Below are 265,406 nucleotides of genomic sequence, written 5' to 3'. Positions count from 1 at the left end.
ACCTGTGTAGAGGTGAGATGGATTGGTGTAGGAAGGGAACCATGAAGATGGAAGATTGAGGTGCCTGGAAGGAGCAAAGACTGTATAGCGAGTTCATTTTCATCTTGTACTGTCTCTGCAAATTCATCAGCCTTGCCATCTTCACCATCATTCCTGTCTCTGCCAGACTCAGCATGCTCAACATATTCACCGCCCATCATTGAATTGCCTAGCAAGTGCCAGTGAAAATCAAAAGACTCACAACTGATGTCAGGGAAATAAATGTGCTCGGAGTATCAGCACTATTGAAACTTGCACTAATGCATGGAAGGTGAACAGGTGGATGCAGAGTGTTCCACACATAATACCCAATGTCTAGTTTCCAGCTTTCTGATGGGAGGCGCAACCAATGCGCATACAATGGTGCATCTATGGAAAGGTATACCCATCCTTGCCTCGACTGCAAGTTGGCTACTGGACAATTTGCAATTTCAACGCTGGAAAATGCAGATAGCTAGTTCTGGATGTGGTTTGGGCTGTTTGGCTTTAGCTGTTGCCAAATAGACAGCACGCAATATGCAGCAACTTGATAGTAGTCCATGATGAGCATGCCAAACATTGATTCTTGAACAGGACATTGTCCATGGTATCTTGCTCACTCTCAGTTCCTTCATTTGAGTAGTACTCACTCTAATGCTCATTTTGCGCATATGTCCTAGCTAACATGACAGTGTTTGCTCTCTCAATATTTTGAATTGCATCTCTATCCCACTGGAATCGTTGCTCCGACCATCTGACATCTACCCAACTACATATCTTGCGTTTTGTAGTGCAGAGTTTACTAATGATAGTTATCTACCTAAATAGGGGATCATTTGCAAAGTAAGCCTGGTGGCTTACATACACCTACACATATGGCTATCAAGCCTCGGAATCACATATTAACATTCTAACCTTGTCCAGACAAGTATGCACATCTCTCTCAAGTCTAGTTCACCATGCTCTGGCCACTACAGGTGGTTTTGCCCAGTGGTGCAGTAGCAGATATGACTGGATAGCAATGACGTTGGCATGCACACACCATGCCCCTCTTTGCAAAGCGCTCCTCACTTGCAGAGTCTATATGGCTGCACAGCACCCAGCATAGTTGGGTGCAGTTAGCTGATCTTGAACGCCTCCTGCGAGAATATCAGAGGCTACCTCATCAGAAGAATTGGATAGAGGCAGACCCAAGAATGATTTCACTGAACAGGTGAAGAGTAATTTAGAAGAGGACAATGAAGATGCAGAGCAGGGAAACCAGATGGAGCAGATGATCATGCTTCATGACAGTATCCTTCTCCTTGATAGGCGATCACTCTTTAATGTCACATCTGCATTCTGATGGGCCATGCCATGATTATAGGATACAATCAATCAAATGAAGTGTATTGGTTGCGCTGAGCTGGACGAAATGTCGACATCTGTAATGTCCCCCCATCCGATTCATCCTGGTCACTTTCACGCAGAACAAAGAGCACACGGGATGCCAACATACTGTGCAGGACAAGCTGTGGCCTGTTATGATGCATCAAAATTTTTATTAGGCTATTATAAACAAATTGCTACGCACACGTCCATCATCATATCATATGATGCCTTCCCCAAATTAGCAAAATTTGATGAACGGATACAACGTGCAACTTACTGGAACCACGGACATGATCACTATATTGACCACAGAAACAACTGGCACGAGCGCTTCAACACGGGACATACTAAATTGAACAAAAGACCACCGACAAATTATGGCAGTCATATACCGCATTCCGCCCTGGAAGACAGCTCTCACTAGACGACTGTCGGAATCTCTGTAGTCTTGATATCTCTTGAACATCATTAAAGACATCAGCACTGTAGATAGGATTGAGCTGAGATGGGACGGAGACGAGATATCCTTACACAGTTCGTAGGCTACAAGAAAGCCGTATTGAATGGCACTGCTGCGACCTGCTTGAAAAGTGCAGTTACTTGTGTGGGGAGCTTTAAAACCAAGGTTGCCGTCTACAACAATGAAAACAAAATAAAGGGGACCTACCTGAAGGGTCCGCAGGCGCCACTACATTATTGACAACCTCCGCGATACTGACAGCACACGCAATGGAAATCTACGTTGCGATATCAACAGACGATGAGTATGAGCACGCATGACCGGCCCAACGTACTGCTGCCAAGACTAGTAACACTACCAAGAGCTTTTTGCTCTGTTTCCAGAATACATATGTACGAATGATCAAAAGACCTTGAAAAATAGAGATAAATTTCAAGCCCAGAAGACATTATAAACATGGACCGCACCTTCAGCAGCCACAATAGTGATAATGTGAATTGCTGCAGTGAAATCAGTAAAACGCTGGCTGCTCAAGACATTGATCACCATTTGAAGCCCGGTTGAAGTGTGAGCACTGTATTCAATATCCTTTAGTTCATACAATAATCATATAGTAAGCAAAACACACTGACGTCCTCATTCGCTCGTGTAGCAATGGCAGCTAGTCACTAGTCAATGTTCCGTACCAGGAGATATGACTCGGAGTAGCCGCTCACCGTATGAAGTCATACCAGCTGCTACAAAGGCCATGTAGCGTGAAATTATGAAAAGAACACGAGTGATGTTCCAGCGACCATTCCATGTCCATCGAACCTTGCAACACTGTCGGGAGATGTTCGAACTCATTAAAGTAACACTCACCTCAGGTTCGAGCGTTAAGAAATAGTCAAAAATCTACGGAGCTTAAGAGGGAATATTGTCCATGGTTTGTATACCTACCAAAACTCCTAGACCGGCCACTGCGTATATTCAAGATGAAAGTAATGTAAACCCCTGTGTGAAGTCCACGTACCATTGCAATACTGGAGTAGTTGCAGTCAATAAATCTCAGCTGGAAAATATATTTGGAAAGTCTTACCTTCGCAGTCTGAATTCCTGTATTGGCTATGGGCATGACCATTGTATACTCGTACTGGATAAGGCTCCAGAACTCGCTCTTATATGCTTACACGATTTATGTAAATTTGAATCCGATTCGACACTCGCCGTGCGAGATTAACATAAACTGTATAGGTGATTCAGTCAAAGCAGGGTCCTATCTTGTCCTATCCGTATCGTAAAACTGACGGTGGCACTAAATCTCTTCACGCACCAGGCACTGAGCTTGCCTGAGCGAATTTGAAATTCAGCATCTAATCACGGAGGAGCACTGGGCAACGTGTGCGGGTCGAAATGTTGAAATCTCTCAGCGGTGACGATTTGTTCCACCCCTTGGCAATTACTACATATGAGACGCCCACACATGTACTATGCAGAACAAGCTGTGAACTCGTTAGGGGCTGATTTGGGCATCATGCTCTCGGCGCGGTTCAACTCACCTATCCATTATCTCACGCCTTCAGTGGCAATCGGGGTCGTGGCACAGCAGAAAACTGGCAGTTCAGTTACTTGTCATGAATACGGATATAGTGGGCTTAATTGCTGCAGAGGGCTGGATGCTAGATATCTTCACGTACCAATTGAAAGAGAGCAGTTGGTCATTGTGCGCTTAGCAAGCCGATACCACTCACTACCACCAGATCAGGACATTCATATCATACCGGCATTGGTTTACGACACTTGCGACTCAGAGAAGGGTCGAGCTTGTGTAACAAACAGATGATGAACGTCATTGATTTTTTTCATGTTGTTATTTATCGTCCGTTAGGGCGGGGCCCTGTATTAGGCAGTACGTAGGAAACGTGGCAACGGGTGCACGACTTACCCAAAGTAGAGCGGACCAATGGGCATCCCACCGTGAAGGTCAGGCGTACATTCCCAGTATCTGCAGGGTGAACCTCCTGCGTGCGGTAGACCGGGTCAGATCACAGCAATGAGAGCAAAGATCGAGGTAAGATACGTACCATCATAGCGCGACGAGCAACCCAGTCTCATGAATCACTTCAGATATGTAGTGTCCTTCACGGAAGGTGAATTCGCCATGCACATGCGGAAATTTGGTTACTTCTGCTTCGCCATATTAGATGGGCAGCTGTAGCCAGGAACGTTATCGCAAAACAGAAATCGAAATAGCAAGAGCATAATAATATAACTCTGCCTGGATTCCTTGTTGAGGTGTGTACCGTGATATCATCAGGTTGCAGCTCATACCTCGATGATATAAGAACACACATGCAACGGTATGTCATGATTTCAGAGTCGAGTTCCCCGTTGAACGCGTGCTCTCGTTCGTGAGCGCAATAATATTTCGCTGTGTTAAGGAGTTGACTGATGTAGATAGGATGGCTACGAGATCGTGCGAGCTGATGAGGGAGGTGCTGAGATTTAGTGACGCGACACGCGTTAATGTCCTCTGAGACATGTATGAATGTATGAGAGCAGGAATGGCTAAAGCACGACGATTTTGTTGTATCCCGCGGGGCCGAGAGGAGTTCATCGAGAATATTTACTTGAGCTTGATAAAGAAGCGATGGAGGTTTGAATATGTTATCGGTGCCGTGGGCCGAGAGCACTGCTGAATGTTTGAATATCTATTTGCATCATCTGGACGACAGAAATTGAGAATTGAGTGACTGCGTTTCCTGCGCGAGAGCGGCGTAACGGCGACAGCGTTCAGTGCTGCTGGTAAAGAAATCTCTTGACGTCGGGGCGTTGTATGGCTGACCCGGAGTTGTGACAGAATATTTTGTGCGAGCGAGTGTAAGGCTTGTAAATGGGAAACTTGATAATGTTTATGTCAGAACCGAGAAGAATTTATACGCGAAGTACCGAGCCCACAGGATAGAGCAGATCTATAGTCTCAACTAGGGGTCGGCGTCGCCGACGAAATACCTTGCGGAGCCTGTGTTCTGTTGTTTGTTACTGTCAAAGTCCTGTTTGGTTGTTGTTTGTGTCTGATCTTTTCTTTCATTATGTGCGATTCATGCATTTCATCTGCTGTCGGTTCATTCAAGCCCCAGATTTAAATGTTGTCTCTGTGATGGTTTGCTTACAGTGGAGATTCAAACACGCGGCACTGCTGTTTCATTGACTGACTGTATCTGTATTCGCTCCAAAGTTGCCTTGGTCCAATAAATCACGTGCATATTTTGTCTTGTTTAGTAGTAAATAGTACCACAGTCTAGACCTTGGTAATGTTTGGCTTTGTTAGGAATGGAACGGAGCTATATACTACATAGGGTATACCTTTCAATAGACGCGCATGCACTGACTGAAGCTCCCCTCAGAAAGCCAGAATCTACCCATCGGTTATTAGTACGTGTAGAACTTCCTGTTCGCTTTCCGCGCGTACTAGTAGCTCAAGTGACAATAACGCCTCTAAGACGTTTGCCAGTTCACGAGTAGACACGATGATTATGGCGGGTGTTCGTATCCATCATACCCCTCTCTGCAAAGCGTCTCTTTTGCAGAGTCTATATGGTTGCATAATACCCGGCATGGTTGAGTAACATTAGCAAATCTTGAGCGTCTCCTGCGAGAACATCAGAGGCTGCTTCTGTCATACTGGACAGAGGTGGACTCAAGAAAGATTTCGCTGGAAGAAGTGAAGAGCAAATTAGAATAGGATAATAGCAGGGCAACCAAATGGAGAGGCAGATGATCATGCTTCATGACAGTATCCTCCAGCCTCCAGCTTGGTGGCTCTTCATAGGCGATCTCTTTTTTATGACACGTCTGCATTGATGGGCCATACCATGACTATAGAACATAATCAACCAAATGAAGTGTATTGGTGGCGCTGAGCTGGACGAAATGTCGACATCTGTAATGTCCCCCCATTCGATTCATCCTGGTCACTTTCACGCAATCCAAAGAGCACACGGGATGCCAACATACTGTGCAGGACAAGCTGTGGCCTGTCATGATGCCATCAGTTTTTTACCATTATAAACGAATTGCCACGCACACGTCCATCATCATGTTATATGATGCCTTCCCAAAATCAGCAAACATTGATGAACGGACACAACATGCAACTTACTGGAACCACGGACATGATCACTATATTGATCACAGAAACAACTGGCACGAGTGATTCAACACAGGACATGTTAAATTGAACAAAAGACCACCGACAAATTATGGCAGTCATATACCGCACTGCGCCCTGGTAGACGGCTCTCACTAGACGACTGTCAGAATCTTTGTAGTCTTGATATCTCTTGAACACCATTAAAGACATCAGCACTGGGTGGATGGGATTGAAAAATCAGCGAAGATGGGACGGAAATAAGATATCCTTACACGATTCGTATGCTATAAGAAAGCCGTATTGAACGGCACTGCTGCGACCTGCTTGAAAAGTGCAGTTGCTTGTGGGGGGAGCTTTAAAACCAAGGTTGCCGTCTACAACAATGAAAAAAGAATAAAGGGGACCCACCTGAAGGGTCCACAGGTGCTGCTAATAGATTACTGACAACATCTGTGATACTGACAGCACACGCAATGGAAATCTACGTTGCGATGTCAACAGACGATGGATATGAGCACGCATAACAAGACCAACGTACTACTGCTAGGACCAGTAACACTGCCAAGAGCTTTTTGCTCTGTTTCCAGAATACATATGTACGAATGATCAAAAGACCTTGAAAAATAGAGATGGATTTCAGGCCCAGAAGACATTATAAACACGGACCGCACCTTCAGCAGCGACGATACTGATGATGTGAATTGCTGCAGTGAAATCAGTAAAACGCTGGCTGCTCAAGACATTGATCACCATTTGAAGCCTGGCCAAAGTGCGAGCACTATATTCGATATCCTTTAGTTCATACAATAATCATATAGTAAGCAAAACACACTGACGTCCTCATTCGCTCGTGTAGCAATGGCAGCTAGTCACTCGTCAACGTTACGAACCACGAGATACGGGTAGCTGTTCACCATATGAAGTCATACCAGCTGCTACAAAGGCCATGTAGCGTGAAATTACGAAAAGAATACGAGTGACGTTCCAGCGCCTGTTCCACGTCAATCGAACCTTGCAACATTTTCAATAGATGTTCGAACTCGATAAAGAATCCTCACCTCAGGTTCGAGCGTTAAGAAATAGTCAAAAATCTATGGATCATAAGAGGGAATATTTTCCATGGCTTGTAAGGCCTACCAAAACTCCTAGACCAGCCACTGCGTGTATTCAAGATGAAAATAGTGAGGACCCTGGATGAAGTCCACGTACCATTGCAATACTAGAGTGGTTGCAGTCAATCAACCTCATTTGGAAAGTATATTCGGAAATTCTTACCTTCGCTGTCTGAATTCCGGTATTGACTATGGGAGCGACCATTGCAGGCTCGTAATGGATGGGAGTTCAGAACCGCAGAACTCGCCCTTATACACTTCCATAATCTGAATTTGCCTGATTGCATCCAGTTTGTAACTTTGCATTCGCCGTGTGACCGGCAAGATCAAATTAGACTGCACAGGTGATTCAGTCGAAACCAGTAGCACTGCGGTCCTACCCGTATCGTGAAATTGGAGGCATTAGATTTCCAATGTAGCAAACACGGAGCACCGGCACTACCCCATAAGCAGCTGCTCGCTGGCAAAAGAGTGATTTTGAAATTCGAAGAAATGCTATTCGCCGGAGGCTTCAGCGATTTTTGCTCCACTTTGATGCAAATGGAAGAACGCGCCCATACACTATGCGTAACAACTGTGAGCTGATTTGGGCACAGGCGCGTTTCAACTCATATTTTTATCATCTCGTCGTAGGACGCCACCAGTGATAATCAATGTTGATGCAGTGGTAATCAAGGTTAATGGAACAACGGAAAACAGTCCAATTACTTGCCACGAGGGATATGAGAATCTTGTTTGCTGCAGAGACACCATGTTGTTCAATCTCAGCAGAGCAGTGATATGGTCACATACATCCCATCCATCCAAGAAGAGCATCCGGACGAACCGGTTTTTGAAGTCCGGTACTAGTCTCGGTGTTTTTGAAGACAGCGGGAGATTATCAGAACCCACGTGCTTAGCTTCCAGAATCCCAAATATATATAACGAGATTAAGAAAACTAGGTCGCAATCCTGGTGATCCATTTAGTGGACAAAAAATCTCGAGTCAGATTAGGAAGCAGGAACACACCTCGCCCGTTTATATATATGACTGGTGGTCAATGAGCTATAATCCCCTCTGAATGACTTCCTCGGTGTAAGCGATGTATGGTCTACGTGACAAGATGTCGGTCGAGTACTTGCGGGTGCCTACGTCGAATAAGTTCACGATTACCTTACGGTGGATTCATGGTAGCGTGTAGCACAAACTTAGACCGCATCAGTACAACCCATCAAAGTATGCCACGATCAACACGCTTCTTTGCTCGCATATGTGTATTGGTCGGAAGAGATAGAGGTAGTGCTTGTTAGAGGAGATCGATCAATGCGCTCATGTCCTACTGGCGTCTTGGCACAGGTATTCTCCTGGATAGCACCACAGTCCATCACGGACTTGCTCATCATTTGATCTGTGGCACAGCGATCTGTAATGGCTCAGAGAACTTGAACAAATTAAGAAGACCAGTGATTCCGCAGTGGTTACGGTCTCACAGCGATTCGGTGGGAGGGGCAGACGAATGATGCACACAGATTGGACAATGGGCGAAGTTATATATAGGCGCGTATGATCTACTCATACTGAGTAGAAAATAGCAGATACGTCGGTATCACGTCCAACACGTGTTCAAGCTAAGCCAGGATGTTCTGTTAGTACTACAAGTCTACGACGTGTTTCGGGTAGCTTAGTCATCATTCAATGTCTTTTCCGTTTCTCCTTCGGAGGTCATTTTCTACAAGCATCAGACGCTCCTACAGGACTAAGAATATTCCTGAGGATATAGTCGCGAAGGCCCTCACAACACAACCAACAAGATGCGATCGTTCCGAGGATATTCAAAGCATTGAGGACATCAAGCCCGAAGCTGAACTCCAAAGTATCTCGACTTCGAAAGCTGTTCGCAAACCCAAGACACGGAAAGCTAACATACCACTCCCGATCAACAGGTTTGATCTGCCCCCGCGTTCGAAATGGCGAAACTACTTTCCCACTAGCGGCATGGCATTCAAAAGTCGTATTTCCATCGCTAATCCCGAGACGGCGGCACTAGTTGCAGAGTCATTCGTTCCTAGCGGCTCGAGGGATAAAGTTATTATAGAAGCGTATCCCGGTGAGGGTATCGATATTTAAATTTCAGTCTTTGAGTACTTACAGAGCACACAAAGGTCCTGGTGCATTAACTCGCGCTTTAATGCAGTTGCCGAAAGAACGAATCCGAAAAATCATTGTGCTTGAGGACGTAGAACAGTATCTCAACTTCCTGAATGTGCGAAATGACCTTTACAGAGTTTGGTCATGCTGATAGTCTTTGACAGCCGCTGCAGGAAGCGGACCCTAGAGTACAAGTTTTGCCAATGAACGGCTTTTCGTGGGACACGTATCATCAGCTAGACGTCCAAGGCTTCCTGGACGACGTGGAGAATATTCCATGGAATCAGTCAAATCCATATCTACATTTTATCTCGCACCTTCCTATGGATGTCCTGGGCGAGCAGCTCTTAGCACAATTACTACGATGTGCACCAGAACAGTCATGGCTGTTCAAACACGGTCGCATTCCAATGAGTTATCTAATGCACGACTGGGTATGGGATGTAAGTGGTCTCATTCCACAGACTAGCTATCCCTATCTGACACAAGTGATAGCGTATCTCTGCGTCTACTGAGGATCCGGCTCGATGCAAGCTAAGCGTCATCGCACAAGCCGTTTCTGAGTTTAGTCATGCCGTTGAGCCACGGCTGCTGGTGCCGTATAATGACCATTTCTACCCTGATGCTACAAACCCTGCATATTCCTCAAAGACTGAAAACAGGCGCAGAGGTACGCCATTCGTAGCAGGTACATTCAGACCGTTGGAGCATCAGGTACTTGCCATGTTTCCTGCACATTTAAATCACTGACATCATGCGCAGATCATTCGGTCAGGCATGCTGGACAAATGGGATTACTGCCTACGGAAACTCTTTGTGCTGAAGTCGACTCCTCTCAAGAACGCTGTTGGGTATGCTCACGAGTCCACTTTTAGTCGTGAAATTTTATCGATCTTCCTCTAGTCATCTAGCACCTGGATCTGACGTTCTAAAGTCTTACCTCACGGGTGATGATGTTCCACTCCATCAGAGGACTGACATGAAAAAGATCATCAAGAAAATGAGTGTAGAGGATTGGGCTGCTGTCGTCGGCGCCTTCGACCGGTGGCCCTTTGCACCTGAGGTAGATTTCAGTATCTTGACCTCGGCACTGGCTAATGCATACTTTCACTGCAGGAACTCTTGATCACGGATTCTTTCAGCAGAGACGACCGCATATAACGTTTAGTATGATATTACTCTTCTAATGGATGCATCAGTCGACGAGGGGTCACGATGGCGGGACTGTATCTTATCCCTAAGAACCCGTCATGTGCGCATATACCCTTGCTCGGATAGCGCATTCGTGCATGTCAGACCCTCTCCTTACTGTTTCCGTGTCACAGAAGGAGCCAATTTGGCAATTCGATATATTTGCCTTTCACAGATGTTTATACCGCCTGATCTGTCTGGACAATAGCAGTAGATATATCATCAATGTACTGGGTGACGAACGCGAGCTAAGTATCCAGACTAAGGTGCAGTGACAGATCGATCGTCCACATCTCGACAAAAAACCTAACTTTGCAAATCGTGGTGGATTTGTTGGGACGAACAACCAGTGACTAAACTCAGGTCGAGCACTGATATCACAAGTTGAAACTTTCAAAGCCAAACTATGAACATTCAAGATTTGAATCTGACGGCACTGTACTTACAAGCTACTATACATATCACAAAGCAAGAAGATATATGTAAGCCAAGATTAAAATATTCAGATTGAGGTGCGGGCGACAACCTAGTTCTTCTCTGTCAGAGACCACATATAGTAAATACCTATACTTCGATACGGCGCCCAAGACGCGGTTAAATCTTCCATTTCTTTCGAAGTAAGGAACGCTCCTCTTCAGAGAGCCTTGATGAGAAATTGTCCACAAAAGAAAAATCCAAGTGACATACTTGATCTTCTTTCTTTCTAGTCTTGATTTCAAATCCGCAACGCTCAGACCTTCGGGAAGGGGTTCTGTGTTCATCGCGTCTGCCTCGAGAGTCTTGTCAATCGAGGGAGTAAACGGTTCAGGAAGCGATTTAATTAAAGCGGGAGTCTGTGATTGTGACTCAGACAATGTCGGCAACACCTCATTATTCGGTTCTACATCTCCTGTCAGTTGAGAACTAGGGGTTGTTTTCGGTGCAGGAGTTGTAGACGGTGGTCCCATCGCACTGGCACTTGCCCCTTTTGTTTTGTCATCGTTGGATTCGTCACCGCTCAGTTTATGCGGTGAAAGTGTAAATGGGTGCTTAGACGAGTGGCGCGAGAGAAACCAGCGCAACATTCCTCGCTGGATACCGAGGTCACCTACTGGGAGGATGTTTGGACGACGGAGGGAGAAGATTGCGAACATGTCAACTGCACTGGAATTATGAGATATTCTTGGATAAAAAGTAATATAACACTCACCAGTCCACTTGGTGACAAGAAGCGAGATGTTAATGAAGGACAAATATTGTTATTTAAACTACATACCCGTCCAATCCCTCGCACTTCTATAAGCATTTCAGCAAGGGTTTTATCATCTGCAGCAAGTAATTTTTCTGTTGAAAGCCTTCCATCTGCAAATCGCGCAGCAAGGTCTTTTACTGACAGGAAATTATAGCTTAGACTCGGTTGATGGGATTCACAGCGAAATCGACAATGACACTGACCATACTCGGCTTTGCGTGTACTGAGGCCAGCAGACTTGAGTGTTATGATATCCGTATTGGCAACCTGATAAGGGGTAGGGAAGAAAGATGTTGGAGATTTTGATGCACTTCATAATGAAACCATCAACACCACGCAATGACTGATGCAGGCAGGCGTAGCATGCTTTTGGCATATAATTAGACTCACGAATAATCTGCTGCTTTTTCGGGCAATGAGGGGTCATACAACCGAATAAACCTATGGGTGATCGATCGGGCTGCCAGCCATGAAATTTGTTGAGCGCTACGAAATGCACACTCAATTTAGTGTCTTCACTTATGCAGGAGATATTTCTCACAGAATTGATTCTACAAGCGCCCTACAGATACATTAGCATTCCATATCACTCAGTGAAAAATACCGCGCTCACCGGAACGGATGGACCTGTTCAAGGGTCTCAAAAGGTTTACATTTGAGCTTTGTGAATATATCTTCGAAGCGGTGGTCAGCGCGAATAAGATGCGCTTTAGCCTCCTCAAACGAAAATGTCAAGACTGCGGGAACCAAACTTTTCTCCTCGGACTCGTTCTGCAAGGGAGGTGGCGGAGGCGGAATGAACGCATCCGTCGATGTGAGCAGGTGTCTCAGCACTTTTATCGGAAGACTTTGTTTTCTTAGTACGAGGTGTCTTCTTGGCTGCTGGGGATTCCTCAGCGGCTTTTCGCTTGCTGGATTTGCCCACTGCAGAGGGTGATACCATTGTTGTTGTCTTGTTGCTTCCTCCCACTGGTGTTGATGCAACTGACCGAGTAGCTGATCGTGTTACGGGCATGATAAATCTAAACGTAGAGCGTGCAGAAAATCGAAGTCTAGAGAATGCAAATCTCATGCACTAGTGATAATTGCAAGAGGCTGGTTAGTGACAAAGTTCAAACCAGTTTGCTGAACCTTCTACGCAAATATTAATACGTGACTCAGCGTCGCCGATCGCGTCGCGTCACGGCACCAGACCTACTTCGCGTTTCCTTTTCAGGCACGGTCACTTCAGTTGCCGGCACAGCTGGCAGGCCCCGCAGTCTTCCAGTTCCGATAGCTTTATCGTAGCTGGCCCCTCTTATATCCATACCAACCTCCAAATCATAACTTTTCACTGAACAATGCAGAGTGGGTACACCAAATTCAATAAATGTCCATCCTGATGTTCATATCTATCATCAGAATACATCGTCTCTCTTGAGCCTGGCGCAAACTACGATGCTACCAAGGAAGATATCGAGAAACGGGGTGGGCTTCTCAAGTCATCATACCATCTTCAGACCTTTGACAAACCCTCAACAGGTGGAACTGTCGTCGATGAATCGGCGCGAATTCTTGGGGTTTGGTTGATTGGGCTCTAAGATTTCTCCAGTGGCTGACACACTTCTCTCGTGTAGATGATGACCGTCCAGATGTCTGACGAAAGCGCTTCGTCACTGAAATCATTCAATGACCATATTATCTCAGTCGGTGCGCGCTCTCTGCATTAGTCACAGGACGGGATGGTGCTCACTGTTGCTGTTTGTCTCAGAACCTGACCAAACAGTTTCGACCCAGGCAAGCGCCTAATAGCATCAACATAGACAACATACTGGGAGATGCACGGTGATGATTTGGTGTAGGATATGAATGAGTGGAGACAGACCTGTACAAGTCATTCGAGGATGTGGGACGACTACTATGTAGAACGACTGCAGTCGTTTTGATCTGATAAGTTTCCCTGAGCGATCTAAGCGACCTCTCGAAATTCCAATAATAGCGTCCAACCTGAGCTGAGGCATTACTTAATGCATAAATTGCGGGGATGGTAAAATAAGTTCTGCCGTGGGGAGCGATGAGCGAACGAATGGCAGATAGGTACGCAGTTAACGAATGTGTGATGTATGGAAGGGTATAGCAAGTCCAGACGATTGTCGGTCAAAAACAGAGAATTAGGCGAAGGCAAGTATCGAGCAAAAGGACCAACTTCAAAGACAGCAGATTAAGAAAATCGTGACAGGTCGTGACGAGAAAGATAACGAAAATGACTAAAGAGCAATGGAATCAGCATCCCTGGGTACATCTGCAGAAGGCTTGTGGACTGGGAGGTCGATGGAAGTTGTACCTTCGTTCGACGCAGGGGAGCTGACTTTGAGCTCTGGTAGAACAGGAGGGTCACTTGATATCCCGTGTCGTGCCCCTTCTTCGCCAGTTTCGCTAGAGTACGTAGACGAGGCGCGCGGTACATCAACAGAAGGCTTAGGCGTAGCAGCAATTGTAGCAGGCCTCGACGCAGTGGGCGCAAGGTTTGCCCCTGGGGCAACTACAATAGTTGCAGGAGGCGGGTCAGGGAAATCCCATGAACGAGGAACCATCGCTGCTGGCATGATCCTGAAATACACACAATCAGTAGTTGAGTTTGTCCTAGATACCAAAAACCTACCAGGTAGCGCAGCAGACAACTCCTTTACCCTTATCGGCTGCCTTGATCATATGCCACTCGGTTTGCACGAACTGAGCGATATAGCGAACGAACGGCAATACCTCACGGACTCCGGGGCTGACGATCGACAATGCAGTCAGCAAATTGAGCAAGGCAGTACCAGGAGAGGCGACTGCACCGAGGTGCTCAATTGTGGGAGGCGGCATGCAGACTTCAAAACCCCACCAGTCTAACAACAATCGATTAGAACTTGAACGATACTCCATGAAATGAAAACACGCACACGTCAGAACAGAAAGACGATCTGTAGGCACGACAACACCCTTGTGATCCGGCAGAATTGCCTTGCTTGTTGCAAAACCAAGCGCAAGTAACTGCGGGGTTATTTGCTGGAGGCCATCAATGATAGTTTCTGCGCTGGGAACGGCACCTGCCAGTAATCCCGGCGATGATGCTGGCGCACCGAAACCCATGTCCGAGGCAGTGAGAAGGTCGACGAGGTGCACGTTGACCAACGCGTTAGATACTGCAGTTGCTGTTGCAGTAGCAACCGAACCAAGCTGTACAAAGTGTTGCTCGTGGATTTCTTTGTCGATCGAGTCAAGACACACTGCATGGATTGGCCCAGTATTAGTGGACCTTGTATCTGCTGATGATGCAGACATTGCGTGCAGGTGATCAATGATCTTGCTGGCGGATTTTGGCTCGAGAAGCTGCGCTTTGACGCGCGCTAGGTCAGATTTAGAGAGTGGCTTTGACCTCTTTGTTCTGCCATCCACCATTTCATGATCCCCCACGATGACGGAACGAACCATGACTGCGGTGTCTCTGGCACGCCTATCAGAAGTCTTGGACTGCAGCGCACGAATCGTGAATGCCTTGCTAGCACGTGATTTCTTCTCTTTTTCATGCGCCTTGGATAGCGTGTGAGGCTGTGGGTGAATAGGTTCGGAGTGCCGGGAAGGCTTGCGCTCCGGCTGATTAAGTTTTGACTCGGAGCGCAAGAAGGAAAATGAACGGAATGAGAAACGATGAGGGTCCTTCCCGGTCTTAGCACTAGGATAAGGATTTGCACCCAGCACGCCTGGGGTCGCGTTACCCACGGATTCAGCAGCGGGACCTTGCCCTGGGCTAGGAGGTACTAAAAGCGACTGCGCAGATGACTGTGGCAAGTTCGCAGACGTGGGCTGCACAGGCGTGAACGACCGGCTGACTACTTGAGGAGTACCCGGATGAGAGGGTACTCCATAGGCATCTGTGTGGGAGGATTTCGAAGCAGATGAATGCAAGGAAGAGGATGAGTTGGCTGAATGAATGGAAGCAACGTCTGCGGCAGGAGATGCATCTGGCACCAGAGCCGCGGGGGCAACTTCAAGATCCGCCTTCTCGACCTTGGCTGGCTCTGCAGCAGTCGCGACCGAAACACGAACACCAGCGGACTTGAGGAAGGTCAACATTGCAATGAAGTCGCGCTGCAAGCGAAGGAAGAAGAGGGAGAAAAAAAACTCAACGAAAAATCGAGCCGAGAGTAAGAGTAAGACCCTAGGTCACGTAACTTAAGTAGCTGAACGGAGCATGGCCAAGCTTCTGCGTGAGAATGGGGGGCGAGGCTTGAATAACCTTGCTCGCTCATAATAGGACTCAGTGATTGCACAGGACGGCACTTGGGCAGTGACCGGCCTCCATGTGGCAGGAAACAATGGCCATGACAAGCTTGAGAAGTCCATGCGGGGGAAGTTCTCAGGATGAACGTATTCCCACATCAAGAACACGGATCGACAGACGAGTAGCGCGTAAATAGAAACTCGACCTCTCAAAGGGGGGCCAACATCCAAAACAGAGCATTTGCATTAATATTGCCTGATTGTCTGCCTTTTCCAGTACAGGATGCTGCAAGTATAACCGAACAGCCTTCAGAACAGTATTTTCAGTTGCCTCCATTCCTTCTATGCCATCACTAGAATGAGATTCGGAAGACCATAATCTATGCTGTAGTTTGTGGTGCGTGGCTACCCTGTTTGGAGCCTTGAGACTCCAACTCAACACCTCCTGTGACGTTTCTCAATTGTCATGTCGAATGCGCTGTACAGTAGGTCGGGTCTTTGACAAATTTCTTGTTCATTTCGTCAACTCAGGTGGCCTGAAGAGGTGCGCTTGGCTTTATATTCGGAAACCCGCGTTGTATGCTGTTTAGTTCGTGGTACGAAGGTAGTAACAGGGGAAGTTGTTCGGTACCTAGTGACAATGAGCAATGAACATTCCCCCGACTTCCAGGAGGAGGGTCTTTGTCGAATGGATACGTCTAATCTTTCTGCTTTTCTGCGTTTTGTCGATCGATCACATTCTTGGGTTCTTGTCTAAATCGTTGGTGCCATTCTTGCGTTCATCCTCGTCCGAAAAGTGCCAGCTGATGTCTCGCTGAAGCCTCATCCATGGACTTTCCTTCGGTGGTTGGCTCTTTCAGTGCGACTTGACAGCTAAAGACGGGGGGCTTACATCATTTTTCTCACTGTCAGACTTACACTGTCCTCAGCTTGCGTGCATTATTCTGGCCTCCAGCCCCATTAAACGTTTTCGGGCAGTCTGTCGGGAATTTAGGTTGACACGTACACACCTCAGGGATATATCTTGTGTTTCTGAGACGACCCTCGCGAGGGATGAAGGTGAATTCCTTTTCATAGACAGACTGTCACATAAAAAAGAGGTTTCGGCACAACGACTGTGCTTAGTTAATATGGACCTCCAATGATCTATACACCATAAAAATGATGCCAGCAAGTTTCGAACCAACTCCATGAGAAACAGATTTTAAATCTGTTGGGCAACCACTTGGCGAAGACCAGTTAGAAGAACTTCTGATGAAATCGTCCACGAGTGAATTTCGAAGCGTGTTCTCCGAAAGAAAAAACCTTTCGTTTAGCAGGTTTCAAACCTGCACAGCCAAGAGAAACAGATTTTGATTCTGTTGTTGCAACCACTCGGCTAGGACCAGTTAAGATGAGCCGCTGAGGAAACCATCCACGAGTGAATGTCAAGGTGTGTTCTAATAGAAAAAAAACCCTGCTGTTAGCAGGTTTCGAACCTGTGCAGTGCAAGAGAAACAGATTTCAATTCTGTGGTGGTAACCATTTTGGCCAGGACAAAGTTAAAACAAACCTGCGAGGAACTGTGCATGAGCGAATGTCAAGGTGCGTTCCGAGAGAGAAAAAACTGTCATCGACAAGTTTCGAGCTTGCACAGTCCAAGAGACACAGATTTTTATTCTGTTGTTGTGACCACTTGGCTAAGACCAGTTACAACGAGCCTCTGAAAAAACCGTGTATAAGTCAATGTCAAGGTGTGTTCTGATAAACAAAAACCTTGTCATTGGCCGGACGCTTCCAAAGTTATCCACTGTGAGTGGCTACAATGTCAAGGTGTGTCGGCGGGTTTCGAACCCACACTACCCAAGAGAGCAGATTTCTAATCTGTTCTGGTGCCAGTTGGCGATGGCCGCTTGAAATAGACCTTGAAGGATCCATCCACGAGTGAATGCTCAACTGGTAAAAGGAAAATATTGTTGAAGAAGTTTCGAACCGGCAACAGATTTTCAGAACGTCCTGTCATGTTCACCACTTGGTTAAGACTGGTCAATGACATGGATACTACGAGTCGAAGAACATTATGCATTGACGGTAAAATCGCATAGGATTAGCAGTCAGTTACTGACGCAAAATGAAATAAAAGGGCTAGTTTGCGTTTAACTTAATGAACACGAAACATATGCGAGTCAGGAGCTGGCGCCGGCGCCGTTACGATTTATGATTGGCTGAACTAGGGGGTTATATCTACTTGCTGAAGTAAGCATTCCGACCGTGGGAACCAAATTCACTGTTGTCGCTGTTCGTTCCGCATCGTCGGAGTCAGCATCGAACTCAACTTTTCTCCTCTGACCGTCATGTCGCTCGGCATTTTAAGGGCTCCAGGTGAATACATGTGTTATGCTATTACTCAATATAATTCATAAGCCTCTCGTGCAGTTACCAGTGCCTATAAGGTAGCACTCAGACCCGCTCTCAGGATTTATGGTATGTTCCATCAATTAATTCATCTTGAACCCTTTCTAAGTTAGTCTTTCTAATATAGCTGCTCGCTCTGTGCACACATCGAAGTCTGCGCAAGCCCCCGAAACTATACCCACTTCGGTCTCCTCTGCTTCTGAGCCGATCACCACATTAGCAATGCATGGCTCAAATCAACTCAGCCTTGAGCAACCCCAGAACAAGGCTGGTGAGTATGCCTCATGTACTTCCCACTGGGTAGGCCTAATTGGATTGTAGAATACGTCCTATCAACATTAGACAAGGTTGTCAACTGGGCACGTCAGGGTTCGATATGGCCCATGACTTTCGGTCTTGCATGTTGCGCTGTCGAAATGATGCACATGGCTGCTGCTCGCTATGACCAGGATCGTCTCGGTGTCGTTTTCCGTGCCTCTCCGCGTCAATCTGACGTTATGATTGTCGCTGGTACCCTCACAAACAAAATGGCTCCTGCTCTCCGTAAAGTCTATGACCAAATGCCCGAGCCAAGATGGGTTGTATCCATGGGATCTTGCGCAAATGGCGGTGGCTACTACCACTACTCATACGCTGTTGTCCGTGGTTGCGATCGTAGGCATTCTTTCATTCTGGTCCAACGGCAGCCCAGTTAATATTTGTCTCGTAGGCATTGTGCCCGTGGATATCTACGTCCCTGGGTGCCCACCAACTGCTGAAGCATTGCTTTATGGTATGTTGCAACTTCAGCGCAAAATGAGAAGAAACAGGAAGAGTGTGCTTTGGTGAGTTGTACGCTTATTTGTCATGGATCATGCTAATGGCTGCATTCCAGGTACCGCAAATGAGATGATCTGTACGAGCCTGGTTTGGCGACAGCGTACATAAACTAGCACTTTCGTTGACACGTTTCGTATATCACTCATGGCTGGCGTGCATCATTTCCTTTCCTTATCCACAATCTTGTGAAGGAGACCCCGTAGTATGCGGGGGTACCTTCAGCACACTTCATTTCATGCAAGGATGTCAGAGTATCGAGTCGTGATGAACGTAAAATAAAGCACTGCGCTTTGTTTATCCGACGCACACCTTCTGAAATGCTGTCTCTTCGTCACCCACGAAGAATTTGACCATGTCCTTCAGCTTCTGCTGGACGCAGGTTATGTTAATCATATTCTGCAGGGGCGACATCCACCACGGTGATATTTGCATGGGGTGCACAACTGCGATCAAGCCTTTGCGCATACACAAGTGCGCAACTTCGCACGTGGATGCTCTACTCACTCCCACCTCACCTCATTGGCTGTCTGATGCACCCTGGTTGGGAGGCGGCGCCACTGTGACGGTGTCATGGCCAACACGAAGTGCACCTTACCCCTTAATGAATGTGAAATGGCCGACTTCTCTCGCCTGCATAATTAAAAAAGCGCGCCGCACTACTGGCAGCATGCTACGATTGCAAATTGTGGGCTATGAGTATATGAGTGTTTAAACGTTTACTTATCTCACCCGGCCCGTCAGATAACAGATCTTCCATCCCGTTATCAAGCGCTCATCAGCAAGTTCCCTATCGACCAATACATCATCGATCGAAATTGTTAGACTCAGATCAGTGATCAACGAGTGCTAGTGGTGGATGGTATCCGGCCGCAGCGTAAATTATGTGGGTGTAGTCTCAAACCGGTTCTTTAATTTGTCAGCTTACCTCCATCTGCAGCATGCACCTTTTACACACTACAACCAGGAAATTAGAGGAATTTATTAATCCTCCAGACTATGCGATACTCTCGCATCGATGGCGCGAGGAAGAAGTCTTATTTGCAGATATCCATCAGGAGCATGCGAAAGGCATGAAAGGCTATGCCAAAGTAGAGGGATGCTGTGAACAGGCACGACGTGATGGGTATCAGTACGTCTGGATTGATACCTGCTGCATCGACAAAAGCAGCAGCGCAGCGCTTGCGGAAGCAATCAACTCTATGTTTACGTGGTATGAAGACGCCCAGGTATGCTACGTCTACCTGGATGACGTTGCCGACAATGGAGACCCGGACATCGAATCCGCGTTTGCAAAAAGCGAATGGTTCACCAGGGGATGGACTCTACAAGAGCTCATTGCGCCTACGAGCTTGTTCTTCTATGACAGCCGCTGGAGGGAGATTGGAAGCAAGAACAGCTTAGCAGGGCTTCTTTCGTCCATTACGAGAGTGCATGCCGACGTATTGACTCGCATAAATGCCAGGTCAGACAAGTTGATGACCACTAGAGTATCCTTCAGCGTCGCAACGAAGATGGCATGGGCTGCTGGGAGAAAGACAACCAGACCAGAAGATAGAGCCTACTCCCTCATGGGAATATTTAAGGTCCACATGCCTGTTATCTACGGAGAAGGGGAGAAAAAGGCTTTCTTCAGACTGCAACTGGAGATTATGCGTACTTCGCATGACCAGAGCATTTTTGCATGGAGCAATCCTGCCGCAGGTGGTCACAAAAGAGGGACTTGGCCCTTCGCCCTATACCCTGATTACTTTGCCAAGTCAGGCGATATTGAAGACGTGCCCTCCGACCAATGGATACGTTACAGTAAAAAATTCATGGGCACAGATGTCCCCAGGCTTGACTTCGCCGCCACCAACGACGGCTTGGATATAAGTCTTCCCTTACGACCTCTTGCGCATGAATCGAACGAGTTCATCGCTCTCTTGAGCTGTCGACGTCGCGTGAGTGACGGAGAGCACCATATCGTCGGTATTCGTTTACGGCGCTCTGTGGTCAATGCCGAACGTTACGAAAGGATAGATGATCATACCCTCGAGGACATCGTCGACACTCGTGAGGAATTTAAAGTCAAACGAATACACATTTCGTACCCGTTACTATCGGATTCATCCGAGGCTTTTTTCTTCAGTACCTCAACGTCGCTCTTCATTCAAAATGTCGGGGTAGAAGAGCACGGCTTCTCCGTGATCAATATGGAGACGGCCCCCTCATGTGACCTGCAGATGCACGATAGTAATTTTGTCCTGCTGATGAGAAGACCATCACTATCACCGAAACCCCTACAAGATATCAAAGGTTCACATCATCTACTCCGAACTATGGATTCCTCGTGGTTAGCATCGTTCACCTACCACAACTCAATGACGAAAGAACAGTTCGTCGTCACTGTAGGGGTATCTTGGATACAAGACGGGGGCCCGTGGCTCCGAATCACCTCAGAGAAGCCTCCTCCCAATCAACTCAGTCGGCTCAAGATCGACTGGACTTCTTATCTGCTTAAAGCAGGCAGGAAAGTGACAGCGTCCGTGAAAAACGGTGGTCATGCTTCTGCTGGAAAGAAGCGATCGATAATGTTCGACCGGTATTCAGTCAACATCACGGTCTATGGTGACCAATGACTCGAAAGCTGGGGGGAGGTTTAGATGATTGGCAAGGTATGGTTACTCGTGCGAATCTCAGCACTAGTGACGGACGAGCAGCGGGTTGTGAAGCAGTGAATCTAAGATCACCATTGAGGGTGGTTTTTAGTATGTAGGTCCTTAAACCTCATGTACTCGCATAGAAGACTCTTAAGGGTTCCTACGTACTTATAGTTGGTATGATGCTAGTAGCTGTATGTCATTCGACCAGCCCAAACGTCACAATAGCAGTGGTATTGGGCAGTTCGAAATTAGCTGCTCGCAAGGCGAAGTGCAATAAATCATTGCTTTGGTGTCAAATTGCAAGATCTGTCGGTCGACACCACTGTACCAGTCGGTGATTTGGATATTCACCAGTATAAAGTAAAATACTGTGCAAAATTACAGCTTTAGTATGGCGTCCTTCGGACGAGAAAACAGGCTATACGGCGCAGGGGAAAGATATTTCTATCGCGCGTGGTGAAATGTGATAATCGAGAGAATAGCGTTTCAGGAGTTAAACTGCGATGCACATCAGTTAGCTTTCTGAGAGGCGCGCAGTGAGTAAGACACGAACAGCGGTAAGATACGATTCGGCTACCGTGCGCGCGCGCGCATTAAGGCTGAGTTTCATCTCGCTTATTTCCCTGTCTACTTCCTCCATAAATCTAGTTACCGGGGGATGAGGGAACGATGTAGAAGCATTCGGATGCCACGCACTGTATGATGAAATCGACGACCTTGTGTTTCAACATGGTCTCTGAATGGACGTTCGTAATAAGGAACGATATGTCGTATCCCTGTGCGAGAATTAGAGTACGACAGCCGCTCATATTCGAGCAGTTCACTCACGAGGACGGGCTTCCTGCGCAGCACAACAAAGCTCTCCGCTCTCTGCATCAAGAAACGCGTGAACTTGTGACATAAGATACGCTCGATTTCATCGGCCTGCTTAATCTTAATACTCATCCGTATCGAGTTCACGGATGGCTCGATCAGGACGCGTTCATTCTCATTGCGTGATATGGTCAGTGGGTTCAGGAGAACCTCCTTGGAGCCCCTGCAACCGATCGCCATGAGTACACGCAATGATGACACAGAACATACGGTTATACCTAACTTCTACTTCTGGCTTGTTGTGTCGTTCAACGACCTAGGCCATTGTGAGCTTGTGAATGTGTCAGATAGCATTTTATCATGATTACTTGTGACGAGAAGTTCTCAAGCGTCAGAGCCGCTGTTAAGGTTGATTTGACAGCTGAGAGATACGGCCTGAGCGTGTTCGACTACGGTCCAAGGGCCTTGTCAGTAGCATCGACCATATGTTCTGATAATCGACCTACCATCGAGTCTTGAAGCTTGAGGAGGAATCTAGAGACTGCGGAGTCTGAATTAATGTACAAGTACATAATAACCAATTCGGAAAGAGCGCGTCTCTTTCAGGAAACGCGTCCTCGTCAAAAATTTTGAGCTTTGTCTCGTCTTAAGAACAATCACTACCACTAATGACTGCCGTCGCTGTTTGGCAAGTTTGTTTATGTTTTAACCCTTACTATATCTCATTTTTTTTTGTAGGAGCATCGTGTTGACGCCAGGCCAGAAGGAGACAATCGTCCCTCAGGCAGACCTGCAAATCAAGAACGCCGCTCTCGGAGAAGAATTATCTGATGAGTCTGGCAGAACGACCGTCAAGTTAACTTACATAAACCCTGCAAAAATTGATGACGAAGAGGAGGATGAAGTCGACCAAGAGTCTCCAGAAGATGAGATAACCACTGTTCTCTGTTCGCTAACTGCTGGCAAGGTCAGTGGCATGACACGTTTTTCGTTATCTTCGTCCGTAGTTAACGTGCCATTATTGGATAGATTGAGCAGTCAGCATGCGACCTCATCCTGGAGAGCGATGAGGAATATATTTTTGAGCTCATCGGGAAAAAGTAAGCAGTATCCAAGCTATGATTGGCCAATATAACTCATGCATGTTCCCCATCCAGCACCGTCTACCTCTATGGAAACTACATTGGTAAGCCTCAAGTTCTCTTGCACCTATCAGACTTCAATAATACGTGGTATAGACCAGAATGCCAACCAACCACCTTACGATTCTGACATGGACTCTAACATGAGTGACGAGGAGGCCTATAACCTGGATGATGTCAGCTCGGACGTCGAGGTGCATCCTGATGAGCTTCAAGGTCTCGAGGGTGATGTTGAGTGAGTAGACCACCATCAGTTGTTCTACGTCATGTATCTAACCGCGCTAGGCGCTTCGAGGAATTGTCGGACCTTGCTGAGGACGAACCAAAGGCAGAAGAGTCCAAGTCATCGAAACGTCCTCATGATGACACCATGGACACCGATGAGCAACCTGCCGAGAAGGTCTCCAAAAAAAAGAAGGCGAAGAAGCAGAAGGGTGAAGACGGCAAGGCAATCCCTGTTGCCGTTGAGGAAAAGGTAGTCGAGCCCAAGGGCGAGAAGGAAGAAGAGAAGAAAGCCGAGAAGAAAGAGAAGAAAAAGCAAAAGACTACTGAGAAGAAAGGTGGTTCTTACAAAGAGCTCGCTGGTGGGGTCAAGATTCGAGATGTGAAAACTGGTGATGGCAAGACCGCCAAGAATGGCGCCAAAGTTTCCATGCGTTACATTGGAAAATTGCAGAACGGAACGGTCTTTGATCAGAATGTGAAGGGCAAACCCGTAAGCAGGCATTAGGTTTCTTGCTTATCGAGCATGTGTTCACTGTGCTACAGTTCACTTTCAAGCTCGGAGCAGCTGATGTAATCAAAGGTTAGCTGCTTTGGTTCGTGGCCTTGTCTTCATCATTAACGTCATGTTAGGTTGGGACGTCGGAGTCGCCGGTATGCAAATTGGTGGGGAACGTGAGATTATTGTACCACCAGCAATGGGGTATGGCGCGCGGAAGATGTCTGACATCCCTGCCAACTCCACTCTGATCTTTGGTGAGTAGTTCCTCTATGCAATGAAGGTCCGGTGGCTCATTAAATTATAGAGGTGAAATGTCTGGAGATTAAGTAAAACGGTGTCGCACATTCTAGTATACGGTAGTATACTTGTGGTTGGTGTGGTATATCTGTTAACCGCGGTTATGACTTGCACCGCTTTGTGATCCGCGGATCCGGACACGAACTCATGATTTTGCAGTCCAATGGTGTTTGTCTGTCCAAGACCAACGCCAATTGGGAAAAATGACTTGGAACTCCACCCGTCACCCTAAGCCCATGGCACCCACAAATGGGTTTGTAGGATGGAGATAAAGAGCGCAAATGTCTATCCGCATTCTTCTAGCAGTTTGTCATCCGTCTGGTTCCGTCCCACTGTATCGGGCACAACCCAACAAGACCGGGCAACTGGAGTAACCCCGAGTCGTGGGATGCCGGCATGATATAACGATACGAAATATATGATGGACATCGTCTACCGAGATGCACTCGATAACCTCTAAGGTGGCGCAGCTATGTTAATCTGCACAAAAAAAAGTGAACCCCGCAAGATCTCGACTCGTCAGGATGATGATCTACAATGCTGCATAGCGCATGTTCAAAGACACAAATGGCCTGGAAAATTGCCGGATAGGTTGAACCCCAACGCTTAGGTTACAACTGACTCAATTTTGAAGCCCGATATGCTTCCTGGCCACCCTGGCTGAGAGGAGTGGAATGACGCTGCGGCTAGTGATTGAGACCTACGTACACATTAAGGGTGTTGACGTGATTGGGAACGTTCATGCCGCATGCGGTTAATAGGTTGCGTTGGAAAAGGGAAGAAACAAGCATAAAACTAGCCTGCAGTTCCCCAAAGCGCTGTCTCCTGGAGTGGTACATATGATCCGTGTCGCTACGAGGTGTTGAGTGCGCAGAGATCCGGGACGTAAGCATGTCGATCATGATGCTGTTCCTCGGACTCCTCACAGTACTGTGCATAGTTGGTGTACAGCACTGCAAATTCGTGTCTGCTTGGCAGGTGATGGTACTGAACCCTCGAGTCTACACGAGTGAAAATTTCTTGGACGATCAAGCTGCATCGACGCAGGTGGCAGGAAGCTTTTCGAATCATATGTGGTGACAGAATGACAATTCCGGAGGGTGATATAACGCAGAGACTGTTGTTTATAGAACGGTCTCCGTGAGTTGAAGCTGTATAGAAGGCATGTGGGTATTAGACCACTTACCAGAAACCGCTCATGCCGAGGTTTTCAGCGGGCGGAAGTCGCGAGGCTTTGGGCGGCGAGCTGCAACCTTTTTAAACATTGTATAGAAAGAGGGTTGGCGATAGCAGTTATTGTCGTCGCCGATCAGCGCCCGAATTTTTCTCTTCCATTACCGTCGTAGAGTCATACAATTGGACATAAATTCCAGGTAATCCTGCCGTTCAAGTGGTGATCGCCTAGCTGTGGCAGCGGTAACGAAAGGTAGCTATTACTGTACCGTGGCCCTCGGTGACCATGAAAGTCCTGCACACAACGCCGATATAGTGTTTAAAGAACGCCCAGAGTATTAATGCTTCCGTATGGTTAGACTTCGATCCTGCCTGGGGATTACAACATGAGAAGCAAAAATAATATTCTGAGATGAGAAATGGTGTGTTTGTTGTACAAGAATCACCTCTGACAGCGGGTAGCTGATCAATGTCCGCCAGTAGTACAAGAACTAGTTGGCTGTGAACTCCGCCGGAGCAAACCTTGTCACGGATCATCGATGGAGCACATGACTGTTGCCAGGATCCCTTTTTCACTTGTTGGCTCGATGAGTAGTAGCCAGGGTACGGAGTTCTCGCCACATATTTTGAGATAGATCAGAATGTGATCGGGGTCGATGTGGTATGTACAGTGTCAGGATACTACCGGCGGTGGTTCGAATGGCAGCACCTAAGGAGAACCCCAAAATTCATATGCACCTGGCAGCCAAGTTATTGGAGTGACACAATCGATAGCGGAAAGGACCTATGGGAAAGATCTCAGATAAGAAAGACAAAAAAGTTGTCGACTGTCGGACTGGGCCATGTCAATATCTGTTTTGTTGGCTAAATTCGAAAAAGTCCTTAAACTAGCCCAAAGAAACTCACACAAATTCACAGAAGGAGAAAGGAGACTGCCTGATCTTGCAACAGCATGTTGGACACGTTCCTATACAGGCTGAGAATTCCGAGAAGATGGTTATCATGCGTGCCAGATGGGCGACCTCGCACATCACTGGGCAACAGTGACGATTCGGGATGATGATCGCGGATAAAGCTATAACTTGATCAAAAATTGTGAGCACTCAAGTCTCAGATGTCACAAGCCTCGAGGTCCTTTTGACTCTCACCGTTTGCGATTTATTTGTTCATCAAATCGATTCATAATAACCTGATGGAATCCACTTCCCCGTGCTTCGACAAGCAGAAGTGACATTCCCCTGCGCAAGCCAAGCCACAATCCGCGGTCTATAAATCAGACACAAGTTCGAGACAGTGAGCTGTGCCCTCTTGCCCAACCTTACTGTTTCATCTTCCATGTGTCTCTAGAATCCGTACTTTGGATCCTTCCTTGTGGATCCGAAACGAGTCCCTTCTTCACTGTTACGAAGTGGAACGATTAGTGGGACCTCCCTCCCGCTGCGTCCGCGCCCTTAGCCATGGCCAAGGCTAGAACTCGGGATACCCACCCTGCGTGTATTACTTGCACTTCGTGCGATGTATATATGTGCTCGTCCATGGTCAGGGGCGCTTCTTTCCCATCTGTACTGCAGGCATTTGCCCCGCATACAAAGGATACTGCCCCAGTACATACCATGGGAATGGAAGATGCCCAGGACCATGGTACAGTGGATAGCAGCATCGTCACAGTGATCGTACCGGCCACGCGAACCATCCTGATGGGCTATGGACGTTCGCAGTACATCGTGCATGTATCAGTGGGGTTCCTCGTTGTGGTGACGACGAGTTTGCCTACAACCAGTAAGACGAATTACCGATTAGCGAGCGGAACTTCAGCGTAATTAGAAGGTGCGTAACTCTGAGCATGCTTTCGAACGAGCTAATAGCACAGCAGGTTCAGGTTCATCGATTGTTCCGATAGTACGATTGGTTCCAGTTGGTGCCATGGCAGTCAAATGAAGCCATGAAATTAATGACGGACTTGGTTAAGAAAGTTCCCATTTTACTTCAATGTGGCCGCTGCCGTCAGCAGCCGCCGGGAAATTGATGCATCACAACAGAATAGAGTATTCTGTACACACTACCAGCCCAATATCTTTGTTCTGTCCAAGTCATTCGCGCCTAGAACATGATCATACCTATCTGAAATCTCGGATGGCGACTCAATGACACATAAAGGGAAGGAGAGGACAAGATTGCCTGGGAACAGTGACCGGAGCAATGGTGAGAAGGTTCCGTACGTCGGTTCTACTACTAGTAGCAGGTATCCTTTAATCTGAAAGACAATCACTCCAGCTTTGACTGATGCCACATCGTCTACAAGGCGTGCGGACCAAGGGCAGCTCCGGTCGGTTACATTTGACCGTGTAGTAGTCATTGGGCGAAATTCAAGGCTTTTAATGTTTTTCCCCCAGAGTTTACACCAACCATACATTTCATGCGTCGCTCTCCTGGTGCAAATGTTTGGCGGATCTGACTGGTATCTGTCACGATGGACCAACTTTCATGCACATGGCTTCAAGGTATGCATGCCAAGCGCGCATAACATACTGGAAGAAATTTTCGACATATGGGTTTCAGTTCATTCAACTAACGCAAAACTCACCCAGATCGGCATCTGTGCAAGGACACGCAATTGCAGCTGAAAAACAATCAGAAGACCGTTGATGATACATAATTAGGCACGTCCCCCCCTGCCATTATATGCATACTGGAGTAAATGTCCTAAATCTTGGAGGTGTTAGCGGCGTTGAGCCACCATTGACGTCGATAAGTAATGGATCCCGCCGCACATGGATAACAGGTTCGACATGGTAGTCACTGATTGTGCATGACAAAAGCCCTGGCGGCGATGGTAATTGCTGACTGAAGGTCCCGGAGGCGATGAGATAGTCAGTAACCCACTGCATAGTGCTAAAATTGCATATTTCTTGCCATATCATCTGGTCTCCTGCCTCCTGGCAGTCACTGATAAGGAAGAATGACCAGAGAAACCCAGCAACTCCGCGGCAGAAATCCCACACCATTAAATAAGCCCGCTGTCACGGAGACAGTGAGTTCTGACCAGTGATCCCGGCTGCCCCAAGCATCAAATTCAAGTCGGTGGTACTCGGACAGGGTTTGATACCTCCATTTCTACTACTTCAAGAATAGCTGATCCGTCTCCTTGTGTACAAGTTATTGAACCAGAACCAGTCATCGTTGCGATCAGAGCTAATTTCATATCCAGATAGGATGATTTACTACATGCAAAGCTAGGATGGTCCCGGATGGATGCGAATGTGTATGTATAGAACTAAACATAATCGTGCATCAGAACGTTAGTCCACAAGTAACTCTTCCTCCTTTCATCCACTCGACCGAGTGCAAGGAAATCGCGAGGCATATATCTCACGATTTCTCCATGCGTATATGCCTCGTACATCGCTACTTGTACTCCGTGCTTGATATCCCGGACGAAAGAACTCGAGAAGGGTCTAAAGAAAGCAAACACGTCATAAATTAGCTTCCAAGTCTCTTAAACAGACAATTTACCCCACCCTGACTACCCGACTCCTTATTGATATCTGCTTGGGGGTAGGGCGACCTCGCGGGAGTAGCGTCAGACACGTAGATCGCTCAAAGGATGCCACTAGCATCAATTTATCTTGCCTGTATATCGGATGTTGCTTGTGGTCGGATGGACGAATTAATTTGCAGTATTCGGAAGCACAAACTTGTGGAAGTATCGCGGGCTTCTAAGGTCAGAAGTCCAGGCCACCCACGATCGTATGCTGCGAGCCATCAATTGCGGAAGGGTCCGTGTAGAAGCGCACTTATACGCTTTCTTTGGCAAGTTCGAGACAGCCAAAAACAAATTGGCGATATGGGGGATAAAAATTAGAGATCGATGGCCTAAAACACATCGGAGGTCAAGTAAGAGCTTCGGGGTTTCTGAGTAAACGAGATAATACTCCGCGAGCACACAAAAACACAAAACAGAAACAAATACCTTCTAGGTCTCGTTGAGTCGAGAATAGATGCTAGACCAGCGTTGCGAAACTAAACATGGGAGGCGTTCACCACCGGAACAAAGGCTCCATTTCCGTCGACTTCCAGCCGATCTACAAGGCCTGGTGCAAACTTGTTTGAACTCGTGTTACGCAGGGTCAAACACCAACACCCCATCACCAAGTGCACGAAACTTCTAGAGGACACGGAGGAAGGTGGCCTTCGGTGATAATCTACGAATGGGTCAATCACTGTGGAAATCCACACGGATAAGAAGAACGCAACACATTTTTGATGCTGCTTACCCCCACAAGATAAGTGACTCTGCTCTAAATAGCGGCAGTCGAGGCCCAGCATCCCTTCTGATCAGCAAGCACGTTCCGCTGGATCGTTGCTTTGTTTAGTGCTGTACACTTTTCTCCGGTAGGAGAACAAACTCCCCAAAACTAAGGTTGCACGGCATCTTTGGAGTCATTCCATTTGTTGGATGACAGAAGACACGAGCATTCCTACCCTCTTTCGTTCGGTATCAGGGAGCAGAGGGGTGTTTCCAGGTGCACGCGCATGGGTATGGTCGTGAGTGGCTAGCTTAGATTAGATGAAACTTGCTCCTATAAAAGCAGGACGAGCCCTCCGTGTCCTTGGATGTCGCAGCCCACTCTTTGGTAAAGTGATATCCTGTGCTATGGTCAGACTCCCTTCCCTCCCATATGTATTCTTGTGCTTAAGCCTCTTTCTTTATGGCTGCAGCGAGCTTTACATACCATGGGAATGGAAGGGGGTTTGGACCAGTGTTTAGGGTATCCACCAGCCCCAGTCCTCATATCTTCTACAAAGTCAAGTTACGTTGAAGACACTAATTATGATCACGCACAGCATAAATTATAACTTCGGGATGGTTGTCTGTATGAATCGACCATGCGGCACGATGGCTGTAATTGTTTTGGGGAGCCGTGCTCAGAAGGATGGGGCAGTAAAGCCTTGACGAACTGCGCAGATGAAGTGGTGCGTCTGCGCTACATTGTACCGCTTCGAGTGCGCGGGGTCTTTCGCAGTAAGTTCGGTTTGAGTTTCTATCAGCGATACAGCATCACGTATTATTTGATTAAAGGCACCATACCCATACCCAGTTTACTGGAGCGCGCCATAGGTTCTCAAGATCGTATATTAGCAAATTGCTTCCCGCCTATGGGGTGCGTATCCTCCCGAGTTTTGCAGAAGTTGTTGTCGGTTGTAGAGTATGGGATTTACATTCTAAATTTGCCATGTCTCGCACGCTAGCCTGTCCAATTCATCGATCAGAGTCGTCTTCGTATCTGAATCCTTGAACGCTCGCCTCAGCACTGCGGCTACTCCACCTAGGTTGTCGGTCTACGGGTACCAGATCAAGGTCCGAACACAATAGTCCTTCGATCGGTTAACAAGAAAGTCGGGTTCGACTAGTGAATCAGGCGCGCTTGAAGAGCGCCGAGCTGCAATTGGTGACAAGAGACGATGGGAAATCATGGTGCTTTGGCTTGTAAAATCAATAATCTATTGCATCACGTCACGAATTTTGTTGGTCATCCTAAAGTCCTGACAGCCTGAATGGAAAACCTACTCCACCCATCCATCCGCGCTACATGGGCTAGAACTGGCTTGAAGAGAAGTATATGTCATTCAAAACAGAACAGATCAAAGCCCTGATGCGGCCGGCTGACGGTCAATCTTGCGAAATATCTAGGCTTTTTCAACTGACTGGTCCGTGGCAGGAGCACCAAGGCAGTGTGAGATGCGCGTGCGTGCATGAACATGAGGAAATTGAGCATGTCATGATTCACGATCCTCCATCCGCGATAGCCTAGACGAGTCGTATATCCATGAACCGTCATATGGGCTATCGAACTGGCTCAAAATTTTGCCATCAAACGTCATTCAGAAAAATTAACCACGAGGCGCGGAACCGCAATTCGATCGAGGATCTTGAAGAACCAGATACCCTTACCCTCGTGATTCCGCTCAAGAAATCATTCAATTCAAATAAAGTCTTGGTTGCAATGAAGATTAACATTTTGGGGTATTAAGACCTCGAGGACATACAACGAGAAGCCTAGATTTCAGACTTCATATGAACACGGAGTTAAAAAGTACTATCAGACACTGAGCAGCTATGAACTGTCGCTGCTGCACGAGTTAGGCGGTCATGCAGGTTTCGAGTGCCCTCGAGGTTTCTTGAACGCTCGAACGTTCATGTTGCGAAGTAAGTTGGGTGGACGTTATTAGAGTACACGGTCAAGGTTGTACCGACGTATTGCACATACACTGACTATCTTGATTTCACTGCATGCCTCGATCGTCCTATGTTTCGCGCACTCGTTGTATATCACGAGAAAGAGACTCTCCAAAACAGCAGCTGTGATTATGGTTGACAGCAAAATTGGAGCAAACTCCGCGAGGGCGCTCGCGGAGTCGCCACCCCAAAACGCATCGATCTGATTAGTAGCCCCAAAACGTCATAAAACATTGATTCAATCAGTATTAAGTACAAAGGCAACGCTGTGACAAAAATACGAGAGATCCAAAGAAGATGCGGCTTGAGATAGTCCGGCGGCCTATCAGGCCCACCGTCCTGGGACTACAGGGTGCGATGACGAAAGCCCCCCATCAACCGCAATGTTCTGTCCATTGACATAACTCGATTCATCTTTAGCAGGGTACAGATCAGATCTGGATCGCTTTTCACGGAGGGAAGTGTTCTTACCTGAAGCCAAAAACAAGGCCATGTGAGCAATTTCTGTAAGACGTGGTAAACTGAGTGCACATGATCACAGCACGAGGTCCATACCTTGGGCGACGCCGAAGCGGCCCATAGGGTTCAATTGACCAATCTTGCTCTCCCTGCCTCGTTGACGAGCAGAATCAAACATGTCCTTCGTCATATTGGTCTCGATCAGGCCCGGGCAGATTGTGTTTACGCGAACGTCAGTCTTCTGAAGTTGATATACGCTTGTTTTCGCGATCGAGTTCACACTGTGATCCGAAATGAGTTTCTCTCTGCTGAGAACGATGATCGAAACATTACGCCGCTTTGCTTGCACTATCTAATTGTAGGCTCAGCCATAGTAGGTCGAGGATGGGGAGGAGCGGGACTCACAGTCAATGGTCCCTGCCCCGGACCGCAGCCCTGCCACTGTGGTGTTTTATCAGAAACATATGTAGTGAGGCGAAGGGGATGAAGAAATGTACCAGATGCAGTCAAAATAATACTTCCTCCACTAATATCTTTCCCTCTCGACGAATCAGTCTTCATCATCGCGTCGGAACCGTACCTGACGGCAAGGAAGCACCTGTTAATTTATCGTTTCTGGTCAAACTAAGCATTATAGCAAATGATACGGAAAACTGACGACAATGCATTGATTCGCATGCTTTCCATGAAAGCTTCTGCGGTCAAATCGGGAAGCGCCTTGTTACTTGCGAAACCAGCCTGTTGGGCGTGTTTGAGCGTAAGATGAAGTTGTATCTGTTGTATCTGACACATACGTTGGCAAAGAATACATCCAAACGACCTTCATCTTGTAGTGCTCGTTCACAGACAGCTGCTATGGCAGTCTCATTTGCTGCGTCGGCTTGAATTGTGGTTACCTGTGATATGTTTAGTCATTAGACGCATAGGAACGTCAGGACCCTGCCTTCACGTCCGGATATGAGTTCTCAATCGCTGACTTGAGTTCAGGCAGGTTCTCTGGCGAGAAATCGAGCAAGTATAGATGAGTTGCTCCTGCAAATATGGAATTAGAAATTGTGACGGGCGTTGCTTCTAGAAGGCAATAGTCCACGAACCTTCATGTGCGAACAAGAACGCAGAAGCACGGCTGGTGCAAATCACAAGTCAATTTCATTGCACGAGTCAACGACTGAGCATTCACCCTATGCCATGCAATGATCCCACACCGGTAATAACGCAAGTTTTACCTTTGAGTCGCTGCCCGCGCGGAGAGTTCGAAAGGTGCGATTGGATTTGCCCAATGCGGACAAGAGTGCGCTGATAATGTTCTTCTGCGCTGGGTTGCCTCCCTTGAGCAGCGTTCGGATGAGAAGGCATGTCGAGTTGGGTGAGACTTGCTGGAGTTCGCTCTTGAGTCATATAACTTTGGCGCGCGTTTCACCGAGCTCTTATTGTAACCGAAAACCAGTAATAATATTCGTAGGAACTGTAATTAGAAGGCGAAGACAAATACGCAGAAAATTCGGTATGGACAAGTAAAATCGGACGCACGACGCCATCTAAGTAAAAGGGTCAAGATATACGGCTCTGCAAAAAATCCACCAATACCACTACGCTCAGGTCAAACTAGTTTACTCTTGTCCAAAGAACATCAACCAGTGATGCAGTCAAGGGAGACTCTTGACAAACAATATAAGGGTCTAAAGCGGCTAATCGCGATACACATTATTGGAATAGTAAGGCCAGACACCCTCTTGAGGTGGGTAGCCAGGGTCTCGGTAGGCTTCTCTACGTAGTTGCGTGTAATCTGCAGCATTTTGTCCCGTCATCTCCTGATGAAAAGGCTGGTATTCAATCTCTGGTCCATAAGGGTGATGTACTGGAGATGAGCCGAAGGAATTGGCTGGAGAAGAACTTCCTCCAGACAATGGAGAATCTTGATGATCCGTTGTATCCGGAGTCCTGAAGTTGTTGTAGTATGTGGCAGGATAACCAGGGAACTGTGGTGAGTCGTCGCTACCACTCGAGGTGCGAGGGCGTTTGAAAGCGGTGGGGTGAGAATACACGGAGGTATCAGGGGGTGGTTGGTCGTCAACTTCGTCAGACACCCAACCGGGGCATTCGTTGGTAGATGAAATAGGTGTAGTCTGCGACACCGGTGTCTGTGGAGGCTCCTGTCGCCCTGTTGGTATCATTCTCTGAGAAGGATTGAAGGTCAAAGCGGGGGTTTCCGGGACCACTGCCCTCCTGCGCTTGCGCGGAGGTGGAGAAGGCTTCTTCTCCCGATCTGAAAAAGACAGGGGTTTCTGCGTGAACAACGGTTTTAGCTCCGCCTTCTGATTTCAGATGTTAGCCTTCATCGAAGGAAACGATGTACGTCGATGAGACGTACTGATTCTGGACGAATCGCGGTCGGCTGAAGAGCATGACTTCCCGGAGGAGTCGATGAAGGTGATGAATCCGAAGACGACGAAGCCTTTTGAGTGCGCTGCATGTCCTATAGAATAGAGAAAAGTCACTCTGTGAACAAGAAGCTCAGCTGTAAGACCTGCAGCTGGCTGAAGGTTTTGGTTTTCTGAGAAAAATGCATTTTCAGCTGAGGATATATATCAGTTCGTCTGGTGGAGCATCATGATCAGTATTGAGACTTAGCCACGTTTGCTGATAAAAACGCGACTGCCTTATGCCAGGCTTGCGTAGCGCAGAAACAATGAGCGCAAGCTTGAGTGAAATGAGTTGTGCGGTTCATTGAACGAATTTCAACGCAAAGATAGCTTTGGTACTCCGCCATCCGAGCTCGTTTACCAACTGCCAAATCTGCTCGACTTTACCGGACTCGCGTATTTCCTTCCATTGCTCCTTCTATCATGTCCTCCTCAATAGAATTGATCAATCCAAAGGCAGAGAGCGTCAGACGCGCTGCCGCCTTGCAGGTAAGTTGCATGTCCTGGCTTTTTGCTGTTCTAATTTCATGCATCGCTTTACTAGGTCAACACCACCGGCGCGATGGGTCTTGCTAACGTAGTGAAGGGTAATCTCGGTAAGTATCATTATCACTTCTTGAGCGACCGCTTTGTTCCGATCGGACTCCACTTCAGGTCCAAGAGGTACTCTAAAAATGCTTGTGGACGGCTCTGGTCAGATCAAAATGACCAAGGATGGTAAAGTGTTGCTATCCGAGATGCAAATACAAAACCCAACAGCCGCTATGATCGCCCGAACTGCGGTCGCTCAAGATGATCAAGTTGGTGACGGAACTACTTCAGTAGTTTTACTGGTTGGAGAGCTACTTAAGCAAGCCGATCGTTACATATCTGAAGGCGTACACCCAACCGTCATAGGAGAAGGATTCGATCTCGCGAAGAAAGAGGCTTTAGTGGTTGGTTTCCGCATTCGCATGTATTTACGCTTCTGATGGACGCGTCTAGTTCCTTGACACGTTCAAACTGCCATCCAAATTGGATAGGCCAACTCTGATCAACGTCGCACACACTTCGCTTGCCACTAAGCTGCACGCCTCGTTAGCGAAGCAACTCGCTGCAGATGTGGTAGATGCTGTGCTCACCATCAGGCCACCAGCACCCCTCAAAGGCACGCCTTTCATGTAAACAAAAGGGTCCTCTTGCTAAAAGTTCCTACAGAAGCAAAGGATCAGTATCGCGACCCAATAGATCTGCACATGGTGGAAATTATGAAGATGCAACACCGCACAGCGTCCGAAACTCAGCTCGTGCGTGGCCTGGTCATGGATCACGGTGCCAGACACCCGGACATGCCCAAACGCGTCGAGAATGCATTCATTCTGACGTTGAATGTCAGCTTAGAGTACGAAAAGACGTACGTCCTTCAGCACTGCATTCCCAACTCTAAACTCACAAAAGCTTAGAGAGGTTAATTCTGGCTTCTTCTATTCGTCTGCCGAGCAACGTGAAAAGCTCATCGAATCTGAGCGGCGTTTTGTAGACGCCAAAGTGAAGAAGATCGTAGAACTCAAGAATCTCGTATGCGATCAAGCTGTTGGCGGCAGTGAAAAGCCGAAAAACTTTGTCGTTATCAATCAAAAAGGCATCGATCCACTTAGTCTTGATATCCTTGCAAAGAATGGCATTTTCGCCTTACGTCGTGCTAAGCGACGCAATATGGAACGGTAATGTCTTCAGCGCTACGTAAAGATATTACTCTGATTGCGGTCGTATCTTAGCCTGCAGCTCATTTGCGGAGGTGTTGCGCAAAATTCCGTAGACGATCTAACCCCAGATATCCTCGGTTGGGCGGGTCTAGTTTATGAGCACACTCTAGGCGAAGAGAAGTACACCTTCGTGGAAGATGTCAAGCAACCCAAGAGCGTCACGCTCCTTATCAAGGGTCCAAATGCCCACACGATCCAACAAATCCAGGATGCTTTACGGGACGGTCTTCGCGCCGTCAAAAATGCACTTGAGGACGAGGTTCTCATTCCCGGTGCGGGAGCCTTTGAGGTTGCATGCGCAGGTCATTTGAGTGGTCCTGTAAAGAAAGCTGCCAAGGGCCGCGTTAAAATGGGCGTGCAAGCGTATGCAGATGCACTATTGATCATTCCAAAGACTCTTGCGCAGAACGGAGGCTTTGACGTCCAAGATGTAGTGGTGGCACTGCAGGTTCGTGATATCATTCCGCTTGTATTTAATTTGCTTATGTTGATCGAAATAGGACGAACAAGCGGAGGGAAACACGGTTGGTATCGATTTGCAATCAGGGGAGCCGTTTGATCCGACTGTGGAAGGCATCTGGGACAACTACAGGGTAAAGAGGCAGATGTTACACTCATGGTAAGTGGATATCCTTTTCAATTGGAAGAATGATTGCTGAGAACAAAAATCTCAGTTCTGTGATCGCAGTGAACCTCCTTTCTACGGACGAAATCTTGCGGGCTGGTCGGAGTTCATTGAAGCCAGATGGGCAGTCGTGAAGAGGTGCTATGAATTGTGGGTACAACGTGCCTCACTGTATCGTTAGAATACGCACTCGATACGTGGTGACAAAGAATGTGTATGTATGTGTGGGGCGTATGGACGAGAATTACAAAATGCTACCGTAGTTGATACAAAAGTCACGAGCTAACCGATTTCGAAGGTGGACAGAACCACATAGTTTAGTTTAATATTAAGTTTAACTGTGTCCACATAACTCAGACTCCGCCCTGGCAATTAGTGAAGCTGTTGAGTGAGAACAGTCAGACTCCCAACCTGCATCAATAAAACGAGTGGGAGAGGATGGTTCGTCGTCTGCATGAAATGAAGCGGATTTGCGCAAATAATGAGACATGGGTGTTCCACGAGCGTTCTTCCAGGGTACTGGGGCAGGAAGTTTAGCCGTATATGTGACACGGAGATGAGAGAATTGCTCCTCATTTACAACGCCAGTATGAGCCTCCTTGCTTTCAGAAAGAAGCCCTTCGACAACTCGATCGTCGTCAGAATTGGCCGAGTCAAGTGTACCGTCATCCGGAAAAGAAGTGCGGCGGTGCACATCTGAGATCGGAAACTGCTCGCTCAGCTGTAAATTATTCATGTGCAATTCTAAGTATAAGTAGATGTACGTACGTCGTCAAATGATGATGCATAGGACCCGGCACGAGGAATTGCACCACCTTCTATATACATATTCTCCGACATGGACGAAACGCGAACGCTTGATCGTGAACCAACAGTGGGAGTCGCATGCAGCCCATCTGCACTAGGAACTTTCGTGGAACCGTCTTCACCACAGAAGGAAGCCTTTGGGTTCAGCCGCTCGCTGCGGCGAGTTCCTGGACCAGAGTCAAGGGGGGATTTGGACATCGAGGACCAACGACGTCTGGCAAAATTGACTGGAGATGGTCGGAAGGTCAGAACGCTATTGTATACAGGCCCACGCCAGCCAGCTCGCTGGGCTAATTTTTCCGCCACTGTATGCTCAAGCTGCGAAGGACCAGCTATGGGTAATGGCGTCTGATCATCAGGCGTGACGGGACCAATACTATCACTTTCCAGCGTTGGAAGAGAGGGGCCACTATCTTCTTCATCCTGAGATTCATCATCAGGGCACGGTGCCCACTTCCGCCGAGCGTAATTTGTCGGATTGGGATGATACAGAAGACTACTACCCACCCCTTTGAACTTATAAGCCGAGGGCCCGGAGTGTATAGAGGGGCTGTATTCCAATGCTTCATCATTTCTTTCGAATGCACCGGGGCAATGTCGGGGCTTCTTCGTTAGCGGTGCTGAGCCTTCAGGTGGGAATGATGCCGCTCGCTTGCCTAGTAGGAAGGGTCTCTGGATCATTCGCTTGATCCCAGTCCTGTGAGCCTGCTTCTTCGTCGTCCATCTCATCTTCTTCATGCCTGCCAGCGAGCCACTGCGTGACCTTAATATTTCTGCGGAAAAGCCTCTCTGTGCGTGTCAGGTTCTGAAAATGACCAAACTTCTTGCGGACAAATCTTCCGTTCGTCGTGGCTTTCTTGCCAAAACGGCCGTTCGAGTCTCGAGGTTGTGATTGCACCGCCAAAGCCTTTGGCCTGGTGTGACTGCGTGATGAAGAGGGGGAATGATCGCTATTTTTGACGCTTGGAGATGGGGGAGCAGAAAGCTTGATCACGGGTGCAGGCGGAGTCAATGGAGGCTTAGGAGGTGAGGAAGGCTGAGATCGGAGAGGCGCCTCAGAAACAGGATATTTACGGGGTCGACCTCTTTTCCGTTTCGGTAGCTCTTCTTCAGGAAGAGGGTACTTGCGTGGTCGTCCCCTTTTTCTCTTCGGTAGCCCGAAAAGCTCCTTCGCTTTGGGCATCTCTCCGCTGGGTCCGTCATCAGCTTTGCGCTTCTTCAGAGGACGCTCATCGACGGGGGGCACATGCTTGCGTTCCACGGCAGGGGTAGTCTTCTGAGGGGGGCGCCGCGAGGAACTGGCTTCGACGTCATCGCGAGGTGGAGCAACAATAGCTTGACTTGGAAGGCGAGCCGGCCATGGCTGACCATATATGGCGACGTGACGCATACATCTAATGAAAAGAAGTCCATCAGTACAAATAGATCATCGGATATCAGCGGGATCACCTTGGACACTCTTGCCTTTGTTTGGACTTCTTGCCCTTCCGCGGGGAGTCTAGATTCAGACCCCACACCACTTTGGAATCCACGGAAATCACAGGCAAGACATTCGAGCACGTCACGCACGTTGGAAGCGGACGTCCATCTGAACCACGAGGAATCTCGCGCTTCGGGGGCCCAACTAGATCTGATTTTTCCCCGACTACAGAAGGGCGCGCTCTGAGAACTCTTGCTTCAGGCTCCTCCTTGACTTGGGTCTTGTCCGCTTCCTTTCCTTTGCTCCTACTAGGCGTGACAGAAACGCTATCCCGAAAATTTTGACCTCTAAGACGGGATGAAAGGTTGTGCAAAGTATCATGGGGGGCGGGAGTAGAATGCTTGCTGGATGATTCCTGTGTCTGTCGGCGAGTGAAAATGACGGACTTTGCCTGCGCTTTCCCCTTATTGGAAGACGCTGATCCTTCGGCGCTCAACGATGTCATACGTGATGGCTGGACATCCGGATCAGGCGTGGCGACTATGGCATCTATGACCGGAAAATGACGAGAGGACGAGGAAACTGCTACCAAGTGGGAAGCTTCCCCGCCTAACTCCATATCCACTTCATCATCCCCAGAAGCATCAGGGCCGTTCGCAAGTGGTTTGTCACCCTCCTTATCTTCATCATCGCTCTCCTCAGAATCAGAATCTTCCTCCTGAATGATGGCGTAAACACCACGTCGCGTTCTGCGTTCGTTGACATCAGTAACTGTCGCGGCATGCACCTCAGCATCGTCATCTGATGCTTCGGCATCTTGTTCACCGCCCGAATCCACATCGCCATCGGAATGATCTGGAGCGTAGCCTCCTCTCCCGTTCTTCTCGCAAGTTTCACAGAGGCAGTGTCGATTCTTGCCTCCGACTGTGGCGTATGTGAGCCATGGAGACAGACCGGATAACGGATACGCACAGTAGCCATCACCGTAATGCGCAGTAATCTCATCGCCGATAGAGATAGCCCGGAGAGTGCGAAATGTAATGTACTTGCCTTCACGAAAAAGCTCACAATTGTTGTCGCAATCATGCTGCACAAGTCAACGTCAATGTGAATAACCAACGGAAGCAAAAAGGCATAGACCCGTCAGAAACTTACGTTCACAAATCGGGCGGGCCCCAAAAATAGATGGTTCTTCTTCATTTGTCGTGAATGGATAACACTAAAGTCCCTCCTGATGTCGATATTTCTCAGGTCGGTGCGCTTGAGTTCCTTGTCTTCTTCCTTCGAAAGATGTGCCATCGATCCCTTCAGCTCAATGATTACCACACCAGGGGCTAAGGGGCGTGTAGCGAGGATGCATAACTCTGACTTTCCTGTCCTGTGAGAGTATCTAGACGTGTGAGCAATTTCTATGCACCCTGCAGGGTTGTAGAGCTCAAAGTATCGCGAGGCGTGGCTGTGGTAAAATGGAGTTTCAGGAGCAGGACATTGATACGAAACCTGATTGCACACACGTGGCGAAAGCATTAATCTGCTTCTGCGTGTAGGGCTTGAGGTAGTAACGAACAGAAGGCAGACTAAATAATGATCGTCCCTGAATGTCTGGTAAACATATACAATGCAGAGAAATTAGACGAACGCGAGGAGGTCGTCCACGGCTTGTCGGACAGCATTCTGAGCACCGAGCTTACTTGCAACCAACTACGACACGATGATGTATGACACCATACGCGCGTCCAGGGAATAATTAGTTGCGTGCAGACGAAGCGAGCTAAGGGTATACTCACGCGTCTAACGATTTGCATGAGATCCTCGGCATTGGTCTTTGGGAGTCTTCGAGATGGATCCATCTTATGAACGAGCAATGGGACTGCGCCTGTTCCAAGCTTCTCGACTAGTAGATGGCTAAGGAAGTCATCATCCTTGGAAAGGTCACCCATGTTCATGATTTTGGTAGGACGCCATATGAGAACTGTCCCTCTGGCTCGTGTGGAAGAGCCATTGACGGTCGCTGTCGCGGACGCTGGCGCCATTGAACGGTAAATTTACGCGTTCGGGACTCGAAAAGAAAAAAAGCACAGACTAGACGAGGACAGCAATGACGCGAACGGAAGGGAAAAGGAACAAGGCGAAAGCACTGTTGCTGGCGCGATGATTACGGCACTAAACTCATTTTGATTATGTCAGCTGGAACCCACACTTGCTCGCGAACAATATGTTTTAGGTCAGAACGTGGTTATCTTTCCAGAAGCACATGTATGAAGAGGGGCATGGATTGCGATTGGACAGAGCATACGATAAGATGGCATGGTTGTCATACACTATAGCACTAAGGATTTCCCATATTTTCGCCATGTCCTCGTGATCTTATGTATGCTCAGAGACAAATCAACAGGCAAATCGCTAGGGTCATGAAGAAGATAGTATTTATGCGTTGTGCGCGTGCTTCTGTTTACCTGACCGGAGCTTCCTGACGTAGAACTATTTGTGAAGATGAGTAAGCAATGCAGAGTTATTTCGAGCGGCAAGACAAACCTCCAGCTCCTTGCCCTCCAGGACGTAGCCGTCACTACGACCGGATTGTCCAGGTCTGCTTGAAATGCAAGCATAGAGACGGCCAGCAGCGAACTGAGACTCGAGAAGGGGGTCAATTTTAGCATCTGAGACGGGCAATGAGTTATACAACACGAAAGACAAAACGGCATTCTTACCCTGTTTTCTCTCAGCGATGATACGTTGAAGATGGTTAGATTTTTTTCCCTCCTCCGTGGTGGCAGCACTCTTTGCAGCAGCACCCTTCTTGCTAATAGGTTGGGCGTACTATTATTGCATAAATTAGGAGGGTAAAAGGATAGACTTCGGGTAGATACGCACGTGGGACTCATACCACTGCCTGAAAGGGGTAGCGTCGATCTGAATGATGGCGCCCTTCACCAAGGTATTGGTGCGGACAAGCTCGTTGTTTGATGCGTTATAGACCTAAATTAGGTATCAGTCATGCATGTAGTATATTATATTAAACTGCATGCGTATCAAAGGTACTTACAACACTGATAAGCCTAGTCTTTCTTGTGACATGCTCAGATGCCCATGCGAAGTTACCAGTATCGAGACGGAGGGCACGGTACTTGGTGTTACCGCCACGAACGCGCACAGTATGAACACGCTTTGCGCCAAGCTTAGTGCTGGCAGGCTGACGACCGAGCTCAAATTTTCTCTTCTTGCGATAGTAGGCGCGCTGGGCACCAGTTGCCGAACGTTTGTGCCGGGACGAACGAGAAATACCTGCATAAATAATAGTTTGATATCATCAGAATGGAACAAAGACATTTGTGTGTTAGTATATCGGAAGAGCAGCACTGACCCATGTCGGATAGCCTTGAGGATGGGAGTCGTGTAGTTGAGTCGAGGTTTTGATGATAGTACTGAAAATCAAGGTTTAAGTTTTCGCACTCAGATCGGTAAACGCCGAACTTGAATTTGGCTTTGCTTGCACCAAGCTTGCACGCGTTGTACTGCTACCCGCTACCAACTACACCAGTAATAGGCTACTTAGCTAGTCCACCATGCATTTGCGATTATGATATGGCATGTCCGGACACGAGCTTCCCGTGGCGTTGATCCACCCCTCCAGCGCGAATGTGATGTGATCTCTGCCACCTTTTCTACATATCTGAATGGCACTCTATCAAATTGGAGGGCGTACTAGATATTCTACCAGCGGGCCCGGTTAGCAGTTAGTCGCATATTCAGCTGGGTGCGTGCCGTAATATAGTCGACTGATCCGTACATTTCAGTAGGCGTCGCTTATTTCAGCTGGTGGGTGCTACTAGTACTTCCCTCTGCATTCATCTAAATTGTTTGTCATGGAACCGATATTCTCGTGATGCGTGAATACAATTGAGATGCTGGGCATACGCTGCCTTTGCTACTAGGCTAACATGCGTCGCTCGCACGCCCCGTGCCCATGTCCAACTCGTTCACAGGGTAAGTATTTTGCGGATCTCCAATATGAAACAACGTTCATCAACGGGCATGTGCAATGAGCCTCCTTTTGCCCATCGCCCAATCCGTCATTTCTATGTAAACCAAAGCAATCATAGGCTCGTAGGACGGCTGAATGACGCATGCTGTGCGCTTATCTCGAGGCCTCATTGACCAGGCGTGTCCATCTTGGCGTGTATATCTATGTGCTCTTCCGTGTGTATGGTCCTCGTTTTCCCTCTCGTTGTTCTGTGTCCGCTTTTATATGGCTTTATTCGAGACAGCCAGCTTCCGACGATTTCGTCGCCACAAGGCTATTCGACCGAATGAACGATCTGCGTTGGCTAAAAGCACTCAAAGTGACCTTAGCCGACTAGTCCGCACTTCGGATCCTGCAGTAAGGAAGGTGAAACCCTGTCCTATCTTTCTAATCCTGCTTGTATCCCGACGCATGATCATTTCACTAGGCATTTGATGTAGAAATGCAGTCATTCTCCAAACTGCATGCCCGTTATCTCGCGGAAAAGGAGAACCGAGAGCAACTGTAAGCTCTGCAGCGTTATTTTCCTCACCCCTTTTAGTGGAATTAATGCAGTGACAATAAGTGACTGGAATCGCATTAAATCGCCCAACGACAAGCAGGTCATTCCTTACAGTCACCTTCCACAGATTACCGGTCCAGAAGCCCTGTCTAAGTTGGCTGTTCTAAAGGTCAATGGGGGTCTCGGGACTTCTATGGGTATGATTCTTTAATTTCCCCCACAGCCATGCTTACGTATTTTGAAGGCATCAGTGGTGCGAAAAGTGCCCTTGAGGTCAAGGACGGAATGACTTTCTTGGACCTCATCGTGCAACAGGTCGAGTACTTGAATAAAACACACAAGGTCGACGTACCGCTCATCCTCATGACATCCTTCAATACGCATGATGACACATTACGTATCATTAAAAAATATGTGTCCCAACGCATCAGCATAACTACATTCAATCAGTCGCGGTATCCCAGGATATGGAAGGAGACGTTGCAGCCTTGTCCCAAGCATGCATTAGACGACAAGAAACACTGGTATCCTCCAGGTCATGGTGATTTGTACGAGTCACTGGTACATACTGGCGTGCTCGATCGTCTTCTTGCTGAAGGCAAGGAGTATTTGTTTATCTCGAACTCCGACAATCTTGGGGCTGTGTAAGTCTTCACATCGATGACGAGTCAAATGAGTAGCTCAACGTTTTTTGCAGAGTCGACCAACGCATTCTCCAGCATATGATTGATAGCGATGCCGAATTCTTAATGGAGGTCACTGATAAGACCAAGGCAGACGTTAAGGTTTGATCGATATCTAAAGCTCCTTGCACTAGTTGTTGATGCTTCATTCACAGGGCGGCACTTTGATCGAGTACGATTCTTCCATGAGACTTCTGGAAATTGCCCAAGTACCTCCAGACCACGTTGACGACTTCAAATCAGGTAGTATACATCGTCCTTGACTTATCATTCAGCTAATCATGCGCAAGTCCGAAAATTCAAGATTTTCAACACGAATAACCTATGGATCAATCTCAAAGGTATTCATTAGGGATCTGTGTAACGATTGTATTGATGGCCTATTTTCCAGCATTGAAGCGGATCATGAATGGAGGTGGCATGGACTTGGATATCATCGTCAACCCAAAGATGACTGACAACGGTCAAGCAGTGATCCAGGTTTGTTGTCCGCTTAGAACGCGAAACATAATTTCTGACTGCTAGCAGCTCGAGACCGCTGCAGGTGCAGCTATCAAACACTTCAACAATGCCCACGGCATCAACGTTCCCCGTTCACGCTTCCTGCCCGTGAAATCCTGCTCTGATCTGTTGCTCATCAGGAGCGATATATACTCATTGCAAAATGGCCGCCTGGATATGAGCGAGAGCAGGATGTTCGGCAGTGTCCCGGTCATCAAGTTGGGTGACCACTTCAAGAAGGTTGGAGCATCCTTGGAGCTGCGATCGTTGTTTTTCTGATGGGCGCGATGCATGGTCAGATAACTGAATTTCAGCCACGATTCAAGAAGATCCCTAATATCATCGACTTGGATCATCTCACGGTAACGGGCGACGTTCATTTTGGTCGAGGGGTCACGCTCCGTGGTACTGTGATAGGTAGGCACCCCTATTTTCTCTGCATCTGTTGAATGTGGCTAGAATTTATGTCATAGTGGTGGCGAACGAAGGTCAGAGGATTGACATTCCAGATGGTTGTGTGCTAGAGAACCGTAAGCACAGTCAAATTGCTTCGTGATGGCATAGGCTGATGACACTTTGCAGGTTTAGTTTCTGGGAATCTCAATATGACGGTGAGGCCATTCAAGTCTCCGCACTTTAACCTGGCTTACTGATTATTTCTTGTGTAGGAACTTTGATCCATTATTTCATAAGCTACATTGTACGTTGTAAAGTTGCTCATCATTCATGTATGATTATCAGTGCCATTCATAACCACCATTGGGCTTGTTTTGACATTCAATAGTATCAGTACTCCGAAGAAAACACCAGTCAGATTGCTGCAAAAGTAAAAGTAGTCGGGTGAATGCTAATACTATCATGGAACCAAAGCTATCGAGAGCTCATTGTCCACAATAGAAAGACAGTACAAAGACATGATGAACAACAAGATCATGCGAGTGTGAAAAGAGCAAGCAGAAAAACAGTAAGATAAAAAGGAATATGCTATCTATGTATTTGTCCGTGCGTCGTCGTAAGGCTTCTTTCTGAGTAAATTACAACTCCTGCATAATAAAAGAACCATCAGCAGCGACTCAGGAAGTCTAGTTTATCACTCACGATCATGTTCAAGTTTCCAGACAGCAACCCTGCGAGTGAACGGAGATGTGAGATCGGGAGGAATGGAAAGCAGAAAGACATACTGTTCTCAAGAATACAGCCATCAGGGATATCAATGCGCTGACCCTCATTGGCAACAACTACGAGGTTTTGTCAGCGACTCTTATCAGATCAGCCTAATTAGACTTACTGATTACAGTACCGCGAAGTGTCACATTTCGACCGAAATTTACATCGCCTGTGACAGTCAAGTGATCGAGCTCAATAATCTTGGGAATCTTCTTGAAGCGTTTCTGGAACTGCTGGATCTTCTTGAAGTGGTCGCCGAGCTTGATCACAGGCGTGGTCTCGAACATTCGGCTCTCGTTAAGGACAAGCTGTCCGTGTTGCAGCGAATAAATGTCACTTTTGATCAAAAGCAAATCGGAACATGATTTGACCGGCAAGAAGCGCGATCGTGGGACGTTGATACCATGGCCGTTCTTGAAATGCTTAATGGCGGCACCGGCGGCGGTCTCGAGCTGGATGACTGATTGGCCATCTTCGTTCGTCTTCGGATTAATGATGATCTCGAGTTCCATGCCCTCAGTCTCCATGATGCGTTTGAGCGCTGAGAAGGAATTAATAGTGTGCGAAAATGAATGACTAAACGCCGGTACCTGGGAGGTTGATCCACAAGTTGTTAGTGTTGAAGATCTTGAACTTGCGCACTAGATATCATTAGAAGTGAAAGACAGGTGCAAGCTCATGAACCAACCAGACTTGAAGTCCTCAACATGCTCTGATGGAACTTGCGCGATCTCAAGAAGGCGGATTGATCCCTCGTAGTCAATGAGAGTACCACCCTGCTGGAGAATGAGGGACTCATAACTGTAGTAATCTAGGTACGTACCTTGATGTCGGCCTTCGTCTTATCAGTGACTTCCATCAAGAATTCTGCTTGGGAGTCGATCATGTGCTGAAGGATCTTCTCATCGACACTAGAACCAAGTATCAGTTAAAGACGGCGCAACGCGGACACTCCTTTGGTACTGACACTGCGCCCAAGTTGTCCGAGTTAGATACAAAAAGGTACTCTTTGCCCTCAGCAATCAACTGGTCCAATACACCGGAGTACAGCAACGCATTGTACAAGTCACCATGGCCGGGAGGATACCAGTGCGTCTTATCATCGTCGGCACGCTTTGGGCAGGGAAGTAAGCTCTCTTTGAAGATCCGGGGGTACCGCGACTGATTGAATGTCGTGATGCGGAGTTGTTGATTTGCGTACTTCTTAATGATACGCAAGGTGTCCTCGTGGGTGTTGAAAGAAGTCATGAGGATGAGCGGAACATCGACCCGGTTGCTCGTGTTGAGGTGCTCAATCTGACGCACGGTGAGGTCGAGGAATGTCATGTCGTCCTTGACTTCCAGCGCGCTCTTGGCACCAGTCATGCCTATTGACCATCAAAATGACGCGATCGAGCCACAACGTGGAACATACCCATGGAAGTACCAAGACCACCATTGACTTTGAGCACGGCAAGCTTGTTAAGGTTACTGTGGTCATGAGGCTGAGATAGACTGTCATAGGCTACAATCTGGTCATCGGCGGGGGACTTGATGCGATCCCAGTCACTGATAAGACGCGATTGTTTGAAAATGATATCATTTGCAAAAATAGGAAATAACGCACAGATCCACGCTTTTTGCACGTTCTGAAAGATAGCGAGTGAAAAGATAGAAGAATGATTGCATTTCGGTGTCAAATGCCTGCTGACCATCAAACATCGCGAACACGTGTAGGGTATGTGGAGCGCACCTTCTTGGCATGTTCATCGCAGGTGCTCACCAAATGGCTGATCTCGTTACGCATTGACTTGGCTGCAACACCGGTGGTGGCTGTTTTGAAGTCGATATGACTGCTGCCTTTAACGCGAGCGTTGAGATTGTCACGAGGAGTCAAAGTGGCCATGGTTCTAGCGAGATGCCATAAGATATGCATGGGACGCGAAATAAGCGAACATACTTTGAACTTGGGATATGTATTGGCTTGGTGGTGGTTGTAGACAAGTAGCAAGGTTCTGTCTGAGAACGTATGAGGGGGCTCCTTGGTCTGTGGTGTCGTTTATAGAGTTCTGAACTGAGATCAAGATTGTTGTGGAGACCGGGCACGGACAAGTCCGATCCGAGAACGTTCAGTTCTTCTGGTATGAGCTCACACAACGATTTTCTTTGGCTAGTTCGTCGTTCGTTGAACTCCCTAGTAGCAGAATATTTGGCTAACGGCGATGAAGGCGTTGGAGGCGAAGTTGAATTAGGGATAAAAGATCTCGGTTGTAGACCAAGTAATTTCAGCGGACGGTAGAGGTCGTTATATGAAGTTGAGGACGAACGTGCTTGCATAAAATCGATAAAGGGACCCCGCTTCTCGCCGCAAAATGGACTCGCCCAAGTTGTTGCGTTCGAATGGGCAACGTTTGACTCTTTCTGATCCTGGCTTTTATAACGAATCTAACCAACTTTTCAGATTGCTTTTACATATCGGGGCCAAACTCTATGGCACCTGTCGGATCCATCAGATCTCTCCTCTACTTTCTCCGGTGATACGTATGTATGCCTTATCCATCCAGGCAGTGCGCAACACGCATCATACGCCAGCGCTAAACCCGTTCGTTGACACCAACGGGCTCCCAACCCGAGCTCATCCGAACGCTTATCTTTACAGGTCAATACTTTGCTATATTCGTGCGATTATGTGTCAAGATTTTCTTTGCCAGACAAGCGCATACGACGAACGCACATACAACTTGGAAAATGATTTCGACGTGCAGTCGAGGCTAAGCGCTGTGAGGAACAGTTTCACCTGTCAAAAGCTGTGAGGTCTAGACTAGGTCAGACTCCCTGACCTCAATTCTCACAACGCCAGTGTATATGCATGATCATCACTTGAGAGGATCTTGGCTTGCGAAAGCCGACCTGAATCCTGTCGTGTCAATTCGGGCATGAGACTCCTCCTCTACCGCCCACGTCGGAGTAAATGTCGTGGGTACACGCTTTTGAACGCGGACTTCAATACCGAGTTCTCAGATCCCAAGGATCGTCCCTTCATTTACAGTGTATACGCCATCTTAATACTCATCAATAACACTCGGGGTGCCTTGTCGGGACCTCCTCTGCCTGTTTTCGTAGATTTCTCGTGCCGCGACCTTTCAACCCTTGTTGTATTTCCGTGCCTTAGTATGCAAGCCAAGGCAACCATGGCCCATTTTTAGGTTGACCAGCCTGCCATCACAAACCGCCGTTCCTGCGCTAGTTCAGGCGATCTTGGACAAGGCATTGACTGTGAGTGCCTTGAAGACGCATCATTTTGGTCGCAGGACTTTGTCAGGTACATAACTATCTTTGGGGTGCGCATGTTCCGTCAATCAAAACGGGAAGTCTGGGCTGATTGCCGCATCCTGTCCCTTTCATGCATGCTCGTCATATCCACGCTTGTCAGTTCGGAGATTACGGTATCATTTGCATTTTCTAGAATGAAATTTGCCTTTAAATATTAGCACTGCGAAATTAGACCGACAGCATAATAGTAGTCAGATCAGTCGCTGAAGTTCTACACCTAGGTTGTGAACCACGTTTCGCGATCCTCTACCAGGGCATCACGTGTGTCGTACACCATGCCGCAATGCAAAACACCAGAAGAGGAGGCCACGCCACGTCCGCCACATCACTGAGAAAACCACGAAGGAGTCCCACCTCATGCACTCCGCGGTTTGCCATTGAGCACGGCAGGGACAACGATATGCGTCTTCGCCGCCCTAGAAGATAGAAGGCCCATGAATTGGAAGAAGACGAGGATCTGCCGCGGAGTTTGCTGGAGGGCGCCGGCTCTGTAGATTTAGTCACAGGAAGAAGTAGCATTGGATCTTCGTCGGTATCTTCCGTGACACTTTGCTCGAGCGAACGTCGATATAGCTCATCGTTACTTGTACGACAGAAGCTGTGGCTGGGTCGAAGAGAGAACTCGGGCTGGCGTTGTGCCTGTTTGTTGCCCCCGGGGAGAGTTCGGTAAACATTAAGCGCGAGGAGGCTAAGCACTGAGAATAAAATGAAAGGGAGGTAGACATTGAGATAGATACCGAGCTGGTCCGGGAGGAAACAAGGTGTATCTAGAAGCGAAGGCGGTGAATTTGGCAATTGGGTCAGGGTTTCACTTGCAGGGACAGTTGAAATCAACGAGAGAAGTTGAAATCCTGGTCGACGTATCCCCATTGCCATTGAAAACGACTTCACTGTAATTTCTCGGGCTGCGGTCGACCCAGAAGCGGATGGAAAAGGCAAGGGGTGTGAATATTCACAGTAGTCGTGATCATCACCACTGAATATGTAACTATGTTCAGTAATGAGTTTGCGGAAGGAACAGGGGGACAACGAACCTCAATATAAGGGATGGTCCGAGTAAGCGAAGTAGAAATTGCGATGCTTCATTAGAAAGGGTGTTCTGATACCCAAGGCCATGCCCCTGGCGGATAGTGCCCCGTTCCCGCAGCGGACCGCAGCCTGCATCGAGGGGCCGAGCAAGAGGGATGTGCGTGAAGAGTACAACTGGACTGGCGTGCTCATGCGCAGCAAACCGCTTCACGAAGTCCACGGATCCTCCTGCTACTGCAGGCCAGTTGTCATACGAATATCCTCGGTCTGCGCGGACAACATCTTCTTCCACCAAGGCGACTGCATCGATGAACAGAACAGTATGGTTTCCAATCGTAGTCTTGTGATTCCATGGTCCAAAGTGGGAGGTGTACCTCATTCTAGCTTCAAGAGAAAAGGAAACATCTTCTCCGAGCCTGGAGGTCCAAAAAAATTACAAGAGTGCTCTAAGCACGGAGGATTCATGACCCACCCTAGGTCATGATTCCCAGGAAGAAAAAATGTCGGCATGGACAAATCCTTCAACTTGAAGATATTGAAGAATCGCGCAGCATATGCATTGTACCTGTGAGTAAACAAGCAACCTCAGTCGCAAGCTGAAATTCCGCCGCTTGAATGCAGGGATGAATTATGAAAAACGTACTCGCTATTCGACATGGTCGCGCGGCCATTGTCCATGAGATCACCCAAGAAAACAACGGCGTGAGGTTGCACTCTATTTATCGTTGAATGCCAACTCCTCCGGAGGTTGAGATCGATGATGAACTGGCCCAAGGCTTTCATCAGGGAGTTACGCATGGGATACGAGCGGTGGTCAACGATTTGAGGATCTGCTACCACTAATACGCGTGCAATACGAGCGTTGGGTGCGTCGGGCTGGCAACTGACGCATAAGCATTAAGTTGAGACTATATGGCATTACTTCACCTGATAGATATCGGGCCACTGACAATCATGTAAGACATGGTCGAACGTGTAAACTTCATGCCAAAGGACGACGATTATCCAAGCTGCCCGAAGGCCGTTCACAATCATGATATGTGATGGCGGCCATAGCTTCAAGTTACGTAGATAACTTGACATGGCGAGTGATGGATTGAAGCTAGCAGGCGAGCTCGCTGCTCTGGCACCAGTGAGAGCGGTCAGTCGTACCCGTCTTTCTTCGTTATTATATGGCTTCGGATCCACTTGACACGAATCCGCCCGCACCTGTGATACTCTGACGCGTACGGGTGTGGGTAGGCCTTCAGAGTGCCATCTATCTGTGGATTGCCCAGGCCCACTCATGTCACACCCTAACATTGACACCAGGAGAATAATAGCTCGAGTTGTACAACCAATTGAAGGTATAATTTTGCGTGAGCCGCAGTTACGGTCAGTGCCGAACGATTCACCACTGGTCTGCATAAAGAAGACTAAATAACCTACTACGTCTAGTAATACCAGTGGGCTACATAGTTACAATCATCGGGCATTGAGCAGTGTCGTTGCGGACCGTGGGTGAGTACTATGATCATATTATTATCTACAGCTCTACAGCGAGGTATTTGCAGAACGTTCCCGACATCAATATAGCTTGAGCCCTGTGTGGGCTAGCGATAGCGCTGGAGCCGTGAACTTCAAACTTGTCGTGGGTATTCCCTACCACTAGCTCCGTTGTTTGCACTTTCAAACCTATTGAGAGGAACTGAGTGATATTTTCATAGATAACGTATAACGTGATAGCGCGAGACTCGACTCACCGAATTGTCTAACTTCAGTAATGAATAGTAGGGTACCGGTGGGGGAGCAGACAAGTCATAGAATGATACAGTGTGATCTCACAGAATAGTATCAGGTAACCTCTCGTTTCCTCGGAAAACAACATGGCCGAGGTCTCGAGCAAAGTGAGGCGCAAGACGGCGCCCGCGCGGCCTCTTCTGTCTATCCTGTGCTGACCGCGAAGCACTTCCGGTTGCAGCACCTGGAGCTGGTTGGTTCGTCGTGGTGGATTTGGATTCAGGTTCATTTGTATCCAGTACTGGAGGCGCAGGTATTCGCCGTGATGTTCTGCAAGAGTTACAAGTGTGGATAACAAGGTGTCCGTGCGATTTGGAATCTGGATGTCACGGCGACTTGATGAGCACGTATAAAAACGATGTTACTCGACACGTACTCTTCACCCGCACGGTCGAGGAGGCGCCAGGTATTAACACGATACGACATCCCTTACATATAACGCGTTTGACTGTTGGATCACTGCCTTCTATGAGCTCTACGATGTAAAGTGCGACATGAATATGCTCACATCTTGACAGTCGTCTTCTGCCCGACGATTTTCATCGTGTCTATGTAGCTCCTAGACAGGTCCGCAGTAGACACGACCCTCTTTTGCCGTTCTTTCGGCGGGTCTTGCGTGTCATCTGTCTCGCAAGTGCTAAACAGAACCTGCGAGGAGGGGCCAGCTGTCATGCCATTGAGGAGAACACTGGCTTGGTAGAGGAAGTTAAGACGTTGGATGATATCACGATTGGCAACCCTGCTTGGGTTGGGGATATCGTCTTTGTTCTGTTTGCCCATCTGACCTTGATAGTAGTACTGTGCTGGTTGTAATAGTGGAACCTTGATGATCTACTTCGACCGGTTATTAGCCTAGGGCCGAGTGTTTGCTGTCACTTCGATATAAATAAAATAATGCGAAGGTCATCAACCGACCTTAGCTCAGTTGGAAGAGCGCGAGACTGTAATGGATAAACAATTCATCTTGAGGTCGCCTGTTCGAGCCAGGCAGGTCGGACTACTTTGTTATCGGTTTCTTTTGTTACCCATCGCTTGAGCTTCAAGGGCGCCGAAAGTTATTTTGCCAAACGTACTACGGGAACAAATCCACGACGATCAACGTTTACGGCATCGTGTAGACCGAGGGGTCCATTAAATTTTGCGTCTTCATCTCCTTCCAACCCTCCGAATCGCAGTGGCATTCGTGTGGACGTCAACACGTCGCTAAACTCATAGTAAAGCTATATGGCAATAAGAAATGCAGAGCGAGAGTCTCAGTATGACCTGATAGACCTCCTACGGGTCGTGATCATCACGTACCACGCCGGAGACAGGAATAAGTTTTCAAAGGTACATCCCCAAACCACTTCTGTCACGGTATGGGATCGCGTTCAACTCAATTATTACTTATTTGCAGAAAACTCTCTCACCGAAATTATGAACATGTTACGAACAAAACTGCAGCTGCCGCCAAATTCGACGATCACGTTAAAGCAGCGGCGCAGCCGTTATCCTGACACGTTCATTGATTTGGATGATGGTAAAATGCATTATTTCTGCGGTACATAAATGACTTATTATCTGACCGCCGATTCATTCCAGAGGGTGATTTCGATGCATTCAGCGTGCATGCGAGAATCGTGAAGTCGGTTGATGTGAAGGTGGATATCTCAGTGAGCACCGTGGTTTGAATTTAGTTGGCTTGTGTTGACCCATTCCAGCAACCTCCTGCGACAAATGGAGCCGCGTCTTCCACCCGTGCGGCGAACGCTTTACAAGCTTCAAAGATGAGTGTGATTGGGCATAAACGCAAACCCGCGAATGACCAGCCTCCGATAAATGGTAACGAGACTGCGGCACCTGAGCTAACGATTAAGAAACGGAAAACAGATCAACACGCAGTGATAGTTGATGCTCGTAAGCGTACGGACATTGCGCGAACTCTTGATGCCGGACGGCCTGTTCTGCTTAGCCCGGCAACATCCTCATCGAAGTCCTCTGGCAAGCGAGAAGTCTCGGTCGCGAAGCTGACTGATGCTGAGCGCGCGACCGGGTCGGTGGCGTTCCATGCAATGATGGCGGAGGAGGCACGGATGGAGAGGGAGAAGAATAAGCGGGATTTCTAAGAGTGTGGTTAGACCTGAGGTGGAGCTCTGAGACGATGACAAGGGGAGAGGAAGGTTATGGATGAGCGTGCGGTAATTTTTGTGGCAAAACCAGGCACTCGCGATCGTTCGAGAGAAAGTGCCAGCACCAGCACTATGAGCAAATATCAAAAATAAAAAATTGACACAGATAACTTCAACAGATAGGATTGGAACCAAACAATAGAGGGAGTCCACAAATGGATTTTGAGGCTGATCTGGGTGCCGTGCAGCGTGTAGAAGGTTGATTTGTGCATATATTTCGAGTCCTGAAATTCAATTATTGAACTAGGTAGTATGCATTAACTTTTGAAGCAATTTGGATCATAATCATCGGTATAGATGTCTCCAGGTACTAAGTATTGTCAATAAACAGCTGCCGCGCATGGATAACTTGGTCATTTCCGAGTACTTACAACGACACAAAGCAGTATTCTGCGTGATACCCATTTCTGAGATCTGATGACTGGGCCGTGAGTAATTCAGCTGCAATCCTACTTCAACTGAGACTTCGTCAACGTGAGGCCAATCGGGTCAACGGCCCAAAAATTAGCCTACGTAGAACAGCCGACAGGGGTGTCGGAGGCGCCAATGACAAAGAGACCGGCGGGATAGCTTGGTGATATCCCTACCGAGATGTAATACGAACGCTGCAATCATGATGAGAGGCAATTATAAAATCGCGAACAAAGTTCTTGCACACGAGTCAAAATGCATGTACAAATTCTCACACTGTGCACTTGATTGGTTCTGGTAGGGATTTTAGTTAGTACATGTTCTTACAAGCATGAAGCGTCGACAGCTCTGTGGATCGTTCTCCCTGCTCATGAACCACGGGACAAAATGACCGGGGAGAGATCGGTTTTGAGATATATATCTCGGGGCACGAATAATGAATTCGCCTCTAGTGGCCATCGAGCGTTGGCGACGAAGGATGATGAACAAGAAAAGTTCACTTGGGTCTGGTTCAGTCCTATGGTGCGAGCAAAACGTGGATATATCAGCGAATACCCAAACGATTACAACATTTCTATCGAGATGGTCAATGATGCTCTGAGTGCTCATCGTGGTGGCCATGGCCGTGGCCCTCCCATGGATGCCGGAGGCCCTGCAAAATAGTGTGTTAGAGACAAGGAGTAGCATTCAGAGGAGAGAATGGGTAAATACAAGAAGCTTAGGTCCGTCCTCACTGATAAGAAGTTAGTATACGGTTGTAGATACATAGTGTTGGACCTTACCGAGCCCGATATAAAATGAAGAACCACATAGTGGCTCCAAGTGCCTTTGCAAGGAATTGGTATCTGAACCCGGGAAGATGAGGGTTAAAACCTGAAGCTACAAACACATAGTGAGCGCAACAATAAGAACGACCTGAGCGTCACATACGATGACTTCCACCAGCCATAATGAATGTTCCGGGTTGAGGGTGGTATTTGCATTTGTTTGTGGATTGCTCATCCTGAAAAGCTCGACGCCTATCAACACCCACATCTCCAAGCTACGCACTGTCGCGTCGCTCGTTAATCCTGCTGCAATGGAAGTGGACGGCGGAAAACGAAAGCGAGAGGAGGATCAGTTACCGAGCATTACTTATCTCGTCGGAGATAGGTCTTTTGATAGACTTTTCAAGGGTACCCCCTCCTTAACTAACTATATCTGGCTTTATGCTCATCTCAGTATGTACAGAACAATCTCTCGAAGAAATTCAGAACGTTGTACGGCGAAAACTGCAGCTACCGTCAAACTCGACGGTCAAGCTAAAGCAGCTGCGTGGCAGCAAGGTTATTGATTTGGATGATGGTAAACGCGCCAGCTCTGGGGTGTGGCACCTCTTTTCTGACTCTTGATTTACTTCAGATGATGATTTCGATGCGTTCTCCGCGCGCGCAAGATTAATGAAGTTGGTTGATGTAGCAGTGGAGATCTCAGTAAGCCCAGCGGTTCGCGTGTAGTTAGCTCGTGTTTACCTGTTCCAGCAGACCTCTCCTGCACAAGAGGCTATACCTTCCGCCAGCACGAGGGAAGCGTCAAAGACTTCCGAGACTGGCATGGCGAAGAAGAAACGCAAAGCCAATAATGACCAGCCTCCTAAAGATGCTAATTCGACTGTGGCACCCGAACCAAAGACTAAGAAACAGAAGACAGAACAGCCTGCAGTGACCAAGCATACGGAGACTGCGCCAACTTCCAAGGTCGCCTCTAACGACAGTTTTGTTAGAGAATTCATTGAGAGACTTGGGAGAAAGGAGCCCGCCCCAGTCAGTGCTCCAGCAGAATCCCCACCGAAGCCCTCTGCGAAGCTCTCTGTCTTGATCAGCACCAAAGCGCCCGTCCCCACTGATGGAGAACCGTCGAAGAAGAAACCAAAAGTTGCGAAGGCTGGTATAGTCAAGGATGATGCAGAGAAGCCGCCAAAGAAGACCAAGAAGGCGAAGGAGACCGAACAGGCCAAGGGGACCTCGAGCCTACCAGTATCAGATGATCATGTAGCCCCGGCTCCTTCTGGTCCCTCAGAACCGCCAAAGAAATCATTGGGGACGAAGAAGATTACCACACAATCATCGGCTCTTCAGTCTGGTAGGTACATGTTTCCTCTCCATATTTCTGGATATTGAAGATCGTATCCCAAAGCTGAGGGCGAGAAATCCGTGAACGGTGTAGTTGGCGGCGCAGCTGCCTCTAAAAGTACGCAGGAATTGCATATATTGATTAAACACGTCTTGATTGACTGCCTTCAGAAAAGAAGCAGAGCAAAGTGAAGGGTAGAGAAGTTGAAAGTGAAAGTGAAGCGGCTCCAAGCGAACCAGCTCCTGAGACATCTGGTTCGTTCGAGAGCCATCAGGAGTTCCTTGTCACCAATGATTTTACTGCAGCTTCGACGAAAGGCCGCAAGAAAGTTGCAAACGCGGGAGCTTCAGAAGCTCCAGCCCCGAAAGAAAGTGCGTGGTATCATACGTTGATCCCGCGCTTTCTAATGTCCCACAGAGAAGACTAAGCAAAGAAAACAATAAAAGCCAAGGCTTTTGATGCAGATGGTGCGTGACTCGTTCTGACAGCAGTCACCGTCTGACCAATGCTAGATCAATAGCTGACCGACCTGCCAATCCAATAAATATTCAGGATATTGTGAATTCAATAGCACGTGTCTCGAAGGCAAACGGTTAAACAGAATAATACCAATACTGTGGTGAATTCGGTTAACGCTTCCCAGCCGTCCACTTCACTGGGCCTCTCTGTAATTACGACCACGAAAAGTGGTGTGTCATCTAGTCCGCTTTGTCATGCTTGCTCTGGTTCCTTTCATCCCCTGTATCGGTGCCCAACGGTGCTGGCAGGCCAGGAAGCGATACAGAATAGAATTGAGAATTGAGGAAAGCAGGGGCAAAGAAGCATCGACTCACTATCAAGGATTTGGAGTCGCTGTTAAAGTCTCCTATTGCTGCAGTGCCTTCCGCAAAACGCGATGCAGCAGATACCACGAAGCCATCACGGAAGCCTTTGGAGACTGACGACGAGTCTGAAGGGGAAGCTACGAAAGCAGATAAGGAGTCTCAACCTTCTTGGACGCCCCTTGTGCCAAGTCACTCGCTACTTTCAGAGGTGACTGTGGAGAGCCGCAACGAAGGAAGCAGTTCGGAGGAAGAAGACGAGATTGCTCAGGAGCCAGAACGAAAGGAGCCAGAGCAGGAGGAACCAGAACAAGAGGAGCATGAGCCTGAACTTGGTCAGGCTTCGCTCGAAGACGTTGATTTGGACGCCATCATGCGAGGTCCGGGGCCAATCAAACTTCGCAAATTGATCGATACCTTGGAGTCGAAAGAAGAAGAAGAATCAGATACCGAGGACGAAGGCGGTGATATTGGGCCTCTGGAAGTTGAAGACGATGGCGAGAATGAGCGGAAGTACCGTCGATTATCGCGGCGCTGGGTGAATTCATCTGAAGAGGAAGGGGACGAAGACGACGAGAGCGAGCAGCACTCGACGCCCCGGCTAAAACAAAACATTTCCGAGCCGTTGGCTTCAACTGCCGCGCCGAAACCTTCTGTGGGTCCTGATGAGACGTCTAACGCTACAAACCCAGCTGGAAGCAAGAAAGATGGTGTGCAAGGAGATGCTTTTGACACGGATGTCACCCGTGTTTCTGTGTCAAAGGTTCAGGATGGCGACAAAGACTCGACCAAAGATGCTGGTAAAGCACCTGAGGTTGTAGGCCTGGACAAAGCATCAGATACGTCGCCCGCCCGCGGTACTACGCTCTCTCGTAACAAGCCGACAAGGCCAACACTAACGATGACCCCATTGAACCAGCCGACGATCTGATGGATTTCCAGCATGTGATAACATCTGATAATGACCCTATCGAAATTACGACACCGCCGACTCAGAAAACTGCAAAACTACTTTCTCCAGTCGCCCACTCGACTCCAAAGTCTGGCCTAGCAAAAAGGATGAAGAATCGACACGGGCAACTTCCCAGCCCGTTGCAATTTCCTGTACGTGCTGATGAATCCAAGGTGAATGGATCCCAGAGAGCAGGCACTGAGAGGAAGAAGAACGCTGCCACTCGGGCAGGCAATGACAAACCTTTGATTCGCAACGGTAATGGAGCAACACGAGCAGACCTCCTTCGCATCTCTTCGCAACCAGTCAAAAGGAGCACAAACTCGAACGGTCATGGCGCTACACCATCTCATTCGCAACCTTTGCCGAAAGCTCCAGCTTCTCTTGCTAAATGGTCTGTCCTTCGTGAACCTTCGCCGTCCATGTTGATGGACGAACTTGACAGTTCTCTCATTGGGCAGGGTGGCATGCTTGGCAAACTTGCTGGCAAAGCACCTGATCAAAACAGCGCGGGAGAACATTCTGATGATGATTCAGCAGACAAAGCCGGCAGGTCACTTTTCACGTTGCCGGCGAGTCAAGTACCCTTTCCACACTCGCAGTATAATGCATCTATCCAGAAACGCATGGAGATAGTTCCGGACTCGGAGTCTGAATCCGAGGCGGAGGCCGGAGGCAAGAAGAAGACGACGAATGCTAAAACCAGCAGATCGATACCACCCTACCGTAGACTCACGGATATTGCGAGTCAAGCATCGCTTTTCTCCCAGAGTACTCCGGTTGCACCTCATTCGAGTACCCTAACTAATGGTATGGGAGGGCGGGCGGATGATGACGATGACGACGACGACGACGATTCGTCATCCGAATCTGATGACGAGGGCCAGTCACACATCCCACAAGGGAAAAGGGCAGGGAATCTACGCTCGAAAAAGACGAAGGGACTTTTGGCGTCTATGGTTTACTGAATCACGTCTGATCTACGGCTCAGTCCTGGTCGATCCGTTGCATTTGCCTTGCATATCACTCATCTACATACGTAAACTGATAGAACCCGTTTCTCTTCTCTGTACAGTTGATCAAGCAAGAGCATCGTAGGAACTATACAGACTCGTCATCACCGGATCGTTGTCTTGAGTGACGAGCGGTGAGAATGTAGAAACGTTAATATCCTATCACTCGGTCCACATGGTTGTGTGAGGTTGGACCTGATCCATCATTGATGCTGCTCGGATTTAGGAATGATGTCGATGAGAATTCCGAAATCCACGGCTAAGGATCCCTGTGTCAACAAGAGCATGATCCTCTCATGCCATTGATCTTAGACGTGGCTTTGAATACCAAGTCGCCTAGTTTATAAATCGAACCCGGGGTCAGCTGCGGGGCATCATGTTGGCGTAGAAACTTGTCAAACTCTCAGACTTTCAAATATGAGTTAGACCTTTAGGGGGTATGACCGACAAATTAGGCAATCGATGATCACGCGTTTTGAGGCAAACAATGACAACGATTAGCCCAGGTGACTATATAAACACCGTTGTATTTCCACTGTATTGATTTTTTTTTTCTACAGTTCCCTCTGACAGCCAGCAATCTCCAGCTGCAAATTCTCCTTTTGAGCTTTCAAGCTCGTCTATGATCTTCACACAGAACACACGCGACGAGTAAGTCTGTTGCTTTTAAGCCCGATCGATGCTGACGATTTCAATCTTCAGCTATCTCGGCGATCTCGTATTCTCCCTCATTGGATTCTGATCAATAAATCATGTTTGCTCGATCCATCATTCGTCTACCAACGACTCTCTCCCGGGGTTTTGCAACACACACAGGCCCCCTCTCAGCGTTACCAGCAGCCTTGCATCTTAAAACAGGCCAGTCCTTCCATGGTCGTTCGTTTGGCTCTCCCAAGAGTGTCTTCGGCGAGACTGTCTTCTCGACGTCTATCACCTCTTGTATGTCGAAACATTGATAATATAATACGCGACCTTCTCATCACCTCATCACCTAGACACTGAGTCCATGACTGACCCTTCTTACCGTGGTCAAATTCTCGTGTTCACCACACCTCTCATTGGCAACTACGGTATTCCATCTAACAAGGCACCAATTGATTCCCAGGATGTTGGTGTGGTCTTAGAGTCTCAGGGCATCCAATGCAGCGCTATTGTAGTAGCTGATGTCGCAGAAAAATTTTCTCATCATTCCGCGGTGGAATCACTGGCATCATGGTGTCGCCGCTCAGATATTCCTGCCATCACCGGTGTAGACACACGTGCAATTACGCGTCTCCTTCGTGACCAAGGAACTACCCTCGGTCGCCTTGCCATTGGTGCTGATGCTTCCGCTCCGGCACCTGCCTCCGAGCAATATTGGGACCCCTCCATTGAGAACCTTGTCGACCAGGTGTCGACAAAGCATCCCTACCAGCTCAACCCTACTGGAGACATCAAGATCGCAGTTCTTGATTTCGGTGCTAAGGCCAACATCCTGCGTTCCCTCGTTCGCCGGAACGCTGCAGTCACAGTACTGCCATGGAACTACGATTTTAACTCCATTCGCGACAAGTTTGATGGTCTATTCCTGACTAATGGCCCCGGAAACCCAGGCCAATGCATGGAAGCCGTTTCGATACTTTGCAAGACACTTCAGGAGTGGAACAAGCCAGTGTTTGGAATCTGTATGGGGCATCAGATTATTGGTATGGCCGCCGGCCTTGAGGCATACCGCATGACATTCGGCAACCGCGGGCACAACCAGCCTGTTCTCGCTCTTGCATCTTCAGGTTCCATCAAAGCTGGAAGGGTTTATGTCACCAGGTTTGCATTCTTCAGTTATTATGAGTCATGGACCATGCTAAATGGCGTCATCAGTCAAAACCATCAATATGCTCTTAAGCTGTCCGACCCCTTCCCGCAAGGCTGGGAACCATTCTTCATCAACTGTAACGACTCTTCCGTGGAGGGCATCAAATCCACTCCTGAGTCTGGAAAAAGGGTGTGGGGTGTTCAGTTCCATCCTGAGAGCGCTGGCGGCCCCCTCGACACAATTGAGGTCTGCTATTATTAGTCGCCTAGCTCAGCAGTTGCTAATTTGATCGTGCAGATGTTCACCGACTTCCTCGATGAATGCCGTGTGTGCAAAGTAGAGAATGTCAAGACGCCTGCGGGTACTACTATCGATGCTGCCAGTTTCATGATGGAACAGCCTGCCCGTGTCCGAGTTGCTGCTTGATTGATCACGTTGTTCTACTGTTCTCATTGCATACGTGACTATATGTGTACGATTGGTGTACGATACTTGTTTCTTCCGGTGGTCGATGGTTTCTTTCTGTACTTGTCTCCAAAAGCTTTTCCTAGAATCGTTAGCTTTGCATTTGTAATTGTGCTTGGAAACTTGCAATTGCCTAACTGGGTGTTCATGGATCCCCTTCTGGCCACCGCATGCACGCAATCTTCTTGGATAAATCGATAATCATTAATCATCGACCATGAATTTCCTTGACACTTATGGACTGACTGGGATGGGTGCGAACACGCCGCCCGTGGATGCTCACCCAGAACAGAGCCTCAACGAAGAAGTTTCTCAGGTCATCGGCCAGCTCGGAAAGTTCTGGGGAGGGTTCAGGAAGCAGGCACGTTCACATACGCTCTATGATTGCGACAATTGAAACTAATGCTAAATATCTAATAGAGCGAAACTGCGTTCGCGACTGCGCGCAGGGATTTCGGCGAGGTAGTCACACAAGCGCAGAAAGAGCTTGGCAAACTCGCTATATCAACCGAAACCCCTGCCGATGCCCACGCTGATGATGAGGCCGAGGACAGGGAAAGCGAGAGCGAGTGCACTACAGCTCCTGAGACGCCTACCGCAGAATCGCACAGCGCAGGAGGCTCACTTTCGACTTCACAATCACTCTTTGCGCGCCTCCAATCTTCGCTTCCCCCTAATATTGTCTCGACTGTCCAAGCTCAGCTTCCTGAAAGTCTTAAACACCCACAGAACATCGATCTGTCGCAGCTGCGGACGACGCTAACTACCGAATTTCAGCGCGTCCAGGGGGTGACGCGTGCTCAGGCGGAGGAATATGTTCACAAGAGCGAACAGCTGCTGCGGGAAGCTATGAAGGAAGCTAGTGAAGCCCTGCGAGACGCGGTGAAGGTAATTCCACCAGAGGAGAGCGGAGGATATTCAAATCAAGGTTTGGTTTGGGATGGAAGTGACGTATGGATGCTACCTATGGAAGGAGGGGATTTGAAAGGGAAAGGCAAGGAGACGGATTCGGGCGCTTCGTCAGGGCAGCAGAGTGAAGATGCTCGTCAGGCTGTTGCGACGCGCGCGCAAGTGCTGTTGAAGCAGCTGAAGAGTAATCCCGAGATTATCAAGCTTGATCCCGAGGCTGATGCGGCGAGCGAGACGTTCCATGCTTGGGTATCTGAGGCGCAGAGCAAGGATGAACACCCTGGTACTAAATTCTGGTCAGAACGCATTGCAAGGACGCTATCTCATCCAGATGATGGCCAAACGCTGCAGGAGACGTTCGATGCACTAGGTACGTTGACTACTATGATCCTCGTTGTCGATACTTATCGCTGCCTCAGTACCTTCCATTCTTTCTGACGACGAATTCTGGACACGATACTTCTTCCGCGTGTATCAGATCGAACAAGAAGAAATGAGACGCAAGGCTCTTATCCACGGTACATGACTTTTTATCTTTTGCACTGAAGCATTTTGTTGATTTATACCTTCACAGGAGCAAACCAGACCGAAGAAGATTTCAGCTGGGAAGATGACGAGGAGGAATCCGTCGCCCCTGAATCTAAATCCTTCGGAGCGCTCGAGTCGTCAACGATATCACAACGTACGCTGGCACCGAAAGCGGCAGACACGAGCGACGTCCAATCGCTCCCAAATTCTTCGCAATTCAATACTCCTATGACTATGAGTCCTAGGGACAGTGAGGACAGTTATGATGTTATTTCTGGTAACGCCAGTGCTGCAGGAGATGCACAGGAACATGTACAGAAGAATGAAGAGGAGGAAGAGGAGAGTGACTGGGAGTGAGATTTTTATGTTCTTGTTGTAGTTGTATATAGTTTGGACCAGCCTATAAGGATGACCCGCCGGTTGCACAGCAGATCATGATGTTGAGTGCTATTTACGTTCAACATCTCAGCCAAGCGAACCCTTCTAAAAACATCTCTCCTTGATCTCTCCCAAAACCGAATCTTGGTTTTGCCTTCCACTTGCTAATTCCTCAAGTTGCAAGTGATGCGGAATGAGCTTTATCCATGAAAGGCGCACCAGGAATTCACGTCTTCTTTCACGAAACACCATCATCAACCTCCTTCGCTTCTTCTGGGTCGTTCTCGTCATTTGGTGCGAGTTCGGGGTCTTTTTTTACAGTTTATCGGATTGCAAGTGGCCAGACAAGGAGTTGAAGGAAGTGAGCTCGTCTAACTGAATCGTGCTGTCCTCGTAATGACATGCTGTCAAGGCTGGATCAACCGAAAAGCCAACCCGAGTCCTCTTGATCTCTGACCCCCAACTCTCGAACCCGAGGCGTTCAGGGATTTCATGGCTTGGCTATGATGCATCCTCTACTAGATACTTACGCAAAGGCTGGAGCGTCGTAACTCGTCTGCATCCTCACGCAGTCGTATGGCTAGGCGACGTGCTTGCCTCTGGACGCTACATCACGAATGAAGACGAGTACGTGTCACTATTGCATCCACCTGTCTATATGCGCTTAACGTTCCTGATAGATACGAAAATTACGTAGATGAATTTAAGAGGATGTTCTCCACCGACGAATCCGTGCCGAACTATTTCGTTCCAGGGAATAGAGATGTTGGGTACGTGCTTAACTTTTGACGCGGTCACTCGGGAATTTAGTGGTTCTGCCAGTCTCGGAGAATCTTCTGCTTTCTCAAAGAATGCGCGAAAGTACTTTACTGAGTACTTTGGACCTGTGAACCAGGAGATCGATCTGGCTGGCCATAGGCTGATTTTCATCGACGCCCCTGGATTAGTTGATGAGGATTACCGCCGCCATGGGATGGGGAAGCAGTACGAGACTTGGACACCTGCTGTGGGTGGTCCAATCGAGTTCATTGCCTCCGTTACCATCAAGGGTGGGCGCTGTTTTGCAATTTCTGGATGTATTTTACTAATGTCGGAATTATTAGTATCATCTAGCCCTATCATCTTATTCAGCCATATCCCACTGTCTCGATCAGCAAGTACATTGTGCGGGCCACTTCGCGAAAAAGGCTCTATACGAGCTAGCGCAGGCCATGGGTATCAGAACATGCTTGGTAAAGAAACCACTAGATTTGTTCTGCATATGCTTCGACCAGCAGTGGTCTTCAGGTACGTGTATAAAGATACATCAGCCGCCCATTCCCGTGTTTAAATTACACACCCCTATACAGCGGTGACAATCGAGATTACTGCGACATGACCCACCGCCTCCCCGCGACAGATGCTAATGTACTGGCAAAGACCTCCGTCCGGGAAGTGACCGTAAAATCATTTTCTCCATCCAGGCACATCCGACGTCCGGGCTTCCAGCTCCTCTCCCTCATCCCTCCAGACTCTGCGGTATCACACCATGGCTCTACGTTCGCAGATGCTGCTTGCCTTCTGCCCGATACCTTCCGCATCTTCAATTCGATATACCTTCCCGCTCTCGTACTCACCGCCATCGTGCTCCTATACCTCGATATCTCACCCGACCGACATCGTCACCGTTTCTCCTCTCTCTCACCTATCTCTGCAACCAGGAGCAGTTCCCCGCCGCCAGGCCCAGAATCTGCAATCTGGGCAAACTGGTCCCCGCGGAGGTCAAGCGGCCCAACGAGTCCGGCAGTAACACTCCCGCCCTCAGTTACAGCACGTGTCCCTAGCGCAAAGGAGATTTTCACATTTCGTGCCTTATCATCAGCCCCTGGATCACCACATGATTCTCCGCTCCTGAGTCCTATTCCACTTTTCCACGCCGGGCATGACGACGAGATGAACCCCGCACATTATCCTTCGCAGCATCACAGCGACCATGTCTGGCCTTCAGGAGAGGACGTTCACGAAGCGCCATCGTTCCTCCCCTCACCGAGCGCACGTCGATCAGAGAGGAAATGGTCGTCATGGAGCTGGAGCTTCGTGTTCAGAGGGAGGCGGCGGCGGATAACGATTGCGCCGCCGACATGGGAGGAGATGAAAAAGTTTTATGCGTCTGACAACAGCGACAGTATGAGCAGAGGCAAGCGGAGGGGGATGTTGTGGAGGTTAGGGGGTGATAGCGCGAGTGTTGCGCTACCCGCTTTTGTTACGTGGGCTTTGATTGGCTGGCTGTTCTTTTGAGACGGTAGTGTTTGCAATTGACTATCTACTTACATGGATTTCGCACCGTATAATGAATGGCGTAGTGTACGTTGCATCGCAGTACTCGGTGTGCACGCTTTGACATGATTATGACGCGGTTTGGATCACGTCGACATTGCACATTACAGTATACTACAAGCGGACTGGGTGGCGAAGTACATCCATAGTGCTAATAGCATCCCGTTAGTATACTAATACAACAAAGTCACGATGTAACCTGCGACTCCCAACACTGCAAATAAAGTAAGCCAGCTGATAATCTTGAAATGAAACAGGACATACAATATCCGGTGAACTTTTCAAACGGTGAATGGAAGTACACGCTGGTAGTAGAGATTGCGAACAACCAGATCGCTACGAGCACGATATTGAACGCAACTGCACAAGCATGCGCAAGTGACCATGTCCTGGCACGCAGAGAGACTCTGATCTGGTCCACCAAGAAGAGAACGGACATGGTAAGGAGGAAGACATGGCCCGAGACATCATGTCCCTTCCTCAGGCGCGGGAGCACCGGCAACCTATCATCCGGCACCCATAACGACGACTCGGCAAAGGATCCAACAAACAAGGACGGATGCGTCTCTCGTGATATGGCCGTCCGCGTGAAACAGTATTCATACGGGACGGTGAACACGGTGCCGACTGGAGGGTGACCGTGCACTCGCCCCCCGAAGCTGCTGTGAGCCTTTCAAGGAGGGCAGGGCCAAAGAACCAGCTTGTGAACACGAGCCATACGGCTGTTTCTACTCCCCACTTGACTACTCTGTGCACTGTCCGCTTGTGCGGTGGGCTGGTCAGCCAGAGGGTAAGGAAGGCGGCGGAAGTCCAGCCCCATGCACGTTTGATGAAATATAAGTTTAGGATGTTGGATTTGTTTGCAAAGTAGTGCGTTGCATGTAGATGGTGAGGGAGTTGTGTGAGGATGGGATTGGAGGTGTCGAGATAAGTGTCGTATGTGACGGAGTAGAGCGTTCCGAAAAGGAGGATCGCTGTTATTCCTCCGAATGCTAGATAACACACATCAACTGACATTTCGTAGAATGATACAAGATCTGGCTCTAGTAGACTGGAGAGGTTAAAAAGATTGCACACAGTAAACGTGGCATTAACTTATAACTGCAGGCATGCATCGACAGCATCATGCATGCGTAAGTACTTCGGTTCAAGGGACCAAAAAAAAAACAATGCACGTGCTCACTACTCGGACGCGTGCAGCAGTCGGGCGTATTTCAGGAGAATACACCAGAACGGAGCAGAACAATCAGCGCTCAGCATTCACGACGACTATCACCGACACCCCCAGGCATTAACCCCACGTTCCTCCTAGAGCTAACACTGTAGGCAGTTGCGCCACACGGAAGCCAGAGCAGGAGACGAAGGTGGACAATTCGATCATGCAGTCGTAGTAGTGACCAGTTGGATGCTTGGCATCTGAGCATACGACGGACATATATAATACAAATGTCCAGGCCTATAGGGATAAATAATTGTTTCTGAATCAACATACTGTCAAATTTAGCGTGAATGAAACCAATTCAGAGGTCCCCGTTCTTCCACAACAATGCGACTACAATATTTCTAGCATCTTGACGCCCATCATGTCATGAACAGCAGTCGTGCTCTTGACTTTTGCGCTGATACTATGATCCGACGCGATTCTCTTGTACTCCGAACCACGCTGCTGCGCAAGCAAAAGTGCGTTAAAAGGCCGTCCTAGGCAAGCAATCAACTTCAACGCTCGCGAACGGGAGTCCAAATCATCCTGTTCCTGTTCTTTCATGCCCTGTGCACCGTTTGCAAAGTCGGGCAGCCCGAAATCATGACGATTCCACGGACAGACTAGCAAGAATGCTTGCGGAGTGGGCCGTGTGGGCGAGAATTGAACCAGCTTGTCTTCTGTGGTTATCGATAGGTCTTGAAGCCCGTCCGCCTTGACTCTATATATGAATGACGTTCCCTGGTCTTCGTCGCGTTTCTGTTTGACTTCTGTGATAGCAAATGTGATGCAAGGCAGATGCAGTCTGGAGTTCGCGAAACGCGGGACACTGAGGCTGTCAAGAAGGGTATACAGTTTCAAAGCTGACTCCATAGCCACAGTCTCTTGCAGCTTGGAGACAGATTTCTGCATCTCCTTTGCGGATATAGATGGTCGTTTGTGTGGTGGAGTAGTGTACGAGGTAATTTCAGCTGGGAGACAGCTATTGAACTCGGATGGTTTTCCAACCCAGTCCAGGGCAGTGATGTCGCACGACCGAGCGACGATTTCCTGCAAGAGCCGACCGATCGCGCTTTGCTTCATCTCGCCGTAGAGTACAGGTAGTTGGACGCCGAAAATGCCAAACAATGAGTATGCAATGTCTTCTGGCACCGTGGTGATGCGGCGCGATGCCCATTGAAGTTTCTCTCGAGCACCTCTCATCCCGGGATTGAAGTTGACGAGTGCGCGTGCATTTATGCTTGTTGAACGCTCCAACTCTGCCATGATAATGGGTGACTTCTTGTGGTTGGGAGAGCGGTCATTGAGATATAAGTCCCAATCTTTGTGGTAGAAGAGAATGACGTCAGGAGCTAGGAACTCCTGAACAGTCCATCCTCGTGTGGTCCAGACACTGTTTTCCAGTGTGCCCAACTTCACGGAAGGCGAGACATCCGACAAGTAAACAATCGTAAGAGCTGAGTGGCGATACCAAACGAGCATGGAGTTGACTGATCGTTGGACCTCGGCAGTGTTCTTCTGATCGATACAGCACGTATCGCTCCATGCCCAACGATACCCCAGGCCATGAACCTTTTTGCAGAACATCTGCAGTTTCTCCATGCTGGCGACTCCCTTCAACTCGTACACGATCTTGCCTTGGATGTCGTGTAGTGTTGGCTCCTCTTTATCCCACCTATGTGATAACATAACCCAACCGAAGTACCTCACGACCGCCTTCTTGATGAGCTTTATTTGGAGGGGTTTATGCGTCATTGACGAATACAAAAGCTCGCTGTATTCTTTGCTTTCCATGAAGTCATTTCTCTGTGCATCTTGATTGCATAAACGCCCAGTGGACGTGTTGAGTAGACGAAGCGGTGCCTTTTCCAGGTGAGCATCAATGGCCCCTTTAATAGCGTGTTCTGCTTCAGTATACTGCTTACGTAGCGTTGGAGAAAGAGTTAGTTGACTGAATGGTGATGCAGGGGTTACTCAAGACTTGCCTTGTAGTTGGGGGTCGGGAGCATTTGTAAGGTCCAACTTGGAGAGCATGCTTTCAAACGTCTTGTTTGCTTTCTTATCCGAGTGTTGTACACCACGAAGTGCTGCATGCTTCAGTTCGGACCCGCGATGAGAGGATGGACTGAGTTTGATGACCTGTGTTGGTGAAATTAGCACAATTAACAGAAAACATGATAGACATCGTCTGCACTGTGTCGGCGTCAGCAAGGGCCTCCGAATAATGTTTTCGTGCCAAATAGGCTGAACTGTGGCATGTAAACAAGGAGTCGTGCGAGGAATCCAGCGTGATTGCAGCTGAATAAAGTTCAATAGCCATCTCGTAGTTGCTCGCAGCAAGGGCCTCATCTCCCTTTGCGACACATCGTGCGGTGCAGTCTTGCTTGAAGGCTTATCGATATTAAAATGAGTCTCGATGTTCAAGTTGTCCGGTATAATGACACATTCACCAGAAGACCATTCGAGGCAGCCGCTCTTCATATTGTCATCAATCATGCTCATCATATATTGAAAAGATTTGACTGCTTCGGTCACTCGATCGGCATGGAGGAGCGCGTCGCATTGCCGTTGATTGACAGTTTGCCACAAAGTGTCAAAGTCCCAGCCAAAAAGCTATTTGGCGCATGCCATGAGTAGAACTGTCCTCGATGGCTTTGTAAGGACATACCAGTGTGAATATCTTCCATCTAGGTTCTAAAAGTGTGGCGGGCAGGAACAAGTCCATTATAGTGGTAATGCTGGCTGCGAGGTCATCGGCAGCTTTGCTGTACAGCCCATTTTGGAAAGTAATCATTGCAAGCTGCACACGTAGATATGCCTGAGGAATGTATTTCAGAATAAGAAAATTCATCATGTCTGATAAAGCTCACATCGACCATGCTGCACCAAAGTGCATCGGAGTGTTGGTCAGCAGTGGCAAGACGTTGAACTCGCCGTAATGCCTCATTATGGCGACCGGCATTGAAAATCACAACAGCCTAGACAAAATCACATTGAAACCTTGGTGCGACAGGCAGACTATGAACGCAACAATGAGCATACCTTGATCAACAGTAAAAGATCAACGGTAACCGGATCATGATCCGAAAATGTGATAGTGAGGTCAAAAGCTTCCATCGCATCCCAGAGCTGCTCGTTGCCGCAGAGTGCAAGGCCCTTGGAAACATACCCCCATAATGAGGGCTGGATGGCAATTGACTGTGCAATATATCTGTCGTGAACAGACTAGTAACGGTAGTGGCAGAGGGTCTGACCTTGACTGCGTCTTGAAGTGCATTGTCCCATTCAAGATTCTGTGCTCTCACCACTGAGCGAATGGCATAGCATCAGGAAATCGTGAGTTTACTTAATCCTTACTTATTTTAACCTTTTCCCACTTATTTACAATGGATCTACTTTTTTTCTGAAATTTGACAACTGCTTTAAAATTGAGTATTACAATATGTCTGTTGGGCCTGAGAGACATCTTTCATTGCATAAGACTAACAATTAGTGACTAGTATGAAGCTTGAGTGACATATTAATGTTGATGATTTTCTTTCTTAAATGTTCTCTTGAGGTACCATCTTGCAAATTGAGAGTCCAATAATTTTATAGCACACATTTATGATGATTGCTAACAGATCCTGATAGTTCAGTTGGGACCAGGTGGTGATTTAAGCATAATAAGTAGATCCATTTGAAATAAGTGGGAAAAGTTCGAAATAAGTAAGGATTAAGTAAACTCATGATTTCCTGATGTAGGAATTGTCTTTGTTGCTGTCTTTGTCGATCTCTTGGGTCAGCAACTCTTCAGCAGTATGCAGGTCACCAGCAACAGATGCATTCCACACAGTCAGGAAGACTTGGATCTGTATCAAGGAAGCTCACATTGCATGATAGGGAGACATGTTGAAGGCAAAATCTTACCTTGATGTCATATAATGATTGTCTGTTGACTTTGGAGGTTTTGTCATGAATGGCCCCATATCTATCATCAGTGCAATCCACTGCTCTGCCTTTAGGGCAGTCAGGTTGTCCATCTGGCGACCTCACTGTATGTCCTGCAGAGGTGGTGGTGAGGATGTGCTGTCAAACTGTAGCTCAATTCCCTACTTTTCTGTCCATTCAATCTAACAGTGATACCAGAATGAAACTCATTAGTGTGGGTCTCAAGTTTGTTCCCATATTCGGAGTTGAGCAGTAGCCAGTTCAGTGGTTTGAGCCTGGGGCGGAGATCATGGCTGTCGCCAACTTTCTTGGGCTGTGGGGGGTTTGGTGGTTGGCGTGGACAGGGATTATTAATGTTACCATCTTTCTTGGGCCATGGGTCATTTGATAGTTGATGTCCAGAAGGAGGATTGTTGGGTCCTAGACAAGGCCCAGGATGAGGATCATGGTTGTTGCCAACTTTCTGGGGCTGTAGGGGATTTGGTGGTTGGCATGAACAGGGATCATTGTTGTTACCATCTTTCTTGGGCTGTGGGCCATTTGGTATTTTATGCCCAGGAGAAGGATCATTTGGTCCTAGATAAGGCCCAGGATGGTGATCATGGTTATTTCCAACTTTCTGGGGCTGTGGGGGGGTTGGTGGTTGGTGCAGATGGGGGTCATTACTATTGCTGTCTTTCTTGGGCTGTGGGTAGTTTGGTAATTGATGTCCAGGAGAAAGATAGTTGGTTCCTAGGTGAGGCTCGGGATGGGGATCATGGTTCTTACCAACTTTCTTGGGCTGTGGGGGGGTTGGGGATGAATGAAGATTATTATAGTTGCCATCTTTCTTGGGCTGGGGGCAGTTTGGTAGTTGATGTCCAGAAGGAGGATCATTTGGTCCTGAGTGAGGTCCAGAATGGGGATCATGATTCTTACCAACTTTTTTGGGCTGTGGGGGGTTTGGGAGTGAATAGAGATTATTATAGTTGCCAACTTTCTGGGGCCGCAGGTGATTTGATAGTTGATGTCCAGGAGGAGGATTGTTGGGCCCCAGGCGAGGCCTGGGATGATGATCATGGTTGTTGACAACTTTAGGCTGTGGAGGGTTTGGTGGTTGGCCATGATGGGTATCATCATTGTTGCCATCTTTCTTGGGTCTCAGGTGGTTTAGTATTTTACACCCAAGAGGAAGATCATTGTGTCCTAGGTGAGGCACAGGATGGGGATCATGGCTGTTGCGAACTTTCTGGGGCTGTGGGAGGTATGGTGGTTGGTGTGGACAGTAATCATCATTATTGCCATCTTTCTTTGGTGGTGGGCCATTTGGTAGTTGACATCTGGGAGGAGGATCATTAGGTCCTGGGTGGTTCAGTGCCAGTTGGTGTCTGGGGTGGGAATCATCATTATTGACATCTTCATTGAGCCATGAGTGGTTTGGTGCTTCTGAGTGTCTGGGATAGGGGTTGTCATTGTTGACATCTTTGCAATCATTCAAGATTTCAGTAGTATGCACATTTATGATGTTTGTGAATATCTATATGGAGGAAGCTCAAGTGGTGTGATAAGTACACATTGAAGGCAAGAGCTCACATTATATGACAGTTTCCCACTAGACCTAGAGCTGAAGCTAGAGTTATTTCCAGAGTTGTCATCACTGCCAAAGTCATCATCACCACCAGAGTCTTCGTTGACATTCAAGGCTCCATAGGTTTCATCAGCATCTGAAGTTCCATTGGCTTCATCAGCTTCATCAGCATCCTCATCTTCATCTTCATCATCAATATCAATATCAACATCTTCACCATTGTCTTCATCGTTAACATCAACATCATCTTCACCTTTGCCTTTGCCTTCATCGTCATCATCATCATCATCATCATCATCATCATCATCATCATCATCATCATCATCATCATCATCATCATCATCATTATCAACATCAACATCAACATCTTCACCTTCATCTTCACTGACTTCATCATCTTCATCTTGGTCAACTTCACCTTCGTCTTTATCTTGGTCAACATTTTCAATATTGTTTTCATCATCCTCGTCTTTATCAGTGTCTGCACTCCCATAAGGGTCTTCACTGCCATAAAGGCCTTCACCCCTGCTGTAAGTGTCTTCACCATTGTGAGCATCTTCGCTATCATAAGGATCTTCCCCTCCAGTAGCAGTGGCTTCACCCCATTGAGGGTCATCACCGCTGTAAAGGTCTTCACCTCCACTGTCAGGGTCTTCACCCCCGCTGTCAGAGTCTTCATCCTTGCTGTCAGGGTCTTCATCACCACTGTCAAGGCCTTCACCCCTACTGTCAGGGTCTTCACCACCACTGTCAAGGTCTTCATCCCTGCTGTAAGTGCCTTCACCTTTGCAAGCATCTTCACTATCATAAGGATCTTCCCCTCCAGCAGTGTCTTCACCCCATTGAGGGTTATCGCTCCCATAAGGGTCTTCATCCCTGCTGTCAGAGTTTTCACCTCTGCCATAAGTATCTTCACCTTCACAAACATCTTCACTATCATAAGGATCTTCCCCTCCAGCAGTGTCTTCACCCCATTGAGGGCTGTCACTCCCATAAGGGTCTTCATCCCCACTGTCAGGGTCTTCACCTCTGCTGTAAGCGTCTTCACCTTCATGAACATCTTCGCTATCATAAGGATCTTCCTCTCCAGCAGGGTCTTCACCCTATTGAGGGTCGTCACTCCCATAAGGGTCTTCATCACTGGAATATTGTGGCATCGTAGATCTTGTGTGCAGTGAGTAGCGCAGATTTTCTCCTTATAACCCTATTCATGCAGGTGCTTATCCATGGTTTCTTCTTTGGGCCCATAAAACATACCTTGCTGCTATAGCCCCTTAATCTCATGTCACTTCATTCATCAACTCTGCCCCACTCCAACTTGATGGTTTTTCTTGCCTTCATGTCACCATGCACCATGCTGCCACAGCTTGGATCTCTCATCATTTTTTCATCATTGCCTCCTCTCTTCATAAACACCTGTCAGATACCATTGATTCCTTCATCCTGTGCACTGCCGACCCACTCAGAAGGAGTTAGAACACATGTCTGGTACAATCACATACCATAATCAACTGGGTGTCTCTTTTGCTCAGTGTGTTTTTATCATGCTTTGCCATGGTATCCCAAAGACCCAAAACAATCATTAGGCACCATGATGCCACATAAGATATATGCTCCAGAGCATGTTGCTGATTTGCCCACTTGTCCATGCAATAATGAACCATACCTCTTAACAAATCATCACAGGCCTAATCAGCTGTGCCTGTATACATAGAAAGTTGAAGGTTCTGTGCGATATCAGGTGTACTGATTCATGCCAGCAAACATCTGCCTGATGAATGAATGAATATGATCAAAAGTCATTGGCTTGGCATCAAAAAAATAGATACTTATCAAGGGCAACCTCAGTGTCAAAATATCACATCACCAAAATAGCTGGGAAAGAAATTTCATGTGGGATGCAGTAAAGTGTCAGTAACATAATATGTAGATGGTCAGCACGAGAGCAAGTGCGAGTACAATGTTCTTACTTATGATCAAACACCAAAAACATCTCATAGCACTCAGAGCCCATCTCAATGCCAACAGGGCATCTGTCTGATATTCTTGCTTGGATTCTTTTAGTCAATAATGATTTTCACCAGGATCACAATTATGAGATGGCTCTGGGTGAGATCAAGGGTTGTGTGCCAGTTACGAAACTGGAATGGGTCCAATCACACAAAGAGGAGACAGATGTCACATATGCAGGCTGGCACATGCTCATATTACTCTGATTTGACAGAGACATAGCCTGAGCAGCTTCAGGGCAGTGTGAAGTCAGCCACATGAAAAGGGCTGCCTGGTTGCTTATTTGTCTTGATACTATGATAGATATTGAAATAGCAACAGTAGTATGGGCGAGGGCATGTATACTGGTGAGGGTTGGGTGACCTAACTCAGTAGTGTCTGTCATCAGGCTCTCACCACTGAAACCAGAATCTATGGCAGCCATCTGAGAGAGCATGGGATCCATGGAGATTGGTGTGGTCCCAAGGTCAGTGTCATACCACATGAAAAAGTCATAGCATCCAGGTTGTGACTGGCGGAAATACAGCAAGGTGTGCGCACATGTCTAAAAAACTAGTACAGACGAATTAATTAGTCAAGCAACATTCAAAGTGCGTGTATGAATAGATCACAATCTACCTAAGCACAGGTGGGCGCTAACCCATATGCTGACAGTCTGAGATACTGATGGGCTTCCAAGTCGCACTTAGCATCTTCCTCTCCCAACACACTAAACATTTGAGTCAGCACCAAAAGTCTCAACTGTAGAGCTTGACTACTTATACCTCAGACAGCAGACAACTTTCAAAAACATATCAAAATGACCATGGACTTGGATAGAGGATTATGGATGACCAGTCAGTATTGACACCACCACAAATACTACATGTTCCTGCCAAGGAAGATTTTGGCATAGGATGGCATATCAAGGATTAAATTGACATGCGAAGTGAACTAGGGCAAAATCCCACTGGTTGAAGTCGGAGCTGCTTATGATGCTGCAACTGCCGCCGCACGTTGTCGAGTTGACCATCTTTAAAAACACAACCACTCACTCATGATTGCACTCAATGATCTTCCATATTGTCCTCGAGTCACAGTTTGAAGGTACACATTTGCTGCTGTATCAACTTGAAGCACCACAGTACTAGTGCTGAGATGTAGTCTTGGCAGATATCATGATCGTCAGGCTGTACTGAGGTAGCATGGGGAAATTTGTTGACCTACTGCCACCCCTTGCCAAGCTTAAAGGGCGTCTAAGATATTGATCAGCGTCTCAGTTGTCTCATCCCTGGTAGGAAGCACTAACTTATCACATTGGCATGCAGCAACATCTCCATGGTCACTTCCGTCAACCTCTTTCATGCTCTTAGGAATCTACTGCTCCCTCATTCTGATTACTAGTAGTTCTATAATTTGCGCCAGGTGTTGACCTGAGGCTCGAATTTACAAAGTCTGTATATATATCTGAAGGGTGCGATCATTGTCCATCATCAAACCAACGCATACTACTTATGCAAGTACTTTAGATGATGCTATGCAGTGGAATGCGACGTGCGTGTGGGTTATGTTTTCAAATAAGGCCCGTGTTCATACTTGACGCCATAGCAAGAGCTCATTCGATAGACCCCAGAGTTGAGACATCATCATGTTCACTTGATAAATGTACTGACTACCTATCCCAGTTCTCCCCAGGTTGAAGCTCGGCAGCTATATATCCTTCGATCGCAGAATCACCTGTTTCGACAACTTTTAGAGACGGGGACAGATGGTGTCTCCGCCTCAACTTCACTTTGTCTTCATTGACATGTCCACTTGTCTTACATTCGTCCCAGAATCATCATGCCATCGAGTGGGCTGTGTAAAATAATCAGTATATGCGGTATTCACTATGTTAAATAAAGTAGCCTGGGTGCACGGGCTGGGGGAGGAAGAGAAAACTTGAAGGAACACCCGCTTCGAGAAAAAGAACCCCTATAATGGACTGTTGAAGGAACGACAGTACTAGTTATGTTAACCAAACAAGATATATCTATGGTACATTGCACAAGTTTCATGACTTGGTATGCTCCGCCGACTCGAAACATCAACGTCTATTGCGCTTACTTCTCCAAATCCTCATCGCCGACGCGTTTGTAATGCGCGCGATCTGCACGTTGCAAAAGGCCTTTGAAACGACGAAGTCCGTCACCACACCAAACAAACATCCCCACTCCAACTACGACCACCACAAATAAGATGGCCGCATATCTCAGACGTTCCGACGACCCAGAAAGATCCTCCACAACCTCAGGGGTGGCATCCACAGCTGGAGGGGGGGCTGACTTCGCAGGGCTCGTCTTCTCGTTAGATGCTGGCGAGGTGGGTGTAGAGCCGGGCAATTCAACATCGACTGGCGAAGTTACAGAATTTACGGGTATGGTGGTGATATCCTGTTGGCAAGCAACAATATTTTATTCGCATCAAGAGCTCAAGAGACACAAAGGCAGCTGAATCATAGCTCAGCGCGTAGGGGTACCTCTTTTCCTCCCTCATCCACAATCGGCTCAACTGGCAGCTAGAAACATGGGATGAATACGCCAAACACAGCACAAGTAAATAGAATAACAAACCTCTCCAGAGTCGTAGATGGTGACGTCCTCCAATGGACGATCGTTGCCGCCTTTAGGAACGTCCTCTGAATAGGAGGTGAGAACTTATGGTGATGTAGAGGTGATATAAAGCGAACCGATAGAGTATACAATGTCCATTCCTTCGAGGACTTTTCCGAAGACAACCTGATTTGACATAGCTTAGATAGTACGGTCATAAAAGTGACGTAGAACTCACGTGTTTACCGTCCAGCCAGCTGGTGACAACAGTGCAAATGAACTGGAAAACTACTCAGTAAAGCTCATTGAAAGCAATCATAGGCTAACGAATTGAGATCCTAGAGCGCCATGTTAGATGTCATGATCGATGAGAGAAGAACCTGCTTACCGTTGGTGTCCTTGCCTGCATTAGCCATGGAAAGAGTGCCGGGTCCGGTGTGCTTGAGCTTGCTAAAGTAGATGTTAGAGTTGAAGACGTGACCATGACCACAAAACACTGACAAGTTCTCATCCTTGAAGCGGTCGCCGTAAATGGACTGAAGAACCTCCATAAGTAACGTTCATACCAAGACGGGTCCTAGATTACCTTTCCACCGGTACCATCCCCACGAGCTAGTGAGACCATATCGAATTAGCTTCAGAACATATGAGTGATAGCACACATACTGAAATCACCGCCCTGGATCCTGAGAAAAGAAAACATCAAGCGAATGTCCACAAAACAGACAAGTAACCCACATGAAGTTCTTGATAACGCGGTGGAACTTGGAGCCCTTGTAACCGTAGCCAAGCTCATTACCATCCTTCCCGACACCAGTTGCGAGTGCGCGGAAGTTCTCGACTGTCTTGGGAACGGTCTGCGAGGAGTATTAGTCAACCGCATATCTGCCAGAATAAGTAAAGCAACGTACACCACCATAAAGACCAATGACAACTGTTTAACATTCGAGCCCCGTCAGATGTATGTCACAGGGCAGTCTCAACATATGACACAAACCTCGGCCTAGGTCCTTGTCGCCATGCCTAATGTCGAAGTAGACTTTGTGAGTGATTTTGGGACCCTTGGCAGCATCCGCAGACTGCGCACAGAAAATTGCAGCTATAGAAATCAAAATGAGCGCAAGAGAAACACGGCCGAACATTGTGCAGCAAAGTAGTGAATGTGTGAACGAAGACGTGTTCAAACCAATTTGACTTGAAGAAAGGTTATCAAATGTGGGAACGACATTCCCTTTTGGTTTATGCTTGTTTTGGCAAGCGAACCCTGTCTTGTCCATGGTCTAAGTTGTTTCTTCCGCACCACAACTTTTCGTACACCTCTCGTGTCTTCCCATACTGACATTCGCTCGCCCACCACCGCCTCCCTCGTCGTTCACCAAGTCGATCAGTTTACGGTTCACGTGAATCGTGTCATCTCGCTCCTCTTGGATGCCCATCCAATACTCCCTCCTGCAGCAAAACCGTCACTATGAAGCAACTGAAAGCGCTGTGCCATGAGCGTAGCTTGAATGCGTGAGGGAGAAAGGCAGGCCTGATCGAGCGCCTCACTGCTGTGGTACCTCCAAGGTATGTTGGGTGTGTTTTCCTCCTTATGGGCCCCTCTCTGTGGAGAGCTTTGAACCTCATGTTGTGTGCTTATGTTGATTTCCTCCGGGTGCCACCTCAAGAGCTCGCTCATGAAAGCCATGGCAATAATTGGTCGCGTCCGACGCTATCAGTTTCTATGACGACAGCCTATCTCTCGAACATCCATGTCGTGCGTTCACGCCGCGTATCTCTGACTTCAATAAAGCACTGATGATTCAAGCGCAGCGCCTCCATCTCGAGTATGTCCATGGCACGGTTTGATATTTTCTGGGCTGACTCGTGGGTGCAAAGACTTCGACATCACCGAAAACACGGATCCTCAACTCACACCTTTTTCCAAAGTACTCCGAACAAATCAAGAAATCAGTATGCACGCACCTCACAGTGTAAGTTGGTCTTTCGAGTGTCGTTCTTCATCACACGTGCATCAGCTCTGTGATGGCATGCGTCCAAAGCTGTTCATACTCTGGACAAGCAGTACGGGTCAGTGGCGGTTCTGCAGTTCATCTGAACAAGCCACAGTCCCACCAGGGCTCATCCTTTTTGTGCTGCTGCATTCTTCTGGGCTTCTGCTATGATACATTGCCCTTAGAAATACCGGTATTCTTTTTTCCTCGTGCGACCCATCTTTCGAACGAGAAGCATATATTCCATATCCGACATCTTCACATTGGACATAAAAACTCTAGCGTATTCAAAGGTCGCGGCTCGCGTCCTGCTAAATCTACAACGCAGCACGATGTTGGCGACGCAGAGCAACGGATACGAGATATTGCCCGTGCGCAGGGCTGGCTGTCGAAGAAGGGTGGCAAGATGATTAGCAGTGGGACCAGCGAATTTCAAAATTGCATCTGGTGCTGCCTTGGATTCACTTCTCCATAGCTATCGGTTGCAGTCCGACAGCAGGGCTCCCAGCTTCTCTTCCATAGCATAAACTCGAGACTAGCGACGTGGTACTTACTATGAAATGCTATTGTTCTACACCAAGAATGCGAGGATAAACGGGTCATTTAGTCCTTGTCAGGTCACAAAAGATGGGCAAATCACATCTACAGCCTCGTGCCTCGGCTGACTACTAGATCACCATTCGCTGGTGGAAAACTGTAAGAGCACTGGATTGATACAGAATGTAACAAAGCAAATGCGATACTTCTCTACATAGTCATCAAACTAAGTTACATGGTGATCCTGTCGTAGAACAAGGGAACAGGTATATAGAGCGTGTTACTACTGTCGAGATACGCACCTAGGTTCGTCACACCGTCACACGCCTGGCGAATCGAACCTATTTTTCGTGACGGTCACACCAATTTTGAGGCCGTCGAACCTAAATTGTGACAAGTGGTAAAAACGCAAAAAAAAAACATCTAATGCATCCAAAAGTCTTTGTACTGAGTGTTCGCAACACGTCTGCGCTTGCCACGGCCCTCAGCCTCAACCTCCGTAGACCCATCTCGTAGCTCTTCCACTGTTTATCGCTAAGCCGAAGGACATCTGCAAAGTTGAGAGATTTGACTGAAACAGACTGGAGGTCTTCATCATCTGATGCTTGCATACGCTGGACCACTACAGCAATCATGCTGTCCAACACACAACCATGAATTAGACATGATCCTAACAGTGGTCGGAGCTTGGTGCTCCTCAGATCTGTCTGAGCACCAAATCCCTTGAGAGGGGCATCCCATGGAAGGCTCTCTAAGACATCTAGAACCTCATCAATAATTTCCAACTCTTGTCCGTCAGTAGGAACAACATCAAATCTGTTGTAGACCCAGTCATCTGATGTGCACCAATCATGCTGATTCTCGAGTGCATGTGACATAGCGACCCAGTATGACACAACCCACATTGGAAGCAGGTCATTGGGGAACGAAGGATGGATCACTGATTTATCTCCATCTCAAAATGCACCTCTAGCACGATTGTAAAGGGATAAGGCTGTTCGAAATGGTGGAACAGGTCATGAAACAAAGTCATGTGGCAACTGGAGCAAAGGGGACTGTTTGGAAAAAACAATTCTAGCAGCTGAAGTGCTGTTTTCTAACACTAGTAGGCAGGTTGATAAGCAGTAATGCAGCGACGGAAAGGCTGCCCGAAGGAGCAATTGAGAACTGTGCAGGCACAGATAACACATCCTGGAACTTAGCCTCTGAGGCAACATGAAGGTCAGGCATGGTGTGGAAAACTTGGATGGGAAATGTTTCAGACCATGTCCATCTTGTGGACTGAGCTATGGCTCACTTGCCAAACATTGGAGGATCCACACTGACAAGACTTTACCATAACATAGCAAGAAGACATTGCCATATTGCCAGATGGAAGTCAAATTAGAGATGAAGCTCTTGAGGTGAGCATCTCCAGCTGTGGGTCATGAGGATCACTGTGGCCCCTTAGTGCTGCATGTATACAAGGGAATGTGTCTACCCCAACATTGGTTGTTGAACCTAAGTGCAGTGTGTCACACTGTCACACCCCCCTGCGAACCTTCAAACCTAACGTTCATTTGGTCACACCCAGATTGGGTCGAACCTAGGTGCGTATCTTGACAGTACTAGCTCAAGAAGCCAGGTAGAGCTCTGGTTAGATGGACATGGGTGCCAAAGCTTCTGTTGCCGCCCTTCACTGGGTTGCACATTGATGGGTTAAAACTGAGGATGAGAATTACGAGGGGTTTCATAAAATAGAAAAGAAAAACCGAATCTGGAACAAGGTGATATCAGCTTGTTGGCCATTTGTGTGTGAATTGAGAGATGCAGACCTTTGCAAGTTTCTGCCCTTTGCATAAAATATCAAGACAAGACCATAGACCCTTCAAACACCATTGCCATTCGAGCCAGGAAAGGAGGTGACAATTCCAGAAAGCATGTAATATATGAGTGAGAGTGTTATCCCATGGATTGGGGGCATGTGAGAGATGTACAGCCCAGTTGTGACAGGCGTACTTGAGAGCATCGGAAGATAATCGACTTTTTTGGTGCACATGATGTGCAAAAGTTGTGAAGGTGTTCATAGCATGAATTATCTCCCTGTCTAGCAGAAAAAGACTTTCTGGTAATGCAGGGGTGGAATGATAGTGGTGTCTTAATGCCAGGAACACCGGAAACATCAAGAAATCTGGGAAGGTCTTGAGCTGCTGGATTACTTGGAAAGCTGGCAGTAAAGGCACATCGCTGATAATGATATACTTGTTCATTGCTTCTGATGTCCTCATGAATTCTTCCATTGTCACCCGGATGGAGGCTGCAGGAGTGGACTACCACACTTGACCCTGAGGAGTCTGCAGCCAATTGTGCCCACACAGGGTCTTCAGCCAGTCACATCCTGAGTGGGTCTACAACCAGTCTTCCCCTCCACAAGACTTCAGCCAGTCTCATCCTGCCTCAGTCTGCAGCCAGTCTTGTCCTTCCTGGGTGTGCAGCCAGTCCCACCCTCCCTCCATCTGCAGCCATTCTCATCCTCCCTGGGTCCACAGCCAGTTTTCCCCTCCCTCCATCTGCAGCCAGTTTTCCCCTCCCTCTATCTGCAGCCAGTCTTGTCCTCCCTCCATCTGCAGCCAGTGTTCTCCTCCCTCCATCTGTAGTCAGTCTTGTCCTCCCCAGGTCCTTACCCAGTCTCATGCTTCCTGGGTCAGCAGCCAGTCTTCCCCTCCATCTGTTTGCAGCCAGTCTTATCCTCCCTTGGTCTGTGGCCAGTCTTCCCCTCCCTCTGTCTGCAGCCAGTCTTGTCCTGCCTGAGTCCACACCCAGTGGTCTCCTCCCTCCCTTCACAGCTAGTCTCATCCTCCTTGGGTCTGCAGCCAGTCTTGACCTCTCTCCATCCACAGCCAGTCTTCCCCACCATCTGTCCATAGCCAGTTTCATCCTCCCTATGTCTGCAGCCAGTCTTGTTTTCCCTAGGTCCACAGCCAGTCTCGACCTTCCCAGGTCTACAGCCACTCTCATCCTTCATGTATCTGTAGTCACTCTTGTCCTCCATGTGTCTGCAGCCATTCTCATCCTTCCTGGGTCCGTACCCAGTCTTGTCCTCCCTATGTCTGCAGTCAGTCTTGTCCTTCCTTGGTCTGCAGCCAGTCTCATCCTTCCAGGGTCTGCGCCCACTCTCATCCTCCCTCCATCTGTAGCCAGTGTTCCCCACCCTGAGTTTGCAACCACTTTTGTCCTTCCTTGGTCTACAGCCAGTCATTCCCTTCATGAGTCTTCAGCTAGTCTCGCCCACCCTGAGTCTGCAACCACTTTTGTCCTTCCTTGGTCTGCAGCCAGTCATTCCCTTCATAGGTCTACAGCCAGTCTCATCCACCCTGGGTCTGCAGCCAGCCTTGTCCTTTCCAGGTCCACAGCCAGACTTGTCCTTCCTGGGTCTGCACCCACTCTTGTCCTCCCTGGGTCTGCAGCCACTCTCTTCCTTCCCAGGTCCACAGCCAGTCTTGTCCTTCCTGGGTCTGCAGCTAGTCTTCCCCTCCCATGATCAGCAACCAGCCTTTCCCTCCTAATCTGCAGCAGTTCTTGTGCTTCCTGTGACTGCAGCCACTTTCATCCTTCCTGGGTCTTCAACTACTCTCATCCTCCCTGGATCTGCAGTCAGTCTTGTCCTCCCTCTGTCTGCAGCCAGTTTTCCCCTCCCTCCATCTGCAGCCAGTCTTGTACTCCTCTAGTCCACAGCTAGTCTTGTCCATCCTGGGTCTGTAGCCAGTCTTGTCCATCCTGAGTCCATAGCCACTCTCAATCCTTCCTGGGTCTGCAGCCAGGCTCATTCATCCTGGGTCCATAGCCACTCTCATCCTTCCTGGGTCTGCAGCCACTCTTGTTGTCTTGGGTCTGGTTCTTTCAGGGCTACCAGCCAGCCTCATCATCTCTGTATCCGCACCCAGCCTTATCCTTCCTGGGTCTGCAGCCAGTCTTGTCCTGCCTGTATTTGCAGCCAGTCTCATCCTTCCTGTGTCTGTAGCCAGTCTTGTCCTCCCTAGGTTTGCAGCCAGACACACCTGTCCACCATCCCTAGCCAAGATTCCAAATCTGAAGGGTGATCTCCTTGAAGCCACAGCAGACAGATGACAGCTGACAGTGGCTCTGGTGGCTGAATAAGGAATGCTAATGAGTCTTTCAACCTAAGTGAGTCCTTGTGTTGCATAGCTTTGCTTTGCTTCTTCAGTTCTGAGAGCACATTGGAGAGAGCCATGCTTTCTGGAATCTCTTTCATCATCAGGCAAAGAGAGGAATTAGCCAGTAGGGAGTGGGGTGATGGCATATCATGTTTGCATACTTGAGGGAGGTGTCATATCCACATATCTGGATCTCAGATCTGACCCTTATCTCATCTCAGATCCACATCTTATCTCCGATCCTATCTGCATCTTATCTCCCTCCAACATCTCGTCATTTAACCTGTCCACTCGTCTGGTCTGGTCCACAACTCATCCAAATCCACAACCAGTGCTTGTCTCCTTTCAGTAACCCCCTAACTCCAGTATTTTGGTTATCTGTATATCTGTCCTGCTCCCTTATCCGCTACCTATGTTTCATTTCCGTTTCATGATTTGTGATCCATTTCTACTTACCAATAGACTATCCACATGCTTCATACATAGCCTCGGACTCTGCTGATTGATCATTCTGTTAGATACCTATAGTATATAACCTCCTGTAACTTTCTGTAGTACCTCAGTTCGAATATCATCTTAGTTCTACTCATTCCTGTCCTCTGGACTTGAGTACCTCTACTCTCGTCACCCTCCAAGACTTAGGATTGATTCCTATAGTCTATCTGTATCCGCCTCTGTCTCCAACAGTCCATTACCATTAGTTTCTAGTCTGGACTCATCTGGATTAGCCTTACAATACTTATCCCTCATCCAGAAGTCACCCAGATCCATTACGCTACTCATCCGACCTTCCGGATGCGCTAGTCTTGCCTTCCTGAAATAAGGGGCAATACTTGGGTAAGGGGCACAGTGCACGAGCTGAGGCCGAAGCCCTTCAGATCCAGTTATCCTTTGAGTATGACCTTAACAGGAGGCTGCAGTTCAACTGTTCAGAAACATAGTCATGAATGGACAAGTGATAGATATTCACAGGGAGAGTGCTGTCTGTAGGGATATCCATGACAGGCCACAGCTGTATCAATGTTGTCTGCACATCCCTTCCCAAACCAGGGCCAAGAAGTGTTGAGATTTGCAAAATGGGAAGAGGGTCTGCGAGGGCAGCAACAATGGACAAGTGCATGTAAGCCCACTTGGGGTCGGCACACATGGACAGGATACAATTGTATAACTTGTACACCTCCATTCCTGGTAGTAGCAAGGTCGTTAGCTTGAGCATCAGCTGTAACCGATCATGGGGATCACTGTCTTCATTGTTGATAATGAACTTCATCATCATAGATGCCATGATGAAACATCTGCCTGCTTGGCTCGCCAGTTTCACAAGGTCATCCTTAGATGGCTGCAGGAAATCTGGATGGCGACTTTCTAGCTCTCCAAAGGAATGCTGCAAGAAAGTACAAATATCATTGTCAACATCTGCGCCATCTAATGAGATGATGCCACCCTCCCCAGAAGTTTTCACGGGTATCTCCCGCACCAATGGGCAGACCTCTTTGTTCTGAAAGACTTTAGAGATATGGGATTCCAAGTGACTTGTGAGCAGAATGTGGGTCACAGGAAGGTCAGGATCATGAAGAGCCTGTGCAAGGGAAAGGATGAGATCAGTAAGCTTGGGTTCAGATGTGCATTCATCAAGTGCATTGATAACAAATGACAAAGGTGGACATCCATGTAATCTCAGTCAAAGTTTCCAGAGGGGTTGGAGAAAGGGAGCCTCCATCTGGTCACAGAGAGGTGTGTCTGGGTCTAGTAGAGCAGGATTGTTGCAGATTGTTCTATTCACATCCTGCCTGATGCTTGGAAAATTGGTGGCAAGCTGGTAGACAAGCATTGCAAAGAAAAATCCAGCTGTGCAATGTTTGGCATGCTTGCGCAAGGAAAAGAATGTTCCCACTAGCCATTTTTCAACATTCATCTCCTCTGTTACTTTTAGACCTTTCATCCTCTCAGCTATGGTGAATGCGACAGCAGACTTTCTGACACCTGCCATGCCATGCAGCCAGATAAATTGATTATTCTTTGGGTCATCCAGGAATCCGTGGATGTATTTGAGAAGATCCACCTGGGTCCCTTGCAAACACTTCAGGTGGGGCTGATGTTCAGGGGAGTTATATTGAGCACCCTTGACAGCGACCTTGGACACCTTTGCCCAAGTTCCTTGAAGAACTGTCAAAGAGGTCAGAGAGCATGTGACAAATAAGAGATGGAAGTACTGATATTGATCATCACTCATTGATGAAAGTTGTGATATGTGGCAAGATGCAATGAACTCACTGAAAGTACTAGCTGGGTTCAAGGGTGTGGTTAGAAATAATCTGGGTGACAGTGATCTGGAGGGACAATGTATGAAGATTTGAATCAAAGCTTGTAAGTTGTGATAAGGTCACAGAATGATCCAGCTGTCAATTGATGGAGAGTGTGAAGTGTGATGCTGAAGATGAGATGGACAGATGTGTATTTCAATCTATTCTATGGTAAGTTCACTGGATGGTTGTGGAATGCAATTGAAGGACAAGAAGGTGTTCACCATCCAGTGCTTGCAGGAGGCTGCTGCTGTGCACACTGCTGTGACCAAACTACCATACAGGTAACTGTCAGTATTATGTTGGCTTACTTCTAATTTTTGTGGCTTGGATAATCACGACTGTATGCATAGGAGGTCCTCACATTCAAGTTGTGTCTTGCAGTCTGGATTGCTATAGCCTGTAGGGGTCTCTTTCATGGTGTTGATAAAATCTCATGTGGTTTACTTTGTGAGGTGAGCTCATAATGTGAATGGATTCTGCTTTTCTGACTGAAGTTCTTGCAACCTTGACGACAATGACATTACTAGTACTGTCTTGTTATGAGACGAGTGAGAGGGGCAAGGAGTCTATACAACAAGTACAATCTCAGTATCTTGAAAGAACTCTGTTAATGTCTTGTCTACCTATACAACAAGTACACTATGTTATCATTAGACTTTGTAGCATGTGGGTGACAATATTTAAGGCTTACATCTCAGTATCTTGAATGAACTGAGATGTTAGGGCGTCTCTACTGACGCTTTTAAGGTGAGTACTGTTATGACTCAGATATAAGAATGAAACATAGAAAATAATGTAGGGTGTGAGCTGACATCAATATGTCGCTCACCTTTGTCCATTTTGGCTTGTGCTCGTACCTCTCACTCACATCCCTTCTCTATCTTGGATCCTTCAATCTGGGTCCTCTCAGATCTCTCAGAGTCCAACATACTGTTGCTTGCTTGAATTCAAGGTGCTTTGACATCATTAAGCTTAAGCTAGTGTCATGCAATGTTGTTTGACCCCTCAGGCTGTTTCATTTCACAGCATTGTTGGACCACAAACTTTGATGACACCATTTAAATAATAATGACTTCCTGAGCCATGTATAGAATCTTATAGTAGTTCAGACTGCCTGACAGAAGCTGGGCAGACTCATGGCATTGCACCCAGAACACCTTGCGATGTTAACCTATTCTGGATTATCATGCTGCATTGTCACTTCCTCAAAGTCCAACTTATCAACACATCTGAAAGCCACTGCATCCCCCACATTCCATACAAACCATTCATTTTGCAAAACTATAAGAGCACTGTAGATTGATACACAATGTAACAAATGCAAATGTGAAGACTTCTCTATCATGGAACAAGTGAACAGTCATTTAGAATGTGACACTCAAGAAGCTGTGAAGAATTCTTGATATATGGACACAGGCATTGGAGTATCCTTCACTGGGTTGCACATTGATGGATTAAAACTGAGGATGAGATTTATGAGGGGTTTCATAAAATAGGAATGAAAAACCAAGCCTGGAACAAGGCAATATCAGCTTGATTAGGTCATTTGTGTGTGAATTGAGAAATGCAGACCTTTGCAAGCTTCTGCCCTTTGCATAAAATATCAAGACAAGACTATAGACCTTTCAAACACCATTGTTGTTCAAGCCAGGAAAGGAGGTGACGATTCCAGAAAGCATGGAATTTGTAGTTGAGCATGTCATCTTGTGAATTTGGAGCATATGAGAGATGGATAGTCCTAGTTTTGACAGGCATACTTGAGTGCATCAGAAGATGATCGACTTTTTTGCTGTGCTTTGTGTGCGAAAGTCATGAAGGTGTTCATAGCATGGATAATCTCCCTGTTTGGGGGACGATATGTTGACAATGCAGAGTTGGAATGATGCTGATGGCTTAACGCCAGGAATGCTGGTAACATTAGGAAATCTGGCAAGGTTTTGAACTGCTGGATAACTTGGAAAGGTAGTGAGAAAGGCAATTCTGGGATGATATTATACCTGCTAATGGCTTCCAATGTACTTAAGAATTCTTCCATAGCAACCCAGAAAGACACCGTGGGAGTGAATTGCCATGCTTGGCCATGGGATGTCAGCAGCCAGTCTTGTCCTCCCTGGGTCTGCAACCCTTCTTGGATCTGCAGCCAGTCTTGTCCTTGCTAGGTCTGCAACCAGTCATGTGCTGCCTGGGTTTGCAGCCAGTCTCATCCTACCTGAGTTGCCATCTTGCTGCTGTCTGCAGCCAGTCTTGTCCTTCCTGGGTCTGCACCTAGTCTTGTCCTCCCTGGGTCTGCAGTCAGTCTTGTCCTACCTGGATCTGAAGCCAGTCTCATCCTGCCCAAGTCCCTAGCTACTCTCATCCTCCTTGGGTCTGCAACCAGCCCAACCCTCCCTGGGTCTGTAGCCGGTCTCATACTGCCCAGGTCTTCAGCCAGTCTCACGCTCCCTGGGTCTGCAGCCAGTCTTGCACTGTATGAGTCTGCAGCCATTCCTGTGGTCCCTTGGTCTGCAGCCAGTGTCGTGGTACCTTGGCCTGCAACCAATTTAGCCCTCCTGAGGTCTGCAGCCAGTCTTGGCCTCCCTGGGTCTGCAGCCAATCTTGGCCTCCCAGTGTCTGCAGCCAGTCTCATGCAGTCTGGGTATATAACCAGTCTCATGCTTCCTGGATCAGCCACAAGTTTTTTGCTCCTTGGATAATTAGCCAGTCTCGTCCTGCCTGGATCTGCAGCTAGATTCATCCTCCCTCAGTCTGCAGCCAGCTTTGCCCACTCTCGCTCTTAAGCCAGTTTTGTCCTTCTTCAGTCTGCAACCAGTCTTGTCCTGCCTGAGTCTGCAGCCAGATTTGTCCTCCCTCAGTCTGCAGCCTACCTTTTCCCACTCTTACACTTAAGCCACCTTTGCCCTCCCTCAGTCTGCAGCCAGCTTGGCTCACTCTTGCTCTTAAGCCACTTTTGCCCTCCATCAGTCTGCAATCAGTCTTGTCCTGCCTGGGTCTGCAGCCAATCTCATCCTCCCAGCAGCAGCTAGTCTTGTCCTCCTTGGGTCCCCAGCTATTCTTTTCCTCCCTAGTTATGCAGCCAGCCTTGTGGCCCTGAGGTCTGTAGCTAGTCTAGCCCTCCCAATGTCTGCAGCCAACCTCATCCTTCCTGGGCCTGTAGCCATTTTCATCCTTTCTAGTCCTTTAGCCATTTTCGTCCTCCCTTGGTCTCCAGCTAGCCTTGTCCTTCCTAGGTCTCTAGCTATTCTCATCCCCACTTCCCCACTTCTCCACCCAGTCTTGCTCTCTCTAGCTCTCCATCCAGTCTTGTCCTCCCTGGGTCTGCAGCCAGTCTCATCCTCCCTGGGTCCTCAGCCAGTCTTATCCTCTCCAGGTACTTAGCCAGCCTTATCCTGCCCAGGCCCTCAGCCAACCTTGTTCTCCCTTGGTCTGTAGCCAGTCTCGTCCTCCCTAGATCTGCACCCAGGCCTTTGTGTCAGGGTCCCAGATCCAGGCCAGCCTTCCCTTGGTCAGCAGCCTGATTTTCCCTACATTGGTCCACAGTAAGTCATGCCCTTCTTGGGTGTGTGGCCACTCTGGCCTGCACTGGGCCCACAGCTAGAAACCTGGCACTTCCTTGGTCTCCAATGAGTCTGATGAGTCTGAAGTACTTGACACAGATTCTAATTCTGGTATCAAGGTTTCCTGCCAGGCCAATCCAGCCTTGGTTTGCAGCCAGTTTTGTCCTACCCAGGTCTCCTGCCACTCTGCTCCTTCTTGGGTGTCCAGCCAGTTATACCCTGCATCTGTCTGCAGCCATGCACTCCATCCACAGTCCCTAGCCAAGATTGTACATCTGACCTGCAATCATCCCAAAGCCATAACATGCTGATAAGAACAGACGCTGGCTCTGGTGCCCAAACAAGAAACCCTAATGTGTCTTTTAATTTTTTGGGGTCCTCAGGTTGCATGGCTTGGCTCTGCTTCTCCAATTCTGAGAGCACATCCAATAGAGTGGTGCTTTCTGGAATTTCTTCTATCATCAAGTGTAGAGAGGAATCAGCAAGTAAGGAATGGGCTAATGGCATATCCTGCACTCCAGGAAGGCTACAGTTTGAGGGGTCAGAAACATAGTCACAAACAGATGAGTGATAGATGTTCATAGGGGAGATTGGCATCAGTAGGAATATCCATGACAGACTGTAGCTGCACTGGTGTTGTCTCAGTATCACAGCCCTGACCAGGGCCAAGAAGTTTCAAGATCTGTGAAAGCGGCAGAAGATCTACAAGCGCAGCAACAATGGACAAGTGAAGGTATGCCTACTTGGGATCAGCACATGTGGAGAGGATACAATTGTATAACTTATACACCTCTGTTCCTGCTAGTAGCTCACTTGTCAGTTTGAGTATCAGCTGTAACTGATCATGGGGATCCTTGTATCCATCATCGACAATAAACTTTATCATCATAGATGCTACAATGAAATGTCTCCCAGCTCAGCTTGCCAGCTTCACAAGGTCAACCTCCGATGGCTGCAGGAAATTGGGATGACGATCTTCCAGTTCTCTGAAGGAATGCTGCAAGAAAGTACAGATGTCACTGTTAACATCTGCGCCATCTAAAGAGATGATGCCACCCTCCCCAGAAGTTCTCACTGGTATCTCACACACCAACAGGTGCACCTCTTCATTCTGCATGACTTTTCTAATATGGGATTCCAAGTGACTGGTGAGTAGAATGTGGGTCACAGGCAGATCAGGGTCACGGAGTGCCTGTGCAAGGGAAAGGATGAGATCAGTAAGCTTGGGTGCAGATGTGTATTCATCAAGGGCATTGACCACAAATGACAAAGGCAGACATCTGTGCAATCTGAGTCAAAGTTTCTGGAGGGGTAGGAGAAAGAGAGCTTCCATCTGGTTGTAGAGAGGCACATCTGAATCTAGCAGAGTGGGATTGTCTCAGATAATTCTGCACACATCCTGCATGATGCTTGGAAAATTGGTGACAAGTTGATAGATAAGTGTCACAAAGAAATATTCAGCTGTGTGACGTTTCATGTGCTTGTGCAAGAAAAAAAAGTTCCTCCTAGTCGCTTTTCAACATTTGTCTCCTCTGTCACTTTTAGACTTTTCATCCTCTCAGCTATGGTGAATGCAATGGCAGACTTTCCTGACTGCCAGCTGTGCCATGTAGCCAAATGAGTTGATTCTTCTGTGTATCATCCAGAAATCTGTGAATTTGTTTGAGAAGATCCACCCAAGTCCCTTGCAAACATTTCAGGTGGGGCAGACGCTCACAGGAGTTATATTGAGCACCCTTGACAGCAATGTTGGACAGCTTTGCCCAAATTCCTTCAAGAACTGTCAAAGAGGTCAGAAAGTATAGGAGATAAGAGATGGAAGTACTGACATTGATTGTCACCCATTGATGAAGGTTGTGATGAGTGAGATGCAATGAACCAACTGGAAGTACTAGCTGGCCCAAGGGTGTGGTTAGAAATAGTTGGACAATAGTTATCTGAAGGGATGACTTACGAAGATTTGAATCAAGGCTTGTAAGTTGTGACAAGACTTGGGTTGTGGAACAATCCACATCAGTAATGCTCAAAAACTAGAAATCAAGACAGGTATTTCTGTAGATTACTATAATTGTGATCAATTGCATTACTATTAATAGTGAGATTGGACTCTGCCGAGTATAAGCAGCAGACGAATAGAGTTTACTGAGTACTATTATCTTATACTAACAGCTTTCAATCAAATAGAGATGCATTGTGATACAAAACTGGTAGCTAACTTCAGTTTCAATACAGTAATGAGTGTGGACCCAAATGAGTACAAGTACATTGAGATCCATGTTTGGAAGAGCAATATTAATGCAACAAGCTCATCCTTGATCCTTTGGAAGGATGTTGGTAAGCATCAAGATGCTTGCATGTACCGCTCGACACAGTGCAATGGGTGTGGTGCAACTATCAAGTACAGCAATCTCAGTGTGTGTGTCTATGTCAATCCATTCTGAATCTACTCACCCAAGTGTGGATAGACTCACAACTCGGAGTGTCTTTCCAAGTCTGCAATGTGTAGTTTCTGCTTCGAAGAGTTCTCAAGGTCACAGTCTCAAGTGCATGCTGTTATCTATCTTGACTATGAAATTCTGTGCACACAGGCTAACAATGGCTGTTCCTGGACTGGTCCCCAGCATCAGCTTTCTGACAAACATGTTCTCTCCTGCCAATACAAAGCTATCAAAGGATTCTTCTCCATCAATAACACTCAACTATCATCACTAAACACAGAAAATGCCGCTCTCAGACAAAAAGTCTACACACTCGAATCCGTTGTACAGACAATGCGAAGAGACATCCAAACCTTCAAAAACGTCCTCAGTCCATGGTACCGGTTACACACCCAAACCCCACAAATTGCTTCCCCATCCATCAATGCCTTCGATCAACTCTTCTTGGCATCACCCAGTCCTTCTCCTTCCTCCAGAACCACTATCAATCAAGCTCAACCGTCTTCCCCCACAGATCACAGAGAACTGATGCCCCATAACGATATCAATGCACTCGCACCCTACTTCCCACTCCCACATGAGCACACATTCCAAGAATCCCATACTTATCCCCAATCACATTGATCATTCAGCGGGATTGTAGATCCACACTTGTCTCAACACATGCTGCCATTAATGCCCATTGCACCTCTTAATCTCAGTACCTCCCTCGAGGGCTCACTAAGTAGGTTATGCAACTCTACAGCTGCAGTATCCACATCCATCAATTCTTAGCACATTGAAACAATATAGTACTTAGTCTGAATGAAGAACTTGGCTCTCTCAAATACACTGTTCATGGCATATGACTGCAAGTATGTTATGCTTACAATCTTGTTATCTTGGTTCCTTCTATCTGTATTTCAATCTGCATCATGTGGCATTGTGTCATATCCCATATACCAGACATAGATCCCATCATATTCCCACGCTTTCCGGACCTATTTCCGGACCCTGTATCTAACTCATTCCTGGATCCCCTATCCTGTTCACCCTATGCACATTCCGTCCAGCAAGACATCCGGACTTTACCTCCTCTTGGATTCCGGACTACATCCACCACCTCACATATCTCAGTCCTGTTTCCATCCTGCCTTCCGGATCCCCAGATCTCCGGACCTCTGGATATTAACTGTACTATCTCCAGACCATTCCCACCCTCTGTCCAAGATCCTGTGCCTATCCCCATTTAGGCATCTCTGCCTTTCCAGTTCTTGGTTATCTCTGTTTCCATCTTGCTGATTGATCCTTGTACTAGTTTCATCTCCAAGTTCATTTAGTTATGTTCTGTCTTACTTACCAATGTGTTTCCACATGCTCGTACATAGCCTTACTCCTTTGCTTACTGATCCTCTCAGATAGCCTTTAGTATATAACCCCTGTACAACTACAGTAGAGTCCTCAGTCTGAATATCATCTTAGTTCCTGCTCTCTCACCTTAGACTTGCCCAATCTTCTTCCAGACTTCAGTCCATCTGAGTTTGTCCTTTTCCATAAGGCCTAGGGATGGATCCCCTAGGCTGGAATTCTGGACCTTCGGATTTGTCCCCTATGTCTCTGTCCCAAGTCTAGGGATTGTTTCCCTAGGCTGGAGTCTTGCCTTTCTGGCACTTACCCTCTTTCTGGACTTAGGTCCACTTCCTGTCCCTCTGACTCTACCTTAGGGTAGTCTACCTCCGTTTGCTTCTACATCGGACTTCATCCGACATAGCCCCTATTCCTTCCAGACCTCCAGACCTCCCATCTTCTGTACCTCCAGATGTCCTGTCCCTCGTACCTCTGGGCATCCTGTCCTTCAGACGTTCCACCCTCTGTACCTTCCACCCTCTGTACCTTCAGACATCCATCCCGTACCTCAGACCTCCTGTCCTCCATACTCTGGACCTCCAGACATCCTGTCCTCCTGTCCTCCAGACCTCCTATCCTTCCATCCTGTTTTCCTGTAGAAGTATTATCTTGCAGTGGGAACTCTCCTGAGCATTTCCTGCATCCCTCCAGAACTCTCCCATGCTCCTCCAGACATTTCCTGCACTCCTCTGGAAGTCCTCCCACACTCTCCACCAGAGTAGCCAGCCTCTGGAAGTCCTCCAGACTTTGTTGGACCATCATTGGACTTCCTCTGAAATGAAGGGCACATACTTGGGTAAGGGGCACAGCATACAAGCTGAGGCCAAGCCCCTCTGAGTCAATCTCTCTCCTTTGAGCATGGTTCTTAACACATTGCTCTGATGATTCTTTGGGCACAGCTTCACCATTTGATGATGCACAGGAATGCACAGGTGACAGGGAGAGGTGGAGAACCACCCTTAGCCCTACCTGGCAATCAGATTATCTTTCACCCTCCATTACTGATGATGGCACCTCTGATTCCTGGAATACCTGGTATGAAGCTCTGGCCAAGTCTTGCAGCTCATGGTCCTTCGATCTCTTGCTATCTTACTGTAATTAATTATAATATATCTACAACTTTCGTCCGATAGGTCATGCTTGAACCAAATATCGGTCTTTCTCTAAGATTGGGGCACAGGCTGAAGAATCAAATTCAAGTCTCAGCCAATCTTTGTTCCTACTTCTCAGTAATTGCAATCTCAAAACTAGCCATGATGACCATCAACCCTGCCCCTGTACATGACATGACCCTGATGATCCCCCAAGACATTATGCCAAAATGGCTGCAACTGAATTCACTAGACACAGTATTAAACCAAGTAGATTAATTTAAGTAGAGCCAGAAGTCCACATGATGGGATAAAGATGGTATTGGATGCATGAAAGAAGAAGGGATGGAACTAAGGAAATAGAGGTGAGATGAGACACTGACTGAGACAAAACAGTGAGCATGGCCAGATCACAATGAGCAGGGGGGAGTAGCTCACAAATGAGTGACAGAGTAATGGACAATGGACTGAGCAAGATGAAATGACTGGTTCGAAAAAAAGCCCTTGAGGCCACAACCAAATTAGTTTACAGCAACCATGAATAACAGCAGCAAGCAAAGACAACAGTAAATGTGAATTCCAGATGGACAAACAATGGGGATGCATGAGAGAGATGACAACCCAAGAAGCTCAACGGCTGCCTCAGCTATGTGTACTGAACAGTTCCTCACCATGCCCCACACTATTCACATGAGGCAGCACATGCAAGTTCATACCATCAGCAAATCCAATATTAGCAGATGGAGCAGAGCTCGATGAAAAACTGCTCCCTGCCACAACCCAGGTTGGGGTTATGAGGCTACCATGTTAGGAAACATGCTTTCCTATGGAGATGGCAAATTGTTTCCTGTGTGGGGGTATTGGTTGGATCCTGGGGTGAAATGGTATGCGTTGGACAGGGACATCATGTCTACAAGCATTGGGTATGAGGAATTGTGCTTGATATTGTTCTGGACACAATTGTGTGGACTCCTCAGATGGTGGGTATACTAGGCTTGTGGCTTGCTATGGGAGGCTCCGTAAGTCCTAGATAGGTATTGACGCTGGGTTCAGGTGAGAGCTGTGCAGAAACATGTCAGTGTCTCGTCAGTCAAGGTAAAACAACTAATTACATTACTGTATCTAAATGAAGCTTCACTCATTTGCAGACCCAAAGGGCTAGGGCCCTTGTCATATCCAAGGTGCAAACTTCTACTGGGCAAAACTGTGGAAGCAGAGGAAAGTACCTTGGTTTCTTTGTTGGTAGGCAAATGAAGACACAGCATTGAAGTGAGCCTGGCTGGACCACATGTTCAGACCAACATGCATGTCTTGAGGTTGGATGTGCTGTAACATCAAGGAATGAATATAATGATCAGAAAAGCACTAGAGTACCAAGACCATCTCTTGCCACTTGGATTGAAACAATCGACGCCAACACAGCTGTTAATGTCTGAATAAATCATGCTGGTCATGCTGGTGTTGCTCCCACAGATGTAGCAGTCAAGCCAAAGCAAGATGATCCAGTAAAACTGTATGACTCCTCTGTGTCCTGATCTGCCTTGTTGTGAGGAAACACCTATGCATGCATGTTTCCTGAGGGATTCTGCATCCAGTGAGACATGCAGAGGCGATGCAGATGTCAGAGCACCAAACTGGAAATTAGGCTTTGGCAGGGGTCCAGGAATAGGCAGCAGAAGTGCTCTGGAGCTCATTGTAAGGTGGTTGTCTGTGGCACACATGAGGACAGAAACAGTGGACAAACCTCTGGAACAACAGAGTGCAAGAAGGTGTAAAGGCGTGGGGCTCTGATGCCCTATGAGCCAAAGAAGGGCAGGGTGAGGGCTGTAGGGAGTAGAGGAACTGTGATTTGTTGCATGTATGCTTGGCCCACCAAGGCTAGACAGTGGATGGGCCAAGGCCTGACCTGACCCTGCAGGAGACATGGGCATCTTGAGAAATATTGTGTTATTCTTCTCCTTTGCAATGTGTGTGAACATGTGATTCACAAACCTAAGGGGGCTGACGTCCATAGACTTGTGTCTATCTGGGAAGTGGGTAGACGGCTGGTTGGCAGCTGTATTTGACATGTACATGACAATTAACAGCAACACTCTGTGTGCGTTTGGAGTGACATTATTGTCCTACAAGGTCAAGTCTGCCGGTAGAGGTTGAACATGAGGGGGAATTTTGGTAGGGGTGACTGGGTTATGTAGCACAGGAAAACTTCAAAAGGACTTTTGGTTATGGATGATTGCTCCACTGGGTGTGGTTCTGGTGGAGGTGGTTGACCATCCTCTGCAGAATGCATGGGTTTTTCCATGGGGTGGAAGACTTGAGAGAGTCCTTGGGAGATGTGTCCCTGGAAGACTGAGATTTTTGAGGAGTGAGCAGAAGCAGAACCTTGCTGAGTGGAGTGTTGAACTCTTTTACAAAGCGCTTTGTTGTCCTTTGCATGCCTAAGAGAGAATAGATGAGTTGAATCATAAAAAAAGAGAAGAGAGCATGACATACCTGTTCTGAAACCACACCTTTTGGTGGCACATGAGATTAAAAGTGAGGACACAACAAATTGACATCAGAAATGATAGGGTACATGTGCTTGATGCATCTGCAGGCTGGTTTCATTCACATTGGTAGTCAGATTGGGATAGTGAGGAATGATGCTGCAAAGACGGCAGGTAAAGGCCCATAATGAGTCTTGGTCCTTGGGGATAACAAGAGGTGGTGACGATGGAATAGGTGGAGGAGGCAATGGTGGCAATAGATCCTGAGATTGGGTTGATTGGTCCAGGAGAAATAAGGTGGCACACAAGAATTGACATAGAAAAAATCATTTATTGTTTACCTGCTTGCTGCTAACTTTTTATGGAAGGCAGCATTTCATTTCAGCATGATTCCCAATATGTGCTTACATGACTTGAGAAGAATACAAGCCTGGACAACTTGTGCTGAACTCAACCATGGCTACTCCTCAATTCCTTTGCAATCAACTTGTGATTCTGAACCCTACTGCCTGTTTCAGCCTAATAAAGGCATCAACTCTGCTAGGTCATGGTTACATTGAGGGAACAATATATCATGTCTTTGGCTGTTGAATACATGGATATCTATGATTGCAAATATCACCATCAGGCTCATGGAGATCAGGTTTGATGAAGATTTACTAACAATGTAATGTGATGATGCACTGACGTGGGATATGACGAGTCCTGAAAGTTCACCATTGCAGAACTGGTAGCAGTTTGGGACACAAGAAACAAGAAATTTCATGGTAAGTAATGCCAGAATGGTCACAATATATTATGGCTAACAATATGGGCAAATGACACAAGTGCTGTTAACTTAACTGGATTCCGAATGCCTTCCTAGCTATGTGCACAAGTAGTGCCTGATCAGGTTCATTCAATATGTCAATATTGTCCATGATGCATTGGCCTTTTTGTAACATTTCTGAGTTGTCTAGGAAAGCACCCCTTTAGTGTTTAAAGACGGATATGTGTTTTGCTGTATGCAATCAAACTCATGTAGCCTTCTCCAACCATTATCAACCAGTCATGTAAGGTGGTCCACGCACCACAGGCTGATCCACAAAAATCTGAAGCAATGTTATTGTTCAATTGACCCCACCTCCAAGAACAGTGATGATATAAAATCCTTGCCACAAGCCATTTTTATCTTTTGCCAAACATAAAGGCCACAGTCCACTCGTGGCAAACTGGGTTGATATAAAAGTTCAGTACATGGGAGATGCACCATCACACAATGCTCTTCAACAGGCTCAATCTTGTTCATCACATTGCATCACCCCATCTACATTAGTACTAATCTGTGACACCATGCCCTCCCCATTGGCTGTTTCCTGTGAGCTCTTACTCTGTATGCTCATCATGTTCTGTTCTTCTCCTACAAGACATTTGCTCACTTGTTTTTAAGTTGGTATTTATATCTGCAACATCAAATTGATTGTGATTCTAAGGCTGGTAATCAATGCACATACTATAGGAGGTAAGTGTTTTCAGTCTAGCTTTAACCCTCATGCACACCAGTTTACTTCAGCCTTCATGGTCCTTGCTGTTGTGTCAAGCATTTTTGCTCTGTTGGTTTTCCTGGTTACATGAGTTCATCACGGCACGCTCTAGATGCGAAAAAGCTAATGGCTTGATAGCCTCTGTTGCAAGAGGCAAGCAGAGGTTAGTAACACTAGGTATCTTGTTACCTTTGGCACTTTAGTGCCTTTTAGATCTCCGTATGTCATCTGACTATGCTGCTCCTACCTGCTGTTCTGACATATTATCAGCATCTTGTATCACTTTGCCATTCTGTGTGCACCTGTTAAGGTTGTGTGCTCAAGGGGGTCGGATCACAAGGGCTTGGCCTCAGCTCGTATGCTGTGCCCCTTTCCCAAGTATGTGCCCTTAATTTCTGGGGGCTAGAACAGTCGTCTGGAGTTTCCAGGATTTGACTAGGGTGGATAACGGATGTCTGGATCTGAAATGTGAGATAAATCCGACAGACATCTGGATATTACCTGGGCAAGCAGATAAGACTAATCCGGACGAAGTCCAGACTAGAAACTAACAGGGGATGGACTACCCTTAAGGTAGAGTTAGAAATGTAGTCTAGGATGCAATCCTAAGACTCGGAATATGACAAGAGACTTATCTTGAGTCCAGAGGACACAGGAATGAGCAGGAACTAAGATGATATTCAAACTGGAGTATTTCCAAGAGTTACAGGAGGTTTATATACTGTAGGTATCATATAGGAATCAGTCAGCAAACATAAAGGCTATGTACAAAGCATATGCAAAGTCTATTAGTAAGTAGGACAGATCACAAATAATGAACACCAGAAATGAAATGTATGTAACGGATCAATAATCAAAAGGGAAACATGGTTAACCAGGAGTCCAGAGACAGGGGCAGTCTAAATGGAGTTGGGCGCTGATATAGGGTTTGGATTCTGGAAGAGAGATAAAGATAGATCAGATCATTTGAGATCCAGATTTCAGATCTGGGTATCCGGAGAAGCAGATTTAGAGTTGAGAGTCCGGAATGGCATATGACAGCACCAGAATAATGCGACAGCCCTTTGTCACAACTTGTCTCAATCTGGTGAATGCACAATGGCTAATGTCCTCATCAGTTTCATAATCACATACATCGATAGACACTCCGGTATTCCCAAAGTCTCACCTCAGTATCCAAATGCTCAAGTGGCAAGTTCACATTTCACCTTCCAATACCCACAAGATATGGAGTTGGAGAATGTGCCCACTGAGCTTCCAACCAGAAAGGTGAAACAGGCACACACAGAGGAGAGGTCAACTGAGATCTCTGTGTAGATGGGCATGGTTGGTTTTGTGGCTGTCCTGGGGGCAACTTTATTTGCTTATGTATCACAAATATGTATGTCGCACTGGCTAATAAAAATACAACATATGCACAGATGGTCTGTTGTTCCAGATGACACTGCAGTGGGTATCATGAGGACTCAATCAGATTCAGTCCTTCCTCAAACACACTCCAGTGACCTGATGGTAAGCATTCAGTAGCAATAACAGATGAATATGGAATTGGTCTATACCAAGCTATACCCAGAATCACAAGCAATTCTGCAGAATGACTGCAACTTCACGATGCCACCAAGTTCATCTAATTCATATGCCACTACCCTGGACAACATGCAGCAGCGCCTCCACCTGTATGATGGCAGGACACAGTGGAGGTACATTGCCACCATATCTTTGATGTGCTTGGTTCTGAGTTCTGAATGTGAATGAAAGAAAGGAGTCTATTTGTGCTGCTCAATTGCACAAGAGATGTGAAGTAGACGAAGCAGGGTGTCTGAGTTCAATCCAAATGGATTTTTGAATAGTATTGTCTGCTTCAAATGGAGAGATATACAGCTGATGCATGCACTGCATTAATCTACCTCATATTTCCATAGTTGCCCAGGACATGAGGCTGCCTGTCTCCTCCACACATCCATCACCATCACAGCAAGAATTCTCCCTATTGTCAGACCTACCTTCAACTATATATCCTCCCAGTGCCTTATATAGCTTACTGCAATATCACTTCCTCATCCTGTAGACACCCAAGATTTGCATGTGCACCAGATGCAACCAAGTCATTGTACAAGCTCGGAATCTCCTCACCATTGCCACCCAAATTGAAAATAACCAACCACAATAACATCACCCCAATCCCACAAGCAATGCAAGGTTCATCTTAGCATCCTCCACGCCAATACACCATCCTAATCACGGAGATCCTGATAGGACAGATGACTCATGCATCAAACAACACTTTCAAATATCCTTGTTTTGCTCCCCTGCTGGAGCTTACTGCAGAATTAGAAATGTAAGAGACACAAGACAAAGTATCGCACCTGGACATGCCAAGGGTGAGACCACAACAAAGGCTCCATCCTTCCTATGCACCAATGCCATGTATGGAAGTTCAACGAAATATCTTCCAAGGATGTGTCTGCATGACTGTGAACGCACCTATATATGCTTGATGCATCTGCGAGCTGGTTTCATTCACATTGGGAGTCAGATTGGGATGATGAGGAAGAATGGGGCTGGAAAGATGGTGGGTAAAGCTTTAAAGCCTCATAATGAGTCTGTGTCCTCAGGGATAATGAGGTCATGACAGTGGAATAGGTAGAGGAGAAGAGGGTGATAATCAATCCTGTGATTGCACAACTGGGAAGTGAGAGGTCTCAACTTATTGCAGGGTGATTGGGGTGAATGGACGTCTTGAGTGAGATTCAGGAGAGATAAGAAGCAGCTTGTCAGGGAAAGGCGATCAATGATCAAAGGGATGTGAAGTGCACAGTGGCATGTCATAATAAGTCTCTGGGACAACTGCATCGAGGGCCCTGGGGGAGAAGAAAATAACGAACATGAGTCTGCTATGCATGGCATGGAAAGGGATGGACTCGAAACTAGTCCTTCATGCCATTGAGGTAGAGTAAGCCTTGGGTACAGCTGGGCTCTAAAAAAGTCAAGAGCTTGAGAAGGATAAGTACAAAGGCAAATGTCTTACCGCTGAGGTCACAATTTTTTGCTAGTACTTAAATTATGTGCCGCACGCAGTACAAAATTACAAATAGATTCCTAGCTTACCAAAGGGGACACAAATTAGCCCTGTCTGTCCTCTTCACTAAGGAGGAAATAAAGGAAGTATAACTATAGGTGGCAGCAGTGTGATAGCCTAAACCTGGCCCTGTAAGAATAGGGTCTTGGAATTGTGGCAGGCTGTCTCCTCATCAAACCATGACCTCTATGATAGCGCGAACAAGCTTTTAAATGTGCCACTGCTCAAGAGATGTTAGTATCAACAGTAGGTCTAACATTCATGGGTACTTGAGTCAACATTTTACATACATAACAAGGAGTAAAGTATATCACACTGTCAATCAATACTATGTTACTTGCTGGTGCTGATGTCAACCTCACCTGCCTGTGGCTGTAAGTACTAAGCACTGTTGATAGGATAAAGGTGACAGATTCAACTGCTAGCACTGGGATGTGTGTCAGTGGTGCAAGAGTCTAAACTGAGAATAAGAGAGAATTCCAAGGCATGTCATGGGCTAAACATTACTGAACATAAGGCAACATCAGTTGTGGCAATTTTGACAGGGCAATGATTGAAACACAAACCTTCACAAATTTCTGCCCTTCAGATAAGACAACAAGGCAAGATTGCAGACCCTTCAAACACCACTCCATTTCCAGCCAGGAGATGATATGATCATTCCAAAAAGCATGGAATAAATGATTGAGTGTGACATCCCATGGATTGGGGGTATGTGAAAGATGTACAAGCCCAGTTGTGACAGGCATACTTCAGAGCATTGGAAGCTGATTGACTGCATTCCTGTGCTTCACTTGTGAAACTCTCAAAGGCATTCATAGCATGAATTATTACCCTGTCTAGTAGAAGAAGACTTTCTGGTAATGCAGAAGTGGAATGATGCTGGTGTCTTAGTGCCAGGAACACCGGAAGCATCAAGAAATCTGGCAAGGTCTTGAACTGCTGGATGACTTGGAAAGCTGGTGGTAAAGGCACATTGCTGATAATGATAATCTCGTTGATTGCTTCCAATGTCCTTGAGAATTCTTCCATTGTCACCCAGACAGAGGCCACAGGAGTGGACTGCCATGCTTGACCATAGAGGGTCTGCAGCCAGTCTCATCCTGTTGGGGTCTGCAACCAGTCTTGTCCTGCCTGGGTCTGCAGCCAGTCTTGTCCTGCCTGGGTCTGCAGCCAGTCTTGTCCTGCCTGGGTCTGCAGCCAGTCTTGTCCTGCCTGGGTCTGCAGCCAGTCTCACCCTCCCTGGTTCTGCAGCCAGTCTCATCCTCCCTGGGTCTGCAGCCAGTCTCGTCCTGTCTTGGTCTGCAGCCAGTCTCATCCTCCCTGGGCCTGCAGCCAGGCACACCCGTCCATGATCCCCAGCCAAGATTGTAGATCTGAAGTGCGATCTCCTTGAAGCCACAGCATACATATGACAGCTGACAGTGGCTCTGGTGGCCGAACAAGGAACACTAATGAGTCTCTTAACTTATGGGGATCCTCAGGTTGCATAGCTTTGCTCTGCTTCTTCAGTTCTGAAAGTGCATCCAATAAAGCTGCACTTGCTGGAATTGCCATCATCAAGCAGAAAGAGGAACGTGTGAGTAGGGAATGGGGTGATGTGATATCGTGTACTTAAGGGAGGCCACAGTTTGAGGGGTCAGAAACATAATTGCAAATGGATGAGTGATAGATATTCACAGGAAGAGTGCTGTCTGTAGGGATGTCCATGACAGACCATAGGTGTATCAGTGTTGTCTGCACATCCCTTCCCAAACCAGAGCCAAGAAGTGTTGAGATTTGCAAGATGGGAAGAGGGTCTGCAAGGGCAGCGACAATGGACAGGTGCAGATATGCCTGCTTGGGATTGGCACACATAGAGAGGATGCAATCATATAACTTATACACCTCCATTCCTGGTAGCAATGAGCTCATGAGCTTGAGCATCAGCTGTAACTGACCATGGGGATCACTGTCTTTGTCATGATAATGAACTTCATCATTGTAGACACTATGATGAAACATCTGCCCATGCAGCTCACCAGCTTCCCAAGGTCAACCTCCAATGGCTGCAGGAAATTGGGATGGTGGTACTCCAGCTCCTTGAAGGAATACCACAAGAAAGTACAGATGTCACTGTCAACAGTCTGTGCCTGTCCAATGAAATGATGCCACCCTCTCCAGAAGTCCTCATGGGTATCTCGCGCACCAATGGGTGCACCTCGTCATTCTGAAAGACTTTGCTAATATGGGATTCCAAGCGACTTGTGAGCAGAATGTGGGTCACAGGTAGATCAGGCTCACAAAGAGCCTGCACAAGGGAAAGGATGAGATCAGTAAGCTCATGTTCCTGATGTGCATTCATCAAGGGCATCGACAACAAACAACAAAGGTGGGCACCTGTGCAATCTGATTTGAAGCCACCAGAGAGGTTTGAGAAAAAAAGCTCCCATCTGGTCACAGAGAGGTGTGCTGGGATCTAGTAGAGCAGGATCATCACAGATAACTCTGTTCACATCCTTCTGGATGCTTGGAAAATTGGTAGCAAGCTGGTAGACAAGCATTGCAAAAAAATATCCAGCTGTGTGACATTCTATTTTTTTGCACAAGAAAAAGAAGGTCCCTGCTAGCCGCTTTTCAACATTCATCTCTTCTATTACTTTTAATCCTCTCATCCTCTCAGCTACTGTGAACACAACAGCAGACTTTCCGATGCCAGCCATGCCATGCAGCCAAATAAGTTGATTCTTCTCTGGGTCGTCCAGGAATCCATTGATGTGTTTGAGGAGATCCACCTGGGTCCCTTGCAAACATTCTGGGTGGGGATAACATTCAGGAGAGTTATATTGAGCACCCTTGACAGTGACCTCAGACAGCTTCACCCAAGTTCCTTGAAGGATTGTCAAAGAAGTCAGAGAGCATGCAAGAGATATGAGATGGAAGTACTAACATTGATTGTCACTCATTGACAAAGGTTGTGATATGCAAGATGCAATGAACTGATGGGATGGATGGACAGATGTTTCAATCTATTCTGCTATGGAAAGCTTGCTGGATGGTTGTGGAATGCAGTTGAAGGACAAGTAGGTGCTCTTCATCCAGTGCTTGCAGGAAGGCACAAGGCTGTAGTACGACCATACTACTGCACAGCCAGGCAGAACCATGTTGGTAGTGCTTAAGGTGAACTAGAGATCGAGATGGATGTGCACCATTATATGATCCCCTAAATTTCTATAGATTATAATTGTGAGACTCTGCACTACGGAACATAGTGGTACAGTTTCAATAAGTGCTGTATGGTAAAGTATCAATTGAATATTTGTGACTGAGAATCTTAATCTGATAGGGTATCGGGTTTTTGGTGATAAGTGACTCCCTTAAAGTCATTACATAATCGATCCGATTTCTCTCATGGACTACGTAGAACAGCCAAACAGCAATCTGGTACGCCAATTTACCTTGTATAAGTTCACTCTAATAATTTCCGTATAGATCTGCTGCATCTGCCAGTGAGCTCGCTACGTCTGATTAAGATTATTGTAATACAGTATCATGTAGTGCCCCATTCACAAATCCTACGACCGCCCGGACATGCTTGCACACATTCTGTCATGACTGTATAATAGTAGCCGTACAACACTCTCCACAATGTCCCATCGACCGCTCCTCGCTTTCACTTGACGATCTATCTCCAGCGAATCCAATCGTGAAACATGTGAGTGAGATACGCAGCACAGTGCAGGAAAAATCACTGACATACAGGCCTCAGCTCGTGGATGAACTCATCATCGAATGCCCCAACCGAGTATCCGGATGCACGCAGACGTTCCAAAGACAATTACTATCTGCTCACGTCAAGGACGCCTGCCAATACGTTGAGATCCCGTGTTCGGAAGAGCAATGTGACAAGTTCATCCTTCGGAAAGATGTTGGTAAGCATCAAGATGCTTGCGTGTACCGCTCGACGCAGTGCGACGGGTGTGGTGCGACTATCAAGTACAGCGATCTCAGTGTGCGTGTCTATGACAATTCATTCTGGATCTACTCACCCAAGTGTGGATAGACTCACAACTCGGAGTGTTCCTCCAAGTCTGCAACGTGTAGTTTCTGCTTCGAAGAGTTCCCGAGGTCACAGTCACAAGCGCATGCTGCTATCTGTCTCGACTATGAAATTTTGTGCACGCAGGCTAACAATGGCTGTTCCTGGACTGGTTCCCGGCGTCAGCTTTCTGACAAACACGTTCTCTCCTGCCCATACGAAGCTATCAAAGGATTCTTCTCCATCAATAACGCTCAACTATCATCACTAAACACAGAAAATGCCGCTCTCAGACAAAAAGTCTACACACTCGAATCCGTTGTACAGACAATGCGAAGAGACATCCAAACCTTCCGAAACGTCCTCGGTCCATGGTACCGGTTACACACCCAAACCCCACAAATCGCTTCCCCATCCATCAACGCCTTCGATCAACTCTTCTCGGCATCACCCGGTCCTTCTCCTTCCTCCAGAACCACTATCAATCAAACTCAACCGTCTTCCCCCGCAGATCACGGAGAACTGACGCCCCATAACGAAATCGACGCACTCGCACCCTACTTCCCACTCCCACACGAGCACGCATTCCAAGAATCCCATACTTATCCCCGATCACGTCGATCGTTCAGCGGGATCGTAGATCCACACTTGTCTCAACGCACGCTGCCGTTAACGCCCGTTGCGCCTCTTAATCTCAGTACCTCCCTCGAGGGCTCGCTAAGTGGGTTACGCGACTCCATAGCCGCAGTATCCACATCCGTCGATTCCCTAGCGCGTCGAAACGAGATAGCGCTTACGAACGAGAGCATGCGTCTGAATGAAGAACTCGGCTCTCTCAAATACGCCGTTCACGGCATACGTCTGCAAGTACGTTACGCTTGCAATCTTGTTATCTTATTGGTTCCTTCTATCTCTATTTCAATCTGCGTCACGTGGCATTGCTCTGATGATTCTTTGGGCACAGCTTCACCGTTTGATGATGGACAGGAATGCACAGGTGACAGGGAGAGGTGGCGAACTGCCTCTAGGCCTACCCGGCAATCAGACTATTTTCCACCCTCCGATATCGATGATGGCACCTACGTTCCCTGGAACGCCTGGTACAAAGCTCTGACCAAGTCCTGCAGTTTATGGTCGTTTAATCTCTTGTTATCTCACTGTGATGGATTATTATTTTCTATATCTACGAGCTTTGTCCGATAAATCGCTGCTCAAGCCAAATATCGGTCTTTCTCTAAGATTGGGTACAGGCTCAAGTCAAATTCGAGTCTCGACCAGTCTACGCTCCAACTTCTCCGTAATCGCGATCTTAAGACTAGCCACGACGTCCATAACCCCTATACGCGACGCGACCCTGTCGATCCCCCAGGACATTATGCCAAAACGGCTGCAACTGAATTCACCAAGCAGAGCATTAAACTAAGTACATTAATTTAAGTAGAGCCAGAAAATCGCACGAGACAAAAATATGATGAGATAAAGATGATGTTGGATGAGCAAAAAAAAGAGATGGAGATGGAGATAAGGAACTAAAAGGATAGAGGCGAAGCGAGACGTGGACTATGGTGGACGAGACAAAACAGAAAACAGCGAGCATGACCAGATAACGATGCAGCAGGGGGGAGTAGCTAACAAATGAGCGACAGGGTGGTGGACAACGGAACGAAAAGAACGTGCTGGCAGTGCAAGTGCTGAGTGTATCAGTATGAGCATTGAAAAAAAGTCACAGTAAATAAAGCGATGGACATAAAGCAAGACGAAACGACAGGTTCGAAAAAAGCCCATGAGACCACAACCAGATTAGTTTGCAGCGACCACGGAATAACAGCAGCGAGCAAAGACAGTAGTAAATTATGGTACATGCGAATTCCAGACGGACGAACGATGAGAATGACATGAGGACGACAGTCCAGGACTCTCGACGGCCGCCTTAGCTATATGTACTGAACCGTTCCCCACCATGCCCCACGCTATTCGCAGGAGGCACAGCAAAGGTATATTCAGCAGGAGGCGGCACATACGAGTTCATACTACCGCCGATGCCAATATTAGCAGACGGAGCAGAGCTCAACGAATAACTGCTCTCTGCTGGGTACTGCAACCCAGGTTGGGCGTATGAGGTCTCCGTGTGAGGAAACGTGCTGTCCCGGGAGAATGACGGATAGTTTCCTGTGTGAGAGTATTGGTTGGATTCTGGGGCGAAATGGTATGCGTTGGATGGGGACGTCGTGTCTACAGGCGTTGGATATGAGGAGTTGTGCTCGATGTTGTTCTGGACATGATTGTGCGGCACTCCTTCTTGGATAGTGGGTATACTAGGCTTCCGGCTTGCTATGGCGGGCTCCGTGGGACCTAGATAAGTGTTGGCGCTAGTTTCAGGTGGGAGCTGCGCAGAAACACGTGAGCATCCTGTCAGAAACATTCGAGCTAAAACGACTAATCACAGGATTGTATCCAAACGAAGCCTCGCTCGTTCGCAGACCCGAAGGGCCAGGGTCCTTGCCATATCCAGGATGCGGACTTCCGCCGGGCGAAACAGTGGAAGCAGGAGAAGAGTACCCTGGTTCCTGCGATAACAGGTGCTCCCTGTGTTGATACGCAAACGAAGACGCGGCATTTAAGTGAGCCTCGTTGAGCGATCCCTGGCTGGACCGCATGTTCAGACCGGACATGCGCGTCTCGAGGTTGGATGCACTATAACGTAAAAAAAATCAAGGAATGAATATATTGATCATAAATGCGCAGCATACCAAGACCCTCTCCTGCCATTCGGATCGAAATGATCGACGCCCACACAGCTGCTGACGTCTGAATAAATTGCGCTGGTCGCACTGGTGTCGCTCCCACAGATGCTAGCAATCGAGCCGAATCTAGATAATCCAGTGGAACTATACGAGTCCTCCGTGTCTTGATCTGCCTCGTTGCGGGGAAACGCCCATGCATGCATGCTCCCGGGGGATTCGGCGTCCGGTGAGACATGCGGAGACGACGCAGATGTCGGAGCGCCAAACTGGAAATCAGGCTTCGGCAGGGGTCCAGGAATAGGCGACGGGAGCGCTCTAGAGCTCATTGTATAGCGGTTGTCCGAGAGCCGGCGCGGCACGTGCGAGGACGGAAACGGCGGGCGAGTCTCCGGTACAAGGGAGGAGCGAGAAGGCGTAAAGACATGGGGCTCTGACGCTCTATGTGCCAAAGAAGGGCGAGGGTAAGGGCTGTAGGAAGCAGAAGAGCCGTAGCTTGTTGCACGTATACTTGGCCCACTGAGGCCGGACGGTGGACGGGCCATGGACTGACCTGACCCTGCAGGAGATATGGGCGGCCTGAGAAAGATTGCGTCATTCTTCTCCTTTGCAACGCGTGCGAACGGATGATGCATAAGCCTCAGGAGACTGACGTCCATAGACTTGCGTCTATCTGGGAAATGGGTAGACGGCTGGTTGGCATCTGTACTTGGCATGGACATGGTGATAGGCAGCGACCCTCTGCGTGCGTTTAAAAGGTCATTATTGTCCTGCCAAGTCAAGTCTGCTGGTACAGGGCGAACATGAGGGGGAATTTCGGCAGGGGTGGCCGGGTTACTGTGCCAAGCTTGTGCGGGGGGCGCAGGAAGAGAAAAGGAAAACTTCGTAAGAGGACTTTCAACTATGGGTGATCGCTCCACTGGGTGTGGCTCTGGTGAGGGTGGTTGATCGTCTTCTGCAGGGTGCGTGGGTTTTTCCGTGGGGGTGGAAGAATTGGAAGAGTCAATGGGAGAGGTGTCCCTGGAAGACTGAGACTTTTGAGGAGAGTGAGCAGAAGGGGAATCCTGCTGAGTCGAGTCCTGAACTCTTTTACGAAGCGCCTTGTCTTTTGCACGCCTAAGAGATGATAATTGGGTTGAATTACCAAAGAAAATAAGAGAGCGTGACATACCTATTCTGAAACCACACCTTTTGGTGGCACGCGATATTAAGAAATGAGAACGCGACGAATTGACGTCAAAAAGGACAGAACACACCTGGACTGCACGTGGAAGCATATCAAGCTCTGCTGCTAACTTTTTACGGAGGGCTGCATTTGGTTTTGTATCTTTACGAAATATATCTTCTAGGACCTTGAGCTGTGTACGAGAGGTGCGCTTTCTATGCTTGACCTCGTTTGGAATATAAGGAAAGAAAGTTCTGAAGTCGACGGTATTTGGGTCTACACCTGGAGGGAACAATGAAGGGATACAGGTAGTTCCAGAGGTATACCTTGGACTTTGGTCCATTTGGTTTGGAAGGAAGTAACTGTGAGAAGGAGTAGGAAAGAGATCGACGCGATATAACGCGGAAAGAGGATTGGTGTGGGAGGGAGAGAAACGAGAGTGAGGCTTGGCAATAAAGCCAGGGTCCATATTATAGAGTTTACGATCTTCCTTGACACAAACAAACTTTTATCGATTTGAAACGTGAACTTGAATGTCCCATAAAGCTTTTGAACAGTCGTTCTAATGATTTTTAAAATGAATGAACTGGTAAGTTAATCATCCGCTCGAACAGTAACACGAACTTGCCTTTGCCCTGTAAAGAAAATAATAAAAAAGTTGCAGTTCGTGGCTGTGGAACGTTGCTAGGTCGATGAGTCTGGGGTCACTGTCAAAATAAACTGTCAGTCCAGGGTTACTTCAGGGACGAAGACAAGGACGAGGACGACGATGAACGAAGGAAAGAACGACGAACGAAACGAACTGCGGTTTTATAACGTGGAATGGTCAAGAAAGAAGAGTCGAATCGACAATTTATGACCCCCTCTCCCGTTAACTTGAAACTCTAGATTCTCATCAATGGCAACATGATGCAACACGCAGAACTGCTAATCTCCCGACTATAGACAGGCCTAGAGTCACCATAGCATACTCGGGACATCGCCACCCCTTCCTTCTATCAACACGCATCCCAAATCATAACCTAACTTCTCTTTCCGCGGATGGGCACAAGAACCCTCTCCCTCGATGGCCAGGGTCCTGCTTCTTAAATCAAACCATCTATCTGATCCCCGTCGAACCCCGTCGGCTCGGAGGCAGATCTACCTCGGTGGACCAGAACCAAAACACTATCATATTGCGCATAAAATTTTAATATTACGAACTATGTATGGGTTACGGTTTATCGCTATGCATAACAAATCCCTTAGTACCAATTCACAATCGAAGCCTAGAATGTAGTCAGACAAGATCATGTGCGTGGTAGGTATATCAATATATGGATGGGTGGAGGACGTGAGGTGGTCATAGATATCGTGCGGTGAGTGTAAGGGTGCTCGATGAGTTGCGTCCTTAAGCAAGATCGCGAGGCGAGGTAATATGTTATACTGGCAAACAATGTCCCAAGAAACATACAACCAAAAATTCACATTTTGAGAGTCTTCTTTTTCCAACCGGGTATGAGGTGTCCGTCGTCCTGAGTTCATAGGCTCAGGTCCATATCGTCGCAGTCACGGCCGAGGATCTCCTCCAAGAACGTATTGGAAACACCTGCAAGTGGAGACGCAGCAAACAGCGAGGTACCATTCCGCTTGGCTTCCTCGTATGTGCGTTCCATAGCCGCGCGAGCTCGGCTTACAACAGCATGTGAACAAACAGCCTGCACATCCACGCGCCTAGCAGGATCGGTCCGCATCATGCTCCTAATCAACACAAACAGCTCAGGACTTCCATCCAGATCCATCTGGCTGAAATCTTCCTGCCGTATCCTGTGCCATCCATCTCCCCTACAAACAAACCATCACTACTTTCCAAAAAGAAAATCACATGTCAACTTACTGATCAGGCACAATAATATTCGTGGTCGTTTCTAGCATCGTCATCCCAAGACTGCAGGATCATTAAAACATCAGGGTCCATTCTATGCTCACGTCCATATCCACGGCTCAACATACCTGAAAATATCGGCAGCCTTGCCGTACGTGCCCTGTAGAACTTCCCGCGCGAGGTACACCTTGTCCCCCTCGCGCTCGAACGCGCCCCCAGGTCGGGGCCACACCGAGGCCATTCCAAAATCTCCGATCTTGAATCGACCTTCACGAGTAAGGAAGATGTTCGCCGGCTTGAGGTCTAGATGGATGATCCCTGCTTCATGGATGAAACGAAGACCCTGCAGGCACGAGGTTAATATCCAAGAAAAGACATGTCAAGACGGAAACGAGGGTGAAGAATAGACCACACACACACAACATCTTCTCAGATCAGATGATTGGACGAAGTGAATATATGCATGTATAACGGAAGAAAAAGAAGGGACCAAAAAAGTTTTTTCCATTGACCCGCAGCACTCACGTTACTCAAATCCACCATAATCTTCCACACCCGCGCCTCATCCAGGCGCGGAAAGGCCCGCCCATACTCCCACAAGAATCTCGCAAAATTGCCAAGCTCGCAGAGTTCTGTGCGTATAAAAAGCGCGTCATCTTGCTCCCAACTATCCACGTACGTCAGCACGTTCGGGTGAGCACCCCGCGCCGACAGATGTGCCAATATATCCACTTCCTCTCGTAGTCGCAGGCTGTCACCATATGTCAAATAAACAAAGACGGATGTGCGAATGACAGAACAACCCACCGATGCCGAGGACCTTCAAATGGCTTTGATCGTTTGATAGCCCAAACCGTGTCCTCAAGCTCGCGCCCGATCTTAGCGCGCACTTTAATGACCTTTCCAAACTCCCCGCTCCCAACTTGTTCGACCTCAACAAACTCCTTCTCGAAACGGCCAGCGTCCGAGACTTTCCTCACGTGCTCGATAGTAGACATTTTCCGTGACCGCGGTCCAAGCGGAGAATGCGAATGTGTAGCAGATGTTTTCGAGGGCAGATGCCGCGCGATCGTAGGGGAGTTCAATGAGATCGCGGAGCTATTCGAGCTCGAGCGTGAGCCCGTGGTGTCCACGGTCAAAGTACGCGCTGCGGGCATCGGCCAGTCTAAACCATGAAATACAATGAGACAACTGATCATAAATGAACGCGGAACCGGACGCACCTTTGAGATTGATGTTTCGCCGTGTGGGCGTGCCGCCTATGCTCTCCCCACTCGAGAACGCCCCGCTGCTGCTGCGGCGCATGAGCCACCTTCCAGCAGGACGGCCAAGTCCGAGACCCTTGTACTGCTTCCTTGAACTGGGACTTGTAGTTTCCTCGTCCTCTTCAGTGTCCGATCCACCAGTCTTGATCGTCACAGCGCTACCTTTCCCAAGGGGGATAGGGAACGCAGCAGGCAAACTCTTCCGTGGCTTCTTCCCATTCCCATTCGCTTTGCCCCCCTCTACACCATCAAATGAAAACCCAACCTTAGATGCAACAGCACTCTGCCATAGACGCCCACCGTCGAGCCCAAAGTGGCTCTTGAGCCTCTTCACAGGCGTTCCAGGGGGTTTCTTGCCCTCGGCTGCAGAAGGCTTCCCACCTGCCTCTAGTGTGCGTAAGATGAATGCGTCGACGTCGTCCTCATCATGATTAAAATATTGATATGGATGGGATTGATTAAATGAATGAAGATGCGCGTCGTCGACGCCCGAGATTCTTGGCCAACCGGAAAGTGCACCAGGCATGATTCCGGGCGTGACCAGGTCATCGCCATTGTCATTATCAGAGTAGATAGAGCTCGAACTTGTGCTTAACGCCGAATTTCGCGCGGGCATTGACTCGTCGTCGCTGAGAACGATGCCAGAGTCCCGTGGCTTATACTTGGAGGGTAACAATCCTTCCTTGCCTTTCTGTGATCGTGGAGAAGGCGTTCCCTCTGTGACACTAAACACGAACGAGGATTCGGTTGGGCCAAATAACATGTCCTCGTCATCTGAGTAGACCGTGCCTGGACCGTCATTCAGAGGCGAAGAGTTTGGGGAGGGTGTGTCCAAACCCGACCGCAGCGCCCATGGCATTGGGGCAGCGGAGAAACCAGCTGAGTCTGGACCTGCATAGCTATGTCGATTGGCCGGGCTGAGACGGGACTGCATGGACAGATCCAGGGTAGCAGCGAGAGAGGAATTAGTCCGCGTGCGTGGGCACTGTGCGGATTGAGGGATTGAGGGTCCGAAGAAGAGAGTAGCCGAACTATTGGATGTCATTCGGGTGAAGGGACGGGGGCGAGGCTGAGAATGCAAATTTGGACGGGAGGGTGGGTTAGAGAGGAATGGATTGGGGCCACTGGACCCTGTGAGTCGTCTTCGTGGTACAGGAGAAGGCGAGCCGACAATGGAAGTGGGCCGATTGCGATCGCGAGATACAGAAGGAAATGTTATTGGGACAGGGGGTGACTTCGTGTTGGAAGCCTCAGCCTAGAGTAAAGTTTTGTCAGCACAATGGAAAATATATATTTTTACTGATGTGGCTTCTGACCTTGGGTGACGGTGTGTGGTTTACACTCTCAAGGAGTTCAATGGAAACAGGTCTCGAACGTGCCCGACGCTTGATAATATGCCCTCCTGGAGAGATGGCTTCAGTGACCTCATCCTTCGCACTACCTTTCTGTGGCACTAGCGCAGCATTGATAAGGAGGGATTTCTTCGGGCTAATAGACCGGGATTTGCATTTGCGGAGTGCAGGTAGCCTTTGTACAGGTTCTCCGTCGGAGTCCAGATCTTCTATAATACCCCAGCCCTCATCTGAGTCATCAGGATCCCGAATGCGCAGCCGCTTCATTGTTTCTGCCTGTTTCTTGACAAATGCGTCAGTGTCAGCTTTACTCTTTGGCTGGGGGGTAAAACGAGGTGCTGGCAGAGGTGCAAGACGGTGGAAAGCGATACCAGATGAAGGGTCGGGTTTCGAAGCAGAGATATTAAGAGGAGTGCACGTGGCTGATGGGACAAGACGCAAAGGCGTAGAGAAGTCGCCACCGCCGGATTGCGCCGATTTGCGTTTGGTGCCTACGCCCACACGATGTGCAGGCTGCGAATTGAGCTGCTTTGCGGCTAGTACGGTACGGTGGGAATCCTTGACTGGCGTAAGGAGTGGCTGAGTGGAAGTGTGATGAAAGAAAGGGGAAGATACATCGGATGAAGAGGATAGGAACAGGGTCGCTTCGTCATCATCTAACATGATTGGTTTGATTGGTTTAGGATGTGAGATGGAGGATAGACGGTGCACTAGAGGGGGTGATTTGAATGGAGATTGTAAGAAGATATCGCTGTCATCGTGATCCTGCTCCTGAGTCAGTCCATCTGCTTTATGTTTGGCATCTACTGGGAACAATGGTCGTCGTCTAAGAGGAGACGGTGTCAACATTGGTTGCTCAGATGACACCCTGAACTTTGGGGGTGTTTGATAATGAGCTGCGCAACAGCCTGGGGATATTGGCGAGACGCTCTGGTCGCGTGCTCTACTTCTGGATTTTTGTACAGAAGCTATGTACTGTGGGACAGACGTCGAAACAAGCGCCGTCATTGTCGCCGCTGTGCTGTTTTCGTCGTCTTCGTCGCTGCTGTCGTCGTCGTCACTGTGGTAAACGTTGAGGAGGAACAAAGGTTGACAATATGGAAAGAAATCGATGAGCAATTAATTTACAGCAGTGTGTTTATGGGCCACTTTCTCGACCGTGAGAATATCACTTTGTTCCACACTCAACAATGTCACGTGGTCGCGTATTTGCATCCGTGGAATCTTTTTTCTATTTGTTCATATTATCTCTTGCTACCTCCGTCGTCGTTACACGAGGCTATCAACCGTTGCGGTTATTATTCCGTCACTTCCCATGACAATCATCCGGAGCCGCTGTCCTAAATAATTGTCCAGTCACCGGTGACTAACACAAACCAGCACCAGCCTGTTTATTTCACAGCTCTTCAGAGGTTGAAACTCACCTGAAAATAGGTTCTGCCTGTTGGGCTCCGTACGCAGTTCTCATGTGCGCAGTTCGTAGCTGGTTTGGCTATGGTTTACCAAGTTCGCGGAACAAGTCGCGGAAATTAAATGTATTCGTACGAGATGATCTTCTCGATTGCTCACGCAGCCGCCTGGCGCCATACTCTCGTTCCTGGCCTTAAAGTGGGGTGCGCTTCTAAATTTTGTTCCTTTCTCGATGCACGATCATCATCAAGCTTTTGGTCCCGTCTCTTCCACTTGTGGTTGTACATTGTCGTTGGGTTACGACCACAACTCTAGTGCTATTATTGTTCCCAGCATATTGTCTTTGTGTTATGGCTACAGTTATGGACATTGTTCCAGTACGTATGGTTGTCCTAAGCAACTATTGGAACTTTTGACATCATATTACCACTCCGCCAAGCCGTGTGCCTAGCTGGCTTGAAGAGTGACTTCTTATTCGCTGTCCTGCCCAGCTCTTATCCAAACTCAATTGCTGACGTAGCCTCATGGATCGTTCGCACCCAGTACTGTCATGAAAAGCAATTATGCGGCCGGATCCCTGCTAGACAATTTATTTCAATTTGTCTTGGTCAATTTTTGTATGACATCTCGTAATGCGCACCCTTGAGCTAAAAATCGCAATGTGCTAATCAACGATTCCCCTTTATTTTCCAATCAATGGCGGCGCATGTTTCTTGCATGTCACTGAAAGTCCACTACTAGTACTAAGTCTGTTCATTTCTCTTCTGTAGGTTACCAGCCCCCCTAACACATAGTCACTCTTGATTTGGAATTCCTGGAAAGCCTGATCAGAGGCAGGCTGATAAACCACCTTAGAGCCTGGACAGCTGCGTTTATTTCTCGGTTTATTTCGCAGTTTATTTCTATTGTGGCGTGGCAACGAGTGACAAGTTGTGACTCACGTGTGACTCAATCAGCATCCATACTGCCAAGTCATGGCAAAATGGAAGAGTACAGCATCTGCAAACACTGGTACTAGTGCAGGCTCAACTACTACTCACTGGACTGATGAAGAGACCTCCCACTTCATCCAATATCTCACACTCCATCATGCTGAAGGTGGAGATGGTACCAACTTCAAACAGGCAACCTTTGCCGCTGCAGTGGCTCATTTGTCAGAGCCCCCAGATGGTATTCTGAAGGAGGACCACATAGCTGGAGTCAAAAGGGATGGGCTGTTACTACAGTAAATTTGTACAGATTGCACATACCAACCTTGCTCCCCATACCCATACTTATTCACTCCCTGACAAAGGAATAGACATCCCCACTGTCACTGACAATATCAAAGGAAAACGATGCCAACAGAGAAGGATACCATCAATGACAATAGCTGATAACAAGGCGCTGAAAAGCATCGGCCAAGTCCTGTTGATTTCACACTATCATCTCTACTAACACATCCTTCATTTCACAGCATTCCATTTGTACTTGCCACCTAGAGTGGTGGAGTATGAGTTAGCTTCATTCATTCAATAGACCCAGAGACCTCAGATGGGATGGAGTATGCACTCAAAGACTGAGCCAACCAAAATGAAAGAAAAAGCTAATGATGAGACAAATGTCCAACATAGGGTCTCTGACCCCAAAGGACTATTCTGAAGCAAAAAAAAAAGGGATGGGCTGTCATGCAAGAACAAATGGATCATGGTACATGCATCATTATTTTTCAAATTGATTAAATATCTGACTACTGCAGTGCAAGAAAAAGCATACCACTATCATTGATATCAAATCGTAATCAGGCTTTTTGTGGGATGATGAACTTGGCACAAATATTAGCCCAGCTGATGCCACATGTTGGACTGCATTTTCAAATGCACATCCCAATATGAAGCCCTTTCACAACAAAGGCTGGAAACACTTCAAGGAGATGGATGATCTTTTGTGCACACAGATCTCACATGGCACTAATGCCTTTCATGCAGGCCAGGAAACCTTCCAATCACAAGGTAATTCTCACGACATCAGCAGCAAAGGCCCGGGTGTTGATGTTGTTGAGAATGAGCCTGCAGCACCTGTGATGGGAGACCTGGGGGACTTAGTGGTTGAAGGAGATGTTGAGAGGATTTTGGAGAGAGATTCAACTGGGCTGGATGACAATGAAGAAGATATCATTCCTTGGGAAGCAACACCTCCTCCTCTTTCAAAATGAAAATTTGTGGCCATGTCTTTGACTCTGTCTCTTACCCCTTCTGAGTCTTGTCCTTCTGGTCCACAATCAAAATGTCAGCATGCCAGCGGATCAGCCAATGCACTCTATGCAATAAATGATCAATTTTCAGAGTTCACTGATGTCTTTTGTGTAGCAACACAATCGGAAAATTCAGCTATTGCCTTATCACCTCAGTGCAAGCAGGCAGCAATGCAGTGTGCTCAATTTCTAGAAACTCAATGATGATAGCATGGCCACACTTATCAAAGCCTTTCAGGTGGATGTCAGTGCTGCTGGCACATATATGGTCATGTCCAATGAAGGGCCAAGGAGGTCTTTTGTTGATCACAAGATCAAATATATCAACAAGTAGAATATCTAGGTAGTATAGGCATTGTGTACTCATCTTGTTGTGTCCTGATGAGCGCAACACACTCTATGATAGTCCCTCCACATAGCATCTGCAATACAATCTCTGTCCTCTGTTGCCTTTTGCCTTTCAGTACAGCCCGCCAGTCCTTCAGCAAGATTGCCCCTTGGCTCACCTGGATCAAGGTCCATGAGATCCTTGATGGCGAATTCTTCTATTTCCTTTGGATCAAAAATTCGGATGAAATTGTGAATGGTGCAAAGTGCTGGGGGAATTCAGGCTTGTGTTGACATGCTATATTCCAGTGGATGTATGAGTATCATGAACCACCTCTTGAGAATGCCAAATATTCACTTGATCACATTTCGAGCCTGAGCATGCCAAAGGTTGCATATTTCTTTCAAATCCTTTGGCCTGCCATCCATGAGAAAATCAATAGTTCGAGTGAAATATCACTCACCAAACTGTAGCTCAACCCTACTCAGCCAAGTGGTACCGAACACTTTGGTATGGAACGAGAAGTGAGTAGCATATTCTGAACCCAGCGTCCACAAGGTAGTATCTTCCTTGCAGAATGTATAGGTCAGTGAGATGGGCATTATTATATAGAGTTGAGTCCAAGGTTGATTCATCCCAACTGCTGAGCACATACCAGAACCGAAGATCAAATGAACAGCATGCAAGACAATTTCGGCTGACAAAACCTTTTCAGTTTTGAGACAGCTGCCTTTCTGCTGTGGATGGACAACACACAATGTGTGTACTGTCCATGGCTCCAAGTGCCCCTTCAAAGTGCAGAAAGAATTTTGGGTTCCCAGATATTTCTGGTGGAATAGGTGCGTCCTCCTGCAGTAGATAGATGAATTTGTTGTTGGGAGCCAAAGACAGAGTGAGCAGAACCTTCTTGAAATATCTGACGCAGCATGTGAGACAGTGAATATCTTGCAATAGTATGGACATACTTCTGTGTCATTGTGTGGGAGTGCTGAAAACATTCTGTGACATGACAGCTTGAAAGCCCTGTCATGCATGTATAGAGAAATATAGTGACTTGCTCATCAAGCAGAATATATTTTGAGTTACATAGCCTGCAGGTCCGAAGCTCATGTACAAGCACATGGAAGATGTGTTTCCTCATTCTGAGCTCAGTTTTGATCCAGTCAGGGTGTCCATCGATGAGTTCTTGCACCCATGCATGTCCAGTGAGTACTGATGTATGGTAGGGAATTTCATTAGCTGGAGACATTTCAGCCTTGGTGTGATGTCATACAGTGTGTGATATGCCAACCTTGTCACGGTTGTTTGTACATATTGTTATGAAATAAATAAACTGCAAAATAAACTGAGAAATAAACACAGCTGTCCAGGCTCTTATATCATCCAATGGTCCTGCATGATCTGTCATTAGAAATGTCATTGGATATGAGACCTCCCATACCACCCACTTGCCTCAAAACATGTCCACCTAATTGGAGTGAGAATACTGGAAGAGTGTCTCATGACATGGTACTGTGATGCTGGACTAAAAATATTGCTTCTTTGAAGTGAGTAGGAATTGCACAACTACAGAGTTGGTATCATTTCAGTAACAGTTAACATTTATGTTCAATGAAGCTTAGAAGCTTGAAGCCAATGACCAATAAATTGTGAATCAAGTACTGACACCAACATGTGACATCAACCAGTTCTTCCCTAATGTCAACTTCAACCATGGATAAGTATCTTGTGAGTACATTCAAACCAAGTGATCCCTCAAAGCTGACAAAATACCTGTCCTACATGGCTAGGGAATTTTCATGTGATTGCAGCAAAACTTCATCTGAATCTGCTGATTCCCACCTCATCCCCTGCCACAACAATCTGCAGTTTCATGCAGTGATACAGGTATGACTAGTCTATAATACTAAATCAATACAAGTGGGACAACTATGGATGAATAGACATACCTTCAGTCTTGGATAGAAGACTGAGGGAAAGTGGCAATGACCATTGTCCAAGTGAGTGTTTTGGGAGTAATCAGAATACCATATACAGTAAGTAAAGAATGAATGAGCATTGAACATTGAGTTGCAGTCTATGACCTTGATATCCAACAAAAGCAACCTCAAAGGGCAGCTTACACTTCAGGATGGATGCCAGCACATGCACTCACACTCCTCACTGCTCACAATGTCAATTCTGTCCTTATTGTCAGAAATCAGCATCAAACTGTAAGGCAATATACTCTGTCAAGATGAAGACTTTTCCTCTGTTGCTCATGATGGCACAGCAATTGCAAATCCAGCTCTGTTCATCAAATTCCCAACATCATGAAATGTTTGCCAAGTGTCCATGCTCAATATGCCAATGATCAATCACTGCCACAAGTCCCCAACTTGTCAAATCACACAAAACACATGTACAACCTTTATGTGACAATTTTCATTGGACATTTGACTTTCTTCACAATACTAGGTTGCAAAGCTTGTGTGAAGGTTCCAACTATGTCAGTGCATGCAGCAATCAGTGGTAACATTCAACTACTATCACTGTTCATTGGGCCTTACCACTGCATGCACAGTCATCACTGTAAAGGCTGTAGCTGATTTCTCATTGATGCATTGGATGTAGCACACTCTGGTCATGTATGCATGTGGGCATCATGGCGTCTGACTAGCTAATGCAGAGGTCAGCTCTGAAATTGCCGCCTAGCTTAAGTCTGATTTTCTGTTTATGATCAAAGGCAAAATTGGTTTCAAACTCAAACTGGGATGCACTGCTCAGCCCAAGTCAAACCAAGCATCACTGGGGTTCAACAACAACATTCTGCCCACCCAAAATCTAATGATATCACTCAATGGTATCAACATAGCACTCGTACAATGTATTTTGTAGAGGCAGCAAAACAGGTACTGGTCAATCAAAGTGAGTCTATTTTTTCTAGGCAAAGTTTGTGATTGTGCTGAATAGGAGCCTGATGACCAAGGACCTGTGCTAGAATCTGATGACTAGGAGGTCACAATGGTGGACCATATCTCATACAATGATAGACATGGAGATGTGGATAATCATTCTCATGTCTTTAAATGGTATGTGGCTAGTACTGATTTAAGATTTTTCATTGATTCACAAACCCTACAGCCAAGCTTGAAGTGGTGGAAATATGTTCAAACAGTTACCCTGCTAGTTTCTGTTTGGGGTTCTGCGGCAGAAATCTCCTACTCACTACTGATCATGGACTCCCTTGAGAGAGGGTATCAACATATGGAATGGGTCTATGAGAATTTTGAAGTGCTTATGCTTGCCAACTGAATTCCCCTCAGATATCTGTTGGCATCTACATATTACCTATGATATCTAATACAATATACCAAATGATGGGCCATTATGTATGTGCATACCACATATAATATCACAGACCAATATGATGCACGGCCCATCGTGACTGTCATGACCTTGAATTTTTAACAAACCTCATGGAAGGACTTGATATCTGATCCTCACCACAACCATCAAAACTCCTGTCTTTCATCAGCAAAAAACCAAAAAAATGCAAACCACATAACAGACCAGTACAAGGTATACAATTGCTACATTCCCAATAAACAGCTGACAGACTTGTGAGCTGCTGTGACGACACGAGTCCATACATGCCGCAAGGTTTTATACATACTCCTGCAAGCCTTGTTATATTTGTATCTTCTTGATAGACCCTCATTTGGATGACATTCAATATATCAGTGCTGCTACAACTCTTGTGACATCTGTGTGTTCTGGTGGCCCATATGCTATGCATTCTCATTTGATTACAATAATGGGTACATCAAGTTGCACTGCACAGTAGCTGCTAGAATACACTCAGCTATAGACTATATAGGACAGGCATAAAGTGTGAATGTAAGTTGAGATACAGATATACGAGAGGCAGGTTCTGAACATAAAAGAGGTGACAAGGCAAAGGGAGTCATGATGCATGATGGATGCCAGTGAAGTGGTAGAGTGGAGGGCAGATAAAAGTAAGAGTAAAATTGATGAAAATGCAGGATGGCAAGCTAGATGGTATAAGGCATGATGGAATGCAAAAAAGGTGCAAGATTGTGCAAGAGGGCCATCAGTTTCAGATATGAAGCGGGAGGATGCAAAAGGCAATTAGCAATCTCATGCTTCTATCAGGGTTTGTAAGCCGTACAAGGCAGTAACAATTTATTCAATTTAAGGGTTGTACAAATAAGAGACTGGGTGACTTCTTGTTATTATAATGATAGGCCATGTCTAAAGAGACCTTGAGTGTCCATCAACGATAGGGAATGTAACTGGTTATGCATTATATGACTCAGTGACCTCTGTATATGCCTAGTAGGTCCTGGCCCCTGTGTAAGTTGCTCAGCTTAATTTTGTCGGAGTTTTATTACAGTACTTGGGAAGAGAAGGACATGACTGGCACAAAAGACCCTGGCAGGTGGGAGAGGGATGGGATGGGATGGGATGAATGTTGAGAAGAAAGTTTGTGCACAGCCAGCCAATGTGAGGCCAGACTGTCAGTCACACTGGAGTAAGTAACTTGGTGGCCCTTGTAACTCAAGCGAGAGAGCTGCACAGCCAGTTAAAAATATTGTTTCAGAGGCATTCAATTGAGCTAGTAATACTTCTACAACATACATAAGCACAAATAACCATTGGCATATTGTCCACCCCATCATGTTGTGTTGTTGCATGTCTCCTTTTTATGATTCTTTGCTCACTACTATGGCAGGGGCATCAGCTACCTCCAATGTGATATAAACAGGTCACTGACAGGGTACATCAAGAACCTCAGTACCAATGCTTGAGGTGGTGTTACAATCACGATTACTGCCCCTATCTCTTTTCTTCATTTTACTCGTGTATTACATCATGACCGCGCCTCGTTGCACCATCATTAGGCTAAACCTTTCACCATATCTGTATTACATCATGACCGCAGCAGCCGTCGCTAGATGACTCGTCTCGATGACGTATGCCTTATCTCTGACTCGTCTCGATGACGTATGCCTTATCTCTGACTCATCTTGATGATGAATACGTACCGGCCCTAAAGCTACGACTACCTATAAAAGCTCAGTTATGTACTTAGAAGATCTTTACTTTAATCTACTAGGTTTTACCTGAACTATCCTTCACTTAGGACTTCCAATCCTAAGTCGTCTGATAACTGATATTCAAGTCAGAGACACCCTCTTCAACTTGTCTTAAGAACCCTACATTTGTGGGGACACGATCCGGCTTCAGGCGTTACTCTTATCAAGTACCTGTTGTTGCACCCATCCTAGTTTGCCATAACAAAAGATTAAAGTAACCATCGACCCTCTCCCATCAGGGAGGTTACAGAACCCAGAAAGAACTCAGCGAGAGAACGACAACGTTCCCCTGAACCAGAAACATCACTAGACCAGAACGATCAGGATGTCCACCGTCACCAACACCCCAGAATTGAAGGCCGGAGCTCCCTTCACCTACAATGGGAGTCCTCACCAGGCTCTATGATGGTTGTATGCTATTAAGGCATATTTCACGCTGAATGCTATGATCTATAACACAGATGAAAAGAAGGTCATTACCGCCCTTGCATATATGACAGAAGAAAGTGCTATGGGTTGGGCACTTACCTTCTACACTGAAGTCAATAACTCCTCTGCCAAGTCCTACAGGACTTTCACAAACTTTGAAACCAAGTTCAAAGAAGCCTTCATGCCTGCCGATGCCATTGGCACTGCCATGAACAAGCTCCAAACGTTGAAACAGACGGGTGACCTTACCTCCTACATTGCCAGCTTCAAGACCCTTGCTGCACAAGCATCCGTAAAGCAAGACGCTGTCTTAATCATGTTCTTCAACAACAGATTAAAGAAGGGAATCGTTAACTCTGTCTTTCAGATGGAAACCATCCCAACAGACTTTGACAAGTACATTGCTGCAGTCGTCAGACTTGACAGCAACTACCAGAGAGGTGCCGCGTACCGATCCAATCATCGGACCGTCGCTAGACCATCAGGACAACGCTATGTACCTAGACCATCAGTCGACCGACATGATCCAAATGCTATGGAAGTGGATTGGCTCACAGAAGCAGAAAGAAGTGACCATATGAGGAAAGGATTATGCTTTACCTGTCACCAGAAGGGGCATATGACCAGAGCATGCCCACAGAAGAGGAAGGTCCCTGTTCGCAGAGAAGAAATAAGCGACAGCAACAGAGAAGATGAAGATACAATGATCCGTCGCCTCGCTGAGGATTTTTGATGTGGAAGACTGGATCGATGTCAGTATCTTCCGATGTACCTATCAGACTTGTACGAAGTATTGGAATCAGAAAGGAACTCCGCGTTCCCATTTCCCTTATTTCGAAGACTCGTCTAAAAACCATCGAAACAACTGCCGTTGTTGACTCTGGTGCCGCCGGAACTTTTATCTCAGAAGAGTTTGTCAAAACTTACAGAATCCGAATGCACAAACTATCGAAACCATTCCAGGTTACCACCGCGGATGGAAGTTATGTGAAGGGGGGCGCTATTACTCAATATTGCGTCCTCATTGTCAAGATAGATGAACGATCCATGATAGGAAAGTTCAACATCACACGACTCGGTCAGTGTGATCAGATTTTACTAGGGATCCCCTGGCTACGTGCTATGGACCCAGTAATCCGATGGAAAGCTGAAATGCTAGAACTCCCAAGAACGGAGAAAAGCGATTTGATTGAAGAAGACGTTGATAGAGAAAGAAAGAAGAACGGACTCCCGCCTCTCTTTAAAACAGATCAGAAGAAAGAACCGGTCCCAGTGGTAGTGCTGCCGAAGGCGCCTCCTGTGGAACCGGTCGTGATACCCGAGAAATCAACACCTCGAGCCACTATTGAGGAAATCCTTGATGAGGACATCTTGCTGAACCTTGATCCCATTCCTGATGATAATGATGAATCCTTCGACACCAAAGAAGATGTATGGACGGCGGATTATGCACCGTCGGTACAAGAAATCTCAACATACTGCCTAGAGGATGATGAATTTCTAGTTGAATACCCTACCGACGCTTCAGAACTCCAGGTAATCACCAACGTCTCGCTTGACACACTGTTAACAAAGGACGGAACCAGCATTGCGGAACAACAAACCACGGTTACACCCCTGACACGACCCGCTGAATATATTAAGACCAGTAACAAAGCCCAACAGTTTGCGTTAGCCACTGGGCTCGAGCAGAAGAAGAAGTCCTTCGAAGAACTTGTTCCCCCCTACCTTCACGACTTCGCCGATATCTTCGCGAAAGACGGTCTGAATCAGTTACCTCCTGAACGGCCTGGGATAGATCATTGGATAGAAACTAAACCTGGTTTCATTCCCAAAACGTCCAAGGTATACCTGTTATCTGAGAAGGAATGAACGGCGGTCAAAGCATTCATTGATGAAAACATAAAGAAAGAATTCATCTTTGAATCGAAATCACCACAGGCCAGTGGCTTCTTCTTTGTAGGAAAGAAGAGTGGAGATCTTCACCCCTGTCAGGATTACCGATACATCAACGAGTGGACGGTTAAGAACACTTATCCACTCCCGTTACCACTCTCCCTCATTGCTCGGTTACATGGTGCCAAATACTACACCAAGATGGATGTTCGTTCAGGGTACAACAACATCCGCATCCACCCAGAAGATCGATGGAAGGCCACCTTCACTACTGAATATGGTCTCTTTGAGCCAAATGTCATGTTCTTCGGCCTTTGCAATTCCCCCACTACTTTCCAGGCATATATGAACAAGACGTTTCAACAAGAAATAAATGAAGGATGGCTCGTCATATATATGGATGACATTTTGATCTTCTCTAATGACCTCACCTCCCACCGTGAACGAATGCGACGCGTCCTTGAAAGAATTCGACAGGAAAGACTCTTCCTTAAACCGGAGAAATGCACGTTTGATGCTCAAGAAGTAGAGTATCTCGGAATGATAATTCGCCCCGGATGCATAGCAATGGACAACGCCAAAACCGATGGTATTCGAGACTGGCCTATTCCTACGACTGTGAAAGAGGTTCGGTCATTTTTGGGGTTTTGCAACTTCTATCGAAACTTCATTTCCCACTACTCCAACATCGCTCGACCACTGATTGACCTTACCAAGAAAACCGTCAAATTTCTATGGACAGAACAGTGCATGTCCGCTTTCACCACCTTGAAGGAAAGCTTTCTGAAGCAACCGGTCCTTCAGAACCCTGATCCCAGCAGACAGTTCGCGGTCGCAACTGACGCATCCCTCGTCGCTATGGGTGCGGTACTACTTCAAACCGATGATAACAGAGTCTATCACCCATGTGGATATTTGTCACAAACCTTGAACCCCACAGAACAGAACTACCAGATTTTTGATCACGAACTTCTCACAGTCATTCATGCCCTCACGGAATGGCGCCATTATTTGGAAGGCAATCCCCACCCAGTAGTCGTTTTTACAGATCACAAGAATCTCCTATATTTTAGAACCGCACAGAAGTTAACTCGCCGACAGGCCCAATGGCAGTTGATTCTATCCTGTTATGACATTGAACTTCATCATGTCACGGGAACTAAACTTGTTGCTCCTGATGCCCTCTCTCGCTGCCCCAACCATGGATCGGATTCCTCAGAAGATAATATCAATGAAACTCTTCTCCCCAATTCCATGTTCGTCTGACTTCTCGATGTTGAACTCATGACAACACTCGCTAACCCAGACCCCACCGACCCCAACCCCATCTTCACTGCCGCCTCCGATGTGCTAGATGGACTCTCCCTTCCCCCAATGAAATCGGCTCTCTCCAATTGGGCGATCAAAGATGATATTCTTTACTATAAAGACTGCGCCTACGTCCGTCCTGCTGGGCGGTGCCTTATTTTGGAATGGTGCCATGACCACCCTACCGCCGGCCACCCCGGTCATTTTAAGACAGAAGAATTGGTCAAGCGTGATTTTTGGTGGCCCTCTATGGGTACCTATATCCGTAAATACGTGGAGGGTTGTGCCCTTTGTCAGCAGATGAAGTTGGACACGCACCCGATGACCCCTCCCCTAGTCCCCATTCCGTCTGTCGCCGCAACTCCCTTCACACAGGTCTCCGTTGATCTCATCACTGATCTTCCCCCCTGCGCCAGCTTTGATTCTGTGATGGTCATGGTCGACCATGGCCTTACAAAGGGGGTAATTCTTATCCCTTGCACTAAAACCATCACATCAGAAGGAGTCGCCAAGAAATTCTTCAAATATGTCTACCGACGATTTGGCTTGCATGAAAAAGTTATTTCTGATCACAGGCCACAATTCGTATCTAAATTCTCACAAGCCCTCGCCAAGCTTTTGAAATACGACATAGCAGCATCCACTGCTTATCATCCTCAAACCGATGGTCAGACTGAGCGACTCAACCAAGAGCTCGAAACGTACCTTCGGATCTACTGTTGAAACCACCCAGAAGATTGGGTTGAACACCTTCCGATGGCGGAATTCATGCACAATCACCGAAAACACGATTCCCACAACGCGTCGCCTTTCTTCTTGATGATGGGCTATGAACCACGAGCCCTCCCTCATACTCTCCCTGACTCTACTGTTCCCGCAGCAGAAGAGAGACTACTCTCCCTCCAGAAGTCCAGAGAAGAGGCCCTCTTGTGCCACAACCTCGCTATGCAGTGAATGGCTGAATGAACTCATGGACAGAAGTACCACCTGTGGAAAGTAGGAGATAAGGTTTGGCTATCTGGGAAGAATCTAATCACCCAATTACCATTGCGGAAACTTGCACCCAAACGATATGGCCCTTTCCCAATTACCGCTGTCCTCTCCCCCATCACGTTTATGCTCCAGTTACCTCCACAGTGGAAAGTTCACCCACGTTCCATGCTTCCGAGCTATTGTCCTATCGCGAAACAGAGGTTCATGGACCGAACTTCCATGACCCACCTCCTGACGTCATCAATAATGAAGAAGAATATGAAATTGATGCGATTTTATCGCACAAGGGGACAGGTAAACGAAGACGCTATCTCGTATCCTGGAAAGGATACTCTTCCACCAGCAACGAGTGGATTCCAGAAGGAAATCTTGCTAATGCTTCTGACATCCTTACCGCCTATAAGAAAGCCCATGGGCTATAGGTTTTCTAACAATGTCCCACATTGAACGACTACACCTCTGTATCCTCTGCATCAAAGAACTTACCGCTGCTATGAACACCGTTGCCAAAGGAAACGTGCATCCATTGACACTCCTTGATTACCAAAACGCCACCGCCGCCAATCTTGCCCAGCACGCATCATCCCCCGCAACCTCACCACCAGCTTCCAACTCCACCCTAACCCTCACTGATGACTCTGTCCTCACTGACTACTTTTCAGTCATTGACCAAGTAGAAACTAGTGCTCTGTTCAAATCCGCTATCACCTCCCAGCAGTACGCCATAGAGATAGATCGTCTCCTTGGAGAATGGGGAGCAATATCAAGCGGTCTCATTATCAGGATTATCAGAGATGCCAGCCTTATTGACCATACCGCTGCTCTCCTCAATGATGAGTGCCATCAAACCATTTTCTGCCACCTTCATATACATATTCGCAATACTGCGATCCGTCTTTTGCCTGAAGAAACTAGAGACACTATTAGAGAAGCTATCCATATCGTCACCGAGCGCATTGCTCTCAACCCCGTCACACAACCACCATCCCCTCACGTCGCACAACCACCATCCCCTCACGTCGCCATTCCTGTACCACCGCCAGCTCCTGCTATGACTACCGTGGAGCATCAGGATGATAATATCCCTCCTATTGCTGTACTTGACATACCAACTTCTCCATCTCCTGACCCCATCACGTGCACCACACAATGACTCCCGCTCAAAAGAAGATCCTCACGCCTCGCCGCTAAGCGAGCTGCCTCCGCCTCTCCCACTAAAGTGCCACTCAAACAGTCTAGATCACCATCTCCCCCAAACCAGTCCTCTTCTGTCACAGTTGTGAAAACATCGCCGGTCGACAATGTCATATGCCGCAACTGCCGCGTCGCCAGGCATTGTCATAAGAATTGCCCTGCATATTACTGCAGAGTTTGTAAGGAATACGCACCCGGTCATTTATTGGTCTTTTGTAGAGAGCTGAAGGGAGAAGCGGTCATCCCCCTGGTGTGGACTGATGTTGGTTTCTACGACACTCTCGCCCGATGGGAGATTGAGCAAGACGCTATCACTCATGCCGCTGAAATGGCGCAGACCACCATCACCGAGGAGCAGGACGAACTGCTTTATTCCAACTACGATGCAGACCCCATCTACTGGGCCAATCAAGATAACTGAAGTCAGTGACTTCATCCCTAAATGAGGGGTAATGTTACAATCACAATTACTGCCCCTATCTCTTTTCTTCATTTTACTCGTGTATTACGTCATGACCGCGCCTCGTTGCGCCATCATTAGGCTAAACCTTTCACCATATCTGTATTACATCACAACCGCAGCAGCCATCACTAGATGACTCGTCTCGATGACATATGCCTTATCTCTGACTCGTCTTGATGATGAATACGTACCGGCCCTAAAGCTATGACTACCTATAAAAGCTCAGTTATGTACTTAGAAGATCTTTACTTTAATCTACTAGGTTTTACCTGAACTATCCTTCACTTAGGACTTCCAATCCTAAGTCGTCTGATAACTGATATTCAAGTCAGAGACACCCTCTTCGACTTGTCTTAAGAACCCTACATTTGTGGGGACACGATCCGGCTTCAGGCGTTACTCTTATCGAGTACCTGTTGTTGCGCCCATCCTAGTTCGCCATAACAGGTGGTCCATCCTTATTCAGCAACTCCTTCAAAGCCAAATATCTTGTCTCTGGTGGTGAGTTGGTTGGCAAGCCTTCATAAGGATCATCTGCAGTACAGGCAATGCACCAAAAGGTCTTCCCTTTGGTAGTCATCACTTGATGCAGCTGTGTGTAGCCATAAACACCTGTTCGCACCCTGACATCCCTTGATGCAAGATAATCTCCCATACATCTTCTGTTGTGTTGGGGGTCTCAATCAATGCCATGTTGGAACAGATATTAGAATGGAGAAATGACTCTAATGTCAACCATATATGCTTACCATGTGGGGGATACATCGAGGTTCCAATAGCAGCGTTTGAAAGACATTTTATGCTAAGTTGTCACGTGACATATGTCACTGTGTTTGATATCACTCCGTGATTTCAGAACAGTCAGAACCAAAATTTAGCTCCGCATTTGACTCCGCGCGCAGGACAATGTAGATGACAGTGGTAATCGCCAGCTATCAAGCTGCCCAAGATCCATTTACAATTTTACATTTACCATGGGTTCATAGGTTCTCTCTGAGCAAGAACATGATCCAGTGAAGCGATACACCGGCAAAGCTCTAGGCTATGTAGACTATGCGTATGTGCAGATGCTGGGTGAAGCCTGCCGGAATATCCCGGCACCATGTGTTTAGAGGCGTCTAGCTGCTGAGCGCTGAGCGGTGGCGCTATTCGTTCCTAACTTCATCCACTTCTCTCCCTACCACGACGTCAAGTTCGTCGTGCCTCGCGTTCCTCACTCGCACAGAAAGTCTTTTTTTTTAGCAACCACCACTCTCTTTGATGCCATTCGAAGAGTCATTCGATACGATCGAATTCGTAGGCAGCTCCCAAACGACTCCTACCTGCTTGCGTCCCACCCCGAGCTAACGCTCGATCCAGCCAAACCTATGAGATCATGTCATTGTCAGCGACTCTCGAGCCAGACCGTCCCAGACGAAGCTAGAACAACATTCCTAATGATGACAGTGTTAATGTCACCTCGTCCTATGCATCATCATCCTCACTATTGCATAATATTGTAATTAATCACCTCAACCTGATCTAGAATCAATCTGGAATAGCCTTGAAGTTAGTATTATTCCCTGGTCGACGCGCGATTTAACTCGCCAAATCAAAAGCATATCGCTCCAGTTCTTCATCTTGGTAAATTGCTTTGAATTTCTTCTTCAGTCCTCTTCAACTCTTCGAGAGCCGCAGATTTAGCGGCAACGTCGTTTCTGGACCTGCAAGGACATCTGCACGGGGCTCGGTCGAGAGTGGAGGTGCCCACGCAAAGAATGCTTCAAGATCCTGTCCAACCCCGACGGCAATATCGCTTCACGAGTGTGCATGTGAGCATGTCGATGGCGGGTGGACTTCCCGGCCTCGCGGCTTTCATGGTGCTGTGGTGTCGAAGGTTTGCGCGAATTTTCCCGAGTGTTTCGAATGTGTCGACTGAGAGTTTAGTATTTATACCGTCGCGCAGATTGTGTTGTGCTGAGATCAGAGAATGTGCGCTCTACTTCGCATGCATGCCCTACAATTGAAATGATCATCACAGCAAAGACCCTGAGTGGATGAATTTCAGAATTGATTGGAAGGTTTTTCCAGCGTGAAAGGTCGTCTGCTTAGCTGCCAGTACCGTCTTACTTTTGGGAGTCGATAGTTGGTTTTCTCTTCTCTCGACGTCCAACACGCCAACGTGAGCCATCCCTAGCTTACAGCCTCTACTCGTACTGTATTGAAACCCTGCTGCATAATTCTAGGCATAACTCACTAGCACCTCAACTTCGTCCTCCCCAACGAATACTGTGCCTCTGTATGGAGACAACCCTAACACGTCGCAGGGCCTTGGTTGCATAACGCGTCACAGGGGCTCGGCTACTTAAGTGTAGGTATGTTGTAAAAATAAAAAATTCGGTACAAGATTCAAGAATGACTAAAATTACTTTTTCGCTGCTGTACTACCTTCCAGTACTTGGCACCGCTCGGTTACTAGTGCCCAGTTATCTCCTGCTGCAACCTGTCACCTCGCTGTACATGGATATATAATCTGCAACATCAGCCCCACTGATTGCGAAATCGAAGTTCCGTCCGCGAGAGTTTGAGACCAAGTTTGAGCTTGCCTCTCAGAGCGACGCCACTCCGATAAATGACAGACACTCAATTGGATGTGCCTCTCAGAGCGACGCCACTCCGACAAATGACAAGCACTCGATTGGTTTCTATTTTGTTTGGATATCACAGTCCAATCAAAGGTATAGCAATTCCAACGTCGACTTACCGTCATCGCATGCATCAGTAACGACCAAGTGTGATAAGTGTAATATGTTTGTTTCTATTTCTATTTCTATACAAAGCCTGTCACTTATAGCTTCCTTTCGCTATCTTTTGTCACATTCTTCCACCAATCAGGTCCGTTTTTTGCTCTAGTTCCATTAGCCTGTAGATCCCGCTACAATAAACATGGCAAGCAAGATTTCAGCCGACGCAGGCAGTATTTCAAGTCAACTATCTGTGTTATCATGTCTAAATTATATCTCATATCTCTGCGACTCTCCGATGCCCCGGAGTTCTGTCAGGATCTGCCACTCCCCTTGCAGCTGAGGGCCAGGTACAACCAGTTTTGCTAGACCAGCTGTTGGCAAAACTCCCAAGTTCTGTCAACACTACTTCGAGCAGGTTCCGTCGCAATTCGGATTTTAGATGCCTATAAAATCATGGCGATCACATTCCACATGACGTATCCCCACATCCGATAAGATATCCTTCCGACACCGACTGCACATCATCTGTGGTTATTCAGTACTTTTCACAAACTCTCAGATCAGCATTCCTCACCATGCCATCACCTGAAGCTCCTCCAGTTGGCGTGTACGATGTCATTGGCCTTGGATTTGGCCCGGCAAATCTTGCTGTTGCTGGAGCACTACTGGAACAACCGAGAGAGGTACATCAATCCAATATACTACATGTGGAATTCCGAGTCATCAGTATTCTAGACCAGCCCAATATCCGTGAACAAATCCCTCTTTATCGAGCGATATCCCGAATTCAAGTGGCATCCGGGTATGCTTCTCCCAGGTACCCGTATGCAGATTAGGCAAGTGCAATTCTATATCGATCGCATCTTGAAACTGAAGGGGAGGAACCCAAGTTTCCTGAAAGATTTGGCTACCCTGAGGTCGCCACAATCTCCTATCACCTTCGTATCATACTTGCACTCCCAAAACCGTCTGGTGGACTTCATCAACCGGGGCTGCATTACCCCGACGCGGAAGGAATACTCGGATTACCTTGCCTATGCCGCACGGTACGTGCAGGCTCAAGGCATCAAGGTCGCATATGGCGAAAGTGTTATTGCAATTGAAGAAGAGGGCGAAGGCACCGTGCAGGTCCGTAGCAAGGTGCTTACAACTGGCGAAACTAGAATTCGTCGTGCAAGTCAGCATCGATCCATCACAACGTTGTCATGCATGAACTGACTGAGGGTTTTTCAGAAAATATAATCATCTCGCCAGGAGGTTCAGCATGGGTCCCGCGGTGTATTCAGACCATCCTACCTCATCCTCGCATCATTCACAGCTCTCAGTACATATCTTCTGTAGAACCGATGTTGGCCACGATGAAGGCAACCACTCGGCCACTTAAAATCGCGGTTGTTGGTGCTGGGCAATCCGCAGTGGAAGTACTACTCGACCTCAACTCGCGGCTAACCAGCATGGGCGAGAGTGCCGGCCAACCGCACAACCTCCACCTCATTATTCGTGGTGGCTCATTGAACCCGAGCGATGGCGGTCCCTTTGCGAACCAGGTATACAATCCAGAGATGGTGGATGTGATGTACGACCTGCCAAGTGATTCTCGAAAAAGAGTAATGGCAGACTACAAAGCCACAAACTACGGGGTGGTAAATCCGCTTACGCTTGATTCAGTGAGTTGCATGTATTTTACTAATTGATTGCAATTCACAAATGCGACAACAGCTCTACCAAGTCATGTACGACCAACAAGTAGACGGTGACATCGCTAGACGCGGGGGAAATGTGCCACCTGTGACCAGTACACATATCACCATCCTGCCTTATAGTAACCTGTCGTCAGCGGAGATCATCACAAATCCTTCGCAAACCTCCAGAGAAACAGAAGATGCAGATACACTTTCGGTTCTTTTGCAGAATACCATCACACAAGGTCTCTCCGAGACGACATATGATGCCATTATTTGCGCTACTGGCTACGAGCGAAATTCGTGGCTGAACCTCTTAAAGTCATCCAGCTTAGGCAAGCACTTCGGCCTGTGCGCTAGCTCAGATAAGACGCGCCTCGCTGTGGACCGCGATCTTAGAGCGGTCACGAACGGGAAGAATGGCAATTTTGGAGCGACCATGAACGGCAAGAATGGTATATTTAAAGCGGCCGCGAATGGAATAAATGGTCATTCACGGACACCGGACAAGGGTATCAACGCAGAGGCGATACATGCATCTATGGAGACCAAAGTTTCCGGTACGTTACATACGTCCCGAGCAACTGAGAATATTTCTCACCAGAATGTCAGATACGCTCTATATCTCGCGACGTTATAGACTTCTTCCACTACCAACGGCCGGTCATGAATTTATTCCAAAGATCTACTTGCAAGGTTGTGCAGAGGAAACACATGGATTGAGTGACACGCTATTGAGTGTGACGGGAGTTAGGGCAGGACACATTGTGGAAGACTTGTGTTCCAATTAGAGAACTTACTATTTACTCTGGGATAAGACACTTTTTGGTTAGTGACTTGAACCGCTGATACAGGATGGGTTGAAGGCTACTACTGTATCATCAGAAACTTACCACGAGTCGTTGCTGCCGCGCGGCCCGTGTTGAACATATCAGAACTCTTGTATATACCAATATGTAGTAGATTATCGATCCAACGAAAGAAGTACGCGAGACGCGCACAAGTGAACGCCGCTCCAAGGCCATAATAAGATTATATCAGTGATGGGCTATGATTGAACTTGGAGTCCATCATTGACAGGATGCGACATGGCAGCCCTCATCTAGTATGTTGGTCAACATGAGGACTTAAAAAATACCATTTTTCATTAATGAATAGCCTGTGATCGAGCGCCCAATTCCTGCCACTTTTCTCGAATGAGTGCAAACGACGTTGAAGAGCGTTCTAGCTTCAGGGGCAAGCTGCTTTTGGAAATGACTACTTGCTATACGGGGCTACCTACAGTATCATAAACTGGCTTGCACACCACATAGCAATCCCAATTTTTGCTCCCATGAAACTCTCTTACCCTTGTTTATCTGAAGCTAACAACAATGACCTTGCACTCGCACTCAGGATAGCCCGACACTCTTCCTGTACTGCGTGTGATTCTTGTCCTGGTCTGCGACCCCCAGCAAGCGTCGAGGTGGTTCTAGATGATGATGATCAACAAAAGTCTCTACTCGGCGATCTAACACAATACGGCTCCGACGAAGAGGACGGCCCCTCATATCTCGAAACGTGTATATGTGGCCACGATGTAGCAGCCCACGGTAGTCAATTAGCCACCTTAGGACGGGAGGAATTTTCACGCAGAGCACGCCTTGCAACTCGTCTTGACGAACTTCTCCAAGTACGTCTTCTCCCACGTCATTATATACACGCTGACAGCACGCGCATCGTGTTAGGAGGCAGACAGGCAACTTGATTTCAATTATGCAGATGAAGACATCGACTCCCTCAAGCAACAAATGAAGGTTCCCGTCTCTATGGTTAGCATAGCGTCTCCTTCTATCCGTACGTCGTTTACAGTGATCTTTCCTGCGACCTCCTGAAGTGTTTCAGAACAATCTTCTCCAGTTGGCCGACCAATGTCCCCGGCTTCCTCCGTACTCAGTGACGAGCCTCCAGGCCCTCCACCTCCAAAGCGTAGACGACTGACCTCCTCTTCACTCAGCGATGCAGAAGGAGAAGATGATGATGAAGATGATGACGACGATGACAAACCTTTAGCCGCTCAAGTTGCAGATTCGAATGCAGCCACTGGAATGACTTCCAGGAAGGCTGTGACGCAGAGAAGCGGAAAGAAGACCTCCAGTATGAAGTCAAAAACGCAGAAAGCTCCCACAGGAGACAAAAGGCCAGAGAAAAATGGCGTTGCCAATGGTCGCAACCCGGATCTGAAAGTAAAGGTTGAAGACAAGATGGACGAGGGTCAACTTACACGCCTTGCGACTGGTGTTACGGTAGACACGGTGCCAGCATCCTCCGCTGTAGTGAGTTATATCCCCATTTCTCGCTTAACCGACACTTATGCTGTTCAAGCCTTCCCACAAGCCCGAAAAAGCTGCTTTTGTGGAGCTGCGCAAGGGGATTATTGAAATAACTGCAGTGGAGAATGACCGACAGCCGCGCTCTACGGTTATTCTCACTGGTCTAAAGACCTTGTTCCAAACACAGTTGCCTATGATGCCGCGCGAGTACATTGCGCGTCTAGTCTATGACCACAACTCGAAAGCACTTGCGATCATCAAAAATGGTTATAAGGTCGTAGGTGGTATTTGCTACAGACCTTTCCCACACCGTGGATTTGCGGAGATCGTCTTCTTTGCTACTGCATCTGTGGACCAAGTGAAGGTAGGCAGAGGCCTTGTTCGTCATATATACAACTACAACTTCTATGACAGGGCTACGGTGGCATGCTCATGGATAACTTCAAACAACACATCAAACGTACATACCCCGATGTGATGCACTTCCTCACCTACGCCGACAATTTTGCTGTAGTATTCTTCAAGAAGCAAGGCTTCTCGAAGGAGATCACACTTGATCGCTCTGTGTGGGCTGGGTACATCAAAGATTACGAGGGCGGGACAATCATGCAATGCACCATGCTGCGCAAGGTCAACTATCTTGACAAAGTCAGCATCATCTCTCAGCAGCGGGAAGCGATCCTCACCAAGATCCGCGAGATGTCGAAATCGCACATCGTGTATCAGGGTCTTTCGCAATTCCAAGAAGGTGCTCTGGAAGGGATCACAGTGGATCCTAAGGAAGTCCCAGGGCTAAGTACGTCATCGTTTCTTTGAGTGAGCTGGCGCCTCAATCTTGTTGTAGGAGAGAGCGGTTGGACGCCTGGCATTGAACACAGGTGAGTTGCCTTTCGCGATCTGAGTCAGTCGTATGTGACTTCTTGCAGCACACGCTCCGGGAAAAGCGCCGAGCACACACAAATTCAGCGCCTCCTCTCCGATCTCAAAGCCCATCCCTTAGCTTGGGCTTTCTTAAACCCAGTCAATGCCGATGAGGTCCCAGATTATTACGGTGTCATCAAGAGACCTATGGGTCTGTACTTAACTTCCCATGTCATATATTTTTACATTAACATCTCCATCAGATTTCAGCACGATGGAGCACAAATTGGAAACCAACCAGTACTCCTCGCTGAAATTTTTTCTCGACGATGTTCAACTGGTGGTCGATAATTGCAAGCTGTACAACCCCGAAACATCGATATACCATAGGAACGCAGTGAAGCTTGAGAAATTCATGAAAGAACAATGTACAGAATATGCAAAGCGAGGGTCCTAAGGACAGTTGTCTTGTTATATTATCTTTATTGGTTCGCATCTGTATTGTTTACTAGGGGTTACCATACTTGTATCATATACGTTTCTTTCCGCTCGCCCATCACTTGAGTATCACATGCTTAGAGGCCCCCACTGCACCAACCCAGATAACCTATCCGAAACCACTCTAGGACAGGGTGATATGGCAGCAGGATAACTACATCCAGAATCGGCGCACACTTCGTACCCAATGAAGAATTGGCATCATACATAAGGTAATCCCAGATACCCATCGCACATCGGGATCTCTATGACAAGTCAAGAACAGTCAAACATTGGAACGATCACAGACCACAAGGAGCCACTGGCGATGTACCACACTGGACGTGTTCGTCTCTCAGCCTCGTCACCAATGTTTAGAAATGATGCTAGGCAGAAGCGGATAGATAAACACATCTGCCAGGATCGACATGAGCCGTTATCAAGAAGACATGGGCGTTTTGAAGTGCTGATGCTTGATGAGCCCATTCCGTGATGTTATTCATTGTCGATCAAGCTTGATATCTAACAAGGGCCTTCAACGTCCGGCCTCGGCCCTTTAAATTCATCCTGTAATCATCTAAGCGTACAAACCCCGTTATGCTCCAGTGATCGTACATAACCGCTGTATTTCGCGCCACTCTTGATGAAGCTCTGGGCCAGAGAATTTTGGGCCCTCCTACTCCCAACGCGATCGGTTTCCCATCACCCCAAATCTCTGCCTGCTACACCTGTGTTCGGCCTTTTCGGTTACAATCATTTGACACGTTATTTGTTAGAGACTTGTCAAGTTGCCACTCAGTTCGCTGGGCCCCCCTTTTCCCGCTATGCATGCCTCAGTGGGTCACTCTTGCATGGTGTTTGAGAAGAGCCAACCGAAGGAGTGACAAATGTCCATCGATAAGACTTCAACGAGGCTGGGAGGTTACGTCATTTTCCTAACTGTCAGACTCACTCTGTCCTTAGCTTGCGTGCATTCCTCTGGCCTCCGACCCCATTAACATTTTTCATTTGGTGGTGAATTCCGATAGTTTTGGTCAGTCTGTCGAGAATCTAGTTTGGCACGTACGCTGCGGTCTCATGTTTCTGAGACGACCCTTGCGGGGCGTGACGGTGAATTCCTTTTCATGGATAGACTATCACATAAAAAGGAGGTTTCGGGACCTGCGAGGATCTATACACCGCAGAAATGTTGTCAGCAGGTTTCGAACCAACTTCAAGAGGAACAGATTTTGACTCTGTTGGAGTAACCACTCAGTTAAGACCAGTTAGATGGACCCCCGAGGAAAACATCCATGAGTGAATGTTAAGGTGTGTTCCAAAAGAAGAAGAAAGTCGTTCAGCAGGTTTCGAACCTGCGCAATCAAAGAGAAACAGATTTCGATTCTGTTGTTGTTATTACTTGGCTAAGACCAGTTGAGGTCAGTGGTTGAATATTGAATGTTGAACGTTGAACCTGTGAATGCCAAGGTGTTTCGATAGAAAAAAGCCCTTCTCGTCCGCAGGTTTCGAACCTGCCCAATCCAAGGGGAGCAGATTTTGATTCTAACCACTTGGCTAATTCCAGTTAAGACAACCCTCCAACGAAACCATCCATGAGTGATTGTCAAGGTGTTTCCCGATAGAAAAAAAACTCGTTTCAGGCAGGTTTCGAATCTGCGCAGTCCAAGAGAAACAGATTTCGATTCTGTTGTGGTGTGGTGACCACTTGTGCCAGGACGCTTCCCAAGGTGAGATCAAAAATTAATTACATACGACTGCTCGCAGGTCATCCACAAACAGTGTACCGGCGATACAATGGACCCTACTCGTTGAACAACTTTGCTCTCTCCGCATCAGTAATTAAAAGCGGGGATGGTGCCGAGCGACTAGAAGATCAAAGTCAAATGGTAATAATGTACATCGAATCAAGGAACTCACGACGTAACACCATTCGTGATTACTGGGATGATTTCGATGAATCGGCTGTTCGCGCCATTGGCCTTCGAGAAGTGCATTGTCGCTGAGATCTGCATGAAGGCTGCCCACAACAAACCTTCTGCGAAAAAACGTCCAGGACATACTCTTGTGCGTTGGTTAGTGAGGAACAAATCACATTGCCAGACGATATACCTTCTTCTGAACTCGAAGAAAGGACTTCCTGCAATCCTTCTGGTTGGCGAGAGCTCGCCATCGGGAAGCAGGTGGCATCCCGGGTCAAACTGGTCGGCGTTGACACAGTCACGCGACATTGCTATTCAGAGAATGAATGAGAGATAATAATGAGCCTTTCTCCGCTCACCATGCGTTGAAGATCACGATTGCTCCTATTGTACCCATCAGAAACCTTGGTGGAATATGTATTTGGTTGCACCTTTCGGTACATGGTAACTGTGCTACCCATTATCCATGATCGTAGCATGAGGGAGGCCTGTTAGGAAGGTGCAAAAAGGTATAGACAAAACGGAGAAGTCGAACCTAAGGAGAGTGGCGGGCGCCATCTCATTGTTTCGTATATAATCACTTCAATGTACAACAAAGCATCTCGACCTGCAACAGCGGGTAGCCTATCATTGGATACGATTGAGTCGACTTCAGCTCACGCCCTCTCTTGGATTTCTGGAAAGAGTATCATGACGAGAATATCATGCCGATCAATGTCGAGCATTGAGGAATGAAATTCGACGACGATCTGAAGGGAGCAGATGTCTAGACGTCTTCGTCTTTGATCACAAAACTGACAGCAAGATGACAAGAGATGTCGCCCCAATGGCTATCGCTGTGGTATCTATCATGGTGAACAGAATCAATCACGATTCGCTGCGGGCATGCTTTATCTCGTTCGGAAGCCCGTTGGTTTGAGAACTATTATGAGGGCATATCGGTTTGGATTTTGGGATCGACAGAAATGATGCGGCCGTAGTTCAAACATGGCATCTTTGAGGTTGAAACACGTCGAAATTTTGAGAGCACTATAATAGGCACGTAGCTGTGTTCATTGGGATGTGCGCTTGTGAATGCCTGCTAACTGCACATAAGTAAGACGTCGAAGTTGAACGTTAACTCAGGATGTCCATGGCTTCTTTTCGTTTTGACAAGAGGGACTCCCCAGCCCTATGAAGTCTCGTCGCTGTTTGCCGAAAATCGTCGACGCGGGGTCCAAATTTTTGCTTTTGAAGGGGCTATGAGATAGTAGTACGATATACCGTGAATTGAATTGATCATCACATCCATCGATCTACACTGCTCAGCTTGTACTGCACTTCTCGCGAGCGCCACTGATATATCGTTAGGCTGCTAGTCCATGATCCACGTGTCTTGGTGGCATACATACCCTGTTTGGTTTTGATATCCGAGTCAGAATCCGATTCAGCTCGAGTCACGCCTTAGATCAAGATATCACTTTAAAAGAATCGCCTCAAAAGAATCACCTTCATCGCGACGGGGTCACTCATACAGATTACACGATTGCTGAAGTCAAGATACTAGGATGTCATTTCCAAAACAAGACAGTACGTAGTTTGGTGACTACGCTGGTACATTATGTTGTTCACCAGCGTCTTTTGAATTAGTCACCCAACCATTCAACTTTCCAAAGGAGGAGGAGAAAGTAATCGCTTACTGGCGCGAGATAGATGCTTTCCAGACAAGTTTGAAGCTGTCCGAAGGCAAACCAGAATATGTCTTCTTCGACGGTCCTCCTTTTGCGACTGGTCTTCCTCACTATGGTCACCTTCTCGCGGGCACCATCAAGGTATGTGATCAGCAGCATCTGATCTTTATCGTTAGCCGATCTACTAACGTCCGCTTCCTTGATCTAGGACATCATCACTCGACATGCCCATGTAACAGGCCATCATGTTACGCGTCGATTTGGATGGGACACTCACGGTCTCCCCGTCGAGCATGAGATCGATAAGAAACTTGGAATTACTGGCAAGCAAGACGTTATGGCTATGGGAATCGACAAATACAATGCAGAATGTCGTGCCATCGTCATGCGTTACGCATCGGAATGGCGCGTCACCGTCGAGCGCATGGGTCGATGGATTGACTTCGACAACGACTACAAAACGCTAAATACGCCTTTCATGGAAAGCGAGTGGTGGGCATTCTCGGAGCTCTGGAAAAAGGGCATGGTGTACCGTGGCCAGCGCGTCATGCCTTATTCTACGGGATGCACCACCCCACTTTCGAACTTCGAAGCAGGGCTAGACTACAAAGATGTAAACGATCCTGCAGTCACCATCGCATTCCCGCTAGTTGACGATCCCAGCACATCGCTTCTAGCATGGACGACTACACCGTGGACCCTACCATCTAATCTAGCACTGTGTGTTCACCCCCAGCTGACTTACATCAAGATTCATGATGAAGAGCACAACGCAAATTATATACTATGTGATCAGCTTCTTGGGACTCTCTACAAAGATCCCAAGAAAGCCAAGTTCAAGAAGTTGGCATCTTACAAGGGTATCGAAATGAAGGGATGGAAATATGTACCGCTCTTTGAGTATTTCACAGAAGAGGTACGTAATGTACCTTTGTTTCGTGCAGTTTCTGACCATCCTTCAGTATGAAGATCGCGCATTTCGCGTTTTTGTGGATACGTATGTCACGGCAACAGACGGTACAGGTATCGTACAGCAAGCCCCGGCATTTGGTGAAGATGATGCTCGCGTTGCTATCGAAAATGGTGTCCTTTGTCCCGAAGAGATGCCTCCTTGTCCCTTAGACGATGGTGGCAAATTCATCAAGCCAGTCACCGATTTTGAGGGCATGTACATCAAAGTTTGTCATCGTTCATTGATCGAACCATTTGGCGGTGCTCACCGTTGGTCTAAAGGTCGCAGATAAAGAGATCATGAAAGTCTTGAAGGCGAAAGGTCGTCTCATTGTGCAATCGACCATCAAGCATTCCTACCCGTTCTGCTGGCGGTAAAGCCCTTTGAACAGAACATTGATCGGTACGCTGACTTCTTCCCCAGATCAGGAACACCCTTAATCTATCGTACCGTGCCGTCGTGGTTCATCCGCGTACAACCTATTGTGGACCAGCTTGTTACTAACAACCTGAACACACTATGGTGAGTGCACTGTTCGCTTCCCTGTAAACGTCGATTCAATTCTGTTCATCAGGGTGCCTCAACATATCAAGGATGGTCGATTTGGAAACTGGCTAGCTAATGCACGTGACTGGAATGTATCTAGAAACCGATACTGGGGCACACCACTACCCCTGTGGGCCAGTGATGACTATGAGGAGGTCGGCAATAGCATTTTTCAGCATGGGTGTGAATTGATCAGAGCACAGGTTATCTGTATCGGCTCTATCGCCGAACTCGAGGAGCTGACTGGTGTCACTGGCCTCACAGACATTCACCGCGAAAAAATTGATCACCTGACTATTCCTTCGAAGATGGGCAAGGGCGTCCTGAGGCGCGTGGAGGAAGTCTTCGACTGCTGGTTCGAATCTGGAAGGTAACTCGGCTCCCCCATCCTGCAAATCGTATTAACAACATGACCATTCCAGCATGCCATACGCATCAGCACACTACCCATTCGAAAACAAAGAGTCTTTCCTCAAAAACTTTCCGGGTGACTTCGTGTCAGAGGGTATCGATCAGACTCGGGGTTGGTTCTACACGTTGCTCATCCTCTCAACTCATCTCTTCGGTACTGCACCGTGGAAGAATTTAATCGTCACTGGTCTCGTACTCGCCGCCGATGGCAAGAAGATGAGCAAAAGTCTTAGAAATTACCCCGACCCTCATATCATCTTTAACCAATATGGTGCAGACGCCACGAGGTCGGTGTCAATTCAGTGATATATGCTACTCTAAAGTTTACTTTTGTCCAGAATGTTCTTGGTCAACTCTCCCATCGTGCGGGGTGAAAACTTGCGCTTCCGCGAGGAAGGTGTCCGGGACGTTATCTCTCGCGTTCTTCTCCCCTGGTTGAACTCCGTCCGATTCTTCGTTGGCCAAGTAACACTCCTCGAGAAAACCACCGGCGTGCAGTTCATGTATAACCCACACGCCCCTGTCTCAAACAACGTCATGGATCGATGGATCCTTGCTCGTTGTCAATCTCTTATCAAACTCGTGAAGGACGAGATGAAGGCTTACAGACTTTACACCATCTTGCCGCGACTCCTCGATCTTATCGACGAGCTGACGAACTGGTACATCCGGTTCAACCGGCGGAGATTAAAGGGCGAGGATGGCAAAGAGGACACGATTGCCGCTCTCAACACGCTTTTCGAGACACTGTTCACCCTATGCAGGACTATGGTGCGTGTTCTATGAGAAAATACCATGACTGACCATGCTGATGCTCTGCCAGTCCTCGTACACGCCTTTCATGACGGAGAACCTTTACCAGACTCTGCGCGAATATATCCCGGAGGATCCTTCCGTTCCCGATGCAAGATCAGTTCACTTCCTCATGTTCCCCGACGTCAAGGAAGAGTACTTCGATGAGGTGATCGAGCGCCAGGTGAAGCGCATGCAAGCTGTAATTGATCTTACTCGGTATATCCGGGAGAAGAATAACTTGTCCTTGAAGGTAAGCTTTATTCGCCGTCGTGAGCATTACTTCAACCAATCTACGACACACAGACGCCTCTCAGAGAACTCCTTATCTTCCATCCTGAGGAGCAGTATATTGCCGATGTACAGTCTTTGCAACGTTACATCCAGTCAGAGCTTAACGTACGTGACGTGGTGTTCACCACCGACGAGGCCGCATGTGGCATTGGCTACCGAGCTGTCGCAGATTGGGGCACGCTAGGTCGCAAACTGCGCAAGGATCTCGGACGCGTTAAGAACGCGCTTCCCAATGTTTCCTCCACCGATGTCAAGGCATACATCGACTCAGGGAAGCTCACAGTTGATGGCATTGAGCTAGTCACTGGTGACCTGACTGTACAACGTTACCTCGAGTTGCCACCCGCTTCTGAAGGCCAGTATGCGACCCATACCGATAACGACGTCGTGGTCAGACTGGACATTCAAGTCCACCCGGAGCTGATGAGCGAATGGCTTGCAAGAGAGGTCATCAACCGGGTGCAGAAGCTTCGGAAAAAGGCTGGCCTACAAGCCACTGATGATCTGAATGTGTACTACTGCTTTGAGGAGGGCTCGGGGGCAGAGTTGCAAGACGCCCTCAAGGAGCACGCAGAAGTCATTCAGAAGACCATCCGTAGCGTGCCTGCCTGATGTGAAAACTAGAAATGGTGGGGAACTCGTGATCGAAGAGGAACAGGAGGTGGCAGAGGTCAAGTTCACGCTGTCACTGGTTCGGGCATAGTAATTTCAGAGGGCTAGAAGTAAACAAGGATCAGATGGCGGAATTTGTACATTACCTGCTGTACATGTACAATTAGCGAATGCGAAAACGCGAGTTCTGGGTGATGTGATATCAGGCATGTGGAAGACAGGTGTGATGATACAGTGAGTTGCGGCTACAGATACAGTTTGAGGTTGTGTGGGTATCAGCAGATGATCATTTCTTGGTGGATCCAAAGCCGCCGAAGCCCATGAGCTTCGACATCTCATCATCACCGTCCATGACAGTGTCTTTGGCAAGCGCAAGGCGAGCTTCCTCTTTTTGAGTCTGCTTCTGAGCTTTCTTCTCGGCTCGCCGAGCATCTTCTTTTGCCTTGACCTCTGCAAGCCGCTGATCAAAATCAAAAGCCTTGGCGGATGATGCCTCTTTGGTTTTTTCCCGTAGATATGCTATTCGAGCGCGAACCTGTGCGAGAGTGGAGCGTTCCACACGGGTCGTCTGACCAAGTTTCCTGAGATCTATGTCCATATTTAAAGATATATACCACTGGCGATCATTGTGTTGACATACGTGCTTTGCTATTTATGTGATCCAAATAACCAGTACTGTCCCTGTAGTTTCGATTGCAAGTATCACAGAAGAAACCAGGCTGCCCCGGCCCTCGTGCGCCGGGATTCTGCACAACCATGGTTTTTCCGAGATTCTTGTCCAGTTCGAGAGAGGTTTCTCGACGTTTCATGAGCTCTGTCGGCTTCGGAAGGTCCTCTTTTGGGGTCTTGCGCGGTTTCTTGCCTGTATAACGAAGTAGTACCCGGCCTAAAAAGCAAGCAGTAGATATTGCGTACCTTGTTTCAGACGCTCCTCGTTTTCTTGCATTCTGGTCCTTTCTTCATCGTCCTTTTTCCGCGCCCGTTCAGCATACTCTTCCTTATCCCATTTCTTCCTAAAATCAGTGTCGCCGGCCTTGGTGCCATATGCACCAGCCTTCTCAGCCATAGTAGTTGGAATAGAAGGGGACAATGTCACGTGGCAACTAAACCAATGTTACCGTAACATCATATTTGCGTCCTGCACTGACCTCCGCAGTGCTAGTGTCAGCCGGTATCGTCTGCTCATTCCATGCTTTGCAACTCTAATCTATAGAATGGATTTGGGTGATGCAGTCCCGCTCTCTACCTCCTTTCCCCTCCCGTTTCGCGTACTATTTCTTATCGGCTTGGGCATACTAGGATGGGCGACCAACCTTCACGGATTGCACCTACTTGGGATTGATGCAGGGTCAGCACTAGAGTTGTACTCTGGTCGTGCCTTTTTGCCTACCAACTCCTCGTCTCCACGAGTATCTTCGTCACCGCGAGTGCCTTATGTGCCCGTATATCGTCTATTCGCAGGATATACAACTTGGTGTTTTGCTGGATGGTCTTTCTTCAGACTTGCCACTCACTCGAACACTATGCTGGTGGATACCTTCAAATACATCCCTGCCCTGAGCTCCTTGGGCGTGCTGACAACTCTCATATGCCCATTTGAGTTGTGCCAAAAACGCGAGAGAGATTTGTTCCTCCAGTAAGAGTATCATCTACGTCCTTTCATGATAGCGCTGTAATAATTTCCAACAGGAGCGCTGCAAGGTGTCTCTTCTCTTCAATGGATAGCCCAGTGTATTTTTCGGATGTAGTTTTCGCAGACGTGTTCACGTCGTTTGCAAAAGTCCTTGGCGACGTCTGGCTTTCTTTTTGTATGTTACTTCCAGGCGGAAGTCTTTTGTCTCCCCCAGCCCTCAATGGCCTCTCTCAGTGGATACTTCCAACGCTCATGAGGTACATACCACTCCCCTGTGTGCAATTCTGTACTCATAGGTGTCAGTCTACCGTATATCATTCGCTTCCGCCAGTGTTTAATCGAACACCGGTCTCCTACCAACACCAGTAAGCGACCCCTCTTGAATGCACTCAAATACGCATCCTCGTTTCCGGTGATATTCCTCTCTGCCGCTCAAAGAATTGTGGTACTGGAGCTCGCAGAAGTGAAGGGTGAATTGGTCACGCGGGAGCCATGGCACGGTGAACATCCTTTATTTCGCCTATGGTGAGTTAGGTTCATAAATTTGCCGTCGCCAGGTGACCTTGAGTGATGCTACGTCAATTATTTAGGCTTTTAGCCGCGGTTGTGAACTCGCTGTATTCCTTCTGGTGGGATCTAACCAACGACTGGGGTCTTAACCTTTTGAAACCGCGATCTGCGGAGTCACGAAGTAACCCGCGACCCCTTGTGCTCCCGTCCCTCCATTCAAAAGCATCTTCTATTGCTGGATCTTCCGACGCACATATTGTCTCACAGTCTCACACCTCTTCCAGCCACCAAGTTCTTGGTGGCGCAATATACCGTCACCAGTCATACCCTTATGGACTTCGACCAGTGCTCCTCTACCCACTTCTGGTATACCCCCTTGTTATGTTCTTCAATCTCGTACTCCGTATGACATGGTCGATTAAACTATCAAGTCATCTGCATTCACAGTCGGAAGGGAGTACCCTTATGCTCTGGCTTGAGGTTGCGGAAGTCTTGCGACGATGGATGTGGGTCTTCATTCGGGTGGAATGGGAGGTCGTAAAGAACGTACAGCACAAATCTCAGATTACGTCAACCAGAACTGCACCAGAAGAGGTTGAGTTGATGCCATCAAACCGTTCTGATCCTACGGATGATGATTAGGTGCTCGCATCAGAACGCTCAGGATAGCGATTTCTATTGTAGTGAGTAATCGGGTTCACTTGACAAGGTCCACAGCATGCTAACGGAACAACTCATAGCATAGCATCTTCGGCAATTATTAATACATCAGGCTCCCCTCGGTAACTCGGTGTAGTTCATTTTTCGCTGGTCCACACACCAAACCACTCCCGATCGAACTAAGCAGTTGTTCCCATCAAAATATCAAATTTAACCAAACGAGCGTGTGCCCGACAAAAAGTCTGATTATGATGGTTAATAACTTGAGATTCTGTATCTGCTTGTCTCTGCTTGTCCTACTGGAGTAGACCGGAGTCTACTCGTACGGCCAATTCACGAATTCGTCCTCCCTTTCTCGTATGCATGTCACATACCATAAATGACAAAGACAACTGGAGTTCCCGTGCTGGGGTAGTTGTTCTCGCGGAGTGCTCCGACGCCCGCCTAACTTAAAGCTATTTGTACTAATTTCTGAACAAGGTCCATCTGAGTGTGTGTCAGGTAAGGACTGTCCCGTTTGAACGTGAGATGAGGCTGACTGCTCGGACCGTCACAGGCTCTCCCAAAACTGCTTAATTTAATACTGTTGTTGAACTCGGACTACATAGTGTCACATGAGTGAAAACCGATTTCTTCCGATCCCGTGCGCATGAGTTTCCAACTGGCTACCGTGCGAGCGCCTCCCTCCGGAACGCAATACAATGGATGCTGATGAGTGTTTTATTTTTGGTCCATGGACGCGACCGGGTGGGCACACGTGATCCCCATCTGGGCGCCGATGGAATCTGGCAATTTGACGGATCGCTTGCATCTTCATCAGAGGCCAAACCCGGAAGGCCATGATGTGTACAGAGAACGGTAGGCCCACACTGTACTGTCAGCTGATGCATATTTTCCGATTCCAGTAGGACCGCTTACACCCCGGACTCCCCCTATAAAGATCCTGGACTTTCGTCGACACAAGGACTCATTCTCCACCCACACTCCCAATTACACATCTTCCTTCAGTCCTCAGAAACTCACCCATGAAGGTAATGATGATCTCCCTGTCATCGATCACAAGATCTAACTCGCTTGCGCTTCTAGATCTTAGCTATCCTCTACAAGGGCGGTGATGCTGCTACGAGCGAGCCCCGTCTCCTTGGTACTGTGGAGAACCAGGTTCGTACTTCTAGATTATCTGCGATGGACTTGCTCAAGCTTGCTTTCCATATAGCTCGGTATCCGCAAGTGGCTTGAGTCTCAAGGCCACGAGTACATCGTATGTGTCAAAGTTTCTGTTGGCATGCTTACGTAGTCATCTAATCTATTCATTTGTATAGGTTTCGGACTCAAAAGAGGGCGCCGATAGCGACTTCCAGAAGCACATCGTCGATGTACGTCCAAGCCCCACTACTGTGTATATATATCCACGTGTACTTATCTTCCTTCTTAGGCTGAGATCCTGATCACGACTCCATTCCACCCCGGGTACCTCACTGGTGACTTGGTTGCGAAGGTAGGATGATTGTTGAGCCATCCATATGAACGGTTCATTCATACTCCTGATAGGCCAAGAAGCTTAAGCTCTGTGTTACCGCCGGTGTTGGCTCTGACCACATTGACCTCAACGCTGCCGTCAAAAATGGTATTCAGGTCCTGGAAGTCTCAGGATCCAATGTCGTCTCCGTCGCTGAGCACGTTGTGATGTCTATCCTCCTCCTCGTCAGGAACTTTGTTCCAGCACACGAGGTACGATCACCCGCTGGCGCGCACTTCCCTCTGTTAATCACTCGCCATCCTTAGATGATCGAGCGTGGAGACTGGATGGTCTCTGATGTTGCTCGCAACGCCTTCGATCTCGAGGGCAAGGTCGTTGGCACCATTGGTGCTGGTCGTATCGGCTACCGTGTTCTCCAGCGTCTGATGCCCTTCGACTGCAAGGAGCTCCTCTACTACGACTATGCTCCCCTGCCTGAAGGTTTGTACCACACTATTTTCGGTTATATACAGCTTGACACATGTAATTACAGCTGCTGGTAAGGCCATTAAGGCTCGTCGCGTCGAGGACCTCAAGGACTTCGTCTCGCAGTGCGACGTCGTCACTGTCAACTGCCCTCTGCACGAGGGTACAATTGGCCTCGTCAATGCTGAGCTTCTCAAGCATTTCAAGAAGGGTGCATGGCTCGTCAACACCGCTCGTGGTGCTATCTGTGACAAGGACGCCGTAGCTGCTGCTCTTGCAAGTGGTCACCTGAACGGTTCGTGACTCTCACCACACCTAATATCTGCACATTGAACTAAGATGGCGACAGGTTACGCCGGTGATGTTTGGAACGTCCAGCCTGCACCCAAAGACCACGTCTGGCGTACAGCTAAGAACGTCCTTGGTGGTGGTAACGGCATGGTACCCCATTACTCTGGTACTACCCTTGATGCTCAGGCTCGTTATGCAAGCGGTACCAAGAGCATCATCGAGAACTACCTCTCTGGCAAGGCCCAGGAGCCTCAAAACATCATCGTCGGTATTGGCAAGTTCGAAACCAAGGCTTGTGAGTACCTGTTTAGACCTGTTACTCATTGATCTTGTCTGACCTGTTCTTGTAGACGGTCAGCGTTAAACGTTGATCTGCGGATGCGCCTGCCTGAGACCCTTGCTAATATCATCATGTATACAAAACTTATATGCCCTGTATGTCTATGGGAAGAATGATGTACATTACTGATAGTAGGAAACGCACCGAAATGTTGATATGAATTCCAAATTCTCACAAGTTCATTGAGTATGTCTTGTTGGAGACTGGCTGGTACACTGAGGATATAAATGCTGCCTATCATACAATTCTGGGAGGTCCTCGCGTACTTTCGGGCGAGATGAAATTGATCAATCCAAAGGTCACGCAAGTCGGTATAACACAACTTAAATTTCCTATGAAAGTGTTTTTGTTCATATAAAAAGCACGTGACTGACGCGTCTCATTCAAATGCGCGCGCCAACCTGACATATGATCGATCTGAAGGCGAGACGCCAAGATCTCGAGGTTCATAACATTCCGTTATCCAGTGGCTATCGAATTGCCAGACTGCTCTACTGCAGGCAGAAGAGTGCGAAATACTGTTTTCCGACAATCGTCCGTGGCGATGGCTCCATCTGTATTAGCAACATAGAATATGCTTCATATCGACTAGAGTGCTGATTGGGGGCGGTTAAGAACAGTAGCACAGATGATATTATTTGAGACTTACCAGTGAACCAAGTCCGTAAGCTGGCTTTCGTAGACTCATCGCACCCGTCCATCACGTAATAGAATGACTTGAAAGCTTCTCCGTGTCTGCCAGCCAGCAAGAGTGCACGACACTGTTGCTCATTCGCGGTTTCCCACAAGGACTTTAGATCCCACCCGAAGAGCTGCAAACAACGAAGTTGAGGATGAAAGTGATTCTCGGTTAAATTGTATTAACACACCTCGATAAATACCTCGTATTTGGTATGAATTGGTAATCCAAAAAAGAAAGAGCTAGCGTTGACGGCGGTAGTGAAGTGGTCAACAGCACTAGCTATATCGCGTGCGTGAAAATCGGTAATTTTGCTATCTCGCAAAGCAATCCTGCCCAGTTCGACATGTAGATATGCCTGATGTGCGGAGCACAGAAAGATAGTGTCAGTAGCCGAGCCTGGTACTGATTGAGGTACAATACTCACTTCAACAATACGAGAAGGAATAGGATCATTATGGGGAGTAGAAGATAGCTCCCCGATGCGTTGTACCGCTTGATCGTGTTCATCTGCATTGAATAGCGCAATGACCTGAAAGATGTAAGGAAGCGTAGATTGTGTAAGAAGGATGTGACCTGCTTTGATCAAAAAGAGTAGGTGATTCAAAGATGAATCTTTCTTCGTAAACGTAAACGCAGTATCAAACGCTGTGGTTGCCTCCTGAAACTGCCTTTTCCCGCAGAGGGCAATGCCCTTGGAGATATAGCCTGTCAACGAGGGCTTGATGATGATAGACTAAGTCATGATCAAGTTAGCCTACTTGAGGGTCATCATGGGTGAGTGTATCTCACCTGATTTGCATCACGAAGCGCGGATTCCCAATCAAGTTGTCGCGACATGACAAAAGAACGATTGGCATAGGGTATGTGCTTGATAGGATCATCATCGATCTCTTGTGTGAGGAGCTGCTCAGCGGCAAGCAATTTCCCCTCGAGACATGCACCACGAACTGCCGTGTGTATAGTGAGAATCTACGCGATCACGATACACACTCAAATTTTGTTACACGAGCCAAGGGTGAACACGTACGTTTAGTTCATAGTCTCGAGCCTTGGAAAAGATGTGAGATGAAATAGCGGGGGACAGGTAAATAAACATGAACTTACCTGCTGTAGCTCCTGTTCGTCTCCCGGCAAAGCGTCCCGAGGTACTGCCCACTCTGAGATCTTAGCATCGTCGCCCCCACTGAGGACGTGCATGCTATCGAGGGTGAAGGTGACACAAAGTACTCTGTCAGAGTGCTTGAATATGGCAATAGTCTGCTGATCCAAAAGCTTCCAAAGGCGGACGTCTTTGTCAACAGATGAAGAGGCGACAAGAGTGCCAGTGGTGTCAATGGCAATGTCGCTGATGCGGGCAGTGTGCCCCTTCCAGGGATCGCCAACTTGTTGCCAGGTGTGTGCATCCCACTCCAATATATTGGGATCAAGGTCTGAGCCTGCTGAGAGAAGGCGTCTCCCATCTGGCGTCCATTGGAGTGTGCTGTTGAGGGCACCTTCCACTGCTGCGTGAGCCCTAAAAGCTACGACGCATTGCTTCGTGCTGGGATTCCATATCTGGATATTATTCTTTGTTGCGATGGCAAGATGTTCGCCGGACGGCGAATAGCGAATCCAGTATATAACTGATTTGGTGGATGGAGCCACAGAGTAAGTGATCGGGTATCCCAGAGGTTGCCAATTTTCTATCCTCCAGAGCTCCGTCGTTTCATTATATGAACCAGTTGCCAGTATTGTGTTGTCTGGAGAAGAATCCAAACTGAGCAAAGCCATCGAGTGAGCGTTCAAGGTCCGGCTACGAGTTCCATCGTCTCCGTGCCAGATGATCAACTCTCCATTAATGCAGCTACTCGCGATGAATTGGCCATCTCGTGATACTGCCAGCCCCCCCACTCTGCCGGTATGCCCCTCCAACTTCTTCAACAAAACGCCTTCTGTCAAGTCCCACAAACGAAGCATCTTGTCATACGAGCCCGTCACCATACGTCGTCCATCCGGGAAGACTGCGACTGCGACTACCACGTCTTCATGGTCTTTGAACGTCCGAACGAGGGAGTTATTTTTTCTGGTCCGTCTGGTACTAGTAACAAGCCGCCCTGCCCGTGCCATTTTACTGGAGGTTAATGGTGTCAAGTACTGCAGTTGAAGTGGACTTGCTGAGGAAATATACAAGGATAAGAAGGGATAGCCCAATTTTTTTCCACCGACCCTGCGTCCTCAATGCAGACTCCGCAGTTCTGCCGGTTCCCATGCCCTTGAAAGTCAGTCAAGCCAGGTCAGCACCTAGTTAGGTACCTGTCGTGAGTTGGTTGACAGTGGGTCTTGAGTCTGCCGTGAGGTATGCTCGAGTACGCAAGTGCGAGTTAAGCTTGGTGTCGTGTACCACCAGGTGGCACAACATTGAGCAAGCATAGGAGACAACACCAACGATTCTCCTCCAACGTCGTCATCATCGGTGCATCGAAGTGGAAAGGCGTAGTAGATCCTGAGAAGACAATAAACTGCATTTTCTTTTTTAAAAAAGGTAGTAGCATGTGGTTCGTGATCGAGAGCCCGGTAGTACCCCAGAACACGAATGACTGTAACCAACGTGCTAGCTGTGAAACAAACCAAGTGCATTTAGCATCAATTCTACCCCCGGTAGTGGTACATTATGTTACTGAGTTTACTTGAGAGCGATATCCCAACAGCACTTGAAGTTGAAGACAAAAAGTGTCCGGATTTCAATATCTAAGGAGGTATTCTGGGTATAACTCAAGAAAAGAGTTTGGTAACAGTAGCACGCGCCACATGATAGACTTCCTCGACTGCTGCCGTGCTATCGATCTAAACGTCTAGGACTGAGCACAGAGGAAAATAAATATAAACCTTTGCTCACCTCTGCAACCTTGTTCAGTGCCCTGTAATGTTCTATCACGGGCATAGTTTGCTCATTATACGTGCCTGATCTCGTTGTAAGTTGAGGAAAAACAAGAGTAGGTATCACGTACGAAAACGCTTTCTAATAGTTTCGACGTTGTCGTCTTCACGTCCGCTGGTTTTTGCGCGCTCCAGCAGGCGTTGAAGCATCACATCTTCCGATGTGTTGAAGAAGATGACCAATGAAGCGAGACATACCTGGAACCTGAAATCAGTATCGTGGCATGGTGAAGTGAGCAACATTCTGTCGCACCGTTTCATCGAATCCAATAGCCTGATCCAACTTCCGAGGGAAGCCATCGATCAAGAATCGACCCTTGCCATCCACCCACCCATCTCCAGTCTTTTTCTTCATCTCTCCGGCCATAGCATTCTCAAGAAGCTTCATGGTGACATGAGATGGGACGATATTACCCTCCCGAATATATGTTCGGATCATTTCACCATACTGAGATCCTTCTCGGTTTTGTTCTTCGCGTAGAAGGTCTCCAGCTGGGTCCCATATTCGCATCAGTCCTGATAAAGAGGTGACAAGGTCTAACCAGATAGATGGCAAAAGCCAAACGCGTCAACGAGCTTGCTACATTGCGTGCCTTTCCCTATGACGCTTATCAGACCAACGTATGCGCAACGGTTGGTTTCTGAGTGGGAACTTGCCAGCTCCAGGCCCACCCAGGACATAAATGACGGTGACCTTCTGGGCATCAAAAACGGGCGACATCGTGGATTCTGCCATGTTGGATTGATTTGGTTTGAAGTTACTGATCTCGGTGTCGGGGAGGAATAAGAGGGTTGTCGTGTTGTCTAGGCTGCTTCGATGCCGGATAAGCTGTCTCTCGACGTTTGACGATGTAGAAGAAGACGCCGAATGAAGCCAAAGACAAACCGAGAAGGAGAAAAGGATTGGGGCCCTTGCGTGTTGATGGCGGCTCCTTATAACGCATGCCAAATTGACAGGTAGCGCCCCAATTTGAAGCCGTCTTAGAGTTGTTTGCGGAAGTAATGACATTTGATAATCATGCAAATTTTTCACTTGGCCTTGCTTTCCTGCTGCTCTGCACTCATGTCCTCTTGGGATTGGTCCAAAAGATTCTCAGGCGATTTCATCAAAGGAGCATTATGGCATGTTGTAGCCGTCTACGAGGAATTTGTCTGGAAAAATGGTTGATCGTCCAACCATTGGCCCTAGTAATTGAATTCCTCGAGTGCAGTAACACTGGACCATTTACTTGTTCATCAGGAGATAGTGTAGGAGTTCCGATAGGGTTGATATGGTACGAGGTTATGTGCTGCATCCAGCACACGAACCAACGTCTGTCTGGCTGTGCAGTGGACCATGCGAGCTAGCAATCGTTGATGTCCACACTTACTATGGTCTGGTGTCCTCCTGGACCCCTGGTATGCAAGAATACACATGGGAATTTTTGCAACCAGATGAGTGCCCGCTTGTCCTTCAACTGTATTTCACCACCACCCAGCGAGCTTTTCATAGCTGAATTTCACAACTTACCTCAGCTTTACCTTGTAAGTCAAGCTTTGAATCACATCTTACGAGAAAAGGACTGCCCAGATGCATTCTAACCGCCCTCGAACCCTACAATTTATATCACAACCTTCCTGAATGAGTGGCGATCAACGTCAGTATTCCCATATCTTGTTCCTCTTTCGTTCTCTGACCTCATTAACAGCCCTTCCATCGTTTGAAAGAATTTGGGCCAAGCTCTCCCGGGTCGTTGTCAAGGGTGTTGATTCTAACTCCCCTGAATATCAGCCCTATCTGAAATGTTTGCAAGAGACCTGGGTGGACCTTCTCAACCACATCTATACACTATTGGACGTCGGAAAGTCTGTTGTTGCGTTTATTGTATCTGAAAGAATGAAAGGCCTAAAGTGACGGAGGGGACGAATGTCGAAAAGCAGCTCGCAGGAACTTTTCTTTTCTCGCGCAAGCACACCAAACTGGATATTTCTTTGTCACGCTGGTCTACCAGCTTGCTAGCAAATTTCTCAGCATCCGGAAGGATGTGAACAGGACTATCCGCGACAATCCCGCTCTGCTAGACCCAGACACGGCTCTGCGACTAGATGGAGGCTCTTTTTCTCCAATTTCTCTGGAATCTTCGACTCAGATTGCGCGGGTCTCCACCTTTGTCATTTGTTGTCGATGCCCTTGATGAATGCGCATCCGAAACCGAGTTCATTGAACCCTTGCACAGGCTCTTCGGGAGCCTGACCTTCCCGTGACACATTCTGCTCACCAGTCGCTCAGAATTGCATATATTTAGAACCATGCAGAATGAAGAGATGTGCCTATTGGTGTGCGAGATCCCAGTGAATTTTTCTGGGGAGGACATTACTACTATCATCTCGTGGAGAGACTGACTGCAGACGCCCATGGTCAGCATGACAGTCTAATCCTGAGACTTCCTCCCGGCTGATAATAGAAGAATTTCCAAGCACATCGGGAGTAATCAATGAGTGTATCATTGTCCCAGAATCGCCTTTACTTCCAGTAGCTTGTCGAATTTGTTGATGTTCTCGGTGCTCCTGAAATCCGGGTCAGCGCGTCTTCAAATCAGCACGACACGATTTTTATCTTCAATCGGACATGGAGATCGTCCATGCCATGGAATCTCTTATAAATTTCGCAAACCAAGCACACGAACAAAGTCGATCAGCTTCCGGCGCTCTCAAGCACGCCTGCCAAAGCTGGGCCGTCCATCTCTCACGAGCTCCGAAGCCGTGGGATGACAGACTTGATCGTGTATTTCAGGCTTTCTGCAATATTCATCTTCACACTTGGCTCATAAGCCAGCTGGTGGTGTTTGAAGGGTTTGCGGTCTTGCCTCGTTTTATTTGAAGCGTAGGGACTTACAAAGGTGCGTGCATTTCTAACATAGCCTTGCTATCTATTGATGGACGGCCAGGTTAGAGTCGCCGGTGAACATCATACGGCTGAGGCAGCGATAGTTCTGAACCCCTTTCACCTCGATGTCTGTGCGAGCAAAGAGCAGAGCTGTGCAATAAGTGGCATATTCTATTCGCAACGTGAAGCAAGTTCCAGATCGAAATTGTAAATCCATATTCAGAGACTATACAGTGTTGTTGGCCAGTCGCAGCCTGTAACAATTCAGGTTAGTTGAAGTCGGTTTTGGACTCTTTCGGTTGAATACGAAGTGAAGCACGGTATGATTTGCATAGGCCAACAAGGCATGGAACCCTGAGGATAAAAATCAAAAGTCCCGCCGCATATTAAGGAATGTACCATCCGGAGTCCAAGACATATCATCTAGTACTAAAAGTGATCCTGCTAGCCCATCCATACATCCCAGGCCAACTCAACACACTCACCGCGCCGACCAAGCCTCATCCAACCGGTCAAGCACTCCCTGAACCTCACGAACAGCAGCTTTCCGCTCCGCTCGAGCCTCAGGCCAATCCGATCCCGCCAGATGCATAGCATCAAGACGCAACAACGACTGCAGCAAAAGTTCCGATAAACGCGTGTGATCTGATGAAGTGGGTTTCGATGACGTAGGATGAGGAGTGGAGTTAAATGACTGCGTTGGTACACTTCCTGATGCGGGTGTTGGAGCAGACGTGTGGGATGTCACGGTTGTGGCTACAGATGGAGCAAGGGCGCCGACTAACGCGTTAACGTCTGGTACCAGCGTTGTCCGTACACGATCGAGCTCGGTTCGGATAGCAGTGATGGTGCTTTGTTCTGTTGGGGGCTCTTTCACTTTGGTTGTGGTCTGGATGACGGTGCAGGCGTTGACGCTGATGGAAGTGAATGACCGCCGATCAGCGCAATAGTAGAGTTCTCGCGTATTTTATAAGCTGTTACTGAGAAATATTGAGTTGAGGCATCAGGCTGAAAATACAATGGCTCTACATACGTGGCGCGGAATCATCCTTCATCACAGCTCCAGCGTGGATGAGCTTGAAGGATCCGAGAGGGAGGTGGGTATATTCTGCTAGGTCTGCTCTTAGTTTTCCCAGTTTGGTCTCCGGAGGAGGCACTGGAAAATGCAGGGTCTCCCGGTCCCATTTGACATGAATCATGGTAGAGAACGGATGTTTGGACTGGCGAAAAAGTGCACCGCGGGAAAAAGAGTACGCTGCGCGAAGAAACAGCACGAAGCTGAGGATGACTGCGGACTTCTGTGAGTACGATCGGACAACCCGTTACTAGACAAGCAATCACCTTGGTGGAGTGACGACAGCTTGAAAGATTGAACACCTCGGCTCGAGCCGATGATCTAAAACACAAATACTCAAAAGTTCTTGAAAGAGCTAGCGACGTGACACCTTTAGATGCTAACAAGACCAAACAACCGGCTTCATTAATTGCAAGTCAAAACTAAAGCTACATGCCCGCGAAACAACAATATAATGGCCCACTATGGTCTACTGCAATCCCAAGAGAACAAGGAAATAATGGACAATGTCAACATAGCAAAGGAGATTAGGGTATATCAACGACCAGCGTCAATGCGCGAGTGTGAGCGATAATACATGTAAGCAAAGAGAATGTTGGGTAAAGCGATGGCGGTATGCGTCGAGTATCTATGCGGAGAGAAGGTCATGCACAACGAAAAAAAATGCAGATAGGGGTGCATGTCATAACAGCCACTGCGAATGCGCAATACTTGCTTATCGCCCTCCCCGATCCCGCCATTCGATCGCCTTTGCTACCCAACTCACCATATCAACACCTCGATGTCCGTCAGTCTGCATCCATGGGTGTGCAAGCAACTCCTTGTAAGTGGCTCGCTCATCTGCATTCTTGATGAGGCACCGTCGAACCCAGTCACGCGCCTCTGGAGACCATCTTCGCTTCCCCTTGCGCATGAAGCTAGACTGTCCTGGTGATGCGCTATAAGACCCAGTATAAACATCGACTTCTTCGTCTGCGATTTCTTCGTCTTCTGGTAGTCCAGGTGCTTCGCCGTCCACTATGGCACTTAGTTGCGCAAATACATTCTCGTAAGTTTCCGGAGGGTATGGGTATCTATTGATTGGTCAGTTCTATACTAAAAATATAACCAACTAGGGCACACCTTCCTCGTGCAATTTCAACGATCGACAGGCCCAGGGACCATACATCTGCACTGACCGTGTATGAAGTGAAGGCATGTTCCATATTAGATCCAGATGGTGAAGAACCCTTAATTCTCTCGGGCTGCGGAAGCACACGATCAATAGAGTTCAGTGCTAGTCGGAAGTAAGAACCTACAGCCATGTAACTCTGACAACCGACATTCGTCTTCGCGATGCTCTTCTCCAGCTGTCCGCTAACACCGAAATCGCAAAGCTTCACTTCGCCCTTGCAATTCACAAGGACGTTCGTAGGTTTGACATCCCGGTGCATGACCCCAAGTTCAGTTTTGAGGAATTCTAGTCCATGCGTCATGGATGAAGCGATGCGGCAGAGGTGCTCATCGGCAAGTGGTGGAGGGCTAGACGTCCATACAGAGCCCGGACTGGTAGATAAACTTGGCGGTAGAGAAACATTGCCATTCGGAAAGCAACACAAAGAGGCGAGCGAACCACCATCCATGTGCTCCATGCAGTAGTACACGCACGATTCCACGAAGAAGGCACCATAGAAGTCGACAATGTATGAGCTTACGGCGCGGTGTAGGATGTCCAACTCCATTAGTATTCCATTAAGTCTAGTGGAGTCTAACTCGAGACGAATTTCCTGGAAGGAATGTTTAGATAAGGGGATCAAAAACGTGTCAGGGGTTGAACCTTCATAGCCATTTCGACCTTTGTCGGTCGATGGAGAACCTTCTTGACTGTGCCATAGTTACCACGGCCGAGTTCTTGCTCGAGAACGAGCTGATCCATATTTATAGCATAAGATGATCCATTGGAAAAATCGACACCCTCAGCATGGAGAACTGCTTTCCCAGCGAAGTTGAGGCGTCCAGAAGGATCACTAAAAGAGGGAAGAAGTTGGCTTTGATTCGTGATAGCGGGAGAAGAGAGAAAGAGAGATACGCACACGATCTTGTTGAAATTTGAAAAAGGAGTATCAAATGATGAGGGTCCTCTCCTGGCTTCGGCCAGCGATGGACGCCCTGCTCCAAGCCCTGCACCGATGGCACCGCCTCCTGTTTCGGGGTTTATGTCGGATAATTTCAAACCTGGCTTATTGCGTCTGCCCGCAGCAGGAACACCGCCACCACGTCCGCGAGGGCGTGTAGTAGCCGATGACGAGCCTAGCGAAGTAGGATATGGGTGAGAAGATTGAAGAATAGGATGGCTCGATTCGTTTATGGAAGCATGTTGCTGCGCCTGTGCTGCGGGATCAGAGGGGAGAGGAGCCGAACCGGGTGACGCAGTTAATCCGCGATTCAGCATCTGAACAAATAGGTCAGACACAGGAATGAAAATTTTGGGTGAAATCAAAGATGCAAAATAAAATACACACCGCCATCATTTTTGCCTGCAATGAAGGGGGTATTGGGGCATCTCCAGCTTTGTTTGAGAGTAGACCGCTTAAAGTGTTACGGGGAGCACCAGCACCCGAATGGGGTGGGGGACGTGGTGCTGGTCTTTGTGAGGATATAGGAACTGGAACAGGTCTGGTAGCATTATAAGAAGGAACGTTATCCTGAACGGACGCAGAATCTGGCTGCATCGAAAGTCAGTTGTGGTTGTTGAGGTGGAGGGACAGATAATCGAGATTTCCATATATACTCTATCGCTTTCGAGTGAGGTCACGCGTCACACCCTCTCTGTCTACTGCGGTTATAAACAAAACGATGCCATCATACGCATCACTGACCGGCTTTTGCTCTTCTTCGACGTCCAATGTTTATTTCTGATGTTATGCCACTTGGCCTCGTGTCGACACAGCATATGGAACAGCCTCGTATGGTGCACCCAAACCACAGCATCATGTGAACGTATGTGGCAGCCTCTCGCGGATCTTGACCACCAACACGTGTAGACACTCGTCTACTCACCACACCGCAAATCCACTCCTCAGTGTCAACGTTGCCGCTCTGACCGCTTCAACTGCAGTATGTTGGGATGATCATCGCTCCTTTGTAGTTCATGTCCGTAACAGCTCGCGCCGTAACTCCGGTGCTAGCAAGGGGAAATGGAGATGTGATTACTGAGTGGACTTGACGGTAATCACTCCCAACTTCACTAACTAAGCAAGCTTTGATCGGTCTCTGAGAAGGGATACCGAGAGCATATACATATATAGCTCTGAATCTGCTCAATGGTCCAGTTTTCTTCGCATAGCGGTCAATATTGGGAACTGCGACGGCATTGTAACTTTCGGTGCACCTCATTCTACCTTGATGACGTTAAGTAGGTGAAACTGATATCAATCAGCTTCTTTCAGGGGTTCGAGGTGAGTAATCACCCCTGTGAGCAGAGTATAAACTTCCTTCCCAGGGAGGCTGGCATTATTTTTCATCCATGGGGCCACTTTTTGACTACTTGATGACGTCTGCAGAATCGCACTGGTCACCTGCCATCGCCTCTTGCATAACACACCATACCTCTTAACGTCCATATTGTGTAATTTTGATGTAATCTGAAGTCAGCCTGACCAAGTAAAGTTAATGCTGTTTCTCTGTCGCTTTAGAGACCATTAGATGTTGACAGAATGGCATTACCTCCTTGTTGTGGCTCACATCAGCTGTGGAACAAATGCTTTGAACTATAGCTCTTCACGTCCAGACTGTATAATTTGATACATAAGCCGAGGTCCGTCGAAGTAATTAATAATGACCACCATAGTGACAATATCATCTACTCAGGCAGACCATCTCCCCCAAACTTAGACACGCTAGTGTCCATTCGGGTATCAGGAATTCCAAAAATCCTACTGCGCATTATTAACACTCGGCGCGAAACCCACCCGCGCTCCATGGGAATAGTCAAACACCGAATACCCTGGACAACGACAATCCAGTTCAAACTCGTGCAAACAAGACAGTACTCACATGATTTCAGAAACTCATCCCCTGCAGCACACGACATCAACACAGAGTGAACCAGGTACCCAAACAACTTACCGATGATAGCAAATCCTTCCATGAATGCATCGTCCATCCCGACGATTCCACCGATGCAGTTACTGTGCTCGCTCAAGCAGCATGTATTATATGAAGACACATTGACTTACTTTGACCCGTCTCCATCTTGTCCGAGATTGAAGTCCTGCATGTTAAGGCCGAGGTCGTGCCCGCCAAGCAAGAATGAAATCGTGGGGTTCGAGTTGCATGGAAAGGAGAAGAAATTGGAGTCGTAGTTTGCTGCGGGGCCAGCCCCAGGGATCTACGACCCGTCAGCAAGGTTGATGGGAGAAGCAAAGAGCGAAAGACTGACATTGGCGTAGATCGAGGATGCCACCGCCTGCGGGACATATATCAAAGTAGTACCTGTGTCAATTACCTATGCAGAGGAAACGAGGTGGCACTGAGTGGAGATGCGGCTGACAGGTGGAACCTTACCGCATAGAGGTCACCAGTTACGTTTTTCCCTTCAACAACAGCTCCGTTGAATTGTACTGTCCAGTAGGTCTGTCGATAAGAATCAGTTAGACAGGAGGCATAAAGACGTAGAAGGAGCAACCTTGGAAATAACTGGGACCCATGTCAAAGGTCCCACTGCCTTTGACATATCGTAACCTCCCAGGGTTATCTAAAATATCATTTCAATTACGATCATATCAAAGCTAAAGCACAACATACCAATCGACCCAGCTTGCCTTTCCTCTTGTCAAATATACAGAGAAGAATGGTGCCGAGACCTTATCCTGCATGATCAGGTTCTCAAAGAATGTCGGTTCCCCTGACGTCGCGATAGAGCTGAAACCAAGCCCGATGAGGCCGGAGATTGGATCCTCATTGAAGTCACTCGACACGTGAGTAACGGCACCGAAGTATTGCTTATCGATCTCCAGACTACCAATACTGATCGTATCATGCGCGAGGGTGCCTCCTACATTGCCGGATCCCTGAGCAACATCAAGCCTGCACCGAGATAGTGGGAGAGAAACGCACGTAAGTCACATTGAACGGATTCCCAGTATCCGTGTACGTTGAACTCGCATTGGCTTCATATTGCGGGTTCACGCAATCGCCACAACCCACAGGGACCCAGAGGTCTGCAGAGCCCGTGTCTATAATCACTGAGAGCTGTTGTGGATGTGTCTCGTTTCCAAACCCAACTGGACCGTAGTACTGGAGATCGATGTTCCCAACTATCTCGTCCGTCAGGGGGTCCGTCGCACTCTGAGCGGCGGCATTCATCGCCAAAAAGCTCACGTTGGCCTGATGTGATGCTGGGGTTGATTCGGACAACGCAAAACCGGAGAGGTTGCTCGTCGCATCAGTGAGCGCTGCGTCTGATAGCGCATCGAGCCTGGGGTCTGAAAGTGCATCTGGTAGCACCACGAGGTTCTTGCCAGCTATAACATCTTGCGCATTCATGTATTTTAGTTTGATGGCTTTTAACTCAGCCCTCTGAGTGTACGAGTTGGTCTTGCAGAAGATTGCATACGACAAAAACTCACCGCGACCTGCGGATTAAAGATTGGAATGTTGATTTCAACTACGGCGGTCGAGCTGTGCCAGTCCTACGTGTGGTTGAACGTTCCAAAGGGATCATGCACGTACATCGGGGGTGCCATGTCATACATGGGAAAGCCTAACGCGCCTGTGGTCAGGAGAAGAAAGGAAAAAGAGAAGTGGGGAAGCATGGTAGCAGACATGGTATAAGGATGGAGAAACGGTGACGGAAGCTGGAGGTTGAAGTGAGTCTTTTACGCCAGACATAAAATTCCAATCTAGACTGGCGGCACGCTTCAATACACTGCTTCTTTCTGCTGTAACATAACATTCTGAGGACTTGCCAGCCCAGATCAAAATCTGAAAGACGAATGAAGGCAAACCTGTGCATCTGACTGAAACCCGACATCGAGCAAATCACACTCACGTCACCGAGTTCGGAATCAAATACGACAAACAATGTACTACTGCTGCTGGTCATTAGCAGGAACTTTTAGGGAACCTTGATAAGATCGACCCACTTTGCCTGCCCAAGTCCATGTGTACTTGTATGTGAAGCGCGATATGTGCAGCCTCCCTTGGGTCGAACAGACAAGGAACTCGCACACATCGGGTTGCACCACACAATTGGATGAGGATGACTTGAGGTTTGATGATACCGTAAAGTAAGTCATTCCAGAATATTGTGAATAGTCAGTGACATTGTGTTCTAGCAAACACTCTCACTCCGCCATAAACCTGTCTTTGGGCCTCGCTCCCCCTTGCGGCGCATGCGCGTCATATGCGAATACATCACCTACAGCCCTTCCGGAACGCGGAGTCAGCGACTAAACGAAAAGTGACATATACAACTCCACCAGGCATCCAAATTGCTACGAAACCTGCCTTTAATAACCCAGTCCTCGAGGCTCCACACCACCCACTTGCTGTCTGTAGTACTGGATATAACTGCTACCTTATATCTCGTCCGTCAAAGGGTCTGTTGAACTCTTAGTGACGGCCCTCATGTTCGCCTGCTGTGAGATTGAGGTTGATTTGGACAGCGAAAATTGGGGAGATTGCTCGTTGTCACATTGGCGAGCGCTGGGTCCAACAGCACATCGAGCTCTGAATCTCCATGAGAACCTGCTGCATCGCCCTTCCGAACAAAGGATCTCGACGTAAAGGCAGGTGTTCAAGTTGATGTGAGCGGACAAGTAATTGCCTCTGGAATGTCTGCTTGCTATCTATATGGCGCACCCGATAATGAGTTCGTGCACAGGCGACGAGAAGTTGAGGAGAGTGATGTACAGCTAATGGCTGTATGCGGATCTAGATTACAATTAGGAGTCGCTGACAAGATTTCGACATCACGGCCAGTAAGGGATCGTAGCATAATTACGATTGAGTTATTAAACATGCTGATTTGTCGTAATTTCTTTAGAGTATGTTTAGGCTTGTTGGGAATGGAAGCTGTTGCCAAATAATATACAACAACAACGTTGACCACCCTATGCACAGTACTGTAGAGTTACGACCGTAACTTCGTCACGTGTCCCACCCCACAGCGAATCGAACCTATTTGATGTGACGGTCACACTAAATTTCGGGGAGCGAAGCTATTTTGTGACATGCAGGTAAAACAGGAAAAATCACCAACAAAAAAACCAAAAATTGCTATGGACAGTTAGACACAAGATTCATTCTGAAGGGTCAAAATTGATAGACATGCTGAGAAAAGGCCAAACTCACATGGATTGCAGCTGCCAGGGCAAAGCTAACTTGGATAGGTCACACATCACAAGGGCCTATGAAGCTGCGAAGCTAAGTGTGACATGGTCACACCTGAAAGGGTGCAAAGCTACTGGTTGTAACTCTACAGTACGCCCCTATTCCCAGCTATGCAACTCAGTCTCAATGGCCACATGTTAGCACTAGCACAGAAGTGCTGAAGTGAAATGCAGGTTTTTGGTTTCATCATTTCTCCCACAAATTAATTGTAGGTGTTGGGACAAGGGGGGGTGGGGTTGAAATGCTTGACTCTATGTGTGGAGATGCCATGGAAATTGACAATTGTTTATATCACCATCAAGGGATCATTAAGGGCAAATTATGTGGAAGATGCCTCAAAAGTAGACTGGTGACCTTGTAGACAGAATGTTTGCAACTCTACACCCAGTGAGTTCAACTCTTCATCTTGTCCACATCCATTCTCTAGTATCTGAACTCAACTTGAACTGCTTGTCTACCAGCTTGCTAGCAGTTCTTCCAGCATCTGGGAGGATGTGGACAGATCCATCCACAAGAATCATATCCTTCAGGACCCCAGCAAACCCTTCCATAACTAGATGGAGGCCCTCTTTCTCCAACCTCTCTGGAGGCTTTACTTCAGCTTGCGCAGATGTCCGCCTTGACCTATATCCTACTCATGAATTGCTCAGGAATTCTATATTTATGGAGCAATGCAGAAAGAAGAGAGCCATCTGCTGGTATGTGATGTGCCAGTGAAGATGTCTAGGTTGTACTGCACAGATGTTAACAATGACATCTATATTTTCTTGTGGTATTCCTTCAAATGGTTGGAAACTAGATTTCTCACAGTCATCAAACAACTTGAACAGCTGACAAGTCTCATAGGCAGATATTTCATCATGGCATCTATGATAATGAAGTTTATTGATGATGGAAACAATGATTCCCATGATCGACTTCAGCTCATGATTCATGCTTGAGGCTGGGATGAAGGTTCCTGAGTTATATGACTGTGTCCTCTCCATGTGTACCAACCCTAAGTGGGCATACCCTGCACTTGTCCGTTATTGCTGCCCTTGCCCACCCACTGCCACTGCATCAGTAAAACACTTTTTTTCCCACCACCAAAAAATGGCTGGCCACAGCTTGGTCCCTTCTGTACAGAGCTGTACAGAGCCCACAGAAGCAAAGTGATTTGCTGATGTGTCACAATTTTTGAAATGTCTTGGCTCTGGCTGGGGCCAGGATGTCATGACAGTCCTAATGTAGTGAACAGTTTGTCATAGATAAGAATTGAAGAAGCAGAGCCAAGCCATATGATGAAACCCACGACCCCAGAGACTAAAAGACTCATTACCCTTCCTCACTCAGCCACCAAAGTCACTTTCACTTCTTATCAGTATGCTATGGCTTCAGGGATTTCCCCATTCAAATTTACAATTCTGGCCAGAGATCCTAGACTGGAATACCTGCAGACCAGGAGTGCTACTGCTGGACCCATGAAGACTGAGAGTGGCTGCATACCTCGGGCAGGCGAGATTGGCTATAGATGCCCCATAGCCAAGCATGGCAGTATACCCTTGCAGTATTTGTCTGTGTGACAATGGAAGGATTTTTGAGCATATTGGAAACAATCAGCGGTGTATCCTATCCTTTGCCGTCGGCTTTCGAAGTTGTCAATCCCTTCAGGAGCTAGCCCGATTTCTTGATGTTCACGAAGTTCCTGGCCTTACATAAGGTACCAGAATCCTTCCATATTTGCACTATTGGACCGTCTTTTCCCATCGGACAGCTATGACGGCCTCAGGAATGTCGACCAGCTTCTGATGCTTACAAGTGTGTGCCTGTCAAAACCGGGCCGTCCATCTCTCGCAAGCTCCGAATTCATGGGATGACAAGCTTAACCATATATTCCTATGGAATTGCCATCGCGCTCCATGGCTCGAAAGGCAGTGATGTTTGAAGGGCCTGCAGTCTTACCTCATTGTCTTCAAAAACTTGCACGGGTATGTGTATTTCCCACTATTCCACTGAACATTCCACTAAGTGATACTGCAATATTGCATTAGATTCTAGATTTCTCTTTTCTTTGGCCTGGACTTGTTAGCATGCACCTCCAGTAAAGCACTGCCAGTCATTACTTTCGACTCCGAAATGTCACACTAGACTTCGCACCCGCAAACTCACCAGATTATCTGAAACTCGTTCTAATCATATCGATATTTCCATGAATACTAGATCATTTCAAAGCGAGGTGAGGTTTACGTGTTACACGCTCTCTTTCTGCTGCGGCCGTGCACAACACGTCGGTGCATTGCATCTCGGATCATCTTCATCCTCCTTTGATTTATTATTCTCTTGGCCTCGTGGCAACACAGCAACGGAAGACAGCTCTATAGCGTCATAACAGTCAGCCTCATCAGCCCAGGTAACCTTCTCAATCCTGTACGGGTGGTGCGTCATGGTACACCCGCTCTAATTCCGTATCTCCGGCCGAGGTATGGACGATTGTGCTGTACAGCATCATGTGAACGTCTGTGGCAGCCCCTCGCGGATCTTGTTTATCTGGCCGCACCAGAAACACGCGAATTACACTTCAACATTTTTACCCTCACTGCGTCAAGTGCAGCAATCAATGCGACTTTGTAGTTCATGTCCGTAACCACTCGGATTTCAGGGGCTCAAGGTCAGTAAGTCTTCACCAGATCGTATCCTGTGAACAGCTTCCTTCTCAAGAAATTAGTATCAATACTGTGTTTCTGTCACCTTTCAAACACTCAGAAAGCTGGTGTACTCCGGAGTTCCGTCGAAGTAATAATACATATCATCTCTTCTAAACGAAGACACGCTATACGTCCATGGGTATTGATTATACAAAAAAGTTTACTGCGCATTGTTGATGCTAGGCGCGAAACCCACCCTCCCCCCGTGCGAGTAGTCAAATACCGAGTACCCTAGATAATCATAGTCATGAACGTTTCAGATCAAACGTCATGCACCAAGCCACTACTCACATGATTTCATAAACTCATTCCCTGCAGCACGCGACGTCAACAAAACATCCAAGAAAACGAACCGAATACCCAAACAACTTACCGATGATGACAATTCCTTCCATGAATGCATCGTCCAGGCCAATGATCCCGCCAATACAGTTTCTGCGCTGATTTAGGCGACGTGCATTATATGAAGACATACTGACTTACGTTGACCCATACCCATCTTGTCCGAGCTTAAAATCCTGGATACTGAGTCCGAAGTCGTGCCCGCCAAGCGAGAATGAAATCGTGGGGTTGGAGTCGCACGGAAAGGAAAAGAAGCCGGAGCTGTAGGTTTGCTGCGGGGCCAGCCCCGGGTATCTACGACTTGTCAGCGAGGTGGCGAGGGAAGTAAATAGCGAGAGACTAACATTGGCGTAGATTGAATTTGCCAAAGCCTGTGAAACATATATAAAACTAGAACCTGTGTCAATCATCTGTTCGTATGAAACGAGGTGAACCTGCGTGAACCTCTGGCTGACGAGTTGAACCTTACCGCATCGACGTCACCAGACACGTAGTTCCCTTCAACAACAGCTCCGTCAAAATGCACTGTCCAGTAGGTCTGCCGATAATAACCAGTTAGACGGGATGCTTAAAAACGCAAGAGGGGCAACCTTGGAAATAACTGAGACCCATGTCAGAGGTCCCACTGCCTTGGACATGTCGTAGCCACCCAGAGTTATCTAAAAAAATCCTCTCAGTTAAGTTATATGAAAGCTAGTGCGCAACGTACCTTCGACCCGCTCGCCTTTCCTCTCGTCAAATGTACAGAGAAGAATGGTGCTTCGACCTTTTCCTGCATGATCAGGTTCTCAAAGAACGTTGGCTTCCCTGACGTCGCAATGGAGCTGAAACTGAGCCCGAGACACCCGGAGATCGGGTCGGTATTGAAGTTACTCGACACATCAGTGACAGCACCAAAGTATTGGTTGTTGACCTTTAAGCCACCCATGCCGATCGTATCATACGCAAGAGTCCCTTCTGCATAACTGATACCGTCCTGCCCAGCAATATCAACCCGGCACCGTGATAGCGGGAGGGAGACGCACGTAATTTACATTGAACACATTCCCAGTATTCCTGTACGTTGAACTCGCAGCAGCATTGAATTGCGGGCTCGCGCAATCGTCGCAGCCCGCAGGAATCCAGAGATCTCCAGAACCCGTGTCAAAGATTACTGAGAGCTGTTGTGACTTCTTCCCAAATTCAAGTGGGCCGTGGAACGGGACATTGATGGTCCTCTGTATCTCGTCCGTCAGGGGGTCCATTGCACTCTGAGCAGCGGCATTCATCGCAGAAAAGCTCATGTTTGCCTGCTGTGATATTGTAGTTGATCCGAACAGTACAAAACCAGATAGGTCGCTCGTCGTATCGGTGAACGACTGCGTCTGACAGCGCATCGAGCCCGGGGTCTGAAAGTGCATCTGGTAGCGCCACGAGGTTCTTGCCGGTCAAAAAATTAAGAGCGTTCTGGTATTTTATTCGGAGGGCTTCTATCTCGGCCATCTAGGCATACAAGTTAGTAGTTGAGAAAGGGTTTATGAGATAGAAGCTCACCACAGGCTGGACATTGAAGACTGAGACGACGGTCGCGGTGACCAAGTCCTGCGTGTGATTGAACGCTTCAAAGGGACCCCGCACGTACATTGGGGGATAAAGCACCATGTCATACACAGGAGAGCCCAACGCACCTGCAGTGAGGAAGAGAAAGGAAAGAGATAAGTGGGAAAGCATGGCAATAGAAAAGGTAAAGGGTGAAGGAAACACGATGGGAACTGAAGGGGAAGCAAGTCTTTTAAACCCACTGGCATAGAATTCCAATCCGGACTAGCAGCGCGCTCCAGTGACATAACATAACAGGCTGAGTTGACACGCCAGGCCAGACCAAAATGCTGCATTGGAAGAAAGGGTGAGGGTAACATCATATTTGATTGATGCCAGACATTGAGCAGGTGATACCCATCAATGAGTTGGCCAGATCAGACACGACAGGTAATATGCCACTGCTGCAGAATTGAACAGTGCGCTTCAGTGACATAACAACCTGAACTGACCCTCCAGCCAGATCAAAATGCAAAAAAGGTAAAGATGACACCTACATTTGACTGGAGCCGGATATCCACTGCTGCTGCCGACTCGTTACCCAGAACTTTAAGCTAACTTTGATAAAACCGACTCACTTTGCTTACAGAATTCTCTGTGTACCTGTATGTCTGCACGTGCGACGCAGCATATGCAACTCACCCTAGATCGAAGATAGCCAAGATGAATGGCACATATTGAGTTGCACTACACAAGTGGTGGAGGGCGATTCTAGGCGTGATAATATCGTAAGGTAAATGGTCTAGGGTATTGCGAATCGTCAGCAGCATTTGTATTCATGGCACCTCTCACTCCGCCTTAGGCCTGTCTTTGGGCTTGGCTCCCAACTTCTGGCCCTTACCGACGCCAAGCACCTTGCGGCGCATGCGCATCATATGCGAATACATGACCCACAGCCCTGCGAGAACCGAGAGTCAGCGATCAAATGCAAAATAGCATGCAGAACTCACCAGGCGCCCAAATCGCCACCAAACTTGCCTTGACCCAGTCCTCAGTGCTCCACACTGCCCACTTACCGCCGCTCCACTCTGGAATGGTGCTCAACATGACCAGGGCCTCACTTCCTGCGCCGATGGGGTACAGGACATAAAATGTGGAATAGCGTATCCATGTCAGCCACGCAGGCACGCCGCAACCTGCAAGTGAGAGCGCGTAGTATGCGTAGCGTGGCACTTCGGTCAGAGCCCAGGCAAGAATCATAGTGGTATAGACCGGGCTCGAGTGGGTATGGGGAAAGCGCTCGACGATTCCCCAGACAAGGATGAGACGCGAGGAGACCTGGACTACAGTTGTCAGGAGCGGGAGACGCACAAACCCAAGGAGGACATGCAAAATTTCAAGGGCAGCGAGGGACTGCACAGGTGCAAGGGCAGAGAACGTGGATTTGTATGTTGCAGGGAAAAATGGATGTAAAAAATATGCGAGAGCGGTGGAGAAATGGTTTGTTGTTTCAGGCTGTGGTGTTAAAGATGCTACGATTGAGGTCGGCACGTATGAAACAAGTGGTCTGAAGAAGTCGTATGCTGAACTTGAAGCACGTTGACCTTTGAATACGGCAAGAGCGAGGTAAATGACATAGGTCCATCCTGCCGTAGATAATGCATTGAACGCAATTAAATAGAATCGCACAGCGAGAGAGGGTCCTGTAAACCATATCCACGAGGTCAACTTGTAAGTTTCAAGTTTATTGTTGTGTTATTTACCTCGTGAGCGAGCACTTGGCAATTTGTGGTCCTTACTTGGCATTTTGGATCCTGGTCGTTGGATTGGCAGGCTTGTCGTAGGGACTTGATAGGTAATACACCTACGATACGAGCCGGTAGAGATGATGGTTGTCCTTTTAGGTTTGTTAAATATGTTCGAACTCTAGTTGTGCCACTATTGCCCAAGCCTTTGGCACGTGACTCCCTATATTGATCCTCTTGCCAACTCGGACTCTGCACAATTGATCATAGAACTTGAACGTTTGAACCTCACGAGTGTCAGCGCACTCGTGAACTTTTGATGAATACTTGATGTAACTTGGGTTTTCTTTGTGCAAGCTCCGTGACCAAGTACTTGTGGTCAACAACATTGACAAGCGAATATGATAGGGAATCAACAAGCAAAGGCACATAGTAGTTCTTTGACTTTCTGCGGGCATTTTAGTCTCCCGTTTGTTCGATAGAAGTCACAACACTAATGCAATTGATCACTACAGAAATCTAGGGGATCACACAATGGCACACATCTCCTATAGTTCACTTCCGACCCCAAGCACCGCTGATGTGGTTCTGTCTGGCTGTGCACTGGCAGTGTGGCCACACAGCAGCCTCGTATCTTCCTGTGCAAGCACTGGACGATGAGCGCCTACTCCTTCAACTGTATTCCACAACCATCCAGTGAGCTTTCCATAGCAAAATATATTGAAACATACATCTGTCCATCTCATTGTCATTGCACCTTGCACTTTCCATCAATCGACACTGGACAGCTTGATCATTCCACAACCTAAGTCTTGTCACAACTTACAAGTTTTGATTCAAATTCTTGTATGTTGTCCCTCCAGATAATTACAATCCAGATTATTTCTAAATGCACCCTTGAACCTAGCTGGTACTTTCAGTTGGTTCATTGCATCTTGCTGCATATCACAACTTTCATCAATGAGCGATGATCAATGTCAGTACTTCCATCTCTTATCTCTTGCATACTCTCCAACCTCTTTGCCAGTTCTTGAAGGAACTTGGGCGAGGCTGGCCCAGGTCATTGTCAAGGGTGCTCAATATAACTCCCACAAATGTCAGCCCCACCTGAAATGTTTGGATGGGACCTGGGTTGATCTCCTCAAATACATCCATGAATCACTGGACAACCCAAAGAAGAATCAACTCATTTGGCTGCATGGCACAGCTGGTATCAGAAAGTCTGCCGTTGCATTTACAGTTGCTGAAAAGATGAGAGGTCTAAAAGTGACAGAAGAGATGAAGGTTGAAAAGTGGCTAGTGGGAACATTCTTTTTCTCATGCAAGCACACAAACCACTGCACAGCTGGATGTTTCTTTGCAACACTTGTTTATCAGCTTGGCACCAATTTTCCAAGTATCCAGCAGGATGTGAACAGAGTGATTTGCAGCAATCCTGCTCTACTAGACCCTGACATGCCTCTCTGTGACCAAATGGAAGCTCTCTTTCTCCAACCTCTCCAGAAACTTTGATTCAGATTATGTGGATGTCCTCCATTGTCATTTGTTGTCGATGTGCTTGATGAATGCATGTCTGAACCTGAGCTTACTGATCTCATCCTTTCCCTTGCACAGGCTCTTCATGAGCCTGATCTGCCTGTGACCCACATCCTGCTCATGAGTTGCTCGGAATTGCATATCTGTAAAGCCTTCCAGAACAAAGAGGTGCGCCTGCTGGTGTGCGAGATACCAGTGAAAACTTCTGGGGAGGGTGTTGCTACCATCATCTTGCTAGATGGTGCCAATGTCAACAATGACATCTATATATATATGCAACATTCCTTCGGGGAGCTGCAATGCTGCCATCCCGATTTCCCACAGCCATCAGTGGGTGACCTTGTGAAGCTGACAAGCTGAGCTGGCAGACGTTTCATCGTGGCATCTATGATGATGAAGTTTATTGTTGATGATGGATACAAGGATCCACACGATCGGTTACAGCTGATGCTCGAATTGATGAGCAAGCTGCTAGCAGGAATGGAGGTGTACAAGTTATATGATGGTATCCTCTCTACATGTGCCGATCCTAAGCAGGCATACCTTCACTTGTCCATTGTCACCACACTTGTGGACCCTCTGCCACTATCACAAATCTTGGAACTTCTTGGCCCTGGTCAGGGCTGTGATGCCGAGATGATGCTAGTGCAGCTACAGTCTGTCATGGATATTCCTTCCGACATCAGTCTTCCTGTGAATATCTATCACTCATCTGTTCACAACTATGTCTCCAACCCCTCAAACTGCAGCCTCCTTCAAGTACGTGGACATGATATGCCATCACCCCACACCCTACTCGCCAGTTCCTCTCTCCACTTGATGAACATGATTCCAAAAAGCACGGCTCTCTTGGATGCAATCTCAGAACTGGAGAAGCACAGCAAAGCTATGCAACCTGAGGACCCCCATATGTTAAAAAACTCATTAGCATTCCCTGTTCAGCTGCCAGAGCCACTGTTGTCTGTCATCTGTATGCTGTGGCTTCGGGGAGATCACACTTCAGATTTACAATCTTGGCTGGGGACTGTGGACAGGTTTTCCTGGCTGCAGACCCAGGCAGCATGAGACTGGCTGCAGACTCAGGCAGCATGAGACTGGCTGCAGACCCAAGCAGCACAAGACTGGGTGCAGACCGGGACAGGTCAAGACTGGGTGGAGACCGAGGCAGGTTGAAGGTGGCTACAGACTCAGGCAGCACAAGACTGGGTGGAGACCAAGGCAGGTTGAAGGTGGCTACAGACCCAGGCAGTGCAAGACTGGCTGCAGACTGGGGCAGGTCAAGACTGGGTGGAGACCCAGGCAGGACAAGACTGGCTGCAGACCAAGCCAGAATGAGACTGGCTGCAGACAGAGGCAGGACGAGACTGGCTGCAGACCCAGGCAGGATGAAGGTGGCTGCAGACCTGGGTAGGACAAGACTGGCTGCAGACAGAGGCAGAATGAGGCTGGGTGCAGAGAGAGGCAGAACCAGACTGGCTGCAGACCAAGGCAGAACCAGACTGGCTGCAGACCCAAGCAGGACCAGACTGAGTGCAGACCCAGGCAGCATGAGAGTGGCTGCAGACCTGGTTCAGATGAAACCTGTTGCAGACCCAGGCAGCACAAGACTGGCTGCAGACACAGGCAGGTCGAAACTGGGTGGTGTCATATCCACATATCCGGATCTCAGATCTGACCCTTATCTCATCTCAGATCCACATCTTATCTCCAATCCTATCCACATCTTATCTCCCTCCAACATCTTGTCATTCAACCTGTCCACTCATCCGGTCTGGTCCACAACTCATCTGAATCCACAACCAGCGCTTGTCTCATTTTGGTAACCCCCTAACTCCAGTATTTTGGTTATCTGTATATCTGTCCTGCTCCCTTATCCACTACCTATGTTTCATTTCCGTTTCATGATTTGTGATCCGTTTCTACTTACCAATAGACTATCCACATGCTTTGTACATAGCCTCAGACTCTGCTGATTGATCATTCCATTAGATACCTATAGTATATAACCTCCTGTAACTTTCTGTAGTACCTCAGTTCGAATATCATCTTAGTTCTACTCATTCCTGTCCTCCAAACTTGAGTTACCTCTACTCTTGTCACCCTCCAAGACTTAGGATTGATTCCTATAGTCTATCTGTATCCACCTCTGTCTCTGACAGTCCATTACTGTTAGTTTCTAGTCTGGACTTGTCTGGATTAGCCCTACGATACTTATCCTTCATCCAGAAGTCATCCAGATCCATTACACTACTCATCCGACCTTCCAGATGTGTTAGTCTTGCCTTCCTGAGATAAGGGGCAATACTTGGGTAAGGGGCACAGCACACAAGCTGAGGCCGAAGCCCTTCGGATCCAGTTACCCTTTGAGTACGACCTTAACAGGTGGAGACCAAGGCAGGACAAGACTGGCTGCAGACCCAGGCAGCACAAGAGTGGCTGTGGACCCTGGCAGCACAAGACTGGCTGCAGACCCCATGCGGGTGCGACTGGTTGCAGACTCTCCATGGTCAAGCATGGCAGTCCACTCCTGCAGCCTCCATCTGGGTGACAATGGAAGAGTTCTCGAGGACATTGGAAGCGATGAAGGAGTATGTCACATCCCACAATCTGGACCCACGTTCCATCATATTCCCACGCCTTCTGAGCCTACATCCAGACCCCACTTCATATCCAACTCATTCCCAGATCCCCTTCTGCTGTGTGCTCCACACTTTAGCAGGATCAACTACACTCCGGATTTACCCCTGAGCTCTGGACCTCTGGATCCTCACTGCTAGCCTGATCTGTATAACCCTATCCTGTCCACCCTATGTGCACTCCATCCAGCAAGACATCTGGACTTCACCTCATCTCGGATCCTGGACTATATCCACCTTCTCGTATTCTGGTCCTGTATCCACCTTGTCTTCCAGATCCCCAGATCTCTGGACCTCTGGATATTAACTCCGGACCTATTCCCACCCTCTGTCCAATATCCTGCGCCTATCCCCATTTAGGCATTCTCTGCCTTCTGGCTTTCAGTTACCTCTTCTTCCATCTTGCTTATTGATCCTTGTATGAGTCCTCATCTCCAAGTTCATTTACTTATGTTCCAACTTACTTACTAATGTGTTTCCACATGCTTGTACATAGCCTTGCTCCTTTGCTTACTGATCCCCTCAGATATTGTTCAGTATATAACCCCTGTAGATACTCCTGTAGTTCCTCAGTTTGAATATCAACTTGGACTTGCCCAATCCTCTCTCAGACTTTGGTCCACCTAAGTCTGTCCTACCCATCAGGCCTAGGGATTGATTCCCTAGGCTGGAGCTCTGCCTTTCTGGCACTTACTTTCTTTCCAGACTTAGGTCCAATCCCTGTCTCTCCAACTCTACCTTAGGGTAGTCTACCTCTGTTTGTTTCTACATCAGACTTCATCCGATGTAGCCCCTATTCCTTCTGGACCTCTGGACCTCCTGTCCCTTGTACCTCCAGGCATCCTGTCCTTTGGATGTTCCGCCCTCCGTACCTTTGGATGTTCCATCCTCCTAACCCTTGGACATCCTATCCTCCTGTCCTTTGGACATCCTGCCCTCTGTACCTTCGGACATTCTGTCCTTTGTACCTCTGGACATCCTATCCTTTGTACCTCTGGACATCCTGTCCTCCATCATCCTGTCCTCCTGTCCTCCTGTCCTCCTGTCCTCCTGTCCTCCTGTCCTCCTGTCCTCCTGTCCTCCTGTCCTCCTGTCCTCCTGTCCTCCTGTCCTCCTGTCCTCCTGTCCTCCTGTCCTCCTGTCCTCCTGTCCTCCTGTCCTCCTGTCCTCCAGACCTTCAGACCTCCTATCCTTCCATCCTGTTTCCTGTAGAAGTATTACCTTGCAGTGGGAACTCTCCTGAGCACTTCCTGCATTCCTCCGGAACTCTCCTGCGCTCCTCTGGACGTTTCCCATGCTCCTCCGGAAGTCCTCTAGTGCTCTCCAGCAGAGTAGCCAGCCTCCAGAAGTCCTCCAGACTTTGTCGGACCATCATTGGACCTCATACGAAATGAAGGGCACATACTCGGGTAAGGGGCACAGCATACGAGCTGAGGCCAAGCCCCTCTGAGTCAGTCTCTCTCCCCCTTGAGCAACATGGTTCTTAACAGAGTATATCATTATCAGCAATGTGCCTTTACTGCCAGCGTTTCAAGTGATCCAGCAGTTCAAGACCTTACCAGATTTCTTGATGTTTCCAGTCTTCCTGGCATTAAGATGCCAGACTTCTGCATTACCAGAAAGCCTTCTTCTACCAGACAGGGAGGTAATCCATGCTCTGAATGCCTTCAAGAGTTTCACAAATGAAGCACTGGAACACGGTCAAACAGCTCCTGACGCTCTCAAGTATGCCTGTCACAACTGGGCCATACATCTTTCACATGCTCCCCATCCATGGGATGACACACTCAATCACATATTCCAGGCTTTTTGGAATGATCATATTGTATCCTGGCTGGAAATGGAGTGGTGTTTGAAGGGTCTGCTGCCTTGCCTCAGCATTTTATCCAAAGGGCAGAAACTTGCAAAGGTATGTATTTTTCTGATCATTCTCGATCCACCTACTTGACAATTGTAATTATCTCTCCTGCTCAGTTTGAACCCGTTAACGCGCAGCCTAGTCAAGGGCTGTCGGCCGTCGATCCTGATTTCCACCACTCTCTGACGAATCGAGAGGCTCGGACTAAGAACGGGAATGGGACCCAGTCTTGGATTGAAAGGCTACAATCGCTATGGACCATACCTAGGAACGTGAACAGGACTTAGTAGGGCAATAGTCAGGAAAATGTATGTAGAACTGTGAATAAGAGGACTTACCTTAGTTTTGTATCAAAAGACAGGGAGAGTATTCGACGGGGAGAGGAATTAATACGCTGATCGAGACTCGGGAGCATCAAAGACGTATGTAAAAGACAAGGATGAGAGTGACATCGAGAGTCGTATCTTGACACTCGATAAGGGAAACTTCGGCACCCACGTCTACCTCTGGATGTCGACCAGAGAGGGCTCTAGCAGCTATGCTTCTCACAGAAGAGCTTGTCGTCATCTCACATGCGAGGCCTATTCCTAACCCTCGCCTATCAACCCAACGAGGCTCCTCCCTCTACTTCCCCTCTTGCACCACCCTTACCACCCGTCCCTTCTCCGAGGCCCAACACTACTGTATTACATATTGGCACATCCAGGAAGCGCATGTTGGATGAATTTCTGATCAACAGTGATAGCCAGCTCGAATCGGACACCCCTAGCCCATCAAAACTACACCTGCCGCTCAAATTTAGGCCGAACAGAACTGTCTGAGACTGGGATAGTGAGTCTGTCACCCACACATTAGACTCGGAGCTCAATGATTTAACTTAGGTTTGCTTCATGCAAGCTCCGTGATCAAGTATTTGCTGTGTTATGGTTAACAACGTTGACAATAAATACAAGCGAATATAACAGTGTAGGGGAATCAATAAACAAAGGCACATAACTCGTTAAGTTTCTGCGAATTATCAGAGCCTCATCCGGAGGCTGGAATATTAGTGATCCCTTGTGGACGAAGGAGTCCAATTATGGCCTGGTGTTCAATGTAGTACATCACGGATGGAATAAATAAGAACATGAAATAATCGCCAAGGAAGCTCAGCTCGATGCAAGAAGCATTTTCCGAGGGTCCTCGATGTAGTCGCGGACCTTCACTACAAACGGCGCGTCAACGCGTTAGATAACGGTCACGTGAGATAGAATGATGGAGAAAGTACGAACCTAGGAAGGTGACTGCCTCCCGGCCATCGAGTAGTCTGTGGTCATAAGTGAGGGCGACGACCATGATGGGGCGGATGACGATCTGGCCGTTTACAACGACAGGTTTGTCCTTGATTGCGTGCATGCCGAGCACAGCAGACTGTGGTAGGTTGATGATGGGCGTTCCGTACAATGAGCCAAACACACCACCATTGGAACTAAGCGCACGAAATTAGTATTGGTTTGTATTGAGAATCAAAGAAGCTCACATGGTGAAGGTGCCTCCTGCCATGTCCTCGAGACTCAATTTACCATCCCTAGCCTGAAGACAATAGGTAAGCTCCAGGAGAATGCAATCTATACAGTGCTTGCCTTGTTTCCGAGAGCAGCAATCTCCTTCTCGATCTCAACAAAGCCCATGTCCTCAACATTCCTCACTACTGGGGTAACCAAGCCCTTGGGTGTCGCGACAGCGACGCTCAGGTCAACGAAATCATGGTAGACAATCTCGTCACCCTCGATGGATGCATTTGCAGCAGGAATCTCCTTCAGTGCCAGAGTACACGCACGAGCGAACGCGCTCATGAAGCCGAGCTTGACGTCATGTTCTTTGAGCACTTCGTCTTTGTACTTCTTCCGCATCTCCATGAGAGAGGACATGTCAATCTCATTGAAAGTCGTGAGCGAAGCGGCAGCGTTTTGCGATTCCTTCAAACGCTCGGCAATGCGCAGGCGCATACGGTTCATCTTAACCTAAAGGACGAGGCGCGTCAACACTACCAAAACAGGCATAGTAATGTTGCATACTCTTGTCTCGCCCCGATTGCCGGGGGTCTTTGAGGCAGGAGGGGGTGCTTTAGACTTGTCCTCTTTTGGCTTTGAATCCTGCTTCTTCACCTCCTCTTGGACTCTTTGGGCCCTTCTGGAGGGCTCTGCTTGTCAGCAGCTAATGGTGCGCGTGGCTCTGGTGTCTGCTTGTCCAGTTGCTGGTCCCTAGGTTCTTCAGGATCTGTCTTCTGCTCCTCAGGAGCAGCAGATGCTAGAGCCATGTGAAAATGTAATGTGAAAGAGCGTGTCATGAAGTTACACGAGGCTTACCACCGCCTTCGCCAGGTTTAATTATGAAGAGGTCCTGGCCAACGCTGACAGTGTCTTCCTCCTTTGCAAGCAACTCTACAATCCTCCCTGCTGCAGGCGCATTGACACTGACGTCAATCTGGTGTGAGGGAGGATTAGTGTTTTCAGAGGCGCTCATAAGCTGATACCCACCTTATCCGTCTCAATGGTTGCAACCTCCTCATCAGCCTCGACGGTGTCCCCAACCTGTTTTGACCATGATCGGAGTGTACCCTCGGAGATGGACTCGGCCATCTGTGGGACCTTTACGGTCTTGGAATGGAACTGTGCACGTCTGATATGTGTGTCGGCGACTTTCCTGTACATACAAGAAAGCGGCCGTTCGTCAACGATGTCGCCAACAGAAAAAAAAACCCAGAGAACACGCACCATCCTTTCGATAATGATACAGCAGTGTATTGAGCACCTCTGCTAGCAAAAAATGCACGACTGCGAGCAGCAGCGATAACTCGTTTCGATAGCATTTCTATGAGTCAAGTGACACTAGAAAATACTTAAATAATGAAGGCAGACAACACTTCTACACTGTGCTGGACGATGAATACGGAACAAATTGGGTAGACACGGCTGGTGATGATAATAATACGTGACAGGTCGCTTACTATATGTAGGTTGCCATGAACCTGGCAGACCAATAGTGGACACAGCTTCACGGTAGTTCATGCACACTGCACATGGTCCATGCAAGCAGCCGCACCACCTATTGTCAAGCGTCTAACATTGACCCAACGAGTCGAAGGGTGGAAGTTCTTAATCTAGTAGGTGCTCATGACATCTTCGAAGTCGTGTCCTTCGCGAGAGAAGAAATTCTACATTTACTACAGCTGGTCACCAATAACCATAAGTTAGTATAGGTACGGGCGCCGCCGTGGTCATTCGGTCAATAGATATGGTCATCTTTCATTACGGCAAGGAGTTCTGGTTCTACAACTTCTGGGTTTACTACTAGGTCGGTTCTCGTAGTAATGATACCAATCGATGCTGACGTGTCGATAGCCAAAGCTTAGCGCTCAGGGGGAGTCAGCGACCCGTGCAAGGCTGCTTGAAACTCCACAGCTCTATCGTATACACGTCAAGGAGTCTGTTGAATAGTTTTCAGTATCGAAAACCTGACCACCACTTGTTTTGATCCAATCAGGCAGCCATAATTAGTAATGACTTCGTGCACACCAGGACGATTGAAGAGTGATCGTGCAGACGCTTCCGTTAAGTTATATCTCATGATTCTGAATGTGTTGAATGATTTCTCATCACAGGGATATATCTTGCATCGTGGACACTTTCGTCCCAGTCAACCTCATAGTATACGGATGACGGTTTCAGATCAACTCTCCTCAACTGGGGGTTGAGTATAACAAATCAAGAAGCTGCGATCGATCGATCAAGGCTGCTGCCACTCCTGCATACGCTGGTCCGTCCAACGGACAACACAGTTACGTTCAATTCAGAATTTCATCCGGGGGACAGCGAGCACAAGCAAAAATCAATGCTGTTGCGGGATCTGGGCATATGCCAATTTTGCCTGTCACCTAGCTTATGGCTTTGTACAAAGGGCAGTCTCGGGATCTGAGGAATACGTCTCATCCAACCACTTTATGCCCGAACTTGTCTTGACTTCGCTCGTAACTACCCTGATCTTGGCGAATACACTCCCCTACTCTAATATGAAGGAGCGGCCTTTATTCAATAGGTCTGACCATATAGGGGAGACTACTTGATTCACATTCAGATTGGTCTCCGTTGATAAGTACACGGACTCGCCGCCAATGTCCGGTTTAGTCCCGTTCTTCAGCAAAATCCATGAACGTTGATCGCATCTTCAGTACTACGTTTGAACCCTCGAACTCGAACTTATCCAGGGTTCGTAGATAAAATGAATACGCGGGTCAGCGGTGGGATCTGGTTGGATACAGAACAACAGAATGCATAATAAATTATCCAAGGGCGTCCTGGCAGCATCATAGCGAAGGCAGCGGCATTGAATAAGAAGTTGATGACAGAATATTCATCCATGCGGCGGTTAATTAAACTGTCCAAGACAATGCCATTGTACAAGATGATCTGTCAGGAGGTTGTCAGAACCCAGCATTAAGGCCAGGGCGAAACAGAAGGACCGGCAGCCGGTGACGTCGTCGCGCTGGCAGATTTTCATAAGTCGTCAGAAGCCCCATTCTAGCAGGATGCCGAACACCACAAACTGTTGGCAAGATGATCATGTGGTATTGACTAAATCGTATATCTTATAGAGCCAGAGTAGAAGGACTGATCTTCAATTGCACAGTCATAATTCATCAAGAAGTGCGTTGCAATATAGAGGACTAGAGATACGCAGCGTTGTATGCTGCTCTGTTGTTGGGACCACTCTGCACGGGAAGATGTCGGAGATGAGCAGGACGTGCCATGTTTGCTACGAATAACTGCCGCGGTCGTATCAAGCACGCGGCAATAGCAATAGATTACATATATCTAGCCATTTATCGCGCCCTTCCATGGATGCGCTGGAAGAACAGGAAGATAAATGAGTGTAAGGCATAGATTGCGCAGCAGAAAGTTCACCTTGTTGTCTTTGCATGTCATTTAACCTAAACGACTGCCTCCGCACACTTTCTGTGCGGCTTCATTGAAGACGGTATAAAAGATTGTAGTGCAACCAAAGTGCAACTAAGACACTTGGAGGGAAGCTTGGAAAGATGAAATAGTCCCCGTCCATAAGCGCATGACCTCTGAAACCAGTCGGCCCTGAGTGGCGCAAACTAGAAGGAAGAAATAGGGAGTCTAGTCTCGCCCACGGTACCACCGAGCTGCAAATTAAATCTTCACCGTTTCAAGTAGCATCACTGACGTCACGGCTGGCCTTTTACAAAGCCTTTATAGAATTATTCAATCTTGACGAGGTAACCAGACAAGACGCAGAATGCGCTCAAAACATATTGGCACCCGTACAGTGCACACGAGGTACATTTGCGGTTTCAGGGATCACTTTCACTCGCGAAGATAGATAACCTGCATCCACATCACTGGAGAAACATGGTAAGCGCATACAACACCGAGGACTTGGTGGACTTACTTATCCGGCTGCCGAAGCAGGAGGTGACACTAGTATAGGGTTCAAACTTCAAAAGAGCGTTAATATTGCTAGCGATAGCGTAGCGAGGGACATGATCTAGGAACCGTCAATCAAAACCTTCCAAACCACGGCATAGTCCATGAATACCAAATTTTCTGCTGCCTTCTGTGGCAAACTCAATTTGTTATCAGCGGGCCCCACTGAGAAGCTTCGTATTTCGAGTTCCTTGATGGATATGACGAACTGTACGTGTTGTACTGGAGTGTAGCATGTCACATCCATCGGAGGCTTTGCGTAACGTTGCCAAACCAGTGGCCAAAAAAATGATAAATGCCCTGAATATTGGATAATGCGAGACAGAAACACATAGAAGATGTCTTGGTAAATGGGGCAGAGTTGCAAGAATGCCTGAGAAAAAAAACACAAAAATTGGTTGGAAGCACATCGTACTAGCACCGGTCGAAATTGAGTGGAAGCCATTGCACAGAAAGAAGAGGAGGATCACATTATTAACCAACATTTATCGCGACCAAATATCCATCCCGCTCAGTCTTCTCGCCTCCTTTGGCTGTTGCGATGCGTCACTCGCATTGAACGGGTTTCGTTGAGCTGCCTGCGGCGGAGCTTGCACGGCCGAAGCCACACTTGGCCCATAGAATGATTGTGGACCCGGTTGCGACGTCTGAGTAGCTTGTCTTGAGGATGACATACCAGGTCCCTGAGCCGCACCACCTCCACCATAAGACTGATATTGCTCGGGTTGCATCGGAACATAAAGCGCCCCGATATCTGTCCGCTGAGTCAGCGGGTCGAAAGGTGGATTCGGAGCCTGCTGTTGTGAAGGGAATGCTGCGGGGTACCGCGCGCCGGTACCAGCCGCGTTCCCTGCATACGCCTGCGTCGGGCTAGTCACCATAGCGTTGGGATTGTACCCGCTCGCGCCCGTATCGCTGCGAGCAGCAGTCCGGACATTCGACATGACAGCCTCCCTTCGATCGTCGTCCACTATAATCGTGGGCTGGTATGAGTGCGATAGCTTGGAAGGGGGCGGCGGGTAACGGGTGGATACACCCCACCCGGACATGCCGTTTGCAGCAGCAAGCTCAGCCTGTTGTTGCAGATATTCGAGCTGGGGGTACGGCTGCGCCGCGCTCGGCTTTCCCGCTTGCCGCCTTTCCCATTCACGCATAGCATCATCCCGGTTGAGCACAGGTGTCAGTGCGTTTCGTCCGGCTATCACATCTTGGTTCATATGCTGCAGCCGCGCCAGCGCAGGAGGAATCATGTCGTTATGGTTGATAGTATTGGCCCGTGCACGCGCATGGGGTGGGGGGTAGTGTGAGGCAGCGGGTGGGTTGGGGTTGAGCATCCCAGTCACGCTGATTCCTGTCCCCTGAGAGTAGCTAGCGCCAGAAGGGTTGAGCCCACTAAGCTGTCCAGGCTGGGACGACGAGAAGGTATGCTGCTGCTGCTGCGGCTGTTGAGCCGGGAATGACGACGGGGCCGATGCATCCTGTGGTGGCTGGTAGGACAATGGCGGGGGAGGAGGTTGCTGCTGAGGCTGCTGTGTCTGAGAAGCAGGCTGCTGCTGCTGCGTGATGTACGGGTTGCGGAAAACATTGTTGGCCGCCTGAGATGCGGCTTGCGCCTGCGCAGTGTAAGCTTGATGTTGAGCAAGCTGCTGGTTGTATGAGGCCGCATCCTGGAATGCTCTGGTGCCTTTCGGCTGCTGGGGAACAAGACCGCCGTACGGCCGCTTCGGGTCTGCATTGCCTGACGCGGACGACAACTGTGTAATCTGGGTAGTGGTGTGTCCATTGGGCTGTAATCATCTGTCAGTAAAAATTTTCAAGAAGATCGGTGGACAAGATAACGAACTTGGAAAGGCTTAGTGAACTTTTCACCGGTGATAAAAGGGTGCATCCTAGCCTGCTGGGGTGACCATCGTTCTATAGGGTTCAGGTTGAGTAGACCCTGGCAGAAGTCGATGAACGACGCTCGATTATTTAATTCTGAAAGACCACGTGAGAACGAGTCAGGCAAATGCCGAGAACACTTAATCTTACCTTTTTCCACTTCGTGCCCCTGCCGAGACGATGACTTGAACGTCGGCATCGGCGCAGTGTTGACGATCTCTGGAAGCGTGTTCGCCTTGAAGTAATGCTTCCCCGGCTGTTCCTTGGTGTTGTGCTCACGGGAGTACTGCTCCAAGGTTTTGAGGCGGTACTTCTTCTGGCCATACACATCTACGTAGGAGTCAAAAAACTGCTTCGTCTGCTTTCCTATGTCCAGCATGTATGTTGGAGGCATCCTGTGATCAAAGACTAGCGTATCAATAGATGTTGGTAACCCAACCAGTGAGACGAGATACGCACCCAAGCATTTCGACGATCCGGGTAATCTGATTATACTCGCTTGTCCCAGGAAAGAGCGGTAGCCCCAAGAAGAGTTCCACAGCAATGCAACCCAACGACCACATGTCAATCGAAGATGTGTAAGGAATTCCGAGGATGACTTCTGGCGACCGATAAAATCGCGACTGAATATACGTGTACACCGTCTGTCGTTCATGGCACGCTGATCCAAAATCAATAACCTTAATTTGGGGCGATTGGAGGCTGGTAAAGGTATTGAGTATGGGGAATGTGTAGGAAAAGAAATGAGAAATTACGATTTGAGTAGGATGTTTTCTGGTTTCAGGTCACAGTGGATCAAGCGTGCATCCTTGAGCACAGTCAAAGCATCTAATAGCTGAGCAGTAAACACTTTCACAAGTTGCGTGCTCAGTCCTTGGAATTGGTTTTGCTTGATCAGCTCATAGAGGTTAGATGAGAGGAGCTCAAATACAAGGCATAAATGATTTCGATGAATGAACGAGTCACGAAGTCGCAATATATGATGCTCATCGTGTGGATCGCACGAACTGTTGAGCTACAGGGACCAATGTAAACATCAGTTCGTCATTATTCGTAGAGAAACGCACCAGTTCCAGGATCGTGACTTCCATCATACTCTGGTTGAAGTATGCAGGCTTATTTTTCACCACTTTTACTGCCACGATCTCGTGGGTCTTCATGTTCTGACATTTCACCACCTGACCAAAGGTTCCTTGACCAAGAATATCCAGAATGAGATATCGACTGTGAACAGTTCAGTATACCGCTGAGGGCATGTAACATTGACGCACTTGTGACCATCCTCGTTTCCCAGCCAATCATTGACGTAGAGAATATAATCGTAATCCTCGTTGTCGTAACCTTCGTTGTGGGCCGGCTTACTCGGCTTGGTGAGCACCCTCCGAGGATTGTGCGCAGATTCATATCTGAACTGCGGGTTGCAGATATGATACGTCTCGAGGATGTTGGTAGTCAATTGCCTCAATGGCTATGTCACTTGATGTCAGAGCTCGACCGCGATCAAATTGAAACCACACGCACCGATAAAAATACCCCGTTGGCATCCATTCGTCTACCCGAAGGCTGAGGATTTACGTAAGGTCTGAGATCGCGTGTATCACGGATTCTTCTGAAACCAGAAGCTCGGCGTCGATGCGGCTGATCAACGACCATGGGCTGGTCTTGGTAGTACTGATTGGCCGGACTTTGCGGGTGAGTAAATGAGAGAGGGGTATTTGGGGTGGAGATGGAACTTTTGATAGGTGCTTGGCTGGATAGATGACTCTGATTTTGGTGTGGTGCGGGACTGGAGGAGTCCATCGCGTACGCAGCATAAGCAGCCTGCGCAGCACTCTGCGGGGTGTACGGGGACGATATTGGTGGCGTCGAAGATTCAACCTTGGTTTGAGAGGCGTTGCGGGCATGGGAATGATAGGCAGATGAAGTGTTGGGCCTCTGAGCATCAGATGATGAAGCGTAGAGGTAAGGGGTGGTAGACGGTGAGTACTGGGCTTGTTGAGAATATGGATCCAGGAGTGAGTTACCCGTACGCATTGGTGAACGTCCAGAGCGGGGGGTAGGATCATGCTGTGTAAGAGCTCGCTTTGGAAGGTTCCCACTGGAACCATTATAATACATTTCTGAATATGGTTCGCTGGATACACCTGTGGGAGAAGCGCTATTGTTGGAGGGAGGGGGACCTGGTTGAGATTGGTGGAAGGCAATGCTGGATGGGTAGAGGGAATTTGGTGTTGCAGCCATGTGTCTCGAACTAGGAACGTTTTGGGCGTCAAGGTTGAAAGCGCCCTCAAGATCTTCTGGTTGATGGTGACGACGAGCCCTGGAAGATCCGTTACCAGCTCCACTACCACCACCCAATGATGCACTCCTCGAAAGCTGGTTCAAACCTGTAGAAAGGAAAGATGAAGATGTAACGCCCGTTGGTTGATCGTGGTCAAGGATATGAGCTAGACGAGACTGCCTGGATGAGCCAGGAGATTGATGTAAGGGCGGCAATCTCTGACCGACGGTTGTGAGAGACTGCGGTGGTGGTGGAGGCGGTGCACTAGGATAGAGATAAGATGCTCTAGCAGCAGACTGAGCGGCCTGGGCAGATGAAGACAACGGTTCCAGATGAGCGTGAGTTTGCCAGCGAGGGAGATCAAAGTCTTCGTTGGTGTTGGTCATGTAGGCAAGTTCGGGTTCCGACATGCTCTGTCAATGAGGAAACAGTTAGCGCCGCTGCTCTCCTTGCAAGTCAGAAAATAATAGTAGGCCGTTTAGTTGTTTCGTCGTCGTCGTCAACGGCAAGTACGGCAAGGACAAGAAATAAATGGTTAGTCCCAGGCCACAAATGAGTCTAATAGCGCCAAGTTGCCACACGGTTCTACTATGTGAGGGGTTAAGGGTCGGCTAATCGATCTTAGGCCGCAACAACGGATCCCAAATCAATTTTGCTTTTCATTCTTAAAAAATTATTACAGTGCCAACTTCGTGCCAACACGAGTTTTATCCAAGTGGATCGATCCACTCCTCTAGACCCAGTACAACACGTGGCCAGGGGTTACTTCCGTGGCGAGATCAGTACTCACCAACGACATTTGACAACATGATTTGTATTATACGGCACCCAGATTGAATCCGCCACCCACATTATGACATGCCCCCTCACACATGCTTTGCACAGCAAATTGGTTGGATAGGGCAGAATTTATGATACCTCTGGGCCGTGTTCATCTCCAAGGCTGTTGAGGGTAGTAACTATGCCTTTCTCTGCATCAAACAACAGATGAGATCCCCGCGGTGTTGATAAAAGGGTAGCAGGCACATCAACCGATAAGAATATCTGTCGATGAAACCTCCGTGCTAGAATCAGTCGAATATAAATCAGCAACGGGCACGGCAATCCGAACGGAACAGAAAAAAATGGGTTCCACTTACCAAGACGCTGCGCCATCGAAAAAGATACATCAGAACTTGATGATCGGAACAGGGAAGTTGCAGGTCCAAAGCCCTTCCAAGACTCGCTCAGGCTATTGTTGGTGTATAATTGGCTATTAACATCATTTACTTACTGCATGGCCGGGTGGTGCGGGCATAGCACATGCCCAATCTCTGCAAAGCACACCAGAGCGGGCTGCATTCTGCACAGACTCTGGTGGCTGATTCGTAACACCAACCCAAATCATGTATGAGCCCACAAGGCTGGTGATTTGCAAGGCCAGGGCAGGCAATGATGGGTCGGACGGCGCGACATATTTTGACGTAACAGAGATCAAGGAAGGATTCCCTTGAGACGCGGCCGCCATCGTGAACGTTATCCGATACAGTGAACAAGCCCCGCAACGCGACAAGCACGAGTTGAGGAGAGTTGCAGCCAAGCCCTTATCAAAATTCAAATTGAGTCACCTGATATGTATTATTAATAATGCACAGGGGGTGTTCGAATTCAACTGAAACCATCATGTCCTCCAGCCAACCACATTCGCGGCCGACGAGTCCTGTGGATGCGAATGGTATAGTACGTTGCTCACATGGTGAAGCTGCAATAATAAGGACTAGTCAAACATCTTTAAACCCCAATCGGTATGTTCAAAATGGTTTTTAAGTTTCAGCACTTGACATACATTCGCCGCTCAGTGAGTTCTACACTTGCTCGAGATCAATCCAGAGTGAAAGGTGTAAATTTTTTTGTGAGGATCTCTCCTAGTGCATGTAGAAGTAGCTGAAACGAATTTGCCCAGATTGGGTAGACGACCCTATTTTTTCCCAACAGAATATTCCTGTACCTCACTCTGTACCTGCAACTACGCCTGCGGCGTTGAGACCGCCTCCTTCTCAAAGGCAGAGAGCCGAATCGGCTCGAGCATTGAGCACACCCCAGAAAATCCCCAGGAAGAGGATAGCAGACATAGCGAACGCCTTAAATGAATCGGAGCCTCAGGCCCCTTCAACGCCACAACATAACAGCCCCCAGCAACACGCAACTGATATGAATGACCATACGCGCTCATTTCTTTTTGGTTCCCAATCATCTCAGGCCTCGACGATTGGAGATTGGGAAGGGACATCGCCAGGAGATGACCCAGAACAAAGTGGTTCTTCTAGGACCGCGGACCAAAGTCTTAGAAATCTAGACCACAGGACACCAAAGAAACCTAGAATTACACCCGTGGAGCAGCGATTCGGTGTCCAAATCCCTTTTCCACTGACTCCACCTAAGACAATACGCCGCCGCGCCGACAGTTCTGGCCAGGGCATATTCCAAACAGATTTCCCACAAACTCCGACTAGGAACAAAGGCAAGCAGCGGGAGAATAACGTCGGGGAGCAAACGGTTAGCCTGGATTCGGCTGTTGCAGAGAGACTTATTGGAATTTTTGTATAGACTTCAGGCGCGAATGCTCGCGTTTCTGGCCCCCTTGAGAGCGGAAGCAGCACCCTCGAACGCGCCTCCGACGTCCCTGCGCGTACCTCTAAAACTCTCGAACGCACCTCTTCTAACCCCTTTATTATTCACCAAACTACTGGCGAAAGCATTGCTTCGTATCTAGAAGCACTGGACGCCTTACAGTCGCCGTCATATATTCTCAAAATGGAGAAGAAGCTCAGCGCGCTGGATCAAAGCAATAAATTCAAGGCGAAGTACCTCGAGAACCTAAAGGCTGCGAAGGCAGAAGTGGAGAGTGAAAATGCACGTTTGATAACAGAGAATGCGGGTCTTCAGAGTGAGAATGCGCGGTTGGCGCACGCGAATGCGCATCTGCAGGAAAGGTTGCTACAGTAGGAATTCTGCCCGTTACTATTCGTTTCCTGTCACGCTCAATGTCTTTCCAGGTCTGAGAACAGCAGCCGCGCCAAAGATATTGAAATTGCGGCTATCAAGTCCCGTCGTCCTCCAAATATGTGATTTGATTCTATTGGAATGGCTGTTTTCTTGGTTATTTTGACGTGGTGTGGAGGTAAGGAGTTTCTACTGCAAAGTTAACGTTCAAGGGCGATTTCACATAACGATCCAGGAAATCTACAATGTGTACCGGACCCAATCAACCAGTTCCATATTTATCCTTCAATATTTTTGTCAAGGCACATCTTTGTTCTCACCAATTCACTATCGGTTGCTTCATCTCGATCTCACGGGGGGAATCTATGGAGGCATTAATATTGGCGCCATGTGCGAACAGATCAGATCGTTGGGAACAATTGTGGCCATTCATCTGAGGCTTTTGTAGGATGGAGCACCAAGTTACTTGCCGTAAATCCTTTGGAGGTAGACTATTCAACATTGTGGAGGACTACGGTCTTAGAATCATAGTCTGTCCTTGCATTGAATTATTCTTCCTTGCCGTTTGGCTCAGATCCCAGAAGCAATAAGTAGTAGCCTTTTAGCGCAGTCTTCTTTCCTCACGCGCGATGTGGAGGATTTTCGTTACCGCTATCATAGCCACAATAAATCGTAAACTTAGGGCCTTTTCATTATCATAGCATGCGATGGGCTGTAAACCTTCTCCGGAGACACATGGAGAGAAATGTTATCCGGAGGCGCGAGAAAAGTTTGAGGGCCTACGACGACGAAAGAAGCGGATTTTGACGTGTATTTCCGAGAACTCCAGGTACACGATTATGAAGAAAGGACAAAGTAGTCGATCGACGTGTTATCTGAGAAGAAAAGCGAGGCCGCCGCACAAACACACTCCACTGGCATGTACGACACCGACTGCTTAGTTGGCGCCGAACTCTATCGGGAGCATCGCATGCCGCAAAGAAGTAGGGAAAAAGGGATTAACCGCAAAATGGGCCAACGATTCCCTCTCGCAGAACCCCCATCGGTATGGAGGAACTAGACAGAAATAAGACAAGTCAAACTGCTTGTAGCGACTATGGCTAGTACGCAAGATTATCCGTTTCAGTGTGAATCCGTTGCCGTCTTGCACATGTGCCGCAGCCAGGTGGGCTCCGGGTAGAGTTGCGTTTGAGGGGCACGTTTGAACCGAAATAAAATCGGAAGCAAAAAGAGTAAACGAGAGCCAGTAGCGTACGAGATTAATCCGCAGCCATGTTCAAAGTTTTTGAGGGCCTTTTCAGGCATAGTGTCTGGAAATAAATGGGCGTCCAGTTGCTGCCGAGCGAGTCGTGCTACAGCATGAGGGCTTAGTTGACCGCAACGCTCTGGATCCAGCTAGAACCCATCAAAGTGCTATACGGATGGGTACAACAGCTCCGACGAAAGGAACAGAAGGAGTTCCGGTAAAGGGGCTCGCTCGTGCTCGACACAATCCTTGCATCCCGGGCTCACCGAAAGCCACCGACAAAAGCCGAGCACAGGGAAATTTGTCTATCTTTGTGCAAGCGACAGTCTGACCCCCGAACGCGCCTAAGGGACATGGGAAGCATTGTGGGTCCAGTAATCTCTAGTAGGAGTTCACGTGGAAGACCCTTGATTATTGCCGCTGGACCAGAACTCTATTACTCACATTTAAATGCAAATATAACTATCCCCAGATCCGCAAGGACGAATATCGAGGTCGAAGTATTATTAAGAGCATCTCCCATGTGATCAGAGATGAGAAGGCCACGAAATGTCGTCTTAGAAGGTCACGTCAAGGTGCAAGAACCTTGTGGGGTTGTGTCCCGGTGCTCTGATAAGAGATATGCGAGTTGATGCTCGGCCCATTGACAAGGGTGTGTTTAGGAGGATGCGACTGCGGACCTATTGTCTGATATCAATTGTTTGGGTCAGCTTAACCACATGTATCAACTCGCCGAGTGACAGCTTGTCCTCTCCTGTCCTTCAAATGCACAAGCGAAGTCCATCCATATTCTATGGATCTAAGATGGCAAACGCTTGACAACAGGTACGCTATCTTGAACATCGAACACTGGATGTCGATAGTCTCCCATGCTCTGACAGATTGGCAAGGCTGCAGCTCTGGCCCGAGGGGCGCACAAATCAGGCTGTCTGAGTATTAATATGTCAAAGAAATTTGCAAGAAGTGACCCCAAGGGACGCGACTTCGGTATATACATAAAGCTCCTGTCTTTACGTTCGCGCGTGAGGATTTCAATAGCACCGAAACGAGTGCTCGAAGACTCAACTGTCACTAGAAACGGCATCGTTCCTGTGGGCCATTACTCGAAAACAGCGCTCAATGAGCCTGAGCATGTTGACGATATGCTCGGCGTTTACGTGCAGACATGATCCCATCACCCCGAAATTAATGAATCGACGGTGCCGGGAGACTTCATGTAATCGGTATCAGGTTGAACTACTCGTTGACACGTCAGTGGGAGGTCTAAAATGCTATGATTGTATATCGGAAACATATGCATAGCAATTCATTGGATAATGATATACTTATCTGACAGTCTGTATCCATTCCAAATAGTGTCTGTGAATGGTAAGTGTACGCTGGTATATGCAAAAATGATAAACAAGGAGTGTTACATATGTCCAATGTGTGGTGGTGTAGAACACAATATTTAGCAGAACAATCTTCGCCACCAAAGGACGAATCTCGTCCACCAGTCTCCACGCCACCCATCGCTGCGTGGCTTGGGACTGATCCACATCGACCCGGTGCCGAAGTGAATTTCTTTGCCTTCTCCTCTCTCTTCCTCGCCCTCCTCGATGTCGGCGGTACGAGCATTCAAAGGTACGGTGAAACGCGGCAGAGCGCAGCGGGTGATGAATGAAGGAAATACAGTTAGTAGTGATAACAACTCGGGATTTGGAAGATCCAGAGACGTCCAGATGCGCAAGTAATCCTCTGGATCTTCTGCGACGAATTCTGATCGAAGCGGGGGTAATAATTCGTCTTCTCCAAGTTGATCGTGTGGGGTAAGGGAACTGGGACAATCTTCGGGAGTGTCAGAAGAAGGGATGGTAGCGCCGGAGGATTGAGAAGACGCAGATGGGAGGGAATGTGAGAGGGCGGGCATATCTAAAAATGGGTCGCTTGTAGCTCTCGCGCGTTTTACCTGGGTAGTCATGGCGATTGGTGAAGCATACGAACCAGTCGTCTCGCGGTGAGCGGACAAAGGTTGTGAGCGGGAGCGCAAGTGCGCAGGCTGTGGCTGGTGAGACCCGCAATTGCTGTCGCGCTTTGAGGATGAAACTTCTTCAAAAGCCAACACCTGAACGGCCGGTTGAGTACATATCAACGATCAACGAACAACAACATACTCCTTTGAGAACATCGATAGCATCAAGCATGAAGTCTTTCCCACTATGCCGTGTGAGAAAGGTAAGTATTATGGATTTAGACACCAATGAATGCTTAGAATGCTTACGCAGACTCTTTGAAAACAGCGTCATCGAATTCCCAGCGTATTCGGTTCGCCCCCGCACCGCCAAGGGGCTCTGGGACAACTTGGAGCCGCAAAATTGCCCACAAAGCCTGAAAGAACGGTTTGGTTCCAGGCATGCCCATGGTGCACCAGGTCTTAACAAATTTATCTAATCGGTCGAAGCGTTCTTTCGCAGCTACTGGACCGCCTGGATTCGCTCTAGAATGCGGCATCAACGAACCACCAGGCTGAGTTGCGTTAATGTGTGCCTGAAATTCCGCGTGTCGACGAGCATTGACGCTCGCATGGTAAGCAGAGCGAATGGATGCCTGGAGGCGTGAAAATGGTGCTCGTTGAGCAGGAGGCAAATTTGCTAGTGTTTGGGTAACCAGTCGCCCAGACGCTTCATCTTGGTTGAAGTACCTAGTGACATGAAATATGATTAACAGGGCAATCGCTCGAGAACAAAGACATACCATGCACGACAAAGTTCGGCAAATTTCTCGAGCTCGCTGCGAGAGACTCCAAGAGGAGTGATCGATCGATTTCGAGAAGTAGGGGGCGGCGTTGGCCCAGGGCGACCATTTCTGCGCCCTCTGGGTCTGCCGCCAAATGAAGGAGAGGATGGCGGTATTACACCAGGTTTCGCAGCTGGACTTCCAGGAGGCGAAACTGCAGAATTCGAATGAGGAAGATCATAAAGGAGTGTTTGCGAATTTGAGTGCGCATTTGTCAATGAAGAATTTTGAGATTTCTGAAAGCGCAGAGGTGGTGGAGGACGTGGACGAGGAGTATTGAATTGGTAAGAGGGACCTGACATGTTTGACGATACGAAACCAGCTCGATTCGTCAAAAAATCTGTGCTAAGAAGTAGCTTGAATAGCCTCTTGAACTTTGACTTGAGCTTGGATGAACCACGCGCTCGAGATTAAGACAAGAGAGTGAGAACAAAAAATGTATCGCGATGCGACTAACTGATACAAGCTGGCAATGTAATTGACCCACAGAGCGCTAGATTGTTAGGCACAACCTACGTTGAACGGTGACAATGACAACGGCTGGACGACGGCCACGGCTGCGCTAAGTCGACTGCCAGCAAGCAAGGCAACTAATTCCCAAATTTCGGTCACCGCCACAACACCCCAATGTAGTAATGGGTGCTGGCAGCGGTCTGGCGACACCATCCTTCTTCTGACTGCACCATCCATCTGCTGCCAATGGAAGCTAAAACCCTGAACATTGGCCATCTTTTTGGCCGTGCGGTTTCCGCACCAAAATGTTGATCAACGCCGAGCTCTTGAGATCGACAGTTATGCATCTTAATGATCACTCCGATGTGGGCCGTGTTGCCTAGCCCTGTTACCTGACATTTGTTCAATCTTAGGAAGGTGATTTCGTCAACACGCCTGTATTTCCGTTCAATCACATCTTTAAATCACCCTTTGCATCACATCCTTCAAAGGGCGCTTTGTCACTTCACCGCCTCCTTCACCACCTGATCCGTTGGCTGCTGTCGGGCCGCCATTACAGTGGGGGATCACCTTGTCTGTCATGTGATCCCGTCTCAGCCCAGTACTTGGCATTCTCTTTGTACCTGCGTCCTTGCATTTCATCAACTGTCCAGTGCTCACACCTCAAATAAGATCTTGTAATTTACTCCGGCATTCACAATAGCATGTCAACTGCAAGGCGAACATGCGTTTGACACGGTGTTGATCAGTGCCTCTGATGCGACGCAGCCGATGTACAGCGCTCACTCGGACTGCGATACAGACGGTTTCATGTGCGTGATTGTTCCAAGCGATACGTCAAACCTCAGCACCTGATTTTCCAGGCACCCGGGCGTCTTTCCGGATTCAACGGCTGCCCGTGTATAGCCGTCCATGTTCGAGAAAATAACTCTCAATTTACATTGAAAAATCTTCTCACTTCACCCACCTCGCTCTCATTAACTTGTCAATCGTCATCTGCGCCTTTGTTTGCGACGACTGTTGGGATTTACGCTACTCTATCGGGACCAGCTTCTCTAACAGCATGTCAACCCTACCGCTTTCGAATCTCGTCATCAACCATTAATATTGGCTAAATGCATCGCTGACAATTCTTTGCGCGGTGTCCGAGGGGACCTGTACTAGTGCCCCTGTTAGGTCCCTTGTTGTGATGATGTTGGCAACTGCGTAAAGGGAAGCTGTGCAGGCTAGCCTCTTTGAAACGTCATGCTCGACACTATATCGTTCACGTAAGGCTGTCTAATGAGATGAAATGAGGGTGGTCTATATTCTTCGAACTTCACGATCGTAACCGCCCATCTGTTGATGATCCCTCCGGCAAGTCGCCAAGTGTCTACCCTGAACAAATGTTCCAATGTACAACTCCCGCGGGCCTGTTACTCACGTGCGGCGCCCCGTTTGATAGACTCGTTCATGTAAGGAAGGATGGTACGTATTGCTTAGACTGTGCCTTTGGCACTTTGGCATGTGCTAAGCACCTACGTCTTGGGATAACGACATTAGATACCTCTCTTTTCGGCCAAGCCATGGGTAAACAGGCCACATGGGCTAACAAGTCCTTACATGGCGAAAGCATAGCGGGGTTTAAAATGCAACGGAGTGTGAAATTATCTCTCAAACCTACTCCGCTAGCTGTTTAATTGCACGCCGGGGCAGGGCGCGCTTCACGCGTTAGGTCGCGAATTTATTTAATCTCCAAAAATTCTCAGAGAGATCGATGTAGACCTACTGTTTATGTATCCAGCTTCTTGCGCTACTTAGTTAACCGGCCGTCAGGTGCGATGCAAGCAAGGTACGTCGAAATCTTTGGTCTTGTCGACCGGCCGCCACCATGCAATGAGCTCGCAACAAATAAAATAAAATAAAAGTGCCCGGACAAACGACTCCTTTAGGTATCGAGGCAGCGTGGTCGCGCTGCAAAGAAGCCAACGACTTTTAGCAAGTGCCAGCTTATTATCTTTTCCCTACAAGTTGAACCAGTTTAATGGTTCCGCTACTTATCTTGTTCACACCCCATTCGATGCAGAATTTTTTACTTTGATTATTGCTTCCGTTTGTATGCCTTACTTACAGAGACTCAGGTATTGATTCTTGCCGTGAGCTTATCTCGATCTCAGGAATGATCATAAGGTGGACACCGTGGACGGGGACAGTTGATAATACAAAACTCATCTGCGTAGAACCGGACAAGTAATAGAACAAAGTGATGGAATAAAAAAGATCGACTGGGTAAAACATTATTATTCTAAAATTTCCTTACACGTGGATATCCATTTAGAAGATGACCCAGAGTGACTCTTGTAACTTATTTCTGCACACAAAACCTACCCCTGCCTCGTGAGGGTCGTACGTACTTGACTTCCGCAAAGCCGCTACAATAAGCCAAATTAGTAAGGGTTTGAGGAAAAGGTAAATAACCGTGACCGTGGATCTTGGAGATGCGATCACACATTAATATTGACGGGGTGTCATGGCAAAAGGGCAGTATGACGAGCATTTGTATGTCTGGACGTTGAATGTTGAAGTATGTTAATTGTGCGCAATCAAGCCTCTGTAGTATTAATGTTGACGACGTGTGGGACACACCTACGGCCTATTAAAGTCTACTAGTGGGAGGCCTGACCATGGCGGATTTCAAAAAATACGCCGCGATGTATGTTCGAATTGTTACGGTCTACACAATATCAGGATGTCTTAACCGATGTCAAACTGTCGAACTTTTACAGACTTACTTTGTTCTGAAAAACCTTGGGTGAAGTTCAGCCCTAGTAGAGACTGCGGTGTCACTGCGTGACTGACATCTATTTCGGGCGTGCAAAGTGGTTGATTGTTGTACGGCCGACATTTACGTTGATCCTTGAAGCTTTGGTGAAGAGGGCCTTGATTGGTGGAGAGGGACCGAACGTCACATTGCAGGGACGGTAAGACTCTGACTATCACCAATTGGGGGAAGCGCCGCATCTGGGCATAGTCGACTGGCTCCAAGATTTGGGACGACGAGCTATTCCTACAACAAGCGTCTATCCTGGTCTATCACGGCAACCAAGAATGAGATCGTGTTGATGGAACTGCCATACGTACCTCTTGACGGGTGTAACCGAACGACTTTCAAAATAGGTGACATCCGAAAACGAAGATTGGTTGGGTAAGATGGGTGCAGTATTTCCGCCGCGTGCGATACTTGAAGAGTTAATGCCACAAGGTCGAGAGAGATCCGATCGGATGAAACAGATGAGATTTCGGAGCGGGTAGACTGCCAGAAATATGCCAGCGCGCCGATAGGTCGAACTTGAAGAAGATGGACTTGGGTAGGCACGAGAAGGCAACGATAGATCGAGATCATTCATTGTTTGGGCAAGTCGAATCATTCAGAACGCAGTGATAGCAAAGAAACACGGAACCTTTTTTTCATGAATCAGGTCGGCCGCGGTATTTCGCGAAATGTCTTTCGTGAAATGGAAATGTTGCCTTGCCGCAATTAGAGTTCTATGTCAGCCTAAGAGATCTATAAAAGCAACGGCGCACCGTGCTGATATGAACCTTTTGTTGCACCTTCCAGTTTCGAGCTCGTCTCTGCCGTTACTAGACGTCACGGTATCCCTTAAAGCTCGCGGGCCGTCGCCTACACTCACCGTTCCACATATTGCCGGCAACGTACAAAGCCTTAACAACGTTGCTTACCTCGCGCTTCCTAACCTAACCTTGGTGGTCTGTTGTTTGTCATTATAAATTTGACATTCATATCTGTTGGACCATCATCATCATCATTGTATCAACCAGCCAGCCAACCAACCAACCACGGGTAACCGCAACCGTCCGATTATAGAGTCACGTCTAGAAAAGATAGAGATCAGTAGAACGAAGAACAGGTTAGTTGCTTCACTACAAAGTGATTTTGATATGCTGACGGAACTCCATCATCAAGATCGTAATTGCCAAGGACCGTCAAGTTTACAGCATTACCGATAAGCTTGATAAAAACTACCTGTACGGACCCGTTCATAAGTCTTCATATTTTTATGGCTCAATCTGCCACTTGGGTTTCCGTGATGACAGCGGCAATTCCCGACGACCGATCACAGCTTGTTCAGGCTTCCCTGTCTGACGAAACATCATCAGCTGCCTTTCGCTTTCCTTCTATCCGCCATTCTTTCAATAATCAAACTCCTCCTTCTCATTTCGATACCACAACCATACCCCGTCCAGGAGCGATGGACTTTGCAACAGCTTCACATCAGCCAATGTACAACCAGGCTGACCTCGATCAAGCATTTAACTCATTGCAGACAGTAGACAACGCCTCTCCATCTCATCATTTGTCTCAAACAATTCCTCAACATAACTTTGATCATTCAGATTCTCGAGAGGTCTCAGATCATCCCTCATATGATCTCTTTTCAAACAATAATAACAATTTTGCCTCTCAGCGGTACCGCGCCAATTCTTCTTCTTCTTCGTCTCTTGGCCCTCCTTACGCTATGAGCCCGGACGGAGTATACTCTCATGCCTCCTTTGGCGACTCCGTTCCATCATTTGGCTCCAGCAATACTTACGACATGATGAGCAACGTCTCGTACTCGAGTGGGAAGGTTTCTCCATTGACCCCCAATGACGCCATGACTGGCATACAGCAATCTCCGGTCTTCCCCCACTCTTTGGGCATAAACGGACACCAGAAGGACTTTTCGAACGGCCACGCATATCCGGAACTTCTCAACGATCGCCGTGTTTCAGGTGTCGGCGGCGCTGGTTATCACAATGACTTCTCCGATGATTATGGCATTAACGGCGGTGCAGGCTATCCTCCATCGGCCCTTCAACCATTCCAAGATCGCATGCGCTTGCAACCTGACAGTCGTTTTCCCCATTCTGGCCTACCTCCTTCTGTCCCTTCGCATATGGGACACAGCCCTGATATGTTCCGTGGCGTGGCCCCGCAAGCAACGCACTCGTTCCGCCCTGACTCTGGCCTTCCTGGCTACGATGACGTGCAATATTTTGGAAACCCCCATGCCGACATGTCCCTCCGCATGCCCAGTATTGGGGATGGCTTTCCTGGGATGAGAAACGGGCATCCTGGCATGGGCTCCTCCAACGACCTTCAGGCTTTCATTCGGTAAACATTATTACGTTAAATACACCTTCTCAATCTAATGCCTTCACTATTTAGACCCTACCTCGATCAGTACGTACGAACGCCAAACCGCCTCGCGTTTGGTGAACGCACGGTCATTGTCATGTCGAGCAGGGTGGCTCAAAAATCATACGGCACTGAGAAACGCTTCCTCTGCCCCCCTCCAACTGCAATCATGATTGGGAACTCTTGGTGGACTGACGTGGTACGCCGCGGGGAAGAGCCAAAACTTTGCCCTCCTCGTGTGACTGTCTGCATATCGGGTGAACCTGTCCCTCAAGAGGGTTCCATCGAGTGGACGTCCGCCTCCGGCAAGATCTTTGATGTAAATGATGCCCCTACAGGCACAACATACATTGGTCGCTGCGTTGGAAAGCAGTTGTTCATCAGTGATGTAGACGAGAAGAAGAAAAAAGTCGAAGCGCTTGTAAAGATCACTGCTCCGTCTTCTGACGATGAGCCTGAACGCGTTATCGGTACTTTCCCGAGCCGTCCTATCAAAGTGATCAGCAAGCCAAGTAAGAAGAGACAGAGTGCAAAGAATCTCGAGCGTGCGTAGACTCACTGTGGTTCACGATGATTCTTGACCGTGATTCTCAGTATGTATAAACCATGGTTCAACAATTTCACTCTTCCATCGCTTGCGGTCTCAGACCGTCTCGACGAAATACCTCTGCGTCTCCGGTTCAGGTTCTTCTTTCAAGGGTTCTGACGGTGCCCCTTTGATGGGGATCGATACCCGTGCGCGATCCAGCACTCCATCATTCATTGCCCGTACTGCAAGCTGGGGTCAGTTTTTCGTCTACACTTTTTTTTTGCCCTCGCTGATGTTTTCATCTTAGATCCGTTTGTGATGTACATTGTCGATGTCAACAAACCAGCTGGCGGAATTGATACCCCTCCCCCACCACCCCCACAGCCTGACTATCCTTCACCTCCACCAAATGCCATTCCTTTCACCAACAACGGCAGCCAAATACCAATCTATTACAACCAGACAGTGGTGCTACAGTGTCTGGTCTCGGGCGTTGTGTCTCCCGTCTTGATTATCCGGAAAGTTGATCATCAGACGACAGTAGTTGGAGGAGGCCTTCAGGAAGGCGCAAAGGGCGTTGCAGACCACTATTGCTCACCAGGCGAAGTGTGTGGTGACCCAGTCTCCCAGCTTCACAAGATCGCCTTCGAAGTCTATGACTCAACAAAGGGCATGCCTGAGCCTGGAACCCCCGGTACAACGGGCGCGTTCTTGTCGTGCATGGGTGAAAAGGTTAATACCTACCGTCCAATTGAGGGTCGGCTGTGGAACAACCCGCCGAATGCAGGGTCGACATCCCCTATTTTGCCTGGATCACCTGTAGTTTCAACACCAGCGTCCATGTCAGGTGCCGATTATTTCGGGCAAGCCACTGCAAGCGAGCCAGCATCGCCGTCTTCATCAAATGATTTTTCAAATGACGGCGGGCGCGTGAAGAAGGGGAAACGTTCAACATCAAGTGCCGGTGTTATTAAGAACCCAGGCCCAAAAGGGCGGCGGCGCCCGACCTCCGCCGGGTCTGCGTCTTCTGGGCGTCGCGGATCTACTAGTGACGCCGGCGCATCATCGGGTGCTCTTTGGCAAGTGGATATCGGCGAGACGAGCGTCTGGACTATTGTCGGCACAGGTACTACGTAATTTTCCATCCCCAATGGGTCAATGACTAAACTATGATTTGTCAGATCAAGTGCGATACAACTTCTATGTACCGCCCGTATTGTTCGACAACCAAAACGCCCCTCAAACAGGATCATTCCCAATCCCATCGAAACCCGTTACTCCATTCCCGGGTGTGGTGAAATATCTTCCTCCTGACCGTGCTGCGGAGGCACCAAAGTCTAACTGCGCACAATCGCGTGGCGTCTTGTCGAAACCTAATCCCCACATATCAAAAATGTTGACTGTATACGGAGAAAACTTCAACAAGGCAGATCCAGTACACATCTTTTTCGGATCAGACCCATCGCCATATGCCGAGGTGAGGTGCACTGAGGTGTTGGGCTGCCTACCTCCAGAAAACCAAGTTGCGAAACGCCGTCCGATCATCATGATACGGCCGGATGGTGTCGTGTTCCCGTCACCTGTCATGTTCCCTTGATTGTATTTATCGGTATATCTGGTGCTCGTTCGTGGCCTGGTCTGCCTGCTTGGATATATCCCTATAATTCCGCCATTCCCAATGCTTTGAACATGTTAGGATCTGATAGTTGCTATCTGTACACCATGGACCCAACTAAATCCCAGCGCGAGACAGTACTATGTAGCCCCCCCTGTATCATATCTGTTAGAAGAATTTCGATTTGATGTTTCTATCTCCTGTCTGTCGCCCATCATGATCTTCTTGGTCGATACGGCAAAGACCGTGAAACTGCTTTGTTCTTTAGGCTTGTTACAGTCATCATCTCAGTTTCTCCTTATCAGATCTGAGCACCGAGTTCGCCAAGTTTTGTACGTTACATTCCATCATATCAACATATTTGACAGCGGTACGCCCACCTATCATCGCCCTACACGCGAACGGACTCGTCGTATCGGGTGCAAAAACGCTATCTACTAATCACGCGGGTGTTCCAAAATTCATGCGCAATCAAAAATCGTTGTATCGGGTCCAAAATACCATCTAAATCACTCTTTAGCGGGCGTAACTTGCAGCTTGCCAGCATTCTTTTTGCATATTCGTGCAAGCGAGGTGCTCCAAATCCCTTCACCCTCCCGCAGCGCACTTTGATCCAGAATGGGTCCCCAATACAGCTCGCACCTCTCGTTCTCTTCCACACCTCGTCTCCTATGGCATGCATACATCAAATATCTATGGAACCCGCATCCTGGCTCCTGGGTCAGTCAGGTCGCATATTCATTCCGCATATTAGCGTTCCTGCTTATTCTGCCAGTCGTGATTCTGACACTGCTGGTGCGTATCTAACCTTGCCAAATTTGTAGATCCTCGCTTCTTCAATTATTGATCTGATTCCTCACCAGGATATCACCTCCTATGTGATCGCACGTACCCTCGGCATTGTTGACGATGTCAAAGCGTCAACAAGCGACCAGCCTGTTGTGACTGCTGAGGGCACGCCCTCGATCCTTGTTGAAGATACGTCATCCGAGGAATCGTTCCCCGCGGAGCAAGACAGCTACATATCTTCGGTTCATCGGCAATATAATACCGACATGAGGAGTGCGGAAGTACAGGAAGAAACGAAGCTCCAGGCTTACTTCACGGGAGAGGAGGATCTACAGTTGTCTAGCGTTGGTGTTCTCTCGCCTTACCCGTCTCAACCAGTCATCACCAGTCCACGAGAACCTGCCTGAAGATGGAGCGATGAGAATGGAAGGTCCACGTGATGTACAGGATGAGGCCATGATCCTACGCCGACGGGGCGCCCAAACGCAAAGTGATGATTAAATCAGCCTTTTTAGAATCGCCGCTAGAACTACATTTTTTGCACCGTGTACGATGACATGATACCGATCAACGTCCCTTTTTACTCTACAGCTACAGTAATATTATTATCGATCAGGAAAACAAACACGCAAAAGAAACTGGCCAGAGGTGAGGTGAGGTGATCAGTAAAACCGTAGCTGATCCCTGGTGAAGACAGGTGGCTTCCAGATCAAATTATCGGCATAAATCCGACGCCTGCGTTTGTTTCGCACTTTTTCATGTTTCTCCAAAACGGCTTCCGAGAGACAAATGATATGTTGTCCTTTGTAGTGTTTAAATAGCTGCAACGTTGTGCACCTGCAAGCAATTCATTTAGCGTTACATCCCAGAGATCAGGTTCTTTCACACACGTATTCATTATATCCGCATGGGTGATAGACGTCTTCTGTGCAATATCGTCAATGCTCAGCTCATCTGTCGTATTGATGAGTAATTCCACGATGACCTCCGCCCAATATGCACGGTAGCTGAGTAGGCCCAGATCGCTCAGGGGTTTTTCAGGGCTGCCAAGTTTCCCCTCTTTCTTACTCAACTCGTAAGAAAATTCGATGAGCAACTTGCCAAAGCCGTAGCGCTGATGCTGTGGTAGCGTCAAGATACATGCGACGTTGTAATTCTCCGCTGACTCCTTCTCTTTCGAGAAGTAGCCGATAATGTGGCAGCCTGTGGAATCTCGTAGACACTGGGATTACGGTCGGTATAAGATAAACACAGAATAACACTGTACACACCATGACATAATACATGAACGGTGTCACGTCATAGTACAACGTCTTGCTATAAGGAATAGTGAGATATTTGAGCTTCGTTGCCGAGAAGGACTCACTGATCTAGAAAACATTTGGACAATAAACTGAGGTTCCGACACCAGCTTAATTGCCGCTTCCCATCAAGTTCGAAGACCGAAATGTCTTGGTGGCGGTAGATCTCGTTGCCAGGTGGATGAAATAGTGTACAACGTTGTCGGTGGCGCGAGAGCATCATGGGCGACGGAAAGTATGCGAGACAGAACTCGCAGATGTACAACACGGGTAGATGCGCATATTCCTTTGGATATGGACTGAAGTACCACGCTTCAACCTCGTGTTTGCCGATCTGCAAACGGTTTAGATTCTTCACTCGCGCGATTTCTGATATTGACTGGGTCATCGAACCGGATGTTCGCAGTTTCTCGATTTCTTGTTCTTTGCTGAATGAAGAGATGGAAGGGGGCGTCTCTACTTGTGCACCATTGACGTTAAGTTCGAAGGTGTCCCCTTCGCCATCGACATCCATCTCGCCTTCGGCGTCTACGTCATCTCCTTCCATTTCTTCTTCTTCTTCTTCCTCTTCATCATCGGTTAACTTCCGCTTCAATGATGGGGCAGGTGATGGCGAGGGAAAAGCAGAGCGGCCAGGGGTTGAGGCAGATGTGGGTGAAGCAGCCGCAGCAGCATTTGATGTCGCTTTCTTCAATAGTGACTGGGAGCGAGGGGCCTTTCCCGGAGCTTTTTGTAGTGAGCCAGGTCCAGCTTTCTTGCCCGGTGGCAGCTTTGGACGGGGCCACTCGAGGTCTCTGCTCAAGATAAGCCGAGATCCCGTCACCCACTCATCCAAACGCTTGTTAAACTGATCCCAGTGGACAAAATACTCCCACTTGTCCTCTGGTTTGTCGAGCGCATCTTCTTCTTCCTCTTTCACACCACCTCGGGAACTTGTACGTTGTGCTAACGCTGAAGTATACGAGTTCACGGGTTTGTCACGAATTGATAGTATTTCTGCAAGCCGCTCTTCCTCCCCGTCTGGGGTTGGACGGCGGATGTAGATTTTGCACCCAACAGAGACAGTCTGCGGAAAAAAATTGATGAGTCAGCACCTTGGAGGTCTGTGTGAACTGAAGCTGCGGAAATTTACTTGGATGGTGTACGTCCCCCCAGGTGTGATGGATGCTGACTCCTGTGAGCCTTCATTGTTGGCATGCGCAGAGACCATTCTCGAGCAAAAACGGCGGCGAAAACTGAGTGCTAAGGGACAAAAACAGATTTTGCGTCGCTCGTGTCGACTTACCGAGTCATGAGGGGGAAGTTGAATTTCGCTTACTCAGCTCACAGCACAGCAACCTTTGCTTCCATAGAAGTATTTCACCACAGAGGCCGAATGTTTAATTATGAACAAAGACGATGCTAGACAACGGCGCTCAAGTCTATAGGCTACGGTTCCTAGAAACTGCCTCCCGTTGATACCATAAGAGGCCTCAACTTGAACACCTGGAATTTAAATAGTCTAGTTTGCAGCGTGTTTCGACCACTCCGCTTTTTAGACATCGACTGCCAGGGGGCACTCTCCAAGTTAGTTCCAAGTGCATAAGTCAGCATCAGCGCATTCGGATCATTAATGCTAAAAGCACAACAATTCAAAAGCCGTGCAACCGGCGCTGCGCGATTCTTCGTCGAACGCATAATTCCGTCGAGTGCGCGCGGCGTCAAGTGGTCTATTAAGATCTGATTCTCTATGAGATCGCCGTCCCTACCTAGACCCGCCTGATGATGATGAAGTCTGAGCTCATTTTCGGGAGTTCAAAAGCTGTGGTAGCCGCAGCGACTCGGAAACTCGCACCTTCGGAAAGACATATAACCCTTGGCCGCGGTGTAAAAGTCTGAATCCTGCTGGTGATAATTAGCGGCAGGGTAAGCATTCTCCTCGTACCCGACAAATTCTGATTTGAATGACGATAATGGAGCTTACCGATTTCCACCGAGTAAATCTCGCAGAAGTCTCGGAAGTAAACTATATAAACTTACCGCAATTGACATGTCATCTCGACTGACGGCACCGCAGAACATGAGGACGCGAAGTAGAGAGAATTTCCGAGCTGTCGCTCCTGTAATGCTCTAAGTGCCGATCAATACGCAATGGCTAGGCTCTGATGGCGCAGCGGAAGGGCCTAGTGACTGAAACGGTTCGACTTTGATTACATACCTCGTGATGGGACGGCATTGAGCTTTGTTACGTCTGTGGACATAAGGCTATCGCTCAGGGAATCGAATAGACCAATTTATTTCTGTCATTGTATTTCATCGCTCCTGAGCTGCAAGAACAAGCAGAAGGTCCTGACCAGAAATACGTGATATGCAGGTTAGACCCGTGTTATACCCTTTGGATATGTGCGGCACTCTTTTTCGCAGAGCTTTGAGAATGGCAGTGCACAACAGAGCGCATTCGCAACCGCAATTAAGATATTAATGTGTTTTTTGCAGAAGAACGGAGGAAATAAAACGGGGTTGGGAGGGTACAAGTCTTCGTCGATGCAGAGGCCATTGATACGATGACGACAAAGGGGAGCGCTCATGAGTCATAATGAAGGGTCATGGAAGGTTATGGTGACGAAGAAGGTTCGATCCATGCGACTAGTAGGCGCCACGACGCCAACGCCGCCAACAACGTGGCGAGGGGTGTGAGGGGTGTGGCCCTGATGCCTCCGGCTCGGATACCTGATTCGGAGGACAGGGTCGGAGACATCCCCGCTTGGCCATTGCCAGTTGGTGTAACCTTAAACGTCGTAGCTTGATAGGGCTTGACTCGTTTTGTCCTGGGAATCGAGTGTGCTGTCAATGGCATTCGATTACATAGCTTGTGATTAAACTGCCGAGAAATCTTTAGATCTGCAAATTAGAAAATTTCAAATACAGGCCTTTCATGCTATCAGTACTAGATGATCCTACATATTTAGATATTTGCTCTGCTAGCAAGAACGAGGAAATTTGTGCGCCGTTAGTGGTAAATATTAGCCCCACTTAGATTGTTACTAGGGCCTGCGGCTTGTCTCCCCCGACGGACTTTGTGGGGAGTGGGGCGAAGCATGGCTGTATATACATTGCATGAAGTATACCTGGTGTAGCCTCTTATTTGATCACATACATAAGCGGTGACGATTTTTAAGACGCACGGAGTACCAGGTGTTCAGATAGAGTTCACGTGGCGACCAGTAGAGAGATACTAAAGTTGTAGACTTGTTCATCATGACGAAGTGGCATTGTAACGCGGCGTTTCTGGCAGGACAGATCGGGTCGGGAGTGCCAAGGGGCCTGGCGCAGTAGCAGGAGTTCTGGCTCGAAGTCGGTAGTCCTGTTGTATGTTGTAGTTGGTCCTCGATAGATAGAGCCGTAGCCTCCCGCTATAGAGGTTTGGCCTTGGGTTTCCCTTGCAGTCCGTGCCCGTTCCAGCATCTAACGAATGAAAGAAACGCAGGTTCGTGAGTTGCAAATAGTTGGCCAGAGCCGTAGAACCAGAGAAAAAAATGCCACGAGATCGACTTCTCACATCTGTGTACTTTGTGAGAATCCCTTTCTTCCACATTAGCGACTGAGTGAAGAATAATAAACCTGGCGCAAGAAGGTCACGCACCTGGGAGCATACCGGTCTTCGAAGAGCTTCCCATTTGATGGGTTTAATGAGAGCGGTATTCAGACGCGATCTCAACGCCAGCACGCATGGTGATATGTGCCCACTGCTGGCGGCATCCCCTAGATGCGATTGCAACGCTCTTGTGTGGGGGACGCGAAGGAGTGGTCGTACGATAAAGGCGATCAAATGTTCCTTCTATCAGAGATCTACGACAATACCAAGGGCGACACACCAAGTCTGACTCGCTGCATGACTGGAGGAATGATTCAGGATTCAGGCTAGTGCGAGTTGGCAATAAGCAAGACCCGTCATGGCAGTATGCATCGGGCCAGCTCATTAAAGCTCCGCGCAGACTCGGAGCCGTAAATGCATTCCGATACCTGAATCGATTTGCAGGCCTGTAACATGGTCAGATCGATTAGTATCGAGCGGGCAAAACGGCCTGCGGCAATCATGAACGTTCTGAATTGATATCAGCCTGAGCTCGAGAGATATGACGAACTTGAAATAGCACTACTTTGACCTACAGCTCCAATCAGCAGGAGCAGAGAGAATGTCTTTATACAAGGCCGCCTAAGGTTGGCCTAAGGCTCACAGATGTGGCAACTTGAAGATGAGCAGCAGTAGATGACAAAGCCCCGGGTTACATAAAATGTTCCTATCGCAATGTAGTTGTCAGCATTTCCAGCGTCGTTTTCATCCCACCCACCATCTCCTCCCAACGACGTCGACAATGGAGCCAGAGTGCGACGAGCTTAAACAAACACCAGTGGTAGAACTCGATCAAGGAACACAAATTCGATTTCGGAGACAGCCATAAACGGCACAGGCGCGGGTAGTACAAACTATGTGGAATAAACTACTGACCACTGCAAGCACACGCGTAGAAGTAAGATGAGTGAAGCAAAGTAAAAATTGGACGTCTACGGTACACTGCGCCTCCACAACCTATTGCTGTCTTGTCATTGAAGTCATTTTACAGAACAAAACAACTTGAACAGTTCTGCTCCCTCACTCTTTGGAGGCAGTGTCATCCTTCTTCTCCGCCTCAGCCGTCGCTGGCTGAGGCTGCGCTTGTGTTGGTGGCTGCTGCTGGGGCTGGGAGGGCATGAGATGTGAGAGTAAACCCTGTGGAATCTGGGAGTACACCTCGTCGAGCTGTTGACGGAGGTGCGTGTTTTCCTCGCGGAGATGTGTGATGTCATCGCGGAGTCTGTCATTAAGCGCTCGACATTCCTCCCATCGACGATTCGCCTCATCTGCGGACGCAAGTGCTGCATCCAGTAGTTGAGAACGCGACTCGAGGGCTTTAACGTGCCTATAATGAAGGTGAGTCAGATCGGCACAATGCGTTTAAGGGATGAAAGCAAGAAAGAAGTGAGACTATACCCTTTTTGAGAGCAGAATGGGAAAGAAAAAAGAAAAAAGGCAAGGATGAGAAACATGCACTTACTGATCCCTACGTTCCCTGAACGCTCTCTGCGCCTTCCTATTTTGCTCTGCCCGCTTGGTCTGACTCAATGGACGACCATTGGCCTTTGAGTCATCAGGACCACCAGGCTGACCCTCAATCTGTGGGGAAGGTTGTTCACCCGGGGGCGGGTGGGGTGGAGGTCCACCGAACTCGGGCCCCGGAGGGCCAGAGAAATAAATGGGCATGGGCGATGGATGGTGTCCATGCGGGGGTGGTAACATTGGAGGAAGAAATATGCCAGGCGGAGGCTGCTGGAGCTGCTGTGGTGGCGGCGGCGGCGGCTGGGTGGTTGTTGTTGGGGGAGATTTACGTTTGCGAGAACGGGTTGTTGCAGCTGGGGCGGCTGGCTGTGCGGGTGCCTGAGATGTGGAAGGTTGGGGCGGCAGTGGGTCGTCGCGGAGACGCATTGCAGGAATAGCCTGTGGAGTTTGTTGCTGTTGCTGTTGAGGTTGCTGCTGCTGCTGCAGAGCCTCAGACTGCTGACCTTGCTGCTGGCCCGGAGGAGGGTAACCGTGTAGCATTAGCAATGATCGCTGGTATATTATATTTGTCTTAATAAAAGGTGCAGTGAATTGATATGTTTTTGGATGCTAGGGGGATGTTTTCGCTGATCGACTTTCAACGACGGTCGCGTTGAGGAGGCGCGAGTATTAGTAAGAAAATCAGATGGTGGGAGTTTGTTTTTGTTTGTAATGGGTGTTTCCCACCCATAATGTCTCGATTAGGAAATTATATGCTCGCCTCAGTTTTTTGACCACCGCCTGCGGCAGTATTACGTGCGCTCGCATTCCGCGTGTATGAGCTGAACGTCGCGGCCATCGATATTTGATAGTTCGAAGTGCACCTGTCGATCATAGAGAAGTTGGACAACGAAGATCCCTAGATTTAACGGGAAATGTCGAAGCAATGATAATCAGTTTATCGCGACGGAAGAGGCCGATTCCACGGGGAGTCGAAGGCAATGCAGTCCTTCTGTTCTAGTTCCAGCGCTCCGATCGCCGAGCATGCGCAATCTGTCAGCAGGATGTGTGTTCTCGTGATGATGAGATGAGGGGTTGGGTGAGACGGTTGACCAAGCGCGACGCAGCTCTCAATTTTATGTAAGGTGTCTTTGTCATGTGCTGACCATTCTCCTTGGATAAGCAGCTCAAGCCACGTTCAACTATGCAGCTGCGCTACGAGCACACTTCTTTGTGTAATGTTCTGTCTGTTTTCTGCATCTAATGACATTTACCAGGCTGGACGACGCACAGTGGAGTACTTAGTCGGCGAGCCCTCGAGCGCGGTCCGGTGTATCGTGAAGTCTTAGCGCTGAGCCGGAGCAGTGCTTGTAAATGGCCGGGTATGCAGATCAGTTAATGCAGGAATTTCAATTCACGCAGGGCGGCATCGACCGGGAGCATATGCATCAGTATGTCCGCTCTTGATAGAGCAACTTCTTTCACCGCGTCGTATTTTCAGATTCGCGAATAATGCAGGCACATATTCTAGGCATGTTTTACCAATGTGGAAGCCTACTCCGTCATTAAATTGTTCCTTCACGAGAATGATGTTGTTCACGTTCTCCGACGAGATGACTCGAAGAGCCTAATCTGTCAACGAATATGGGACCCACCATTTGATCATGACACACTCATCATGTTACAGTACTGTTTCATCTGCAATAAAGCCGTCAACTCGTATTTTTTTTCGCGATTCGTCTTATGCAATATTAGAAGACTGCATCCACCATGGTGGTCACTGTATGATGAGCAGCGCACTAGGACCCCTTGTCATGTTAGATCAGCATGACCAGTTCTTTGGGGACTCGCCATTTCTTATTTTCCCCACCGAGGTGTTGGTAATATTTTCTCATTCATCGACGCCTTTGCGCTCACTCATAGCAAAAACTTCTAGTGCCGAACGTCGTATCGTCCTCAGTGATCATCTTGTCAGCCGAACCTTCAGTTGCAACGCGTCGCAAACCCATAAAACTTCCAAGCAATCTAAATAAAACTGTTCTCCGGGAATTATTGGACTGGTTTGAACGCTTAATCAAGTTTTGTCGACTAGACCACACAATCAACAATGATTTCTAAAATGATGGCGTTGTCTAGGGTCATACGATTGAAGGCATAGCTGAAAGATCTTGTCACATCTTCGATCAATTGTGAGTTCGTGTTTTGTCTGAGGGTAATTTATCGTTGTTAACTTATTCCTGTCACATTGCCCTGAATTACGTGTATGAAATCGCCTCCATGTTTCTGTCCAGCACCTGTTTCTGGGGATTAGTACGACAGGCAATTTGTGATCGCGCCACACAGCTATCGAAGACTCACTTTAGAAATTACGTCTTGACCCTACCAAGCTTGTCTGGGACGGGGATGTTGAAAGACTTTCCCAAGTAAGTATGAATGCCTCACTTGTCCGCATGTCCGATCAGCTGTGATCATGCCAGAGTTGTGCCACGACGGTTTTGGTCCCACCCAGCAAGTGTTCTGATCATCAATATTTATGGAGACCTTGTTCTATGGCCTTACGCTGGCCCGTCTGGAATGTCCAATCCATCCGTCAGGCTCGAACCCTCCAAAGATATGTTCCCACTATCTGTCGCAGATATCCTGAGCGGCCTCAATTCAAACTTACCTCGTCCTGGCATGTAGCTCCATGTGACCCTGACCAGCGTAATCCAATCGAGACTAGGTCTTCCGTGTACACGACATCAAGCTGTTCCAGGTGTTCAGTATCACTTACGTTGCGCTGATAGCTGCTAATCCGAACTCAAAAGACGAGTGCTCCTTGGATACGCCCACCCTTTGATACTTGGCTGTATCTGTCCTCACGCACATCCCCACAGACGGGACGTCTAGGGACTCCCTGCCGCGTAATTACTCGACGAACCACTGGGACGCCGATGGAGTAAAGCGGCAGCAGCGCTTGTGCATCAGAACCTATAGACTTCTACCCGCCCTTAGGCCATCGTATCTTCAGCACTACAGCCCCCTGGTTCCGAACTAGGTGAATGATACCCGCCGGGAGCTGTTCTTGCTACACTCCTGTCTTGTGTTTCATGGTTCGGACATGCGGGCGCATTTTTGTGCGAAACAATGTCTCTCAGGTCACTGCGTTTGTCCTGATGGTTCGTCGATGGCGCTTGGAAGGCTTAATGCGCGTTAGGATTCAAGTAGACCTTGCGCGACTCGGGCCGAGGAATATATGCTGGAAGAAAATTGATCGAGTGTTGTCCCGCCATTAACCAATCTCTCACTCTTCATCATGGCTGCATCGGCCGTGGACGGGCTCAGAAACCGGGGTCCCCGCAGGTCGTCCCTGTTGAGGCGCCAGGACCTTCGGCACTCCTACGCATCTTTCTTTTCTCTTCTCACCTCTCACTCGCCCTCGTTCAGGTGACCTATTCACTTGCTATGCAGTGGTGACATTTCCACAATTCCGCGCTTGCGAACCCCAGAGCATGTCCATTTGCTCGCTCTCCGAGTTCCATTTAGTCAATGAACTGCATCCGGTAGACTCATGGATCGGTTATAGAGATGATGTTGCACTTACTCCGATTCACTCCGAGTATCCCACTACGGACTTGGCTGCCGATAACCCATTTGAGTTTTCGCTCCATACCTGCTCTATGTGGCGCTTTACATCGTTGCCATCCGATTAGCTTTCGTCAATCTGCGCACAACACTTTTCAGTCTTGTTGCGGTACTTAGCTTTGGTATCTGGGAATCCTGGCAATTTGAAACTTTAGCACCCCGTCTCTCTTCAAGAGACTGGTTGGTCAGCTGAAGGCTTAGACCTTACCCTTTAGTCTCCAATCTTGATCCCTCGAGACGGCCATGCGCCAAGTCAAGCATACCCAACCCAGTGGCACTTTTTATGCCTGGCTTCTAAACCTGATACCCGCATTCCCTTCCTGAGCACTTAGATGCTACAGACCCCTAGACGTATGCCTAGGTTTACTAACATTAACTTCCCATGCTATGATCTGCGCCACTGTGCTTTGCTCACGGATTGCATTGTGCTTGAGCTCTATAGAAAGATCCCTGTCGCATCTGAAACAGCTCCACTTTTGTGACCATAGACGTTTATAATCTATCTTTGCAAAGGATTCTGGTCGCGGTGAAGGACGTGTCTCATTCCTTGTGTAACACCCACCAGTCATTGATCACCACAGTATCAAGAACCTTTCATATTTCCTCCAGATGTGGTACATACAACTTTGACTTCATGAATTCTCTTGGACACAAGAAGAGGGGCCGTTACACCCTTTTACTATTTCTTCAGCAACACGAGTAAAATCCCAGCCGCTCGAGGAAAGAGATGGTATAGAAACCCAGGGTCATCATCTGCAATGTACTTCGCCCCAGCCCAATTCAACCGAAGATGCTTCTTGTCAAGAATATAGGTGAGTGCGTCCATTTTCATTTGCTCTTGAGTGCTAATGGAATAGTTGCCTTTCGTATAACCCACAGCACCTAAAACAATATTTTCGAGAGCTCTGGAATTACTGGGCACATTCGACTGGTGCTGTTCGCTGAACAATTTATGTCATAGATGAATACTCAGATGTGTCACAGCAAGGTAATGTCCGCAAGTACAATAACGCCGTCTTATGAGAGTTGCGCCCCAAAGAAAAATGGGTCGATGGGGAAATCGCTCGCCAGTGAGTGCTTCGCTATCTAATATGTAGCATTGGGACTTATCCCACTGACAGATTCTGGGAGCGCACCATACGTGATGCTAGCGTGCAGTCAAAGAAGCAGTTCATTGCGGTAATGGTGAGGTTTCTAGAAGGCGTGGTGCAGCAGGCCATGCCATTGACCGAAGCGGTCATTGTATCCGTGTCAATCGTCATGCGCCGCAAGACCGTCGAAATGACGCCTTAGAAGCTGGGCCTGGATGTTTAGATTTGACGAAACGACGACGACGTGCGACGACGCGCACAAGAGCATTCATCACCAGGCTGAATTTCCAAAGACTTCGTTGTATTGAACAGATGCTATCTGCTTTGAGGTCCAGTGGATGCAGCGGTATGCCGGTAGTCGGGCGTCTAATAGCTCTGGCTCCCGAACGTGTGAGCCGCGACAGCGATGTCCCTGCTCGGTGTTGTTGATGATCGATGATCCAGCACTTACGTAGGAAGTAGCCGTCATCAGAAGGTGTTGCTGCTTACATGCGGGAATAATGCGTTGTCCGCATGGCATATGCGCAACACCGCGTATCCAATGTGTATGACTTCGCATCATCTGGCGGTGCGTTACAGTGGGCTTCTGTTCCCTGGTCGGGGAAGCCATGGTTGGTGTCTTAATTCAGGAAGATTATGGGCCAGATACATTAACTGGTAAAATCGCTGGTGAGTCCACGGGCTCATCTTGATTAGCTTAGGAAATTCTAACTCACAGGATGGCTTCGCGACTATGCATGCAGGAATAGACTCACGAGAAGTATTTTACAGATGCCACGCAGCTTTCCAATCACTAATGGGAGGCACTGACTGTAAGTGGAGCCAGTCAATGTTAATTTTAGCATCGAACAAGTCCTATAGCTATCGTACGCACTTATTCGCATAAGTTGTCCGGTAAGGTGCGTGTTCATTTCACAGGCCAGTAAACCTAAGGGCTGTGTAGCTAGTGCTAGCCACGTGCTCCTCGAGTTTACTATAATTTGTATTAATGTCTTCAATACTCAAAAACTTGCTTGTCTCACAAGAGAACTCACTCTATGCTTAGCATCTTCCCTTGTTTCCTAATCACCACCTTTATGGCAACGCAAACCTACTTAGCATCGAAGACGTCTCTAGAGGCATTGGTCAACCGCTCGGGCTGGAACTCCGGGTGCAAGGGGTGAGTAACTGCAACCCGGACGATGCTGCTATGGCCTACGGAGCAGGCACCATCGCAATTTTCTCGGGCCGCTCATCAGCTGAATGTGGACCCGCGGTACAAACCTCATATGCTATGAGTGACTCGGCCCATCGTCACGGTCGTGGCGTCGATGCCTTGCCGGCGAACTTTAACTCATGCAGCGGCTTTCAACCGTGAGCATCGCGTTTGGTGCGCCCATTGTTCTTCCACACCACCCACGTTGAGTGCATGCACATGGGGTAGTAGAATCAAGGATTATAGAATAGTGAACTTTGTGCTTTCCCGCCAATTGCAACGTGTGCGACTAACTCCAAGCGGCACTTCAAAAACGCCGTTGGCACTAATGCTCCGATCAAAAATCTTATCAATAACTCATCGACTTTCTACTTGAGCTTACCATTAAACGAGTAAATGGCATCATTATCATTGTCATCACCACCCAATGACGTCGGGGCCAGCAGCCCGAACTGCGTACCTGTGTTGCCTTGTGAAACTTTGAAGGTAGAAAGTACTGGGCACCAGCAACAGCATGTAGTACGATGATCTCCTTGTTTTACTTGGTGGCGAGCACTAAGCCTGCACAAGGTGGGCCTCGACGGAATCAACTTGGAATACGACGAGGGGGATACGCTGTTCATCAAGCAACTCATTGACACCGTGTATTCGAACTACCTCGCATCGCAGAATCGAGTCCGCCAGTACACAAACCTCTTGACGATGCTGAAACGTGAGGAGGATGCATGGGCAAAGAGATTTAAGCGTGCGAGTAGCCTAATGCCGGATTACAAACCTCCCATGGAGTGGACAGCATAGGGGTGATCCAAGCCTGAAGGCCGTATGCTTCTGAATCTTTCTGCAACTCCCTCGTCATCTTTCATTTTAGCATCACTATAGTCCTTTGTATTCAACTTTTGTAAACCATTATTCACGATATCACGCTGTCAGCTACGTACTGGATTTGAGAATTGTATCCCTTGCTTGTTGCGTCTCCCCTGAGTACCATCATGCTCATGCCAAATGAGGACACCTGAGCTTCCATTCCTAATAAGGACAAACATACTCTGCAATATCGCCAGCCTGAGGGAGTCGGAAGGCAAAGCTCACATGGTGAAATATTCACCGAACGAAACTGCGTCGCTTGAATGTATTTCCATCCACCTTCGAGTCGCCGCACAAGACCGGCGCATTGTTACAGGTGGCAACCTGTAAAGTTCATAATTTCTTTCCAAAGTGAAAACCATCATGCTCATTGTAATTGTGTCCTTCTGCAGCTCTGGATGCGACCATAACTCTTGTCGGTATTCGTGCATGATGGTGCACAGGCGTACAGATTGTATGCGGATTGCACTGTTGGAGTAAAGTAAGTCCGAGTCGCAGATTTAACCATAAAACCGGTAACTCTCTTCCCTATGCGAGCTAGAGTATCTCGACGTTTCTAGGTATCAGAAATCCAAGAATCTTTCCGGGCTATGATAAGTTCCAACTCCATCCTCCAGGCATACCGGAGGCCATATTGATCATGTGTGTAATTCCATTGGAATTAGTATCAATAATTGCTTGACTGTTTACATCACCTTCAGATCGTTTTGGATGAAAGTCAGAGCACACTGCATTAATCTATATTGATGTTGAGCAGCTTAGGCTGAAATACAGTTGGTCGGGTGTACTGTGCTTTAAAGGTACGCTGAGTAGTTTTGTCAAGTGAGACTGTTAAAGGAGGATGCTAGCTGTTCCTTTCAACGTCTGTGTACACGTCGTTGTGTCCCGTACATCTGAATCAGCGTGCTGATGGTCATCTTAAGTAATCTCTATCGCGTGTGCAAGCTATGAGCTCGAGATAATAATGAACAGGACGCGTGATGCATTCAATGGGCCAGCCTGTGGCAACTGTGCCCCATAGTTGGTTAGTTGTCGATATTCTACCTTTGTGATGCAAATGGGGCGACATCAATGACATTTATTTGACTTTAGACAGACAATCGGAGCATTCACAAGAGCATCCACACTTGTATCATTTTCGGATATTGAGAAATTGTTCGTGGTTGTGGTTGTGGATGCCGTGGTGCGTCCACAGTAGCCCAACCCTTATATACTGAAATGCAGATGCCCTACACACCACACACACCACCGCCTTATATTCATTGCAACTCTACATCCCCTTGTTTCTTCTACATCAACTATGAATTCATTCAAGAGAATGTTCCAAAGGTGAGTCGACCGTTTTCGTGTTCTACTCATTGTTATCATACTAATAAATACCCCTTAGGTCCAATGACGACCAGACGGCATCGCTTAAGCACTCCAAATCGATGCCATATGAATCCTCTTCACAAGGGAGGCCTCCTCGTGCAGATCCTTCCAAACACGCATACTGTGGTAAAACCCCCCTTAAGAAGTCCGACATCGTTTACGTCGAGCAAGCTCCGGGGATGCTCGAGATCTATCATGGCAAACTGTCGCAACACACCTACTACCATGGGCCGACTCGCGCGAACTCTGATGCGCGCGCTGACTTGCTGGCCAAGTTTCCATATTCCCCTGAACCAACCGAGGGCCTTCCTCGCAGCGGTTTCAGAGCGCTCTCTTTGAACTCAAAGAATCAAAGGTCCCAAGTGCCTATCCATAATTCGGGTGCAAGTGGTCGTCAAGCCTGCCCCTCCATTCCCCGCAGAAAGCAGAGGCATGAGGCCCCTGTTGATCAAGCTTCTGCCGACGTACTGCAGACGCCTGACGATCACACTCACAGTGGCAGACTGGCAGAACGTATTCACGCCAAGTCAAGCACTAGTCGCTCGAACATTACTCCTCCCCCCGCTCCCGCTCTTCTTACCCCCCGCTCCCTACATCCGGTACTCTCGCGGTCCGCACACAGCTCACGCATAAATATTCGGGAAGTTCCATCTCGTCTCGCCGTTCCCACTCCTGCGCCAGTCCAGTCCTACTGGCCTTACTCCAAATACGATGAGATTTCGCATGAGCAGGACCCCACCGTCCTCCGTGGAATGATCAATCGTTATCCCTTGGCGCCTGTTCGCAGCCAACGCTGCCCAGAGCATATGCGTCCCATACATTTTGACATGGACGAGTCGCACGGTCTCGAGAAGACACTTCAATGGTATATACATCTGGCATTGGCCCAAGGTCGTCCCCTCGATGTACGCGCGGGTGGCCGTTACCGCCGCATCGTCGACGCGAGTGACCCAATGGGCATCGTTCCGGAGACGGGAGCTGATTGGTCTCAACAGGGTGCCAATCATCGGTGATTTTATGGAGACGGATATTAGTTTGTGAAGAGAGTTTTGGTGCTGGTTCACCTACTCGCGTATGTCGTGTGTTATGTATATGTATATGGATATGATGTATGAAAGGAAAATTATTTGCCATTCGAGGGAGATTCTGGTGACGTCAATTTGACGCATGTTCAAAGGGTGTAAGTACTCATACTAGAGAAATTGATCCGACTTAAGTAGCCCGAAGCCACGCTGGCCAACTACCAACGTTCATCCTTCAATGTCTAATCAGTCTTAAGGAATGATAGTCAACTGGTACCAATCTGCTTTGTTGGACTGCGCAGGTTCCAAACCTGCCGACAAATGACTTTTCCCTTTTATCACACCTTGACATTCATTGATGGACAGTTCCTCGGAGGTCCATCTCAACTTTGTCCTCGCCAAAGTGGTTACTATAACAGAATAAAAATCCGTCGCTCTTGAACTACGCAAGTTTGAAACCTGCCGAACGACAGTTTTTTTTTCTATTGGAACACACCTTGACATTCATTTATGGACAGTTCCTCGGAGGTTCATCTCGACTTTGTCCTGACCAAAGTGGTTACCACAACAGAATCAAAATCTGCCCCTCTTGGACTACGCAAGTTTGAAACCTGCCGAACGACAGTTTTTTTTTCTATTGGAACACACCTTGACATTCACTCATGGATGGTTTCCTCGCAGCCTGAGTCATCATCCTTGCCCAAGTGGTTACCACAACAGAGTCAAAATCTGCTCCTCTTGGACTGCGTAGGTTCGAAACCTGCCGACGACAAAGTTGTTTTTACTCCAAAGCAGGAACATTGGGAGGAATTTTTCTTGCGCAACAATCATGAGTGCTTCATGGGACAGCATGATGCATAAGCAGAACTGTACTGCCACACAGGAGGTCTTGTCGGACAATAATGGAAAGGCGGTTGGAACACCCTTGATGATTCACCAATGGAAGTTGTAGTCAGTACTACACGAGGTAGCGCATCGGACACAATAATAAATGATATGAATTTGGAGATCGGCAGAGTGGACACTGAACGCCGAAAGCAAGAGAGAAATCTAGTACACCAGCGCGCTAGAGAAACAGTGAAAATCGAAAGTGAAAATACGAGGAACTGAGAGGAAGGAGGGGGTGGGTCATGCACGAGTTCCAGACCGCAGCCGACTTTGGCTGGCATGTTTCCCCAACAGAGTCACAGATGAAGGGCTAGTTGTACGCATCTGGCGACGCAGCATCTTGTTCAGCAATACGAGCTAATTCCAGCCACTCCTCCACATATTAACTAGTTTGGCGAGAGGGTAAAGTCGAAGATTGGGATAACATTGCCGAACGCCACAATGACAAGTCAACAATGAAATGCAGGCTCGCATAGCTTTGACTGTAGTGAGAGCTCACCTATGTTAGTATAGTGTAATGGTCATATTGCACACTTATGTGGTGCAGGATTGCCACAAGAATGGGCATGGGAAGGTAGTTGGCGAATGAGACAAACTGAAACCAAATGGGCCAGGAATGGCTGAGGAGTTGAGAAGAGCTAGGAGCAAAGCACTGGAAGCAAGGCTGACACCTTTGAAATTCATAATTTGGATAACATGCACATTGAAATACGGAAATGCCTCCATCAGGAGCAAATGTAAGAGGCTAGAAGAAAGAACTTTGGTTGCATGTGCACAGGCGGATCAGGGAGATGGTGTTTGCAGTAAGCTATGTGCACTCGGACAAGTTATATGATGAAATGTGAGAGAAAAAGCTCGACACGAGAGATATTCATGCGGCAATCTAAGATAAATAACTTTCAGCCAAATTCGAGGGCCGGGAAGTGGCAACCGCACTATCACCATTGGATATATTCTAGATGCTATGGAGACACGAGTCGGACGGATGGACACAGTGCAGTCGAGGAAGGTGGTTATGGCTCGCAGGGAGCATTTCAATTGCTGCAACGGTGATGACAAACTGCCTCGTGTCTTGGGCGTCTATGAAAACGAGGTAGGTTAGCGTGGTGAAGAAGCATAAAAATGCACGATATATGCACTTCTGCAGCTTAGAGATAGACACCCACAATCCTTCGACCGTGCTAACACCATCAACCCCCAGTAAAATGTCACAGCTCATTCCAAGCATCAGACCCCTTCGAACTTTTGAAGAACATGAGGGGACCGTAAAGGCAGTCGCAGTTTTCCCCGATAAACGACGAATAGTTACGGGCTCGAATGACTACACGCTCCGTCTTTGGGACTTGGAGACAGGTGTTGTGTTGAAGAAGATGGAGGGGCATAGCAGCAGCGTGGAGGCATTGGCGGTATCACGAGATGGTCAAATAATAGCAAGCGGTGATTATGGCGGAAAGCTTATCGCCTGGCACGGTGAAACTGTAGAACTCCTCACCCAGCCCGTCAAAGCCCACCCACACCAAATCCACTCGTTGGATTTTTCTCCAGATAGCACGGTGCTGGCCACTGGTGGATGGCAAGACGGGGTGAAGCTTTGGTGTACCAAAACATGGCAGATGCAAGGGGAACCGATCGAGTGTGATTTTTGGATCCGCTGCGTTCGATATTCGCCTTCTGGCGAACTTCTTGCAATCGCAACCGACGACAATATACAGATTTACAATCCGGAAACGAGTGAACGTGTCGCATCTTTCAAGGGTCACGCAGGTCACAAAGTATCCAACTCAGCACTAGCATGGACGCTTGATGGTACACGCCTTCTTTCAGGAGGCAGTGGAAACGATCCTACTGTACGAGAGTGGGATCCATTGACTTGGGAGCAGGTCGGTAATCCCTGGGAAGGCCATACTGGTGGCATTAACGCCATTGCCGTTCATCCTGCTGGCGCCCTTGTCGCTTCTGCATCTCATGACAAGCATGTCCGTCTCTGGCGGCTCTCAGATCGACAAACTATCGCCATCTTCCAGCATTCATCCACCCAGACTTGTATCAGATTCTCCGTGGATGGCGAGCACATACTCAGCGGAGGTTATGATAAGAGGATCTCAGAGTGGGCAGCCAAGGGTGTTCATTCAAAGGTGAGTTTCCGTTCTTGACTTTCATAACATAATTCGAGCATGCTTCATGCAGATCGTGGCTATCACAACAACCCGCGATGTATGTTTGACTGGGGACTTGTCTAGCGCTGAAGAGCTACTTACCCAAGAGATCCACACCGACGCCAACGACTATACTTCATATGCCCATCGCTCGTTTGTTATGGCCCGAAAACACGCCTGGGACCGCGCCCTTGATGATGCAATCAAGGTGAGTTATACTGGCCCCCTTACGAAAAGGCTAACTTTCACCCGTGACATAGTCTATCAGCATTCAGCCCTCATTGATAGGCTACATTTCCAAAGGCGTCGCCCTCTGCGGAAAAGGCCTTGTCCGGGCAGCAAGGATAGCATTCGATGTCGCATCCATGTTCACGAACCAAGATTCGGACACCAACCATTTTCTTCTCTTGATCAAGGTAGGTCAAATTCGTCTCGCGTGCTCTCTGCTTCATTCCGTATTTCAGGCCATCGCCCTCTTCAACGCAGATCAACACGAGGAAGCAATGCTGCTCGTCGAAGAACTCTCTGCCGCTTGTCCGAATACTGATCTTCTCGGGTGTCATGTTGTGGAAGTAAGTATCATGCAGTCACGCTCGATCGTCAAAACTGATCTTCGCAACTCGCATATTAGACATATCTACGTGTTCAGCTTGGAACCAAAGCTTTGGATGGTGCACGTTATGACGAAGCCGCTGACTACTTCACTACCGCTGTCAGCTCCAGCGCTTTCTCATCGAAAAACATTCATGAAACATACGAGGACTTGACCGTGGTGCGTCAAGATCATGTATATATAATGTTTTTCATAACTAAGTGCTTTGTCCAGCTCTTCGGCTGGGACCTCGAGTCCTTGTGTCTCACGACACATCAGAAACGGTGCAAGGCATTCCTCTCTGCAGGTAAACCAAATGATGCCCTCGAAGCACACCAATACATGATGGACGCCATCGACGAAACTGCGAAGGCCAGCTGCCTCGATTGGTCCAACGGCAAGTTTTCATTGACATCACTAAGGCTATCATGCTCACCCGTATTTCACTCAGAATTTAAGGAGAAATGCAGTGCGTTCGCTGCGCACACTAACTGTATACTTGGTGTATGCACTCTCTTCCTCATTCCTTTCTCTACTGACCTGCTTGCAGGCGGAGGTCCCCGGACAAGATCAGGACTGCTACGATACAAAATCCAATCTTGTCCATGGAATGCATCGAGTGCGTGCAATAGCAGATCCCTCTTCTTTCTCTCACATCGTTAATTACAGCATTCTCAAATTTCCCGGCCACAACCCCAACAGCGTCCTGGGCGCCTCAAAGGACTCAGGCTTGCTATGACGAGAACCCCTCGTTCAGCTCCTTCACCAGAACCTGCACCCGCTCCTACACCTGCACCCGCTCCTACACCTGCACCAGCTACCACCCCGCCACCCGCCACCACCTTTACCACCATCACAGCTCGGCTAGGAAACCTGTTCCTCTGGCGGTCTGATCATGCAGGGCCACCCGTTGTCGATGTTCCTTTTGCGCAGGGTGTACAGGTGTGCCCGGTCGATTTTCATAACCGTATCTTGGGCATCTGATACGTAAATCTACAGTGTAACGCTGCAGTGGGTGCTCCTGAGAGTGACGATTCCTTGATACGTGATGAAGATCATCATGGACCTCCTTCACCGGACCCCAATTCACACCAACAGCAGCAACAGCAACCAGCAGCAGTTCAGGTAGACTCTGGGGAACATGGAAGCGGCCGGTCATACTGCTGCTAGCGGAATTGGTGGATGTCTGGGGTTATTTCAGTTCTATTGTCGCTCGTAATGTGCACTGGAAGCAGTACTTATTTTATTGATAGGTAATGACTACATCCTCATTTCGCGTCATCATCCATGGCTAATCATAATTATCAAACTTGCGTCCTCCATATGTACAGCTTGGCTTGCACACAGCAAATGAATCATGATGCCTTTCAACTTCACCGAGGACAATGCTCTGTGAAAGTCAAATTTGCCTGGGTCCTGCACGGAGAATGAATCGGAGAATGACCTCCGTGATGACGCGATTGAAGGCTGAAGATTTGCACTTCCTATACCACTCATTGCCAGCAGACGCGTGACCATAGACATTACCGCATAAATGGTCTTGACATGCCTTTGGTGGTTGGAAATACACGAAGATTTATTCTGACACTACCCACGATCGAGGTTGGGCAGGTGCTGCAGGTGCTTAAGTGGTCACAAGATCACGGCGCATGGGTCTCTGCAAGAGAGAGATGTCCTCGCCAACGTTACGGGATTTGGCTTGGTGGTGAAAGCGAGTTTGAAGTGAGAGGGCCAACTAATAGTTGGAAGTTCGGAACCACGATGTATTCCAACTAACTTGCATCGCGGAATCGAGTCCACCAGTATACAAATCTCTCGCCAAATCACACCTTGACATCACTTACGGACAGTACTAGTCGCGGTTCCTGGAGGTTCGACTCAACTTCGTCCTGGCAGAAGTGGTTACCACAACAGAGTCGAAATCTGTTTCTCTTAGACAGGTTCGAAACCTTCCGACAATTAATTTTTTTCTTTTATCAACCCTGACATTCATTCATAGATTCCTCCGAGGTTCATCTCAACTGCGTCCTGGCCAAAGTGTTTACCACAACAGAATTGAAATCTGTATTTCTTGGATCCGACTGCGTAGGTTCGAAATCTGTGGACGACAAGGATATTTTTACTCCAGAAGTGGAACAGTGCTGCGACACAGGAGGTCTTGTCGGACAATAGCCTGAGTGGAAAGGTGGTTGGAACACCCTTGACGATTCACTCATGGATGGTTTCCTCGGTGATCCATCTCAACTGGGCTTAGCCAAGTGGTTGTGGTTGTTAACAGAGCCGAAATCTGTTCCTCTCGCACTGGGCACGTTTGAAACTGCCTATGACAAAGTTGTTTTTCTATCAGAACAGCCTTGAAGATTCACTCATGGATATTTCCTCGCGCATTCATCTGAACTGGTCTTACTAGCCAAGTAGTTCAAACCGCAACGGAATCGAAATATGTTTCTCTTGGATTGTGCAGGGTCGAAACCTGCCGACGACATTTTTTTAATAGGAACATCCCTTGACACTCCTCATGGATGATTTCCTCGAGGTTGATCTTATTAGACGCTTGTCTAGGCACATTGAGCACGTTCAAATTTAAACCCCGCCGCGGCTGCCCCCAGACCGGCGGTAACTCTGACTTTCGTGATGGTAAGGCTTAAGCTCCATATATCAACTTCGTCTGATATCAAGACCATGACTTTCAGAATCTTGAATGGCCCCGACGGTCTGTAACAAGACCAAGATGGATACCTGACAGTAGTCATTGGTCAAAACGAAGTTTGCAAATTTGAATCTTGAACTTTAAATTTCATCAATCACCACATAACTTGATAAGGTAGTACTATACGCTCTTTACATAAAGTGTTTCACGACAGTGCCACAGATATGGTGTGTTCAGCGCCCAGCGCTCAATTCCTACAGAAGGATTCGTTGAGCTCTACAGAATGACACGACGTCGCAAGAATACCTCAAAACAACAAGCCAGAACGGAGCTTGCAGGAGAAGCTCAGCAGACGGACGACTCTCCGAGTCCATATGCACCTACGATGCAATACCAACATTTCATTCCACGGTTTATCTTGCGAAGATTTCAAGTCGGACCTGTGAAGTGTGTTTTCAGAGTCCTCTTGAGCACTCTGCGTGTGGGCACTAGACCAGAACACTGAATGATATTCTTTGCAGGTCCAAAACAGAACGACAAAGAGAATTTCGACACACCGGTGTTGATCCTGAATACGTCCACTACTATGATATTGCTACGGGTAGCCTTGACATTCGTCCCATTGGAAAAGTTTACGGCGTACCAAATTTCTATCAGGACGTCCGCAACACCCATAATATCAATGAACTAGAGGAGAAATTAGCGGACCTCGAACGTCATGCAGCCTCCATCATCATGGACCTGCATAAAACGCTTCCTCAGGGTACTTTCACCCTGAAGCGGAGGTCACTAGAGCTCCTGCGGAAGTTCCTGTTTATCATGCACTATCGCAACCTGTCGTGCTCCGACACCTATTTTCAAGCGGATCACCCGGAGAACGCAACAAGCCGCCAGTGGATTGAGTCCTTCATGAAAGCGAAGGATATTCGATCTGCTGTCGAGTTTTGGCTATACGTCCTCAGATACTACCTGGACACATCGCATTCAGACATCATGCGAGATGCTGCAGAACTCGTAGAGAAGTACGGCGAAGAAGGTCTTCAAAAAATGCTCACCGAATCGCATATCCCACCTGATCTCGAACACTTCCCAGCTTACACTTACCACACTCATGCGAACAACTACTTCTTCAGTATCTGGGAAGCCGCGGAAGGGGAAGAATTTATTGTTACACACAATGCATTCGGCCTGTGGGAAGGTTTGGCAGATGGCAGCCCTGACCTGCACCGCATATTCGTAGTCAGCCCTCGCATTGCTCTCATCCTGCGCAGTGTGTTACTACGTCCAGAATTGAAAGAGTTTGTGAAACCGCTTTCACCCATGAGCACCTTGCTCAACGTGAATCCAGCACCGCCAACTCCAATTTACACCAGTGGAAAAGATGGCATACACATCAACCAAGTGGATTACCAATCCGCGCGGTCACTTGCATGTTACAGATCCTCCCAGGAAGGGGGAAATGATAGCTTTATGTTCAAGATCACAAAGCTGTCCCGACCACAAACCTCGGAGTTCAACTCTGTTGTATTAGTCAACGTGAGGAAAACAGGCTCTTTGACCTTCCTGTCAAGGGGGAGTATGCTTCGCACCGCACGTGCGTTCCGGAGTGTGCCAGCCAATTTCCCTGCGAGCGAGCTGCTCGTTCCGCTCATTGCGCAGTTGACGAATACCATGGAGACAGAAATGTCGGCTCTCCGCCCACCATTACAATCACCAGTGGCTGTCCTCGACCAGAACATTGACGCACTTGCACTCGTTGATGTAGTACTTTATGTGCTTCTAATGCAGATTTGCATGGGTGGCAAGCAGTTCGAAACGGCATACGACAGGGCGCATCTAGTCTTTAGAATCATGGAGAAAGCAAAGCCCACGTCGTTCGCAGACGAAATCAACCGAGAAGTCGAGAAGGCTTTCAAGGCCTGCAAAGATTCAGAGGATGGGATGTCTTTCGCAGAAGGCGTCAGTTTCGCTCCCTTACTCCCTTCGATCTCCAGCGAGTTGTCTTCTCAACTCTTCCAATTCATGATACCTTGCATGAGCAGACTGGGCGCGGTGATATCTGGAGGTGGAGACATTTTGGAAGAGCTCCAAGATGAGGTCGCCGTAGTGAGCTTTCTTGCACGTGCATCAAGCAGCCCAGCAGCGTGGCATGCACTCTCGTGTACCAGCCCACAGGCCCCCGAAATATTATCAAGGCTATTCAAGAAAGGCACTCCAATAGATGGATCTGTTGTGAGATTCACGCGGTATATGTACCGCGAGCGGGCTTCGCCATCATCTTTCTCTTCCAAATTTCACCTGGCATATTCGTTACGAGGACTGTGCGGGATGGCTGGGCCAACCACCAATGCCGTCAGTCGGAGCTACTACCAATTAACGGCTTCTATAATCCAATGTCTTGGTCGCACAATGCTGAGGTCCCTGCCGGAACCGTACGCTTCACAGCCGCGCGAGAGGCCCAAGGCCCGGCTTATCTGCAAGATCCCTGAAGAACATTCAGACTTACTTTTCTCGAATGTGAAGATGATACTGCAGAAATCGCTCCCGGGATATGAGCCGTCGCCAGGAGGGGATACTCTGGACCAGACCCTCAGAAAGTGGATAGAGGAGATGGCTATCGTCGGTTACCTTGCGTGGTCAGGGAAACACAGGAGAAATTATTTGGACTTCATTCTGGATGGGTTTTCGCAGGGTATGAATTTTAAGCTGTTTGAAGATGAAGACGTCGCTGGGAGTACCTGAATCAGCTTATTCGAATTGATCTTCTAAATCACTTACTGATCGGATACATCAGCTGTACGTATATTTTGAATAAAATGACGACTTATTGGGGAGATACCAATTTCCAGACTCATGGCAGTAAAGTTGCCGCAGTCCGGTTCAGGTCCGGTTCGAGCAGATTTTGGTCGAACTCGAACTCGAACCAAGTAGCATTGTTTCCTCACCCTCGAACCCGAACCAGGATCATAGGTTCACCAATGGACCGGTCTGGTATGGTTCTGTTCGAGTTCGAGCTGGTTCCAGACCCTTCACTGATACAAAATGGAATTTTTTGTGAAAATTTTACTACTCGAGCTCCCGCAGCGCTGAACGACCGTCTTTTTGTTTTTGCACCTCACAAACAGAGTCTTCTGCCCATTGTCTCCTCTCCACAGCCTCCCTGTCAGCTTTCTCTGTGTCTCTGTGCCTTCGTTCCCACTTGTATTTGCCTTTCACCATCTAAATGTCGCCAAAGTTCTCGGGAAGCAATCTTGCACACCATTTCATATCTGTAAGTCCTGTGTCCAAAAATGCTCGTTCACATGGCACCAAGGAACCTTGCACAGGTAAATAATCAAGTGTGATGCGACTCAGGATGGGAAAATGGGGAGCATTACTGTCGAGATACGCACTTAGCTTCATCACAGTGTCACACATCCAACGAATCGAAGCTATTATTTGTGACAGTCACACCAGCTTCAAGGCCACCGAACCTAAACTGTGACAAGTGGTAAAAACATCAAAAAATGTATCTAGTGCATCCAAAAGTCTTTGTACTGAGTGTTTGCAACATGTCTGCACTTGCCATGACCCTCAGACTCAACCTCTGAGTCCTTAGACCCATCAGCCATAGATTGAAGCCCTGTCATGTCATCCAGGACCCCTCGCTCATAGCTCTCTGACTTGTTGTCCACCAGCAAATTACCTGATTCATCAGCACTATATCCATGAGGGACAGATGATTCACTCAATGCAATGTTTTGTAGAACAGTATCCACAGAAACATTGCTAGGATCAAGCTCAACATCTGCGGCATGTGTGAAAGGTGGCTCTGCTTCTTTGTCAGCCTTGGGAGTCTTATATTGAGCCATTTTGATGTGCTCCCAAGTCACAGTATCATTTTTCTGCACATCACACAGTGCATGAAGCACTTCACAACTGGTGAGACTCTCGAAAGAGAGATTGAATGCTGTGCTGGCCTTACACTGAAAAAATGACTTGTTTTAGAGCTCACCATCCGAGAGCTCACTGATGGATGCCTTAGTACTGAACATTGGAGGATCCATGTTGACTGACAGATGCGAAAATATGACTCAGAAGTGCTCCACACCGGTGAGTGTGAGCCTGAGGATCATTTTGTCATATCCATGTTGCTGCAGGCACTGACAGTGGCTGGTAGTAGGTCGAAGCTATTTCTGAGGTGTCACAGGTCACACGTGTCTTTGAAGCTTTGAAGCTAAGGCTCAGTTGGTCACACCTGGATCATGTTGAAGGTAAGTGCATATCTCAACAGTAGTCTGGTAATAATGTTGAGTGTAGATAGGTGCACAATGATACAATACAAGAATGTACCTTCCACCATGTAAAAATTGATGATGCTTGCTGTTCTGGTGAGCTACATTCATCAACAGCAACTAAATCTTCTGCAAGGAAAACCTTCAGCTTGACTCAAGCGACTTTGGTTGATAGTTGTTAGTGAGTTTGATGACTTTCTGTAGCCCTTGCAGTCAAGCTACTTGAACTGGTGCATGAAATGGCAGAAGGTGCACTACGTCCAGCATTTGATAAACAATGACAAGTGTGCTATGCTTCAAACATTGAAAACCTTTGAAAAACCCTGCCAGTGATAGTACTGGTAAACAGACTCTGTTTACCTTTTTTTTAAATATCTATAGTGGTTCAGTCACAGTTTGAATAGGTCCATGTACGGTTCTCAAATCCCACTTATCTCTGAACTGTTGTGAGTAACACAACTTGGCTAGATACTTGGTAAAGTACCTAGCCAATATGTTGGGTCTAAAGTGCTGTACATAGCTGCTATTTGACCCACAAGGGTTCTAGACTCAGAGCTCAGAGGGGAGAAGAATCATCATAAAACTGCTAGTCTCAGACTACAGGTAAAGAGTGAAAGGTAAGATGTACTGCTTATATAAGCTGCAAAAATGCGAACATAAGCTAAAGAAAGTGGGGGTAGGTAAAGGTAATGAAAGTAAGTAAATCTAAGCCCAAGGAAAACTTGACTGTCACAGTGCCTTTGGTGCATTTCATGGGAAAGTCATAGGGAGTGAATGATGTGCTGTACCAATCATCATGAGTTGAAATATGCACGATATATGCTTAGAGGAATCTCATTCTCTACATCAGAGAGACAGGAAGTGGACCAAAGTCTGGAGAGAGGGTAAGTGCCGGAAAGGCAAGACTCCAGCCTAGGGAAGCAATCCCTAGACTTGGGACAGAGACAGGGGACAAATCCGAAGGTCCAGTTTTCTGGCCTAGGGGATCCATCTCTAGGCCTTATGGAAAAGGACAAGACTCAGACAGACTGAAGTCCAGAAGATGTGAGAGCAATTCTAAGGTGAGAGAACAGGAACTAAGATGATATTCAGATTGAGGACTCTGCAAGAGTTGTACAGGGGTTATATACTAGTGGATATCTGAGAGGATCAGTAAGTAATGGAGTAAGGCTATGTATGAGCATGTGAAAACATATTAGTATGTGAGACAGAACACAAGTAAATGAACTCAGAGATGAAACTAGTACAAGGGTCAATCAGCAAGACAGAAACAAAGATGACTGAGAACCAGAAAGGTGGAGATGCCTAAATGGGGATAGGCACAGGATCTTGGATGGAGGGTGGGAATAGGTCTGGAGATCCAGAGATCTGGAAGGCAAGGTGGAAACAGGACTGAGATATGTGAGGGAGTGGATGTAGTCCAGAATCTGAGAGCATGTAAAGTCTGGATGTCTTGCTGAATGGAATGTGCATAGGGTGGACAGGATAGGGGTGTGTGGATCAGGCTAGTAGTGAAGATCCGGAGCTCCGGAGCTCAGGGGTAATTCCATAGCAGAGCTAATCCTGCTGAGGTGTGGAGCACACAGTGTCTTGCTAGGATGTGAAAGGCAGAAAAGTCACCAAATTCACTATCCTTCTATGGTCAACGGTTCAGACAAATACCAGTGGTTGATAATGTAGTTGTTCGTGGGGGACAAGGTTTTCTGTTGAACTTTTCAAGTGAATGCTAGTGATGTAAAATGGGCAAAGAAGTGTGGAAATCAATAACTGGCTTGAGGCAGTGCTATGATCTCAAGTAAAGTCAGTAACTGGCATGATGCAGTGCTATGACCTTCAGAATAATATGTTGCAGCTGTATGCAATGACTAGAGCTATAATATATCCCTGTGGATATTTCTTACTATCTTCAGCAATGGAGATCAAATTCACTAGTGAAATCATCCCAATACATGGCCTTGAAACCAGCTCTCTGCTGCTTAGGTACTTACTATGAGTATGATGCAGTCCAGAACAGAGTACACCCTTTGATGTAGTCTTAAGTGGCCAAGCTCTTAATATTCATTGACAGATTGTAGGTCTTATTTGTCTTCCCTAATTGATGAATAATATGTGTGATTCTCCCCTGTGACAGAACTTTTCCTGTGTCTAAAAGAGAACTAGAATGAATACTACTTGTGTAATCAAATATGGCTCAAGTGTGTGGCCTCAAATACTTCTGAATAATGTGTGAAGAATGTGGTAAAAGAATGGAGTAAATAAGCTAATATTTCTCCTAGTTGTCACTTATTTGTCCACTTAGATAATAGGGGTGAAGAAACTTAGGGGTGTATGCACTGATCCCCCTTTGATTCCCCTAAACTTTGTCTCACTCTGATTGGATGACTGATACTTGGGAATGAAATTGATTACTTCAGAAGAGGGGAAAAATGAGCCCCTTATATACTACTATACTAGTGGCTATGCTATTGATTACTAATGTACTTAAATTAAATTGGAGTCATATTGAGTCATGCTGAGTCAGTATGAATCATTATGAAAAAGGACTATAGGATGCTCTGGAATTTTACAGAATACTTGGTAAGAATGCTTGGCAAAGGCTGTGGTAAGACCATAACACTGCCATGCTTTGTAATAATGCTTGGTAAGGGCTGTGTTAGCACTGCCTTGTTGTTGTGCTTTACCAATCATCATCTTTCTAATCATAGTATCAATTTGTCAGGTTCCACAGCTTTGGATACATAGATACAAATAAAGTGGCATAGAATGTTGACACATGTTTATTTCATATACAAGAAAGATAAGTATTTTACATGGACAGCTAAGCCATTTCTTGGTGAAACATGCTTTGAAATGTCCAAATAAAATTAATATTGTGAGAAAAATTCAAGTGACTTCATAGTTTGAAAAAATAAAGTGGCATAAATCATAATATGGTCATGACCATGTATGAAACAAGTTTTGTGCATGTCAATGGCAGGAGGGGATCTGGGAATCAGTTGGATATGGGGTCCAGATATAGGCTTGGAAGGCATGGGAATATTATGGGATCTAGGTCCAGCATAAAGGATATGACAGATATGTTCCTGCTGCCCATGATGAGTCCTATATGGGGTTCGGGCCATGGGCCATGTTTATCTGGCCATAGGTTTTTGGCAAGGTCCCATGTTTGTTTTCTTATTGGGTTGCTACATTGGGTCAGTATGTGTTCCATGGACTCAGGTTCTTCCCTGCATGACTGGCAGCATGCTCTGTGTTCAAGGGTGGGTACTTGTGTCCAGAAGTCTCCAATGTGGAAGGCATTGTTTAATGTTTTGTATAGGAAGATTTGTACTTTTTTCAAGAGGTCTTTGTTTCTGCAGCCTTGCCATATGGATTCATCTGTCTCTAGCATAGTTGTTAGTGCTTTGATGGCATATCTCATGACATCTAATAGGCCCAAGGTTGGTCTTTTGTATTTTATGTGTTTTTTTTTCATCATTAATGCTTTGTATGCTAGTCTCTGTGTGATTCTTGACATTTTTGCACCCTGGAGGTCAAAGTTTCTAGGTACATATGTATCAATGACATCAGTGGTTATTTTCAAAGCTCTGTTTTGGGCAAGTTGGTCTACCCTTTTGTTTCCCATCACTTGACTGTGTCCTTTGACCCATTGGAAGGTGGTTTGGGCTGAGCACCAGTGTAGCTGATATGCTATTGCTTTAAACAGTTGGGCATTTGAAATATTGATCCATCCTGCATTTTCCCAATCATCAAGGTGAGTGTTTAGGCTATTTATTACATATTTTGAGTCAGTTACTATTTTAATGGGTGTTAATGGGTTTGCAGATTGTATTGCTACTAATACTGCTACAAGCTTGCCTATCTGGTTTGAGTGGTGCATTCCAGGCATGCTGATTTCACAGTTTAGTATGTGGTTGTTTGCTATCCAAATTCCTCCTCCACATTTTGCATTGTGTTTCCTGTTGTTGGTGCAGGATCCATCTGTGAAGATGGTGAGTATATTGTCATTCATTTGTCTTCTGTTCAATGGGACACATAGTCTATAGGCTGGTATTTGGACAGGTCTTGATGGATCAATGAAGATGTGGAAGCAGTCCATCAGACTGTTTTGGACTGTGACAGAGGGGTTGAAGAGGATTTCACCTTGTGGTTGTGTGTGTGCTTGCATATTTTTTCTAACTGTCTATGTGTTAATGTTAGTTGGTCTTTTCTAGGTGTTGTATTAGGGTTGTATTTAGGGAGGAGGCTATCTAGTATGTGTTTCACTGTTTTTGTGCATTGGTGTGGGTTCTTACATCCTGTTAGTCGGTTGTCTATGCATTCATTGCATGTGCATGAGGCTTGTGGTTGGTGTGGTACTTGGTTCATTAGTCATGCAGTAATATTTCTTAGGTGTCTCACCGATATTACATGGTGTGTTTGATGTAGACAGTTATCTTTAATTTTGTGGTAGGTTTGTGGTGGAGCGCCCATGTGTAGCCAGGCTGGGAGTTGGTCTTTGAGGTTATCAGAGATTTTCAAAGGTGTGAAGCTTACATGGTGTTTCATAGCCATTTTTAACATGTTTGTGATTATATGTGGTAGCTTGTTTGCTCATCTGCCCTTGGTAGGGTGTTTCCAGGATGTCAGGAATGTTTTCAGGTCAGTGTTGTTGGTGATTCTGTCCAGTTTCATGATGTTGATTATGGCATCAGAGACAAAGGCCCATGCTGGTCAATGTTGTGATATGTCCATGTATGCTTGCAGCCACATTATGTTGATCACTTCATTCCTTGTTTTAATGTTCAGGAGGCCAAAGCCTCCTTCAGAGATGGGGCATTCTAGTCATTCAGTGCTTATTGGTAGGTTTGTTTGTTTGTTCCACATAAAATTTTGTATTAGTTTGGTGATGGCGTTTCCAATGGTCTTAGGCATTCCTTGTGCTTTCACAAGGAATTGTGTCATGCTGCCAACTACTATTTGGATTATCAGTTTCTTTCCATTGAGGGAGGGGTGGCCCATGTTCCATTATTTAAGGTTGTTTTCAAATTTTTTCAGGGTCAGTTCCCAGGATGTTGCATTTTCAGTTTCATTTCCTATCCAGGTTCTAAGTGATCTTATTGGGTTGCCATCACTTGCTACTCTTATTTTGTCCTTCCATGGTGTGTCAAGGTCATTCAGTTTTTGGTTCTGTGTTACTGTGGTGCAGTGCACTTTCATTCTGATAGGTAGTATTTCAGTTTTTTCCATGTTAAATTTTGCTCCTGATGCTGTGCACCAGGATTGTAGGATGGATTGTAGGTCTGAGTATCTATTGTTTTGAGAGAGGTTGTTAAGAACCATGTTGCTCAAGGGAGAGAGAGACTGACTCAGAGGGGCTTGGCCTCAGCTCGTATGCTGTGCCCCTTACCCAAGTATGTGCCCTTCATTTCAGATGAGGTCTGATGATGGTCTGACGAAGTCTAGAGGACTTCCGGAGGCTGGCTACTCTGCTGGAGAGCGCTAGAGGACTTCTGGAGGAGTGTGGGAAATGTCCGGAGGAGCGTGGGAGAGTTCTGGAGGAATGCAGGAAGTGCTCAGGAGAGTTCCCACTGCAAGGTAATACTTCTACAGGAAACAGGATGGAGGGATAGGAGGTCCAAAGGTCTGGAGGACAGGAGGGCAGGATGATGGAGGACAGAGGGACAGGATGTCCGGAGGTATGAAGGACAGGATGTCCAAGGGTTAGGAGGACAGAATGTCCAAAGGTACAGAGGGCAGAACATCCAAAGGTACAGAGGGCAGAACGTCCGAAGGACAGGAGGTCCGGAGGTCCAGAAGGAATAGGGGCTACATCAGACAAAGTCCAATGTGGAAACAAACAGAGGTGGACTACCCTAAGGTAGAGTTAGAGAGACAAGGATTGGACCTAAGTCTGGAAAGAGGGTAAGTGCCGGAAAGGCAGAGCTCCAGCCTAGGGAATCAATCCCTAGGCCTGATGGGTAGGATAGACTTAGGTGGACCAAAGTCCAAGAGAGGATTGGGCAAGTCTAAGTTGATATTCAAACTAGGGGACTACAGGAGTATCTACAGGGGTTATATACTGAACAATATCTGAGGGGATCAGTAAGCAAAGGAGCAAGGCTATGTATGAGCATGTGGAAACACATTAGTAAGTAAGACGGAACATAAGTAAATGAACTCAGAGATGAAGACTCATACAAGGATCAATAAGCAAGATGGAAGAAGAGGTAACCGAAAGCCGGAAAGCAGAGAATGCCTAAATGGGGATAGGTGCAGGATATCGGACAGAGGGTGGGAATAGGTCCGGAGCTAATATCCGGAGGTCCGGAGATCTGGGGATCTGGAAGACAAGGTGGATACAGGACTGGAATACAAGAAGGTGGATATAGTTCCGGAATCTGAGACAAGGTGAAGTCTGGATGTCTTGCTGGATGAAGTGCACATAGGGTGGACAGGATAGGGTTGTACGGATCAGGCTAGCAGTGAGGATCCAGAGGTCCAGAGCTCAGGGGTAAATCTGGAGCATAGTCAATCCTGCTGAGGTGTGGAGTACACAGCAGAAGGGGATCTGGGAATGAGTTGGATATGAAGTGTGGTCCAAACGTAGGCTCAGAAGGCGTGGGAATATGATGGAATGTGGGTCCGGATTGTGGAATATGACAAGGTGGATATAGTCTGGCATCCAAGATGAGGTGAAGTCTGGATGTCTTGCTGGATGGAGTGTGCATAGGGTGGATGGGACAGGGGGGTATGGATCAGGCTAGCAGTGGTGATCCAATGATCCGGAGCTCAGGGGTAAATCTAGAGCAGAGTTGATCCTGCTGAGGTGTGGAGCACACAGTGGAAGGGGATCTGGGAATGAGTTGGATATGAAGTGGGGTCCAGACATAGGCTTGGAAGGCGTGGGAATATGATGGAACATGGGTCTGGATTGTGGGATATGACAATGACAAGATGTTGGAGGGGGATAAGATGTGGATTGGATCTGAGATGAGATAAGGATTGGATCTGAGATCCAGATATGTGGATATGACACTTGCTTTTCAGCAGTTGGTATATGTCTGGTGGTAGGACTTGGTGGGACACTCATGGGTTGATCTCCTGTGAAGTTGCCTGGTGCATGGATGGAGTTAGTAAGGCCACTGCTTGGTGTTTTGTCATCATTAGCATTGGACATTGTTACTTTAAAATCCTGAAAGATGAGGAGGTTGTGTTGGAGTGGGTGTGCACAGTTTGCCTGGGATGTGGGGGTAGGCATATCAGGGGGAGAGTGCAGGCTCAGGGGTGAGGGCAGGGAGGGTGGGTCAGGTTTATATGGTATTAAGTCCATGGCTTGTTCTAGGTCATGATCTTCCTGTAGAACATTGGGAGGGAAGTACTTTGGTCCAGAGCAGGGGGGGTTGAGAATTAGGATAAGGAGTGTTAGGGTAGGGGCATGTGGCCTGGGATATGGCCTTAAGAGAGGTAGGCTCCTTGTCTTTCATTTCTAGTTGGACAGGGAGAGTGGGTGGGAGTGGTGGGGCTTTATGGTATTATTCATGTGCAGCTGTCTAGCGGTGGGGCAATTGATTGGTTCAGTGAGGGCATCATGGCCAGGCTCATTTCAGATTTGACTGGGGCTGTGGCCTACTAAGACTTGTTAGTGGGTGTGATTTCTCAAGGGAGTGGTTAGCAGTGTTAAAAGTCAGTGCAGGGTGTGGTGGGGTGGTGTTAGTTTACATGTATGCATGGTTGATGTTGTTCTGTCTGTGTTTCAATGTATGTTGGTTGTTTGCAGCATTCAGGCATTGTTTTCATTGAGGGTTGGTGTTGTGCATGGGGTGTGTTTTGAATATGTCTAGAGTTTCATTTTCTTTGGGGCTTGTGCTCTTGTTTGATGCAGGTGTGGGTGTTTGGCCTCATGTTTATGTTTCTAAGGATGTTTATATGATTTATGGCCAGTTCTTTCTGTGAGCTATGACAGCTCAACCTTGCCTGCAATTTTTCATGCATGGGAAAATCTGTTCATGGTGGTGGTACAGAGTCAAGGGCCTCCCAGAACACCCTTCTGGCTGATGGGATATGAACCCCGATTTGAAAAAATCTGAGAGCCCCTGCATGAATGAACAGTTTAACTTAAGTAGCATTACAAGCTCATCTGAGTGTTTTTTTTTTTTGGACAAGCAAAATGTATTGGTAGCAGCTGACTAAGTCTAGTTCTACATATATGCACTATAGCAGGGTTTTGGGAAACCCCAGTCTGAGGAAAAATGCATTTATGCACCCCTGTATTATGTGTGGTGTGTGGGACTCTGTTCTACCCAGGTGGCCTCAATCATAGAGGGCCTGGGTGGTCTAATACCTACTAAAACCTCTAGGGCAGTTGCCCAGTCTTTTTGGATTTGGGTATTGGGGTTTGTCTGGATGGTATTTTCCCAAGTATGCATAACTAGTTTTGTGAATTTTTTTGTCCTTATAATTTTTTTGCAGATATTCTGTCTAGTTGTAGTCTGTTATTAATTCTATTGGCCCATTGTTTGATTATATTGTCTGTTGTGTAGGTTTTTTCATTCATAATGCTATCACATCTTATTATCCAGATTAGATAAGCAGATTCTGAGATCAGGATTCTTAGAAGTCTTGCTGCACCTTTTGTCTTATCATTCACTTCATTGTCATTGTTTTCTCTTTCGTTTGGATCTCATCTTTCAGGTATTTATTTTCTCAGTTGTAGGTTCCTGCAGCCTAGGATTGTTCCTAATTTTATTCTTGGCCAGGCGCCAAATTTTGCTGGCCATATATCTTTTGTAAGTTTCCATATTGTTTTTTGGGGGTTGTTTGGACATTCTAACAGTATATGTTCTAGTGATTCAATTTCTGCATGGCATGTTGCGCATTTTGCCTGGTGTTTGTAGTTAGGGATGTTTAGCCAATATTCTCCAACACAGTAAGCTCCATGTATTGCTTTGAATAGGAATTGATGTATTGTTTTTGTATGTCTTTATTTTGGCATCCAGTCCATATGGCGCTATCATGTTCAAGGTTTCCCATGATTTCTTGGATTGCATATCTTGTGATGTCAAGGTTACCCATTGTTGCTCTTCTTGGTAGGTTTTTGGTCTTGTTTTGTTTCTTGATTCCTTTATATGTGAGTGATTATGATATTGAGGATAGTTTTGCTCCTTGTAGGTTCCATTCATTAGGGATTGAGAGGTCTAGTTGGTCTTTGGTGGGTTTGTTCACTCCTTCTAGAGCCAGGTGATCTGCCTGTTCATTGCCTTGGTTTCCATTGTGTCCTTTTGTCCATATGAATGATGTTTGTGCTGACCTTTTTTGTAGGTGGTACAGTGTGGCTCTTAGGTAGTCACTGTTTGCTATGTCTATCCATCCTTTATCCTCCCATTGGTTAATGTGCCTGGTGAGTCCATCAATTGCATATCTTGAGTCTGTTATGAATGTTATAGGGATATTGGGCTCTGTTTGTTGTAGAGCAACTAGTATCACTGCTACTTCAGTGATCTGGTTTGATTGCTGGTGTCCAAGTATTCTTATTCTTTTGTTTCGTTTGTCTTCCACTGATATCCATATTCCACTACCAGATCTTGCATTGTATTTTCCTTTGTTTAGGCATGAGCTGTTGTGTAGATGGTGATACTTTCTTCTATGATATTGAGCCCTCTCATTGGGGCTTGAAGGTGGTGAGCTGGTCTCTCTGATTGTTTCAATGGGTCAGTAAAAATTCTAAAGCAGTCTCCAAGTGTCGTTGTTAAGAACCATGCTCAAAGGAGAGAGAGACTGACTCAGAGGGGCTTGGCCTCAGCTTGTATGCTGTGCCCCTTACCCGAGTATGTGCCCTTCATTTCAGAGGAAGTCCGATGATGGTCCAATGAAGTCCAGAGGACTTCTAGAGGCTGGCTACTCTGGTGGAGAGTGCGGGAGGACTTCTGGAGGAGCATGGGAGAGTTCCGGAGGAATGCAGGAAGTGCTCAGGAGAGTTCCCACTGCAAGGTAATACTTCTACAGGAAAACAGGATGGAAGGATAGGAGGTCCAGAGGACAGGAGGACAGGATGTCCAGAATTCTGGCCTAGGGAATCCTTCCCTAGGCCTTATGGAAAAGGACAAGACTCAGGCGGACTGAAGTCTGGAAGATGATTGGCAAGTAGAACAGGATCTAAGATGATATTCAGACTGAGGACTCTGTAGTTGTACAGGGGTTATATACTAGAGGCTATCTGAGAGGATCAGTAATCAAAGGAGTAAGGCTATGTATGAGCATGCAGAAACACATTGGTAAGTAAGATGGAACATAAGTAAATGAACTCGGAGATGAAACTAGTACAAGGATCAATCAGCAAGATGGAAACAGAGATAACCAAGAACTGGAAAGGGGGAGATGCCTAAATGGGGATAGGTGCAGGATCTCGGATGGAGGGTGGGAATAGGTCTGGAGATAGTAACAGTTAATATCCGGAGGTCCAGAGATCTGGGGATCCAGAAGGCAGGGCGGAAACAGGACTGAGATATGTGAGGTGGTGGATGTAGTCCGGAATCCAAGAGGAGGTAAAGTCCAGATGTCTTGCTGGATGAAATGTGTGTAGGGTGGACAGGATAGGGGATCCAGGAATGAGTTGGATATGGGGTCCGGAAATAGGTCTGGAAAGCGTGGGAATATGATGGGATCTATGTCTGGCATACAGGATATGACAGTTGTTCATATTGTTGTTGTGGGGTCAAAAATGATTTCTCCTTGTCTTCGTTCATGTGCTTGTTGATTTTTCTCTTTCCTACTGTGAGTGAGTGATAAGCTGTCTTTTTTCGGTTTGGATTTTGTGTTGAATTTTGGGGTGATTTTGTTTAGTATGTCTTTCACTGTTATGGCACATTTATGTGGGTTTTCGCATCCTTTGTCTGTATCTTTCTTACAGTATTTGCATGCACAGTTTTTTTGAGGGTAGTATTTTTTATTATTGTCGGTTGTTTCATTGTTGGTGAGTGAGATTTTTTTGCTTATTTTAATTAAGTTTGTCACTCTATTATGTAAAGAGGCATGAATAAAAAAATAGAGTAAAGTCTTCAAGCAAACAAGAGATGCAGCACCAAGCTTCTTGCTTTCATGCCACAATCACTGTTTATCACTGCATAGCTCACTCTGCTCACTTTCTTTTCTTTCCACACCAGAAACCTTCTTTAAAATCTACACAATCTTATTCCTATCTAATTTTAAAATACAATGGCTCTAGTCGTCAACCCAAACCTCAAAATGGTACCAGATTTCGCTGGTAACCTGTATGCAGGCATTCACACAGACCTTGAAGCTGCCACAAACCAGACCGGAGAAGAAGTCATAGCTCGTCTCATGGAGACATGGAATGCAGACCACAATGCAAGAGTAGTGGAATGGAACCAAGACTGAGAAGCAGAAGCTAGAGTCCTTGCAGAAGCAGAAAGGGCATGAACTGTGCAGGAGAATGAAGAGTGCATCCAGCGGGAAGCTGAAGCAGAGAGGGAGTGGACAGAAGCTGAAAAGAAGAAACCAAAGATGAATGGCTTTGAGCATGCATCATCTGTAGGAGATTACCTGACTCCCCGTCCTGCTCAATATGCAATTCAGAAACTCACCAATTTCGAATATGTAGAGCTATGGTACTTCTCACCAGAAGGGTGCAAAGATGCTCTCAAGTCTTCATGCTCAGTGGCCAACAACGACATGAGCATAATGAGGACAGACAACCAACTCACATTATGGCCCACCTCAGTGTTCAAAGCATCAAAAGTGGCCATGGCTGACCATGAGTTATCATTCTCAATTTTCCTCTGAGCAAAGAACTTATTCCTCATTCAAATCAGCAAAGCCAAGTGGCCCCAACCAAACATCGACGCACTGTCATTGTTCTTCTGGCACCTCGAGAACCACTCAATTCGAAACAACAGTGAAATCAGTGACATGGTGATCTTGACATACACATCGCACATACATCAAGACTGGCACAACCGTCTCAAATGCAATGAGGGTTTCAACATCGGTAACATCAATGAGAACCTCATTCAGATGATCAACAAGGAGTTGTGGGATAAAGTTCGCTCTTGCACATCAAACATTGTACGTATCCAGTCTAAAATCGATATCAAGCAGACCCGCTAATCTATGAACCTTTCTCCCCCTTCCAAATTCCACACACAATGAATAACATCCCCATTTGACATGGACACCTGCGATGTTGATCCCGTGGATGCCTGTGACATTTTCCTGCGGATGCTCATACCCATTCGCATGGATGCCCACAACCATAACGTGGATGCCCACAACTTAACATGGATGCACACACCCACGTCACCGTGCAGCACTCAAGCAGAGAGACACCCTCAAATCAATACCAGAAGTCCAGCTACTGGGACTTTCGCGGGGGCAACAACGACCAGCGCAACCGCAACTCACGGTCACGCTCTCCAGCACAAAGGTCAGACAACCAGAGAAGCAAACCATCCTCACCAGACAAATCCCACGACCACCAACAAAGGCAAGGGGGTTTTTCTCGGGGTGCAGGCACTCGCAGTTGATCAGCCTGTGCCCTCTGTCTCAGCCACTTCACTCATGACATCCAATGCTACGAGTCTTGAACCACGTGGGATGGCACCAACACTCACTGCCATTGGGAAGACAATGGACACCTCATCAACCCTCAAGGCCTCCCTATATGCTACAAATGGCAGCACCCAGGGAGCTGCCAGATATCAAACCACGAGGCCCCACACGAATGCTCAGGCTGCAGAAGCAAGGAGCATGGAGCTCAATCTTGCCCTCGCAGCGAGAAGAGCTAAGGCACACACACCATATAACCCAGAGAGTTGGCATCACTTGCTGGCAGAGTCGAATCTGCTCGATAAATATCTGTCCATCACAGATGGACTTGTCTATGGTTTCTCTGGGGGCATACCCCCAATTACATGTACAGTGGCTCAAAAAACTGTCCACATGTTTTTGCATTTTTTACCATTTACAATATTGTGTGAGAATACATAAAGACCTCAGTGACATGCTAATACCATATTGTAGTGCTGCTTCAGGGCTTTGGATTGAGCACCACATCGTGAGAATCAGAGGAGATATGGTGGAGATACAAGGCTTACAAAATCATGGCTCATGCGGACAGTTTTTTGAGCACATATTAAAACTATATAAATCATCATTTATGACACCATAACAATCATGCCACCATTAAATAAATTATAAAGTGGTGTCATTATGTCATTTTAAAACCATATCTAACTATACAAACCAAAAATTTCCATATGTCATGGTTATATTCACCATGAAAGCCACCCCCCCTGCTCAAAGGGATAATATCCTCTCTCTTTCCTATTCTGGCCTCTCTGCTTGTCAATTTTCCTCTAGAACTGGAGTATGCAAGTCCACTGTGGCCAAGTTCATCAAAGAAAGTCACACAGACAAGGAAAACTTCTGTGAAGGGCGTCCATCCAAGCTCACCTCTACTGATTGGAGGGCTATTATTCAACATATCACTACAGGAAAGGCTGATAATGCTGTCCAGGTCACCTATTACATCAATTCCACCATCACATTCCCTGTCTCTTCACGCACTGTGAGAAACATTCTCAAGACAGCTCATCTCAGGTCAGTAACAAGGAAGAAAAGGCTCTCCTCTCTATCACACATATGCAGAGAGGACTAGCACCCTTCTTTTTTCACATATATACCTTGCCATCTGACCCAATCCTATTTATTGTGGTCTTATATGATCATATAACATGCTTCCAGTCCATGTAATCCAATTCTGATGGGCTAAGGCAAAGGTTAGTCATCTCTGTTTATGTGTGATAGAGAGGAGAGCCTTTTCTTCCTTGTTACTGACCTGAGATGAGCTGTCTTGAGAATGTTTCTCACAGTGCGTGAAGAGACAGGGAATGTGATGGTGGAATTGATGTAATAGGTGACCTGGACAGCATTATCAGCCTTTCCTGTAGTGATATGTTGAATAATAGCCCTCCAATCAGTAGAGGTGAGCTTGGATGGACGCCCTTCACAGAAGTTTTCCTTGTCTGTGTGACTTTCTTTGATGAACTTGGCCACAGTGGACTTGCATACTCCAGTTCTAGAGGAAAATTGACAAGCAGAGAGGCCAGAATAGGAAAGAGAGAGGATATTATCCCTTTGAGCAGGGGGGGTGGCTTTCATGGTGAATATAACCATGACATATGGAAATTTTTGGTTTGTATAGTTAGATATGGTTTTAAAATGACATAATGACACCACTTTATAATTTATTTAATGGTGGCATGATTGTTATGGTGTCATAAATGATGATTTATATAGTTTTAATATGTGCTCAAAAAACTGTCCGCATGAGCCATGATTTTGTAAGCCTTGTATCTCCACCATATCTCCTCTGATTCTCACGATGTGGTGCTCAATCCAAAGCCCTGAAGCAGCACTACAATATGGTATTAGCATGTCACTGAGGTCTTTATGTATTCTCACACAATATTGTAAATAGTAAAAAATGTCAAAACATGCGGACAGTTTTTTGAGCCACTGTATATATTGGACACATCCATCCTAATGTGAATTCAGTTTCATCTTTTACTCTGTTTATTTGTATATTGTTTATGACTAGGGTAAGTGTTTTAATTATATTAAAGCTTGGTTTGTTATCTTCTGAGTTGGCTAAATGTTTTTCATGTAGTCTTTTCCATACCTCATATGGTATTCTATCAATTCCTGCAGTGCTACTGGACTTCAAAGAGTATAGTGCTTCATGTATGTGGTGTTCCTCTAGGAGTTGACTTAGGGGGGAGTTGTTGTTATTGAACTTCTGTTTGTTTGGTATTTCGTTCATTGTTTTTTGTTTTGCTTCATTCTTTCTCAGTTGTATTTCAGGGTATATGTTTTCTTGTTGAAGGGATTCATGGTATTGTTTTGTGATTTCTGCCATTTTACCAGAGTGGGAGGTGAGTCGGTTTGAGTTTGGTATTTTAAGTTGATAGATGATGTCTCAAGGTTTTTTTGGTGTATTTATTTTACACCAGTATTTACTAATGGTCTCCCCTGCAGCATTCCATTTCACTTTTGATCAAAGTTGAAGGTTTTTGAATTGTTTTTTCTCCAGGTGGTTAATTTCACTCTCAAGCCATGCTTTTTGGCTTCTTGTGTTGCTGTTAGTGTCTATGTCATCATCTCATAAGGTGAGTTTGATGCCATTTTCTAGTTATTGTATTCTGGTATTGATTTTATACAGATGTTCTTTGGACATTTTCTTTGCCTCTTGGCAAATTTTGATTTTAAAGTCCTCCCATTCTGATTGTGGGTTGAATCCACCTGTTTGTTGGTTTGTTTCTATTTTTCATTGTGTCATTTGTCCTATCTTACTCAGTTTGTTCAGTAGTTTTTTGTCGTTTACTAGGCCAAGTGGCCATGACCATCATCCCTTGCTGATATGTGGCATTTTCAGAGGTGCATATCTTACTAGGATCATATGGTGGTCCATTTGGATGGCTGACATGCATGCTGACCAGTCATACAGGCTATTATCATGCAGGGGGGAGGAGTATATTCTGTCTAGTCTGGAGTAGGAGTTTGTGTTACTATAGAAGGTGAATAAGCGAGATGTAGGGTGTGTTTTCCTCTAGGAGTCATGTACATTTAATGTTTCTCTTAGGTCTCTGAGTGCGTTGGTTGCTACTTTGTTGTCCATTCATGCTGGGGCTCTGTCTAGTGGGTCCTCTGTCAGGTTGAAGTCTCCCAGTAGTAAGTCAATCTGTTGGTTGTTTCTTATCATTTCCGAATCTCTAATAGTTGCCCAGAAGTTATGATGTTCTGCTGGGTTGTTTGGGGCATATATATTGAGGATGGTGAGTTCCTTGTTGTTGTGCCATCGAGTTTTTAAGATTAGCACTTTTCCTGGTATGATCTCTCTGAACTCAATGTTTTCAGTGCTCATTAATTCTTTATTTAGTACAAAAGCTACTCCAGCTGATGATCCTGGGTGTTCTCTGTCTTTGGAGTTTATCACTCTCAATCTGCAGGAGTACAGTGTGTTTATTTGGTTTTCATGTTCTTCTGTTAGGTGTGTTTCTTGTAGGCACAAGATTCCTATCTTCTTTTCTCTCATGACTTGGTGTATAACTGACCATTTCGATATCGCACTGTAATCTAGTTGCATGGATGTTCTCCCTTTCATATTCAGGGACACAATATAAAGGTTAGCTCTTGTTTTATTTCGCTTTTTTGGTTGATTTCTAATGTCATTATTATGTTGCACATGGTTGTGCAGTGCCTGATGGGGTGTGGGGTTGTTTCCACCTCCAAACTCTCATGTAGTGTCCTCAAGGGGTGGCCTGGTGGTTTGAAGCCCACCCTCTCTGCTTCTTGGGAGGAATGAGCCATGACCAGGAGTGCTACCATGTTGGGAAGTATTTGCAGGAGTTAATGGGGAGGTGGTCAAGTTGTCAGTGTCTTCCAAAATGACCATCAGGAAGTGTGGGTTGTCTTATCCCAGACAACCACAGTGGGTACATGCTTGTGCTTTCGGAGGTAAGTGTCCAGTCACCTATCTCGTTCAGCGGTGGCTTCAGCTTCTCAGTGTGGCTAACCCTCGACCTAAATAGGTCTCTGCTGTTGGCAATTGCCATCAAGGCTACCATAGCTTCCCTGTCCTGCCAAGCAGTCAGTAAATTTTGGCTATGGGTTAGGGAGGTCCAGAATGCACCTTGGCAGACTGTTGGAATTGCATTAATAACCTATAGTCAGGAGGTAGGCTATTTTGATCCATTTTCTTGTTTGTGTTTTGGGTATGGGGTGGAGTGGGGATGATATTCAGAGTTTGTAGTTACATGGGTAGTAGGTCTACAAGCTATGTGGGTAGGTAGGTATGTATGATGGGTGGGGTTATATATGTGACAGGGTTGTATGTTCAAGCTGTTCTAGAGAGTCATTCCTTAAGAGAAGGTCTTCCTTCCTCATCCTCTTTCCCTCTGGTTACTGGCTGTGGACTTAGGGTTGTGGTGCTTTGGTCCATTCCAGAGTGATACCTCTGGGAAAGGACATAAGCTGTGAGGATGGGCAATTGAGTGGCATAGGGAGCAAGTGGAGAATCCTATTGCTGTGCCTGTACCCTCAAGTTCAGACAGGTATGCAAGGGAGTACAGGTAAAGGTGGAGTTTGGTCCATACTGCAGGGTTACTAGTTGGGCTGGTGGCAAAAATGTTGTAGTGGGGGAGGGGTATTCCTCCACTTACTTTGTAGTCAAGGCACTCTATCCAAAGTGTTTTGATGAGTTCCCAGGTAGTGGATTCTTTCTCTTCATATGGGATATCACTTTCAACAAGGATTTCTCCTATGTCCCAGCATGCGACTTCTTCAGACCAGGTCTTGTAGACTAGGTCTTTGACGGTTTTGGTGTCAGTGGTTGAGAAGCTGTGTAGGCAGAAGAGAAGGAGGGGGGGGGGGTGTTTACACTGAACTGGTGGGCCACAAAGGTGATGTCTGGTGAAGACCATATGTGCTGTGAAAGAATGATGTTCTTTGTCTCTTCCAAGAAGTTGTATGCTAGGAAACTGATGGGGTGCTTGTCATCATCTTTGATGGTAGCATCTGGGGACAGGGGGGAAACTTTCACTTCTTGGTTGTCATGGACAAAGTTCACAATGTCCATGATTGCCTTGCAGAGGCATTCCACAAAGATTGGGCCTTTGGCCAATGGGTTCTTCCCATCATGATTGAAAACTTGTATGAGGAGTTTTGGGTGTGGGACTTTTAGCCATGCCATGATGACTTTGGAGGATTGGAAATCAAAGAGTTGAGCTGCGTGGGATAGGTGGATTTGTGGGAAACCTCCTAATGGGATGGGGGTGAAGTGTGGGATTGCTGTAAGAGAGTTCAAGCTGTTTAGTTTGACAATGGAGTGGTTTGTCTCTGCTACAGTGAGGTGTGCTCTAAGAAGGTCTTCTTTGGAATGGGTGATGGGTTTGGAGGGAGTGGAGGTGGTAGTAGAGGGAGGGATAAAGGGGTTTGGTATTGTGTTGTCATTGGACATTGCAGTGTCTTCATCATCCCTGGGGGCATGGATGGATTTGGAGAGGTCCTCTAGGGTATTTTTGGTTACAGGTGTGGTCACTTCTGCTGCAACCAGAGGGGGAGCAGAGGTGGGAGTTGCAGGTCTTCCGGGGGTATTGGTGTCATTGGGCATGGGCTGTGAGTTGGGCCTTGGGTTGGGGGTGGGGGTTGGTGGTAAGGACAGTGTTTCCATGGACTCCCCTTTGTCAGTCAAGACATTTTGGGGGAAGTATTATGAACCAGAGTGGTATGGTCTGGGCAGCAGTTGGCAGATTCCCATCAGGGATGGGCATGCACTAACATTAGCAGCTTTGACAGAGGATTGGTCTTTCATTTCTGCTGATGAGGAAGTTGGGGTGATTTCATTCGTAGTGGAGTGTATTTATGTTATTGTTGGTGGTATTTTGTGTATATATTTTCCAGTGTGGTTCAATATTGGTAGGCTGTGTGTGGACAGTGAGGTGTTGTTCTTCATATGTGTATGGGCAGTGTGATAGGGGGCATTATGTGCTCTGTGGGAGAGCATTCATTTTGGTTGTCAGTTAAAGAGGTGTATAGTGGGCTATAAAGGTTAGGGTGGGTTTGATTTACGTTGGTGGGGCTCTTCCTAATGTATGTTTGGGTTCAAGGTGGGGATTTTGATGTGTATATTGATTCTTGGTAGTGAGGTGTGGCTTTTAGGTGATGGTAGTGGTGGGTGGTTTTTATTGTTTTCAGTCATGTATGAGGGTGATATAATCATTACTTAGTGATGTTTATTGAGTCATGTTCTCATTTATCTTATGCAGAGTGGTGTTTGTGAAGTTCATAGTGTGATCACTGTGTTTTATTGCTGTTTCTTTTCATGTTGGTTTGACTTGGTTTGGGATGGTGTTCAATCATTTTTATTTTGTGTCTTCATAGGGGAGGCTATGATTTATAGTGGGGAGGCCAGTCAAGTGGACTGTTGAGTGTTATGAGTGCAACCTTGCCCACTAAAAAGCGTGGGAAAAAATGACCATGGTTGTGGTATGAGTTTAAGGGCCCCCCACCTTCATCAATTGTACTTTATGCCAAGTTTGTTATGTTGCCTCAAAGTTCAAATAAGCAAGTTGTAGGAAGGAAGAGTGATGTGGCATTTTTGCATGTGTGGTGAGATGTGACCTAGGGTTAGGGTGGGCTAATCTATATAAGGAGATCCATCCTGGGACGTAACCCTAACCCCCAAGCTGGTATTTAAGCCCATGGAACTCAATGAACTCAGGATATCACAAGCAGATTCTAAGCAAGGTCATCGCCAGTGATGACACCTAGTCAGGGATTGGTGGGGATATTTGTGTAGGGGGTTTTTCATCTCAATATTCTCTTGTTGAAAGCTGAGGGTGGGTGTTTCTTTTCAGGTTTGGGTGTTTCCTTTCATTACAGTATTGTTCAGGTGTGTTGGGTGGTTTGAGTTGGGGAGGGATTAATATTTTAGGGCCAGTGATGGACTGTGAACATGGATTGTTCTACCTTGCCCGCAAAATTGCGTGGGAAAAAATCGACCATGGTGATGGTATGAGTTCAAGGGCCCCGAGTGTTTTCTATTCTTACATGGAATCATCCACTTCATTCTTGATTATGTCTACTGTTGCAGTTAAGTCTCAAAATATAAAACACACTGGATGCCTCATGAGTTAAACTTTTTGTCCATGCAAAAGCTCTCAAAAAGTTTAAAACCAAGGCTCATATCCATCACCCAGAAAGGTATTCCAAATTTGTCCATTTTTCACGCCTTTGTCATGCCTTTTCTGCACTCAAAAAGGTTGCTTCCGCTGCGGGCCCCAGTGTTAGAGGCGACAACTTCAACGCCACACGTCACGTGACGTTGAAACTCACGTGCTTGAAAACGGTCCAAACGGTCTGGTCGGTCCTTGAAAACACGGTCGACCGTTTGTAAGCCAGCCCTTGCCATGTCGAAGTGGTCCACCCCTTCGCGAGTTCGCATGACGATGTTGCCAATGCACTGGTATATCAGGGTATGTCATGCCAAACACAATTGGTTGAAAGGGTAATATAACTCTGGTCATACCGGCCTAAGTGAATTTTAGTGATGCGGTCCTACACTGTATGTGTTCTTATCGTTTTCACGGCTACAATATCAAGGACTCATCAATTCACTGATGACTACTACTCGCCAGGGAACGTTACACTGCAAGGTCATTGTCATGGTAGTAGTGGTATGCCCGATCATAGTGACAAGTCCAAGATTATCCTACGATTGATTCTCGTCTCTAATATGCTGCGCTACCTGCCGAGCTATCTCCTTGGTCATTCCACATCGTTTCGTGAGGATCCCAATGATATCTGTCTTTTTGGGACGTCCAACATCAAATTCCGCGAGCTTGCTGATGAACGAAGAAAGCCATTCTTGTCCACCGGTCCACCCTTCCATGGACGTATTGCAATGAGCCTCAACCACTCTACGGAGTATTCCGCGCGACTCTTCATACTTGTCTCTATGTCTCCCGTCGAGAAGATTCGCCGCAGTTATGCATGCGTGTCCCGCGGACCTGATGCTATGCTTCTTCAAGTGGCCCACATTCCGCGTATACCAGTCTTCCATCCTTGCCTCTCTTTCGAGGTTGGTGACGACTAGCGCGAGCGGGACTTTTTCCTCGCAGAAAAATTCGAAGAACAACCTATAGTTGCTCTGCATAGTTGCCGTGACTCTACCTCCGCGTATACAGAAGAGCAAGAGGTTGACACCTCCGCGTTCTTTCAAGGTGTTGATGAGGCCGTATGCGTTTGAAATTGCAGTGAGGTAGTCTCCGGTTTGTAGACGGGGCTCCTCAAGGCCGACCGTATCAAACACCTTGTATCGAGTCCCATTTTCGAAAGATATTTGGTACTCTGTCCAATGCAGAGTACAGCGGTGAGAGTCGGGTGATGTGTGCGCAATGTGTTGGCCGGCCATCAGGTTGATGACGGAGCTCTTTCCCGCTCCTGTTTCTCCAAAGACAACGATGTTTCGAGTCAACACTGGCGCCATCTCAGTATGTTAGACTTGCGGTCAGTGATATTCGACCCTTCAAGTTGGATATAGCGTTACTCGTACCTGTGTACTGTGGTGATTCCGTGCTGTGCCGTTCAATGACAATTCCCCCAGAATGATCCTGACATATATGGCATCATGCGAAAGGTGGTAGAACCATGCCCCCTCGGTGCGTTTTTCATAATCTTTAGATCATCCTTTTATCTCAGATTTTAAACGCCCAACAGGAGCATGGCACTCGAATTCTAGTACTATAGCCAGTTCCTTGATCAATCTTTCGGCGAGCCGATGGCGACACTCGATATTTGCAATGAAACTCAGGTAGTGAATGCTAGGGTCTAGACGGGCATGCACAAGCCATACCTAGTACCATACGATTCCGAAAAAGAATCCAGCTGTTTTAATGCTCGCCACGTTTTGATGTCGAAGTCCTTATGTGTCCTTTCATCGGATGATTCTGCATTGTAGCCCTCATCGTCGTGGTACAGGGTGCCACAACACGTTGGTTCTAGCCGAAAGCAGAACTAATTACTTGAATGTCTAGCAGCCGTTAGACATCTCTCTAATAGACTTACTGGTTTTCAAGTGAAGTGAGCTTGTGCTCATCTCTTTTTGCAAGACTAATAGGGTCTACCAGAGAAGATGTCTGACAGCCACGACACCACAGACACAAGGGGCACGAAATAACATGCGGGGAAGCATTTAGGATCTCAAACCGGCAAAAGCCGGGATGCAGAAGCGATGTTGTGAGGATGCGAGATAGCGGGCACGAACCGTGACGGACTCGGACATATAATAGGAACCGAGCACACATATGCAGCTAGAACTCAGGCCTCGTGATACCGGATGCAAGACAAAACGGTAAAAAAGATGTCAATAAAACGATGCAAAGAGTGAGACTCACGACAGCAAGATGATAAGCGAAACAGTGTGCAAAGGGGGCCTAGGATGATGCCGGTGAATCATGAGCATGAAATTCCTTCGGAATCAAGCTCAGCCCAAGTTGTAGTCAGTACTACATATACAAGGTAACGCGTCGGACACGGACGAAGAGCAAGGCAATGCCAAAGTGCCATGAAGAGAATGATAAATGATATGAATCTGGAGAGATCAGTGGAGGTGCAAACCGGACGATGAAAGCAAGAGAGGAATCTAGTATACCAGCATGCTGGAGAAACAATGAAAACCAAAAGCGAAAGCAAAAGGATGAGGAACTGAAAGGGAGAAGGGGGTGAGTCATGCAGAACGCAGACAACTTCAGCTGGCATGTTTTCCCCAACGGAGTCACAGATGGAAGGCACCTATTTATATGCATCTGGTGATGCAGCATCTTGTTCAGCAACACAAATTAAATCCAGCCACTCCTCGATGCATTAACTCATTCGGCGAGAGAGTAGGACCGAGGATTGTTCCGTGATCGATAAACATAACGTCGCTGAACACTGCAGTGACATGCGAACAATTGAACGTAGGATCGCAACAAGAACGGACATGGGAAGGTAATTGGTGAACGAGACAAACTGAAACCAAATGAGTCGGGAGTTGGCTGACGAATTGAGATGAGCGAGGAGCAAAACGCTGGAAGCAAGGCCGACACCTTTGAAAATCATGATCTGGATAAAATGCGTATTGAAAGAAGGAAGCTCTTCCATTAGGAGCTGATTTGAGACGCGAGAAGAGAAGAATTTGGTTGCATCTGACGCACAGGCGGATCTTGGGAATCGACAAGATGAGAAGATGATATTTTCAGTAAGCTATATGCACTCGGACAAGTTACATGATGAAGTATTGGAGAAACAGCTCGACGCGAGAAACGATGGTGTTCATGTGGCAATATAGGATAGATAGCTTTCAGCCAGATTTGAGGACCGGGAAGTAGCAACTGCACTATCGCCATCGGGGATGTGTTCTGGAAGCTGTGGCAATGGGATTCGGACGCATGTACACAGTGCAGTCGAGGAAGGCGGTTATGACTTGTAGAGGGCATTCTTGCGGGAGCGATGATGGAGTGTGGAGGCGAACTACCTCGTGTCTTGGCCCCTGGGCGTCTATGGAAGTGAGGTAGTAGTGTTGTGAAGCGGCATAAAAGCGCACGATATACGCACCTCTGCAACTCAGAGAAAGACATCCACAATCCCTCGACCGTGCTTAGTACCATCAACCTCCAGTAAAATGTTACAGCTCATTCCAAGCACAGACCCCCTTCGAGTTTTGGAAGATCATGAGGAGACCATAAACGTAGTCGCAGTTTTCCCCGATAAGCGACGAATGATTACAGCCTCGGACGACAAGACACTTCGTGTTTGGGACCTGAAGACAGGTGTTGTGTTGAAGAAGATGGAGGGGCATCGCAATGAGGTGTTGGCATTGGCGGTATCACGAGATGGTCAAATAATAGCAAGCAGTGATTGGGTGGGGGAGGTCATCGCCTGGCATGGTGAAACTGGTGAAACCCTCACACAACAAACTATCAAAGCCCACTCCGACCAAATCATCTCATTGGATTTTTCTCCGGATGATACGATGCTGGCCACGGGTTCATGGGACCACACGGTGAAGCTTTGGTGTACCAAAACGTGGCAGATGCAAAGCAAACCAATCAATTGTGGTGCTTATGTCTGCTGCGTTCAATATTCACCTTCCGGTGAACTTCTTGCCATCGCAACATTCCACCATATCCAAATTTATAACCCAAGCACAAGGGAATGTGTCACATCTTTCAAGGCTCATACATCGTACAACTTCTCTCTTGCGTGGACGCCCGATGGTACACGCCTTCTCTCAGCAGCTGATCAAGAAGATCCTACCATACGGGAGTGGGATCCATTGACCTGGGAGCAGCTCGGCCATCCCTGCGAAGGTCATACTCGCGGTATCAACGCCATTGCCATTCATCCCGCTGGCACCCTTGTCGCTTCTACATCATACGACAATCGTGTCCGTCTCTGGCGGCTCTCAGATCGACGAACCATCGCCATCTTCCAACACTCATCCACCCCGATATGTGTCACATTCTCCGTGGATGGCAAGCACATCCTCAGCGGAGGTGAAGATAAAAAGATCTTAGAGTGGGCAGTACCTAGCGACGCTAATTCAAAGGTGAGTTTCCATCTTTGACTTTCATAACACAATTCGAGCATCCTTCATGCAGATCCTGGCTATCACGACAGCCCGTGATGCATGCATCGCCGGCGACTTGTCTACCGCTGAAGAGTTACTCACTCAAGGGATTGACACCAACGCCAACGCCAACCTCCATACTTCCTATGCCAATCGCTCATTCGTTAAGGCCCGACAACACGCCTGGGACCTCGCCCTTGAGGATGCAATCAAGGTGAGTTATACTGACCCATCATGGCCCTCTTACAAAAGGCTTACTTTCATTCATGACATAGTCCATCAGCATTCAGCCCTCACCGACAGGCTACATCTCCAAAGGTATCGCCCTCTGCGGAAAAGGCCATGTCCAAGAGGCAAGGGCAGCATTCGATGTCGCATCCTCGTTCCCGAACCAAGATTCGGGAACCAACCATTTCCTTTTCTTGATAAAGGTAGCTTCAATTTGTCTTGCATATCCTCTGCTTCATTGCGTGTTTCAGGCCATCGCACTCTTCAATGCAGATCAACACGAGGAAGCAATGCTACTCGTCAGGGAACTCGCTGCTACTTATCCAAATGCCGATCCTCTCGCGCGTCATGTCGTGGAAGTGAGTATCATGTGGCCACGCTTGGTCATCAAACTGATTTTTGTCACTTGTACATTAGATATATCTACGTGTTCAGCTCGGAACCAAGGCTTCGGATGATGCGCGTCACGCCGAAGCCGCTGATCACTTCACTGTCGCTGTCAAGTCCGGTGCTCTCTCAGCGAAATTCATCCATCTAACATATGAGGATTTGACCGTTGTGCGTCCACATAATGCATAGACAATGCTTTTCATCACTGAGTATTTTGTCCAGCTCTTCAACTGGGATCTCGAGTGCTTATTGCTCACGACACACCAGAAACGGTGCCAGGCTTTCCTTTCAGCAGGTAAGCCTGATGAAGCCCTCGAAGCCCACCGATGCATGATGGACGCCATTGACGAAAATGGGAAGGCCAGCTGCCTCGATTGGTCTAACGGCATGTTCTCAGTGACGTCGTCACCCGAGACTATCATACTCACCTTCATTTCACTCAGAATTCAAGGAGCAATGTAGTGCGCTCGCCGCGCACGATGACCGTATTCTTGGCGTATGCACTCTCTTCCTCATCCCTTTCTCTACTGACCTGTATACAGGCGGAGGTCCACGGGCAAGATCAGGATGGCTATGATACAGAACCCAATTTTTTCCAGGGAATGCAAGAAGTGAGCGAAACAGTGTAGAATGACTTTCGTTTTGTCTCACACTAGTCATCACAGAATTCTCACACCTCTCGACTACGACCTCAGCAGCGCCCGGGGCGCTTCAAGAGAGTCAGGCTCCTTTTGACGAGGAACCCACATCGTGCACCCGCACCCCCCATCACCACACCACCAGTCGCCGTCACTACTACCTTAAGAACCCACCTACGACACTTATTCACCCGGCCACTTCATCATGGAACGCTGCCTGTCGTCGAAGTTCCTTTCGCAAAGGGTAAAGAGGTACCCGGTCGGTTTCTATTGCCATGTCTTGGGTGTCTGATGCATAATCTACAGCGTAATGCTGCAGCGGGTGCTCCTGGCAAGGACCCGGACATCGTACCTTATGAGGATCAGGATCTTGATACTACTCAACCGGACTCTAATACACAGCAGCAACAGCACCAGCAACAACCAGTAGTAGTGCAGGTAAACCCTGGCGAACATGGGGGCGGGAAGTCGTGTGTCTGCTGCTAGCAGGTCTTGTGGGTGTCCCTCAGAAATTTCTGTTCTATTGTCGTTCGTAATGTACACTGGAAGCAGTACTTATTTTATTGATAGGTCATGACTGCATCCTTATCATTATTTCGCGTCATTGTCCATAGCTAATTATAATTATCAAACTCGTGTCCTCCATATGTACAGCTCGGCTTGCGCATAGCAAATGAACCATAATACATTCTGACTTCACTCGAGGACAATGCTCTGTGAAAGTTGGTGACTTGAATTTGCCTGGGTCCTGCGCGGACGATGAAACAGAGAACGACACTTCCAATTCGCGGAGATTCGCACCTCCTACACCACTCATTGCGTAACCATAAACATTACCGCATAAACGGTCTTGACGTGTCTTCGGTGGTTGGAAATATACGAGTATTTATTCTGACCTACCCACGATCAAGGCTGATGATAACATGGCAGATACTGTTTGTTTGTGAAGAGAGTTTTGGTGCTGGTTTACCTATAGGGCACTGACAAAGATCAGACGTCCCGTTTATTCTCACATTCTTGGTGTGATATAGTAGTTCATGATCTGTACCACGTCGCTAGTCTCGAATGCTTGCTATGGGAGTGAAGCTCGAAGCCCTACTGCCCAACTACGACCGATAGCCATGGATAAGTGAATCCAAAGCAGCGCCCGATGCAATTTGAAACTCGTTGGTCCCACTGCTAATCATCTTGCCACCTTTCTTCGACAGCCGGCCCTGCGCGCGGACAATATCTTGCATCCGTTGCTCTGCATCCCCGACATCATGCTGCGTTGTAGATTTAGCAGGACGCGAGCCACGACCTTTGGATACGCTAGAGGTTTTAGTCTTCCGGTCAGTAATCGTCTTTGGCGCCTCGCGCAGTGCGAATGCTTTTGCCAGGTGTCCAATGTGAAGATGTCGAACATGGAATATATGTTTCTCGTTCGAAGGGTGGGTTGCGTACGCCCTCATGTAAGAAGTAAATGCTCTTCGAGCAAGGTTAGCGTTCTGCCAAAGATGATGTCAACATACTCGAATTTCTTTCTAAATCAGAGTTACCTGTTTGTGCCGCAAAATCCATCGCTCAAAACTAAGTTGCACTTCTGTCGCGCGCGCCTCGTACTTGGACCCGTTTCCACCAAAACCCTTCGCCAACACGCTCTCGATACTTGCCCCTTCAAGAGTGATGTTGGCTTTGTCATCGTTAGACTTTTCTCCCGTCGCATCGCCCCTCATCTTCCCCTCCACCCATTTGACCCATTCAGATTCGCTGGGCGCGACGATACTCCATGCTTCGCCACCATTGCCTGCACGTGCTGTCCGTCCCACCCTGTGCACGTACTCGGTCGCGCCGCCTTCGGTGGGCAGGTCGTGCTGTACGACTGCGCGAACGAGGGGTAGGTCGAGACCTCGGGATGCCACGGACGTGCAAAGGAGAATAGAAGACACGGGAGTAGGTGTCTTGGACTTTGAGGAAGGAATAGCGGAGAATCCCCGTAGAGAGGCGAGACGGATTGGTGTAGGAAGGGAGCCGTGAAGACGGAAGATTGAAGCGCCTGGAAGGAGCGAAGACTGCGCAGCAATTTTGCTTTCCTCTTCAGTAGATTCATCTTCCTTGCTACCTTCGTCATCACTCTTGTCTTCGCCAGGCCCAGAACTTTCCGTTTTCTCGCTGCCCATAGATGAATCGCCTAGCAGGCGCCAGTGAAAATCGACAGAGTCTATACAACTGAGGAATACAATGATTTTCGACCCTTTTTGTCCTTGTGTCTGAGCGAGCAATGAGCGAAGAAGTGCGACAAGTGCGACAAGACGCATTTTGAGGGGAACAATAACATATTTCTGAGAGAGTTGTGACGGGGGAGTGAATTTCTCGGTGCCGGTGGTAGCTATCTCGTTGCCATGTTTTGATGCAGGCGAATCCTCCGCCTTCTCGTTGTCGAGGCCCTTGATTACTAGCGGTCGTATTAAAGTGGTGCCTGCGAGTTTCTGTACGTCTTCACGGATAGTAGCCGAACAAAGGATCGTCCGTCTCTGCCGGTCCCAATCCCAACCCCCGACCCCAAAGGTCTTACCGTCCCGAACAGCTTGTAACGCGAGCTTCCTCCTCCCGTCCAGACCCTGTATAATCCCTCTGATAGTCTCCTCAAACCCGAGTTCCATCAAGCGGTCCGCTTCGTCGAGAACTAACCATCTGCATTTTCCAGCGTCGAAAGAAGATGTATTTTGCAGATGATCGAGAAGGCGACCCGGGGTCGAAACGAGAATGGGAACACCTTTACGTAGACGCGCCTTCTCGTGCGCACGAGTTGCACCTCCACTTAGCAAGCCGGAAACTAACCATCGGGTATAATGCATAGACCCCTCTGCGTCCTCGTGTTCGCCTTCTGGGCAGAGCTTAAGCGTCAAAAGCGCTTCTAAGACATCGCAAATTTGTTTCGCTAGTTCCCGAGTAGGTGCGATGATAATGGCAAGCGTTCCTATCGAGCGGTCGATGTAGGAGTGCGTACTGAGGGGGAGAAGATCGTGGATTATAGGTAGGAGGAACGACATGGTCTTTCCAGAGCCTGTTTGCGATTGTATAAATACGTCGCGTGCGTTCATATCTTCAGAAGAGGGGTTCGTGAATATCGGAAGGGCAGTACGTTGAATAGATGTCGGCTTCGTGATACTCATCTTGGATTGTAGGTGAGCAACGAGGAGAGGGTGGAGACCTAGGTCTGCAAATGTGGCTGAGCCAGTCAATGGTGCGTTACTTGGTTTAGAGGGTGCTTTTTGAACAGCAGAAGCTATAGGAGCTTCGACTTTAGGGTTGTACGAGAACAGAGAAGAGATTATCTGAGTCGGAGGCTTAGCTGGAGGTGCCGGACGGTCCGCTGCAGTAGCTACTTTGGTAGCACACAAGGGTATGTCAGGTCGTATCCGCTTTGCGGGACGAGAATGGTCATCATCATCGCTGCCAGGATGACGGTCAGTCTTTCGTTTTTGGACTCGTTTAGCCTTCAACCTAGACTATGACTATTAGCTGCATGCATGAAATCAAACTCCTGCCCACCTGTCCGTCCAACGACCAGATTTTTTTGATACTAGCTTTGTGGGTCTTGTAGATGGATCCTCCGCAATATTTAGGACAAGTCCATCGTCCATTTCCCCCTGCGGCGCTGATGTCAGTCTTGTAAATTTCAGTCTTTCTCGTTCTCGAAAACGAGCATAACTAAAAGGGAATTTCGTTCCCACATTTGATAACCTTTTCTCGAAGTTTGAACACGTCCAGTTATCGCACAAGCTCAACAAACGCACTGATAATTCAGGAGAACTATGGCAAGTTCGACTGGGAATCAAGACGAGTGATCAAAAAAATATGAGAGCGGTGATACAGATAGAGTTGAGACGCATAGAGGACGTATTCGCCATCTGGTGAACTTCTTGCCATTGCAACGACCAACAAAGTCCCGGGGGAACGCGTCGCATCTCTGATCAAGGCTTACACAGAACATTACTGCCCACTCGCGTGGACGCCTGGCCAATGGCACATGGCTTCTTTCAGGAGGCGATAGACACGATCCTACCATACGAGAGTGGGATCCATCGACCTGGCAGCAAGTCGGTCGTCCCTACGAAGGCCACACTAGCATTATCGGCGCCACTGCCATTCATCCCGCTGGCACCCTCGTCGCTTCTGCATCTGAAGACAGTGACCATGACCTACTTTGGCGGCTCTCAGATCGACAAACCATCGCCATCTTCCAGCACTCATCCAGACTGAAATGCGTCACTTCTTCCGGGGGCAGCAAGCACATCCTCAGCGGAGGTGAAGATAAAAAGATTTCAGGGTGGGAAGTACCCAGTGACACTAATTCAAAGGTGAGTTTCCATCTTGACTGAGACTCATGGCGCAATTCGAGCATCCTTCGTACAGACCTGTCTAATACCGCTGAAGAGTTACTCACCCAAGAGATCCACACTGGTGTTAACCCTTATACCTCCTATGCCAATCGCTCGTTCGTTATGCTCGAAAACACGCCTGGGATCATGCCCTTCATGATGCAAACAAGGTGAGTTATACATGACCTATCATAGCACCCTTACTAAAGGTTTACTTTCGTTCGTGACAGTCCATCAACATTCAGCCCTCATTAACAGGCTACATCTCCGAAGGCATCGCCCTCTGCGGAAAAGGCCACGTCCGAGAGGCAAGGGCAACATTCGACGTCGCATCCTTGTTCACGGACCAAGGAACCAACCGTTTTCTTTTCTTGATAAAGGTAGCATCAATTTGTCTCACATATTCTCTGCTTCGTTGCGTGTTTGAGGCCATCGCACTCTTCAACGCAGATCAACACGAGGAAGCAATGCTGCTCGTCCAAGAACTCACTACGACTTGTCCGAATGCCTATCCTCTGGGTGTCGTGTCGTGTCGTGTCGGTAAGGATCATGCGGCCACGCCCGGTCATCAAAACTGATCTTTGCAACTCGCGCATTAGGCATATCTGCGAGTTCAGCTCTGAACCAAAGCATTGAATGACGCGCGTCACGATGAAGCCGCTGATCACTTCACGGCTGCTGTCAAATCGGGCGCTTTCTCATCAAAAACCATTCATGAAATATTTGGGGAATTGACCGTGGTGATGCACACATAACGCTTTTCATAACTGGGTGTTTTGTCTAGCTCTTCGGCTGGGACCTCGAGTCCTCCGGGAGTTGGCTGAGGAACTGATATGAGGGAGGAGCAAAGCGCTGCAAGTAATGCTGACACCTTTGACATTTAAGATTTGGATAAAACACGCATTGAAAGACGGAAACTCCTCCATGAGGAGGGGATTTGAGAGGCGAGAAGAGAGAAATGTGGTAGCATCTGGTGTACAAGCAGATCTCGAGAATCAACGAGATGGGCAGATGGTGTTGCAGTATGCAGTCGGGTAAGTTACACGATGAAGTGTTGGGGAAACTGCTCGACACGAGAAACAATGATATTCGTGCGGCAATCTATGTAGGATAGATAACTTTCGACCAAATTCCAGGGCTAGGTAGTAACTTCGCCATTGGGTGGGAGGGGATAAATTCTGGAAGCTATGGAGACATAAGGTGGTTACGACTCGTAGGGAACATTCTTACTGAAACGGTGATGGAGTGTGGAGGCCACCTGCCTCGTGTCTTGGGCGTCTATGGAAACGAGTTAGGTTAGCGTGGTGACGCAGTGTAAAAACGTCACAATACACGCACCTCTGCAGCTTAGAGAAAGACACTCACAAACCCTCGACCGTGCTCAACACTATCAACGTCCAGTAAAATGGCACAGCTCATTCCAAGCATCATACGTCTTCGAACTTTTAAAGGTCACGAGCAGGCCATAAAAACAGTCGCAGTGTTCCCCGATAAGCGAAGAATGGTTACAGCCTCGTTGGACAAGACACTTCGTCTTTGGGACTTGAAGACAGGTATTGTGTTGAAGAAGATGGAGGGACATAGCAGTGGAGTGTGGGGATTGGCGGTATCACGAGATGGTCAAATGATAGCAAGCTGTGATCAGAATGGAGAAATTATCGCCTGGCACGGTGAAACTGGTGAATCTCTCACCCAACCCATCAAAGCCCACCTGAGCTGCGATTGGATCTACTCAGTGAATTTTTCTCCGGATGGTACAGTACTGGCCACCGCTGGTTCACAGGATTTTACGACGAAGCTTTGGTGTACCAAAACTTGGCAGATGCAAGGAGATCCAATTCAGTGTGGTGATTGGATCCTCTGCGTTCGATATTCGCCATCTGGTGAACTTCTTGCAATCGCAACCAACGCCAATATCCAAATTTATAATACAGGAACAAGGGAACGCGTCGCATGTTTCAAGGGTCACACAGTACACAACTTGTCACTCGCGTGGACGCCCGATGGCACACGCCTTCTGTCAGGAGGCAATAAGCAGGATCCTTCCATACAAGAGTGGGATTCATTGACCTGGCAGCAGGTCGGTCATCCTTGGAAAGGCCATACTACCAGTATCTATGCCATTGCCATTCATCCCGCTGGTACCCTCGTTGCTTCCGCATCTGAAGACAATCATGTCCGTCTCTGGCGGCTCTCAGATCGACGAACCATCGCCATCTTCCAGCACTCATCCAGCCCGACTCCATGTGTCTCTGTGGACGGCAAGCACATCCTTAGCGGAGGTCAAGATAAAAAGATCTCAGAGTGGGAAATACCTAAGGGTGTTCATTCAAAGGCAAGTTTCCATCCCAGACCCTTATAACACATTTCGAGCATTCTTTGTACAGATCCTGGCAATCACGACAGCCCATGACGCATGTGTAACCGGAGACCTGTCTACCGCTGAAAAGTTACTCACCCAAGAGATCGACACCGATGGCAACCCATATACTTCATATGCCAATCGCTCATTCGTCATGGCCCGAAAACACGACTGGGACCATGCTCTTCAGGATGCAATTAAGGTGAGTTGTACTGACCTATTATGGTTCTCTTACAAAAGACTAACTTTCGTCTGTGACACAGTCCATCAACATTCAGCCCTCATTGACAGGCTACATCTCCAAAGGCATTGCTCTCTACGGAAAAGGCCACGTCCGGGAGGCAAGAATAGCATTCGACGTCGCATCCATATTCACGAACCAAGGTTCAGAAACCACCCATTTTCTTCTCTTGATCAAGGTAGCATTAATTTGTCTCGCATATTCTCTGCTTCATTGCATGTTCAGGCTATCGCACTCTTCAACGCAGATCAACACGAGGAAGCAATACTGCTTATCAAAGAGCTGATTGCCGCTTGTCCGAATGCCGATGCTCTCGGGTGTTGTGTCGTAGAAGTAAGTATCATGCAGCCACGTCGGTCATTAAACCTGATCTTTGCAACTCGCACATTAGACATATTTATGCGTTCAGCTCGGAACCCAAGCCTTGAGTGAGGCGCGTTACGGCGAAGCCGCCGACCACTTCACTACTGCTGTCAACTCCGGCGCTTTCTCATCAAAAAACATTCATGAAACATACGAGGACTTGACCGTAGTGCGTCAAGATGATGTATACATAACACTTTTCATAATTGAATATTTTGTCTAGCTCTTCGGCTGGGATCTCGTGTCATTGTGTCTCATTGCACACCAGAAACGGTGCCAGGCATTCCTTTCGGCAGGTAAACCCGATGAAGCCTTTCGAGCATACCGATGCATGATGAACGTCATTGACGACGCTGCGAAGGCAAGCTGCCTCGATTGGTCCAACGGCAAGTCTGGAGTTCGTGATGTCATGTAGACTACAATCCTCACTCATATTTCATCTAGCTTTCAAGCAAGAATGCAGCGCGCTCTGTACTGCCAACGGAGATGCCGCCCTCACTGTAAGTGATTATGACAGGGCTATTGACCTATACTCGGCGGCAATAAACATGAATTCTGCATCTGATGCTGTCTTTGCAAATCGTAGTAAGGCAAAGTTGGGCAAAATGCTATGGATGGAAGCACTTCTTGATGCGCAGAAGGTGCGTTGCCATCTATCACCTCATATTCATTGCTCATTGTGGCGATACATAGGTCATTGAACTCAACCCTTTATCTTATCTGGGATACAATTTGAAGCATGCAGCGCTTCATGGTCCACGACGTTATGATGAAGCGATCCAGACCATCGAAATGATGATCTCCGAATTGGATAATGTTCCCGACACTCGGACACTCAGTAAGCTTCCGAATAACATATCCGTCAATATGTTTAAGTCTTTCTCCAGAGTTGCACCAGCAGTGTCTCGGACCCTCTGAAGTAGAACGTGCTATTCGACGGGCCGTCGATGCTCAGCTCGAAAATGCTCCGCTCCGTGTGCTCGACACCACCACCGGTCTCCTATGCGATCGAGAGGCGCAGATAAGTGCCTTCAAAATGAGCATAGAGTATAAGGAGCTTGTATCATCAACAACCACGCATATAGACCTCCACATGAGACACATTGAAGAGGTGGTGATGACGTACCTCCAATATGCCATGCTATCACACAGGTGGGAAGGGAAGGAGCCGCTGCTGCAGGATATCCAGGGCAAGAGCGTGTATGACTCGGAGTTAGATCCGGTTAGTGGCATGACGAAGCTGCGGTCCTTCTGCAAAACTGCTCGTGATGCGGGTTATAAATGGGCATGGAGCGATACTTGCTGCATTGATAAGAGCAACAATGTCGAAATCCAAGAATCGGTTAACTCTATGTTCATCTGGTACCACCACTCTGCGCTCACGATTGTCTACCTGTCGGATGTTCCGCCTTCGTCAGAGCCTGACGCACTGGCAAAGAGCGCTTGGAACACTCGCGGATGGACGGTTCAAGAATTCATCGCTCCCAAAATCATTCTCTTTTATCAAAACAATTGGACTCTTTATCACAATGATCGTACTCCCAATCACAAGGAGTCCATCGCAATCATGCAGGAGTTGAAGCACGCGACAGGCATAGACCGACTAGCCGTTGTGGCCTTCCGTCCCAGTATGAATAGCGCCCGAGAGAAACTCCATTGGGCGTCAACTCGCGTTACCACGCGTCAGGAAGACATCGCATACTCGTTGTTTGGCATCTTTGGTGTCCGCCTGTCTGTAGATTATGGCGAGAAGCAGGACAAGGCTCTCGGGCGGCTGTTGCAGGAGATTGTGGCTCGGTCGGGTGACATCACTAGCCTCGATTGGATCGGAAAATCATCAGAGTTCAACAGTTGTGTACCAGCTTCCATCACGTCATACCATGCTCCACCATGCAAGCTACCACCCCTATCCGAAGATAAAATTCAGTCATCGGTTTCTTCCCTACGAAAGACGGTGGCTGTGGACTTCGCTTCGAACCTTTATACCCTGCTTCAGAACACGAGCGCCCCTCGCTTCTCGGCACAGAGACTGCATCTGCCTTGTATTGCGTTCAATGTCGGGGAAATCAGACGGGTGCGTAGTCCAGCCCCGGAAACTCATATCACGTACGCGGTGAAAGCAGACGGGCTTCATGACTTGCTTATTACCACCGAAGATACCCTGGTTCAGTTCTGGTCGGCAAAGCCCACTGAGCGAAAATTTATCCTTGTCCGTCCCTGGGATCGGTCTCTCCTCGAGCTGCCTGACTTTGTAGAACCGCCTGAATATGTGGAACCGTCTGACTTTGGAAACGATACAGAGAGCGAGGAGGATTATGGGACGCCGCCCTCTTCCCCGTCACACGCGTGGTCCAGTGATTATCCTATAAAACAGGAGGTGGTTGGCCCAGAATCGCGTGCATTGCGGTTACTTGTTCGCCTTGGGCAACCTTTCGGCGCATTTTTGCTAGCGCAGCAGCGCAGTGGAGAGTACAAGAGGATCGCGTCGGATCATGATATCATTGTGCAGGTCAGCGACGTGCGTTCTGTTACAGACTTAATGGACCTCAGGACCATAGAAATATTGTAGTTGTATGTTTTTTGTTTCAAAGTTTACAAATTTCTGAGCGGTTTGCATTTGTGCTTTAAAGATGATACTCGTACAATATACTTATCATACATACATGTGTATCAGACTATAAACTAACAAATTATGCTCGAGTTTCATCCATGTACGTGGACGGCACTTATTTTATCGATAGGTAATGGCTATCCTCCAGATCATTTCGCGTTATCGTCCATAGCTAATTATAATCATCAAACTCGCGTCTCCATAATATGTACAGCTTGGCTTACGCATATAGATATGATTTATGTAACGAAATTATTTGCTATTCGGGGGAGACCATAGCTTGATGCATATTAGAGTGTATGTGAGTGCTCACAATATTAGAGAAATTGATCTGACTCAAGTAGCCTTGAAGTTACGCTGGCCAACTACTAACAGTTGCAGGTTCCCCCCCTTTTACCCACCTTGTATCAAAAGGCGACGAGACTCGGACTAGGAACAAGGAAGGGACTCAGTCTGGGATCAAAGACTATTGATAACTATAGATCATACCTAGGAACAAGGAAGGGACTAAGTAAGATCGTAGTTAGTAGAATATATAGAATCATAAGCAAGGGATCTTACCTCAGTCTGGGATCAAAGACTGAGGGAAATCATCTGATGGAAGGAAGAATCAATACGCTAATTGAGACGGAGAGTCAAAGAGGAACATGCGTCGAACACGTGTAGAAAGGAGTGATTGTGTATGTAAGATAAAATACGTACGAATGAATGCCATCTTGATGCTCCCACTCGGACACATATCACTCAGTGTTTGACTCATCCGTATCTTGCCCCCCATTGGCATTTCCACCCAGGGATGATCGGAGTGCGAGAGAGTAGC

The 265,406-nt window shown here is 47.6% G+C and overlaps 80 protein-coding genes and 1 non-coding gene across 81 annotated transcripts; 33 read left to right on the top strand and 48 right to left on the bottom strand.

Moving 5' to 3' along the window:
* Window positions 1–1,391: 1,391 nt before the first annotated feature.
* On the bottom strand, window positions 1,392–2,969 carry BJ212DRAFT_1302652 (uncharacterized protein; the record flags this gene model as incomplete). The annotated part of the gene is made up of 13 exons (XM_041333294.1): window positions 1,392–1,536; window positions 1,592–1,617; window positions 1,667–1,736; window positions 1,782–2,022; window positions 2,057–2,126; window positions 2,184–2,260; window positions 2,317–2,349; window positions 2,478–2,510; window positions 2,566–2,671; window positions 2,711–2,743; window positions 2,789–2,808; window positions 2,862–2,871; window positions 2,928–2,969. The coding sequence occupies 13 exons, from the start codon at window positions 2,967–2,969 to the stop codon at window positions 1,392–1,394; spliced, it is 906 nt and encodes a 301-aa protein (XP_041189275.1).
* A 2,751-nt stretch (window positions 2,970–5,720) lies between these two features.
* Window positions 5,721–7,298, bottom strand: BJ212DRAFT_1484563 (uncharacterized protein; the record flags this gene model as incomplete). Its single annotated transcript, XM_041340817.1, has 15 exons — window positions 5,721–5,865; window positions 5,916–5,941; window positions 5,991–6,031; window positions 6,086–6,196; window positions 6,254–6,355; window positions 6,390–6,462; window positions 6,520–6,596; window positions 6,653–6,685; window positions 6,732–6,759; window positions 6,818–6,846; window positions 6,896–6,992; window positions 7,040–7,072; window positions 7,119–7,138; window positions 7,191–7,200; window positions 7,257–7,298. 15 exons carry the CDS (start codon window positions 7,296–7,298, stop codon window positions 5,721–5,723), a joined length of 867 nt encoding a protein of 288 aa, XP_041189274.1.
* Window positions 7,299–8,768: 1,470 nt separating this feature from the next.
* Window positions 8,769–10,382, top strand: BJ212DRAFT_1484562 (S-adenosyl-L-methionine-dependent methyltransferase; the record flags this gene model as incomplete). Its single annotated transcript, XM_041340816.1, has 7 exons — window positions 8,769–9,180; window positions 9,236–9,336; window positions 9,386–9,664; window positions 9,717–9,935; window positions 9,984–10,072; window positions 10,125–10,284; window positions 10,338–10,382. The coding sequence occupies 7 exons, from the start codon at window positions 8,769–8,771 to the stop codon at window positions 10,380–10,382; spliced, it is 1,305 nt and encodes a 434-aa protein (XP_041189273.1).
* Window positions 10,383–10,938: 556 nt separating this feature from the next.
* On the bottom strand, window positions 10,939–12,658 carry BJ212DRAFT_1279740 (DNA glycosylase; the record flags this gene model as incomplete). Its single annotated transcript, XM_041331519.1, has 7 exons — window positions 10,939–11,044; window positions 11,100–11,550; window positions 11,661–11,953; window positions 12,034–12,129; window positions 12,185–12,205; window positions 12,257–12,469; window positions 12,492–12,658. The coding sequence occupies 7 exons, from the start codon at window positions 12,656–12,658 to the stop codon at window positions 10,939–10,941; spliced, it is 1,347 nt and encodes a 448-aa protein (XP_041189272.1).
* A 1,231-nt stretch (window positions 12,659–13,889) lies between these two features.
* BJ212DRAFT_1484559 (uncharacterized protein) lies at window positions 13,890–15,741 on the bottom strand (the record flags this gene model as incomplete). Its single annotated transcript, XM_041340815.1, has 3 exons — window positions 13,890–14,232; window positions 14,285–14,513; window positions 14,568–15,741. 3 exons carry the CDS (start codon window positions 15,739–15,741, stop codon window positions 13,890–13,892), a joined length of 1,746 nt encoding a protein of 581 aa, XP_041189271.1.
* Window positions 15,742–18,146: 2,405 nt separating this feature from the next.
* BJ212DRAFT_608829 (ndufs7, NADH:ubiquinone oxidoreductase 20 kd subunit) lies at window positions 18,147–19,282 on the top strand. The gene is made up of 6 exons (XM_041343648.1): window positions 18,147–18,249; window positions 18,304–18,351; window positions 18,410–18,553; window positions 18,604–18,936; window positions 18,992–19,106; window positions 19,157–19,282. Exons 1-6 carry the CDS (start codon window positions 18,222–18,224, stop codon window positions 19,167–19,169), a joined length of 681 nt encoding a protein of 226 aa, XP_041189270.1. The 5' UTR covers window positions 18,147–18,221; the 3' UTR covers window positions 19,170–19,282.
* On the top strand, window positions 19,021–19,976 carry BJ212DRAFT_1380080 (uncharacterized protein). The gene is made up of 2 exons (XM_041336624.1): window positions 19,021–19,786; window positions 19,843–19,976. Exons 1-2 carry the CDS (start codon window positions 19,454–19,456, stop codon window positions 19,921–19,923), a joined length of 414 nt encoding a protein of 137 aa, XP_041189269.1. The 5' UTR covers window positions 19,021–19,453; the 3' UTR covers window positions 19,924–19,976.
* On the top strand, window positions 19,749–21,819 carry BJ212DRAFT_608780 (heterokaryon incompatibility protein-domain-containing protein). Its single transcript, XM_041343646.1, has 3 exons — window positions 19,749–19,786; window positions 19,843–19,984; window positions 20,039–21,819. Exon 3 carries the CDS (start codon window positions 20,040–20,042, stop codon window positions 21,717–21,719), a length of 1,680 nt encoding a protein of 559 aa, XP_041189268.1. The 5' UTR covers window positions 19,749–19,786; window positions 19,843–19,984; window position 20,039; the 3' UTR covers window positions 21,720–21,819.
* A 155-nt stretch (window positions 21,820–21,974) lies between these two features.
* BJ212DRAFT_609054 (uncharacterized protein) lies at window positions 21,975–23,270 on the bottom strand. The gene is made up of 7 exons (XM_041343649.1): window positions 23,063–23,270; window positions 22,925–23,005; window positions 22,835–22,872; window positions 22,572–22,779; window positions 22,440–22,519; window positions 22,297–22,387; window positions 21,975–22,241 (listed from the first exon to the last, which is right to left on the bottom strand). Exons 1-7 carry the CDS (start codon window positions 23,126–23,128, stop codon window positions 22,230–22,232), a joined length of 576 nt encoding a protein of 191 aa, XP_041189267.1. The 5' UTR covers window positions 23,129–23,270; the 3' UTR covers window positions 21,975–22,229.
* Window positions 23,011–25,079, top strand: BJ212DRAFT_608783 (uncharacterized protein). The gene is made up of 9 exons (XM_041343647.1): window positions 23,011–23,244; window positions 23,295–23,523; window positions 23,586–23,656; window positions 23,714–23,742; window positions 23,795–23,933; window positions 23,984–24,413; window positions 24,467–24,503; window positions 24,554–24,676; window positions 24,727–25,079. The coding sequence occupies exons 1-9, from the start codon at window positions 23,225–23,227 to the stop codon at window positions 24,750–24,752; spliced, it is 1,104 nt and encodes a 367-aa protein (XP_041189266.1). The 5' UTR covers window positions 23,011–23,224; the 3' UTR covers window positions 24,753–25,079.
* Window positions 25,080–27,349: 2,270 nt separating this feature from the next.
* BJ212DRAFT_1302644 (uncharacterized protein) lies at window positions 27,350–27,712 on the top strand (the record flags this gene model as incomplete). The annotated part of the gene is made up of 1 exon (XM_041333293.1): window positions 27,350–27,712. One exon carries the CDS (start codon window positions 27,350–27,352, stop codon window positions 27,710–27,712), a length of 363 nt encoding a protein of 120 aa, XP_041189265.1.
* Window positions 27,713–32,336: 4,624 nt separating this feature from the next.
* Window positions 32,337–34,032, bottom strand: BJ212DRAFT_1380034 (uncharacterized protein). The gene is made up of 11 exons (XM_041336623.1): window positions 33,770–34,032; window positions 33,684–33,715; window positions 33,533–33,621; window positions 33,384–33,485; window positions 33,248–33,327; window positions 33,087–33,187; window positions 32,995–33,030; window positions 32,923–32,941; window positions 32,686–32,870; window positions 32,602–32,634; window positions 32,337–32,544 (listed from the first exon to the last, which is right to left on the bottom strand). Exons 1-11 carry the CDS (start codon window positions 33,985–33,987, stop codon window positions 32,456–32,458), a joined length of 984 nt encoding a protein of 327 aa, XP_041189264.1. The 5' UTR covers window positions 33,988–34,032; the 3' UTR covers window positions 32,337–32,455.
* On the bottom strand, window positions 34,033–35,337 carry BJ212DRAFT_1589856 (uncharacterized protein). Its single transcript, XM_041342471.1, has 2 exons — window positions 34,961–35,337; window positions 34,033–34,904 (listed from the first exon to the last, which is right to left on the bottom strand). The coding sequence occupies exons 1-2, from the start codon at window positions 35,060–35,062 to the stop codon at window positions 34,278–34,280; spliced, it is 729 nt and encodes a 242-aa protein (XP_041189263.1). The 5' UTR covers window positions 35,063–35,337; the 3' UTR covers window positions 34,033–34,277.
* A 98-nt stretch (window positions 35,338–35,435) lies between these two features.
* On the top strand, window positions 35,436–37,516 carry BJ212DRAFT_1279638 (chaperonin-containing T-complex zeta subunit Cct6; the record flags this gene model as incomplete). The annotated part of the gene is given in 9 exon segments (XM_041331509.1): window positions 35,436–35,501; window positions 35,557–35,608; window positions 35,667–35,947; window positions 35,997–36,172; window positions 36,184–36,405; window positions 36,455–36,715; window positions 36,770–37,205; window positions 37,258–37,376; window positions 37,432–37,516. 9 exon segments carry the CDS (start codon window positions 35,436–35,438, stop codon window positions 37,514–37,516), a joined length of 1,698 nt encoding a protein of 565 aa, XP_041189262.1.
* A 32-nt stretch (window positions 37,517–37,548) lies between these two features.
* Window positions 37,549–39,167, bottom strand: BJ212DRAFT_608559 (uncharacterized protein). Its single transcript, XM_041343645.1, has 2 exons — window positions 38,151–39,167; window positions 37,549–38,091 (listed from the first exon to the last, which is right to left on the bottom strand). Exons 1-2 carry the CDS (start codon window positions 38,925–38,927, stop codon window positions 37,717–37,719), a joined length of 1,152 nt encoding a protein of 383 aa, XP_041189261.1. The 5' UTR covers window positions 38,928–39,167; the 3' UTR covers window positions 37,549–37,716.
* A 473-nt stretch (window positions 39,168–39,640) lies between these two features.
* On the bottom strand, window positions 39,641–39,943 carry BJ212DRAFT_1244444 (uncharacterized protein; the record flags this gene model as incomplete). The annotated part of the gene is made up of 1 exon (XM_041329632.1): window positions 39,641–39,943. A coding segment is annotated over one exon (303 nt), but the record flags the coding sequence as incomplete, so codon positions are not given.
* Window positions 39,944–40,474: 531 nt separating this feature from the next.
* On the bottom strand, window positions 40,475–41,459 carry BJ212DRAFT_1211243 (uncharacterized protein; the record flags this gene model as incomplete). Its single annotated transcript, XM_041329233.1, has 6 exons — window positions 40,475–40,533; window positions 40,582–40,696; window positions 40,765–41,065; window positions 41,124–41,186; window positions 41,249–41,310; window positions 41,397–41,459. Coding segments are annotated over 6 exons (663 nt in total), but the record flags the coding sequence as incomplete, so codon positions are not given.
* A 374-nt stretch (window positions 41,460–41,833) lies between these two features.
* BJ212DRAFT_1380023 (40S ribosomal protein S8) lies at window positions 41,834–43,020 on the bottom strand. Its single transcript, XM_041336622.1, has 6 exons — window positions 42,974–43,020; window positions 42,656–42,894; window positions 42,484–42,588; window positions 42,321–42,429; window positions 42,145–42,269; window positions 41,834–42,090 (listed from the first exon to the last, which is right to left on the bottom strand). The coding sequence occupies exons 1-6, from the start codon at window positions 42,975–42,977 to the stop codon at window positions 42,037–42,039; spliced, it is 636 nt and encodes a 211-aa protein (XP_041189258.1). The 5' UTR covers window positions 42,978–43,020; the 3' UTR covers window positions 41,834–42,036.
* A 257-nt stretch (window positions 43,021–43,277) lies between these two features.
* On the top strand, window positions 43,278–46,120 carry BJ212DRAFT_1380010 (UTP-glucose-1-phosphate uridylyltransferase). Its single transcript, XM_041336621.1, has 15 exons — window positions 43,278–43,345; window positions 43,407–43,428; window positions 43,515–43,999; window positions 44,061–44,137; window positions 44,199–44,332; window positions 44,380–44,779; window positions 44,833–44,920; window positions 44,974–45,061; window positions 45,109–45,159; window positions 45,210–45,298; window positions 45,347–45,559; window positions 45,619–45,736; window positions 45,793–45,849; window positions 45,902–45,930; window positions 45,988–46,120. The coding sequence occupies exons 3-15, from the start codon at window positions 43,730–43,732 to the stop codon at window positions 45,994–45,996; spliced, it is 1,623 nt and encodes a 540-aa protein (XP_041189257.1). The 5' UTR covers window positions 43,278–43,345; window positions 43,407–43,428; window positions 43,515–43,729; the 3' UTR covers window positions 45,997–46,120.
* A 261-nt stretch (window positions 46,121–46,381) lies between these two features.
* Window positions 46,382–48,371, bottom strand: BJ212DRAFT_1279439 (UTP-glucose-1-phosphate uridylyltransferase; the record flags this gene model as incomplete). The annotated part of the gene is made up of 10 exons (XM_041331492.1): window positions 46,382–46,446; window positions 46,501–46,557; window positions 46,608–47,027; window positions 47,077–47,127; window positions 47,175–47,262; window positions 47,310–47,397; window positions 47,454–47,853; window positions 47,901–48,034; window positions 48,093–48,172; window positions 48,219–48,371. The coding sequence occupies 10 exons, from the start codon at window positions 48,369–48,371 to the stop codon at window positions 46,382–46,384; spliced, it is 1,536 nt and encodes a 511-aa protein (XP_041189256.1).
* Window positions 48,372–50,044: 1,673 nt separating this feature from the next.
* BJ212DRAFT_1484547 (Metallo-dependent phosphatase-like protein) lies at window positions 50,045–51,910 on the bottom strand (the record flags this gene model as incomplete). Its single annotated transcript, XM_041340814.1, has 5 exons — window positions 50,045–50,774; window positions 50,833–51,243; window positions 51,300–51,392; window positions 51,471–51,703; window positions 51,755–51,910. 5 exons carry the CDS (start codon window positions 51,908–51,910, stop codon window positions 50,045–50,047), a joined length of 1,623 nt encoding a protein of 540 aa, XP_041189255.1.
* Window positions 51,911–52,205: 295 nt separating this feature from the next.
* BJ212DRAFT_608324 (RNAse P Rpr2/Rpp21/SNM1 subunit domain-containing protein) lies at window positions 52,206–53,542 on the bottom strand. Its single transcript, XM_041343644.1, has 3 exons — window positions 53,115–53,542; window positions 52,983–53,065; window positions 52,206–52,925 (listed from the first exon to the last, which is right to left on the bottom strand). The coding sequence occupies exons 1-3, from the start codon at window positions 53,384–53,386 to the stop codon at window positions 52,648–52,650; spliced, it is 633 nt and encodes a 210-aa protein (XP_041189254.1). The 5' UTR covers window positions 53,387–53,542; the 3' UTR covers window positions 52,206–52,647.
* On the top strand, window positions 53,517–53,603 carry BJ212DRAFT_t106. Its single transcript has one exon. It is a non-coding gene; the product is annotated as a tRNA-Tyr (tRNA).
* A 2,183-nt stretch (window positions 53,604–55,786) lies between these two features.
* Window positions 55,787–56,059, bottom strand: BJ212DRAFT_1230229 (uncharacterized protein; the record flags this gene model as incomplete). The annotated part of the gene is made up of 3 exons (XM_041329488.1): window positions 55,787–55,837; window positions 55,897–55,918; window positions 55,968–56,059. Coding segments are annotated over 3 exons (165 nt in total), but the record flags the coding sequence as incomplete, so codon positions are not given.
* A 204-nt stretch (window positions 56,060–56,263) lies between these two features.
* Window positions 56,264–60,038, top strand: BJ212DRAFT_1484544 (uncharacterized protein; the record flags this gene model as incomplete). Its single annotated transcript, XM_041340813.1, has 8 exons — window positions 56,264–56,360; window positions 56,416–56,529; window positions 56,587–56,657; window positions 56,709–57,306; window positions 57,361–57,414; window positions 57,468–57,668; window positions 58,109–58,975; window positions 59,038–60,038. 8 exons carry the CDS (start codon window positions 56,264–56,266, stop codon window positions 60,036–60,038), a joined length of 3,003 nt encoding a protein of 1,000 aa, XP_041189252.1.
* A 797-nt stretch (window positions 60,039–60,835) lies between these two features.
* Window positions 60,836–62,136, top strand: BJ212DRAFT_1279523 (carbamoyl-phosphate synthase; the record flags this gene model as incomplete). The annotated part of the gene is made up of 3 exons (XM_041331499.1): window positions 60,836–61,022; window positions 61,079–61,886; window positions 61,941–62,136. 3 exons carry the CDS (start codon window positions 60,836–60,838, stop codon window positions 62,134–62,136), a joined length of 1,191 nt encoding a protein of 396 aa, XP_041189251.1.
* Window positions 62,137–62,557: 421 nt separating this feature from the next.
* Window positions 62,558–64,134, top strand: BJ212DRAFT_1448816 (uncharacterized protein; the record flags this gene model as incomplete). Its single annotated transcript, XM_041338596.1, has 4 exons — window positions 62,558–62,701; window positions 62,761–63,619; window positions 63,669–63,767; window positions 63,824–64,134. 4 exons carry the CDS (start codon window positions 62,558–62,560, stop codon window positions 64,132–64,134), a joined length of 1,413 nt encoding a protein of 470 aa, XP_041189250.1.
* Window positions 64,135–64,348: 214 nt separating this feature from the next.
* Window positions 64,349–66,432, top strand: BJ212DRAFT_1279432 (uncharacterized protein; the record flags this gene model as incomplete). The annotated part of the gene is made up of 6 exons (XM_041331491.1): window positions 64,349–64,516; window positions 64,568–64,782; window positions 64,836–64,925; window positions 64,978–65,204; window positions 65,259–65,442; window positions 65,505–66,432. The coding sequence occupies 6 exons, from the start codon at window positions 64,349–64,351 to the stop codon at window positions 66,430–66,432; spliced, it is 1,812 nt and encodes a 603-aa protein (XP_041189249.1).
* Window positions 66,433–66,644: 212 nt separating this feature from the next.
* BJ212DRAFT_1484540 (uncharacterized protein) lies at window positions 66,645–67,488 on the bottom strand (the record flags this gene model as incomplete). The annotated part of the gene is made up of 3 exons (XM_041340812.1): window positions 66,645–66,685; window positions 66,736–67,141; window positions 67,192–67,488. The coding sequence occupies 3 exons, from the start codon at window positions 67,486–67,488 to the stop codon at window positions 66,645–66,647; spliced, it is 744 nt and encodes a 247-aa protein (XP_041189248.1).
* A 334-nt stretch (window positions 67,489–67,822) lies between these two features.
* BJ212DRAFT_1379961 (uncharacterized protein) lies at window positions 67,823–68,663 on the bottom strand. The gene has a single exon (XM_041336620.1). It carries the CDS (start codon window positions 68,582–68,584, stop codon window positions 68,024–68,026), a length of 561 nt encoding a protein of 186 aa, XP_041189247.1. The 5' UTR covers window positions 68,585–68,663; the 3' UTR covers window positions 67,823–68,023.
* A 3,018-nt stretch (window positions 68,664–71,681) lies between these two features.
* BJ212DRAFT_1302632 (uncharacterized protein) lies at window positions 71,682–74,453 on the bottom strand (the record flags this gene model as incomplete). Its single annotated transcript, XM_041333292.1, has 4 exons — window positions 71,682–73,118; window positions 73,175–73,380; window positions 73,543–74,272; window positions 74,427–74,453. The coding sequence occupies 4 exons, from the start codon at window positions 74,451–74,453 to the stop codon at window positions 71,682–71,684; spliced, it is 2,400 nt and encodes a 799-aa protein (XP_041189246.1).
* Window positions 74,454–77,652: 3,199 nt separating this feature from the next.
* BJ212DRAFT_1279683 (cyclophilin-like domain-containing protein) lies at window positions 77,653–78,891 on the bottom strand (the record flags this gene model as incomplete). The annotated part of the gene is made up of 11 exons (XM_041331515.1): window positions 77,653–77,715; window positions 77,771–77,835; window positions 77,887–77,935; window positions 77,988–78,029; window positions 78,130–78,199; window positions 78,251–78,285; window positions 78,336–78,361; window positions 78,416–78,435; window positions 78,488–78,606; window positions 78,661–78,683; window positions 78,747–78,891. 11 exons carry the CDS (start codon window positions 78,889–78,891, stop codon window positions 77,653–77,655), a joined length of 657 nt encoding a protein of 218 aa, XP_041189245.1.
* Window positions 78,892–86,115: 7,224 nt separating this feature from the next.
* Window positions 86,116–86,667, bottom strand: BJ212DRAFT_1279486 (uncharacterized protein; the record flags this gene model as incomplete). The annotated part of the gene is made up of 1 exon (XM_041331496.1): window positions 86,116–86,667. One exon carries the CDS (start codon window positions 86,665–86,667, stop codon window positions 86,116–86,118), a length of 552 nt encoding a protein of 183 aa, XP_041189244.1.
* Window positions 86,668–91,856: 5,189 nt separating this feature from the next.
* On the bottom strand, window positions 91,857–92,060 carry BJ212DRAFT_1279589 (uncharacterized protein; the record flags this gene model as incomplete). The annotated part of the gene is made up of 1 exon (XM_041331506.1): window positions 91,857–92,060. A coding segment is annotated over one exon (204 nt), but the record flags the coding sequence as incomplete, so codon positions are not given.
* A 468-nt stretch (window positions 92,061–92,528) lies between these two features.
* Window positions 92,529–93,356, top strand: BJ212DRAFT_1302629 (uncharacterized protein; the record flags this gene model as incomplete). Its single annotated transcript, XM_041333291.1, has 3 exons — window positions 92,529–92,628; window positions 92,667–92,710; window positions 92,883–93,356. 3 exons carry the CDS (start codon window positions 92,529–92,531, stop codon window positions 93,354–93,356), a joined length of 618 nt encoding a protein of 205 aa, XP_041189242.1.
* Window positions 93,357–97,340: 3,984 nt separating this feature from the next.
* Window positions 97,341–97,734, bottom strand: BJ212DRAFT_1484532 (uncharacterized protein; the record flags this gene model as incomplete). The annotated part of the gene is made up of 2 exons (XM_041340811.1): window positions 97,341–97,647; window positions 97,703–97,734. The coding sequence occupies 2 exons, from the start codon at window positions 97,732–97,734 to the stop codon at window positions 97,341–97,343; spliced, it is 339 nt and encodes a 112-aa protein (XP_041189241.1).
* Window positions 97,735–104,618: 6,884 nt separating this feature from the next.
* BJ212DRAFT_1279709 (uncharacterized protein) lies at window positions 104,619–105,164 on the bottom strand (the record flags this gene model as incomplete). Its single annotated transcript, XM_041331517.1, has 1 exon — window positions 104,619–105,164. A coding segment is annotated over one exon (546 nt), but the record flags the coding sequence as incomplete, so codon positions are not given.
* A 665-nt stretch (window positions 105,165–105,829) lies between these two features.
* On the top strand, window positions 105,830–107,518 carry BJ212DRAFT_1279767 (uncharacterized protein; the record flags this gene model as incomplete). The annotated part of the gene is made up of 3 exons (XM_041331521.1): window positions 105,830–105,991; window positions 106,046–106,288; window positions 106,340–107,518. Coding segments are annotated over 3 exons (1,584 nt in total), but the record flags the coding sequence as incomplete, so codon positions are not given.
* A 1,172-nt stretch (window positions 107,519–108,690) lies between these two features.
* BJ212DRAFT_1279746 (uncharacterized protein) lies at window positions 108,691–110,690 on the bottom strand (the record flags this gene model as incomplete). The annotated part of the gene is made up of 4 exons (XM_041331520.1): window positions 108,691–109,009; window positions 109,066–110,172; window positions 110,228–110,244; window positions 110,313–110,690. The coding sequence occupies 4 exons, from the start codon at window positions 110,688–110,690 to the stop codon at window positions 108,691–108,693; spliced, it is 1,821 nt and encodes a 606-aa protein (XP_041189238.1).
* A 1,051-nt stretch (window positions 110,691–111,741) lies between these two features.
* BJ212DRAFT_1279448 (uncharacterized protein) lies at window positions 111,742–115,551 on the bottom strand (the record flags this gene model as incomplete). Its single annotated transcript, XM_041331493.1, has 7 exons — window positions 111,742–112,045; window positions 112,098–112,148; window positions 112,214–112,428; window positions 112,611–112,836; window positions 112,893–113,250; window positions 113,300–114,599; window positions 114,667–115,551. The coding sequence occupies 7 exons, from the start codon at window positions 115,549–115,551 to the stop codon at window positions 111,742–111,744; spliced, it is 3,339 nt and encodes a 1,112-aa protein (XP_041189237.1).
* Window positions 115,552–133,085: 17,534 nt separating this feature from the next.
* On the top strand, window positions 133,086–135,294 carry BJ212DRAFT_607431 (L-lysine 6-monooxygenase (NADPH-requiring)-domain-containing protein). The gene is made up of 6 exons (XM_041343643.1): window positions 133,086–133,464; window positions 133,517–133,617; window positions 133,672–133,958; window positions 134,015–134,448; window positions 134,501–135,023; window positions 135,076–135,294. The coding sequence occupies exons 1-6, from the start codon at window positions 133,357–133,359 to the stop codon at window positions 135,252–135,254; spliced, it is 1,632 nt and encodes a 543-aa protein (XP_041189236.1). The 5' UTR covers window positions 133,086–133,356; the 3' UTR covers window positions 135,255–135,294.
* A 544-nt stretch (window positions 135,295–135,838) lies between these two features.
* On the top strand, window positions 135,839–136,256 carry BJ212DRAFT_1255599 (uncharacterized protein; the record flags this gene model as incomplete). The annotated part of the gene is made up of 2 exons (XM_041329762.1): window positions 135,839–136,135; window positions 136,191–136,256. Coding segments are annotated over 2 exons (363 nt in total), but the record flags the coding sequence as incomplete, so codon positions are not given.
* On the top strand, window positions 136,114–138,186 carry BJ212DRAFT_1379898 (Bromodomain-containing protein). Its single transcript, XM_041336619.1, has 6 exons — window positions 136,114–136,778; window positions 136,828–137,139; window positions 137,190–137,571; window positions 137,620–137,653; window positions 137,702–137,847; window positions 137,900–138,186. Exons 1-6 carry the CDS (start codon window positions 136,374–136,376, stop codon window positions 138,091–138,093), a joined length of 1,473 nt encoding a protein of 490 aa, XP_041189234.1. The 5' UTR covers window positions 136,114–136,373; the 3' UTR covers window positions 138,094–138,186.
* A 1,840-nt stretch (window positions 138,187–140,026) lies between these two features.
* On the bottom strand, window positions 140,027–140,685 carry BJ212DRAFT_1279562 (uncharacterized protein; the record flags this gene model as incomplete). The annotated part of the gene is made up of 2 exons (XM_041331502.1): window positions 140,027–140,343; window positions 140,568–140,685. Coding segments are annotated over 2 exons (435 nt in total), but the record flags the coding sequence as incomplete, so codon positions are not given.
* A 610-nt stretch (window positions 140,686–141,295) lies between these two features.
* Window positions 141,296–145,510, top strand: BJ212DRAFT_1379889 (tRNA synthetases class I-domain-containing protein). The gene is made up of 12 exons (XM_041336618.1): window positions 141,296–141,601; window positions 141,662–141,843; window positions 141,911–142,618; window positions 142,665–142,880; window positions 142,936–143,027; window positions 143,078–143,176; window positions 143,229–143,355; window positions 143,404–143,570; window positions 143,623–143,898; window positions 143,950–144,382; window positions 144,435–144,656; window positions 144,710–145,510. The coding sequence occupies exons 1-12, from the start codon at window positions 141,580–141,582 to the stop codon at window positions 145,307–145,309; spliced, it is 3,144 nt and encodes a 1,047-aa protein (XP_041189232.1). The 5' UTR covers window positions 141,296–141,579; the 3' UTR covers window positions 145,310–145,510.
* On the bottom strand, window positions 145,511–146,400 carry BJ212DRAFT_1379887 (uncharacterized protein). The gene is made up of 3 exons (XM_041336617.1): window positions 146,225–146,400; window positions 145,950–146,171; window positions 145,511–145,897 (listed from the first exon to the last, which is right to left on the bottom strand). Exons 1-3 carry the CDS (start codon window positions 146,373–146,375, stop codon window positions 145,596–145,598), a joined length of 675 nt encoding a protein of 224 aa, XP_041189231.1. The 5' UTR covers window positions 146,376–146,400; the 3' UTR covers window positions 145,511–145,595.
* Window positions 146,401–146,523: 123 nt separating this feature from the next.
* Window positions 146,524–148,094, top strand: BJ212DRAFT_1484517 (EXS family-domain-containing protein; the record flags this gene model as incomplete). The annotated part of the gene is made up of 4 exons (XM_041340810.1): window positions 146,524–146,945; window positions 146,999–147,199; window positions 147,246–147,467; window positions 147,533–148,094. The coding sequence occupies 4 exons, from the start codon at window positions 146,524–146,526 to the stop codon at window positions 148,092–148,094; spliced, it is 1,407 nt and encodes a 468-aa protein (XP_041189230.1).
* Window positions 148,095–149,328: 1,234 nt separating this feature from the next.
* On the top strand, window positions 149,329–150,859 carry BJ212DRAFT_1379875 (D-isomer specific 2-hydroxyacid dehydrogenase). Its single transcript, XM_041336616.1, has 7 exons — window positions 149,329–149,373; window positions 149,435–149,488; window positions 149,548–149,610; window positions 149,664–149,843; window positions 149,898–150,072; window positions 150,125–150,352; window positions 150,407–150,859. Exons 4-7 carry the CDS (start codon window positions 149,799–149,801, stop codon window positions 150,673–150,675), a joined length of 717 nt encoding a protein of 238 aa, XP_041189229.1. The 5' UTR covers window positions 149,329–149,373; window positions 149,435–149,488; window positions 149,548–149,610; window positions 149,664–149,798; the 3' UTR covers window positions 150,676–150,859.
* Window positions 150,860–154,121: 3,262 nt separating this feature from the next.
* On the bottom strand, window positions 154,122–155,022 carry BJ212DRAFT_1279642 (UMP-CMP kinase; the record flags this gene model as incomplete). The annotated part of the gene is made up of 6 exons (XM_041331510.1): window positions 154,122–154,193; window positions 154,246–154,310; window positions 154,358–154,484; window positions 154,540–154,778; window positions 154,829–154,893; window positions 154,940–155,022. 6 exons carry the CDS (start codon window positions 155,020–155,022, stop codon window positions 154,122–154,124), a joined length of 651 nt encoding a protein of 216 aa, XP_041189228.1.
* Window positions 155,023–155,044: 22 nt separating this feature from the next.
* Window positions 155,045–155,230, bottom strand: BJ212DRAFT_1279503 (uncharacterized protein; the record flags this gene model as incomplete). Its single annotated transcript, XM_041331498.1, has 1 exon — window positions 155,045–155,230. One exon carries the CDS (start codon window positions 155,228–155,230, stop codon window positions 155,045–155,047), a length of 186 nt encoding a protein of 61 aa, XP_041189227.1.
* Window positions 155,231–155,907: 677 nt separating this feature from the next.
* BJ212DRAFT_1279739 (uncharacterized protein) lies at window positions 155,908–156,180 on the top strand (the record flags this gene model as incomplete). The annotated part of the gene is made up of 1 exon (XM_041331518.1): window positions 155,908–156,180. The coding sequence occupies one exon, from the start codon at window positions 155,908–155,910 to the stop codon at window positions 156,178–156,180; it is 273 nt and encodes a 90-aa protein (XP_041189226.1).
* A 1,453-nt stretch (window positions 156,181–157,633) lies between these two features.
* Window positions 157,634–158,351, bottom strand: BJ212DRAFT_1448800 (uncharacterized protein; the record flags this gene model as incomplete). The annotated part of the gene is made up of 3 exons (XM_041338595.1): window positions 157,634–158,003; window positions 158,030–158,132; window positions 158,186–158,351. 3 exons carry the CDS (start codon window positions 158,349–158,351, stop codon window positions 157,634–157,636), a joined length of 639 nt encoding a protein of 212 aa, XP_041189225.1.
* Window positions 158,352–158,601: 250 nt separating this feature from the next.
* On the bottom strand, window positions 158,602–161,038 carry BJ212DRAFT_1379853 (kinase-like domain-containing protein). The gene is made up of 5 exons (XM_041336615.1): window positions 160,300–161,038; window positions 160,044–160,233; window positions 159,526–159,993; window positions 159,350–159,471; window positions 158,602–159,300 (listed from the first exon to the last, which is right to left on the bottom strand). The coding sequence occupies exons 1-5, from the start codon at window positions 160,656–160,658 to the stop codon at window positions 158,943–158,945; spliced, it is 1,497 nt and encodes a 498-aa protein (XP_041189224.1). The 5' UTR covers window positions 160,659–161,038; the 3' UTR covers window positions 158,602–158,942.
* Window positions 161,039–162,141: 1,103 nt separating this feature from the next.
* BJ212DRAFT_1279588 (aspartic peptidase domain-containing protein) lies at window positions 162,142–163,573 on the bottom strand (the record flags this gene model as incomplete). Its single annotated transcript, XM_041331505.1, has 9 exons — window positions 162,142–162,212; window positions 162,263–162,283; window positions 162,335–162,396; window positions 162,445–162,596; window positions 162,648–162,713; window positions 162,773–162,841; window positions 162,894–162,962; window positions 163,021–163,278; window positions 163,325–163,573. The coding sequence occupies 9 exons, from the start codon at window positions 163,571–163,573 to the stop codon at window positions 162,142–162,144; spliced, it is 1,017 nt and encodes a 338-aa protein (XP_041189223.1).
* Window positions 163,574–168,445: 4,872 nt separating this feature from the next.
* BJ212DRAFT_1579661 (aspartic peptidase domain-containing protein) lies at window positions 168,446–170,728 on the bottom strand (the record flags this gene model as incomplete). The annotated part of the gene is made up of 12 exons (XM_041342259.1): window positions 170,660–170,728; window positions 170,409–170,608; window positions 170,161–170,294; window positions 169,984–170,109; window positions 169,653–169,919; window positions 169,337–169,603; window positions 169,218–169,286; window positions 169,097–169,165; window positions 168,769–169,037; window positions 168,659–168,720; window positions 168,577–168,597; window positions 168,446–168,516 (listed from the first exon to the last, which is right to left on the bottom strand). The coding sequence occupies exons 3-12, from the start codon at window positions 170,266–170,268 to the stop codon at window positions 168,446–168,448; spliced, it is 1,329 nt and encodes a 442-aa protein (XP_041189222.1). The 5' UTR covers window positions 170,269–170,294; window positions 170,409–170,608; window positions 170,660–170,728.
* A 354-nt stretch (window positions 170,729–171,082) lies between these two features.
* On the bottom strand, window positions 171,083–172,091 carry BJ212DRAFT_1589835 (tyrosine phosphatase-like protein). The gene is made up of 2 exons (XM_041342470.1): window positions 171,909–172,091; window positions 171,083–171,848 (listed from the first exon to the last, which is right to left on the bottom strand). Exons 1-2 carry the CDS (start codon window positions 171,949–171,951, stop codon window positions 171,127–171,129), a joined length of 765 nt encoding a protein of 254 aa, XP_041189221.1. The 5' UTR covers window positions 171,952–172,091; the 3' UTR covers window positions 171,083–171,126.
* Window positions 172,092–172,556: 465 nt separating this feature from the next.
* Window positions 172,557–173,402, top strand: BJ212DRAFT_1466819 (uncharacterized protein; the record flags this gene model as incomplete). Its single annotated transcript, XM_041338979.1, has 2 exons — window positions 172,557–172,866; window positions 172,918–173,402. The coding sequence occupies exons 1-2, from the start codon at window positions 172,851–172,853 to the stop codon at window positions 173,400–173,402; spliced, it is 501 nt and encodes a 166-aa protein (XP_041189220.1). The 5' UTR covers window positions 172,557–172,850.
* A 5,258-nt stretch (window positions 173,403–178,660) lies between these two features.
* On the bottom strand, window positions 178,661–180,990 carry BJ212DRAFT_1379800 (dihydrolipoamide succinyltransferase; the record flags this gene model as incomplete). The annotated part of the gene is given in 11 exon segments (XM_041336614.1): window positions 178,661–178,749; window positions 178,786–178,787; window positions 178,802–179,124; window positions 179,192–179,388; window positions 179,440–179,492; window positions 179,543–179,923; window positions 179,978–180,072; window positions 180,269–180,386; window positions 180,440–180,605; window positions 180,677–180,755; window positions 180,975–180,990. 9 exon segments carry the CDS (start codon window positions 180,988–180,990, stop codon window positions 179,069–179,071), a joined length of 1,161 nt encoding a protein of 386 aa, XP_041189219.1. The 3' UTR covers window positions 178,661–178,749; window positions 178,786–178,787; window positions 178,802–179,068.
* Window positions 180,991–183,894: 2,904 nt separating this feature from the next.
* Window positions 183,895–186,943, bottom strand: BJ212DRAFT_1279666 (kinase-like domain-containing protein; the record flags this gene model as incomplete). Its single annotated transcript, XM_041331513.1, has 8 exons — window positions 183,895–185,196; window positions 185,253–185,386; window positions 185,441–185,685; window positions 185,750–185,992; window positions 186,046–186,305; window positions 186,358–186,514; window positions 186,562–186,758; window positions 186,812–186,943. The coding sequence occupies 8 exons, from the start codon at window positions 186,941–186,943 to the stop codon at window positions 183,895–183,897; spliced, it is 2,670 nt and encodes an 889-aa protein (XP_041189218.1).
* A 168-nt stretch (window positions 186,944–187,111) lies between these two features.
* BJ212DRAFT_1219013 (uncharacterized protein) lies at window positions 187,112–187,408 on the bottom strand (the record flags this gene model as incomplete). The annotated part of the gene is made up of 1 exon (XM_041329346.1): window positions 187,112–187,408. A coding segment is annotated over one exon (297 nt), but the record flags the coding sequence as incomplete, so codon positions are not given.
* Window positions 187,409–188,210: 802 nt separating this feature from the next.
* BJ212DRAFT_1379787 (uncharacterized protein) lies at window positions 188,211–189,147 on the bottom strand. Its single transcript, XM_041336613.1, has 3 exons — window positions 188,845–189,147; window positions 188,711–188,792; window positions 188,211–188,635 (listed from the first exon to the last, which is right to left on the bottom strand). The coding sequence occupies exons 1-3, from the start codon at window positions 189,076–189,078 to the stop codon at window positions 188,481–188,483; spliced, it is 471 nt and encodes a 156-aa protein (XP_041189216.1). The 5' UTR covers window positions 189,079–189,147; the 3' UTR covers window positions 188,211–188,480.
* Window positions 189,148–189,233: 86 nt separating this feature from the next.
* BJ212DRAFT_1484506 (uncharacterized protein) lies at window positions 189,234–190,679 on the top strand (the record flags this gene model as incomplete). The annotated part of the gene is made up of 4 exons (XM_041340809.1): window positions 189,234–189,290; window positions 189,546–190,106; window positions 190,158–190,552; window positions 190,607–190,679. 4 exons carry the CDS (start codon window positions 189,234–189,236, stop codon window positions 190,677–190,679), a joined length of 1,086 nt encoding a protein of 361 aa, XP_041189215.1.
* Window positions 190,680–193,019: 2,340 nt separating this feature from the next.
* Window positions 193,020–194,975, bottom strand: BJ212DRAFT_606471 (uncharacterized protein). The gene is made up of 4 exons (XM_041343641.1): window positions 194,533–194,975; window positions 194,060–194,479; window positions 193,953–193,995; window positions 193,020–193,903 (listed from the first exon to the last, which is right to left on the bottom strand). The coding sequence occupies exons 1-4, from the start codon at window positions 194,874–194,876 to the stop codon at window positions 193,250–193,252; spliced, it is 1,461 nt and encodes a 486-aa protein (XP_041189214.1). The 5' UTR covers window positions 194,877–194,975; the 3' UTR covers window positions 193,020–193,249.
* Window positions 194,976–197,672: 2,697 nt separating this feature from the next.
* On the bottom strand, window positions 197,673–198,413 carry BJ212DRAFT_1302608 (uncharacterized protein; the record flags this gene model as incomplete). Its single annotated transcript, XM_041333290.1, has 3 exons — window positions 197,673–197,740; window positions 197,799–198,073; window positions 198,148–198,413. 3 exons carry the CDS (start codon window positions 198,411–198,413, stop codon window positions 197,673–197,675), a joined length of 609 nt encoding a protein of 202 aa, XP_041189213.1.
* A 192-nt stretch (window positions 198,414–198,605) lies between these two features.
* BJ212DRAFT_1379758 (uncharacterized protein) lies at window positions 198,606–202,559 on the top strand. The gene is made up of 6 exons (XM_041336612.1): window positions 198,606–198,935; window positions 198,992–200,182; window positions 200,237–200,751; window positions 200,801–200,989; window positions 201,043–201,861; window positions 201,917–202,559. The coding sequence occupies exons 2-6, from the start codon at window positions 199,086–199,088 to the stop codon at window positions 202,330–202,332; spliced, it is 3,036 nt and encodes a 1,011-aa protein (XP_041189212.1). The 5' UTR covers window positions 198,606–198,935; window positions 198,992–199,085; the 3' UTR covers window positions 202,333–202,559.
* A 9-nt stretch (window positions 202,560–202,568) lies between these two features.
* On the top strand, window positions 202,569–203,709 carry BJ212DRAFT_1379757 (uncharacterized protein). Its single transcript, XM_041336611.1, has 3 exons — window positions 202,569–203,145; window positions 203,214–203,489; window positions 203,518–203,709. The coding sequence occupies exons 1-3, from the start codon at window positions 202,969–202,971 to the stop codon at window positions 203,638–203,640; spliced, it is 576 nt and encodes a 191-aa protein (XP_041189211.1). The 5' UTR covers window positions 202,569–202,968; the 3' UTR covers window positions 203,641–203,709.
* Window positions 203,710–205,792, bottom strand: BJ212DRAFT_1379754 (acyl-CoA N-acyltransferase). Its single transcript, XM_041336610.1, has 5 exons — window positions 205,573–205,792; window positions 204,506–205,506; window positions 204,411–204,456; window positions 204,030–204,361; window positions 203,710–203,976 (listed from the first exon to the last, which is right to left on the bottom strand). Exons 1-5 carry the CDS (start codon window positions 205,648–205,650, stop codon window positions 203,802–203,804), a joined length of 1,632 nt encoding a protein of 543 aa, XP_041189210.1. The 5' UTR covers window positions 205,651–205,792; the 3' UTR covers window positions 203,710–203,801.
* A 3,281-nt stretch (window positions 205,793–209,073) lies between these two features.
* BJ212DRAFT_1484501 (uncharacterized protein) lies at window positions 209,074–210,057 on the bottom strand (the record flags this gene model as incomplete). The annotated part of the gene is made up of 2 exons (XM_041340808.1): window positions 209,074–209,380; window positions 209,516–210,057. The coding sequence occupies 2 exons, from the start codon at window positions 210,055–210,057 to the stop codon at window positions 209,074–209,076; spliced, it is 849 nt and encodes a 282-aa protein (XP_041189209.1).
* Window positions 210,058–211,651: 1,594 nt separating this feature from the next.
* Window positions 211,652–212,408, top strand: BJ212DRAFT_606031 (uncharacterized protein). The gene is made up of 2 exons (XM_041343640.1): window positions 211,652–211,919; window positions 211,976–212,408. Exons 1-2 carry the CDS (start codon window positions 211,774–211,776, stop codon window positions 212,277–212,279), a joined length of 450 nt encoding a protein of 149 aa, XP_041189208.1. The 5' UTR covers window positions 211,652–211,773; the 3' UTR covers window positions 212,280–212,408.
* A 5,154-nt stretch (window positions 212,409–217,562) lies between these two features.
* BJ212DRAFT_1379700 (uncharacterized protein) lies at window positions 217,563–218,745 on the top strand. The gene is made up of 2 exons (XM_041336609.1): window positions 217,563–217,599; window positions 217,658–218,745. Exons 1-2 carry the CDS (start codon window positions 217,571–217,573, stop codon window positions 218,652–218,654), a joined length of 1,026 nt encoding a protein of 341 aa, XP_041189207.1. The 5' UTR covers window positions 217,563–217,570; the 3' UTR covers window positions 218,655–218,745.
* Window positions 218,746–223,034: 4,289 nt separating this feature from the next.
* BJ212DRAFT_1302601 (uncharacterized protein) lies at window positions 223,035–223,594 on the top strand (the record flags this gene model as incomplete). Its single annotated transcript, XM_041333289.1, has 3 exons — window positions 223,035–223,241; window positions 223,299–223,424; window positions 223,553–223,594. The coding sequence occupies 3 exons, from the start codon at window positions 223,035–223,037 to the stop codon at window positions 223,592–223,594; spliced, it is 375 nt and encodes a 124-aa protein (XP_041189206.1).
* Window positions 223,595–224,822: 1,228 nt separating this feature from the next.
* On the top strand, window positions 224,823–227,791 carry BJ212DRAFT_605672 (uncharacterized protein). Its single transcript, XM_041343639.1, has 4 exons — window positions 224,823–224,936; window positions 224,993–225,123; window positions 225,172–225,396; window positions 225,471–227,791. Exons 3-4 carry the CDS (start codon window positions 225,233–225,235, stop codon window positions 227,689–227,691), a joined length of 2,385 nt encoding a protein of 794 aa, XP_041189205.1. The 5' UTR covers window positions 224,823–224,936; window positions 224,993–225,123; window positions 225,172–225,232; the 3' UTR covers window positions 227,692–227,791.
* A 214-nt stretch (window positions 227,792–228,005) lies between these two features.
* Window positions 228,006–228,381, bottom strand: BJ212DRAFT_1379680 (uncharacterized protein). The gene has a single exon (XM_041336608.1). The coding sequence runs from the start codon at window positions 228,364–228,366 to the stop codon at window positions 228,169–228,171; it is 198 nt and encodes a 65-aa protein (XP_041189204.1). The 5' UTR covers window positions 228,367–228,381; the 3' UTR covers window positions 228,006–228,168.
* A 3,834-nt stretch (window positions 228,382–232,215) lies between these two features.
* On the bottom strand, window positions 232,216–233,103 carry BJ212DRAFT_1279459 (ribonuclease H-like domain-containing protein; the record flags this gene model as incomplete). The annotated part of the gene is made up of 1 exon (XM_041331495.1): window positions 232,216–233,103. One exon carries the CDS (start codon window positions 233,101–233,103, stop codon window positions 232,216–232,218), a length of 888 nt encoding a protein of 295 aa, XP_041189203.1.
* Window positions 233,104–235,965: 2,862 nt separating this feature from the next.
* BJ212DRAFT_1484496 (uncharacterized protein) lies at window positions 235,966–236,535 on the bottom strand (the record flags this gene model as incomplete). The annotated part of the gene is made up of 1 exon (XM_041340807.1): window positions 235,966–236,535. One exon carries the CDS (start codon window positions 236,533–236,535, stop codon window positions 235,966–235,968), a length of 570 nt encoding a protein of 189 aa, XP_041189202.1.
* A 3,881-nt stretch (window positions 236,536–240,416) lies between these two features.
* BJ212DRAFT_1484495 (uncharacterized protein) lies at window positions 240,417–241,328 on the top strand (the record flags this gene model as incomplete). Its single annotated transcript, XM_041340806.1, has 3 exons — window positions 240,417–240,575; window positions 240,651–240,979; window positions 241,034–241,328. 3 exons carry the CDS (start codon window positions 240,417–240,419, stop codon window positions 241,326–241,328), a joined length of 783 nt encoding a protein of 260 aa, XP_041189201.1.
* A 5,251-nt stretch (window positions 241,329–246,579) lies between these two features.
* Window positions 246,580–247,449, bottom strand: BJ212DRAFT_1484493 (uncharacterized protein; the record flags this gene model as incomplete). The annotated part of the gene is made up of 1 exon (XM_041340805.1): window positions 246,580–247,449. The coding sequence occupies one exon, from the start codon at window positions 247,447–247,449 to the stop codon at window positions 246,580–246,582; it is 870 nt and encodes a 289-aa protein (XP_041189200.1).
* Window positions 247,450–249,014: 1,565 nt separating this feature from the next.
* Window positions 249,015–250,744, bottom strand: BJ212DRAFT_1589819 (uncharacterized protein; the record flags this gene model as incomplete). The annotated part of the gene is made up of 3 exons (XM_041342469.1): window positions 249,526–250,744; window positions 249,114–249,240; window positions 249,015–249,049 (listed from the first exon to the last, which is right to left on the bottom strand). Exons 1-3 carry the CDS (start codon window positions 250,264–250,266, stop codon window positions 249,015–249,017), a joined length of 903 nt encoding a protein of 300 aa, XP_041189199.1. The 5' UTR covers window positions 250,267–250,744.
* A 3,487-nt stretch (window positions 250,745–254,231) lies between these two features.
* On the top strand, window positions 254,232–255,322 carry BJ212DRAFT_605508 (uncharacterized protein). The gene is made up of 4 exons (XM_041343638.1): window positions 254,232–254,618; window positions 254,673–254,897; window positions 254,952–255,139; window positions 255,216–255,322. The coding sequence occupies exons 1-3, from the start codon at window positions 254,487–254,489 to the stop codon at window positions 255,129–255,131; spliced, it is 537 nt and encodes a 178-aa protein (XP_041189198.1). The 5' UTR covers window positions 254,232–254,486; the 3' UTR covers window positions 255,132–255,139; window positions 255,216–255,322.
* Window positions 255,323–255,751: 429 nt separating this feature from the next.
* Window positions 255,752–258,271, bottom strand: BJ212DRAFT_1279455 (P-loop containing nucleoside triphosphate hydrolase protein; the record flags this gene model as incomplete). Its single annotated transcript, XM_041331494.1, has 3 exons — window positions 255,752–256,132; window positions 256,184–258,131; window positions 258,180–258,271. 3 exons carry the CDS (start codon window positions 258,269–258,271, stop codon window positions 255,752–255,754), a joined length of 2,421 nt encoding a protein of 806 aa, XP_041189197.1.
* A 6,066-nt stretch (window positions 258,272–264,337) lies between these two features.
* On the top strand, window positions 264,338–264,546 carry BJ212DRAFT_1379649 (uncharacterized protein; the record flags this gene model as incomplete). The annotated part of the gene is made up of 1 exon (XM_041336607.1): window positions 264,338–264,546. A coding segment is annotated over one exon (192 nt), but the record flags the coding sequence as incomplete, so codon positions are not given.
* Between the last annotated feature and the right edge of the window lie 860 nt (window positions 264,547–265,406).

This window comes from Suillus subaureus (assembly GCF_016647635.1).
Source record: "Suillus subaureus strain MN1 chromosome Unknown BJ212scaffold_34, whole genome shotgun sequence".
Classification (NCBI taxonomy): Eukaryota; Fungi; Basidiomycota; class Agaricomycetes; order Boletales; family Suillaceae; genus Suillus; species Suillus subaureus.
The sequence above is the reverse complement of the archived record's forward strand: the minus strand, read 5'-3'. Positions and strand labels throughout refer to the sequence as shown.

Coding starts and splice junctions, on each gene's coding strand:
- BJ212DRAFT_1379787 (XM_041336613.1), bottom strand. CDS start 189,078: ATGGCGGCCGCGTCTCAAGGGAATCCTTCCTTGATCTCTGTTACGTCA. Junction 188,793..188,844: donor CCGCACCACCCGGCCATGCA/GTAAGTAAATGA, acceptor AGCCTGAGCGAG/TCTTGGAAGGGCTTTGGACC. Junction 188,636..188,710: donor TTCGATGGCGCAGCGTCTTG/GTAAGTGGAACC, acceptor GACTGATTCTAG/CACGGAGGTTTCATCGACAG.
- BJ212DRAFT_1379887 (XM_041336617.1), bottom strand. CDS start 146,375: ATGGCTGAGAAGGCTGGTGCATATGGCACCAAGGCCGGCGACACTGAT. Junction 146,172..146,224: donor CGAGGAGCGTCTGAAACAAG/GTACGCAATATC, acceptor TTCGTTATACAG/GCAAGAAACCGCGCAAGACC. Junction 145,898..145,949: donor TCACATAAATAGCAAAGCAC/GTATGTCAACAC, acceptor ATATGGACATAG/ATCTCAGGAAACTTGGTCAG.
- BJ212DRAFT_1589856 (XM_041342471.1), bottom strand. CDS start 35,062: ATGCAGCGCACTCAAAAGGCTTCGTCGTCTTCGGATTCATCACCTTCA. Junction 34,905..34,960: donor CCGCGATTCGTCCAGAATCA/GTACGTCTCATC, acceptor ATCTGAAATCAG/AAGGCGGAGCTAAAACCGTT.
- BJ212DRAFT_1379758 (XM_041336612.1), top strand. CDS start 199,086: ATGGCTCAATCTGCCACTTGGGTTTCCGTGATGACAGCGGCAATTCCC. Junction 200,752..200,800: donor GAGTGCAAAGAATCTCGAGC/GTGCGTAGACTC, acceptor CGTGATTCTCAG/TATGTATAAACCATGGTTCA. Junction 200,990..201,042: donor TGCCCGTACTGCAAGCTGGG/GTCAGTTTTTCG, acceptor TTTTCATCTTAG/ATCCGTTTGTGATGTACATT.
- BJ212DRAFT_606031 (XM_041343640.1), top strand. CDS start 211,774: ATGTTTCTGTCCAGCACCTGTTTCTGGGGATTAGTACGACAGGCAATT. Junction 211,920..211,975: donor ATGTTGAAAGACTTTCCCAA/GTAAGTATGAAT, acceptor ATCATGCCAGAG/TTGTGCCACGACGGTTTTGG.
- BJ212DRAFT_608829 (XM_041343648.1), top strand. CDS start 18,222: ATGTCGCTCGGCATTTTAAGGGCTCCAG. Junction 18,352..18,409: donor ACCCGCTCTCAGGATTTATG/GTATGTTCCATC, acceptor TTTCTAATATAG/CTGCTCGCTCTGTGCACACA. Junction 18,937..18,991: donor TGTTGTCCGTGGTTGCGATC/GTAGGCATTCTT, acceptor TTTGTCTCGTAG/GCATTGTGCCCGTGGATATC.
- BJ212DRAFT_1380034 (XM_041336623.1), bottom strand. CDS start 33,987: ATGACTCAAGAGCGAACTCCAGCAAGTCTCACCCAACTCGACATGCCT. Junction 33,716..33,769: donor GGATCATTGCATGGCATAGG/GTGAATGCTCAG, acceptor GATTTGCACCAG/CCGTGCTTCTGCGTTCTTGT. Junction 33,188..33,247: donor ATGCGAATCAATGCATTGTC/GTCAGTTTTCCG, acceptor ATAAATTAACAG/GTGCTTCCTTGCCGTCAGGT.
- BJ212DRAFT_606471 (XM_041343641.1), bottom strand. CDS start 194,876: ATGTCAGGTCCCTCTTACCAATTCAATACTCCTCGTCCACGTCCTCCA. Junction 193,996..194,059: donor GCTGTTTTCAAAGAGTCTGC/GTAAGCATTCTA, acceptor CACACGGCATAG/TGGGAAAGACTTCATGCTTG. Junction 193,904..193,952: donor CTATCGATGTTCTCAAAGGA/GTATGTTGTTGT, acceptor CCGGCCGTTCAG/GTGTTGGCTTTTGAAGAAGT.
- BJ212DRAFT_605672 (XM_041343639.1), top strand. CDS start 225,233: ATGACACGACGTCGCAAGAATACCTCAAAACAACAAGCCAGAACGGAG. Junction 225,397..225,470: donor TTTCAAGTCGGACCTGTGAA/GTGTGTTTTCAG, acceptor TATTCTTTGCAG/GTCCAAAACAGAACGACAAA.
- BJ212DRAFT_1379680 (XM_041336608.1), bottom strand. CDS start 228,366: ATGTGTGACACTGTGATGAAGCTAAGTGCGTATCTCGACAGTAATGCT.
- BJ212DRAFT_608324 (XM_041343644.1), bottom strand. CDS start 53,386: ATGGGCAAACAGAACAAAGACGATATCCCCAACCCAAGCAGGGTTGCC. Junction 53,066..53,114: donor CAGAAGACGACTGTCAAGAT/GTGAGCATATTC, acceptor CATAGAAGGCAG/TGATCCAACAGTCAAACGCG. Junction 52,926..52,982: donor CTCGACCGTGCGGGTGAAGA/GTACGTGTCGAG, acceptor CGTGACATCCAG/ATTCCAAATCGCACGGACAC.
- BJ212DRAFT_605508 (XM_041343638.1), top strand. CDS start 254,487: ATGACCGTATTCTTGGCGTATGCACTCTCTTCCTCATCCCTTTCTCTA. Junction 254,619..254,672: donor TTTTCCAGGGAATGCAAGAA/GTGAGCGAAACA, acceptor TAGTCATCACAG/AATTCTCACACCTCTCGACT. Junction 254,898..254,951: donor CTTTCGCAAAGGGTAAAGAG/GTACCCGGTCGG, acceptor CATAATCTACAG/CGTAATGCTGCAGCGGGTGC.
- BJ212DRAFT_1379853 (XM_041336615.1), bottom strand. CDS start 160,658: ATGCTGAATCGCGGATTAACTGCGTCACCCGGTTCGGCTCCTCTCCCC. Junction 160,234..160,299: donor TCAAATTTCAACAAGATCGT/GTGCGTATCTCT, acceptor TCCCTCTTTTAG/TGATCCTTCTGGACGCCTCA. Junction 159,994..160,043: donor AGGTCGAAATGGCTATGAAG/GTTCAACCCCTG, acceptor CATTCCTTCCAG/GAAATTCGTCTCGAGTTAGA.
- BJ212DRAFT_1379898 (XM_041336619.1), top strand. CDS start 136,374: ATGTCCCCGGCTTCCTCCGTACTCAGTGACGAGCCTCCAGGCCCTCCA. Junction 136,779..136,827: donor TGCCAGCATCCTCCGCTGTA/GTGAGTTATATC, acceptor ATGCTGTTCAAG/CCTTCCCACAAGCCCGAAAA. Junction 137,654..137,701: donor ACGCCTGGCATTGAACACAG/GTGAGTTGCCTT, acceptor GACTTCTTGCAG/CACACGCTCCGGGAAAAGCG.
- BJ212DRAFT_1380080 (XM_041336624.1), top strand. CDS start 19,454: ATGTCCTTCAGCTTCTGCTGGACGCAGGTTATGTTAATCATATTCTGC. Junction 19,787..19,842: donor GCATGCTACGATTGCAAATT/GTGGGCTATGAG, acceptor CCGGCCCGTCAG/ATAACAGATCTTCCATCCCG.
- BJ212DRAFT_607431 (XM_041343643.1), top strand. CDS start 133,357: ATGCCATCACCTGAAGCTCCTCCAGTTGGCGTGTACGATGTCATTGGC. Junction 133,465..133,516: donor TACTGGAACAACCGAGAGAG/GTACATCAATCC, acceptor TCAGTATTCTAG/ACCAGCCCAATATCCGTGAA. Junction 133,959..134,014: donor AACTAGAATTCGTCGTGCAA/GTCAGCATCGAT, acceptor AGGGTTTTTCAG/AAAATATAATCATCTCGCCA.
- BJ212DRAFT_608780 (XM_041343646.1), top strand. CDS start 20,040: ATGCACCTTTTACACACTACAACCAGGAAATTAGAGGAATTTATTAAT.
- BJ212DRAFT_1379889 (XM_041336618.1), top strand. CDS start 141,580: ATGTCATTTCCAAAACAAGACA. Junction 141,844..141,910: donor TTCTCGCGGGCACCATCAAG/GTATGTGATCAG, acceptor TCCTTGATCTAG/GACATCATCACTCGACATGC. Junction 143,028..143,077: donor TCCTACCCGTTCTGCTGGCG/GTAAAGCCCTTT, acceptor CTTCTTCCCCAG/ATCAGGAACACCCTTAATCT.
- BJ212DRAFT_1379961 (XM_041336620.1), bottom strand. CDS start 68,584: ATGCAGAAATCTGTCTCCAAGCTGCAAGAGACTGTGGCTATGGAGTCA.
- BJ212DRAFT_1380010 (XM_041336621.1), top strand. CDS start 43,730: ATGACGCATGCTGTGCGCTTATCTCGAGGCCTCATTGACCAGGCGTGT. Junction 44,921..44,973: donor AGACCAAGGCAGACGTTAAG/GTTTGATCGATA, acceptor CTTCATTCACAG/GGCGGCACTTTGATCGAGTA. Junction 45,160..45,209: donor CCTATGGATCAATCTCAAAG/GTATTCATTAGG, acceptor CCTATTTTCCAG/CATTGAAGCGGATCATGAAT.
- BJ212DRAFT_1380023 (XM_041336622.1), bottom strand. Junction 42,589..42,655: donor AGACTAGGCTTATCAGTGTT/GTAAGTACCTTT, acceptor TACCTAATTTAG/GTCTATAACGCATCAAACAA. Junction 42,091..42,144: donor TGGAGGGCAAGGAGCTGGAG/GTTTGTCTTGCC, acceptor CTTCACAAATAG/TTCTACGTCAGGAAGCTCCG.
- BJ212DRAFT_1589835 (XM_041342470.1), bottom strand. CDS start 171,951: ATGCCAAGTAAGGACCACAAATTGCCAAGTGCTCGCTCACGAG. Junction 171,849..171,908: donor GCCAAGTGCTCGCTCACGAG/GTAAATAACACA, acceptor TATGGTTTACAG/GACCCTCTCTCGCTGTGCGA.
- BJ212DRAFT_1379757 (XM_041336611.1), top strand. CDS start 202,969: ATGGGTCCCCAATACAGCTCGCACCTCTCGTTCTCTTCCACACCTCGT. Junction 203,146..203,213: donor TCGTGATTCTGACACTGCTG/GTGCGTATCTAA, acceptor ATTCCTCACCAG/GATATCACCTCCTATGTGAT. Junction 203,490..203,517: donor TACAGTTGTCTAGCGTTGGT/GTTCTCTCGCCT, acceptor CGTCTCAACCAG/TCATCACCAGTCCACGAGAA.
- BJ212DRAFT_608783 (XM_041343647.1), top strand. CDS start 23,225: ATGACTGCCGTCGCTGTTTG. Junction 23,657..23,713: donor TTTGAGCTCATCGGGAAAAA/GTAAGCAGTATC, acceptor TTCCCCATCCAG/CACCGTCTACCTCTATGGAA. Junction 24,414..24,466: donor AGAATGTGAAGGGCAAACCC/GTAAGCAGGCAT, acceptor ACTGTGCTACAG/TTCACTTTCAAGCTCGGAGC.
- BJ212DRAFT_608559 (XM_041343645.1), bottom strand. CDS start 38,927: ATGAAGAAGATGAGATGGACGACGAAGAAGCAGGCTCACAGGACTGGG. Junction 38,092..38,150: donor ATGCATCATCATTTGACGAC/GTACGTACATCT, acceptor CTGAGCGAGCAG/TTTCCGATCTCAGATGTGCA.
- BJ212DRAFT_1379754 (XM_041336610.1), bottom strand. CDS start 205,650: ATGGTCTCTGCGCATGCCAACAATGAAGGCTCACAGGAGTCAGCATCC. Junction 204,457..204,505: donor TCCAAATGTTTTCTAGATCA/GTGAGTCCTTCT, acceptor TATTCCTTATAG/CAAGACGTTGTACTATGACG. Junction 203,977..204,029: donor CATGCGGATATAATGAATAC/GTGTGTGAAAGA, acceptor AATTGCTTGCAG/GTGCACAACGTTGCAGCTAT.
- BJ212DRAFT_1379700 (XM_041336609.1), top strand. CDS start 217,571: ATGAATTCATTCAAGAGAATGTTCCAAAG. Junction 217,600..217,657: donor TTCAAGAGAATGTTCCAAAG/GTGAGTCGACCG, acceptor AATACCCCTTAG/GTCCAATGACGACCAGACGG.
- BJ212DRAFT_609054 (XM_041343649.1), bottom strand. CDS start 23,128: ATGTACTTGTACATTAATTCAGACTCCGCAGTCTCTAGATTCCTCCTC. Junction 22,780..22,834: donor AAGCCAGAAGTAGAAGTTAG/GTATAACCGTAT, acceptor GATCGGTTGCAG/GGGCTCCAAGGAGGTTCTCC. Junction 22,520..22,571: donor TGCGCAGGAAGCCCGTCCTC/GTGAGTGAACTG, acceptor ATTCTCGCACAG/GGATACGACATATCGTTCCT.
- BJ212DRAFT_1379875 (XM_041336616.1), top strand. CDS start 149,799: ATGTCTATCCTCCTCCTCGTCAGGAACTTTGTTCCAGCACACGAG. Junction 149,844..149,897: donor ACTTTGTTCCAGCACACGAG/GTACGATCACCC, acceptor CGCCATCCTTAG/ATGATCGAGCGTGGAGACTG. Junction 150,353..150,406: donor TGCAAGTGGTCACCTGAACG/GTTCGTGACTCT, acceptor AGATGGCGACAG/GTTACGCCGGTGATGTTTGG.